At 38.2% G+C, this 246,830-nt stretch overlaps 5 protein-coding genes and 3 non-coding genes across 13 annotated transcripts; 6 read left to right on the plus strand and 2 right to left on the minus strand.

Moving 5' to 3' along the window:
* Nucleotides 1–114,324: 114,324 nt before the first annotated feature.
* On the plus strand, nt 114,325–134,137 carry itih3a.2 (inter-alpha-trypsin inhibitor heavy chain 3a, tandem duplicate 2). Its single transcript, XM_036560034.1, has 21 exons — nt 114,325–114,496; nt 118,398–118,421; nt 118,675–118,829; nt 119,475–119,579; nt 119,659–119,821; nt 119,912–120,022; nt 121,467–121,595; nt 121,693–121,809; nt 121,892–122,060; nt 123,829–123,954; nt 124,445–124,626; nt 124,763–124,948; nt 125,066–125,205; nt 126,274–126,434; nt 128,176–128,202; nt 128,307–128,369; nt 128,447–128,569; nt 129,976–130,177; nt 130,552–130,724; nt 132,064–132,175; nt 133,792–134,137. The coding sequence occupies exons 1-21, from the start codon at nt 114,368–114,370 to the stop codon at nt 133,928–133,930; spliced, it is 2,736 nt and encodes a 911-aa protein (XP_036415927.1). The 5' UTR covers nt 114,325–114,367; the 3' UTR covers nt 133,931–134,137.
* A 1,564-nt stretch (nt 134,138–135,701) lies between these two features.
* Nucleotides 135,702–176,282, plus strand: LOC118799921 (inter-alpha-trypsin inhibitor heavy chain H3-like). 2 transcript variants are annotated; one of them, XM_036560030.1, is made up of 24 exons: nt 135,702–135,917; nt 136,072–136,104; nt 136,196–136,219; nt 137,696–137,850; nt 137,955–138,059; nt 139,547–139,709; nt 139,810–139,920; nt 140,813–140,941; nt 141,048–141,164; nt 141,271–141,439; nt 142,870–142,995; nt 143,987–144,168; nt 144,753–144,938; nt 145,228–145,367; nt 146,660–146,820; nt 147,575–147,601; nt 147,754–147,780; nt 147,923–147,976; nt 148,053–148,166; nt 148,251–148,452; nt 149,339–149,511; nt 150,731–150,842; nt 151,473–151,607; nt 176,151–176,282. In XM_036560030.1, the coding sequence occupies exons 1-24, from the start codon at nt 135,750–135,752 to the stop codon at nt 176,152–176,154; spliced, it is 2,817 nt and encodes a 938-aa protein (XP_036415923.1). In that variant the 5' UTR covers nt 135,702–135,749; the 3' UTR covers nt 176,155–176,282. The 2 variants fall into 2 exon arrangements, with proteins under 2 accessions (XP_036415923.1, XP_036415924.1); XM_036560031.1 differs by lacking the exons at nt 147,754–147,780; nt 176,151–176,282 and having other exon boundaries at nt 151,473–151,814.
* Nucleotides 156,979–176,282, plus strand: LOC118799922 (inter-alpha-trypsin inhibitor heavy chain H3-like). 2 transcript variants are annotated; one of them, XM_036560032.1, is made up of 24 exons: nt 156,979–157,148; nt 157,265–157,297; nt 157,411–157,434; nt 159,013–159,167; nt 159,301–159,405; nt 160,351–160,513; nt 160,614–160,724; nt 162,342–162,470; nt 162,571–162,687; nt 162,786–162,954; nt 166,115–166,240; nt 167,675–167,856; nt 168,093–168,278; nt 168,483–168,622; nt 168,842–169,002; nt 171,150–171,176; nt 171,329–171,355; nt 171,508–171,534; nt 171,677–171,727; nt 171,804–171,917; nt 172,002–172,203; nt 173,064–173,236; nt 175,450–175,561; nt 176,016–176,282. In XM_036560032.1, the coding sequence occupies exons 1-24, from the start codon at nt 157,056–157,058 to the stop codon at nt 176,152–176,154; spliced, it is 2,766 nt and encodes a 921-aa protein (XP_036415925.1). In that variant the 5' UTR covers nt 156,979–157,055; the 3' UTR covers nt 176,155–176,282. The 2 variants fall into 2 exon arrangements, with proteins under 2 accessions (XP_036415925.1, XP_036415926.1); XM_036560033.1 differs by lacking the exon at nt 171,329–171,355.
* A 582-nt stretch (nt 176,283–176,864) lies between these two features.
* LOC118799924 (store-operated calcium entry regulator STIMATE-like) lies at nt 176,865–202,325 on the minus strand. Of its 2 annotated transcripts, XM_036560036.1 has the most exons (10): nt 201,159–202,325; nt 195,863–195,911; nt 194,431–194,526; nt 194,164–194,285; nt 192,388–192,500; nt 191,098–191,175; nt 190,526–190,675; nt 187,102–187,212; nt 177,715–177,838; nt 176,865–177,319 (listed from the first exon to the last, which is right to left on the minus strand). In XM_036560036.1, the coding sequence occupies exons 1-10, from the start codon at nt 201,328–201,330 to the stop codon at nt 177,213–177,215; spliced, it is 1,122 nt and encodes a 373-aa protein (XP_036415929.1). In that variant the 5' UTR covers nt 201,331–202,325; the 3' UTR covers nt 176,865–177,212. The 2 variants fall into 2 exon arrangements, with proteins under 2 accessions (XP_036415929.1, XP_036415928.1); XM_036560035.1 differs by lacking the exons at nt 187,102–187,212; nt 190,526–190,675; nt 191,098–191,175; ... (3 more) ...; nt 195,863–195,911; nt 201,159–202,325 and adding an exon at nt 178,008–178,118.
* trnae-cuc lies at nt 180,472–180,543 on the plus strand. The gene has a single exon. It is a non-coding gene; the product is annotated as a tRNA-Glu (tRNA).
* Nucleotides 182,657–182,728, plus strand: trnae-cuc. The gene has a single exon. It is a non-coding gene; the product is annotated as a tRNA-Glu (tRNA).
* On the plus strand, nt 184,824–184,895 carry trnae-cuc. Its single transcript has one exon. It is a non-coding gene; the product is annotated as a tRNA-Glu (tRNA).
* A 463-nt stretch (nt 202,326–202,788) lies between the features above and the next one.
* Nucleotides 202,789–243,075, minus strand: sfmbt1 (Scm like with four mbt domains 1). Of its 3 annotated transcripts, none has more exons than XM_036559176.1 (21): nt 242,956–243,075; nt 233,765–233,815; nt 230,803–230,897; nt 227,383–227,626; nt 222,201–222,295; nt 221,357–221,609; nt 219,001–219,098; nt 217,542–217,643; nt 215,255–215,414; nt 213,563–213,645; nt 213,232–213,358; nt 211,845–211,958; nt 211,155–211,197; nt 211,005–211,069; nt 209,360–209,499; nt 209,056–209,165; nt 208,599–208,774; nt 206,896–207,074; nt 206,107–206,331; nt 205,648–205,776; nt 202,789–204,167 (listed from the first exon to the last, which is right to left on the minus strand). In XM_036559176.1, exons 2-21 carry the CDS (start codon nt 233,790–233,792, stop codon nt 204,027–204,029), a joined length of 2,607 nt encoding a protein of 868 aa, XP_036415069.1. In that variant the 5' UTR covers nt 233,793–233,815; nt 242,956–243,075; the 3' UTR covers nt 202,789–204,026. The 3 variants fall into 3 exon arrangements, with proteins under 3 accessions (XP_036415069.1, XP_036415067.1, XP_036415068.1); XM_036559174.1 differs by having other exon boundaries at nt 211,005–211,072; XM_036559175.1 differs by having other exon boundaries at nt 204,027–204,167; nt 211,005–211,072; nt 233,765–233,812; nt 242,956–243,056.
* Between the last annotated feature and the right edge of the window lie 3,755 nt (nt 243,076–246,830).

Here is a 246,830-nt window from a genome sequence, read left to right on the forward strand (position 1 = left end):
AAGGCAGTCCCTCTTTTCTTCTCTCTCTCTCTCTCTCTCTCTCTGTTATTCTCTGTCATTCTTTCTCTCCCATCCTTTCTTTCTTTTCCTCTCTTATTCTCTTATCTCTCTCTCTTTCAAGCTATCCCTCCCATCCCTCTCTCTCTCTTTCTCTCTCTGGGTGTAGAGTGGTGGGACCCCTGTGTCCTGTCCTAGGGCTCATCCGCTGGCCCGCTTTAATCCAGTTATGGCAGGGGGGAGAGCTTCCTGTCTTGGCTCAACAGACCTGGCTAAATGAGGTTTTTACTTGCCTGCGGGAGCAAAGTGTAATGGACCTTATTAACTGTTTGTGCGTGCATGCGTATGAGTGTGTGAGTGGGTATATGTCTGTGCATATATCCGTGCACATTCAAATGGGTGTGTATGTGTGTTTATGTACTGTACGCCTGTAACTATAATGTGTATAGTGTGCCTGTAACTATAGTAACTATATTACTTTACACAATAGTATCTACACAGTTGATGTTGAGCTTTACCTGGTACATCAATGTAAGTATGTAAAAACACATTTGTAAGTTTGCTCTGTTCACATTCTGAAAGCAATATATTATCCTCAACTACACCTTAAACAGATACTACACATGTCAGTGATGGACAATGACCATGCAAGGCTTTATTGAGTTTGTGCAACTTTTCATGGGCAATTCACATAGTAACGAACAATGACTATTAGAACTAGGCCTTCAGTTCGAGGCATAAATGTCAAAACTTGGTTACGAGAAAATAGAGAAAAAAGAGAAAAAAGAGAAAAAAGAGGAAGAAAAACACTTTTATGATAATGCTAATTTCCAATACTACATTAGCACTAAGCTAACACTGGTGCAAATGAACAGTTTTTGGTCATTCTAGATTAAACATGGGCATTTTCACCCTGTTAAAGACATGTTTTATCTGAAGCTTCTAACAGACCATTTTCCAATTCTAACAACTGACTGAATCCTGGCTCATATACAGTCTTCTAGTTTTCATATTTACAGGACTGCCAGAAAGCCTAGATTGATGCTTTTTTGTCTTGTAATTTGTCCCACCAATTGTAAATCAGAAAGTGACAGGTCGATTCCCCTGTCAGTTCCTAATTAAGTTGGTAGTTAATTAAATGTATAAGACATGGCAAGACCTTCTGTCCAGTTCCTAAAGGTCTAACCATTGGGAGACCTTGCTTGGCTGTATCAACACAGATTCCATTGTGAAAAATTTCATTTCATTGAGAAAATCCTAATTGTATTTTAACCCATTTGTTAACAACCAAATATTAACAGTGAAAGAGCATTACTACAATACTTGCAGAGTTTAAATGCAACAAGCATTATGATTCTATGAAACATAAACTAAAAGACATTTTCTTTTATGCCACAAAATTATTAGGACTTCTTTCTTTGAAGGTCTAGAAGGCCCTGAGGGTTCTTCTCTCAATTCACACCTACTACAACATACACACACTTACTCACACACATGCACACAAAATAAGACACACGTTTATGGGAGTGTTTGTGTTTGTGTCACACTCTCATTCAGGCCACCTCTCTATCCATCAAATTTCTCTCTCTCTCTCTCTCTCTCTCTCTCTCTCTTTTTCTCTAGAGAGATGGTTGTCGATCTCTCACACACCCTGACTTCATCTGGCCAGGCTGTTGCCATGGTTACAGCCCAGATGTTGGCCTCTGATTAGCTGAGACTGCCAAATAAAATCAGAAGGGTGATAAGGATCAGGAGGCGTCAGGGAGAGGGAGGGAGTGGGCATAGGAGGGGTGGCCACAAGGTAGAGATGGAAGCAAACGCACAAACAAACACACACATACACACGTCTGTGCATACACACAGAGTTTCAGCCAAATGTTTTTTACACACCTGCAACATACCATAATTTTTACCCTGCAAAAATGACATCTTGGCATCTTCAATGTAAGACATACATCTAATATTTCTCTTTATAAAACATTTTCAGTTCAGTCACATACTGGCTGAGCCACATTGTAAAAACATTCAATATATACTAGGACTGTCAAAGCTCATTAATGTGATATTAACGCTATTACTTTTTTTGATGTTGTAAATGTAATTTTCGAGTTTGACCATTTAAGCCATCTGGCATAGCCAGGCTGAAGCCCAGCTGATGATAGAATAATCTGGGACTGTAGAATGTTCATTAACTACAGCTTTTGAATGGCTTTAAAAACGACACTTACAGCACCTTTGGCAAACTATGCTGGACAGCGCTTGTGAGAGACATGGATAAATCAATGAGCAGCAAACAAACAAAAGCAGTGGCAAATCAGGGAGCCTCAGTTCCCCTCAAAAATTCTCTAGTGAATCAAGCTGTATGAACAAGAGTGAGAGTTGGAACCACTGACTGTTTATAAAACATTTATAGTATATGTACTCATTTATAGTGTATATACTCGTTCAACCTATTTCTAGACATTTCAACTTATTTTAAGCAACTGTAATGATTTTATTAGTCTATCGTATTTCAACAGCCATTATGAAATTATCTTACTTTTTCATGAAATTATCTCAGTATCTTCCTGACATAATTTGAAGAAGTAATGCCTGAATAAAGTAAAAGTAACAACAGAAAGACCATTTAATTTCACAAAATATCTAAAAAAGGTTGAACAATGTTTCAGCTTTCTTAGGATATTCACTTAATGAGAAATATTAGCTATATTGTCTACGCAACAAGATTTTTTCACGGGTGAAGATGTAATTATTTGCAGTGTTAGCACAAAAGCAGGCCCGGTGCAGAGAGGTCTGGGCACTGGGGTAAAAATATACACACAGACACATCTATTTTCAGCCTGCACACAGTGATGATGTGGCCACTGCACAGGCCACATGAACGGATCTAATCTTTCATTCATGACTAATCTAATCTTTTTCTCCATTTGAATACTGATGACGTACCAAAGGTGGTCATTGTCTTGGTCACACACACTTGCACAGGTCACTTGTCACAATGTCGGAGCCAGCACCGTACAATATTCCCCCAAGAGAGAATACCATGCTTAAAAAGCTCAAACCTTACTTTATATAGAGAACAGACCTTGGTGCTGTCATAGAGATCCATTCATTAGACTAAAATTACCCATTTTAGGCTTTTAATATGTTACCTCTATACAGATGCATAATACAGGCACTGTTAATGGTAACGTGCAACTATATTAGTACTTTAGTAGTTGCTCATTACCTCAAAACAACACATACATAATATAATATTGTACTATGTTTGTAAATATTCATTTACATTCTAGCATACATTCGCAAACTCCAAACTCATAGTCTCAAGCATCTTGTAAAATTGTATAGTGGTTTGTGCCGCTCTTTTGTCTGTCTGTCTGTCTGTCTACCTATTTATGGCACAAACACCTGGTAACAGTTCAGTTTAAAGGGACATTATAATGCTCTTCTAAGGTTCTCAGTAAGCATTATCAAGCCAGTAATAGCAAATTAACTAGCTGCTCACTACTACTTTATTTCCAGAGCACTTTTATTCATAATCATAATCTTTTGCACAACTCCTACCTAAGCACTGTGCTTATTTTATTTTGACTTAGATAAATATCAATAATAAATTACCAAATAGCTCTAAATAATCACTGACCCTCTGTTCTAAACCATTTCAGCTTCACATGTAGTAAAAGCCTCAGTGCGCTTTCAGCAAAACAGAGCTCGTCAGGGTCCTCAAAGCCAAAACCAACTTTGCAAGTTTACAAGCTCACATACTCTCTGTGCCCATTTACACCTGGCATCAACATGGTTTTCATGTCTGGATCATACCTAGATATTCTTTGGCTGGATTCCACTTACACTTTTTACCAAAATGCATCCCAAGATCACATGAGATCTGATTTGACTTCCTTGGTGTTAAAAGCACATCAACACGTTGTTTCTGTTTTGCTTTTGTTTACTATTTTTTTTCTTTGTTACGAGACTCAACAAGCTTGGCCTGGACGCTTTCATCAGCCCAGATTGCAACAGTCAATCAAGACAGCTGGTTTGGGGATAACTTTAGCTTAGTGTATCCTCCATCTTTCATTATCTTGTTTAAAATCTCACCTGCTAGTCAGCGCATTTCCGCTCACGTAACAAAGATAATGAAAACGCATTACGTCTACACTTGTGTTAAATGTGGGCAAGCAACGTCTCTGATCACCTCCAAATGTGGTTTCAGTGATCTGATCATAATCCGTCTGGTATGTTCACATCTGGTTTTCGTGCAATCTATTGAGAGCAAACCGATCACTGAAAACGCGTGTGATGCAAGGTGTAAAAGGGCCCTCTTCGGTTTCATTTTGTTGAGAGTCATTCCTTAAAGTCATCCTTCTTTGAATGATGCCACACCTATTTTGTACTGACCAATCACAGGCTTGGTATTGTAGGCAGAGTTTGCGGATGTTCCTTTTCTCTACAATTATGTCATATTGTTCACCCACAGCAGGTTATGGTCGCAAAAAGTATGGGGTCTGCATAAACTGTGCTTATTAACAGAACTTCTAGACCACTCTTACCAGTTAATTACCAGCTACAGGCTTGATAGGGCCAACAAAAAGCATTACAGGGGCTTTAAATTACCCACCTATACTGGAATGTTAAACAGAAACTGACATGGTCAGTATGATCCTAACTATATGCTCCAGAATAGAAATCCAGAAATCAAATCTGCTAAGCAAAATGACTAACTGCAATCAAAACATTTTGAAAGAGAGGTATAAATGAAACAGACATTTACATAACTAACAAAGCTCCCTGGTATTCACCAGCACTGTTGAAGAAATACTCTAGCTATTTTTCAACCTAATCTCTATCTCCTGCATCTGCAGTATATTGTCGACGACCAAGTATTTCCCTATAATTAGTAAAAGAACAGAAATCCTGTTTATTCTAAACACAATTACAGTTAAAATCAATGGGCAGTTGCTGTTTTCTGTGTTCTTCTCCTAAGCACAGGCAAACACATCAAAACTACTGCCTGTGGCTTACGATCATATGAAACGAATGCAGCAGACAGATTTTAGGTTAAAAAATGATGTAGTATTCCTTTAATCTCAAGTATGCAGTCTTGATGCATCTGCACCTCTTAACGCTGACAAAGTGCCTACACTGATTAGAAGGCTCACGTTTGAAAAACAAATCTGTTTTACTGAGGTTTCACAGATTAGCTGCTGTGTTTTTATAAGACTGGCATGAAACGTAATGCGGCAAAGTGGATTTCTAATGGTTACTAAGTGTTAGCGATGCGATGGATGCACTCGTGGCAGTACCTGCCCTGTGTCCAAAGTATTTAGTTATGGATGGGTCTGAGGGCAGGGAAGGGGGATGTTTCCTGTTTGACTGCGATGCTGAAATTACATTACGTCATTAAATCATTAAAACAAATCCATGTTAAAGTACCTCCACTGATAACAACTAACTTCCCTGTCCATTCAATACACGAGAGAGAGAGAGAGAGAGAGAGCGGGAGAAAGAAAGATGCTGGGGGCCACACTGTGAGCCTCTCCATTTTCTAATAAACTCCAGCAATCGGATCATTTGTGCTTTAAATGGGGGGACTTGATGGCAACAGCCTGCATTAGCCACTGGTGCTTTCCAAATCCGATTAGCTACAGACAGTGACAGTTTCCAGCCAAAGCAGCAGGTATCTCTCTCCCTTACACACATAGGTTTGTATTTATACAATATCAGGACGTATGGTCCCATATGTATGTATAAATACTTAAGTACTTATATGTGATAGTAATTTGTTTCATATTTATTATACACATCGTTGCTGTTGGAACAAAACCTTTTATCTCCATTTTTGTCATTTTTCCGTTGTTTACATAATTTTAAAATGTCTGTTGCCCTTTACATAGTGTGTGAAGTTCATGATGAATGGACCAAAACAAATGGCACATAATGACTTGTAAAAATGTCTGGTTACACTGACTTAACGTAATGTATGTTTTTTCCTTCTCAGGTAAAGACATCATTTTGGAGATACAAGGTTTGGTTCCAGCAACAGTGATATGTAAGTATCTATATGTAATAAAATATGCTCCATATGTATTATATATACATATGTAAGTATTAAGGATGTTGCAGTTTACAAAATTCATTATTTATTGTATGAGGTTGATATAACACAGTGTTTTCTGATACAAAAAAAAAATACGAAGTGGCTGGAAATGCGCCTTCCATTAATACGTTAATGTTTCTGTTTTCAGTATTTTAAAGCATTCAAAATTATGTACAATATTCAAAACAAAACTACGAGCTAATATGTTGGCCCCATGCTAACACACCAGCACATGCTAGTAACAATGATATGACACAATACCATATGATACAGTGTACTGTTACATTCCTAGTAAGTGTATATATATACATGCACAAACATTTTTTTCATACATTCAAGCATAATTAAATGGTTTATAAAGTAAGGACTTTATTTTGCTGGTCATAACTGGTTTTCTCTAATCAGGACGTTTTTGTCCTGAAAACAGACAAAAACAAACACACACACAGACACACAGACACACACACACATGCATGCACAGACAGTCAAACATACACACATGTGCAGTCACTGACAAGCCCCAGAGGCAATCTCATTCTCTTTCTCTCTCCCTACGTCCATCTCCCTGTCTCAGACACGCCACACACACACACACGCCACACACACTCAGAGGACCTCTTGCTGGTGTTTGTGGCACTAATTGAATTGTCTGAAGCAGATGTCATTATTGCTGAGCATTCAAGCACTTGATGTTTCCAAGTTGTTTGACAGTAATTTAGGCTTATTAGCAGCTTTGCTAAAGGGCAGAGGCCATGGTACTGCGTGTGTGTGCATGTCTCTGTAAGCTGCTGAGTCTTTTCCCGGGAAAAGAAAGAAGAGAAGCCATCTTTACAAGCAGAGAAGCAATAGATAATTAACAATCTTTTGCAAACTGGATACATCTCTAGGCCAATGATAGCGTAACTGCACTGCACTACATCTGTCACTACATTCTTTACATAATTCAAGATTCTTAGATTCTTTATTGCAACACAGTTAAATGGCCAGGACCCACCGGTGGGCTCAAAGTTTTATTACACACTTCTATAACCTAAGAATAGCTCAGCCAGTTTGCACTGAAGTCCCTGTAGCCTTTGAATAACAAACCTTAGTATGTAACAAGCCTGGGATTTTAAGGGGTTAAGATGCTTTGTATTTGGATTACAGGTTGGTGGTATTCAGTAAGTTGTTATAATAGTAAACAAAGTAACAGACAGTAAACAATTCTGTAACACATTTGATGGACATCTACTTCCCAACACATGCATAAGCACTAGATAACATTTAAAAAGAAATATGTGATGTGGTTATGAACGGTTTATGTCAGTATTTGCAAGACAAATGATAATATATTGACAGGGATTTTACACTAAATTTTAGTTATTATTTTTTTTAATATATCATTCAATGCTTATGCATTTTGTCAACAAGTCTCTGTGTAGGCAGCCTTGTACGGAGTGTTACCAATAATTCAGTGAACCATGAAATTAATATCACCATGATTCTGATGAGATTATTTTGGCACAATTTTGTATTATTTTTAAAAATAATAGGCCTCACCCTGTGAAACATATGGAAAAAATAAAGAATGCAACAAAGAGGCATTTGATAAAAAAAGTATATTATTTTTAACATATTCATTCAGTTTCAAAGAAGAAAAGGAAAAAACGACTTCTATATTGTAGTCAGGCCAAACAATTAAAGTCATTGTTGCCATATGGCAACACCAAGCCCCAAAGGGCTATTCAATTAAGAGATTAATTAAACAAATATGCCTTTTCTGTTGCCTCTCACTTTTCTTTGTCACATTACAAATCATTTAAATGTTTCTTCCTTTATGGTAAAACATAACAGTAGAAGCCATATTCTCTACTTTCCTGTTGTGTATTACAATATGTCAGAATGACTGCATATCACCACTGTACAAAGAAAAACAAGTATCTCCAAAATGGTATTTTACAGGAAAGGGCAAAAATGTTGCATAATTTCAATGTAAATTAAAGTAAAGAGGTTTTATTCCAAGCAATTTTGGAGCACTTCTATATTCAGCACTGCTGAGTTTATGACTAAATGACTTTTGTCTACTAATCGCTACAGTTCATCAATGATAGGAGATCACAGCCAATTATTTGTGAGGCTTTGCCCACAGTGCGTTCAAGTTTCCTCCCAGCGTGAAGTCAATGCTGTGCGCTCTGTCTCTTTCTCTCTCTCTCCAATTACTACCCTTCACTCAACCCCTCTCACTCAGTTTATTAATCAAGGTCAGTTGATACGGCCTGTGTCTCGAATGCAGCATCAGTGAGAATGGCCGTGGCTGCATATACACCTGTTGTCTGATTGCGAGAGGCCATTAGTGCGCGGCGGCTAACGCTAGCCTCCGGCCCTTATCACACACAAACAGGAGGAGGCCCACTGCACTCAGCACATTCAAATGGCCCAGCAAATCTAATCAGGGCACCTGTAAAAGCCTGTAACACCACACAGACAGAGAGAGAGCGAGAGACTGTCTCTGGTTACAGGTTAGTGGTCTCATAAACACGAGTCCCCTCTAACACGGCTGAGAGAGATAGGCCTTACTGATATTGAAGAGTGGCGTGGGGCCGGATATCACCAAGAGTGAATCTGTGCATGAGGATTTAATGTAGAATAGTCATCCTCTATGTGTGTGCGTGTGTGTGTGTGTGTGTGTGTGTGTAAATGACAACAATGAACATAAGGTATCACAATATATTGTCTGTAAGTCATTGTTGTGATAATTGGTCTTTGCAATACTGATTACACAGTATGCAGTATGCAAAAGAGCCCGCAATTATGTTTTCTACTGTGCTGTGAGCATCTTGACCAAACAGGGTACCAGCTGAGTGTTTCTGTGGGTGTCTTCATGAATGAAGGTACTCATGTAAGCCAAGAAAAGTACATAATTTTGGTCAAAAAATGTTAACCATGCCGTTTTACTGATTCACCAATAAAAGCAAAAAATCCCTAGACCGCAGGATACAGTCTCTCGACTGGCAGGCTCAGGAAAACCCCTCAGTCGCTGTGTAAAGTCTCTCAGCCAAAGGGCCTGGGAAGACTCTGTCGCCACGTTGTAATGTTTCTTGGACAGCAAGCTCAGCAAGACTATTCAGCTGCAATGTCAAGTCTCTCAGCTGGCAAGCCTGGGAAAAATCCTTAGCTGTGGTGTAAAGCCTCTCGGCAGGCAGGCCTGAAAGAGTCCTTAGCCACATGGGGAAATCTCTCAACCGACAGGTCTGGGAAAACAAGCAGAGGGACAGTCTCTCAGCTGGTGGGCCCAGGAAAACTCCTTTTCCGCAGTGTAAAGTCTCCCAGCAGATAGACCAAGGAAGACTCCATAGTCACAGTGTAAAGTCTCTCAGTTGGAGGGCCAAGGATATATAGCTGCAGTGTAAAGTTTCTCAGACGGCAGGCTCCGTATGACTAATTACCCATAATGTGTCTCTCTGCTGAGGGGCCTAGGAAAACTTAGCTTCTGCGTAAAGTATCTCAGCCGACAGTCCAGGGAAATCTGTGTCCTGAGAAATTCTCCCTCAGCCAGTTTCTTACTCAACTGTACCCACGAATGAAATGAAACAAAACAGGATCAGGCCCAGGAAGACTCCATAGCTGCAGTGTAAAGTATTTAAGACAATGGGCTCTGGAAGACCGTTAAGCCACTATGTAAGACGACTCCTTAGCCACTATGGAAGGTCTCTCAGCTGAGGGGCCCAGGAAAAGTCCTTAGCTTTGGTGTAAAGTCTCTTGGCTGGCAGGTCTAGGACACTCCTTAGCTGCAGTGTAAAGTCTCTCAGTCAATGGGCACGGGAAGCTTCCCTAGCTGCTCTGGGGAAGTTTCTTGGCCAGCAGGTCTGGGAAAATTCCTTAGAAGCAACAGTAAGTCTCTCGGCCAGAGGGCAAGGAAAAACTTCTTATCCGCAGTGTAAAGTCTCTCAGGAGATGTGTCCAGGAAGGCTCCTTAGTCACACTGTAAAGTCTCTTGGCTAGTGGGTCCTGGAATACTCCTTAACCACAGTGTAGTTTTTTGCCCTGTAGGCCTGGGAAGACTCCCTAGCTGTAGCGTATAGTGTATCAGCCGGCAGGCCAGGGGAATTTGTCTCAGGAAAGTCTCTCTAAGCCAGTTTCTCAGTTTCAACACACCCACAGAAGAAACAAAACGAAACAAAATAAAAGCAAAGCAGCATGACCAGAAATGCCTAGACTTTAACTGTGAGCATTCTGTGGTCATTAATCAACATCCGGTTTATTCCACCACTGCAAAGTTGGGAAATTTGGACTTTTGCTGTAATTCTGCATCCTATGATGTGCTGCTGTTGCAGCATTTTTGCAGCTCCATTGAAAAATGTAGAACATTTGATCTGTTGTCAGCCTGGTATGCAGCATTAATGAGTATGTGTGTGTATATGTGCGTGAATGACATGTTTCAGAATGGAAGATTCATCTCTATATGTGGGTATGAGAGTGTTAGAGATGATCCAACATGAAATAGTCAAGTGTGTGTGTATGTGTGACAGTGAGAGATGATCTAACAGAGTAATCCAGCATGGAATCAGCCCAGCACATGCTCACTGTAAGCTGTCCTACTGTAGGCGAGTCATCCACTTACATTAAACTCTAACTCTCTCTCTCTCAGAGTATAAATATCTCCATCTTTTGATCTTGCGAGCGGCTGTGTGTGTACTGCTCATTAGCATATGTCAGATTCAGGTCCGCACCGAGGCTGGGTAATCTGGGCAGAGCGAGCGAGGATGGCAGGGTGGAAGAAAAGAGAGGATGGGGGGGATGGAGAAACGTGTAGAGATTAACACTGACCCCCCGAATCTTCTCTTTCACTATGTATTAAAGTGTGGCAAAAAAATCTCACGTAAACCTCGCTTAGATTATCTCCATAAGCGCTTGAAGTGCATATGCATACACAACCAAGCGCTCAAGCTGTGTTTTTACCTTCATATATCTGGGTCTGCATTTAGTTCAGTAGTAATTGTGTTCATTTAGAGTCTGTATATTTATTTTTTCTGATCATTACTTTGATGAGATCAGAGGAAGTGTGTGCACTGTTCTTGTGTGTGTGTGTGTGTTTGTGTGTGTGTGTGTGTGTGTTTGTGTGTGTGTGTGTGTGGTTAAGCCTCGGGGCGATTATTTTGTCAGGAGTGTGTCTTTGCTGCAGTCCCTCCTGCCAAAAGCCAAGACTAAATCCATGGTGATCGGCCCAAAGAGGAGATATTACCACTCACACCCACGCTCGCATCTCTTAAAGGGGAATTCCACCAATTTTCAAAATTTCTGCATAAATAAAATGTTCGAGATGCAAACAAAGTCCGAGTGCTTTAATGTGAAATGTTCCATTCTAGAGCTCTGTAGCTCAGTTAGGTAAAAAATACAGATCTTGCACTAACTGCAACACTTTCCATCACACAAACCTACTAGCCATTTCCTCATCACTGGGATCCAAGGTCACAACTCAGATTTCTGTGCCCATAAATGTTTAATACACTTTAAACAAATATTTGTTTGAGCCCCAGAGATGCCATAGCCATCCATAACTTGGAGCCCAAGTGGATGCTGGGATGGTATAACAGAAAGAGTTCCAGCTAGGGGAGAACTCTAGTGTCCTCAAGTTGAGTTAACTCAATAACTCAATAACCAAAAAACCTGTGTAGTAAGTTGTAGCTGAGCTGTTTACAGTGTATAAATATGCTGTCTGATGCCTGAAACATTGTTTTATCACAGTTTTAAGATAAGGATTTGGCATAAAACTCTGTTTTTATCCATTCATTGTGGAGAAGTGCATGCAGGGAGTTGTAAGCAGGGCTGGGCAATAAGACAATATTTTACACTATCAGAATAAATTATGTCACAACTTGTCACAATATGCTTTTGTGGGAATATTGTAGATACCATCAGCACTTAAATATGTCCCGACTGCATGTTTGATTAAATGAATAGCACAATTAATCCTGTGTTACTGGATTTAGTGCAGCATATTATGTGAAATGTCGAATACAAATCATTGGATTCATAGTTTTTCATAGTATTTTTTTTCTTAAATGTGGCACCACTTCATCTCCACCAGTTGATCAGAAGTCCAAAAAAATAAATTGCCACTGCAGTTGTGAGGCAAAATAGTTCTCAAAGTAATCTCACTATACCACTATCAACATTACATACAGGTTCACTGGTCATTTTGGATAGTACATGAAATGGCCATATCTGCATTGTAGACACCGGACCCCTGGTTCCTATTCCCACCACTGTAATAAACGTTTTCACATGAAACCAATACAAATGACTCTTTACATCTCAATGAGTGAATTGTGCAGAAATTTAAAAAAATCGGTGGAGCTGCCCTTTAACATAGTGAAGTCGAGGATCTCTCTCGTTTGCTGGGATGGTATAACAGAAAGATGCTGGGATGGTATAACAGAAAGAGTTCCAGCTAGGGGAGAACTCTAGTGTCCTCAAGTTGAGTTAACTCAATAACTCAATAACCAAAAAACCTGTGTAGTAAGTTTAGCTGAGCTGTTTACAGTGTATAAATATGCTGTCTGATGCCTGAAACATTGTTTTATCACAGTTTTAAGATAAGGATTTGGCATAAAACTCTGTTTTTATCCATTCATTGTGGAGAAGTGCATGCAGGGAGTTGTAAGCAGGGCTGGGCAATAAGACAATATTTTACACTATCAGAATAAATTATATCACAACTTGTCACAATATGCTTTTGTGGGAATATTGTAGATACCATCAGCACTTAAATATGTCCCGACTGCATGTTTGATTAAATGAATAGCACAATTAATCCTGTGTTACTGGATTTAGTGCAGCATATTATGTGAAATGTCGAATACAAATCATTGGATTCATAGTTTTTCATAGTATTTTTTTTCTTAAATGTGGCACCACTTCATCTCCACCAGTTGATCAGAAGTCCAAAAAAATAAATTGCCACTGCAGTTGTGAGGCAAAATAGTTCTCAAAGTAATCTCACTATACCACTATCAACATTACATACAGGTTCACTGGTCATTTTGGATAGTACATGAAATGGCCATATCTGCATTGTAGACACCGGACCCCTGGTTCCTATTCCCACCACTGTAATAAACGTTTTCACATGAAACCAATACAAATGACTCTTTACATCTCAATGAGTGAATTGTGCAGAAATTTAAAAAAATCGGTGGAGCTGCCCTTTAACATAGTGAAGTCGAGGATCTCTCTCGTTTTCCTTCATCTTATCCGCAACCACTCTCTTCCTCAACACACACACACACACACACATACACATAAACACCCAGTTAACTCTTAAGCCTGTGAGCGAGGGGAGAATAAGACTCTACGCTCTGTCATGCCTGATCACCGTGATTTTACAACACTGCCCAATGCAGGCATGGTGATTGTGCATGTGTGTGTGTGCGTGTGTGCCTACATCTGTGTTTGCACGTGTCTGTATACTGCCAGACCCCCATGCACCATTCAGCCTTACAGTAAGCATTTAACTGTCTTAAATATTTGACAGGCTGTGGCAATAAAGCTCAAACTGATTTCTCCAGCATGCATGCTATGTATAACCCTGAGCAGTGTAATTCACTGATAAGAACAGTGCATTTCTCTTTTAGATGTAATTTTTAAATTAACATTATAAAACATAATGATCAAACAAGTCAAATTGGACACGAATGCTTAAGCCAGGAAACCAGAACATCTCACAAAGACTAACAAGAGTAGACCTTTAAATCGAATCAAGAAACAAAAACAGAAATGAACAGTATTTCAATGGGAACAAAAACGCAACCAAAACCTCATCATGCTTAACGGTTTCAGAACAAAAAAGGTTCACTTGAAATCTTTACTACTGGTCGACACTTTAAAGCCAATGCAAAGCGGTGCTATTACTACTGTTTCATCTGTTCTTTTACATTAAGTTTTGTTGTTTTTGTTCCCTGCATTTGACATGTAAATAATGTGATCTAACCAATTAGTATTGTAGATTTTTATTTTGTTTGTCTCACAAATTGCATTTTTGAACATGCAAAAACATAAACAGGAGTATAAGTGTAAGTCATACATCAGTCATATTTTATCTTCCTTTAATTAATTAAGGTAATATGGAAGGTAAGCTGCTAATATGGAAAGTAAGCTGATTATTAATGCAATACAGTAAATAACTGTGTAATTAATATATAATTATATAAATAAGTTAGATAAGGGTCAAACATTATATTGTTGGCTCCATACAGATTATCTACAGATGTTCAATTTGTTTACAAACTGGTGAAGCTGTGCTTAGCAACAAGTTTAGGTTTAGATTTAGGTTTGGGGTTAAATTTAAGGTTCGATTTAGATTTTATAAATCAATTACAGTCAGATTTAACAGACACTTAGTTAAAGACCATCTACAGAGCACATAAAATGTTAGCTAAATACTAAAAAGACAGTAAAAACTTTGGATTATTTAAGGTTAAAGAAGTATATCATCCAGGGGGGTTTCAAGTCAACTGTAAGACTGAAGAAGTAGGGTGAAAAACTGACAGGAAGTCATAGAATGAGAGCAAAGCACAGTCATCAAAGGTCAACATGGTGCATTTAGGCGATCTCTCTGATTAACCACAGAGTATTCCATAACGGTTGATCCACCAGCAGCGATATGAGATTATGAAGTATAAAAGATTATACAGTGCGGTTAGAGAGTTTAGTATATTTTTGGAGAGTCTTATGCAATGAGGCAAGAGAATGTGATTCACAATAGTGTCAAAATGAATAGAAGTTGTTGGGATTTACAGGAGAAAAGGGATATCCTGAAGAGATAGTGGTTTAGCTAATCATCTTTTTTCCAGGCAAGTCTTTTTTGAAAATCACTTTCTTCAAAATGTCATCTCTTATGAGTAAACTGCATTAAGGCCCACTAAAACTAACGTGTTTTAAGGGTCTTAACAAGAGGTTATCTGATGTACAAACTGAAATGTGTTGACAGTAAGTGCAATTACAACTTATGTTCAAGTAACAGTCCCTACCTACTGACTCTATTGTATGTGACTGCCTTTCTAGGAAAATACTGTCTGAGGGTTTTCCTTGTTTTTCCACACTTGATTCAACTCATGAGGTGAACTGACACAAAGCTGAAGTGCTATGACCAATAACACTAAACACAACCATGCCAAAAACATGTCATGACAGATGTTATATGCTGTCACGAGCTGTTATTACAGATTATGTGCAGTAATAAAACAAAGTTATGTTACCATTACTGTTCATTGTCATGGCAGAGGTCATAATGCTTGATGTGATTACAGCTCTGGTATATATAAGAAAAAATAAGCATGTGACATAAGCTTGCAAGACATTAAACATTATGGCATCTGTCATGACAATCAAGAATAATGGTAACATGACAACTCATGACAGCATATAAGATCTGGCACAGTATGTTTATGTCAATGTTATGTAGCAGGATTCAAGTAAGGTGTTACCCTGTGACCTTTTGAAAGGCTGCTACATTCACTTTCTGTAGAAATTGCATAAAACATGGTGCAGCTTTCACCTTATGTGTGGATCTCTCACTTTATCAGTGTGTCAATCAGGAAATGTAGCACTGTGTCTTAGCGCGGCTTTTACTGATGTAAATCTCCAAGTGCAATTTATCTGGGTTAGCAGGGGAACTTTGATTGTGCAGATGCCTTGCAAAGTCACTGTGAGTTCATAAATTCCCGTAGATAGACACAGATAGCAAGACTACTGCTGTACCTTATATGGACCAACACTGTGTGGGTCCGAGCTGAGCCGAACCAAGACAGAACAGGCTCTGGCCAAGCCCAAACTGAAGTTTCAACATGGTTCTGTTCCTTTGAAGCAAACTGGGAGGGCCTGATAATCGTCATTCAGCTCATGAATGGCTGATATTGGCTTACCTGTGTGGAAGATTTCTGATCAGTGCTTAAAGTGCTTAAAGGGGATGACAAAAAATTAAACTTACAACAGGGGTGGGGAACTGAGGGCTACACAGTTTGATGACTTCCCTGCTCTAACCCACTAAACTTCACTAAACTGCTAACTAACTGCTGACTTGAATCAGGTGTATTTGACCAGGCCAGGAAAATCAGCAAACTGTGCAGATGGAAATCACCAAACTACTTCACCATGTAAAGAACCATTTAAGCATGCAAACAGTTTTATATAGAACTCATGGTTCTATACAGAACCATTGCCTTTACTAAAGAACCAACTTTTTAGCGGTTATTGAGAAAAGTACATCAATACATCAAAAATTTACTTACATTTATTTTTCAGAAAGTGTTTTTAAGGATGTTTCAAGTGTAGTAGAATATGTATGTTTCAAGTGCACTGTAAAAAACGAGAGGGCAGCTCAACTCAAAATGATACAGTAACTGATTTCATGGCTTTTCTTAAGTTGACTCAACTTGAGGACACCCAACTCAAACTTCTTAGCTGAGTCAAAAGTTCTCTTAATTTTTTAGTTCTGCATCTCAGTTCAGTAAATAAAATGAACTTATCTTTATACTCAACTTCCCTACTAGCCAGGACTCTTTCCATCACACAATCCTGCTAAACATTTTTCCGGTTGGGTACTCACTTATGGATGGCTATGGCATCGCTGGGGCTCAAACTCACAACCTCCTGCTGGGGTGATGGCTTAGTCCACTGCTCCACACAGGAACACATGAAGCAACTCAGATTTTGTGTCTACAAATGTTAAATACACTGGTGAAAATATTTATTGTTTTAACTTTAAAACACAGCATAGTTGCATGTGGTGCAACTGTCTAATAATTCATCCCAATATCAGGAGATTGTAAGTTTGAATCCCAGCACTACCATAGCTGTCCATTTACGGAAGCCCAAGAGGAAAATATGCCAGATGGGACTGTGATAAAAGGAGTGCCAGCTAGTGGGTAACTGAAAAATAAAAAAATGCAAATTCAGTTTTGTTCATCTAACTGAGATGCAGACCTAGAAACAGTAGCTGAGCGAATTTATGACTCAACTGAAAAGTTTGAGTTAGGTGAACTCTGGTGTCCTCAAGTTGTGTCAACTCAAGAAAAACCATGTAATCAGTTACTATATCATGTTAAGTTGAGCTGACCTCTAATTTTTTACAGTGTGTTGATAAGGTAAAACTTTAAATATCTTGTCTTTGTTCTGTTTTTGTTCACATTTTGTTGCTTCTTTTTTTTATTTGCATTTTGCCAACTGTCCAAACTTTTTGGAATTGGGTAGGTACAGTTAATCGTAGCTTAATTACAATTTAAAAGCACTTAAGTTTGTATGTTTACATTAAAGATGTACCTTTCATATTAAATACACTTAAATACATTTTTCTTCCAGAAGCATCTGGTGCCCTCCACCCTAAAGTGAGAACCCACTGTTATGTATAGGACAGGAAATGATATTTACAGGGCTTGCTAACAGTGAAACACGGCAGCAACACTGATGTCAATATAGTCGATGTGTTCCAATGTGAAGTGGAAAAAAGAATGGGTGTAGTTAGCTGTGGTACACAGTGTGGGTTGGCAGCGTAATTTGAAAATCATACTTGGTGTGCCATGCAGGGTTGATTCTGTGTCTGTGTGTGTGTGTATGTGTGTGTGTTTTGTACTGGTACACTAAAGTAATAGTAACTTCCTCTCTTTCGCAACGGTGGTGACAGGACACTTTAACTCTCCTCAGAAAACAAAGGCAGAAAATGTTCCAGGTAAAGCAGCGGTTTGTCAGATGTGTTTTGCACTTGCACATAAAACTGTCTGCCCAGAGGTGTGGTGTGTGGGGACTACAGCATTACAGTTTCAGCTATGAAATGACCACTCCTCTGACTCTACAATGCACTGTTTATAGTTATTCAGGCTTTAAGAAAATGCTTTTTAAAGTTTGTTCTCTTCAAAAGAATAAAAGCATGAACAGAAAGCAAGGGAAAGAATGAAAGAGAGAGAAAGAAGTGACTCGAGAAAGACAAGGACAGATAGAGAGAAAAAGGGGCAAGTGACAAGGAAATGTCACAAGAGGGGCATACTGAAAAAAAAGAATGAGAAAAGAGACAGTAAGAAAGAAAAAAAGGTATTAGTGAAGGAAAAGGTAAGAAGAAAGAAAAAGAAAGAAAGAAAGAATATACAGGGTGAAAGACAAGAAAATGAAGAGAGAGATAAAGAAATGCAGTAGACAAAGAGAAACAGAAGAAGTGAGAAGGAGAAGAGAGAAGGAGAAACAAAAGGAGACAAGAGAAAGCAATAAATAAGAAAAAAGAAATGAAGAAATAAATAGAGAGAAAGAAAGAGAGAAATTGAAAGGAGAGAGAGTGAGAGAAAGAGAGAGAGAGAGAGAGAGAGAGAGAGAGAGAGGGAGAGGGAAAGAGAGGGACAGAGAGAGAGAGAGAGAGGGAGAGAGAGAGAAAGAGTTTAAGACAGCTGTGTAGTGACATCCCACCACTCCCTGCTTTAAGACACTCCAGCTTCTTTTCCTGTTTTGGTTTGATACTCGTGCTCAACCCCTCTGAATCAACTCCCTCCATAAAAAGCCTGCAGTTTTACAGCTTCGACATGGACACTTAAAAGCACACTCTCGTAAATCCCCCACAGTAATAAAGCACTAGAATTTAATTTCTATCTGCTTTGCTTGTTTTCCTTCCTTGTCACTAGTTTATATATCTCTCAGGTGGGCTCTGGGGGCCTCCCTCTTCCACTTAGACAGACAGGGAGGTTCTGCTAGTTTATTAGGATTCAGCCATCAGGTGAGGAGGTCTAGTACACACATGCACACACACATACACATCCATTCATACTGTACATACAAGCACAGACACATATAATACACTTACTAGGTACTCATATGCCATACATTATATGTCCAAAAGATTGTAGACACCTGCTCAACCACATTTTCTTCAGAAATCAAGAGTATTAAAAGTGAGACTGTCTTTTTTGCTGCAGGAACATCCTCTGGTCTACTGGGAAGGCTTTTTATTACTGGGAAGGCTCTTTACAACTGGGAAGGCTTTGTAAACATCTTTCATGAAAGTCATTCAGAGTTTTGGTATGAGACACTCTGTTCTAAAAAAACATAGCCAGTCAGAATTGCTCACAGTGGTGGTGATAGGAACCAGACGTCTGAAAAAATTTAATGCATCTAATACTTACCTCACATAAAGTTATTACATGAAATTGTTACGAATATGCTGCCTGATGTCTGAGAAACGATTTTATGATAGTTTTAAGATAAGCTTTTGGTCTTAAATGTATTTCTTAAAATCCATTCATGGTGGAGAGGTACATGTAGGGTGTAAGGCAAATTGAAAAAAAAATTTCAGGCTTAACAGTATTTTACCTCATCAATATTACATGTAAAAACTAGCACAGAGTCACTGGTGGTTTTAGATAGTAAATAAAATGGCTATATTTATGTTGTAGATGTGGTGATGCCTGGTTCCCATCATCACCACTGTCAAGAAGTCTGAGTGGATGAATTCTGTACAATGAGCCATTTCACATAAAACAACTCTGAATCTCAGCCATTGAATTACACAGAAATATTGAAAAAATGGTAGAATTACCACATCCAAAAATTCAAAACCATTGCTTTTAAAGATTGTGCATTTACATTTTGCTATTACTGCATTATTTTAAACCCAGACTGAGACCACAGTAGATGAAGTGGCTTGAAATTTACACTGAGAAAGTCAGGTTGAGATAAACAAATAAACTCATCTTAGCTAACATCGCTAGCGTTGTCATTTTTCACCTTACATCTTTTAGCTCTAAAACATCAAGTTTATACAGAGTTATTTACCTGATACCAAACATGATAAATACACTAAATTATGTTAAAAGCTTTATTCCATTAATATATATGACCAGAGTGCAAAATGAGCTTGATGAGCTCTTGGTGCCCTCACTAAAACCCATTCCATGTGCTTTAGCTGCGCCTTGTACATGTCCGGTGAGCGGCAGCCTTTAGGCTTATGTGCAGCTGCTCGAGTGTCCTATGCTATTGGCAGTGCAATGCTTTTCTACAGAGAATATACAAGAGTCACCAGCCCTCCTGGAGATCTACTTTCCTGCAAAATTTTGGTGCTGCCCCACCTCTTCCCTAACACTTCTTCATCTGATCCAGCCAATCAGGGACTTCTGAAGAAGTTAATTAGCTGGAGCTGGTGTGGCAGATTAGGGTTGGAACTGCACTTTGCAGGAAGGCAGGTCTCCAGGACCAGGGTTGGTGACCACTGATATACAAGCTGTGCATGTGCAATTCAACACCTGTGTCAGCAATGGGCGCACCTTAAATAAGCTGAATTCACACATTAAAGAGAGGTATCCGAATATTTTTCGACATACAGTGCATAGTGCATTTGCACGGACACATACTCTCTCTCTCTCTCACACACACACACACGCACACACACACACGCACACACACACACACACACACACACACACACACACAGAACAGGGCCTCTCTCCTTGTCAGACAGAGTGCTCAGGCACGTGGCCCTGCTGCATTCCTCTGGGGTTGATCGTGAATCTCCCAAAGGAATCTGAGCAGCTCACACAGCACCTCAGGCCTACTCCCTCCAGCACTCGTAAAGACAGGCCTGGGTGGTCAGAGAGACCCTCTCTCCTTTCACTCTCTCACTCTTTCTCCCTTCACCTCACTGCCATCCATCACCCACAGGGGAGTGCTCCGTCCACCCTAAATCAGCAAGCCCACGCAGGACCAGCACTGGGCCAATGCGAGGCCAGTGTGGGCCATCCAGGGTCAAGACATTACCCTCTGCCCACACATAGTCAAAATAGTACATACCAGCATAATGTATGTACCTTCATAACTCCATAACCTTCCATAACTCTCCTCACTGTCTCCATTACTCTGCATGTACAAAAGTGCTGCACAAACCAGGCAAATCTGTAATACTTCTGTTCATATTTGCCATACAAATATCTCCTGGCTCAATCCATCTGAATGTCTTATTTTTTGTGTTCTGAAATTTGACATACCTAAGTTTTTTTTTTTATTATAGAGGATTTTTAACTTTCCACTTAGAAAATCAGCAAAGTAATTTGACGAGGAGTATCCAACTTTTGCATATGACTCTTTTCTATTGTGTCTACAACATAATAGCTTGTTTTTTTGTGTAAGATTTGCACATCTAAATACAAACGTCAATCAAAATTCCATGTGTTTAATCAGTTGATCTTCAAACTGTTGATCAACGAGCTCCTGCTCATTTGGAATGGAAACGTGCCGCCACAACGGCCCTTTGCGGATAAAACTGGACACCCCTGTTTTTGACAGTGTAGCGGTATTAGAGTTTACCCTTCAATTTGTGTAAGACTACTTCTGTTGTCACATTACAGCTTTGTCAGGCTTAAAAGAACATAAGAAGAAATCACAATTGAAGTTTGACGTTAGATGTTCAATTCTTACACAAACAACAAACTGTTTCGATGTAGACACAATAGAATACAGCAAAATCAAGCAGGAGTACACATGGTCAATTGAAGACCGAGACCAGCTGATTAAAAAAGTGGAATCAGGTGCTCCTGCATCCACGCCGGCCATAAGACTGGACACCCCTGGTCTAAAACATTCCATCTAAATGGCAACAACAAAGTCAATAATAACACAAAACCTAACTGGCCTAAGAACAGACAATATTTCTTTATTTATTTCATATATTTAACCATTTATACATATCAATGTGGACTGTCTGTTTCTCTGAAAAGGTAATTTTACAGGAAAAGGTTTACTTTAATGTACGAGATTATATTCCAAGTAATACTGAGCCATCTCTATTGGTACATTCAAGATTCAAGAACAGACGGCATATTCAGCTAAAAGAAATGTAAATCTAAAAAAATTGAGTTACTAGTTCTTTCTTATGACACTTAAGCAACAATATACCATTCAGTTGCAGTGTTTTAATTTCAATGACACCCCAAAGTCCACACCACACTTGTCACACCCAACACTCAGATAACAAAATCTAAACCACACTAAAACCGTGTTGGTGATTTTAATTGAGATTGGCAAAATTTCAGTGAATTAGTCATACTTTGCCTTTCGTGTTCAGAATTTTTCAAGGAAATGAAATCTAGTTGCAATCATGTTCACACATGCTGTAAAAAGGTCAGTTCCAGTTAAAATGGCAGAAATACTCTTAAATCAAGCAACAGGGAGAGGGCCCAGATTCAGGGAAAAACAACAGCTCTTCTAACTGAAAAACCACCCTTGGCCTGTGTCAGCTTCAGAGTGTGATGTTGAGGGCGGAACAGTTGAAATGTGCTTCCGTTCGAGACGCCGTGCCATCTCCTCACACACTTCACTACCTCTTTCTCCCCTCACTGAGGGGAAAAAAACATCTCCCCCAGGAGCAGAAAGACATAGGGCCCCAAATCAGATTCTCACATTTGACATGTATCGGACCTTTTCCTTTAAGCCCTAAGCAGCAACAAAATCACATCTAGGCTGAAATGTCCAGTCCTAACATCAGCTACATTTGCAACAAGCAAGCATCTGTTTCCGCAGATGATCATATGATGTTAGTTTATCTAAACTAAGATATCCGATCAGGGAGAGATAATGTAAGACAAGCAAACGTGACTTGAGCTTACCCTAAACACAGTCTCAGAGAACTCGTGCTGGAGCAGTCTTGTCTCATTAAGTGACAGTCTGATGAAAAATCTGGTTTACACAATTTTCTCTACACATCAAATGTAGTCAGTATATGACACTATATGACAAACCGTTATCTTTAATTAGCAAAAGTGAGTTGCAAAGCCTGCATTTGTCCATGTATTGTAACAGTATATAGTGTAAGAAACCAAAAAAGCAAGTCTATTTGAGATTTCTTAACTACTCAGCATTGTTTGAGGCAAGTGTGATGACTCTGATAAGCACAATACTAATTTACTATGCAAATAAGCTTCTATTATATGTTAGCTATGTTAGCCTCATATGCATAGTAAAGAAACGAATTTTGGACAGCTAGCATGTCTCAGCTAACTACAATTGGAGTAAGGGTAGGGATGCACTGATCATTTATTTTTATAGACAATTCTGATTTTGATTTCTTTACAGCTGTACCTTTTTTTAAACCGCAGCTAACACTGTGTGGGCTACGCTGCCCTATGAAACACACTAGCACACTTCCAGATTTCTTTTCATTAGCCGCAATATAAATGACACAGTCGCAATATAAGCAACATTACTTGCTCTTTGGGCCAATGATTAAAAGAAGGTGCTACATTGAAAGTCAGAGGCAACTGGTTATTTAGAACAGTCAGTCATGTATAATTTTGCAATATTTTGGTATAGTCGTAGCAGCAGGATTCACATACAGAGACGCAGATCGGCAAAAAAATAAAACCAATAATCTGGCCAATTGCAGGTTGCTTGTTTGGAGCAACAATCTGCCCAATAAATTTAGGCCAATTCCGATCGTGCATCCCCCTAGGTAAGCAAAAACTGTACGTTACAACTGTACATTATTTTAATAAGCTATACAGGCAAGTGTGAACACAATTCATACTACAGATGACATACCATTTCTTCTTTTCCAATACCAATATTAAAACATCGAGAATCTGATACTGATCCAATATTTTTATTTCTCTAAAAACTACTTAGGCTTTTAAATGTGCTGTTTTTAATTGAAGCACTTCACTTAAGATAAGCATCACACACAAACTACTCAACTGATATTGGCCCAAAACTGATACCCGTTATCAGATTGGTGTGATCTTTAGTTTCGCATTTTAGCTTCCATTACTTCTTAGCTACATTAGCCAGCAGCAAAACATTAGAAAGTTTGACTTGTTCAGTAACTACATTTGTGGTTGGTAATGATTTTTCACCAAACTGTCACATTATACTACTACAAGGTTTTTTTCACAGTGGACAGTTGTAGATCCTTTTTTTTCCTTTTGATTTCCGACCAAGCATTTTTTGCTGAAATCAGCCTGATACTGATAACTGGCGATATCACCAAACTATCACATTTCTTCACCAGAAGGTTTTAGTTTAGTTTGTGCTAACTTTTGGGGTACTAGCTTGTTAACTAGAGTAGCCTCATAGCTCCACTACAAAACTAAAGAGCCAAACTTCAGACACCAAATATGCCTTGCTGATTGGTGATTTTTCACCCCACTATCACGTTATGCCACTATAAGGTCTTTTCCACGGTGGTCATGTCCCAAAATAAGAAGCTTCCTGCTACGCTAGCCTGACCCGTCTCCACCTTCCTTCAGTATATTACTCCACCCTATGCCCACAGCCATACCGAACACATGGCCAAACATCGTCCTACATCCAGAGAGTGAGACTGAGTGTGGTACTACAGAGAGGCTGACAGACGCAGGGCAGACAGCTCATGACCCCTAGACGCGAATGCACAGGCATGTGGAGGCATACACAGCCTCTCTGTTCCAGATGCACCAGTGGGTGTGTGTACAGTACCTCGCGATTCCACACACACACACACACTACGTCCCGTTCTCACAGGGTGGGTCTGTGGGAACCTACGCTGTCACTTCCTGTGCCCGCGGGCCTTGGCCAATCACCATCAGATAAGCAGACAAGCCTCTGCCAATCAGAAGCCACGACAACGGGGCACCAATCACGATAAGCTCTACTTTTCCCAAGAAAGCCAAAAAAAAACCCAAAAAAATCCTGCCACCATCTTGAGCTCAATTGCCCCTGTTTCCCTTTGCTTCCCACCAAAAATAGTTGTTTGCTGGACAAGGTAGTTTTTGTTTTGGCCATAATTACAGACTCTTTCATCTTTCGTCTGTTCCCCCTCGACCTGCGACCTTCAGGGGTCGGAGCGCAGGATATCCCACTCCTCCCAGCTCCATAATGTGGCCTTCAGTGAGCAATGAAGAGAAGCATTGAGCGAGAGAAAAGGAGAACGAGAGAGAGAGAGAGCGGGAGAGAGAGGAGGCCTATCGTTCCATCAGAGCGGCTGACAGGCTCGACACCCCCAGCACAGGCCGCAGAACCTGATCAAAGGGCCGGCAGCCTCAAAGCAGTGCCGCCGCCACCGCCGCATGCCTCACACACACTCATTTAGAGCGCTAGCTCAGCTTAGTTCTGCTCAGGAGCTTACACACACACATTTTTACACAGGGTGGCTCTCAAAAACAGAAATACATACAAATGAAATATAAATACATAAACATAGTTATTCACAAAAGTAAGCAAACTGGAAGACTGTAATGGTGTGATGTGGGAGAGAGCAGGGAACAAACTAACGCAGGATAAAATGGACACGGATACTTTATGTAGTTAAACAAGTAGAATGTGCTTCTGGTCATTTTCTTGTATTCCCACAGCAACGTCATCTGCAGATTTCGACAGCAATCAGATAGATATTTATTGAAATTCACCCTGAAGACACCCTGATCACTGAATTGTGTGTATAAGTGGAATTTGCTGCTTGTTGTTGTTATACAGTGTTGTTTTGAAGCACACACACAACTCACAGAGATAGCTAGCCAAGCTACATAATACCACACAGCAGATTCTAACAAATCTATTTGTTAGTGTCTGACAGCCTCTTTTCCTTAATTATGTTTATTTTGATAAAGATTTTGTATCCTGTGTATCCTGCCTTCCACCCAATGACCACTGGGATAGGCTCCAACACTCCCCATGACCCAGAAGGATTTAGAAAATGTGTGTGTTTGTGTGTGTGTGTATCACAATGACTAATGCTGTTTATCCCTCATGATGTTTTGGTAAAGGTGTAGCAGCAGCATTCAAACACAGCGTGAGCGCTCTATATTTCTCACACATGCAACCAACAAACTTTTTCTCTCTTTCATACATACATACACTATATGACCAAAAGTAAATGGACATCTGACTATCACACCTATATAAGCTTGTAGGACATCCCATTCCAAAACCATGTGTATTAATATGGTGTTGCCCCCCCCTCCGCTGCAGCTGTAACAGCCCCCACTCATCTAGGAAGGCTTTCCACAACATTTTGGAGTATATCTGTGGGAATGTGCTCATTCAGCCAAGAGAGTATTTATGCAGTCAGGCAGTGATGTTGAACAAAAAGGCCCGGCTCGCAAGTGATGTTCCAATTCCAAAGGAGTTCAGTGGGGCTGAGGCCAGGGCTCTGTGCAGGGCCAAGCCCAAACCCTGAAAAGAACTCAGACCACTATCCCTCCTCCACCAAACTTTACTGTTGGCGCTATGCACTCCCCTAGGCAGATTCGTCCATCAGACTGCCAGGTAGTGAAATGTGATTCATCACTTCAGAAAACACATTTCCACTGCTCCAGAGTCCAGAGGGGGTGTGCTTTACACACCTCCAGCTAACACTTGGCATTGTGCATAGTGATCTTAGGCCTGTGTCCAGCCATGGAAATCCATTTCATGAGGCTCCTGACATACAGTTCTTGTGCTGATGTGGCTTCCAGAGGAACTTTGGAACTCTGTAGTGATACAACAGACAGGAGGTGATTTTTATGCGCTATGAAGGAATTTACTGTTGTGTAATGTGTTGTTTAATGTGCTGTGTTATACATTATTATATGCAGTATTGTGTGTGCATACGCTGAAGTTGTACTTTAGGCTGCCTATTTTTGGTTTTCCTTATATGGTCATATCTGTCACACCTGTCATTTGTCATGTATAAGCTGGGTCTTATCCTGGCATCAGTCCAGCTATAAAACTGTGTCAGTCCATTGTTTCACCAGCTGGCTAGGTGTCTGGTACCTGTGTGCAAATGAATAAACTTCACTTCTCCAGACAAACGGCAGGTCCCCTGGTACAGTTGGGGTTTGGATTCTTCAGCTACATGACTCAGCACTCGGCAGCCCTGCTTTGTGCGTTTGCGTGGTCTACCGCTTTGTAGCTGAGCTGTTGTTGCTCGTAGACGCTTTCCTTTTTACAATTATAGCACTTACAGTTGATCAGGCCAGATCTAGCAGGGCAGAAATTTCACAAACACAAAGCACAGAGTGGATTTAGAGTGTTCACTGTGCAGGCTGAAATATATGGAGGATATGGAAGAAAAACATTCCACGTGCCACACTGAAACTGACCATGATGCATCCATGATTAACTTCGCTGTACATGCCTTTTTTCTTTCTCTTTTTCCATTTTTTTTACTTTGCCAGAGTTTTCTCTTTTTACTTACTTTTAGTGTGGCTCAAATGAAACGTGTATAGTAGCTTAACCCCTAAGAATTACTGGCTTATTGCATTCTAAGGCTTATTATTCAGTAGCATGGACTACAGTGGAAACCAACAGTGTTATTCTCAAGGCATAGAAATGTGTAATAAATGTCTGGACTTGCCAGAGGCTCCTGGCCATTTATGGGGTTTAGAAGTGTCACAGTATCTCACATCTGCTTCATTATGTCCAATGTAAGAAACAGGGAGAGAGAGTGAGGAAGGGAGAGAGGGAATATGTTGTGTCCTCTTTGTTTTATTCTTGAGAGTCTATCTTTAGAGTTCTCTCTTTCCAGGGTTTTATATTACGTTGTTTTGGGTTTTGTTTGTTTATTTTACATGCTTGATAACCTCTTAACTTGTTTTTTTTTTGGTTGGGTTACATGACAAGTGGTAGCTCAAAAGTGTCACAATATCACACAGATCATTTATCTTCTTCACTCTTCCCAGTGAGAGAGCAGCAGGATGAGTGTGATCACAAACACACACGCACCACACACGCACAATAACACCAAGCAAGAGCAAATGGAGTGAAGCCAAAAGACAGAGAGAGAGAGAGAGAGAGAGAGAGAGAGAGAGGGAGAGAATGAATCTATGTTTAAAAAAGAAAGAAAGAAAGCTGTAGCCCAATTTAGCAGTGCGGTGGAGGGCTTTGCTTTGCAGGTTGGATAGAATGGAGCCAAGCCCCACTCTGTGATCAATAGCTGGATTAATTGCTGGAGGAGTCGGGGGTGTTGGACAGGGCGGATAGAAGGCCGCTGGAGCCCCCAGGCGGGGAGGGGTGTGTGTGTGTTTGGGGCTGGAGAGTGGGGCAGGAGGGCGATGACAGGCTGGGGGAAAGCTGGGGATTTAAAGAGCGAGTGGGCAAGAGAGAGAGAGCAAGAGAGTGAGAGAGAGAGAGAGATCCCCCCACCCCGGGTCACCTGGCAATGTGCAGGCCAGCCTTCAGATTAGGATCTGAAAGAGGGAGATAACGAGTTTATTGCCCCCTGGACGGGCAAGTGGAGCCAAGGAGGAGGGCAAGGGAGGGTGTGTGTGTAAGTGTGTGTGTGTATGTGTGTGTTTGCTTTAACCTGGGGAGGGAGATGCAGGCTTTTCTTTATAAAAGCACACTAGGACTGTAAAAGCCGGCATGGTTAGAATACCAGCCACTAAACATCCATCAGATGAGCCCTGAAGCAAACACACACACACACACACAGTCCTAAAGCACACACCTAAGTCTACTGTACTCAGTTTACTGTACCTGAAATTACTTACTGACCCATATATGCAGCACCAAAAGCAAACTACTTATTTACAATTTTACTACTGATTGATTTTAAAATTTGAGACAAGATATTTTTAATTCGTAAAACTGTATATTATTTAAAAATCTTCTTTAGCTCATTTGGTACATCCTCTATGTTTATGCTCAATGTTTACATATTTAATGTTCTCAGCAGAAAAAATTCACTTTAGCTTGTGTGTTTTCCCCTTTTTTCGTCATTTGTCATTTATGTTTGTTCTGTATACACTTTTTGTGAAGTACACTGAGCTGCATTTCTAGGGCATTAAACTACTACTACTAATATTAATAATAAATAAATGTTATTCAATTTTTTTAGTAGTAGTAGAAATAGTAAGAATAGAAGTAACTAAAAATAATAACAGTAGTAATATAGTAGTAGCAGTAGTAGCAGACTCATAGTATTAGCAATGTTAGTGGTTTAAGTGTAATTGAAACAGAAGTAGTAGTAGTAGAAGTAACAGTATAATAGTAGTGGCATAATAATAGCAGTAGTAATAGTATAACAGTAGTAGTAGTAGTAGCAATAGTTGTAGTATGATGGGTGTATAATAGTAGTAGCAGCAGTAGCTTTCGTGCTTACTGTTTCTTCAAATGTCAGAATATTCAGGATACAATCTCAATTCATACTGCACACTTAAAGGGAAATTCAATGACTTTATGCACAAAGTAGACACAGTCATGCAGAGAGTTTTAATGTGAAATGGTCCATTCTAGAGAAATTTACCCAGTTTGGATTTCTTAACAGTGGTGGTGATGGGAACCAGGGGTCGCAATGTTTACAATTAAAATATAGCCATTTTATTTGCTATCCAAAACGACCAATGAACCTAAGTAACCTGAGTTTTTACATGTAATGTTGGTAATTGTAAAATAGTAATACATTTACTCGTTTTCTTTGGGTACTGCTTTGCCTTGCATGTACCTTTCTGCCATGAATGGTTTTTCAAATATATTTTAGGCCAAAAACTACATCTAAGTCTCTAAATGTCAAAACTAAAATAACATGGCATAGTGTGTTCTTAACCATTTCATAAGGTATCTTTCAGGGGCAATGATTTGTATGTCACACGAACACTGCAGACATAACAGTCATCAGTCTCGCATACTATTGGAAAACATGTAATAAATACAATGCAATGATTTTTTTTTTCAACTCACAAAAAAGACAAAAAGAAAAGAAAAAAGGTAGCTTTCAGGGGCAGTAAATGCTTCAGATGTCTGGTTCCTATTACCACCACTGTGAACAATTCTAACTTGGCAAGTTTTGCCAGAATGGCATATTTCAATGATTAAGATGTAAGTCAATTATTCTTAATGACTTAAATACTAAACATTCAAGTATGCATAAATTTAGAAAAATCAGTGGAACTTTCCCCTTTTTTCACTTTCCCCTTGGAGCCTACAATAAATAAATAACTAAATATATAAAGTAATACAGTCCTATTAACAGCAACCAGTCTGTAGCTATCATTGGTCAGTAGAAAACTAGAGAATAAGGAAGGGGGTTCAGGAGTAAATCACTGATTACTGGATATGGATATGAGAAACACAACTGAGATGAATGTCACACATACACAAACACGCAAACTACAACCCTGGTGTGCAGGTGTGACGTCTGCCAGGATGTTAACTGGCACACACACACACACACACACATATAAAAGGCAGTAAAACAGCTACAGATCAATACCGTTGTCACAATGAAACACTTTCCAGTCAAACAATCAGCAAACAAGCGGGCGGCGCTGAGCAAACTCATCAGCATTAAAAAGGCTGCAAAACACTGAGACAATGAGGCAAATACTGACATTTACACACGCACACACACACACACGCAGGGGGCAGACTGCTGGCGGAGAGGCTTTGCAGAGCGGCACGTGAGCAGGGTCTCTCAGCTGTGTTTGCGCAGAGAGCGAGAGAGAGACAGAGAGAAACAGAGAGAGGGAGAGAGAGAGACGAGGGGCCAGAAGAAAAGCTGTGAAAAGAGCAGCAGCTACTAAGCTGCCCTCCAGAGAGAGGGCAAGAGAGGTGCAAGTCGAGAGAGAGAGAGAAAGAGAGGGAGAGGGAGAGAGAGGGGGGCGTTCAACAATGACCCAGCACTGCAGGTGCAGCAGGCCGGGAGTGTGTCTCATTCAACTCCTCTTTTTATGTGATAATAGAGCTGGGACTGCCGTCTCTCTCTCTCTCTCTCTGCACCCCAATCCCACCACACTCCTATGTGAGCTTGAGCATGTGGGTTTAAGTGTGTGCGTAGGGCTACTAGGCCCAGTTGGTAAGCAGTGACATGTTAGATAAAGGCAAACAGAGTATGTTAACTTCATTAGCACTTGTATAGCGAACGAGACGGTGATGAGTCTGAGCATTTTTGCCTGTTTGATTGTTGCCATTAGAAAACGTGTCTTTAAACTAGGTCTACTAACACAGATTTATTCTACGTTTGTTTGGAATATACTCTAAGGATTACTACTGGCAGACAGTAAGCATAGACAGTACACTTCTTGAGCAGGTAGCGCTGGTGCTACTGTCACAGCATGAGAACTACATGTTTATGAAATGTGATTTCCATCAAAAGTATATTATTACTGTTAAAATGACCAAATTGTTTTGAAAAAAGATCATTTGATTAATTTATCAACAGTTACAATTAGCTATTATTTTCCATGCAAAGGTGTCAGCATGACTATGACTGTTCCCCTGCTATTGACGTACGTTCATCAGACGAGTAAGAGCTCTGAGATGGATGGTGTGTAGCTGTTCTTTAATCTTTAATGTTATTTAATCATTTTTCTATAAAATTATATTATTTCTAGCCAAAACTAAAATATATTACACTTATTATTCATATGCATTTGTCATGTGCTGGTCAATGGCTATGTTTACATGCAAAGATTTTTGCCAATCCGATTGAATACAATCCGATTACAGATTCAGAGTGAGGTGTTTCTATGCACACTCTACTCAAAAAGTAGAGCGTAATCCGGTGCAAAATGACGCGCATGCGTGGAGTAGTGCTTGGAGTAAACGTTACCATGACAGCGAACATCAGGTGAGGTCCAGTCTTCTCTGCAGACCAGTTTCTGCTCCCGCCATGCTGAGCGGTATAAACTTTCGCCATGACGCGACACACATGCGCAGAACATACTTAAACTTTCCAATTGGAATGTAATCAGATTCAGGCGTTTACATGGCTATTATTCTTCTATTTAACGGATTATTTACCCACCTCGTTCAATCGGATAGAAATTGTCTATCCAATTGAACGAGGTGAGAATTGTCTTACATTGTATTATTTCTACACACACCACTACTGTATTTTCACAATGCAATGTTATTACTGACATCTCCCTCATTCCTTACTGCCAGCCATCTATACTGTTAGTGCCACTTCTTTATTTGTTGCCTATCCCCTTCCCCCAATGCTCCCTGTGTACTTCTAATCATACTTATATTTTTCTATGCAGGAGCACTTTCCTCATGTTTTATTAAAAGAATCATAAGAGAAGAGTCCATACGTGAAAAATGCTGTCCACCTATGCTTTGTCAAAGACTGACAACATGAGCAAACCTATACGATCATAAAGCACGTGAAGATATCCATTTAAAAAGACTCATTCAAAAACAGTTCTAAAAAAGGTGAAAGCTCTAAGATGGATGGTTATCAATCTGCACTCATCCTTTGAAAGTGCAGATTTATGCACTTTAAATTCTGTTTCAGAACAAACTGAGAAGTCCTTGAGTCTGTGACTAGACAACATTGGCTGCAGGAGGCAAGTTGTGCTGGCACCATTTCTATAAGTCAGTTTGTCCTGAAACAATCACAAAAAGGCAGCTGGTGTTTGCAAATGCTGTAAACCAATAAAACCTAAAAAAATATATGAGGTTTTGATTTGACCACAACAAATTGCTTCTGGTCATATGCTATAGTACTATGCAAAATTCAGACACTAACATTCTATTTACTTAATATCCATTCAAAATGACCTACAAAATGACTACATTCAAAAAGTAGTAGTTATTCATTTTTCACCATCAGGAATAAAAGCAGAAAAAATATTTATCAAAAAATTAAAGACTTGCTTTCAGTTTTTCAAAGAAATCTGCAGGGATATTCTTCCACACCTCCAAAGTTCATTTTTAGAAGTCGGTTGCACTTTCTGCTTCTCAGAATCTAAGTGATCCCAACCGTAAATTTAGACTCATCAGTCCACAAAACCTTGCTCCACATCTCTAGTGCAAATGTTCTTTCTTTTCTCAGTAAAGGCTTCTTGACAGCTCCACATCCTTTCAGAATCAAAGCGCTGGGTTGTCTTCTCACAGTGGAAGGATGGACAGAAACACCTGTGGATTTTTGAGATCTGAATCAAGAGTGGAGCTTGATTTTTCACTCTCTCTCAAAGATGAAAGCTTCAAGTACTGTTTATATGATGCTGGCAGTTTCGGTGGTCTACCAGGTCTTGCACGGTTAGGAGTCCCATTTATTCTATATCTTTTAGTTACTTTTTTGAACTCCAGTTTTGGACACTCCTATTATTCTTTGACATTCCCCATTTCCTATACAAGTTCACTAACTTACATTGAATCTCCTCAGAAAGATGTACTTAAACCATTTTAGATGCACGTGGACAAAGAAATATGAAAGGCAGCTAAGGTGTGTTGAGGTAGTTACTTGTATGAACATTAGTGGAACACAATGTCAGTCATAATGTCACCTTTTGGAACAGCTTTTGTTGGGAGGCACAGCTTTAAGTCACTGGTTTTGAGATTGTAAGGATGGTAGCGTTACAGTGGCAGTAGAGTGCACAAATGTAAAGAGCAGACAAATTAAAAACAGATTCTAGATTTAACAAGTTACTTTTTCTGAAACTGAAAAATGAATAACTTGTACTTACTTAAATAATCGAATGGGTGGTCTCTGACATTTGCACAGTGCTGTATATGCTTATAGAAGGCCTCACCGCTGATATACAGCAGTCACAAAAAAAGATCTTCGAAAATTGGAGAAGCAGAACACCCTTAATATCTGTTAATGTAATGAGGTCTCATTTGAAGCCACTTTGGAGCATTTCTATTGATTCACTCATTATGAAATATCCACACATAAAATGGAAAAGGCAGCTGGTGAGGTCAACTGGTGTTTTAAAAAAAAAAGCATATCGTTTCAGAGATAGGACTATTTCTAATGACACATTGTTAACTGGTTAGCACTGAGGCTTTTTTTAAGTATATAAAATATGAACACAAGTATGTTTATTGGGTAATGCTATGTGCTCGTGCGTGAGACAGATTTAATCCTAGTTCAGCGCACATTTTAGCAAAGGCCCCCAGAGTGTGACCTCATGTTAGACAATGCCTCAACAACTCTCTTCATTGCTCAATTCCTTTTCCTTTCACAGCTTCAACTTCTCTGTGCGTGTATGAGAGCGTGACAGTGTGTGTCTGAGAAAGAGTAAATGAGTAAGACGGAGAACAAAGATGCTCATTTTCATCGTCTTAAACACAATCCAGCACCAACCAATCCACAGATTTACAATCTAATTCATTCGATTCATTACACTGCAAGCTCAGGTTTGCTCTGATCACAGTGCTTATCTCTGATGGCCGGGGGTGTTGGTAGCAGTGACTGAAAAATGCTCGTTTTTGAACGAAAAATGATCGACTAAAGTGCCCATATCATGGTATATCGAATTTTGAGTATGATGTAGTTAAAAACTGTAAAGGTGACAAAACATACCACTCACTCCCCAGTCGAAATGGCCCTTTATAGAACTTAAGCCTCAAAAACAGCTTATTTAAAATTCGTTTTCTTTGTGATGTCACAAAAACCGATGCATCTGCATTTATATGCATATTTAGCCTACAGGAGTTTAGCTCTGCCCTTTTATGTTAAAGTCATGTGAAGTGTTTCTGGACTGCTTTTTTAAATAAGGCTGCAGTATAAGGTGCTAAGTACAAGATGTTAAAAAATTTGTTTCATACTAAGAAATATTTGATATACTGACTAGAATTTCATGTAAAGTATACACTAATTTGAGCCAAAATAAAACTGTCTTCATATAAAAAAATTGTGTTGTTTTTTACTGTCTGTATTCTTGTGTAGTTTCTCCTGTCACATTTCTGTATTCAGTGTATTTTTGACAATAATTATCAACTGTACCAAAATAATAAAATCAAATTGTGCCAAAAACTTAAGATGTGGTGGGTTATGCAGTCATACATACACAGCCCTACAGTATAACACTTTTGTTTTAAGTAAACAACATGTTATTGAGTCTACAACTAATCAAGCTTATTGACCATTGACTGTAGCCCTACCAGTGTAGGTAGCTTTAAATGTGAAATGGCACCAGAGGCAAGTGTTTGGACAAGTGTTTCCTATCGCTGGCTTCAAACAGGAGGATGGCTACTCTCTCTCTCTCTCTCTCTTTCACACACACACACACACACACACACACACACGTATACACACGTGCCTGAGTGTATCCCAGGGTGTAGACCACTGTGGCACACACATGCACACACACCCACACACACACAGTTCACAGGACGCTGCAGTGTGGTTTTGCATGTGGCTCCTGAAGCTGCTTCCAGGCCAGCTTATGATCTCACACACACACACAGCTCAAAGTGTGTGCCCTGAGGGCAGTAGCGGGGGGCAATGAGACAGCAAACGAATCAACATGTGTAAAGCTTTAAAAAGACACCAACTTCAGACAGATAAAGTGACTCTCTCTCGCTCCCTCTCCACCTCTGCTCATCCTTTGATTCCTTCCCAGCCAAAATTCTGAAGAGGTCAGAGGGGCACAGAGTGAAGAAGAATGTCATTTTAAGTCTCTCCTCCTCTCTGTTTTTACCTCTCTCGCTCTTTTTTAATCTCACACTCCCTTTCTTTTTTCTCCAATTCTTTCTCACTTTTTCTTACCCTCCTCTGTCACTCTCTTGCTCTCTCCCTCTATCTTCCTTTCTCTCACTCTCTCTTTCACAGAGATACTCTCTTTCCCCCTCTCCTTCCATCTTCTTCTCTTTCTTTATGCTTTCCCAATTCTTTCTTTTTTTGCCAGCTAAAATTCTGAAGAGGTCAGAGGGGCACAAAGTGAAGATGAATGTCATCATTCTCCTCCTATCTCTCTCCCCTCTTTCTCTTCCTTTCTCAATCCTCTTTCTTTTCATCTCTCTCTTTCTCTACCTCTACTTATAAACACCTCCATTCATCCTTTGATTTTTTTCCCAGCTAAAATTATGACATCAGAGGCACAGAGAGATGAACGTCCTTCTCCCTCTCTTTTCTCTCTATTCCTTTCTTCCTCTACGTTTTATTGTCTTTCCCTTCTTCCCCTCTCTCCCTCCATCCCCCCTCCTTCAGTTTCTTTCCTTCTCTCTTCTCCTTCTTTTCCCCTCCTACCCTCTCCTTTTATCTTTCTCCTCCTCTTTTCTTCTTGTCCCTTTATCTTTCTCCTCCTCTTTTCTTCTTCTCCCTCTCTCTCCTTCCCTCTTTCTCTCCTACAATCTTTCCTTCCCTCGTTTCTTTCTTCCTCCTTCTTTCTCTCTCCCCGTTTCCTTACATTGATCTCTCTTTGCTTCCCTCTTTTCTTTCTCTCCTTCTCTCTCTTTCTCCTTCCCCTCCTTTCTCTCTCGTTCCACTCCTCTGTCCATCCTTTGATTCTTTCTCAGCTAAAATTCTGAAGAGGTCAGAGGGGCACAGAGTGAAGATGTCAATATCTCCCTCTCTTTCTCTACCATTCTCTCCTTCCCCTAACTACATGCTCATCCTCTCTCTCTCTCCCTCTCTCACTCAGTTTGCCTTTCTTGCTCTCTCTCTTGCGCACGCTGTGTTGCTCAGTGTGCTGCGTATATTCATGCTTAATTAAAAGTGCGGCGTGTTACCCCGGCACAGATACTTATCGGGCCCGTCTGTGTAATAAGATCTTTTGGCGGCTTATAGATTTCAAACACAGCTCCATTCTCATACTTTCATTTCACACTTCCATTCTGCTGTCTGTGCCATCTTTTGTGTGCCAAAGAGACGGATACAATGTGTGCGAGAGTGTGTATGTGTGCATGAGTGAGTGTGAGAGAGAGAAAGCTGGGGATATATCAATTAATTTCCTGCCTAAACACGTTTTGCTTAATTAGCGCCAACACAAAGCGAAGAAGCTTAAAAAAAAAATGAATAAAAACATGCACACACAAATGAAAAGCAAAATGGATTCTGCACTCATAAAATGGATGATGGGCGGGTCATTCTTCCGTCACTCCTCCTCTTCCAAGGTCAGCCGTCTGCAGTTAGGGTCTTTCTCTTCTCTTTCTCTCTCTCCCTCTTTTGGTTTTTAGAGTTTGCTCATCTATCTCTAACAGTATAAAATATGGGCCTGTTTTGAATGCAATCTGCAATCTCCCCTACCCATGATTCATTGCTGTGAAAGAGAGAGAGAGAAAGAGAGAGAGAAAGCGCTCAAGGTTCTCTCAGGGTGGCCTGGACATTCTGCTGAAATGCTTGTTTGCTCTAGGACTGTCACGATTACACAGGTAAAAAAATGAATAAATAATCGATTAAAATGCACCTTCTATTTGCATGATGATGATGCAGGTTTCAATAACGTATTTTGGAATCACTGAATATCTATGCAAGGTTTGTTATTAAAACAATAAGCCTCAAGAGACCAGTTCCTAAAACCCCATTACCCATGGCAAAATCACTGTAATGTACAGCCTCAAGTGACTTATTGCTTTTATAAAACAGCGGCAGCATAAAATCTGATAAAACACACAAATTTTCAATAAATCGTTGCAACAAACAATTCTTTCCAAGCTACCAAGAAGAGCGGAAGGTTCCCATCACCCATCACTGTATGCTGCAGTCATTTGTTGAATACTGAAATTTTTCTCTTCTAATGAAAATATCATAATTTAGCAGTGTTTCATGCAGGAACTTCCATCTTATGGGTAGTGTTTGCTGCCAAATTACCACAGCAATAATAGTGCTAATTTCTGCTAGTATGTCAATGCAATGTCCTGTGTTATGTTAACATCAAGTGAACAGCGCCACGCATATGCTTGTGTGTAATACTACAACTGATATACTAATATACTGTTTTTGGTTAAATCTACCAGTTGAAGCATGTGAGACATTCACGAATATGTTTTTTGCAGTTTTACAGTAAATCCTTCAGTAAATACTTCCAAGCTATTAGAGGAGTGTTTTAGTATATATAGAATGATATCATTTTTGGTCTAGTTGTTAAAAAAAACAAGTTGTCAGCCCATCAGTTTAAACCAAAGCGAGTTCTTATGTATTTGTCAGTGCACTCCGGGGGTCCTCAACAGAATATTGACCATATAAAAAAGTCACAGACTTTGTTTTATGAGACTTGGTGCATTAACACAGAATTCAGTTGTTATGAAAGTCATTGGTGTACGTATACCAAGTGTTTTATGACAGCTTTAATCACAGCTCTGCCAAACAGACTTTAGAACCAGAACTATGCATTTAATAATGCTTAGTCCATTTTTATTGTTTGGCCTCTTTAAAAATTGGATTATTTGATTAATCATCAAAAGAATCAGTAGATTATACGATTATTAATATAATGAAGACTGACACCCCTAGTTTGCTCTTTTCTGTCTAGCTTGCTTTATTTGTCTTGCCGCTATGTTGGCAGTTGGCTGCTAAAACAATCTAGTCGGGATCCATCATTTAGACAGAATGAAGAAGATACAGACAGAGGCTTATTTAGAATAACAGGGCCAAAGGCATTTCATATACACACAGTGATGTGCTTTCCAAGCTGCAAGTCACCGTCATTCCACTGCTGGCATTGCTCATGATTTACCATCCATATCATGAAAATAATAACACAAGGCCATAAAAAGAACACGCCTGGACGTACAGTAACGCAGCTTTGGATCAAATCTCCCAGTGTACGTGGTTTAATCATATTGTCAGTTTAGTACTGGTTGGGCCGTGTCAGTGACGGATAAGGCTTTGTCACAACAAAAGTGTTCCAAATAAAAGGAGAGGCAACCATCTATTAATAAAGAACAGAGAAAACTCTCTGCAGATTTCTGCCAAGCAGAGTTTTTTTTTCTCCCCTTTCCATCCAAGAAGAAGAGCAATGAAAGGAGGAATGAAAGAAGGAGTGAGAGATGTCAGCGTCGCCTCCCTACACACGCGCCGACGATGAGCAGACTCCCTGGTGAAAAGATTTGTCTCTTTTTTTTGCTCCCCTCCCTCCAGAGCACGAGAGGAGGGATGAATAATAATAATAGCATTTCCACCCTCAATAAATCCACACTGTAAAGCATTCAGTATGGAGAGGTAAGGCTGCACACTCATACACGCACACGCGGGTCCTTTCTCGGGGTCTGCTGCAGAACTCTACTGCCTCCCAATGGTCATGTTTGTACTGCATGGAAAAAGGAAGAGGGAGAAGGAAGCAAAGACAGAAAGAAGGAGAGAATGAAGAAGGAGAAAGAGAGAAAAAAAACAAGAACAAGAAGGTTAAAAAGAGAAGATGAATAATACAAAGTAGACAAAGGGAAGAAGATAAAAGAAGATTAAGAAAACTTGAAAAAGCTGAAGATCAAAAATAAGACGATACTGAAAAAAAAAGGAAAGGAGATGACGACAAAGAAGGCAAAATCTGAAGAACAAGAAGCCAGATGAAAAGGAAGAAAAAAGAAGAACATAAGGAAGAAGATGAAGTCAAAACATTAAGGCAGAAGAAAAATTATAAGACAAATAATACAAAGTCAAGAAGATGAAAAGTAAAATCAAGACAAAAGAGAAAAAAATAAAGTTGAAGAAAAATAAGATGAAAAAAGTTGGATAAAAAATCAAAGAAGACAAAGACAAAACAAAGAATTTACAAAAAAAGAATTTTAATCGAGGAAAATACAAAGTTGAAGAAAAAAGGTTCAGACAAAGAAGACAAAAGATGAAGAAAAGCTGAAAAAAGTAAAGAAGACAAGAAGACAAAAGTGAAGAACAAGAACAACAACAACAAGGCAAAGAAGACAAAAAGACATGAAAAAAGACAAATGAGGAAGAAAAAGTCAAAAAAAGACGAAGAAGGCAAGGAAGATGATGCTGATGGTGAAGACAAAACACGAAGCAGAAGGAAGATGAAGAAAAACAAGAAGAAAAAGAACAAAAAGAAGACGACAATGGCAAAAGAAGGAAAAAAAGATGACCAAGTCAAAGAAGACATAACGTTAAGAACAAAATAAAAAGCCGGAGAAGAAAAGGACAACAAACGAGATAACACAGAAGAAAAAGACAAAACAAGAACACAAGGGAGAAAAAGAAGAAAAAGGCAGGAAGAGAAATAACAAGAACAAGTAGTAGATCAAGATAAAGACACTGGATAAGACAAAGATGAAGACCGAGAAAACAAAAAAGAGAAAGAAAAGGAAGACAGTAACCTAATTCCATTAGTAACACACGCACATGCAGACAAAACCTATGCACACAGAGATGATCCAGGACCTGTATCTGTGCTTGAGCTCCTTATAATTTTTAAAGAATCAGACCTACATCCGATCTTAAACTGTGAATTTAATGAATTAGGGATCCCGAGTCATTAGTCAGATAAAAGGAAGGCAACGCGTGACTCTTCAATTAGAATTTCACCCTCAAACTTAAACACCCGGAGAGGTCATGACACCCGTCATTAGCTCAGATGTCCTCATGGCATGACGCAATGCACACTGAGTGAGTCACGGAAGCTATCGGCTCTACCTACACTGCTCTCAGACCAGCTATATAGAAGTCATAATAGATTCTGCAGTTGTGAGCTCTTATCTGAATGACTGATCTGAGGCCTATGCCATTGATCATAGGAGATGAAGTTAAAGAGGAACCGGGTGAGAATTGGTTCTATTGTGCCTGTCAGAGTTACACTGGAGTTTGGAGTGATGTCATGGATAAACAATGCTCAAGAAAGAAGACGCGCGAATGTATATAAACAAGTAAAATCTCTTACCCACTTGGGAACCCTCAGGGACTTCTAGATCTTCAGAAAAGGCCTATAGATTTCTGTGAAATAAAACATACGTTTGCAATTTTTTATGTTGAGTTTGCATGTAATATTGTCATCATGCTTGTTGTATGTAAACTCATGTAAGTCATGTAGAATTACACTTTTTTCAACAACAAAATGGTGAAATTCTTGAAATCACTATTGGTTAGGACTGCAAAGGTAAGCTAGTTTACTGTGTAAAGTAAGCTAGTTTACAAAGTTCAGGTTCACTGGATGCACCACACAAGCTAGTTCTTATGTATTTTCGCCTCCATAAGATGTAGGTGTTTGGAAAAACTGCGAAAACCATATACATGAACAAAAGAAGGTAAAAGACATGACTTTTTTGGTCAAATATGTTGTGATTTTACTTAAGGCACCAATCATGGCCCTGGTTTTAAATCTGAACAAACAGCTAAAATCCACAACTCCAATTCAGATACCTCCAGTGTTTAGAAACATCTAAACTGATGCTGCTCGTGACAGTTAGCCAGAAACCATTGTTTAAAAAAGCTGCATATTCAGTTGTCGCAAGGAAATATTAAACAATAAAAAGACAATGGCTATGAGTATTCAGTTTTATTCAGTTCAACTTGTACACATTGTTCTCCTCTGTACTAGACATTTTGTCATGAAAAAAAAACAGTTTTGTCACATTTACATGGCAGCAAATGTATAGATTTATTTGAAAATAACTACTGTTAAATAAGGACTAAATAAAAATCTTACTCACAAATTATATACAAAACCAGTGCAACCAAATCCTAGTTTGAAGGCCTAATGCATCAAATTAACCACCAACTCAATCAGGAACTGAGAGAGGAATTGATTATCCATGTTTAAATTTTCAATAGGCAGGATAAATTTTGTGAGAAAAACATGAAAGTCCTAGATACGTCACTGACTGCAAATACGAGCCTAAGCAGTCTAAGAGACACAATTTAGCAGAATTCAGTCAGTTGTTAGAAAGGGAAAACAGCAGCGGTTCTATGCCAGGGTTGTTCATGCAATAGGAGTCACTGTAAAACTTGAAGGTAAAACTTTTAATATCTGTCACATGCTTAAAATAAAACGTAACATCTTTCACAAGCTTCATTTAATGTTCCAAAAATGTTTGTTAGCTTAGCGCTAACATACCATTGGAATCCCAAAAGGGCGCTAGCAGACATTTGCATTATTGTAGGGTTTTTTTTCCCCTCAATTTTGACTTAAGTTTGACATTTATGGCCTGAACTGAAGACAGGGTCCAAAAGTGAAGCTTTTCTTTTTCTTTTCTCTCAAGATCTCTCCGTACTCTACATACATAGTGCTACTTCCTCATCCTTTACCACTCTTTTCATGCTTCCCCTCTGCTTCTTTCTCTCTGCCTGTTTTCCATTTTCACTCCTACCAACATGGAGGCCAGTTATCTCTAAATGTGGATGACATAAATAAATGCTACTGCGTATCACTCCATCGCGGCGCTCACCAAACGAGCGTGCCGATATGCATGCACGTACACACACACACACACACACACACACACACACATTAAAGTGATAAGCGTATCATAAACAATTTGACAAGAATGGAAGGAGAACTGCACAAAAGGCCAAACTAGAGAGAGGGAACGAGGAACAAGGGGAGAGAAAGAGAGAAAGAAAGAGAGATAGAGAAGGGGGAAGTGAGGGAGAGAGGGAGGAGGGGGGTGATTTAATGTGAGCAATTTGAACATTACACAGCGAGTGGGAGAGAGAGAACGTAAAGCTAAAAGAGAGGAAAGGAAACTTCAAAATGCTCTTTGAGGAGAATGAGATCACAGGCTGCAATTATATAATTCTTGTCAAGTGATGGCAGCGATAGCCCGAGAGGAATGTGTGTGTGTGCGGCTCGGCCTCGGCACCCTCCTTCCCAGCATCCCCCCTCCGTTTCCGAGGTCGTCCAGAGGTCGAGCACAGGAAGGAGCAAGGAGAGACGCATGCGAGCTCTAGAAGGCCACCTTTTCGAGTGCAGCTTTACCTCCCTCCGTTTCATACCCAGAGTTGGAGAATGTGGTGAAAACATGACTTCTGGCCGAGGTCGCAAGGAGAGTCTAAGGTGCAAGTGCGGCACTGTGTTACGAACCCCGAAAAAGTTGCCCTTGGCTGAACCTCTGCTGCTTCCTTGAAGGCCAGTCTGATTCTTAAAAAGGTCAAAGAAAGCTTCTACTTGATTGAAGAGCACTTAACTTCAGTGATATATGCATTTCGATTTTTTGTCACTACCCTATGGCAAGAAGCCATTGTCATAAACTGTGAAAGATACACACTTTCAGTTAATGCTAAATAGCAATGTGTGATCACTATATCATTGTCCATGCATGCACTCTGTAAATGGTTTCAGTAAACTGTAATGTCTTGAAACTAAAGTAAATACTACCTAACATTAACAGCGCTAGCTTACATTACTCTGCTAGTTAGCTAAGTGTAGCTTGGCTGTTATCAGTTAGCTACCTAGATCGCAAACTGGGGGTTTTGACTGGGGTGTTTTCAAATTTTTGCATAAGACTGTGTATATGACAAGTTCAGGAAGGTGGATGGAAAGAAATGCAACTGGGGGCTTGATTAATGATACATGTCCAGCTGCCATTTCGCTAAACCACATCCTAATAATTTCAATGCCGGACCCACATAACTGTTGACAGAAGATAAATTGACTGGATGAAGTTTACATTGGTTGAGTGGGAAAGCAAAATTACTGTCATACTGAACTCGCAGGTTAATAGCTTGCTAGTGACACTGAGCAAGCCAACTTGCTAACTTGTGTGAATGACTGTTGCACATGATTTTCTACTAACTATTGTTTTTCGTTTTTGTCATGTTTTTATAATGAACTGAAAGGAAAAAAATAATGTTGGTCTTTTCTGTTGAGAGATTTAAAAAAAAAAAAAAGTTTCTGCCATTCTCTTCTGTTTGACTTGAGTTGGGCGGGACTGAATTTAGCACAGGTGACATCAGATCTGCCAAAGTGCCAATCAGAGTTAGCGATATGCATGTCAGCTACTTGGGTTCCTCTCCCTCACACAAAGCGACTGCTCTCCCACTGTTTCCAATCCCAGCCAAAACTCACAGGTTGTTTAAGCTTTTCTAAATTTAATAGTGCTTGTTATGAAGGATTATTACACCATTGTAGCATAGCCAAACGCTGGTTCCTACATGCATTAACCACCTGTTACATGATCCTACTGTATTGCAATAAATTTCATTTAAGACAGCACAATAGCCAGAGCTCCACTTTAACTACAGGAATAAAATGGTATGTAGGCAACCCCCCCAACATCAAGGCTCAGTGTTTCCCCATAATTGTACGTTACAAGCATGACACACAACAAGGCACACATGAAATTTCCCAACCGTGTCCGCAAATATGACTACAGAATCACAACGGTCTGACTTCAGAAGCATGGCTCTGCAGTTAGCTAGCAAGCTACAGGTTATAGAAATAACAATAGTGTTGAGCATTCAAATATTAGACATGATATTTCTGATCTACCCGTCATAAAATGAGAGCCTTAGTCCTCCGATTTTAAAATATTATTACATCAGTAAAATGTTTATTAGACAGCTTGCTCTCCATTTTTCACTTTTAACGCACCATTCAGAGAGTGGTCGAGAAGAGCTGAGGGGACTATTTTTCTGCAAGATAGGCTAAAAGATGTTAAGCTTAATGACACCAATTGGCGGTGTTGCTCACCACGGCCACTGGAGCTGGGCTGTTTACTCTGCCCGGGAGATGCCACTGCCAATCATACTGCATTCTGACACGCCCACACATTTATGAGCAGGCAGCAGTTCAGAATGTTTAGAGCATTTGTGTACTATTAAATCATATTAATTTATACATATACATATATATATATATATATATATATATATATTTCTTCAATACAGGTAAATGCTCTTCCCATTGAATATATTTAGTATTAGATCAAAAATGTAAAAATGTTAACAGGGCTTTAAATAAAAAAAATAAATAAATAAAAACATAAAAATGGACATAAAAAAGCACAAAAACAGAAAATGAACACACTGTCTACTGTGTTTTGCTATACATTTAATTTATAACATAACTGTATTGCAATATGAGGCTTATAAGATGAGTTATTCTTAATTATAAAACTATGTAACGAACGTTTGCATGTACTAGCAGGTTCTGGCCATTTAAGAGGCTAAATGTAATAAACTTTTGCACACTGTACACAAATCAAATGAAAATAAAACATGTCCTTCCTTAATTAGATACCAAAATGGTCCTGAAAGAAAGTCAATAATCTGCACTTTCATTAAATTCCTGTTTCAATGAGTGAGAAATTCCTGCTTGTTGTAACTGTGACTTCTACTGACTGGTTAGACAAGTTGGAAATGGTGCAGCTGAAAACACTATACCTATGCAGTGCTGTGTCTCTCCAGCAGTGGAATGCAAACACCTGGCTTTAACACTTAAGCCTTTAATTCAGTTATATATATCTTGAGGCTTATTGTTCAGTAACTACTATAAATTATTAAGATATATAGTTTCATGAGTGGTGAATGGACTCCTATACCAGTCAATACCAGTCAATGGTCCTTATAGTTAAAGCACTTAACACAGGCCAAAGTGGCTGCAGTCTGGGTTGCATGGAACTTGGGCCCCAGGCGTGGGCGGAGGGCGGTCAGGCTGGCAGCACGGCAGGCTGGGGTAGAGGGGCAGCAGGGCGGAGGCAATGGGAGTGTTGAGGTGGGGGGTGGGGGGCACGAAGGGTTCGCGGAAGGTTCCCAGGGAGTGCAGCGCGGCTCTTGGAGGCGCTTTGTCTGCAGAAACATAGGCAGACTCCAACAGAGATGCCTATCAGCACTCGCTCCGGTCCAGAGGAGAAAGAGGGAGAGAGAGAGGGAGAGAGAGACGGGAGGGGGGATGAAAGGGCTGAGGGTAGAGAAAGACATCCATAAGCACTAACATAAATAAAATATATTCATATAAAACGCATACATTGACCTTAAACGAGGAGTCAGACTGTGACGGGGGAGGGAGGGGTGCTTATGGAAAGAGAGCAAGGGATGAATGAAAAAAAGAATATGGACCAGAAAGGAAATAAAGTTACTGACATGAGATGACAGGCACTACAGATGTGCTGCTGAAAAGAGAATATGCTCGTAAGTATTTAAATTCAGAAAACATGTTTTTTTAAAGCACTTAGCATAATGAAATAAAATGAGTAAGACAGGATTTGATTGGTTAAGGCCCTTGAGGCCAATCCTTCATCATGAAAATAAAGTTGGGTGTACAAAAAAAAGAACAAATCTTCCATTCGCTGTTTCATTCAATTTGCCGGTTCATGTGCAGATCTACATTAGTGTTCAAAAGTTTGGAATCACCTGTCATATTAATAATTGCTATTATCTGATTCAATAATAACTTGTGCAGTTTAGATTGAAATATTGTAAGCTGGACACTGGGAGGTATTTTATACCAGAAGATGTTTTATCTAATATTTCAATTTTAAATGACAAATAATATACTGTAATCTTTTATTTGTAGTCATTTCTTGATATGTTATCTGCCAGAGATTTGATCATCTTGTTTTAAATAGGAGGCATTCTGGATATTAACAAATTTTTTAATGTTTTACACAGCTCTCTCAGTCATTTAAGAATCATCTGCAGCTCTGTTCATCATTCTGGCCACATCTAACATTTCCTAATTTTTCACAGCTTCCTACTAACTAGATGAAATCTTCCTGCTAACTACATACTGAAATCAGTTCAGGTGTACAGTAGTAGTATCATAATAGAATTATTTTAAATATGTCCCTCCAACATTTTTTTCAACAGAAAACAGTGATATCAAACTTATGAATTGTAATTCCAAACTTTTGAATGCTAGTGTACCTATCTAAATGTGAATGATTGTTTAAAGGCTCAGTCACAGGGAGAACAATTAGTGGGGTGTATTGTCATGCTAATGTGTACTGAGCAAAAGCCAGAGAACATTCTTCATTTCATTTCCACTCAAAATGGCCATCAAGTACAAGTCATTAATATTTTTAAGCATACACTAAATGTTTTTTTTTTATTAAGTATTTAGTATTTAGTGTCAGTTTTTGCCTTTTTACCTTGCTTTCAGTTTTATACAAATCTGATGGGATATTTTTTCACATTTGCAAAGTTCAGTCTTAGATATTGGTTGCATTTTCTGCTTTTAATGATTGAAATAATTTCCTCTTTCCAGTAAGGGCTTCTTGGCAGCTACACATCCTTTCAGACCTGTAGCACCTGTGGGTTTTTCCAGATATGAAGCAAGAGGGCAGCTTGATTTTCTTCTCAAAGCTCTTATCTCTTAAAGATAAAAGCTTTAAGTGCTGTTTATCTGATGGGAACAGTTTTGGTGGTCTATCAGGTCTTGCACGGTTACTTGGAGTCCTATTTTCTCTACATCTATTAATTGTCTTTGAATTCTAGTTTTGTTAACCTGTTTTTAAACTCATTTTCATTTTCCCATCCTTATCTGCTCAGAAATATCTCCTGAAAATAAACAACTTGTACCTGATGGTCGTTTGGACTAGAAGTGAAATAAATGAAAGGTGCTCTCTGACTTTTGCACAGTACTGTATATAAGTGATACGTAAATGATACATGAAATAAGCTCCTCGTTTTACTGAGGTATATGCGTGTGCATTACTATAATGAATATGTGTTTATGCAATGTAAACTGGTCACATACAGATCTGAAATGCAAGCTTTACAGAAGAAGGAAGTGACGGTTAAGTTTAATATAGTAATTTGAATCCAAGTAATTCTGGACCATTTCTATTTGCCCATTCTTCATGAAACATTCACATAACCTAAAAGGCAACTTTCAAACCTTAAGGGTTGTTATCGATTGGTACAAAAAATAAACAATGAAAAAATAGAAAAAATGTCCTGCTTTAACATAGTCCACAAACAAACTCTGTACTGGTACCTTTACAGAAGAAGGAAAATGCTTTATACTCATAAAATAATACTTTATATCTAATGTCAGGAGAATTTCTTGAGCATTTGGTTAAGTTACCAAAGGGAAAATATATTAGTTATAGTTATATCCTCTTATACCTTGAAAACGCTAAATACATTCCTTAACATTAATAAAGGCCAGCTATAATGTAATACCACATGCACACCCACTCACTCACACCTACACAGCTGCGGGTGCAGTAACATTTCTTGTTTACTGATGCAATGGCCTGAAGGTCTCTGCCTTTCTTTCCCTTTCTTTCCTTCTTTCTCTCTCTGTACAGATGGAGATGACATGGTTTTAGGGCTAAAAGGCTGCAGACAGGCCTAATGTCGTCTGTCTCCGACATAGCGGCATCAAAGTAGCTCTGTGTGCTTGTGTGAGTGTGTGTGTTTGTGTGTGACCCAGGACTATGTCTTGAGCCTCTCTCAGCATTTAATAAGATTACATGAATCTGACTAGGGGGCAACAACAGAGGGGGCGTCAAGAAGTCTAAATTTGTTGGGCCAAGATGGACTATAATCACTTTATACAAGTCATACCCAAAGAAAGCCTCATCTATTCTCTATTCAGTGTGTGTGTTTCTTTAGTGAGTGTGTGTGTGTGTGTTGTATCTCTTTGTCCTTAGGGAGAAACAAACAGCAACTTTTCATACACAGCTACTAACACCTATGACCCACCCATGTCAACCTGAAGCCTAGCAGTAAGTAGTGGAGAATTGCTGTAATGTGCTGCAGTTCATAAAGTAGAAAAAGGGCACAATAAAGTCAAATCAGCCTGAGAACTAGTTAGATCTACAGTCAACGCAGCAGCAGAACGTCTGAAAAGCCACCATAGAAACAAAAACTGGTGATGTAAGCCCAGTCAGTGGATTGTTACTCTACAATAATAAATGGCCCATATCATCAAAAATATATAAATAAAATACAATTTTTGGCTGTTTGAAACAAAAGAGTTTACTGTAATACGTAAACACTGATCATGTTTCCAAGCATACAGTTTATTCCCAACTCTGTGAAGGTTCACTAAGCTACAAAAACAGGCTGTTCTGAATTCACTGTTATTGTGACGTGACAAAAGCCAGTGTATTTACATATATCCACCTATTCAGTCTAGAAAAGTTTGGCCCCACCCATTCACAATGAAGTTATATGGAGTGCTTCAGCTCAGTTTTCTAAATGAGGCACAATGCAAGGCAGCCGATCAGAGCAAAGTTTATTAACATATATTAATCTTAAAGACAAAGCTGCAAAAAAACAGCCTGCTTAATTCTAAGTGATAAAAAAAAGCTGGATGATGTAAAGACTGATTATGACTGGTTTTACTACATAAACCATAATATTATGTCATAAAAAGGACCTCATAAGACCATATCATTGAAGGACTTAGAAAGATGGAAAATAATAAAACACACTGAATACTAGGGGTGGGGGGAAAAATCGATTCTTAGATGCATCGCAATGCGGATGTGGCCAATTCTGAATCGATTCACAAATGTCACAAAAATCAATTTTCAAAATTTTAATTGATAATGTAATGTTGACGGAACGCAAAAGACGGAACTTTACAAAGTGCGTAAGTGCAGCGCCCGGACAGTCTGTGGCGTGCACACTACATTAAAAGCCAGTGCAGGGGTTGGCAACCCAAATGTTAATAAAAGTAATTTTGTCTTTTCAACAAAAATCAAACCACCTTGGGAGCCACAACACTGTATGTCCATTTTACCATCTTGGCTGTACATGTGTCTCAGCACGTGCTAATCTCCTAGTGTAGGGCAAACTTAATTTGCTCTGCTTTAAGCTTTAGCTCAGCTGTAGCCGCTTTTCTTGCATCACCAGCTGGAAACTTTTCCACAAAAGTAGAACAGCTTCTTGTAAAATGTCTCTCAATGTTCTACTTTTTATGAGGCTGAAGTCGCTTCTCATTCGTCAACTTCTCGTTTGAATTTTCCTGTTCCACCTTAAATGGTGCCTGAGGTGCCAGAACGTAAGGTGGAACGGGACAGTTTCACATGTTTTTTTTAGTGTTTGACAGTTTAGATTAAATGTATCAGGAAACCAGCTGGTGTGATTTTAAATGCAAATAAGTCTATTTGTCTCCAAATTATGAATGTTAGTCTTATATCTTTCTCATTGCCTTTTCGTTAGCTACTAGCTAGGTGAACTAGCAGTTACAGGCCACATTAATTCCAGCATTTAAGATCATTTATTGTTGAAACTGTGTTGAACGATCACCAGAGGTTTATTTTACTGCAAAGGAGAATTATTTTATTTTTACCTAAAAAATCTAACTCTGATGTGGAGCCACACCTGGCCAGTAAAAGAGCCGCAGGTTGCCGACCCCTGAGCTAGCGTATGGAAGCACTTTGGCTTCTGTGGAACATGTTTCCACCCGTTTTCTGCCCGGTTGTAGTTGCTGACAACTAGAGGACCATCGATCAAACAATGTCAAAGCTTCCACCCAAATCGAAAAGGACGAAGCAAATTACAAACTCTATCGCAAGTTTTATTGCTAAGGATTTGCATCCGTATTCAGTCTTTAAGAAACAGGGCTTTTGCACTATGTTGGACACTTTGGAGCCGAGACACAGCATCCTGTCTCAAAGATATTTTACTGACACAGCAACCCCCCCATTCTCTCTACAACGAGGCCAAAACCGAAGTTATGAAAGCATTGAAGAAAATAGGTAACATAGCTGTAACATGCTGCGTGGACACCCATTGCCACAGAATCACCGTATCTGCGCATTTTATCACAGATGAGTGGCAGCCAGTGTCTCATGTCCTCCAAACAAGAGCAGTGAATGGGTCTTCCAGTTGAGTTGCCACATCGCTTCCATTTGTTTTATTAATACAAGATACTGTAAGTAAATTCACTGTGGACTATTACAAATACCCTGCTTTAAAAGTTCCAAGTCATCACACAGTGAGAAAAAAAGAAATCCTGTATAGAAAAAAAACGATGTATCAAGATGCATCGATAATCGTTTTATAATCACATCGCAGCCCTCTGAATCGTAATCGAATCGAATCGTGAGGTGCCTAGAGATAAGATCTATGAGTTTTAATTTCTTCATCGGTTTACTCGTACCTACTGTCATGTTTTGTAACTACAGCTTGGCAAGAAAGGAAACATTTTTTATATACGCATTTACATTCATCGCATTTCTTTTTAAAATGTATTCATCTCAAGTGAGCGTACAAAAATTGGGCAATTTCATTATGTATTTGCCACTTCCATCAAGCTTTTTTATTCAGTGTGTCACAATTTACATAAAAATACATGGATGCAAACCTAGCTTCACTTACTCTGATGACACAATTCAATATTAAGTGTTCCTATAGGGATGTTAATTGATTTCTGAATGTGTCCATACACATAGGCTATTGCAATGCATCCAACAATAAAGACAGCATGATGCTTGTTTTAATGATAGAAAACAGCAGTGCACAGAACGCTCCAACTCATGCGCTGATCCATTTACTACGGGCAACATGGACATGCAAGCCAACTATTCTGGATACAGTTTGTAGCCTCTTTTTTAGCATGACTCCTATGACTATTCCTACAATGGAATGAAAATCGTGATACTTTTAATTAATATCCATACATACATACATACATCATCTAAACCACTTATCCTCCTGGGTCGCGGTGAGTTGCTGGAGCCTATCCCAGCTGTCCTTTTAATTAATATATTAAAATAAAATATTTTTTCCTGTAAATCTATTATGACAATAACTAGGACGCTGTAGGCTCTCTCTGTGAAATGTTATGACTCTGTTTGTGAACAATGACAGGTAAAATGTGAGAAACGACAACTCACACCACTCCTCAAAAGCGGGTGTTCCAACAAACAGAGCAACTGAACCTTCTTGATATAAAAAAATTGTGCACTGCTACACCAAAACATAGCATTTAAACAAAATAAAAACATTTTAATAAACATTGACTTGCTTGATGAGCTATGAAGGTGTGAAGTTTGACATCTAGTTTGCTTTCAGTATTATTAACTCATGTAACCATCAAAATATACTCTCTCAGCATTACTGAAGAGAACAAATGCATAATTCAGCTGCAGGTTCTCTTCCGAAACAGCTGGAAACTGCTTTTCATGGCTGCTGTGAAAAAGGCTTAATGAGTGACTACATCTTCAAGAGCCTGAATGTATCAACAGTAAGGTATTAGGTTAAAAAATGGTTAATGTGACTCAATTCTGCAAAAATAGGGAAATAGTAGTTTGAGAAGCACTTTATAGCCCATAATGTGGGGAAACAACCCCTCATTTACCTCTAAATCTCCCCTGCTCCCTAACATGCTCTACCTTGCCTCTAGACAGCTGGAGTTGGGGGTAGAAAGAAAGAAGCAAGAAGATATGCAGGCCCAGAGATAGAGAGAGATAGAGCTACAGTTACAATGAAAGACAATGGCACTGGGTTGAGATTTTTAAATCACTTGTGGTGATTTAAAAAAAAAGGAAAAACAAAAAAACAGACAGATACTCTGCATCTGCCAGCCGAGGCGCAAGCCACGGAAGAACAAATTGAAGTACATGTAACTCGACACAAATGAACAAAAGTATTTAGCTAATGATTTATTATTAAAGAGGCTCCCTGAGCCCCGGCTCCGGCCCCGGCTCTATTGTAGCCAGATCAGACGGCAGATAAGGGTCAGTCTAATGGCAGTCAGCTGGCAGGTGGGCCAGCGCGGGCCCAACGCCGGCCCTGCGCGGGTTAATCAGTGTTAAGTGATATTTAAGTGGAGGAGGATAGCGAGCATGACACTGAATACAGCAGAGGCTTTAGCTCGAGCCGCCAGAGCAGGGAACTCACCTGAAAGAGCAGCTGGAGCACACAAGGTAACCTGCGGCCAGAGTGCGAGAGCTGGGGACGTACAGACAACACACACACACACACACACAAATGGTTTGAAAGGCAACATATACACTCACAAACACATTAGAATGGCTACGTTCACAGCAGCGCACATGTATACAGTACTGTGCAAAAATTAGAGACCCCCTTTATTTATTTAATTTCCAGGTACAATGGCCATTTTGTACAAGTTATTAATTTTTTAGTATCAGGAAAAAGCAGAAGACAAACAGAAAATTACATAGAAACCTCACCATTTAAATATTATATGAATTTTTCAGTATTTAGTGTGTCCACCCTTAGCTTTTATTACAGCTTTCATTCCTTTCAGAAGAATTGTTTTAGTTTTACAAAGAAATCTGCAGGGATATTCTCCACATCTCAAAAGTTCAGTCTCAGAAGTTGGTTGAAATTTTCTGCTTCTTACGATCCAAGTAATTCCAAACACATTCAATATTCTTGTGCTCTGGATTGGACAGTCTACTCTTCTGAGACCACTAGCAGCTCCTTTGTTTGATTTTTGCTATTTTCTGTTTATTTTATTTTCTCAGTAACAGCTTCTTCACAGCTTTTAGACTGTGAATGTGTGGATTTTTTCAGATCTGAAGCAAAAATGGAGCTTTTTCTCCTCTCTCTTACAGATGAAAGCTTTAAGAGCTGTTTATCTGAAGATGACAGTTTTGGTGGTCTACCAGGTTTAACCCAGTAGGAGTCCTGTTTTCTCTGCATTTTTTAATGATTTATTGGACTATTTTTTCACATATTTATCTTTGACTTTCCCTTTCCTTATGCAAATGGATTACCATATGCCTAACCTCCTCCTAACCTCCTCAGACATATCTCCTAAAAATGAGAAACCTGTACTCTCTATTTTGACTGGAAATGTAATAAATAAAGGGTGGTCCCTGACTTTTGGTACATGCACTAGAATGGCTACATTTACACACATGCGCACACACACACACACACACACACACACAAACACTCTCCATTTACTGAACTGTGTGTGTGCATGTAGCATACTGAAGCAAAACAGGCTATTGACTGTTCTTGAGGCTGAGAGCTTAACTGTGTCTGGCAGATAGAGCTGCACTAACAAATGTCTAATCCTTACATACTCTACTTATAAATCAAATGTGGCCTGCCAGAAGAAACAAAACATTTTTAAAAGACAGCAAAAAGAGGGCAAAGACAATGCCAATATGTAAATGCCCTTTGACCTGACTTTCCTGTCAAAGGCTGCTCTCAGATGACAAAATTGCAAGTACCTTGAAAAACGTCAGCCACAGGCCAAACTGAGGAGAGTAAACAGCCTGTATTGCTTGCTCTCCGCACTCTAATTCGATAAAGAAGCAGCAGGATCACTGCCTTTATGGAACATTCACTGTGAATTCTGAAAGGAAGGAAAATGTCACTGTAGTTTTTGTTCCCCCCATCGCTGCCTCCTACTGGACAATATCTGAGTCCTGCTTCCATGCATTAAAATGGAGCTGTACAGGAAATCAGACGATATGAAAAAACAACAGCGGGGCTCTCAGGGCACAGCCATGAAATATGGAGCAGGAGAGAAGAGTAGGGGGAGCAGGCTGTAATGAAGGCGCCGTAATTGGAACAAGGTTTTGGCCCCCGAACGCTTCTGCCTCCGCTTCCACTGCGCTATGAGCGCTTGCTCTGCCCCAAATCAAACCCAAACGGCAGGCAAAGCAAAACAAAGCAGGCACACGCAAGTGCAAATGAAGTCTGACGGGATGGTACAAGGCCCAAAGTGAGGGGGGGTGGTTGGGGAGGTGGAAGGAGAGGGAAGGGGGGTGGGATGTACTGGTTATTTGTGTTGGGGGAAGCAGGATTTAAAATTTGCTCTCCTTTTTCAAACTGTAATTGTATGTCTCTATGAACTCCTTATACTATAAACAGCCTTACTCACTCCAATACACTATAAATAGGTTCAAAACGGGTGCATTCAAAATGGTATACTACTAAACTACATGCAGCATGTTGCACTAGTACATACTGTATACTGCATGCTACTCTTCATAGTAGTACACGACAAAAGCCGTGTATTGTCCCAAACACACCTGTTGTCCCCCATTTCTGAGTCATTTCCTATTTATTACATTTGTAGTTGGTATTATGAGCTAGTTTTACTGAATAAGCATTGTGACTCCACACATTAGCCTGAAAAGCCACTGGGTGGATTGTTAGACTAAGACCAACTTTATTAAGTTACTGTTTTAACCAAGTTATTTATGCATCAAGTTAACTTTATTACACAGACAAACCTAACCAGCAGAGAAAACTGATTTCAGTAGAAGGAACTTGCTTTCCTATCATTCAGGTATCAATAAAAGACTGAAAACAGGGCTTTTGAACTGTTCGGAGCAAACAAGGCAGTCATGTCAGCGGTTATGTCCTCGCGAAACAACCATGTTGCATTTTGGGATGCAGTACACACAGTGATAGCTCTACTGAAATATTTTGCCGGAGCAGTACGTCATCTGGGTGTCTTTTGCGCACTAGGGAAATTCATGTAGATCACATACTGCATGCTACTTGTTACATTTGTGCACAATCAGTACGCAAGCAGTATGTAGTAGGCTATTTCAAACAGCTAATGTGTCTTCGCAATTCACATGCATTCTATACAGTTACTGGTACTCTATGGTTAAGTATGGATGGCATTCAGTACTACCACAGTGTCGAACTGGGGTTCCACATTTTCCCTAAATCATCAAAATGTGATCACAATCATCACAAACTGCCAGGGAGAGGACCATCCAAATGCTCTCTGACAAAGACATTTCAAGATTACAGTTACATTCTATGCAGTGGATCACTTCTGGGCAATGAAATGAGGTAGCTGGACTCATTCAGCTCAACCAGAGACCTGTCATGCTGCTAAGAATTAAGAAGACAAACAAGACACTCTGACTAATCTGTAATCAAACCTAATAATACAGGTGTCAACCAATACAATTTTCCTGAATGAAATATGTTTTTTTTGTTTGTTTTTTTTTTTGCAGTTTTGGAGGTATACAGCCAAAAGGGATACAGGAAATCTAGCCGAATAGTTTCCTCATAAACTCTGGCTAATAATTCTGTTGGCTCTAGTTTATTTTTCATGCTGTACAGGGAAAAACATCGCCTCGTGAGAAAAATGAGCCAAGACATCAGAGCATCACAGTGCTGTAATAATCGGATCGTCATTTGGTGTAATGACAGAACAAACATCCATGTTCCCCTGTCTGAGGTGTAACTTAAAAAAGCTTTAGTAAAGATACATTTGCCCCTCAATCTCTCCTTACACATGATACGACACCATCAGTGACTGTTCTGTCAGTTTGTTAACTCATATGCTGTGCACACACAGACTAAGATTTTATATCATCTAGCATGCTCTTTTGAACTGTCGCCTGTGCCCAACTGTCCATTGTCACAGACTTTGGCTCGGATCTCCCAGTTCCCACCTGGAAAAGGAAATTATTTGGTTGCACTAGGTAACTACTCAAAGGCTTGCTGTCCAGCCTGCTTACTGCCTTTCTAACAGCCATAATATTGTTTTTCTTTGTGTGTTTCGCTACAAGTTCTCAGAAAACACAGGTAACGACAGAGGATCTTAGTTTATGTCACAAGTATGTAGATCATTCACAAAAAGGTTGAGTGTTATTTTGAGCCTAACAGTTCATAGACAACCCACAAGCAAATGGTCAGACACAGGGTCTGAACCAGAAGCTAGCTGTTATGTGTGCATTTGCTGCACTTACAGCCACAGTGAGTAAAATTAAATTTCTCCGTTGGGCTGAATATACTCCTATAACCAAATTTCAGCATGTCCTTGGTTATCAGCCTTCAGTGTTTCCATGGAATCCTGGCTCATATGGTTGTTCTGGGTGTTCACAAATAGCTGCTTTAGCTAATTGCTTTAGCAATTAGGTCTGCACCTCTGCATATTGTCATCATGCTAAAGGTAATTTACAGGCAGAAGGTGCAGGCTGGTGGAAAACGCACAATGTCTCATGCCCTGAATAATACATGGGACAAGAACACTGCTCAAAAATAGTAAAATAAATATGTATTATAAATAGTATTTTTTGGAACCCCGAGACAAAATCTTGGACTCCATGACCAATTCCATCACCATTGTCTTGATAAACAAGCTCCCTGTTCCAGGGACCAAGAGCTGATGTGGAGAAGCTGAGTCTTACTGTGAGTCTAATGTCACCACCGGCAAGCAAATGGTCAGGTTGGGAGACTGAAAGCTACCGCTCACCAGAAGCACTGCACCATGCCACACAGTATCTCGAACAGATACAGCAGCCCTAGACCAATGCTGTTTTTGATCTGAAGGATACAAGGTGAAAAAAAGGAGCAAAGTTAGCTGAGGAAACATAATTAGCATTTGTTGGTAAGCATTTGTTGACAGACTGCCTGTCATCTACTATGGCTTTCTGTGGTCTCAATATGGTTTAATGATGAGTGGGGCAATGTGACACGCTGAGAAATTGAACAGTGTGTGGATTTGCCAAGCATCACCGTGTGTTAACACAGAGTCGTGGCACCAGTGTGTGTACCTTCATTAAAAAAAATAGTTCCAAATTTTTGGACACTGCTCGACACAAAGCAACACAATGCATCTGGTGTGTGGCAGCCTCGAGTCTCCTCTCTGATTATAAGATGCACCTATTTTCACCTGTAGTCAGTACGGATTATATTAGTCTTGATCAGGTCTTGGAGTTGCATCATTGAGCATGTCTTTGTGCACTCTTGTGGATTCTTCTCACTTCTTTTTTCATATATCTGTTCATATCGTTCTGTTTACTGCATTGTCTCTTCAATTAAACAGGAGAACTTGCATGTGCTGTGGACTGTTACAGTAACAAACAATCCCTTGTTTAGCATAGTAATCAGCTGAATAGTTACAGAATGCTCTCTCTGACAGCACACTTGAATAAGAATGTAGCTCTAGGAATATTTTACATAAGACTACTCTGAAGGAACACTTACACATAAAAAAAAAACTTTCCATGATTCACTATCTCCACAACTCATCAGAGATACGTAACGTTACATGAAGAATTTCCTCACACACTCACACACAATGTGTACCATAGAACATTCTGTTAAACTTGTTCTTCTGAACCATTACCATTCCACATACAGATAATCATCACACATTTACTTCAGAGGTGTCATGTTCTTACTTTAATATTGCATAATAGGTCCACTGACCCATGAATCCATTTTGAATCCTCAGTTTCAGAATAAGGATATATTCACAAAAAAAGTTCAAAAGGAAAGGCATTAAATATTTTGTTCTTGTACTGTTTTCTGTTAAATTAAGGTCAAATGGAATTTACAAATCATTGCTTTCTGTTTTTATTTACTTTTTTGAAATTGGGTTTGTAGTTATTTGTGATTAATCGTAGTTGTTTCAAATTTTCTCCTAATGAGAAGTTTCTTCCCTTTACAGGCAGTGCATTTTGTTACAGCTGGACAAACTGAGCTTCAATTATTACTTTCAATAATTCATTAACATTATTTTTAATGTTAATGTGAACCTTGCATTCATACAAACCTAAACAATAGCTTCACATAATTTCGACAGGGAGAACAGTTTTCCTCTCTGACATCCAGTGAGAGCAACAGTATATATGTACGCAGTCAATGGTTCCAACTCCTGCAGTTGTAGCCTCTCACTCATTAATAAAGGTCATGCATTCTTTTTATAATGGAGATTCTCACAGGGAGCTGTAGCTTCCCACTTTGCAAAGTTAAAGCATTACTAATAACTAATTAACTTTGACAACCCACAAGAAAAACAAAAACTGCCAGCAAGTGAAAAAAAACAGCAATAAACACAAAGTAATAAAACAATGCCATTGTGCTTGTTTCCAGCAATTGTGATAAATAAGTTATAGTCATTGTAGAGCCACTTCATGCTTTATCGTCTGATAAATTTACACATTTTACAAAAAGCTAATTCTATTGTGAAAGGTGTTTTAATTGTTCTACGAGCAACGACTCCAGCTTTCAAAAACAGACCAAAACATTTGAGATAATAGCTCTGCTTCAAAATACAAGGTTTCTTCCATCGAATTAGCCAGAGTCACTGTGTGGAGGCTTTAAACAGAAGGGAACACTCAGGGCATTTGTAGGTAGCATGAACATATATTCATTTATTCATGTAAGTAATTTTATAAACTGTTTTTCAGAACAAGTAGCACTACACTTACACTACACAGATCAATGGAGAATGTTTATTGGCTCCCTAAATCATTCCAAGAGCTTGTTTAATGTGTGCCTTTAAAACTCAATGTGTCTCAATTTTAGTCCTACGAGTGTTACTTCTGCCTATAAAATGCAGCATCTCTCTCTCCTTCCTTCTTTCTCTTTTTCTATTGCCCATTTTTGCCTCATTGTTCCGTTTTTCTCTGTAAAGATGGAATCATAAGCAGCAGATGAAGTGGCGGGCCCAGAAGGGAAGAGGCAAAGTAGAGGGCGGACGGTGAGTAAATCACAGCTCCGTAATAAACAGCGTAGAGGATAAATCTATCAGAGCGACACGTGCCACTGACAGAGGAATAATGCGGGAGGGAGCGAGGGAGCATGCACAGAAAGCAGATGAAGACTTTTTCAGAGAGAGAAAAAGAGAGAGAGAGAGAGAGAGAGAGAGAGAGAGAGAGAGAGAGAGAGAATTAAAGTGGAATATAAAAATGGAATAGAAAGATAGATACAGGGTTATAGTTATACTATTGCCAATAATAATATATTGGCTTGTAGTAGCATTTTTATCTTACGCATGTGTTTCATTGGTCAGCATATAAGGATGCTAGTTAGCAGGCATTTCATTAATTACATGTTTGAACAATGTGCACAGAGCGTGACTGACAAGGCCATGGTGATTTAGCTCTGCACACACACACACATGCACACACACACACACCTTGCTAATTATGCTGCCGTGTCAAAAAGTGTGCCGGATCTTTGATGTGCTGTGTATTCTTTAATGACCTTTGTGTTATTGTATGTATGTATGCGAGTGCGGGTATACGTGGGTGTAAGAAAGTAAGTGAGATAGAGGGGGGAGAGAAAAAGAGAAGGAGCGAGCGACCATGCCAGCAGTGCTTGATGTCAATCAAACAGGCTTCTAATTAAAAGTAGCGGCGAGAGGCTGCTGGGGACAGCAATCACTATCAAACTCCCATTTTCATATGAATGGCCTTTTTTAATTAAACTCTCCAGCTAATAAACGCCTGGATCAAAACCGATGGAGCCGTTTACCAGACAAAGAGACAAACCAAAAAAGGAGGACGAGGAGCAGAGGAGAGAGGGAGCGAACGCCAGAGAGACAGAGGGATGAAGGAAGAGGAGCGAGAAAGAGAGAGACAGAAACCGGGAGAAGAAGAGAGAGACTAGTAACGTACTGCCTTTGAACCTGTCATGTTGTCTGCGTATTTGTTCTTGCGGGCAGCCCGCCAGCAGCTATTATTGTGGATAAAGTTTATTTAGCGTTGATGGCATTAGGCAGGAGAGAACGAGTTGTGAAAGGAGGAGGGAGGAAAAGAGGGAGCAGAGAAAGAGAGAGAGAGAAAGAGAGACAACATAAAACGTAGCGCTATCTCTTCGCCTGATGGAAAGAGAAAGCCGCAAAACAAACAGCATGTGAATGTGTGTGTGATTGTGTGGTTGTAAGAGAGTTGATATGGGGTGGGTGGGTGGGTGTGGGTGTGGGTGTGTGTGTGTGACAGAGTGTGTATCTGTGTGTGTCATTGTGAGTGAGAGAGAATGTAATAGCAGTGGGGGCAATATGGCTAAAAGTACAGGGCTGGCCCAAAAAGCATTTTACAGACCCAGTGTGTTTTCCAAAAGTCTATTGAAATTCTTGTTTGCAATACTACACATAAAAACACTTACTGTAAAGTGTTACCCGTGAAACAGAAATACTGTAAGGGGGAAAAAAGTCTTCAAACACTTCAGTCTTAGTTTTTTTATACTACCAGTGCTTATTATCCCCTTGGAATTATAAGGTTCTATCTGACATTTTCGTCAAAATTGAGTTATTCTCATATTCTTATTCTGTGACGTCTTAAAATTAGGTTTTATGCATTTTTGAACTCTTTATCTAGAAAACAAAAAGGCTCTAACTTAGTTCTATAAGGTTCTATCTGCAAGCCAGTCAGCACTTTGAATACACACTTGAAGATCAATTGGATTCTGCTTCTTTGCCATGTCGCTGCACTGCTCAGTGACTGTGGGAAATGTTTCTAAAACTTTGTGAAACATGAAAACACGTTGCTGAAACTCTGCCTTTATTCTTTCTTTAAGAACTGTTATTGTCTTAAATGTTATAAATATTAAGTCTTAAAGGTGATTAAATAGTATACACTTGAATTAATGGGGTCTTAATTACAACATGAACATTAACTTCTTTCATTCATCCATCTTTTTTTTTTCTTCTTTCTACCGAAATAAGACATTTCATGCATTAGAATCAACATTTCTGTTATAAAACAGAACCTCACACTGTCTTTTACTGACCTCCTACACTTATTTGCTGAGACGGTTTATTTAGACTAGCTGGTTTCTGTCTCACCTTAGGGACAGTTAAACTATTGGTTCCTAAAACTGACCTCTGCACTGGTCCTAAAACAAGAAATGTTATGTAAAATAAATAATAAAAATAAACATCAAACTGTCATATAATGCATTAATTTTAACTTTCTAATACATGTAGACACACTGTGAGAACACCAATTTTATGTTCTTAATTACGAGTAAACTATTTGTGTTCCTTGACAATCATAGCTTCTTTTCATGTTTTGTCAGGTATAACCTTACAATTCCATGCAGAAAGTGAGATCTTAGGATTAGAAGGTTCTATCTGCATCTGGCCTGTCCAAAAAACTCATTTACAAATTTGATAGGATTTTGATATTGTAATTTTAGAACACATTTAGGGTGTTTCATGAATGAAACAGATGTGTTCCACATATCAGTTTTGCTACTTGGAATGCAAAATCTTTGAAGGTGCACGTATAATCCCAAGGACGCCTTACAGTGAAGTACAAAGATGGGAGCATCATGATATGGGACTGCTTGTCTGCTAAGAGAAAAGTGGCATTACATGTTATCAAACCTCACAACTTTGGGAAATTGAAGACAGTTTGCAAAAAGGAATGGTCCAAAACTGAACCACAGTGCTGTAAAAAGGCTAATTTCTTCTTACCAAAGGCATCTTAAAGCTGTAATTGCCAACAACAGCTTAAATAATAATCTTATAATTTATTTCTCGTGTCAGAATATTTTTTCACCATCAATTTTGTTATTTTCACATATCTTTGTTTATGCATATGAATACATGCTTTTCTGTTCAAATTTACAAGTACAGTCAGAGATTATTATCACATCCACCGCCAAGTAATTATTGATGCTTAAGTAAACCTACTTTTGTGGTTTAACGATGCCTTATTATGTTATCACTATATTATCAGATTAATATTAGAATACAATAATATTAATCAAAACAATAATAATTCAGTACTTTCACATTTGAATTGCGTAAGTTATTGTTTGTTTGTGGCATTCTGGTATAAATGTTATTAAAAAAAAAGAATTTCAACCGGTATAGCAGATGAACTGGTGTATCACCCACGACTAAGCCACACAAAACATTGGGCCTCATTCACCAGTATCTTCCTTAAGTTTTTCTGAAATTTGCTCTTGATGATGACGTTTTCATGACGTGTTCTTAAAGAATTGTTCACACCTTTGTGCTCTTGAGTGTGTTTAGGTTCTGTTCTTACCTAAGAACAAATCTCAAATAAGAAAACACTGGTGAATGTCAGAATCTTCATTAATAACTAAGTGGGTTTTAAGAAGAAAATTCATGGTTATTGCAATATTGTTGTTTGTAATGCTGACATCACAGTGGACTGCAAAAATGTAATAAGTCCTGTAACCAATAACAAAACTTTTCATTGCATGGCCAGACTCATATACCTTTCAAATCAATGTTTGGGAATGTGACATTCATCCAACACAACTAGCATAGCTACTGTTGAAGATACATTTCTACCCAAAACCTAACTCGGTAACTGTGCTATATCCATACCAACACCGATACCTTGATTCCTAAGCGATACTTTTTCTGATACCTTCCTTTTAATGTGAAAAGAGTGTGAGTTCCTGGAAGTGGGTGTATTTACTAACTGTAATTCTAGACTAATAAAGAATTGCTGACGTTAATAACCTGCATACATAACGTAATTTACTCAGTCAAGGTGCAGTCTACATTTTGGAACAAGCATGCATTTTGGCCATTTAAGCTAAGACTGACTATTATGGTATTGAATTTTTTTCAGTACTATTCAGTAGTATTGAAGTAATTCAGTTAGTGCCATAAATGTTACATTTCGATACACAGCCCTTAGCCTGGTGTACATTCATCTGTGTTTATGTATGCACGTGCACATGTGCAATTTGAAATAACACGTGTGTCCACGCCTGTGTTAATCTGTGTTTATGCGTGCGACTCTATGCGTGTGTACCTTCACCCATGTTTACGTATCTCAGTGTGTGTATGTGTGTACTTTCCTGCAGCGAGCTAATGGTTTAGAGTAATGCTACCGAGCTAGTGGATCCAATCAGAGGGAAAAAAAAGCTTGTCCTGAACACAGCCGAAGCAGAACACAGCCAAACAAATGATCAATCCTCACTGTGCTGAGTGACTCGGACTGCTCAGCCACACACACACACACACACACACACACACACACACACATCATAGCCTGCTCCACTGAGGCCCTTCTTCTCATGTGGGAAAATACAGCGCCACTTAAAAGTTATGACTCCTGTATAAAATGTATAAAAGAACTATAATATGATGATAGCACTCCCTAAATGTCAAATAATTTGTAGCAAGTAAAATCTGAGACACTATAGATGTAGATTCCAGAGTTACAGATGACTCAGAAAGTTAACATCAAAAAATGAATGTATTTGAAATGAGGTGACCAAATCTTGAGGAAGACAACTTCTTTAAAAAATGACAATACATACATAATTCCAGTATTTATCATTTACAAATGACTTGTTGTTCAAGAAAAAATGTGCCTATGCATTTCCATGTCAGCTTCAGTGAAATGTGTCAGTGTACTGTGTTTTCTACCACTGCAAGGCTTCCTTTACTGTAAGCTGTACTGTAATAAGCTCACACAATAATCACGGCACAATTCAGACTGGTAAGAGCCTATTATTGATTTGTTTACTCAGAGTAAAGAGAAAATGTAACTGATGTGTGACTTATTCCTATTTATGCATTTTCTTGTTCAAAAATGTAGTTTGTGAGACAAATTAAATTAAAAAATCTACAATTTTAGGCTTCATTGTCTTATATCAAATAAATGCAACAACAACACTGAGAAATAAAGTTATTAAGTAGAGCAGATTAAGTGGCATAAATAGATGAATTTTTCTTTGTCAATGAAGATATAATATTAGGAATGCACCAAACTTTGTCTAAAATAGTCAAAAATACGTTATTTGACCTAGAGTTTTGACAGAAAACAACAAGGATGAAATAGAACTACAACAAAGTGTCAACAACTAAGACTGTTTTCACAAAACAGTTTTTCTTCTGCCCATGCCTGGTGTAGTTTGTGTAGAGGAAGGTTTGGTACTGACTGTGTAAACGGCCTGAGGAAAGAGCCAAAGTGGTACAACTCATTATAAAACATTTCACATGCAATGTCGTGTAACTCTTAATCCTTCTCATGCTGTAACATTTAGCACTGAGGGGCACTGTGCTCCATTTCTATTAAGACTTTCAGGACCCAAACTCCATCTACTGGCACATTAAAACACATTTTGTCAATTATGAGTGGCTAATGATTAGCGCGGCTATTAATGCCTATCTTGAGTCTAATCTGTGCCCGGGATCGAGCTGCTAGTTTTACTTCATCATTCTGGGCAGGTCTGATATCTGAAGGGCTTTAATTGGAAATGAGACACTAAATATCAAATCGGCTTAAACGTGATGTCTATTATTACACGTTGATGTGAGGAGCTGATATTGGCCTCAGTCACGTCATTAGAACTGGCCTTTGTGGAGGAGCACAAATGTTTGCTTTGTTCCTCAACCGGATAACATTGGTTCGCCGAACTGGCCAACGTGAAATGAGAGAACATTCTGACCCATGTTCTAACTCTTAATTGCACAACTGTACATGCATGATTGCATGCACATAAGCATGTATGTACACACGTATGCATATACACAAACAACCTACTGTAATTCTGTGCAATTCGGAAATGTTTAGTGGTAGGCTCAGCAAAGTACAGATACTGCAGATACATGTCCATATTGGGAGGTAAATTCATAACTAGAGAGGGGAAAAAAGAGAGAGGGAGGTAGGGAGAGAGAGAGAGAGAGAGAGAGAGAAGAAAAAGAGAGATTATTAGATCATTTCCTAAGGGTTGACCTCTTTAGCGAAAATTCCATCTTTATACACTTAAAATGGTATAATAATTATGTCTTTTCATTCAGTCATCTCATAGAGCTCTAAACTGATAGTATTACTTGCTCTTTTTTACGGAGACACACAAAGAGCGGGCAAGAGACAAAGACAAGCAAAAGAAAAAGAGAGAGAAAGAGAGAGTTAGCACATTCCACATGCACCTCAAAACCTCCTTTTCTGCCAAACATTCTCACTAATTTCCTCCCGCTCACTTCTTCTCAAACTTTTAACACCATGACCTCGGGAAACATTTGCAAACTATAACAATAAAATTAACTTGTAATGAGCAAAATAATTGCACTTCAAACGCACAGCGCTGGCGCGGCTTGCGCGCAGAAGAAAGGCCTAATTTGGAGATTACATGGCTCATGACTGCCCGAGTTCAAAAACACAGAGAAATTGGTTGTGAAGTGAGAGAAAGGGGGCCTTTCCCCAAACGAGCGCACAGCATTCTTTAAACTTGTGTAATGGAGACGCTGCGGGCGTCGCGAGGCGAATTCACCATGCAAAGAATCTCCATTCTGCACGCAGCCACTTCAAAGGAGCAGGAACTGAGTTTCAGCAGCCAGTGGGCAAGAGGAAAAGGGGGAAGAAGCTCGGCGGCGCATGCACATATACACTCGTCTCCCGGAGTGACAGAAATTGGCAGGGGGGGCATGGCGGGGGGAGCGATGGAGAGACAGAGATGTAGCTGATCTAGGGCAAATTTGATTTCTATTTTTTATTTTACTTTTTTGGCTATTTTTCTTTTTCCTCCACAGAGTCAAAACTCTGCTGTGTTTTCTCAATCTTCAAACCCAGAGAGAAAATCACAGCAAAGGGATACAGAGCAAGAGAGAGAGAGAGAGAGGGACCTGCTGAGAAAGTTACAAAGGAAAAAAGAGAAATAAATAAGGAAAAAAGGAAGGGAAAAAAAATGAAAGAAAGACACAGCCAGAAAGAAAAAAGAGAAATAAATAAGGAAAAAAGGAAGGGAAAAAAAATGAAAGAAAGACACAGCCAGAAAGAAAAAAGAGAAATACATAATAAATGAAAGTAAGATCAACAGTGAAAGAGAGAGAGAGTTGCTGAGAAAGTTACAAAGAAAAAAAAGAAAAAGAAAAATAATAAAAGAAAGACACATCCAGAAAGAGAAGTAAATAATAAATGAAAGTAAGATAAAGAGTGAAATAAAGAAAGAAAGAAAGAAACAAAGAAAGTTAATTAAAACAAGAAAAATAAAAAAAAAAGTCAGAAAAATTGTGACTGAGTAAGCAAGTAAATAACATAAGAAAAGGGAAACAATTAATGAAAGAAAAATAAATAAAAATTGGATGAAAGCAAGAAAATCAAGAATGAAAGTCACCAAGACAAGTGAGTGAGCAAGAAAGAAAGAAAGAAAGAGAGTGAATGACTAAAAGTGAAAGAAAGAAAGAAAGAAAGAAAGAAAGAAATGAACTAAACAAGAAAAAATAGGAAAGAATGAATGAAAGAAAAAGAAATGTAAAAAAATGAAAAAAAGAAAGAAAAATAAAGAAAGTTTCTAAACCCTCATTAGGACTCAACAGTGAGTTAAAACATTAAAGGCACTAAAACACGCACATCCAACCATTCAGTACTATCACATAGCAAAGCTGATTTGAGGGGGGTTTGGCCTACTGTACCTCTGTTTTCTTTTCCTTTTCTTTTAGCACTCATCCTCTACCCTTTTTCCCCTTTTCCCTCCTCCCCTGCTTCCTCCATCTCTTCAACGCTCTCTCTCTCTCTCGCTCCCTCTAGAGACTCTCTCACTCCCGTTCCGCAGTGTTATCTGATTGGAGAACGGCCACTGTTTTCATAAAACGCTGTTTTAAGGGGTTGCATATGTACATTAAAACCCAAGTTTTGACCTGCATAATCCATACACACGGACACTAAAAAAAACATGCATACACACACGCGCACACACATACACACACACACACTACAACACTGACATGTTCACTGCAAACACACACACATCTACCAAAACAGGGTAGGTTAGTTTAAACATGTCTAATGGCTTTCCCCCTGTCAAAGACAGTTTATAAACAAATCTCTCTAGCTCACACAAACACGCACACACATACAGATGACTGCTTCCAGAATGTGTTCTGATTGTGCCGTACATAATATTCACATTGTATTGAAAGCTTGTGTCACCTGTGTTGCTGGTGTATGTCAGAGACCACCCTTCATTTATTTAATTTCCAGTCAAAACGACTATTACATACACGTTATTCATTTTTCAAGAGATGTTTTTGAAGAAATTAGATATAAAATAATACACATGCAAAAGGAAGGAAAAAGACAAAAGACAAAGACATCTTTGGGAAGAAAGGAGAAAATCTAGCTTCATTCTTGCTTCAGATCTGAAAAAAAACACAGGTGTTTCTTGTCCATCTTTCCACTGTGAGAAGACAACTCAACGCTGTGGGTCTGAAAGGATGTGTAGCTGGATAGTGCAGCTGTAAATAAGCTGTTTTTCAAATCATATTTACAAATCAAACAAAAAAAAATGGACTGGCCACTGCGGAGTCCAGACATCAAAATCACTCAATGTGTTATTTGGACCGTGAGAAGCAGAAAGCGCAACCAACTTCTAAGACTGAACTTTGGAGGTGTGGAAAAACCTGAAAGCATAGGCTAAACCCTAAATACTGAAAAATCTGACATTACATTTTGTAAATGATGGGTTTCTGGCTTTTGCATAGTACTGTATATGCATTGCAGTTTTCATCATGTGACCTTTAGAACTGCTGCAGAGGCTGTTTGTGTAAAGTCATATGATCTAAACTCTCTAGTTGACTTTTTGCTGTTTCATTTTAGGTTCATATGGAGTTTTCTTGTTCTTTTGACATGATTCAGTAGAAATACTAATAAATTCCTTCCTGACACTGGCTGACCTGTTCCTTCATGCTTGGTTTGCTGGACTGTAACAGTATCTCTCTCTCTCTCTTACACACAAACACTCTCACACACTCTCTCTCTCTCTCGCTCTTTCTCTCAACAGCAAGGACAGCAGCAGCCTACACAAACCATTAGTCTCTCTCTCTCCTCGGTTTCGGCTCATTTCATTCTCGTCGCTGCTCCACTCCAGCATCATCGTGCCCAATTAAAATTCCAGCCTTTGTTTTCTCTCCAAATTAGGTTACTTGTGCAAATTTACACTAATTTACTTAACTGGAGCAGAGCTCTGGAGCTGGCCATTCAAAACGGCCAGGCTGTTTGTTTAATATGCAACCTGAACTGCACACACACACACCCCAAAAACCTCTTGACCGTGGCACCACGCACCCCGCTCTCCAGACCACAGTTCATCGGAGGGACACCTCCACCGGCCGGTGGAAGGTTTAAAATCACAAACAACCCGGCTCTGATAGCGGTAGATGGTGGTGAGATGTGGTTTTGATTTGCTGAGCAGGGCCGCTTTCCAGGTCAGTTATTTTCTCCCATGCTTTCAGACACGAGGGGCGGATGTGGTACAACCTCCAGCCAAACTCTGGCCCTCAGTGACAGACATATAGCATTTGTGTGGGGTGGGATTACTCTCTAACACACTAACACACCTGAGTCAGTTCATAAACCACTGATTTTTTTTTAGTGTTGTTTTTAAAAAGATCTTTTTGATTTCTTATAAAGTTGAAAGATTTACGTTTATCATGAGTTTAACTTTTAAATGTAAAGAAAAATGTTTCAAAAAATGCTGTCCCATGTTCTCATGTCACTACCACAACACAAAGAGTTTTAGTCCTTATTTTAACCACACTCCTGCACTTTAGAGCAGGAAGCCAGGCTGCATCCCTGTCCCTCAAGACCACATTGTGAGCTGTTAGTTCCCATTGTTTTGAAGTAAATGTGTCCCAAAGTTTGAAAATCAGTGTGTAACATTAAGTAGTGTTACATTAAGTAATGTATCGAAATACATTTTCTGCAATTAAGATTACTTTTCAAAGCTGTGTTTGCTAGTCATGTACTGGTTAGCATTTCTAAGTTAACCTCAACGTTAGCTAAATTGATCACTACCGCAACTGTTGCTAGCGAAATATTTAGTAAAGTTTTAGAGGTGTTATTATTGTTTTGGTGATAACAAAATTGAATGTTCAATAATTTATTTTAATAAAATAAACATAACTAAGGCATAAGCTCATTCAAGGCAAAAGGAGTCTAAACTCCCTAATGTGTTTTCAACTCTGTATTTATACCAATTCAGTAGAATGATCCTTATCCATTTGTAACAATACTGGATATGTTTTTAAAAGGATAACTACTGATATTAATTGGAAAAAGACAACATTATTTCTGTAACAAAGGTGGTATTAATTGTATCATTGATATTTCTTGTATTTCTTGTATGTGTAAAGCCCACTGTCAACAACAAATATCAAATCATAATAAAACCCTTACACACACACACACACACGCACACATATATATATATATATACACACACACATCATAACTGCTGTCATTTTTTAATATGAAAATGCAGCTGCCCTTCACATTATGTAACATTGAAATACACTATGTACTTCATGATTAGCTGACCAATAACGATGGTCACAAATCATCCAAAATAAACTTTTTTAACATTAACTTTAAAATTAACATTAAAATTTTGTCTTCTCCTGTAAAATTACCGTTTGGGAGAGTTGAGGTTTTGTTCTAACACCAACAATATATACATATATCACTGGCCTGTTTCAAAATATAATTGTTTTTGTACACTTATATCTCTCCTACAAATTTCAAGCATTTAATCCTTTAGCCTAAGCCAACAGTTCCCAAACTGGGGTACACACCAGGCATACACCCAATGATGTTCGAAGTACATTAAAATATTTGGACATTAACAATTCATCTAATTTTGATTTCCTTCCATTAGCCTGCTGCTCAATCACACAGATAAAGATGACGCAAACAACCCTGCCATCATAGATTTACTCATGATAGCATCACATACTTTTACAAGTTATATATGCCTGACTGATGAGTGACAGCAATATTTATAACATGCAGCATATGATTAACCCGTGCTCTAATAAGGAGTTATTTTGCTCTTTATTTATTTATTATTTGCATAAAAGGTTATGTTGGAAAACAAGGCATTGCACTCCTGTCCTTTCTGTGCGTTACAAGTTTAGGAGAAATAATGACAGTAAAGTTCATTCATTAGTTTATCATGTGCCACTGTGTGCACGAAGAAAGGAAGTGTAACTGTCAAAAGGTCACAACCACGAAAAGAAAAAAAAGAATAAAATTGGCTCTAGCAATACTGAAACTTGACATCTGCAATGTTTAGTAAGCTTTTATGAACTGATACATCTAAATTTGTAGCTGGGATTACATGGATCATGAGAAGCAGACCATGCTGACAAACAAGACTGAACACTGGAAGTGTGAAAAAATATCCCTCCAGATTTTTGAAAAACTGAAAGCAAAATGCATGCTGTAATAAAAGCAAAAAAAAATATTTCATGTTTAGTTGTTAGAGCTTTTGTGTAATTTTCTGTTAAATACATCTTTTCTGATGCTGAACTCTTATAGGTGTAGACAGTGTGTAAAATAAGTGGCCAAGAGTCACCAAGAGTGGATGCTGGGTCAATGGAGCATAGTGTCAACTTCTGGCACTACATGCTTGACGACTGACCTTTGCACTTCCAGGTCGAGTGGTAGTCTTCAGTGTCAGATGCTTGTTCAGCACAAGAGGTATTTTCTCACACTGTGTAGTGAGGCTATAAGTTCACGAAGAATGGGCTGATGACATCATTATATCATCACCTCTGATCAAACATTCCAAGGCCCACCACCATCCGCCGCACACATGTGCACAGAGCACTGCTGACTCACAGATTTAAATGATGATGGTGGAGAATGTGAAGAAGCTCTGACCTCCCACACACACACACATATGCACAGACACAATGGAATGTGACAGGTATGAGGGCCATAGCTGGGATGGTACAGAGCAGGTTTATAACGTCATGCTTCATACAAGTATACATGATACTGTCTGCACTAGTGTGTGTGTGTGTGTGTGTGTGTGTGTGTGTGTGTGTCTGTGTGTGTGTGTGTGTGTGTGTGTGTGTGTGTGTGTGTGTGTACTGGCGCCTTTCAATCGGGTCAGACAGGGAACACTCATCACGAGACACGTGAAGTGTGAAATGTCATCTTTTGAGATTTTCAATAGCTCTGAACCTGCGTATCAGTGTGATATGTCCATTTTATAAACCTTTAAATTCTATTCTTATTATTCAGTTATAATCTCAAAACATATAATCTTCAAATTATTCAGTAAGTAATATCTGAGCAAGTAATTTGTAAGTTATGCTGTTTTGAAAGAGAATTACATGTGGGCCCACATAGAGTACTTCAGTGGAGTGTTTTGTTAGAACAAATAAAGTGCTGCAAATAAAATTCACAGCATCTTTTTATAATCTGTTAGGGCCTAACAGATTATAAAAAGTATTGCACAATACGATAGCAATGTTACAATGTAATGTATGTAAAAAATGAAACAGTCTCCAATAGTACAAATTCACTGCAATTTCAAACCAACAGTTCTATTCACTATTGAGCAGTGATTCTTTTAAAGACTATTTAATACAAGCAGATCGACATTGGCTCTAAAATACATAACTTCTGCATCCGTTTCCACTAAATGAATAGTCGTATTTCCTGACCATTCTTAGCAAAAAAAGCCCTGCAATGGTCTACAGACAAGCTGCACTGATCCTTATAAACCACACAAACTTGATGTGTTTGTTATGACAAATCATGAACCGAATATTATGCCAAGTTTACCCACAACTGACAGTTCCAACCTGTGTGACTTCAGTGCAAATGAACTATGAAATCTTATCAAGTTACAAATGCCATTAAAATAAACACAACACAATAGCAACAACTAGAGATGACTCCACAGCTTATTCGGCTGGAGCAAGAAGCCGACAAATTTGAAAAACGTCATCTTACGCAAGGCTGCATGGGCCAAAAGTGAATCTATTTACACAATACCAAAAAGTGCTGGCAGTGTGAACGTAGGGTGCTTTGCCTCAGGACACGGCCAGCTCCTGTCTGAACCAACTGTCTGCTCAGAAGTCCTGTCACGGCACAGAGAGTGTTGTGTCTGGCCTGGTTAAGGCCGGGGGAGGGGCCAAAGGTTAATTTAGGGCCGGACAAAATTCCCACAATCAACACAGTCAAACAGGAAGTGGGGGGAGGGGAGAGGGTAAGAAAAGCCATTGTGTCCCCCTGGCTGCTCCGTCGACTTGAGTGCGGGAAAGTGTCACATGTCTGAAGTAAAAGGCCCATGTTCAATAGTTAAGGTCTTCCTGCCTTGCTGATCATTAATCAATATCACTTTGATCGTCAATCATTTCAACACCCTGTTGCAGCTTCCTTAGACAGCAGTTTGCTCTCTCTGTCTTGCTCCCTCCGTCTGTCTTTTTGCCTCTCTCTTTAATTCTTTAAAGGGTGTTTCTCACATCTCAAACTGATAGCCTGGCCTCTCGTACTCTACATGCTCAGCCAAGACTTGTTTAATGCTTCTTTAGTTTTGCACTGAAGAAGCACTGGAAGCTAAGCATTGTGCAAAGTGCATGTCTAGATCATCACAATCACACTGAGTTAACATGTACTCTCAATTGACTCGCTTATGCAGTTTATGACAATGTATCATATACTATTTAGAGATGGCACCAGGTATCTGCATCAGACTGATATCAGCAGAAAATGCTGGATCGGATATTGGAGAGAAAAAAAGAAAGAAAACTGTTAACAGATCTATCCTGAAAAGCCGCATCCCAAATACAAAACTAAAATACAAAAACTCCAAAGAAGCACTAAATAGTGTACTAAAAACTGTGCACCACCTTTAGAAGAGCATTCATTAGTGTAGTATATCAAGTACAGAAGCACGAGGTTTGGGACACAGCCACAGTTGTTTTTTTTTTTTTTTCCAACCTCATTAGGTTGAAATAATGACTAATGACTGATATGACTAACAAAAAGACAAGTTACTACTCTCTGTGTTTATTTCAACATAATACCATGCCATGACTGTGAGAAAGCTGAGACCATAATTACCATTAAAAAGTTAGGACCATAAGTAATTATTTTGACTTTGTTTGGTGGTTTGAGCTGAACCTGAGTTCTGTGCCAAGTGCATTTAGAATTTGTGTGATATTTTCAAATCACTGTTTAATTTCACAGAGAGCTTCCTGCTCAAATGGCAGCTGTATGATTTGAACCTGAGTGTGTCATCTTAGCTCTGTGCAGAGCACTGAACCATGCCTGTGACATTTCTGTAACAGAAGCCACAGCACAAATGAAGTAATGAGTAGCTTTAGTAACGCAGGAACTGCAGAACCAAAAGGTATCACAATAGTAAGAAAATGGTCAAATGATTATTTAGACAAAACCTGCTTTTAAGACACTATGATTAGTGTAAAATATACCCACAGCATTAGGAAATACCAGTTTAAAATATTGTTTTACTAAAATCAGTTGGTTCAGTTTTTATTGCCTTAATTTATTGACATAATGGGGATTCACAATTTTTTTTTTTCAAATGGGGGCTCTGAAGTGGTGCAACTGTCTAAGCACTGGCCCTATCATCAGGGGATCACAAGCTTAATCCTTAGTGATGCTATAGCCAGGAGTCCAAGAGAGAACAATCGGCCTCGCTCTCCTTGGGTGGGTAGGGTGGCCCTGCCTCTCCACTCATCACTCAGTATGATGCTAGCCAGCTCAGGTGTCTGTTAGCTGAGGTAACAGAACTGGCAGCTAAAGTTCACCTCCAAGTTCAACTGTTCAATAACATTGCGTTAGTGGCAGTTCAAATAGATTACATGACTCAGAGGAAGCTTGTGCTTGCCTTTGCCCTCCTAGAGCTGGTGGTATTGTGTGATTGGGGGAGTCCTAACTAGTGGGTGTAACTGGATCTGAATAAACTGGGGAGAAAATCTTTAAAGTTGACAATAAATAAATGTTAATTCTCTTCTCTGTGTCTTATCAACAATAATAGCAGCCACATCAGCGCCAAAAATAAGACAAATTTTTCAGAGGCATTAAACAGCGCACAGTCAGTACTGACTATCAGCCTTAGTAAATTAGAGTAAGTGCTTCACTATAATAATTACCTCTCAGTATTTTGTGCTTTGAGAGGAAAATTCCTATAAATGCATATGCATAGACAAAAGCGCAAATGGGTAGTGACTGCCCCTTTCGTCATGTTGCAGGTGCCATTGCCTTTTTTCAGCAAATTGTGGAAAACGTTAGTAAATCTGCCTCTTATTGTGTTTGTTAGACCCATGACGTCTCAAGAAAAGTGTTTTCTGCTTTCATTACATGCATTTGCCTAAACCTAAGTAATGAAAACTGCTTGTGAAATCTATCAGCTGTGGAAAATAACTGCAGTTAACTTAAGTAACCGCAATCAGGCGATTATGTAAAAATTGTGACAGGCCTAGATACTCGATTTTTGAATATCAGTATTGGAAAAGAGCAGCATGTCATCTGTAATACTTTTTTTTTTAAATAAAAATAGACAGTCAAAATGCAGGGTTCAGTCTGGTTGCTACTACTGTTTTAGCTGTTTACCTATTTTAACTTCCATTATTCGTTATTTGCAACATTAGCTTTGTTGCTCCCATGCAAAACAGAAGAAGTAAACTTCAGATAATAATCATGTTATAACTGCATGCATATCCACACTGGCCACAGCAAAACAGTGTGTCGAATCTGAGCTTTCTGTCAATTTTCTTGCTCAAAATGGTAGGTTGTGACACAAACTAAATAGAAATCTGGGGCCAAACTACAGAAACTTCCCATCTTTTTGTTTTAAGAACTGACAGGTCAAGATTTTTTTTTCACAAATTCATATTATGAAGCAAATCTTCTCTTAATTTAGGAATCTTACCTTACAGCATCTTACCTCAAGTTAGGAAATCTTAACCTACTCGATTGAAGTCGACAATCAACTGTCATGTCTGTTACGTGGCAACCGACCATACACACACAGCTGAAAGGTATACACGTAATCAAATTAATCAGGTTAGCTAGCCAGACAGCTAACTAGCGACGAATATAAAAAAAAGGTCAAACAAGACTACAGCACGATAAACCTGAAGTTAAGACTATTATGACAGCACTTTGTGCATCGCCGCTCCCCAGTTTCAGTTCCCCACACGTTTTAGCTGATACGTTATTCATCCTAATAAATAGCAACATGTTCAACTCTAGCTCCTCATTATTCATCAACATCGCTGTAATATTTTATCTGACGAGTTTTCATCAACATTAACACACAAAGGAAATAAAAGAACAGTGGGAATTGTGTCTGCAGTGTCCAGGATTTTTAAAACACTTAAGGAAAAAAAACCTCATAAGTCAAAGCACTGATTTCAATGTAGATAAATGCAACGTCATTATGCTAGTTATAGTGTACTCTGCTGCCTGTCACAGCTGCCTAAAAACAATAAAAATGGATGGCTAAAACAGAAGTTAAGACATCTCTGGGGTTGTCTTAGTTAGGACAGTTTTTATTCTATTTTCTATTAGTTACGATGCTTCTGTAATACTATTTCCTTATTAGGATAAGATTATAATTACGGATTGATTATTTTATTATTAGAGATGCGTATCTAAATATCTGTCAAAGTAATGAAGTTCATGTGTTAGTCCATGATACTGAATATATAACAATGCTATAGTAAATAAATGTTGCTGCAAAGTATGGCATCACTTTCTCTGTACTTTCACTCTTCCATCTGCCTTCTCATTCTCTTAATTCCTCTCTTGTGTGTGTGTGTGTGTGTGTGTGTGTGTGGTGAAGCAGGTCTCCATCACTCAAGGGAAACATGGCCATGACAAATTAGCAGCAAGCTTCTCTCAATAGGCGATCCAGTTACCAAACATGCATAACTAGTCCAATTCCGTCCTCAGGCATTTAGAGAGAGAGAGCAGGATAGAGAGAGAGACAGAGAGAAAGAGAGAGAAAAGGGTGCAGGTATAACAAGGATGGAGGGAAGTGGAGAGAGGAGGAGAGGGAGGAGAGGAACAGAAATAAGTGTGTAATGTAATCGGTTTAGCCCTCCCTGCTGTTTGCATTCCCTCTGCTTTTATTACCACAATAACGTCAACCACAGAGCTACCGTGGAGACGCTGTTATAACCATGTCTATTACTGCTTTATTAGCGTGACCATCGCAGCTACTGTTGCTTAACTATGTTATCATTGCTACACCACAACAACACTGCACAAATTAGATCTTTCAGATGATGTACTTCAGCATTCATGCAATACCGTTTAATTAATCATTTATAATCCAGTTGTTGAATAAATAACACTCTTCCGCAAACAAATGCATTAGATAAATACGGACGCAAAAGAATTAAACAGGTACAGATGCACTAAATGTATTTTGCATTGTAATGTATTTTTACGATAACATATACTGTGCAAATGTCAAAGGCCATCCATCATTTTCTTTATTTTCCATTCTGTATTTGTCAGCCTCAGGAAAAAAAGCAGAAAACATACAGTACTGTGCAAAAGTATTAGGCACCTAGGCACATTATTTAAAACGAATATCTTGGAAGTGAGTATATTTGTGCAAAAAAACACCATATATCACTAAAAAAAAAATAAAAAATATGGTAAAAAGTAACAAAAATAATTCACAAATTATTTAATATCTTGTGAGCTGGTTGGTAGAGCAGATTTACATTTGAGGTTTTTCTTCAATGCCCCCAGCCACCACATGTAGTTGTTCAATTTCATCACCAGCACACTTAACATAATGAAGCACGCATTAGCCAAACCAGATATTAGATGCTAACTTCAATTGATACTGGGCTGCCATACAGAGAGGTTTGAACATGGTTAAACAAAAACACTGGCATACATAAAATCACTACTTGCTACATTAATGTTATTTGTATTTATTCTAATATTAGTGTTTTTGTTTCTGAGCTTAGCAACCTGTCCAGGATGTATCCTCCCTTCCGCCCAATGACTGCTGGGATAGTCTCCAGCACCCCACGCAACCCAGAAGGATAAGCGGTTTAGAAAATGTGTGTTTCTGAGCTAAGACACACTAAGCGTCCAATTAAATTGCTTTTTAAATGCAATTTACTCCAGTGCCTAAACATTTGCATAGTGCTGTATATTTAACAGAAAATCCAGACAGAATCCTCAATAACTTACTAAAACGTACAGTATGAGGTGTGTGCACTCTTTGCCTACAGATTCCACTCTTTTTGGGAGACTCGCTTTCAGTTTTTAAAAGAAATCTGCAGGGAAAGTTTGGCTACATTTTCTGCTTCTCACAATCTAAGTAATGTCAAACACATTCAATAACATTAAGGTCTGGACTCTAGGGTGGCCAGTCCATTGTTCTTTGAACACCAGCAGCTTCTTGCTTTGATTTAAAAATTTTCTTCGTTTTTATCTGTTTGCTTTTCTCAGTAAGGGCTTCTTGAAAGCTACACATCCTTTCAGACCCATAGTGCTGAGTTGTCTTCTCACAGTGGAAGGATGGGCACAAACACATGAGGATTTTTTTCAGATATGAAGCAAGAGTGGATCTTGATTTTCTCCTCTCTCTCTCAAAGACGAAAGCTTTAAGTATGTTTATCTGATGGGGACAGTTTATATTAGGTCTTGAACAGTTGTTAGGAGTCCCATTTTCTCTGTATCTTTTAATAATTGCTAGAACTTCAGTTTTGGGAACTATTAAAAATTAAGTACCGAAAGCAAGTACTGTAAGCAACTCTTTGAATGTTTTGCATAATGCATAATGCTAATTAGCAATATATAAGCATTATCATGTTAATTATATTAGCCTCATAGTTCCTGTGCAAAATTAAACAAATGTCTTAAAATTTAAATTAACATGCCTTGACTGATCAACTACATTTGACACATGGAGATATTGTGCAAATTTAATTTGGAAAAAACTACTGCTTTAAAGTACTCTTACAGGCTGCTAAAGTCTTTTTAACCTTGAGATGTCAGCACAGAGTCATCCTCTTTTCTTTAGGAGAACAATAAAGAAGAAAAAGCTGGAGTAACTTTATGTGAGCGTGTCTAAGTGGCTAAGAGAAAGAGTGAAAGCGTGTTGGGGAGTTTGTCAGACAGCTCAAATAAAGACTCTGATGGCACACTCTCGTTTCACTCCGCATTTAAGGGTTTTCCTATACGTGCCACTGCCGTTCTTTCTCAAACAGCCTGATAAAGCAGTGGAGCCTTGGCCAAAGACGATGACATTCATTGTTGGCTCTTTTGTGGCTGTTTCTCTGGGCCTGTCGTTAGAGCTGTCGGCTGAGGGAGAGCCGAAGGCCGGCTGTGATGGGGTTACGCCGTAGACTAGGTCAAACAGCAGGATGAAGCGTGTGTGCGCGTGTGAGTGTGTAAATATGTATGCATGTGTGTAAAAGGGGTGTTCCTATCTACATTGTGTTTCAGCAGGGTGTCATTCTCTATTTGCATAATTACCCCTTCACTCACACATACACGCATACGCAGACTCTTTACGAGCAACAAGGATGAGCGCGGCGAGGGAGATACGCAAACAAAACCCACAGTGATGAGAGAACAATGGTGGCCTTGAAGGGTCATTTGCCTCTCTTTGGATAAATTTTCCCCTAATTGTAATTTCTGACAAAGGGAACACAAGGTGGGGGGAGCGCTGGACGCACCTGTGCAAATTAGGCCATAGTGATGAATGAGAACCTGCGGTAGAAAGTTACCGACAGCTGCTAGTCAAAAAAAGCTTATATAACGAAATAGTGCTAACTTTGTGAGCTAGTCACTTTGAAGGCAATGGTTCTGAAAAATTCCCAATATGTATTCGATCAGCAAACACATTCTTATGCTGAGTTCAACTTATGGAGAAATTCTACCAATGTTTCAAAATCTGCATAATTAAATCATGAAGATGTAAACAAAGTCATTTGTGGTTTCATGTGAAATGTGGCATTCTGGAGAAACTTACCAAGCAAAAATTGTTCTAGGTGGGAACTGTATTACAGAAACATTCTCTGAAATCTTGACCATGACAGCTTCAGTTAGGACTGAATTTAGGATAAATGCCATTGCAGAATAACATCATAACTAAATGAAATTTCCTAAATACTGCCCTAACCTTAGGATAATCCTAACTTCTGTTTTAACCATCCATTTCTACTGTTAGGTGTTCTGTTGAAAAAAAGAGAACATTATTGTCATAAGGCAACTGTAAGACAGTATAACTATAAGTTCTCTATACCTAGCATAATGATGGTACATTTATTTACATTGCAAAACAGTGGTGTGAGTGATGTTTTCCTAACTCTCCTGTTCAAAAATCATGGACACTGCAGACATGATCTCCCACTACTGTCTCCCAGTGTGTTAGCTAATGTTCATGAAAACTTGCCAAATAAAAATTTACAGTAATTGTGGTGTATAAATAGGAGACGGAGCTGAATATGTGGATGTATATTATGAGAAATAGCATTAGTGCAGCTCACATGCTGACTCATGCCTTGGGAAAGGGAAACTGAAACTGCGGAGCAATGATAATCATACATTTTTTAAACGACCTGTTCATCACAGTTTAGTTTTATTTATTTTTACAGTTTTTCTTTTTTTTTCGACCAGTAGCTGTCTAGATAAATTTCATACATTTTTTAACATTATTTCGATGGCATGTTTATGTGCTTACATTGGTAACCGACATAATAATCAATAATAATCAATAAACAGGCATAATAACCATAAAATGTATAGTTACAAACATAATAATCAATGACGGTAGAGATAAGATTTCTGTTAAGTTAAAGATTTATGTTCAAGCTAAAAAGTATGTTTCCTTTTTTTTTATATCCAATTATGACAGAGAGGTACATGCAGGGTGCTGTAAGGCAAAATAGTATCCAAAAGAAGCTTAGATCTTCTGATTTACCATTAACAACATTATATACAAAAACTTAGAAGACACAAGTACTTCACTGGTTCACTGGTCGTTTTGAATAAATATAGTAAATAAAATGGCTATTTTGCAAAGCAAAGCAAAGCAAAGCATTTTGCTTGCTATTTTGCATCATAGACACTGCAACTTACTTGTAGGGAAATACAAGTTCATAAGTTCCTCCTCAATGTACAATTTCACATCAAACCACACTGAATGACCTTTACGCTTAAATTTCATTGACTGAATTATGCAGGGATTATGAAACATCTGCTTTTTTCACATAGCAATTCCAGTGTCACCATGCACTATTACACCCCTACTAGCCAAGTGACATTAGTTGTATGGGTAATAACTTTCATGGTCATGATATTCATGGTATTTAGCATCTCAAAACCGCTTTTATCATAAATGTTACGGGTCTAACCAACTACTGTGTCTGTAATGTCAGCTGATCTCAAGCGAATACATCTATAATCTCATATGCTGAACTTGAGAACACCTTCCTGACAATTCCCAGTCGAGGGGGCATTTGCTTTGTTTTTTTCCTAGTTGGAAATTTTAAATTATGAGCTTTAATCAAACAAACCATTAGCTTCCAAACCTTTTTGCTTCCAAACTGGCGGATGCTGGCCCCTAGACGCTTGTGAGACATGGTTATGCTGATGGCTGCACAAGAAGGATCATAGGAGGTGCACCCTCTGAAAAAGGGACTATTTGTATTGTTTGTGTTATTGTATTGTTTGTGGTATGTGTTTATAATGTTGCTCTGTGTTGGGGAGGGGGTTTAGTTGGTGTGGGTTTGTGGTCACACTGAGGGTGAAATGTGTGGTTAGTGGTTACCGACCACCACCACCAATTGAGTCTGGTGCTTTGTATGTGCTATTTAACCCTGGTGAAGCAAGAGCACCTCTCATGGTGGAATAATGGCCTTCCTTCTATCTTATTCTAAGCCAATGCTATAATATTTTTATTGATTTTTATAGATAACAGTATGTCATGTAGTGTCACAAACCACATAAGCAAGCCTAATTGAGATTACAACTCAACACGGTTTGAGGTAGGTGTGTAAAGATTTAGGCATTCAGTTTGCACAATGCTAATCAGTACATTAGCCTCAATTACTTGTTAACTACATTAGTCTTGTAGTTGCAGTGCAAAAACAACAAACTTCGGAGGGCAAACATCTTGGCTGATCGACTAATCTGAGGTAAGGCAAAAACTGTGTGCATTTGATTTTCCAACAAACTACTGCTACACAGCATTAAAGTTACTTCTGAAGACTGCCAGGAATAAATTACTTCTATTTAAAAAAAAATCATCTCAACTCACCCGTATGAGGCATTATATTTCAATGCAGTACAATTCAAACTTCTCCAGTGCACAAGATCGATCATATGGCAGCCTTAGGCCCCATTTATATGGTTGAGGCTTCGTTCTAGATAATCTCCATACATTTATATCATTTCTGTGGCCCTTCCTACTGGAAGAGTCTGTGTGTGGTTAATGGAGATGGGACCTGATGGAGGTGTGGGTGGGTCGTGGGGGGCGGGGGAGGGGGGGCTCAGGGGCAGGTGCAGCTGGGTAGGGCGGAGGTGTAGATGGGAGGTGGATGATGGATAGGGTTGATAGAAGCAGAAAGGCACTGTGTTATCTGTCCCGCAGGCGGCAGGGCTGTCAGTGTGATGTGTGTGCTGTCGTTGCATGCTTTATGGTCCTTTTCCTGTCTGTCTTGCATCTTGCGAGTGTCACCCACAACTGCTAAAATGGGAAAAACGGGGTCCAACCCCCCTCTCCTCTTTTATTATTTCCTCTCAACCTTTCTTTTTTCTCCTCTTGGCTTCTCCATTCTTGTGATCACTCAAGGCCTATCCCCAACTAAGGATTCAATCAAATGCCTAATTATTTACTGAAAGTCAACAAAACCTCCCCACCCTACTACTGAGAACCTTTCTGTTACACTTTTTAAGCATAGCTGGCTACAATTTCCCTCAATCCTTACATGCATATGTTTTAAAGTGATACATTCACAAGTTGTTCAGCATTCAGAGACACACTTCATGTTTCCGGAATCTTCTTGCACCAACACAGACCACTTTTTCCAAAGTTTTTGTTCACATCATATCCACCTTGCTTGTCAGTTCCCAGTATGTTGCATGTGAACAATACGTTCAGTAAAACAGGACAACGCTTAAACTAACAAGGAGACTAGTTACATGGCCCAACCTTCCTTCCTTTTATAATGTTGACCGATTTTGCATATTTCTACCTATTTTTTTTAAAACACTTCAAAAAGCTTCGTACTAAAGACAGGTAGCTAAAGGTACTGAAGATGTACCCCAGAGATAGTTTAGTACTTTTTTCCTACAAGTGTAGCGGGGCCAAGGAGCAATGGCCGCTGTTAGAATACTCAGCTTTGCACATATTATTTTGTCCTAAAATGTTGCTTACCTTTCCTAACAGATTGAGCCATTTTTTTCCTTTCAGTTAATTTTGCCTGATGAGCCTATCAGATATGCACTGCTGTTGCAGTTTGATTCATTTTCTGCTGATGTAAGCTTGTCATCTCTTTGTAACCTTATTGCTACCTTTGGGTTTGGTACAGCGTTCACAGCCTGGTTGTTGCCTTTTCACTGTTCACTACTTCTGACCATGAATCTCACCAATATATTGTGACTTCACATGCTACATGAGACTACACATCAGAATTATCATAAAAACATAAATGTTTTACATGAACAGCACTTCAAGTCATAATCACAAGTGAGAACTTTGGACACAAGATTTTCTGACTTACACTTACTGAGCTGGGGGAGAAAAGGGCCGTTTCAGCAGTCGATCATCAGGGTAACCATTAAGACACCACAACAGGTAAGGCTAGCTAACTATCTAACCACACTTTCTATTGCAAAGCATTTGTACACCAAGAGATTGTTATTATGACTTTGCAGGTAGAAGCATATTCACATCCGGCCACTTCATTAAGTACACCTCTTTGTACCTACACTGTCCATTTCATCAGCCAATTTATATAAATGCACTTAGTAGCTCCCCAGTTACAAACTGTAGTCCATCTTTTTTTCTGCATACTTTATTTGCCCCTTTTACCCCACTCTTCAATGAGCAGGGCCCCCCACAGGACCACCACAGAGCAGGTATTATTTGGGTGATAGATCATTTTCAACACTGCAGTGACACTGGCGTGGTAGTGGTGTGTTATTGTGTGTTGTGCTGGTACCAGTGGATCAGACACAGCAGTGCTGCTGGAGTTTTTAATCATTGTGTCCATTTACTGTCTACTCCAATAAACACACCCATCTTGTTGATCTACCATGTAGATGTAAAGTCAGAGACAGTGATTGTAGAACTACAAAGTGCACCTATATGGTAGGTGGAGCTGATAAAATGGACAAAAAGTGTAGAAACAAAGAAATGTACTTAACAGTGGCCAGTCAGTGTAGTGATAGTTATAGCAAACACAGGATTGAAGGATGTGAAGTAGTACAATTTTGTTTCCGTATATAATAAATTCAAGGTTACGTCTGCTGTACTGCAGTAATAGCAATGCATGAAGAAACACAGCCATTGTGTAATGATTGGTTATAAAAACAGATAAGCCTATATTGTCAGCCATTCACTGGGTGGAAGTAGCTGTGCTCCCACATGACTTCTTTTACTCCCTTGCCTAATTTATCTTGCCACCAGGTCTGCTCTCCTCTCCCCTCTTCACCTATGTTCACTTCTCCTTTACACGCCTGCCTTCTACTCAGCTCTCTTCTCTTCTCGAAATGCGTAGTGACACTGTTCCTCTTGCCAAATTCATGCAGCCTACTTACCAACATGCTGGATGAATTAAAGTGAATGACACATATGCGCTTGCCAATACTGCAAACACGTCACGGCAAGTGGCCAAAACCAAAAGGGAGACAGTAGTTTGAACCTTGCAGACGTTTCTGAGTACAAGAGCTTTGAGATGTAGGAAAAAAGAATAAAGAAGAAAAAAGAGAGCGAATACAAGAAGAGGCGCACCGGCCGTCCGTATCCCCATGAGCTGAACAGCGCTAATTAACGAATCGTACGTTTATCAGGCTTTGGGCTTCTGATTGCTCCTTTTAATCACTTTTTTTTTCAACCTCCTGTTTTTTTTCACTCCAGACTTGGTGCTCTTATCTGTTCAGGAGCCTCCTCCCATCTTCCCCTACTCTGCTGCAGTCATTCAAACACATCCTTTCTCCTTCACATTGAAATGCCACGGCCAAAACAATGACATTTCTGTAACTTTTGGACAACAGGTGGATCCATCAGTAGCCTTGCGGGATAGTACTGCGCAGTTCACAATTAAAAACTTAAAAAATAAATAAACAAATGAGCTTAAGCAGAAATACAGAGGTCTGACCACATATCTCTTTGGAAAAATCACAGCTGAAATTTTCAGCTTTAATGTTTGAAGGTAGAGATGGGACTCAGACAAGAGTCGGACGTGTCTATACTGACAAGTGATTCGACTCGCACTCAAACAGTTGGCTAGCGCATAGTTCGGGTAGAAAGTATTCAAGCTAGCCAGCTAATCTGGCTTAAGTTCTAGTAAGTTACAAATCACATTTCTTGAAAACTTAAGTTGGATTTACTATTATACTAGCTAGCTAGGATACATGCAATACAAGCTACAGACTAACCAATTGTTCCAAGTTGTTTTACCTCTTTCCTCTAAACACTGTGTTTACTGGGTGTAGTACTTCAGTTCTGTTCTTCAAAATGAAGGTTGTTCTATTATGAATCTCAAACCTGACAGGTTTTTAGCAGGGTTTGCTTTTGTGCAATGCAGTGCTTGCAGCTTGTAAGGAGACTTCAAAATATGAATTTAAAATTAAAGTATATTGAAGACTTGAGACTCAACAGGCAATATCAATACTCAATACTTGACTCAGAATTCACCTTCACTAAAACATTCATTTTCATCATGACCAACCATTCAAATTCAAATTCAAATAACCATTATCAAAAATATGGCTGAGGTGATGCTTCATAATATTTTTATTGTGTTCTTTGACTCAAATTACTTTTATAAAGTGACAACCAGTTCACACATTTGGGCCACTTGCACGTTTGCCTCATTCCAGAGCTTTCTGGACAATGTACAACTCCATCATGGTGGTCATTTACCCATCCGCAGCTGAAGAGTTCACTCACTCTCTCTCTTTTCTTTAGAACATTGCTCTCCTGCGTCTCCCGCTTTATTAGGATGATTGATTGGGGCTTGTGAAATGCACCTGTCAGTCTGATTGATCTGCTCTGCTAATGCTGGCTGGCCTGTGCTGCCTGGTGGGTTTTTTTTTTTTTGATGAATAAAGGTGACAGAGAGGGAGGGAGTTTGGTTATGGCTTCTTTGATTTTAACTGTCTCTCTCTCCTCCCCTTGCTTTTCTTTTCTAGCTCTCTGTCCTTTCCTCTCTCATCCTCTGGATAATTTAGGTAGTAAGATTGGAATGGATTGGTTTAGGTCAATGTTTTGGTTTATCATTTTTGTATGCATCACTCTTTGTTTGATATTTCTGCAAATGAAGGTTTGGACTATGTAGCTTTGTGTAAATTCAACCCCTTCACATGCAGACTTACCAATCAGTTATCAAGATTAAATATTATATATAAAGCAATAATTTAGTATTTATTAACATCTTATGCCAGTAATCCCAAGATGACATAATATATAGTAAATTGCATTTTATCGCTATAACTTACCTAAACTAACTAAAGCAATAGACATTTGTTCCAGCACTGTTATGAAGCGTAATTCCCAAGTAATGGAAGGCAGAGGTCTAGTTAAGAGCAATGTATGTGCATATATTTCTACTCGGATTGTACTGTTTTTTCTTGGTTATTTAAATTCTACTGAGGGGACCCGTGTGGCTGCGTAAAACTAACTCTGTTGAAATGTTAACTGTAAAAACTCACAGTACTTTTAAGTACATGTAAAAGTGCATATAAAAGCAAGTAACTTTGCACTTGTTGTACTACTACCTTTTACTTAAGTATAGGATTTGTGCACAGTTATGTATATACATGCATATTTCATACAGATAATATATATTAAAATTAATAACAGTGTTAGATAACAAATGCCTGTCTCTTTAGTTTAAAGACTCTTACGTTAATACAATGTTATTAACTTCATAAAACATCTTATGTCATCTTGCAGTTACTGGCACAGATTGATAGATTCAAAAATAGTGCTTCATAAACATGCTATTCAGCACTTATGCAGGTGTTATGTCTCTATGTAGACAGATTTCAATTTCAAAAGTGTTATCGGAGCCCACATGCAGGCTCTTAGGGTTAGGCATTATTGCATTTTTACTGAATGTTCATGTGTATCACTCATGCAATGTTGAGTTCAGTTGTTTGGTGCATGCCTAATTATGAGTGTAGTGTTCACATCTGTCAAAACAGACTGAACTAAAGAAATGTTTGACTGGTCCAAATCAAACAAAGTAGGTGTGAAATCACACTTAGACGAAAATCAGGCCTTTCAGTCAAGGACAATCATAGTGTGCAGTATGTGTAACCGTGTGTCTGTGGTAAGCCTGTTTATATGTGGTAAGTCAGGTGTGTCAGGACAGGCATTATGTGTATATGGGATTATTGAATGTTGCAATGTTATCTTGTGCCCTTCCTCTTTTGATAAGACGTCCCATCAATCGTCATGCTACCAATCACGCTAACCTAAGATACCAGTCATCTTAAGCACCCCTTACCAGTCTCCCTTTCTTTCTCCCATTTACTCATTCTCTCTCTCTCTCTTTTTCTCTTCCTCTTTCTTTAACCTGAAGTCAAACTGAGCACAAATGAATGAAGCCCTGGTACGTGTATGTGTGCCTAGACGCATTCCCCCGTGTTCTTGTTTCGCAGGTTACTCTATCACATGAAGGGCATCGTTCTGCACGCGTCTCCATCTCTCCCCCGCTGGCCCTCGCACCCGTCCCCGCGCCTCCTTCCCCTGTCATCTCAGCCTATCAATCAAAAATGTATTAAGTCCAAAGTGGGGCCGATCAAAGGCAGAATTCCTCCAAGGAGGGCAGATAAGGCCTATCTCATTAATAAGTGCTTTAGCATCAGAGAGGGCCTGCGCCTCCCTCCCTGTCCCCGCTCCTGCCTTTGATATCTAATTATCCTCCCCCCTCCTCCGCCCCCCCGTACCCCACTACCCCCTCCCAACACATTTGTCCTATCAGTCGCGGGGCTTCACTGATGAACCACTCCGACATACAGCCCATGAACACACGGGTGCTGCGTTTAAAACTAAGGATGCGCTGAAATTTCGCCCACCAGCAATTTTTGTCTAAAACAAACCTAAACTGACCTTTCCAGAAACACAAATTAGAAAAAGTAGTTAATCTTATTAAAACAAGCCTGTTGCCGCCGATCCATTCTGAGAATTTTTTGATGGCCCCTTAACTCATTTTAAATCTAATTCTGCCACATTCACAAATTCTGCATCCAGAGGAGTTATGGTGCATCTATGTCCACATTGGCCACAGCATAACACATCAGTATGTTGACCTGGCATGCTATTGTATTTCTATCACTATATAAAAGATGCATGAGGCTTCCTTTATGGTTGGATGTACTATGATTTTGTCCAAACAAGCATGTAAGCTTATTCAGAGTGTCGTTCAGACTGGTAAGATCTTATTGCTATTTTATTAATCAGATTAATGCTAAAACACAACTGGTGTGCAATTTATATGGCTATTCATGTGTTTTCCTGTTCAAAAATGTAGTTTCTGAGACAAACTATATAAAAAACTAACACATTATTAGCTTTGTTAGATCAAGTTCTTTAGATATCAAATAAATGCAATAACACTGTTCAATAAACAGCAGAAATAGCCATGTTTTTGCCTTGGTCTTAAGGGGTTAAAAAGATGATACTGTGTTTAAACAGTCCCAGTAACTTGTTGTTGGCAGTAGCTAACCTTGTAACTCCACCATCCTTTTTCAATAGAACTAATGTTCTGTTGAAGGGACTTTTCAATAATAAAAGCTAGCAGTTTTTTACTTATTCGAAAACTAAGCAAATGTGCTCGCTAAAAGCAAGTCTGTGAGCCTTGGGTAAAAAAGCTGTGTGGTTGGTCCACTGATTTCAGCTCAAACTTATTGGTTGGCAGGATTGCTGTGTGGTACAGAGCTATTAAATGGAAGCACAGAGTTTCTTGCCAAGCAGTTTCCGACCACAGAGCAGTCACAGATCAAGAGCAGCAAAAATTCTATTCCCTCCACAGTCAGTATGACAGAAAAAAGAATGTGCTAAAATAATTGTGAAATTGTCAAAGCCTTTGGGAGCTTATTAAGTCTTTTTATATGTTCAATAGTCAGTAATACATTTAATAGCCAAAGCACATCAAATAGCTTGACCAATCACGCATCCTTTTCATTTTGGCTAAGGAGTGTGGCGTATACTAATGGCTTCAGATCATCAATGTGAGCTATCTGAATAGACAAGTAGTGCTGCACTGGACTGCACTGGGGGAATGCAAGTTAAAACAAACAAGGTGCAGACAGGACAGGTAGCGAGTATTTGGAGCAGAACAGTGGAACACTGGGGTGAAAAAAAAACAAGACGAGATATCCACTTGGTCTGGAGAAATAGAGGGGACTGGAAGAAATGGACAAAAGAAAATGGAGAGGAATGAAATGGGGTGAAACAGAGAGACAGAGACAGAAGAAATCAGAGAAAGGGGAATAGGAGGGAGAAAGCGTTCTTTTTTCCCCCTCACTCTCTTGCTCCTAAGCTTTCGGTAAGAGAACCTGTGAGAGATAAGGCTAAAAGGACAGTCAGTATGTTACGAACAATCCTCTCACTGTCCTTCTCTCTCTCCCTCTCTCTCTCTTTTTTCTGGTGTCATCCCTTTCTTTTTCCTACTGTTCATTCTACTAATAGCAGCACTCAGATTTCTGTTGATGCCTCCCTTGATTCACTACTTCTTGAGCCTGTATGCAACTCTTTTTAGCACTACTGGCGTGCCAGTTTTTCTGCACATATACACCCACATAGGCCTGTCATCCTCTGCTGCATCCATCCTCCTGTTTCACACATGCACATGTACACAAAACAGTAAACTACATCACAGAAAAGCTGACAAGGGTTTAGTGAACAAACTAGCCAACAGAACAGAAATTATACTGTATAATAGCTATTAAGCCTGAATGAGTAATTAACTTAGCTGCCAACAATACTGATCATGGAAAGTAGATGATGCTTTGTTTATGTTCATATAATAACCAGATTGGCCAAAACATTATGACCACTGACAGATAAAGTGAATAACGTTGATTACCTCATAACAATGGTGCACATGAAAGTCTGGGATATCTCAGACTTTGATGTGCACCAATATATAAGCAAACAGTTGGTTCTTGTAGTTGAGATGTTAAATGCAAGAGAAATTGGCAGGTGTGAAGACCTGAGCTACTTTAACAAGGGCCAAATGAATATGGACAGACGACTGGGTTGGAGCATCTTTCGAAACAGCAAGACTTGTAGGGCACCCATGGCTTCAGAGGCATTGAAGGCTATTCCGTCTGATCCGAATAGACAGAAGGGCCACTGTGACACAAAATTGACACAAAAGTCACAAACATTTTTATTGACGGTTATGGCAGGAATGTGTTACAACATGCAGTGCATCGCACCCTGCTGTGTATGTGACTGTGTATGCGGTCATAATACATGCAGAATCTGATCTGCTTAGTTTGTAAATACTTAATCATACAGAAAAATGCACTTATTTTCTCAACACTCAACAGCATGAAATATTTTAACACTGCTGTCATACTTTTGAGCACTTTTGAGCTTCAGTTACAAGACTTCATAACACTGCCTTATGTACATTCAAGATTCCAGTGAGTGCCATTTACTTTACACAACCAATGAGCTGATCAGCTTGCCAACCAGCCCTCAGCAGCAGTAATGCTAGCATCCTACAGCCCAAAACCTTTTAACTGCAGAAACTTTCTACTTTCTAAAATTAAAAGGAAGTTTCTACATAAATGGCTATAAATTACTTTAGCCGTTCAGATCCATTCAGGCCCATTCATTGAGGACTGGCTTCAGGGTGCCCTCTATCATTTTGCAGTCATGTTTTTGATAAAATGGGACAAACAGAACTTGGCCAGGCTCCCCTTAAACTAGTTCTGGTGATATGACGTCTGCTTTGTTGTACCATAAAAGTTTCACACCTCCCTCCGGCCCTGTAGTCCCTGACACTTCTATCACCAATTGCCTTCAGAACTCCAACTCTCACAATCCCTTGGGAGATCGCATGTCACCTATATCATCATTATCAACCAATCACAGAACTCAGGTGAAGCAGACTGAAGCTTCACCTGACCTATTTAATCTGTTTCACCTGTTCAGAGACTTATTTAAAGTATTTGTTCTAAAGTTGTCTTCATAAAGTATTGCCACAATATCACTGAGCATACTGAGCATTCTTCTCATGTCGATCTTTCTGTCTATTGGCCTGTTTTGTTTTATTGACCCTGTTTTTGGATTTGCCCTTTTTTGAGTTGTGCTTACTGGTTTTTTGATCTCTTTTTGGTGTTGATTACTCTTTTGATGCCTTTTCTGGTTGGCGATCGTTTGTTGTTGGCTTCAACCTTGGCTTGTTTATTAAACTCGAGTCTGGATAATCCTTTTACTATTAAAGCCCCAATGCTTGACTTGTACTGCAGGCTTCTGACCAGTTCTGTTGCTGCTGCTGCAAAAAAGCATTCATTCCGGCTCCCAAGTGGCGCAACCATCTAAGCGTTGGCCCTATCATCAGGATATCGCTTGTTCGGCTGTCCAATGAGGCTGCATGAGAGGCAGCTCGAAAAGGTGCGGTGGCTGGCTTCACAGGTCTTGGAGGAAGCCTGTGATAGTCTCACCTTCCTGGTTATATCATGTGATTGGGGAAGTCCTAATTAGTGGGTGGAATTGGATATGACTAAAAATTGGGGATAAAAGTTGGGGGAAAAATCCCCCCAAAAAAAGAAGTATTCATACACTATAACAAAATAATTTTATGTATAGAGGGTTGAAAAATTAATCAAGTTCTCCAAATTTATGTTGCAAAAATAAATATGTTCTTGTGTAAGTTGCACCTCTTGTCATTATAAAAGTTGCTGCAGTTGGTTGGGAAAATTTGACGCTACATGTACCAATCAGGGTGAAGGTGGCAATCAGGGTGAAAGTTCTCAGGGACAACATTATAAACAACGCTCAAATGAAAAAAGCTATGGAGCCATAGCAAAGACCTTAAACATCTCTGCCAGAACAACTGGTTCAATAATATGCATTTGGAAAATTCATGGAACCACAAATAATCATCAGGGATTAAATGCACAATGCAAGATTTCTCTCACACTAATATTAAAGAAGATAAGAGAGAAGCTAGCTGTCACTTGAAAAGAGCTGTATAGGACAACCTGAAAGCAGCAGGAACAACAGTTACATAGAGAACAATAAGCAATGAACTGAAACGCGATCATCTCCACTCCTACACCTCACGCAAAACTCTGCTAAAAAAAAAAGAAATACGTAGATGCAAGTCTAAAATTTGTACACAGGCATTTAGACAGACAGAACAGTTCTGGAGCGATCTACTCCAGTCAGATGAAAAAAAACAGCAATATTAATTTTGGCAATAATTCAGCTCGTCATGTTTGAAAAAAAATTGTTGCACATATGAACCATATCCACAATGAAGTGCTGAGATGGAAGCATCACGACACAGGGCCGATTCTCTACAAGAGAAGCACTACATGTCATCGAAGGAAACATGAATGAATCGATGTTCTGGGACTTATAAGAGGAAAATTTAATCTTGCCAGGCAAGAAAATCAGGAGAAAAGGACCCCAAACACACAGTCAAAATAACTCCAGACAGGGTCTAGAAAACGTGAAGGTGCTTGCAAGGCCTAGCGAATTTTCTCCTATCTTAATGAACATTTATAGAGGATTTTAAAATTGTCCAACAGAAAGGTGATTGGGGGTCCCTGAGGAATAGAAGACAGTTTGGCAAGAATAACAGGCCAATTTAATCACAATGCTGCAAAATGCTAATTATTTCTTACAGTGGATGTCTCAAAAATATAATAACCAACAACGGCTTTGCAACAAAGTACTAGGGTTATCTTGTCTGGGTCATTTGTCTAAATGCATCTTTCCTTGTCAAATTTGTTTCTTAAACACATGTATGTTGATGTTTTTGGATGTATACTGTTGTTCATATTTAGAAGTACAATTCAAAATACATGACATGTGTAAAATGAATATATGCACTGTGTATTAAATATAGATTAACTGTATTAAATAAAAACACAAAAGAGTCTGAATACTTGTTTCCCCTCACTGTACATTACCATGCAAGAATGTATGCTTCACATTGAATGAAAGCTCAAAAATAAAATGCAAACATTTACCACATTTTGTGTACACACACATGCTACTACAAATGTTAATATGAACATATTTGGAGGGAGTGCAAGTCAGTGGGTAGTAGAATACATACCCACATTGTCAGAACTCTACCTAATCACTCAAAGCTCAGCTAAGACAAACGGTGGGGAGGGGGGGGATTTGCAAGAACAAAACAGTTTAAAAACACGTCCCATTTAGCACACAAAGCCTCAAAAGAGAGCTTTAAACGGAGCCTTCATCTCCCTTCCTCCTGTTCCCAAAAAGAGAGAGAATGTGTCTTAAAAGACAGTGAAGAACAAGCGTCAGAAACTCGGGTCACAATGTTTACAAAGAGAGAAATTTTAATCCAATCACAGAGTCTTCTTTTCACCTCCCACTTCTTTCTTCATGCGCTTTAGAATAAAAATAAAAAAAAAATAGCAAAACTAATTAATTTACCGGAGGAGGAAACTGTCTAATGTTGTGGATGTGAAAGAACAGAGACACTGGTAAGAGGATATGAGGTGGAGAACAGAGCTGAAAAGAAAAGGCAGCATGAATTACTTTCTCTGTAAATATGGAGTTTAATTAACATATTTTAAAAAAGACGCCTTTACAGAAAAAAACAACATAAAAGCTGCTAAAGAATCAGTGAATAAAGTGTTATGTTGCTGAGAATGGGAAGTGTTACACACACACAACAATCGCACAGTGTGGATTCCAGAGAATAGAAATGGTTGGACATGCTGCACTACTGATTCGAGCAAGTCTATAATCACAGGCACTTGACAGAGTGGAATGCACTGCTATCAGCTGAGATACTTTACCCTGAATTTGTGGTGAAAGTCACCCATCAGATTCATTGGGCTCAGTTCCTCTGTAAAATTATACTGTGTCTAGTGCTGGGCAATATATCATCCTTACAAATATGTCATGACATTGACACACCATAATATAGTCTTTCACTTTTTGCAATGTTTTAAAAACACTACTATATATTACTATAAAATAGCAGTGTCACTGTTGCCAACTGCCTTATTTTTCATTTTTTAAATTCTATTTGGCCCACTTTACTAACAGCATCCAGGACTGTCTAGCTTAGCAAGAGAGGTAAAAATCAAGCTCCACTCTTGCTTCAGATCTGAAAAAATTCACGTGTTTCTGTCCATCCTTCCACTGTGAGAAGACATCTCAACGCTATGAGTCTGAAAGGATGTGTTTGAGATTACTTGCAAAGCAGAAAAAGCAACCAACATTTAAGACTGGACTTTGGTGGTGTGGCAAAATATCTCTGCAGATTTCACTGAAAACTGAAAGTGTTTCTGAAAAGAAATGAAGCTATACTAGAGGCAAGCTAAACACTGAAAAAAATTATGTTTAGTTGTTGATGATTCTGTGTAATTTTCTGTTAAATATGTTTCCTAATTTCTTCCTTACACTGAAAAATGAATAACATGTACATAATAGTTATTTTGACTGGAAATTAAATAAATAAAAGGTGGTCCCTGATTTTTGCACAGTACTTTACATCATTTGTTGTCTGCTTCAGATTATTTTGAAAAAAACATTCAAAAATTTAGATAGTATTTAAAGAGAAGAAAATGGAATAAAACAGTGTAATCAAGGCTAGCTGTTAGATCTGTAAGTCATTCTTTTATAGTAGAGTACCAGAACTCAGAAGGCATGGGTTGAGAAACTTTAATATAAACTTAATTATCTTATTCAATGATACAGTGATATATTTGGAAAGTACTCTGATATTGAATTTTATCCATACCGCCCAGAACTATGTGTCTGAAAGACCAGGTGTAGAAGATAGGCTAAACAATATATCATTTGTCAATTTTTACCAAAATATCAGTTTTCGTAATGCTGATATTCTGGCGGCCTGCATTATGCAAATGAGTATACTGACCAATCACAGATGGTTCTGTGGAAGTCTGCCTGAATCAAGGTATTCGCGCAATCCAACAACAACAAATCTTTCTGGTAAAAATGACCAACGTGTTCTTAATATACCGCAAAGCACATCACAATAGCAATATGTAACAGTTTATCGCATGTCATGATTTTTTCCACATCGTACAGTCCTACTACACATTAACAAACACCAGTTTACTCAATGATTACACAGCCACACTCAGGATTAAAGGAAGCCTTTACCCCAACCTGTGCTTGTGAGTCTCTGCATGCCTTTATTTGCTTTTTGCATGCCTTTATTTGCTTTTTGCATGTTTAAGATTTGTTTATTTTATTCTTCTAAGTCTGTTGGTCACTACCTTTTCATTTCAATTAAATACACTGACTTAGTAAATAGGCTAACCACAAAAGTCAGTATTCAATGCCTGACCTACTGAGAAAGCCAAATTAAACATATATAACAATTACACCAATTCAGACTCTCTCTTTCTCCTCACAAACATACACACATAGACTCACACACACATACACATATGCTTGTTCGTACAGAGTGTCCTGCAGTTGCTCTGGTGCCCGAGGGCTTGAATAACTGTCTGGTGCCAGGCTTCTGCACCCAGAGGCTTAGGCGAGATGAGGCAGGGGTCGGGTAGAGGCTGGTGTGTGTGTTTGTGTTTGTATGGGGTCTATGTGTGTGTGAGAGAGAAAGTGTGTGACTATGTGTGTGTGTGTGTGTGTGTGTGTGTGTGTGTGTTGAGGTTTGTATTTGTCTGTGTGGTATGTTTGTTTTCTTAGATTTTCAGGACCAAAATGTCCTGACCTTACGAAAGAAAACAAAGGAAAAGAGGCAACAAAATGGTCCTTTTTATAGAAGTTCCATGTTTCATGTCTTTAGAACAATAAAAGCATTTCTTTTTGGTTACTGAGGTTAAGGATAACGTTAGGGTTAGGTTCAGGCTTAGAATTAGAATATTCTTTTTACAAAGTTAGGTTCCAGATATCTCCTGTATATATATATATATATATATATATATATATATATATATATATATATATATATATATGCACATATGCATACATAGATATATTTAACACATTCATATTTCCATTATTTCATAGAAATATCTACACATTCATATAGATACACACGGGACATTTGTTTGACTCCATGCCCTGAAACTTACAAAAAACAATTGTGTGTGTATGTGTGCGTGTGCATTCTCTATCCATCTCTTTTCCCTCTTTCTACCTGACTCTGGTCATGGGACACCCATTCAGCAGTAGACACAGTGAACCTTCCACAGTCAGCAGACACACACAGTCAACAGATACCGCTTGACCTTTCCTTTTTTTCCTCTGCATCCGGCGCTACTGGAAACAGCACAGTTCTCAGAATTCTCTCTGCCGGTCCACCTCACCCAAGCCTGGAAACAAACGGCTTGTTTCAAAACACGCCTCACTCCGCCTGAGACAAACAGCTTTTTATAATCACATACATTGACGTTTCACCAAAAAAACTTTCCAAAAAAAAAGTTTCACCAAAGAATCTTCTTGTTCCCAAAACACTTGAATGAAATACTATCTGGTGTTTAGTTTTTAATGTTTCCATCTACAATAGTTAAGCTACTTCAATAATGACAATTATTAAAACGAACGATAGTGTACGTGTCACATTTCATAAGTCACCAAAGTAATAACCTCCCTCCTTGGTGGGCCATATGGACGCAGGGGGCTGTGTGAGTGTGTTGCCCCGGGGCAGCACTTTCTCTCTGGGCACAGAGTTCTGGCTCCCTGGGTGGCAGGGTTAGGCTGGACAGAGGCTCTTTGCGCTTGGCGACGGGTCTGGTTGTGATTTTGTGTCTGAGTGCTCTGGCCTGCCTGTCTGCCATTTTCCCAGGGATCCTGGGTGAGAGAGAGGTCAGGGGGGGTTCCAGCCAGTGTGTTTTGGGCACTGTGTGTGTGTGCTGTTTGTGTGTGAGCTTTGTGTGTGTGTCTGGCAACGCGGTTACTCGCTCTTACAAAACATTTAAAAACAAACATCTGTCCTCTGATCCTGTCTGGTTTGATGAGTGCATTAGAGAGAGAGAGAGAGAGAGAGAGAGAGAGAGAGAGAGAGAGAGAGAGACGCATCAAAGTAGATCTGCAATGTTTAGTCAAAAAAATTAGCCACTTACTTACTTGTCATTTGTTTATAACCACTCTATAACACTCTATAATGTTCATATTTAAAAATTAACCTTTGCTGCATAGTGGTGCAGTGGGTAGCGCTGTTGCCTTACAGCAAGAATGGCCTGGGTTCGATTCCCGGCCAGGCGACCAGGGTCGTTTCTGTGCGGAGTTTGCATGTTCTCCCCGTGTCTGCGTGGGTTTCCTCTGGGTACTCCGGTTTCCTCTCACAGTCCAAAAACATGCAGTTAAGCTAATTGGACATGCTAAATTGCCCCTAGGTGTGAATGTGTGTATGTCTGTCTGTCTGCCCTGCGATGGACTGGCGACCAGGGTGTATCCTGCCTTCCGCCCAATGACAGCTGGGATAGGCTCCAGCACCCCACCGCGACCCAGAGGGATAAACGGTTTAGATGATGTATGTATGTATGTATGATGTATGTAGATTTTTCTAGCATTTTTTTTAAATGGGTATTTTGTTCCCTGCACATCAAACATAGATACAACCCCCCAAAAAATGTAACAAAAAAATGTAGAAAGTTTTTTCTTTATTTATGTTTGTTTGTTTATTTATTTTGCTAGCACACCATCACTTCTGTCATGTTTTGATTACGATAACATAAGCAGTAAGTGATTAGCCTATCGGACAGCTTGCCAGCACCTAGACTTCTATTTGCACTGGTCTCTAATCAGCATTTGAGTGTTCTGAGTCTGACTTCTACTCAACCTTGAGCAGTGTCTGTCTTAGGTTCCTAGCTAGCTTAGGTATAACCATACTAACCATACACCAAGCAAAAATACACTACAAACGTGGTGTATTTTTTCTTGGTGTATGGTATAAATGTCTATGGACTAGATTTACAAAGGAGTGTGCAAAACCAGGTGCTAAAACTTATCACAGTGGGAAATCACTATGAAAAAAATTAAACATCTGTGAATGAACTACAAAAAAATGTAAAATCATGAGGTTGAATGTGACACTGAAGGTTTTTCATGCATCCCGCAAAAACAAAATAATGTTGTGCATTTCAAAAATGAAGAGAAAAAAATTAACATATAGTTCTGTGCTTCTTTTTAAATGTGGTTTTACATTTTTTGGGGGGATTAAAACATTATCCTATGTATGTACTGCCTACAAATAAAGAACCTATAATGCCTCACTGATCATATCATACTCACTCACTTTCAAAAAATTCTGTGAATGAGGAAATGTTACTGCATTAGGAAAAACAGGGTGAACAAGTAGGGGTGTGTTATATACCAAAAGAGGGCTTTGACCTTTTTCCAGCTAGACAGGCAGCGAGGGAAAGACAAATAGATCAAAAAAACACTGAGAGTTATGCTGAAACAGAAATACATGTTTTTTCTTTTCATTTAGTTAATAAGGTCCCCCGCCCCTACATATACATCTCTGTTCTACACTCTTGATTGTGACGTTTTCTTTTACTTTGATGCACTATAAAAGGAGAAACTGCTTGTGGTGCAGATGGAACATTGAATGACAGTGGCGCTGTGGCAGGGCAACATGACAAAAAAACGCAGAGGGCATAATGGCTATATCAGTAGATTCTAATATTAGCAGTAGTTGATAGATTAATTGATTAAATAATTGTTAACTGCAGCCCTACATCAAAGCAGACGTGCAGACTCACAAAGTTGCAGACTCAATAACTTCTCTTCCCAGGAAATGAGGAATGCTAATACTAATGCTATACTAATGATATGCGGGGAAAAAAAGGAAAAGGAAAGACACGCAGCACTTAACAATAATTACAGTCACTTTCGCAGCACACGCACACATTTCCCAGCTAAAGCTCTGCAACAAAGAGGCTGGGGGGCATTTCCAACACGTTCTGGGACCATCCAGGGTCAGTGCTGCTTCAAGATATTCCACCCCCGCATCCACACGAACAGGCCTTGCAATCTGCATTTGCCGAAGGAGCTGCTAATTGGTCAAACAGGAAAAGGCCTTGTTTCTTAACTGAACACGTTCCACGCAATCAGGCCAACAACAGGCCAGTCAGGTGACCCAGGAGAGGTGCGGGCAATTGGGGCGGGCGCCAAGGTCATGGCCAGGTCATCATAACCCGCCCAAAAGCGAAACAGATGGTGTTAAGAATCAGCACTCTGCATCTCTTCCCTCTGCTTCAGAGGAAGGATTACGCTGCATTTAGCCCTGTTGTAAGCCTTGGCCCTGTTTTCTTTATAGAAACCAAAAACCTCGTCACTCCAGTAGATCCCAGTTTGTCTGTGGACGCTACCCTCAGTGGATGTACATTAACATGTTAAGGCTGAGAGAAAAGTCCCTAATCCTTCTAAACAATTCACAAGACCACAGTACATCAATGCAATGGTGATGACAGGAACCAAGGGTCATGAGGTCTATAACACAAATACAGTCAGAAATGACCAGCAAACCTACACGTCTTCTCAATTCTATATGTAATGTTGGTAGCATAGTGGTAAGTCTGAACCTGAAAAAATGAGTTTTCTTTGGGTGCATGTACTTCTTCACCTTTAAACAAGAAGTTTTTCCAAAATATTCCATTGCTCTGCAATGGCACACTTTTACTGTAATATGTTACATGGGAAAAGCATTCACACTCTCTTTTTGTTGGTAACAGTTCATTACATTGACCAGTTGTTCAACTCTTTACATGCTCCTAATTTAAAACCTGATTCAGTTCATCAAACTTTCAGAAGCATCTTAACTGTAAGAAACAAGTGGATATGATTACATTTTTATTTGCACAAAGTTAGTTGTTTCAAAAGCTTTGGTCCATAATTTCTACAGTACTACAGAACAATACATATTAATGTATTTATAAGAACAAAAACAACAGTACAGTTGGTCTGCAGTGTACTGTAATATATTCACATGGTATTTAGTCACTGTGCTGGTCAAAAGGTCTTTCTTATTTCAATTAAGTCTATAAATGAGCTTGAAATGGCAAACTGTAACCAACTCTGTCTGATTGAATCACTAAGCACGGACCGGCGTCCTGTGGACCATTTTCCCAGCGTGCACCAGCGTGCCTGTCGTCCGCCTGTCTGCCTTCTCTTTTACTTTCATACTTTCTATTTTTGAGATTTTTTGTTTGCTTGTTTTTTCTCCCCCCTTATCACACCATCTGGAATTCAAATCCACGGTTCTGATAAACATGGGGCACCACTCCGTCTCCCCCCCCTCCATCTCCCTCTCTCTCTCACTCTTTCCCTCTCTCACTCATGAAGGCAGACTTTCTCTTTTACTCTTTCTCTCTCTGTTTCTCTCTCTGGGACATAACTGTGATTTAACACAAGCATGACAGTGTGGGCGCGAGGCTTCCAGCATGCGAAAAAACAAACAAACAAACAAGGCTGATAAGTCTGAAATATGTAAAGCATCTTATCTTCACAGGAAAAGGAAAAAAAAAAGTGTAAAATGGCAAAATGTTTCCCTGTTTCAAAAAGGAGGGGACGCAAAGAGACGAATCCAAGGGTCACTTCCATGTCCTTTTTAGCTAAATTATGAGTTCAGCATGGCCTTTCTCACTAGCGCCAGGAAAAGGTTAAGCAGCAAAGCTATCACTCTCTATTAAATTAGTAATTAAGCGAATAATCAGAGTTTAAGTAGGGCAAACACCAAAAATGGACTTGACTAAACTATGCACAGCCTTTTAACAATTCCAGATTAATTTACTGTAAAAAAAAAAAGATGAACAAGTGTTAATTAGTACACTGATCATGTTCTGTGTTTTTACTGTAACAGAAAGAAGTATGTATAATTATTCGAATTACCAACTGATCTCTGCAAGTTTATTGAGAAGGTAAATTGTAACCTTTTATTTGTATCTTTTTAACCAAGTAATCAATTTTAATCAAGTTTAACTGAGTTATCATGAAAGCAGTTGTAAGCAATAGCATGGAACTCAGTACAATCCATTTTCTTATAAACCATGACTAAAAGCTCTGGCAGGAGGCAATGGAAACAAAATGCTAGCAAATGCTCAAACTACATTATTGGTGCACTTTTCCCCTAACACATAACCTCGCTTTGTAAGTTAAACTAGCAATGAATGGTACTGATTTACTACCTCCCTACTGTAAGACTTTACTGAATGAACCCATAAATGCAATTAACGTCATTTTGACAATTCTCCAGCCATTACTATAAACTCTTACAGAGACTATAACAGATAGCTCACTCAGAACCACAAGTTACAGAGAAATCCAATTTTATCTACTTCCAGTAAAGCAAGAGTAGAGGGAAGTCAGCAAGAGAGAAAGACAGACAGAGACAGAGAGTAAGAGAGGGAATCCAGACTGGTAAGAGTACATACAGAAGATGCTGAGAAAGAAGGAACAAAGTTGGAATGTGAACTATTAACTGGTCAGTTGTTCACCAACTAATAAACAAATGTTCAACCAAACCAAAGCCTTAATGGCTTTTCAGAGCCATTGAGGTACACTGAGCCACAGCTAACTTGGCAGAGTAATGAGTAATAAACATAACAGTAATAAATATAACTTAACAGTTTTAACTTGGCAGAGTAATGAAATATAACTTTAGAATTCTTGAATTTAAAGCTTTGTCACCCAGGACTGTGTATTTCAGTCATTCCAACAACTTTTTACTTTTGGTCATATTATCACAAATATATTAGTTGTCAGCCCATTGGTTTCAACAAAGCCAGGTTCTTACATGATTATGCCTGGCCCTGCATATCAGTACTACATTCTACAGTCCATACAATGAACATTTTTAATATCTTGATGCACTAAAAAAAGAATCCAGTTGATGTGTGCACTCATAAACTGATAATTTGATGGACTGCGTCATTGAGTTCAGGCTGCTGTTTTTAGCTATCAACTGTACTTTTGTCTATTTCTACAGACAACAGTATCTCAAACAATGTCAGAAAGCTTCTTTGAACTAAGCAGTAACCTGTGTCAATTTGATTTTTAAACCTCTGCTTTAAAGAAGGGTAACAGACAGAGAGAAAAAAGGAAAGAAGGAGGAAAGAAGAGAGACCCAGAAGTCTGGTGTTCAGGAGCGCAAACTGAGAGAAGAGATAGAGATAAAGGCGGTGCAGCCATGTGGGTGATTCCAGCCTCGGTCAGGTGTGTCCAAACAGCAACGCTGAGAGACAGACAGGCGGGCAGACTGGCGTCAGCGGCCACACGCGTGTCCCGCTACAACACACACACGCCAAGGGCCCGCATACCGCCGCGCCCACACACACGCTCACACACACGCACAAAAGGCGCTCAGTCTGCATCACGCACCACGGGCAGCAGCAATGCCAAAAATTCAAACAAAGACAAAAGGTAGACTGGTGAGGGGGGTGTGGGGGGTCAGGGGCATAGGGTGAAGTGGGTGAAAAGTGCGGAGTTTGCACTGTCCAGACCCATTGCAGACATTGCACAGATATGGAATTTCTGGGGCAATAAACAATAACAACACTGATAATAACACTTTGTTGTGGCCCACGCCAATAATTACTGACAACTACACTGTCAGGACATAGGGCCACCCCAAGAACCAAACAAGATACAAACAATGTAAATGTACCCTCAAAAGAACAACAGTCTTAATGTCCAATTGTGCACCCTAGAAGTACCTTCTCTGGGGTAATGCACTTCTAAACTTGTACAGTTTCATAACTTTCATATTTGTATATGCATATCTGTATATGTTTTATAAATTTCATTTTTTTATAAAGAAAAATAAAATAGAAAGCCTACAGTCAATACTGGGCAATTAGAGTCACTGCACTAAAAATATATGCCTGCAATGGAATCTGGTAAATATTCAGTTTGGGGAAGACGTACCCTTTACGGTTCCCTCCCTCTGACTTGACGGTACTGCCCCAGTGACAGTTTAGTACCTTTATTTCTGCAAGTGTAGGAAGTTAACATTACACAAAATTCAAAATCTGATGCAATATGATACAGTATTGCATGATACGGTTTTCAATACAGTAAAAATAAGGACTGCCTGAGTATGTGCCTCGTGGTCATATGTTAACATAATATGTTTGCACCACATGTACAGCAAATATGCATGTGCACTAGGGGGTAACGATGCAAGTATATTCAGGTTCAATTCATCTTTCAATTCTGAGGTCAAGATGCAGTTCAATCTTTAGATTGATCTCTAACAAAATAACCCCCAAACTCACAAAACCTAGAAGTTCTAATTGATTTATAAAAAGCTCAGTCATTTTAAAAGCTCAGTCATGTAGTGTGTGCATAACATAAACCCTCCCTCTCCCTACCCACTTTACTCTGATAGGATGCATCTTGATGCCTGGTTTGATCAGTGACAGTGGTTTCCATGAAAGATGATAAATGAGACCCTAGGATGACAGCGAGGGGCTTATCAACAATCTAGTTTTAAAAATGTAATACAGTTTCAAATTAGATTTTTCTTATCAATAACTGATAACTGTAATTTTTGCATTTTAAAACCTGCATTTTGCAAGTTCACACTATAATTCATATTTGAAACACAGTAAGAATAAGACTAATTAAGGTTAAAACTCTAAAGCCGAAGTCCAACATTTCTTCGCAGTGGCAGAGCAAAACTCGGTAAACTCAGTATAGCACCAAAAATGACTCTGCTATTATTACGATGTAAGAATAGAAGAACCCTTTTTAGTGCAATATAACCATTTTCAAAAAGGTTCTATATAGAACAATATATAACCCATTCTCCATCAATCTCAAGAGCCATTTCACCATGCAAAGAACTACTGAAGCATGAAAAGGTTCTACACAGAGCTAATGGCTCTAAATAAAACCATTCCTTTTACTAAAGAACCCTTAAAGAGCCATCTTTCTTAAGAGTGTAGATGGACCTAGAATTTAACCACTATGAGAAGTGGACTCCATTTTTGCCTTCCCACATTATTTCTCATTAAAACACATCGCTTTTTCACCAGGCAAATTTTATTTAAATTCAATCCAGCTGAAAGATAACTGTAAAGATAAGGGTGAAATGCTGTTATCTAGAGCAACTTACAAGTTATTAGTTGCAATGGTTGGCTATAATCCTAATGTCAGATCAGTAATAATAATAATGTTTTCCCACTTATGACTGAATAACATACCCCACTGATATACTGCGCACCTGTAACAGACAAACAGGTCGTGTTACCATGATGCACTGTGAAAAAAAAACATTTTAGACCATATTTAGATTTAGTTTGATTAATTACACTTCATATCTTCACAACTTTTCAGAACTTAACATATTAGTTTAAGAATGGTCACCAAACCATTTCCAATGACAGGTACTAAAAAATGTTTTAAGGTAAGTTTTAAGAAAACTGGATAACAAGCCTGCAGTTTAAGTGATTAATATCTCTCACTTTGGTGGTACTATTGACAAATGACAGTATTTTTAAGACGTTTCAAGGATTGCGTTGGACTTTTTTTATAGCCACAACTATCACTAAGCAGTTATTTCACTTTATCTACATCTTAAGCTGTGCTTCAGCCAAAGCATCTCTTAAGTTGCAGATAAAAAGCAATGTCTTTTCAAGATAGAGGCTGAACAGCAGAGCTGAATTTCTTGTATCTTTATGCGTTCTTACAAGGTCTGTTTGCTCATATCATCGTGCCATCTAAGGCCTGCGTGTTAAGATCAGCTTCTAAATGAGCACAGCACAAACAGGCAGCATTCACAAACAGCACTGAGATGCCAAAGCTCCCAAGAACTGACTTAACAACAATGTCAACAATCAAGGTCTATCTAGGGACAGGCTCTAACAGGAACTTCAGATTGTTTGCTGAGTTTAATAATGCCTTAGAAATTATTAGACAAATTTGTGTGTACATGTTGTGAGTGTGAGTTGAACAATTTAGCAATTGACAATTTAGTGAATCTGAATCAGGGCTTTCACTGTTTCTACAGTAGGCAAATACAAACTTGTTTGTTAAATTAACAAGAACATATTTAAACTTCTGTGTTTATTTAGATAGACAAATATAATGCCCAATTTTTACCCTATGTATTATTCCAAACACACACACACACACACACACCTCATGATCTCTTTGAGAAAAAAGGTTAAAAATTACGTTTTTATGTTTCTTTTAATATGTTGAATTTTTAAAGCCGCTTTTGAGGATATTATGTTTAATGGTTGCAAAAATAAAATTGACAAAACATTTTATTTTAAATTTTATTTATAATGCTTTACTTAATCTGCATATATATACCGACTGACATTTTTAGACCTTTGAAAGCATAACTGAATAAAATAAATTTTATTTCGATACAAATGTATCTGCATAAAGGAGGTTTTATAGAATTGTGTAACATATGTATAAATTTAATTATTTAATATTCAAAAATGCACTTTGACATAAAAGAAGCACAGGATGCCACTGCAAAAGTCTTTGGTTATCTGAGGAATGATATCCAAAGCCATTTATCTTGGTAGTAAGCATTTATATGGTCAAAAAAACACTAACATTAGGACAATTCCAAACAAACCAACAAATTACACATGATGAGTTGATGTGTGTCAGTACGTTAGCTTAACCATTTCCAAATCCCTCTTCGAGGAAGCCCAGTATTTACAGTTACCACCCAAAACCTTGTTTACCTAAACAATCCTTCATTAAATTATGTCATTTGTGCTCCTGATGGAATTTACCCTTAAATCTGTGCAACGGCTGGAAACAAAGTCAGGAACCAACCCTGAGTTCTTCTAACTGTATTCTTCAAACCAACATAATAAGTTCTTAAAAACCACTTAAAATATTGTGATGTTTTACCATATTTAAGTTAATTTGCATTTATTCTGTTACGTAGTGTTTTTACTCGTAAAAGCAGACTTACTGCCAAAATAAATTGTTTAAACAACTTTCTTGGTTGCCTTTGACTTTTGTACAGTACTGTACTTATTTATTTATTTGTTTCTGCAATAATTAAGCTATTAACAGTTTTAACTTGACAATACTTTCTTTCTCTCTGAAAATCTGAAAAATATACTGCCAAGAACAAACCAACCTTTTGTTGTCTTCTGACATAACATGGAAAACATGCACTTTTTCCTGTACAGCACTAGTTCACTACAACACTGAAAGCAGCTTCTCTGTCTCGTCATGAACACACATATACACATTAAAAAAAAGAACACAGTGCTATAAATAAAAGGATGGATAACAGCCACAAATTGAGTACATCAGAATGTTTTAATTTAACTATGTTCATATTAAATCTGAAATTGAACTTGATTTGTGATGAAATCCCCCACTGAATTAAGCACCTCACATAAATATTAAAAAGACTTAGTTTCTTGTTTATTCGTTTGCTTTTTTTTAACTTTTTAGGAAACATACTCACATATATTATTTTATTATCTTTATACATGTTTTTTTGACATGACATGAAGCTGACATGAAGTTAAAATAGTTAAGCAGCAGTCTGTTTTTTCTATGGGAAAAATTTTATAATTTCTTAATGACAAATAAGAGATTCACAACTTCTCAGCATAAAATGGGCCTTTATTCTTTAAATGGCCAGAAATGTAGACTGATATAAAGCTCCTAAAGTCAACAAAAATGTTAGTCACTTAAATCACATAAAAACAGTTCACTAACAAAAAATGAGATTTAAAAAAAGGTTATTTTTGTGAAAATTGTTTATTGTTTTTTTTACTTTAAAGATGATAAAATGTAGAATTAGGCCACAAACATACAATGTCTAACGACGACATACATATATAACAACTTAAACGTTCAAGAGCACTAAATTCATTACAGGATGTGAAAGCTAGTGTTTTAACTTACTTTGCTAGCTAATGTTATTTATTTATGATGTGTGGAAACTAATAAAAAACTTAATTTTAAAATATATACATTACATTTTCTTGTTAGCATTATTGTGAGGCACTGCAACAAAAAGTAAAGTACAATCCAGAGAGTACCAGACTTTATATGGGTATAAAATCATCAGGCACTTAACGTTCTCAAAAAAAAGCATCTTATAAACCTTATAAACCTTTGCTGCCATCTAGTGGATGACCGTTCTAAACGGTGATTATGACTTTGCTGCCATCTAGTGATCAAAATTGTCACCTACACTAGGCTTCTCTGAATCTAACTATGAAGCTGGCTTTATGTGTTAAACAAAAGTATGTTCTGGGCGTAACAAATTCTTTATTTGCAATCACTATCAATAAATTTTAATTTGCTGAATGAACTGAATCTAAAGCAACAGTGCTGCTGACAGAAGAGAAATAGTGGGACGAACTAAACAACAAAAGATATAGACAAGGACACAGACACACACACACATTATCTAGCTTATCATATCCATGTCTCCACACTGAGGAGCACATCTGTTATGAGTTATTAGGCTTCAGCAAAGCCCTGCGGGTCCCCCTGACGCCCCGACTCAAATCTAGCTCAACTCCTGAACTTCCGACACGATCCAGGTCAACGCTGCTGCCCCCAGCCCACGGGGAACACACCACAGCTGTTTAATCAGGGCTAAAGAGGCCATGCACACCATAACGATCTCACACATATCTCACGCTAAACACAGTCAAGAAAACGACTGACGGCGTTTAAGGGAGAGGGGGGCTACTTCCAGTTCAAATGTAGTTAAATATCAAGGCAATACTGTCACTAACAAATCAAGTCTACACTTACAGTATCCTTTTCTTATACCAGCTTGTTAACTAATGTAACACCAACCTAATTATTTCAAGAAGAAATCCTCTAATTTTTATTAATTCAGTATTTGGCATACAAAAAAAGGAATTCAGAGTAGTCTGATGTGAAATGGTTGATGTGGAGAAACTTTACAGTGGTGGTGACAGGACCCAGAGGCTGTGATGTCTAGAACACAAACAGTCATTTTATTTACTATCCAAAATCACCAGTGAACCTACATGTCTTCTGAGTATTTATATGTAAAGCTGATAATGGTAAAATATCAGTAAATCTGAAAAAAAATTATTTTGGGACTATTTTGCCCTACAATGCCCTGCACATATCTCTCTGCACTGAACAGGCCCAAATTTTACCCCAAAACTATTGTAAAACAATGTCTCAGGCATCAGGAAACTTTTTGAGAGGGACAATTTAGAGGCATCTGACTCTGTGTTTCTCTAAAACAGAGCATTTCATATCAAACCACTCTGAATGACTTTGTTGGCATCTTAACCATTTAACTATACAGGAAGTCTGAAAAATAGGTGGAATTGCCCTTTAACTTGACCATTGCAATTGCAAAGTGCAATTTCCATATACTACAGACACTAAGGTACAGAACAAGGTAGAGGTGAGGGTAAGCCACATGGAACGTAAACAGAGTACACAAAAAAATGTGAAAATGAGCCATGTTAGTCATGCATGTTTTTGTATTTTCATGTACTTCAACAGCAGAATAAGAACTTATTTTATAACTACACTTTCACTGGTTTTACGTGCAACTGAAAGGGTCTCAGCCCAAAGTGGCTAAAGTGGCTAAAAATGATATTCATTAACTCAAAATGAGCCCAAAACACCCAATTTTTTTTGACAGATATTTGAGTACGTACACACACACACACACACACAAGGCATTTTTACACGTCCAAATAGAGTCACTGAAGCTCTATCTCAAATTTTTACTAAATTCCTTTCCGCACTGACATGAAATATGTTAATTTAATATAAAAGTATTAACTTAGACACCAACTTAACCATAAAATAATGCACTGTTACACTGACACATTAAGTGGTCCAACTCCAGTCCCTGGAGGTTTGTTTCTGCAGTGAGGGGTTAAGGAGGTCATTTACACCTTCAGAGGAGCCAAGTTCAAAACCTGGTAAGTTCTGTTTTAATTCAGCATTGATGACCGTGTTTTCTCCATTCCTGACAGAGTCCATCAAACATGACATGTCCACCAGGTTACACAAAATAGACATTAAAGGCAGTTCATATGTTTGTTACTTCAATATTCAAAAAATCATGCAACTAACTGTTGAAAACACACACACACACACACACACACGTCCCGTGTGACGGTCTTGTGCTTCTCAGTGTCATTTGGCACAAATCAGTAAAAATATTTAACCAAAGTGAGAAAATCTGTTTCTGGTAATAGACCATGTAGGACAAAAACGATGGTTTTTTAACATGACAAATTCAAATTAGCATGTCTCGTGGAAAGACATTGTATGGCTCTTGAAAGACTGAAGTCTGGAACCATACAGCAACGCACTTAATTGCAGTAACCTAGGTTAACTATATTGGTTAAAACCAAAGTTCATAAATGTATGTCGACAGCAAAGATTACATAGCAAAACATTTAGAAACAGCAGTAAACGGTCACAACTGATAACGTTACTACCTAAAACCGCCAGGTGACGCTAACAGGCTAAGTTAACTTCTATTCTAATCTATTATCGAGAAAAGACGGAAGTAAGTTGTCGAATAACTAACTTACCACTCGTATTTTCTTGGTTTCTAGCAGTGATGCCACTCTGCTTCACACACCTAACACAAAAATAAGCGTCAGTGTCCTCCGTGTTAGTTTAACTCATTATAATACTATGCTAGGCCAGCTAGCTAGTAGGCTAAGCGCTAGCCTTACACTGGCCTGGCTGGCTAAATTTACAAGGAGTCGGTTAACGTAAATTTAAACACTTAGATTTGTTAATGAAAGTATTCAAAGAGGTTTACTAATATGTCTGAGGATATTCATTTCTAAGAATAACAGCAATATGAACTTACTATTTCCTCATCTGTAGCCGTTCAAACGGCCGCTGGACACGCTGTAGTTCCGTTGAGTTATAAATATTAAGCGACCGTTGGCTCTGGCTCCCAATGATCCGCTGATGTTCCGTTAACTTTTAAATTTGAAATGAGAGCGTGACTGTGCGCGCGGGCTGTAGCAGAATACAGCAGCTACTGATGCGCCATAATAAGCGGTGATTCAGTTACGTGAAATCACCTTAACCATCGAAAGGGTCAAGCCTTAAAAACTCTGCCAAGGGAATGAGCGTAGTTTTAAAACGCTTCTTAGTATGACGGACCAACATCTGACAAACAGCATGAAGCGTGGAATAAGACAGATAGCGGACACTCTCTGCTCCATTTGGCATGCTGCATTGCAACCGTCCTTGAAGTAAACTGCAGTATCTAATTACATTAATATCATTGAATATATTGTAGATATTAAAACTGAAACGGCTAAAAAACTATAAGTGTTATAATTGTTTACTAAGATAAATAGTATGGAAATAATATTATGTTTAACCCACATGTGAATACATACATACATACATACATACATACACACACACACACACACACACACACACACACACACACATATATATATATATATATATATATATATATATATATATATATATATATATATATATATATATATATATATATATACACACACATATATACATATACATATATACATATATGTGTGTGTGTGTGTGTATACATACACACCGATCAAGCATAACATCTTGTTTCTATGCTCATTGTCCATTTTATCAGCTCCACTTACTATACAGGTGCACTTTGTAGTTCTACAATTACAGACTGTAGTCCATCTGTTTCTCTGCATGCTTTGTTAGCCCCCTTTTCACCCTGTTCTTCAGTGGTCAGGAGCCCCATGGACCAGAGCAGGTACTATTTGGGTGGTGGATCATTCTCAGAACTGCAGTCACACTGATGTGGTGGTGTTGTGTTAGTGTGTGTTGCACTGGTCTGAGTGGATCAGACACAGTAGTGCTGCTGGAGTTTAAACACCTCAGTGTCACTGCTGGACTGAGAATAGTCCACCAACCAAAAATATCCAGCCAACAGCGTCCTGTGGGCAGCATCCTGTGACCACTGATGAAGGACTAGTGGATGACCAACACAAACTGTGTAGCAGCAGATGAGCTACTGTCTCTGATTTTACATCAACAAGGTGGACTGACAAGGTAGGAGTGTCTAATAGAGTGGACAGTGAGTGGACACAGTGTTTAAAAACTCCAGCAGCACTGCTGTGTCTGATCTACTCGTACCAGCACAACACACACCGACACACCACCAGTCAGTGTTACTGCAGTTCTGAGAATGATCCACCACCCAAATAGTACCTGCTCTGTAAGGGTCCATGGGGATGCAGACCACTGAAGAACAGGGTAAAAGGGGGCTAACAAAGTATGCAGAGAAACAGATGGACTACAGTCTGTAATTGTAGAACTACAACGAGCACCTATATAGTCAGTGGAGCTGATAAAATGGACAATGAGCGCTGCTCCTAGCTCATAGAATCGAGGAAGTTGTCATAATGTTATGCCTGATCGGTGTATAAATATACATACATTTGTGGTCAAAAGTATGTGGACACCCATCCTAATTATTAAGTTAAGGTGTTTCAGCAACACCCATTGCTAACAGATGTATAAAATCAAGCACATACATAGCCACACAATCTCCATAGCCAAACACTGGCAATAGAATGGGTTGTATTGAAGAGCTCAATGACCACAGTCATAGGGTGTCACCTTTGCCACAAGTTAGTTCAAGATATTTCTGCCCTGCTAGATCTGCCCCAGTGAACTGTATTAATGTGAAATGGAAGCATCTAGGAGCAGCAAAATCTCAGCCACAAAGTGGTAGATATCGCAAACTCACAGAGACTGCCTCTGAAACATCAATGCAAGGACTGTGCGTCAGGGGCTTCATAAAAAGATCACTATGCGCAATGACAAGCATTGGCTTGAGTGGCATAGAGTACACCGCCATTGAACTCAGTGGAAACGTATTCTCTGGAGTGACGGATCATGCTTCACCATCTGGCAGTCAGGTGGATGAATCTGGGTTTAGCGGATGCCAGGAGAACGCGACCTACCAGAATGCCTAGTGCCAACCGTAAAGTTTGGTGATGGAGGAATAATGGTCTGGAGCTCTTTGTCAGGGTTTGAGCTCGGCTCCTAAGTTCCCGTGAGGGTAATGTCAAAACTACAGCATGCAAAGACATTTTAGATAATATATGCTTCCAATTTTGTGACAACAGTTTGAGGAAGGTTGACTAAATCGGCACAAATTCCCACAGACACACTCCAAAATCTTGTGGAGAGCCTTCCTAGAAGAGTAGAATGAGATGTCTAACGAGTTCATATAGGTATGATGGTCAGGTGTCCACATACTTTTGTGTGTGTGTGTGTGTGTGTGTGTATATATATATATATATATATATATATATATATTTATTTGTGAAGTGCTCCATTTGGTCCCTGAAACATTCTGAAATCTTTATGAAAGTGTAGTTGGTTAAAATTGTTCTGAAACCAGAAACAGCTCTATAACTGACTGATGTTTGTGTGGTTTCTGACACCGACCCCAGATGGCAAGTATATATCGGTCCACTGGTACGATAAGGTTGGCACCCCACTGACTGTATGCCATTGCTGGTCCACCCTCGGACCACCCAGATTATTAGTCTAACTAGTTTTTTATCTCCTCAGACAATTTTTAAATTTTCATTTAAAACAACTGATAAAAAATCATTTGGCCTAATTTAAAATGATTTAGCTGAAAATGTTGTTGCTGATAGATTGGTTACAGCAATCTGTGGCTTATGAGGGGAGAACCACTTAGCTATCTGGGGTGTTCTCCATAAAAAGAACACAAGCAGCCTATGTCTCATCCCTAAAAACAGCCATGACTGTATTTTTATCCATTTCTATTCATAAACGGATGGCATATACTGTCAATAACTACATAAGCAAGTGTGTATAAGCTTTCTTGTTAGCTATACTAGCATCATAGCTCCACTAAAGAAGTAAACATAGAACACCAAACACCCACCAACAGCCAAAACTATGTCGGTGAAAACAGCATAAAGTGGATTTTTCCTCAAACTATCGCTTTAATTAGTGAATATATTGCCAAATTATCCCATGAATGCATGGGGAAATGGAGCCACCCTCACACATTGAGGTTTAGATATAGGAAAGGTAGTATGGTTCAGCAGCTCTACAACTAGCCCATTTCTACCATCTATTAATGCTTTGCTTCTAAAAGATTACATCATGTGTGACTTCAGTTCTGTTAAAGCGGGAGGGGTGTGCAAACGCAAACATAAACACACACACACACACACACACACACACCCACACCCACACACACACACACACACACACACACACACACACACACACACACCTTGGGTGATGCCAGCCAGGCTTAGATCAAGTCTGAAAACCAACGCTGTACAAGGCAAACATACAGACCCGTTTATTTTCAGCCTCTCCTTCTTGGAAGTGTTCTCTCTGCATTCATCCAGAAACTCTACCAGGAAATTAAGCATTTTTGATAAATGAGTGAATTTGAAGCTATCCAACCAAAACCAAAACACTAATTCTGTTGAATGTGGTTCTGTGTGATGTGTATACATACTTGCGAATCAGTGCAAACAGAACAAAACAGCCTCTGTGTTACAGCAGGTCATAGGCATGTCTAGTTAAAGAGCCCAAATCATGGAAAAAATAACTTTTTTTGCAATAAGTGTTTGATGTAATATGTAAACAAAAAAGTTTCAAAACATACCATTTACCCTTCAGTCCACACACTCCATATACAGAAAGCTAAAAAAACCACTGCCTCTTTTTACAGATCATACAGATCATCTGTATGAATTACCTGTTTTTGTGATGTCACAAAAAACCCAGCGCATACCTTCATATATCCATCCACTTAGCTTAAAGCTATTTAGCCAGTGCCACATTTACAAGTATCAACTTTAAAGACTCTGTAACAGAAATAGTCTGTTTAATTATAAAGCATAAAGAGAGATGGGAAACTGGTTATGTTAAATGAAATAGGACTGGTGAGTAAAAGTACACAAATGTCAAGTGGACCTGAAGTAAATTTGAGAAAATGATAGGATATAGGTGACTCTTATAGTATGTGAAAGTCTGTTACACCCCATGTCAAAACAGTCATGCTCTCACAGTTAAAATTACATTCTGCTGAGGTCTGTTTGTACATTGGATTGGGAACATATTGACCCTCATAAGTCTAGAATTATTACTGTTGTTTTACTACACAACATAAATTAACAAAAGTTTTGGAAAAACTGAAATATGGGAGGAGGACCACGCCTGAAAGCCCTCTTCCTTCCAATCCAACGCCCTATAAATTCCATCCCTACCTTCTGTTTACTGTGATGAAGCTTTTGCAATCCCCATCACCACCTAATCTCCTCCTTATTCCTCAGTCCTATCAGTCCTACAACAGTTAAGGGTGGAGTCCAGCCTTCTAGCTCCAGGCAGTAGCCGCAGACAACTCCACCCCAGGATTTCAGAGTTCTCTCCCCTCCCTTAATCAGCCTTCCCTCATACTGCCACTGTATCTTGAAGGCATGGTCCAAACTTACAAACAGTCATATGCAAAGGCCCAAACTTCTGCATATGAGTTTAGAAAGTTTAGAATCAACATTTGCAACCAAATTTCTCTGGTTGCTTTAATGAGCTAGGACTAATTAAAATAAAACTACAATATGTTGTTGCCAATAACTGCAACTTCTAAGGGCTAATTCTGTGTTACAGCAGTAAATACATTATGGCTCTTCAGTTCCATGTAATATTATCCCATTTATGGTTTAAGGAGACCATTCAGTGAGGAAAATGCAAAGCTGCGAACATAGTATTACACCACTCACATAATAGCTTCAACTCACTGTTAACCATGTTACCACATTCAAACTACTGCTCGAAGGAATGAGTGGCTTAGGGAACCATACTCACTTGAGATACAGGGCCATGAGTACACAAGTTCCACTGGCAACAGTCCTGTAAGAAACACACTGACTCATTCATTGCTCTCTTTCACCCTCCTGCTTTCACTCACTCACCCACACTCACACACTCTCATTTAAGGGCTGCAGCAGCAAGCACTGAAGTCAGACCTGATCTCAGGAGTCATCATGTCTGGAGTTTGGACTGGGCTGTTGCTCAGTGTGTGTGTCTACGTGTGTGTTACAGCTCAGCGAAATGGACCTCCAGGTTTCCTTCACCACCATCATCATCGGCAGCATGATCAACCAGACGAGCCGGTAAGACTGCATGGACATGGTGGAATATCTAAATTGCGAAGATTTAACCTCCTGGAGGGTTTATTACCAAGACTCAATCTAGTACGCCTTGCTCAGATGGTTATAAATGCTCCTATGGTCTTCACCAGCCATGTTGTAGAAGAACCACTTTTGGTTTCCAAAGGATGGTTCCTTAAAGAACTATCTTTGTCAATGAGATGTGTGAGAGTGAAGTTTAAGGAAGCTCCACATAATGTAAAAGTTCTGTACTTAATATCTTTCCTACAACCATACATTTGGTTTGCAAAGGTTTGGGTGCCCATAGTCAGATGACTCACTTTGTTGATTTTCTGAGTGAAAATAAGTACATATCCTTTACAGAGAGCACGCTTCTGCACATTTTAAAGCATGATTACTGTTTATTTGCTGAATATTTATATTATTTAATATACTGGGGGAAAAAACAGCAAATGAGAAAAGTTACAGCACATTTTAAATTTAGTTTTTAACTTTTTTTATAAGGTCCAATTCAAAACCCTATTTAAATATTTATCTTTTTCTAATACAGTATTTTGGAGATTTTTGAAAGGCTATTCATGGTTTGCTATTGTTCAGTTATTTCAATTTTTATAGCTTGAAAAACTCTAAATTATTCTTAGTTAAAGGACTTGTATCATGCATTATTTTTGTATTTTATTATTATTACTTTTTTATTACTATGGGGTGCACTAATAACATTTGTTTGGTTTTAGGTAATTAAACAGACTTTTGTTACTGCGCCTTTAAGACAAATATACGTTGATGAGCTTTGTTCTGATTGGCCTCCCTGTTGTGCCGCATTCAAAAAGCACACAGGGCTGAAACACGCCTAATAACTTCAGCATCAGTGGGCAGGGCTACACTGCTGTAGGCCAAAAAAAGGTGGACATACGTGTGTTATTTTGTGTGACATCACAAAAGCAGTGTAGCTGTTTTTTCAGCTTAGTTTCCATTTATAGACGGTATGGACTGGCAACTTTTAGAATGGCATGTTTTAAAACTTTAACAATGTTTACTTATAAGTTATGGTTACATAACTTGAAACAACTTGAAAAAAAGTTGAGAAAATTCAGTTGTCAATGATATGGGTCCTTTCATAAAATATTTAGTGGTGAAAACACTAACTCAGTTTAGCCCTAGTTGGAAAAAAACACTGCAGGACAGTCAGTGTCCAGCACAAAGAGTCTCACTTGGCTCAAGGCATGAGTTTGCCAAAAATGTTGTATTTTGTTGGAATACTGGTGAGTGGAGTGCATCACTTTTCATTTAGACATAAAGCAACTCTCACTTTTGTGTATCTAGAACCTGAAAGGATTGTGGTGTTCAGCACGGTTCTACTTATCTCGGTCAATTGGCTCTGTCAAATAGACCTTATGGACCTTATGTTGTGTTATGCTTTTTTCTACTTCACCTTGACATTTTTGCTTTACTACTGCAAAATGCACCACTGATGCCAGCAATAACAATAATAGCAGTAATGCTAGCCCTGGAAGACACTTATGACAGACTACACTGACAGACTATGGATAAAGCATTGAACAGCAAAACAACAAAAGTAATATCAAAGTGGAAAGTTTCAGTTCGCCTCGAAACAAGACTTAATGTAGCACCATGAAAGCAAAAGGCCACAATAAATTTTTAGAAGAATACTTTTAGAATACTTACCCACTAAACTTGAAAATAAATACAATCTTCTAAAGAAACATCATCAATGTTTGTTTATTAACTCTTTTAGAATCAATGCATGGCATGTAGAAATCATGCTAGTTAGACAAACTCTAAAGAGGGCTTCAATTAACAGCTTCTTTAAAAACAGAAGTTCCTGTTAAAGCCTGAGTAGACTGATAAATCACTGTGAAGATCAGTTATTAATCCCAGCGTTACTGAGCTCTGCTAAAGCCTGAGTAGACTGATAAATCAGTGTGATGTTCAGTTTTTCATCTCTGTGTTACTGAGCTCTGCTACAGCCTGAGTAGACTGATAAATCAATGTGATGTTCAGTTTTTCATCTCAGTGTTACTGAGCTTTGCTAAAGCCTGAGTAAACTGATAAATCAATGTGATGATCAATTATTAATCTCAGTGTTACTGAGGTCCTTTGAGAGATGATCAAACCAACAATCTCAGTAGTGGACATGTTTGTGAGTGATAAGTTTAGCATCTGTGTTGTACAGGACTCCTGCTCAGGGGATTGTGGGAGCAGCAGTGGACTGAAGCAGGTGATGAAAGAGAAAAAAAAGTTTAAGAATTTTTGGAAATTTATTTAAATGACAAGTTAAATTTTCCTGAAACGTATTTCAAGAAACAGAATAATTACATGAAGAAAACTGGCAATGAGTAACAACAAATAGCAGTGTGAATTAATACAAGAAAAGGTTTCCAACGTGCCTTTCCAAGATTTATTGTAAACATGTTCTAAATGTATTCTGAATGTTACTTTTTATGTATTGTAATGGCATACATTGCTGAATATATTTAGAACAGTGTACAGTGAACAGTATTTTGTCTACCCCTGTCTGCAGGACCGTCAGTGTCCTACAAATGTGGTTCAAAGCATGAGTATGCCAAAAATGTTGCATTTTGTTGAAACACTGATGAGTTGAGTGCATCACTTTTCATTTAGATATAAAGCAACTTTCACTTTTGTATGTCTCGAACCTTAGGGGACTTTGGTGTTCTACTAAGCTTGGTCAATCCGCTCCTGTTTCCCTTTTTTTTCGATTTCACTATGACATTTTAACTTTACTACTGTTTTTTTTATCTATTTTGACCTTTTGTAAACTTTCTAGTTTACCTGTCCAGTAAATATAGGATATATTTCTAGTCTACCTGTCCAGTAAATGTAGGATATATTTAGCCAAACCAAACAGCTAATTCTGTTAGATGTGGTTATGTGCATAAATATTATCATGAGTCAGTGATTCCCTGAACAAAACAGCTTCTGTACTAATTCCACTAATAGTTATTCTTCTCTAGAGTGAAATGCTTAAAGCTCCAACAACTCTCAGCTACGCACTTGAGTGGAGCCTAGAGCAAACAATAAAATGTTTATTAAAATAAAACCATTCATTTAAATGATGTGCTGAAAATGAATTTCAACCTTACAAGGACATTCTACCTATTTAAAATTGCTGTATAATTTAGTCCTTGAGGTGTACACAAAGTTATTCAAAGAATTTTGATGTGAAATGCCTCACTGTAGAGAAACTCAGTTTTCTTTACAGTGGTGGTGACAGGAACCAGGGGTCATAATGTCTGCAACACAAATGTACATTTTACTTCCAACACAAAACTATCAGTGAACCTACACGTGTCTTCTGAATTTTCAAACGTAAAGTTATGATGGCAAAATAGGTGTAATTCTGAAAAAAAGTCTTTCTGCCATGAATATGTTTTGAACAGTACATTATAGGCCAAAACTTTACTGAAAAACTTCCATAAAACAATATCTCAGACATCAGACAATATTTGTAACCTTTTTACATTATAATAACTTTCTGTGAGGGAGCTTTTAGAGGTGGACATCTGGTTCCTATCACCACCACTGTGAACAATTCTGACCCAGTAAGTTTTTCTAGAATGAAGTATTTGACATCAACCCGAAAGACATTATTTACAACTTTACAATGTAATTATGCAGAAATTTTGAAAAATTAGTCGAATTCCCCTTTTAAAACACACACACACACATCATTTAAACCACTTATCCTTCTGGGTCGCGGTGGGGTGCTGGAGCCTATCCCAACCGTCATCGGGCGGAAGGCAGGATATACCCTGGACAGGTCGCCAGTCCATTGCAGGGCCGCTTTTAAAACATAAACACAAAAATATTCCTTTCTAAGTAACCTGATATTAATACTTTGACTGCTTGATTTTTTTCACAGACACAAAACATAAGCAGCAGCAAGGTAAGAAAATGTACTTCTACTAATCTACTCAAAAACCCAGAGAGCATTATTCAACTGGCCAGAGTCAGAGCACAAGCTTTGGCTAGCCAATCATAGCACATGATTCTACTGTCAGATTGGTGGAGCAGCAAAAAAAAAAAAAACAATAAATAAAGCATATACACTGATTTACCAGAATATTTAATGCTGCTAATGACATTTGCTACTTGCTACTAAATGACTTACATACCGTATTTCCTACTCTCTCTTTCAGATAGAGGTACAGAGTGTGAAGATAGACTGCAAGGTGGCGTCTCGTTTCGCCCACACTGTCATGACCTCCACAGCTCTGAACAAGGCCAACGTCTCACAGGAAGTGTTCTTTGAAGTGGAGTTACCAAAGACGGCCTTCATTACCAACTTCAGCATGTCAGTCATGCACAGTTTATACTGGCTATCCATACTAAGTGACAAATGATTTCCTAATAAATTAAACAATGACTCATAATGAATCACAGTTCATTTTCCTAATTACAGTCCTAGTTAGGGACCACCCTGCATTTAATTTTCCAGTCTGTCATTTCACAGAAAATTAAATAGAAGCCTGAACTAAATACAATATCAATTTCAGCTACACATCAAATCAGCTACACATCCTTTCACACTCACAGTGTTGAGTTGTCTTGTCACAGTGGAGGGATGGACAGAAACACCTGTGGATTTTTTCAGATCTGTAGCAACAGTTGACTTACTCTTCTCTCAAAGATAAAAGTTTTTTAAGATAAAAGATAAATGCCTGCTTTTTCCCTTATTTCCTTTTGACTTTCTCCTTACTTATGCAAGCAGATTATCTTTTATCTAATCTCCCTAAAAATATCTCCAGAAAAATGAATAACTTTTACTTAATGTCCATTTTGATTGGAAACTATACAAATGACATTCACACAGTAATGTATATGGCATGTCTTATACTTACAGGTACACTTTATGGTGAATTATGGCTAAAGAAAGGCATTTTCAGCCATGCTACATGTACGTCTGCCCTAATGCCCCGTCCATTGTCTCTGATTTTAGGGAAATTGATGGTCAGACATATTTGGGAGAAGTAAAAGAAAAGGAGAAGGCAAAGAAACAGTATGAAAAGGCTGTGTCCTCTGGGCAGACCGCTGGCCTGGTCAAGTGAGTGAGGCACAAAAACAAAAGGACAAACCTAGAAATATAGCATATTTCACTGTAAAATTGATTTTGATCTTTTCAGGGCCTCAGGCAGAAAGATGGAGAAGTTCTCTGTGTCTGTGAACATCGCCGCCAACAGCAACGTCACATTCACACTTACTTATGAGGAGCTCCTTCAGCGTCACTTTGGCAAATATGAGATCATGATTAGAGTCAAACCCAAACAACTGGTCCAACACTTTGAGGTGCAGTAGTTTAATAACTGCTTCTTCTCGGTTTCATTCATTCATTCTATCTATCGATTGGTTCATTTCATTTATAAATTCTCACTACAGATCGTTGCTGATGTCTATGAGCCACAAGGCATTGCATTCCTGGACACTAATGCCACATTCCTCACCAATGAACTGCTCCCCTTGGTGGAGAAAACAGTCACTGACAAAATGGTAGGCCCTTACTTTGAATATGAGGCCATGCATGAATGGTTTAAAGGGACACCCTAGCCAACATGAAAAATGTAACCATTACTACATCTGTTGTAAACATGCCAAGTTGCCTACAGTGGTGCCTCAGTAGTACCTAGGACAACATTTTCTGGCTTAATGACTAGGAAAATCCCTTCTGATGTATTTTGTAGGTAGGAGAAACTTTTGAAAAAACACAATTACTTTGGGGCAAATAATTAAGTGCGGTCTATTTGAAATGTTTTGCTAGCTGGCTAATCCAGAACGCTACAATAGCAGTTAGGATAACTTTACTGCTGTGCAGGGATTCCCAGTGGTTGTCTAATGTAATGGTTGCATTCCCATTGTTTTTTGTTGTATAATGTATGCTGGATTTTGTAGTTAAAGATTATTGTTGGATGAAAACACAAAAAGGATACAACAGACATTTTTGTCAAATCAGTTGGTCTGAAGAATGCAGTGCTCCAGAACATTGCATTACATGGGAAGTAACATATTTAATGCTAGTTTTAGGTTAGAACACATCTTTAATATTCAGTCCCGTGCAAAAGTTTGGCCACCCCTGGTCAAATTACATTTTGTTGATTTCCTAGATCAAAATAAGTACACATCCTCTACAGAGAACACTCCTACATTTTTAATGCATACTGTTTATTTGCTGAATTTAACATACTGGAAAAAGATGAAAAACATGAAATGTGGCCTGTGCAACAATTGTGTTATATTTTATATTTTAGTTTTTTTTCCAATATGTTAAACGCAAAGTTTTGCACACAGTTGCATCTTGTAACACTTGGTGTTTATCTCGTAACATGCAGCCAGAAGTGGGTGACTAGTTACATTTACTCAGTTGTATTCAAGTCAATATTTTTTGGATTGGTATTTGCAAATTACAATGCTTTTACTTCTATTTAGGTATATTTGTGAGGAAAGTGATCTGCATTGTTGCATTTAAATTTCTTTTTTGGATTTAATTTCATTGTGTTATGTTGGTGACAGTATCTTTACTGCTTTACGACTGGTCACATCTATGTTTGAGGTTTGCTTTTCATTGAGATTGCATCAAAAAGAGAATAATAGAGTCCAACAATCTTCAATTTCCATGCTGATAGACGCTGCATGTACTAAGAGGTTCTGATCTAACTCTATAAGTACTTGGGTCGTTTTTTTGACCTGCTACTTTTGTACTTATACTGAAGTTGCTTTTTGTAAAAGTACTTTGACTTGTACTTGAGTTGTTACTTCACCAAAGAAATGTATGCAAATGAGTAGACAATAATGAATCACTGGATTCTGTGGTAATATACTTGATATAGTGCATTAGAGGTATTCAGTATTGACCTTGAGATCATCTGAGCCACATAGTAAGCAAAACTCAACAACACTGCACACTGCAACCTGATCTCCTATGATCCTCTTTTTTCAGGCCCACCTGTCCTTTTCTCCAACTCTGGATCAGCAGAGGAAGTGCCCAGACTGTGACAGTACACTGATAGATGGAGATTTCATCATCACGTATGACGTCAACCGTGCAAAGGATATCGGTGACATTCAGGTCCATTTTGAAAAGAGCTGCTTTTAAGCACAGATTTATGTTAAAACTGTTAAGAGCAATTTTCTTGACTACTTTTCTACCAAATTCTGTGTTTCAGATAGTGAACGGGTACTTTGTACATTTCTTTGCTCCAGCTGATTTGCCACAACTGCCAAAGAACGTAGTGTTTGTGATTGACAGGAGTGGATCCATGCATGGAAAAAAGATGGAACAGGTCTTTAGATGTACTGGAGGTAACATCATGATTTTTATTATGAATTGTGGACAACTCAACATTTGTTTTTTCTTCTTTGCAGACTCTAGAAGCTCTAGTGACCATTCTAGGTGACTTATATGAAGAAGACCACTTTGGGCTGGTCACATTTGATGACAAAATTGAATTATGGAGACCATCACTGAGCAAAGCATCCCAGGACAATGTAAAAGAAGCTAAAGAATTTGTCAAAACTATTACAGCAAGGCACAGTAAGTAACAGGATGATAGATATTAGAATTGAACTCATGTCCAAGCCATGTTACTGTATCAAAGGTATACTCTATTAAGTCTGAACAAAAGGTCTTAGAAGTATTTTGCATCTCTCAGAGATCTACATGGAAAAACAGTAATTATTAGGTTAAAAGTTAAAAAGCAACTCATGAAACTTAAATTTACATTTATTTATTTAATTCTTTATACTTTTACTGATTACAAATTATTTAATCAAAGCACCTCAAAAACTAGAATAAAAACATTCCTGAATTTATTTTGATGCAGAGACCTATCCCTGAGCCTTTTGTGTAAATACAGTTTATCATCATCGTCGCACAAAAATCTTTCACCCTGTGTTAAAATCTCATGATGAACGGACCGAAAGAAATGATCCAAACTTACTTGGAAACAGTAACAGTCTTTTTATATTACATATATAAGTACAAGTTTTTATATTACATGTTTAAGTACAATAGAACTTTTTCAAATAAATATATTTATACATGGTAGATGTATGTTATTGCTATCTGAACAAAAACTTATATTTCCACTCACTGGCCACTTTATTAGAAACACCTGTCTCGTACTTTCACTCATTAGCCACTTTATTAGAAACACTTGTTTTGTACTTTTACTCACTGACCACTTTATTAGAAACACTTGTTTTGTACTTTTATCTATTGGCCACTTTATTAGAAACACCTGTCTTGTACATTTACTCACTGACCACTTTGTTAGAAACACCTCTCTTGCACTTTTACTCACTGGATACTTTATTAAAACACTTGTTTTGTACTTTTACCCACTAGCCACTTTATTAGAAACACCTGTCTCGTATTTTCACTCATTGGCCACTTTATTAGAAACACTTGTACTTTTACTCACTGACTACTTTATTAGAAACACCTGCCTTGTACTTTCACTCACTGGACACTTTATTAGAAACACCTGTCTTGTACTTTTACTCACTGACCACTTTATTAGAAACACCTGTCTTGTACTTTCACTCACTGGACACTTTATTAAAACACTTGTAGTTTTACCCACTGGCCATTTTACTAGAAACACCTGTATAATACTTCTACTCACTGGCCACTTTTTCAGAAATATCTGTTTCATACTTGTGCGCTGTTAAGTACTGATGTAAATATACAGCGTAAATCCTGCATTAATAGGTCAAGCATCTTATCAAAGGTCGGATTTTACAGTTATTAGCTGTGATGGGAAAGTAAGAAGTACTTTGTGCAGTCTTGAGCAGTCTGTTTCTAAATCTTCTAGTGACTGGGATGGCGCCTCCCAGGATTCCTTTCAGTTTTGTTAGTTTTTGTTATTTTGTTTTTATTTTATTTTCTACAGTTCATTTCACATTAGTTTTTTTTTTTCATTGTTTCACAAAGATACATTTGAATGTGTTCCTCATTCATCATTGGTCACTTCCTGACTACAGGACCACTGGTGTCCAGATATTATTTGGAAAGTGGACTATTCTCAGGGGTCCACCACCCAAAAATAGCAATCCAAGAGCAGCTATGTGGTAAGAAACTGACCACTGATGAAAGGCTAAAGAATAGCTAACACAGTCTCTAACAAGTTCACTAGCAAGCTGGACCTACAAGAAAGGCGATTCTAATAAGGTGGCTGCTGGTGAGTGTAAAAATGCTAAAACTGATAGAACTAAGAACCAGTAAAATCTCAGAGCTCAGCCTTAAGGTAAAATCTTTTACTCTGTTAAGCAACATTAACGAATGTTTTTACCTCTGTTAGTGACGGATATCAATGGAGCTGTTTTGCATGCCGTGGACATGCTGACTGCAGCCAAGAAAAACAGCTCCCTCCCGGACAACAGCGCATCCATGATCATTCTTCTGACGGATGGAGATCCTACATCGGGTACGTCTGGGGCAAAAGAAAATATAATAATATAAGGTCTTTTACCCTGCATGGTTAGTGGAGTCAAACTTCTTTAGGTTACTTCATAACATGGATAAGAAATTTTTTCAACTCATGGATTTCTTTACAGTAGTCATCTTAATCTGAAAAAGATGTTTTCCTTGGGGACTATTTTGCCTTACAAAGCTATACATGTACCTCTCTACCATGAATGGATTTTAAAAAACAAAGGCATTAAGCTCTTCATACATGTGGTTCCTATCAGCATCACTGTGAGCAATTCTGAGTCGATAAGTTTCTCCAGAATGGAGCACCTCACATCAAACCAGTCCGAATGACTTTTACTTACATCTTAGCAAGTTAAATATGCAGAACATGCACACACCATTACGCCATCAACTTAATATTGATAAGTTAATTTGAGCTAAAATATCAAATTATTGGTCATGTTGCACAGTGCCACTTCAATAGTGTGTTTAAATTATTTCAGGGGAACAACATCTACCCCAGATCCAAGAGAATGTCCGAAATGCCATTGGAGGAAACATGAGCCTGTTCTGCTTGGGCTTTGGCTATGATGTAGACTACGCATTCCTGGATGTGATGGCCAAGCAGAATGATGGATTGGCTCGCAGGATCTATGAGGCATCAGATGCTGCACTTCAGCTGCAGGTACTTTAAGCTTTGTGCATAAAGAAAAAAAATAAAATTGATCAAAATTATATCGTTATGTGTCTGTGTCAGTTTCAATAAATTAATTGAAAGGGCACTCCATAGCAAATAGCTAACTCTTTTGTTTTCCCCAAAGGGTTTCTATGAAGAGGTGGCTAGTCCACTCCTATTAGAAGTGAATCTGCATTATCCAGACAGTCTGGTGAATTCCTTGACAAACAGCCACTTCAGGCAGCTTTTTGATGGCAACGAGATTGTGGTCGCTGGCCAACTGAATGACCTTGCAGTGGACAACTTCCTAATTGAGGTGTCAGCCCAAGGGGTGAGAAAAATTCATATTATATTACAAACAATTGTCCAAGACATGCAATCATGTTGCATCCTACAAAATTCAGCCACATTAAGATTCTCAGTGGATTTTATTTCTTTTTCAATTTAGCTAGAGGAGCAGTTTCTTGTCCAGGACCAGGTCAGTGTTGAGGAGTGGGCCCTCATGTTTCCTGAGCAAGAATACATCTTTGGGGACTTCACTGAACGTCTCTGGGCATATTTGACCATTCAACAGCTCCTAGACAAGCGGTCAGCCTCCCAGCACAAAGCGTGCCATATCATATGAAACAGAAAGTTTCAATGTGATTATGACAGTGCTTTCATGATAGAATACTACAATTCATTCACTGTCCCCTGCAGCAGAAAGCTCTATCTTGTACTTCCACTCACTGGCCAGTTTACCTTATACATCCACTACATAGGTGGACTTCACACCAATAACAAACTGTAGCCCTGTCTGTTGCAATTTGCAAAATGTCATCCTCTACCCTGTTAGATTGCAATGTTAATATGCATAATTCATGTAGATTCCATGCTCAAATAAGGGTTATGCACAAAAAATGTCTTTTTTACACTTCTTAATACATGTTAACTAGACAGTTTGGTCAATTTGCATTTATTTAGTGCTAACTGGTAATTTGAGTTATTGATAGGAATGAAAAAAATTAAGCACATTGTAGACACAAAGCTTAGGTTGTACACAAAATCACGATGTGCAATACATGAAAAAATGACTTCTGGACAATGCTCTGTTCACAGTTGTTACTGCTTAATGAAGTAGTAATAGTCAAACAGTTAGTTAGTAGTCATTGGCTTGATAAATTACTAGCTCTTGGCTTGATAATTTACCAGCTATGTTGTGCAAAAGACTGATATATAAGGTATAATACAAGAAGAAATGTTTGATTGCAAAATAAAGTAGTAATTAGCAGTTAATTAGCAGTTACTGCCTTGATAAGGCATAATAAATGAGTAGCCAGTTTTTGTCTAATGTTGCCGTCATTGCTTAAAGTCTCTGTTATTTTGCAGTCCACAAGCCAGACTACACACATAGTGTGGCCAAGAACCATCTACCTTGACAGGAAGAGGCCATTTGACTGACATGCCAAATGGCCAATCATAACCCTTTATTCTGGCATGGCACATAGAGGGAGGCTATTGTGAAAATCCCTCAGATGAAACTTGCTCTGAAAGACTCATCTTTTGCCACAATGGCCAGTGCAGGCAGCTGTTCGTTATTTCTGACTATTTAGTGTATAGAAAGTTTTTGTGTTAAATTTGGAATAACTGCTAATAATGACCTGCCTCTTCTAATAGAGACAAGTGTAGACCTGAAGAAAGTGAGAACATCACAGCTGAAGCCTTGGACCTCTCACTGAGGTACAACTTTGTCACCCCACTCACCTCCATGGTGGTCACTAAGCCACAAAACGATGAAAATCCAGAGGATGCACTCATTGCTGACAAGCTGTCTGAGGGTATGGAAGAAGTGCACTTATACAATACAGAATAGATGTAGAGTATAAAATACAGATGTGTAAACACTAAAATATGATGTGTAAACACTGTGTACACATGTCTCTGAGCTTAAGCCAGAGGTCTCAAACTACTAAGACAACTTCATATGGCCGGTCACACATTTTCAATTTACTTTTTCAACAGGTGTTGTCACAAAGCAGCTTTACAGAAAATCAGTGTCCAAGCCCCAAGCCAAGGGTGACAGTGGCAAGTAAAAACTCCCTCAGAGCAAGAGGATGAAACCTTGAGAGAAACCAAGACTCAAAAGGGGAAACCATCCTCCTCTAGTCATCACCAGATAGCAAAACAATAACACAACAAAATTAATAAGATTTGACAAACAATACACAGTAGTGAATATAGAAAAAAGAAAATAAATGAGCATGTCATTGGAGAAATATTTGGATTAGCCAGTGATAACCAAATGAGAAACAGATCTATGAAAACCAGTGGCTGCTGTTAGAAGGCTGGGTAGATTTGCTTCAACTACTAGACATATAGCTGATTTTTAAACATTAGTTATACAAAGTCAGCTTAATCTGAAGCTGACATTGTTAAAAACAAAAACACAGCACTGCACCCTAGAAGAAACAAGTCAAACCAAAGCTATGAACGCTGCCTATGGAGCATGGTTTTAATTACACTATAACTTAGTTTAGGCCGATAGTTAGTTCAGTCTGCCTTTGCAGATTCTTTCATTCAAAGCTGTAGATACAGCGTGTCAGAATTAAATGAATCCACTGAGAACACAGAATTAACTGCTCATATTGACAACACTTCACTCGCAATAACTTCACTCATGTTCAGCAAGAATGCTAATGCTATCACAATGAGTCCCATATAATTATACTATTAAGTATCAATTTGCTTGATTTAATTAAGCACTAAAATATTTATTAAACACTATGAATTTAGACTACTACTGTTATTATCATTAATAATATTATTATTATTATTACTAGTAGCAGTAGTAGTGGTGGTGGTGACAGAACTAATGTACTAATAAAAATTGACTAAGATGCACTTACATGATAGTATACAGTTGTATGCAAAAGTTTGGGCTCCCCTAGTCAAATTACTTGTTTCGATGATTTTCTAAGTAAGAACAAGTTAACCCATCCTCTACAGAGAACACACTTCTGCACATTGTAATGCACCATTACTGATTATTTGTTGAATTTAACATATTGGAAAAAGAAAAACATAACATTTGGCCTGTGCAAAAGTTTTGACACATTTTATATTAAATATTTTATTTAATATAAAATATGTTATATGTTGAAGTAAGTAAATAGACGCTGTGCATTAAAATTTTGAAAAAGTTTGTTCTCTGTAAAGAATGTGTTAACCCATTTTCATTTAGAAAATCAACAAAACATGTCATTTGACCAGCGATGCTGTGTATTATGTAGATAAAATTTATGCTTGGACATGTTTCATATTATGATTTACAACATTAGGTAAAATGTTAGATGAAAAATTTTATGTAATTAAAATTCAAAAAAATGGGACACTTTTTTCCCTGCATTTTTTTAACCAACCCCCTTTGGAGAAGACCACCTGGCTAGGGGCCCCCAGGTCATTTGAGTTTGAGACCCCTGGTTTAAACCCTTAGCTACAGTGTTTTTATATAAAGAAAAGGTTGACAAGTAGTTGACAAGCTAACAGTGATGCTAGTGCTTCTCCTTGTTTCATTCACAGATCAACGGCAAGACGTAATTCCACAGGGTAACGACTTATTTTATCGATGGATAACTAATGAGGAGTCTAGTCACAATATGAATTCTTTGTTTTTCTGCACACTGACAAAAGCTACACATCTATCTATCTAGATTTCGACTATGATATAGCTCTTACGCCCATTGCATTGAAAGGCAGCGCCCAGACACTTTTAGGTAAGGTAATTTTCAGATTATAACCTATGAAGACTGTTTGATTAATTTGTATATAAAAATTTAGTCTCACTTTTTAGACTTTGCAGTTGATGGAGATCCACACTTCATCATTGAGATTCCAGATGTGAATGATGCTCTGTGCTTCAATACTGATGACAAACCAGGCACCATCTTCAATCTAGTGAGGGAGCCACTCACAGGTAAATGTGTGTAAACAAAGTCATTCAGAGCGGTTTGATGTGAGATGGTGTATTGTAGAGCAACTTATAGACTCTGATTTCTTTACAGTGAGTGTGACAGGAACCAGGAATCACATTGTCTGCAACACAAATATGGTCATTTTATTCACTATCCAAAACCACCAGTGGACCTACATGTCTTCCAAGTTTTTCTATATCTTGATAAAATGGTGGTAAATGAAAAAAAAAAAAATTGGCTTGCAAACTATCTTGCCTCATAATGCCCTACATGTACCTTTCCACCAAGACTGTATTTTTAGAAATACGTTTTAGGCCAATACATTATCTTAAAGTTATATGAAAACAATGTCTCAGGCATCAGGCAACATATTTACCATTTCACAAAACAGCTTTCTGTGAGGCAGCCTTTAGAAGAATTAATGGTACAGTGGCTGAGAAGACCCAACAAACTGCTAATAAAAATGAGCTGCAAAATGCACACTTTCATCAAAATGACAACATAGATGCTGCATTTTACAAACACTGCAAATTCGTAGACAGTCGGCAAACTCAGAAGGCACTTTCATTAAAATGACGACATCAACACCACATTTCATAAACGTGATGCTAACACCAAAAACACTTTCAGCAAAATTACTACACCTGAACTGCATTTTGCAAAAGTGCTGCAAATATAGAAAGTACTTTCATCAACATTACTACATAGGAGCTACATTTTACAAACACACTGCAAATAAAGAAATCACAAGCAACTTCAGAAACGCTGCAAAGCCAGTCACAACATAACAGAAGTGAACCACAACACAAGGGAAATCTTTCTGGAAGACTCAAGGGGGATGGAATATCCATGATGGAAAATCACTGAAAGAAGTGGATAAGGCTGCAAAGACTCACATCCCAAGTTCATGGTTAACCTGGCTGGCTAGTTTGCTATCTGACATAGCTGTACTGTGGTAGTTCTCTGGTTTTACTAGTTTAACTTACATTTACAGTTACACTCTACAGCTAATTCCCATTAAGATACAATAACAGTAGCTAATCTGCTCAAATAAAAGTTAACTTACTTTTATCAGTGAATGTTTGTGCTTCGTAAAATTTAAAAGTCTGAATGGCTCCATCCTCTCTGAGTGTTCTCCAGGAACATATCAGTTGTGTTGTGACTAGCTTATCAGCATTTCTGAAGTTGCATGTGTTTTCTGTATTTGCAGTTTATTGGGTCTTTTCCGCCACTGTAGAATGACCATGCTTACATCTAAACAGTTTAATGGTGTTAAAATTATGAACAATAAGCAGAATTTCCATTTAAACAAGGGCTCAATACAGGTATAAGATGCAATACAGTTCTCACAGTTTATTGAGTTTCTGCTGTTATCTTCTCCAGGCCTAAATAAATTTTAATTCCACAGGTTTTGTAGTAAATGGGCAGACCATAGGAGACAAGAAAGTGGAACCTGGGAGCAAGGGGCACACCTATTTTGGTCGCTTTGGAATCATTCATGAGAAGTTTGACATCAGATTGATGGTGACCACACGAGAGATCCTGGTGTCTGAGCAGGGCAAGCATGAAGAACTTCTTTGGTCAAAAACATCTACAGTTAAGCGCCTAAAGTGAGTTTCTCTGCTATCCAGTTCCATGTAAGTGGCTACATGTCCACATGATACTATCAAATGGACAAATACGGCTGAGCTTCTGACTAGAGGTTCTTAATCAAGTCCCCAGTCATCTCAAGCCAGTCTATTTCTTTGTCCTATACCAGCTCCCAACTGACCTAAGTCAGGTGGTCAGCATTTTAAAGTCCTCAATTACCATGCTCACATGTAATTGGAGCTGGAATAGCACAGAAATGAGGACTACTTTGTAAGGTTGGCTGAGGTAACACCAGGAAAATATGGAACATCTGGCCAGCCAACTATAAAAACACACAGTGTATGTTTACTGACCTTGTACAATCTCCGCTTTCATGGTTTTGTGCTTTTCCCAGCATGGAGCTGCAAGTAGCCAAAGACCACAGTTTAACAGTGACCCTGAGGAACACGGTGAAATTTGTAATCATTCTGCACAAAGTGTGGGAGAAGCACCCCTACCACCAGAACTACTTGGGCTTCTACACACTGGACAGCCACTTCCTCTCACACAGTGTCCATGGCTTGATTGGTAAGACCAGTAAATGCATTAGTTGGAAATACATCATATGGCATAAAGTATGTGGACACCCTCTTAATAGGTTCAGATGTTTCAGCCACACCCATTGCTAACAGGTGTATAAAACCAAGCACATAGCCATGTCCATAGACAAGCACAGGCAGTAGAATGGGTCGTACTGATGAGTGACTTGAAACATTGCCTTGTCATAGGATCCCACCTTTGCCACAAGCCAGTTTGTGATATTTCTGCCCAGTCAGATCTGCCTGGTCAACTGTAAGTTCTATCATTATGAAATGAAAGTATCTAGATGCAATAACAGCTCAGCCATGAAACAGTGTAGTTTGGTGGAGGAGGGATAATGGGTCTGAGGCTGTTTTTAAGGCCTTTAGTTCCAGTGAAGGGTAACTTTACCCTTGCAACATCATACAATGACATTTTGGACAATTACATGCTTTTAACGTTGTGGCAACAGTTTGGGGAAGCATTCCTGTTCCAGCATGACTGTGTCCCTGAGCTCCACACAGACATGGTTTGACAAGTTTGTTGTGGAGGAACTTCATTGTCCTGGACAGAGCCCTGACCTCAACCCCACTGAACACATTTGGGATGAACTGGAATGTTGATTGCCAGCCAGGCCTTCTCATACAACATCAATGCAACATCAGACATTTCAAAATCTTGTGGAAAGCCCTTCCAGATGAGTAGAGGCAGTTATAGCTACAGTGATGGGGCAACTCCATATTAATGCTTTCCAGTAATATTAAAGGCAAAACCAGGGTAGTGTAAATTTATTCAAATTTACCAATTAATTTGTGGTGATTAAAATCAATTAAGCTTTTAGTTTGAGTTTGAGTAAAAACAAACAAATGTAAACTTACTCATTGATAACTCTGAGAGGTATTTCCCAAAGCTTATAATTTTAAACCAAATATATAAACTAACCCGGTCATTCTAAAATCAAGCAAACTTAAATGTTCATTTGCCCATTGATAATTTTGCATGCAGTTGTGGTTGTTTCCCAATATAAACCAAACATATATACCAAAAAAAGAAAAAAAAAAACAAACATAAAAAAACTTAAACATTGCCCTTCAGGTGCCTTTTACTGGCTTCACTGAAGTGACTCACCAGTCAGAGAACTTGGCCATAAATCAAGAGGTCATAGGTTGTTTCAGCTGTTGCTGTGCCTTATGGGTGAGATACCATACTTTTACAGATTATATTAGCAAGTTACACCGAACAAAGAACTGGATAAAAGAAACCAGCAGTCATTAAAAGAGTAACTGTGTTCAGATTTTAATTCTTCAGTTTTCAGGGCTTCAAATTAACACTACGTTTCCCCCTTCAGGGCAATTTTTCCATGGAGTGAAATTTGAGGTCAGCGAACCCTTTCAAGGGAAGGACCCAGACAAACCCGATGCCACCATGTTTGTGAAGGGACACAAGCTTATAGTGACCAGGTAAATAAAAAGGAAAAACACTCAACCAGCAAGATAGTGTTCTCACATGATTATGCAAAATCTTTGAAAACTACTGAAATTCACAGCAGATGTCTTGGCAAAAAACTTTGTGATTTTAAAGGAACTTTCAGTAAAAAATCTAATTTATAGTCTAGACCCACCAAGACATTTGCCAAGAGTTTCCTTCTCAGACAAGAGTTTGCTTCTATAGTTTTGTGCTGGAGCAGAGAGGCTAATGTAGCTAACAAGTAATGAAAGTTTATAACCACTAAGGCACCTATCTATTTTAGCACTAGAACTACAAAGCCAACATTGCTAGCAAACACTAGCAGTCAACAGACACCTAAATCTTTTCTGCAAATACATCCCAAAAACTGTTTAAACTACAGGTTTGCAACTTGAGTGAAGTCCTGGATGCAGTAAAATAGATTTGACTAAGTGGTTTCTGACGCTGTATGATAATGTTATTTGTATGGACAAAAGTATGTCAGGGGGGCACAATTTCCTCAGGCATGTACCCCAGTAAAATGTTGCCATGCCCTGCTATAATAATGAAAAAGTCAATATGTAAGCTTTAAAATTTCTCTTTTTAACCTTTATTACTTGTCAAAACTACACGACACAAACATTGTGATGGCACAAATTCACCACAGATGCTGATTTCCCAAAATGCCCTTTGATCTGTCCTCTAGACACTCTGAGTTTCCATTATCATTGCATACAGCAACTGTTATCAATAAGAACTAGCAGTGACGCAAGTACCAAGGACGTACACATCAATGGGGCAGCCAGAGTAATGCTAATGTTCATAATAAGGCTAACCATTTCTTAGTCTATCACAAGTGCATATAAGAATGCTAAATCAAAGACATTAATTAACAACTTATGTTGTCTAAGTGAATTTGTTATGCCAATACTGCTATATTGCATGTTAAGATAAAAAGGACATTGTGCAGTTCACATTTTGCAAGCCTAACTAGCGTAAACTTATGATGCAATACAAAATAACACTGGCATGTATTTTATGGTTTCAAATGATTTTTTTCCACATGCATTTTAATAAAAAGCCTAAGTAGAAAAGTGAGAAGACTTGTAGACAAATGTCCAAAGCAAATAAGACTCTGTATCCACATCAGAAATGTGGCACAAAAGACAAAAGAGAGTTTTTAACTGTGTCTGTTCAGACAACTTTTAATATTCAGTCAAAAAGATGCAGCTTTCTGGTTTTAATATAGAATGTTCTGCCCCTTTTGCTGACAAGCAGAGAGGTTGGGCGGTGATCCCCTTAAATTGGAAGGTGCCCAAACAATCATTCTAGAAAAAAAAAAAAACTCTGGTGTGTCATACAGCTAAAAACAATAGTAGCAGCCATAATGCCTAAATTTTGTTTGCAGTTTGCATAATGCTGGGGCTTCCAGCCCACAATGCTGGGCTAAAAGACTAAAGAAGCCAATTCTGAACACCAAACATGTCTTGGCTGATCGTCTATGTTTTGCGTAAAAGGGAAATGGTGTAAATTAAATGAACTGTTTTTATTTAATTTTTTAAAAAGATCATTTCTTTAACTATTTTGTATTTAGGTTCATTAAGTGCAATGTGCTTTTTTGTGTTACCAGGGGCTGGCAGAGAGACTTCAGAAAGGATGCAAAGAACGGAGAAAATGTGTCTTGCTGGTTCATTCACAAAAATGGCACTGGGCTCATAGATGGAGAGCTTAGAGATTACATTGTCTCTGACCTCTTCAAGATGTTCTGAGAAAGAACATCTACAAGTGAAAACACAGACTGTCTGCCTTTTTCCTAACCATTACTGGTCACAAATATATGAGTACACCATTCATTTATGGTTTAAAAAGTACCTGACGGCAGCACAGCAAGATTTCTATTGACAAAAATGAAGACAACGTTGTTAGGGAGGTTTGTACATGCTTCACATTAAACACAGTTGCCTGTTGTCCAAACATACTGGTTTTATATCTGTTTTTTTTTGCTGTCAGTGAGAATTACTTTTCAAAATTCACTTGTTCAAAATCAGCCAGTACAGTTTCGTAGCAGTGACAAAGCTAGGGGGTGGCTGGGGTGGCACCAGCTACCCCTAAAATCTGCATGGCCACCCTTGGTGCTGCTTTAAAACTTTCTTTCATATAACTGGCTGATTGAAATGTTTTCACCTCCCCAACTGGGAGAAAAAAAAAAACTGAAGTTGATACATGTGTATTTACATAAGCTGTACTGCAGTAATCCATCTGTAACAGTGAATATATCACCATTAGGTACACAGATGTTGCATGTATTGTTAATGTGCAACATTATAATATTGTCACGCGTGCCAGGAGAAATTAATCCTGTGCAAATAGAAAAAAGATTATAATCGCACTCATGCGACTGACCTTTGTGTGCATGTCTGTACATTTTCATTCAAATATTTTGGTGAGTTGAAATGCTCGTGGAAAAGCCAATTATTCTTGAGCTGTTCTAGCTATATGATGCATGTGATATCCTACATTTCCCCATCAGTCCTCTGCTCAGTGTTGTCATACAACTTGTGACACAGGTGAAATTCTTGTGTTTATGGTAATTGTAGTCCATCAGGTAATACAAACAGTGTAGAACAAATCTAGATGTTTGTAAACAAAGGACCTCGCAATGTACTGCTGGTGTGGGTTTAATCTCACTCAAAGATGCAGAAAAACACTACTTAAGTGCTTAAGCGCCTCCTTGTGGGAAATCTGAAGTATTGTGGAGAAAGTGAATTATCTGTACGTCTCACAAAATGAGCATTAAAATACCTAAAAAAAACCTTTTACACACTGCTTCTGTTTTTCAGTCTAAATGACCACTTATTGAGATGTTTTTATCTCAGTGCTAAAAAAATTTGTACTACAACATTTGCAACTTTTATAGCACCAGCGCTAAATGCTCAAAATGTTTTAACTATGGCCCTGTCAAATGTTATGATTTGTGGTTGATTAAAAAGCTAGAAATAGAATAGGCCTTAGTCTTGTTTTTTGTTATTTTTGATGTAGACATATACACAATTCTTTGGTGTTTCTGGACTTTGGAACCCTAAAAGTTGCCTTGACTGCCTCATTTCTATAGTCCTAGAATCACTACTGTTCCCTGGAATAAACTTTGTTGTGTATTGCCCTGAGTGGCTTGGTGACACAGTGGGTAGAGCGGTCACCTCACAGCAAGAAGGGTTTGATTCCCCAGCCAGGCGACTCCTTTCTATGTGGAGTTTGCATGTTCTCCCTGTATCTGTGTAGGGTTTCCTCCCACAGTCCAAAGAATCGGAGATGCATGTATATGTATGTCTGTCTGCCCTGTGATGGATTGGTGACCTGTCCAGGGTGTTTCCTGCCTTCTGCCCAATGACCGCTGGGATAAGCTCCAGTATCCCCCTGTGACCCAGGAGGATAGGTGGCTTAGATAGTGTGTGTATGTTGCCCTGTACACTTGGATCAGCTAGTGAATGACTTTGCATAAGCTTTGGGTAGATGTAGGGTTATTTTAGAGAGGTCAACCCAGATGCTGCAATCTCCTTTTTACTGGCTGAACAGAGTAAACACAGTTTAATGATTTACTGGAATGCTTATTTATCTATAAACCCCTGCGCAGAATCAGTGTTGGCCTCTGGATTCATCATGACCACAATGAGGACTGCGTTGTTGCTTTGTATTTCTGTTTACTTGTGCATTCCATCGGGGTCTTATGGTGCATTCATAATCTCAAGGGTCCAACAGGTAATATAACATAATTCAAACTTCTTTAAGGGCTAAACTGAACGACACTCATGTTACTGTGTATTTAGTGTCTACTGCTGATGTTGAACAACATTACCACAATAATTTTGTTATATTTCATCAAATATGGAGCACTATCTATAATCTCTTTTAGGATAGTGATGGCACCGTCCACAAGCTTTTGAAGGTATGGAGGAAAAATAATATAGTGCACAATGAGTCACACATACTGTTCTAAAACACCAAATGAATTAATTTTTTGCAATTATCTCCCACAGAAACGAAGCGTGAACAGTGCTGAGGTAAGAAGCGTTTAACTGCACCTAAAAGCAAGCATTTGTATGAAGCTTTTTCTTAATTATTCACCTCAGCAGGCTTCAAAAGTATTGGTCAATAGTAAACAAAACCCTGGCCTTCATCTACATTAGCAATCAATATGGTCAAAGTTCAAAAACACAAAATGCACGAAAAATTCGATTAAAAGGTTAAATTAAAGGCTTGTACCATAAATTACAGTGTAAAGCAATTGCAGGGGAAAGCCTTAATTGGGAATTCCATAAATTCAAAAAATATATATTTAAATCACTGAGATATAAACAAAGTCAAGAGTGGTTTGATGTGAAATGCTTTAGAAATGTTTTAGAGAAACTTAAATCGTTTACAGTGGTGGTGATAGGAACCAGACGTCCACCTCTGAAAGCTCCCTCACAGCAAGTTATTACATGAAATTATCACATTTATGTTGTTTGATGATTGACACACTGTTTTAGGATGGTGTTGCACTAAGATTTTTGGCCTAAAATGTACTTTTTAAAATCCATTAATGGCAGAGAGGTATGAGCAGGGTGTTGTAATTTAAAATAGTCCCCAAAGAAAACATTTTTTTCAGATTTTCCATTATTTTCCCATCTTCAACATATAAAAACCCAGAAGACATATGTAGATTCACTGGAGGTTTTGGATATTGAATAAAATGGCTATATTTGTGTTGTAGACATTACAACCCCCGGTTCCTATCAGCGCCACTGTAAAGTAAATATGAGTTAGTAAGTTAGTAAGTAAATTTCACATCAAACCACACTGAACAATTTTGTTTATGTCTCAGTATCTGAATTATGCAGAAATTAAAAAAAAAATACTGCAGCTAAATCTAACATAGGGGTGGGCAATATAGCAAAAACATAACAACACAACGCTTTGACATTTTCACAATTTGCAGTATCTATAATGATATTTTTCTTTTTAGCCGGAAAACAAAACAGACAAAAAAGCAGCAGTATTTAACACATTTAAAGAATGTCAGAAGTGTCGCTTGATCTAGGCTTCTGAGGATATAGCCCTGAACATGTTTTAACCAGCTCTGAATGAGAGAGCGGCATGTAGTTGGTCAGTAATTGGTCAGTGTTTTTCCAGTACCAATGACATCAGTAAAACATATTATGATGTGATATAATCTCCCTAGATAATAATACTTTCATATTCCCCACCCTAATCCAACAGTACAACCAAGAGCTTAGTAAAATGTTTATCTGACAAAATTTTGGCACTTTTATGATGTTGCTTGTTGTGCCTCAAAAGGCTGAATCAGTGCTCGTTCTTCATTTTGTCTCGTTAAACTGACAGACAGCGAGACACTGCACTGTATTTATTTTACTGTGTGTAGTCTGCATTGTCTGCTTACATAAGCCCCAATTTTAACAAGACAAATTCCTCATGAATACAAGTGATTCTGAAAAAAGATGATCGCATTTAAAAAAGATGCTCCATCTCTCTTTCAGACAGAGGTACAGAGTGTGAAGATAGACTGCAAGGTGGCGTCTCGTTTTGCACACACTGTCATGACCTCCACAGCTCTGAACAAGGCCAACGTCTCACAGGAAGTGTTCTTTGAAGTGGAGTTACCAAAGACAGCCTTCATCACCAACTTCAGCATGTCAGCCATCGAACGTTTATACTGATATTTCATGTTTATTTATGAATTCATTAAGTCCATTTATATGTTCTTATGTGTAATTGTTATGTGTAACATAATTTCAGGGAGATTGATGGCAAGACGTATGTGGGAGAGGTTAAAGAAAAGGAGAAAGCCAAGAAACAGTATGAGAAGGCTGTGTCCTCTGGACAGACTGCTGGTCTGGTCAAGTGAGTGACAAGAGAACACCCCTGGTCAAATATTTTTTTTTTTTTTATTTTAAAAAAGTTAACACATCCTCTACAGAGATAATTGGGAAAAAAATAAAACGTAGCATAAAATGTTGCATAACTTTTGCACAGGCCACATTTTTAGTTTTTTTCCTCCATATATTACATTCAGCATATAAACAGTAACTGTGCATTAAATGTGCAGAGTGAGCTCTCTGTAGACGATATGTTAACGTATTTTCACTTATCAATTAACAAAACATGTAATAAGTGCCGAAACTTTTGCATACAACTGTATAAACACACTATGAAAAATACCTAGTTGAGCATGAAACACACACACACACACACACACACACACACACACACACACACACATCTAAACCACTCATCCTTCTGGGTTGCGTGCTGAAGCCTATCCCAGCCACCATCGGGCGGAAGGCAAGATACACTCTGGACAGGTCGCCAGTCCATCGCAGGACAGACAGACAGACATACACATTCACACACACACTCACACCTAGGGACAATTTAGCACGTCCAATTAGCCTGACTGCATGTCTTTGGACTGTGGGAGGAAACCGGAGTACCCAGAGGAAACCCACGCAGACACGGGGAGAACATGCAAACTCCACACAGAAATGACCCTGGTCGTGAGCATGAAATAGTATGAATAAAATTTAACAAATGTGATGAACCTAAATGTTATTAATAAATAATTATGTCAACTGTAAACTTAATTATTAATTAATAAGCAAAAAGAAATTAAATAAATGTGCAATTAGATTAAAAATAACACAAAATGTAATAAATACATAAAGCCATTTTAAATTTTGAGCCAGTATCAACATTGTAGATATTCAAATCGAAAAAGTAAAAGGCCATTAAAAACTAGTGAAGAAATCCAATTGGATGTGTAAAAAAATTAATTTGTAACAAAATGTTATTTTACTAGTACAACTTTTATTTGAGATGTAATTTAGTTCTACATCTTAAGAATTCATGACATTTCCCCCTTGAGTTTGATGATATGAACTTTACTAGCATTAATAAAATTTTAATATAGTTTTCACAAGCACAAATGTATTTTTGACATGTTGAAATTCACATTAGTGAAAAATGAATTGTTACATGTGCTAAATCATTGTGTATCAATTAGATAATGTGATAATTACAAATTATAAATGGTCAAAATAAACACTTTACTAAGAAAAACTGAATTTATACTATTAAAAAAACTCCACTATAATGTAAATGAAATTGGGAAATAAGTTATTTTGGTGATAACTGAATTCTTACGTGCTTGGGGGTCCTAATCGACTGGGGGTGCTTATACCACTTATAGGTAGAAACAGTCCTGATCATGGCTGTGATCGGGTCACAGACACAAGCTGAAGGCGTTTACACACCCATTTCCTCTTGCATTCTAGAGCTTAAGTGACTGTAGTTTTACACTGTCAGTGTGAAATTAACGTTGGTCTTTTCAGAGCCTCAGGCAGAAAGATGGAGAAGTTCTCTGTGTCTGTGAACATCGCCGCCAACAGCAACATCACATTCACACTTACTTATGAGGAGCTCCTTCAGCGTCACTTTGGCAAATATGAGATCATGATTAGAGTCAAACCCAAACAACTGGTCCAACACTTTGAGGTGCAGTAGGTTAACACCTGCTTAATCTCTTTTTATTTAACTCTCTTTGTCTCAGACACCTTCAGGAACCTGCATTTCATTTGCACAATCTCACCTACAGATTGCTGCTGACATTTATGAGCCGCAAGGCATTGCGTTTCTGGACACCTATGCCACTTTCATCACCAATGAACTGCTCCCCCTGGTGGAGAAAACTGTTACTGACAAAAAGGTGAATTATTTTTTTATGTAATATTTATTTCCTCAACAATACTGGCAAATACGGTGTTTATAAATAATTGCATTAATTGCAGTCTTATTCTGAGTGTAATCTTTATAGACCCCCACTGATGACATCCTTTCTTAATAAAAATAATGTGTAGCCACAAGTTACTAAGACATTACCCTAATGCGTGACCACAACTTAGTAAGGTGTGGTAACAAGATAATTACAGACTTATAGAATTATAGACTTAATTATCTCGTCCCCACACCTTATTAAGTTGTGGCCACCACTTAACTATCTTGTTACCATACCTTACTAGGTTGTGGCCACTACTTACCTATTACAACTTAATTATCTCGGTCACATGCCTTACTAAGACATGGCCATGACTTAATCAGCTCATTCACAGTCCTTACTAAGTTGTGGCGACATATTAAGATCCTGTTCCTACACCTTAGTAGGTTATTCCCAGAATTTTTTTTACTGAGCATGAATTAGTAAGGCTTGAGAACAAATTAATTAAGCCGTGGCCACAACAATGTAAGGCAGGGGAATGAGAAAATTTGTTAAGTTGATGATTTAGTAATTTCCACAGCTTATTGTGATAGTTAAATTGTGGCCATAACTTAATAAGCTGTGGTAATTACTAAATCATCTCGTTTGCATGCCTTACTAAGTTGTGGCCCTGTCTTTATCACCTCATTCCCATGCCTTGCTAAATTGTGGCCTTATTTTAATTTTCTCATTCCCGCACCTTACTAAGTTGTGGTCACAATTTAGTAATTTAATTTCCATGCCCTACTAAATTGAGGCCTTGTCTTAATTTTCTCATTCCTGCACCTTAGTAAGTTGTGGCGTAACAGGCATTACCCTGAATTCCTATGATCCTTCTTTTCAGGCCCACCTGTCCTTCTCTCCAACTCTGGACCAGCAAAGGAAATGCCCAGACTGTGACGGTACACTAATAGATGGAGATTTCTTCATTAAGTACGATGTCAACCGTGTACAGGATCTTGGTGACATTCAGGTTCAGTTTTGAATAGTGTCCCTTCAAGCAGATGTTTGTGGATGCAATCATTTATCAAGCACAACTCTTCTATTTTCACTAATAACTGTCTCTCTCTGTGTTTCAGATAGTGAACGGGTACTTTGTACATTTCTTTGCTCCAGCTGATTTACAGCGATTGCCAAAGAATGTAGTGTTTGTGATTGACAGGAGTGGATCCATGAGTGGAAAAAAGATGGAACAGGTAAGATGTTTTAGTGGAAAGTCCTATTGAAAATATCCTTTAACATCACTAGCATAGTGCCCACTTAGGCTTTTTTTGTTTTGAATCGTTTTCCAAACTCTGACAGACTCGAGAAGCTCTACAGACCATTCTGGATGACTTGTATGAGGAAGACCATTTTGGGCTAATAACATTTGATGATAAGATTGTGGAATGGAGACCATCACTGAGCAATGCGACAAAGAAAAATGTGAATGCAGCAAAAACGTTTGTAAAAAACATACAAGCAGTGGGCTGTAAGTATCACTACACATGGTATAATGAATGGAATTGTTTTTTTTAAAACTTGAGAATAAATGAGCTTTACTTTTGGAAAATCTCATATATCAGTGCATTTGCAAAATAAATGACGTTTGGACCACACTTGGATGCAAAGAGGGTGCTTGTGAGAACCCATTTGAAGACTGGCAGGCCAGAGAACGCCTCAAACCAGGGACACAGTTCTACAGAGTGCAAAAGCATGCACTGTACCCTCAGTTTGAACTTTTGTATCCTCAGCTTTGGGGAAAATGCATTAAGTCAGCCTGCCTAACTCCTACCTATAACCAGTCCTGTAGTGTGTAGATTAGCTTTGTAAGATTATGTGTGCAAGACGGCTCTGATAGCATACTATGGCAGTTACATTCTATATGGCCAAAGGTATGTGGACACCTGACAATTAAACCTTTATGAGCTTGTTGTACATCCCATTCCAAAATCATGGGCATTAATATGGAGCTGCAGTGCAGATTCGCCCAACAGACTGCCAGATAGTGAAATGTGAAAACATGTTTCCACTGCTTCAGTGTCCAGTGGTAGCGTGCTTTACACAACTGTGGATTTTTTATTTTTTTTTTTTACACCTGTTAGCCATAGGGGTGGCCTTAAATAAAGAGGGGTGTCCACATATTGTAGGCCATGTAGTGTACATCTGATAAAGTCTAAAACATTCATGTCAATGCAAATTCATGTGAATCAATGTGAATTCACGCAATGTATTGTAGTATAGTTAGCATCTTCTGTCGTTAGTATAGATGTTCACTAATGCAGGGGATATTAATTGAACGTTGTCAGCAAGTAGGCTTAGTGCCATTAACATGGGTGGATTTTTTAAAAATGAATAGTATTTGAGTATCTTAAAGAGAAACCATTTTATTATATTATGTTATTCAAGCGACACACTGGTCTTCAGTAGCATCCCTTGTGGGAATTAGCAATTAGAGCATGGGATATTCTAATACACTTATGAACCTTTTCATTTTTAGTCATATCATCATAAACAAATTCCAGCTATGAAATTAATTATATTTTTTATTAAAAAGCACCCCATCATTTATTTCTGATGCACCCTCAGTGATGGAACAGAGCTGGCTCAAATTCTGGAAAATTCTATGTCCCTTGGGTTACTGGAGGGTGGATGCTAGACTGAATGAAAGATTCCCAATGGTTAGATCTGTCCACATAACGATTGTAATGGCTGTAAGTTACAGAATTAAATTTATCATTCAGCTCGGTACCTGTACAGATCTAGAATAACAAGAACAAGTAGGTGATGTGTTAATGTGTTGTCTTTTAAATAATGTATCTCTCTGGACACCAAGCATCAAAAACATTTAACAGCTGGAAAGTAACTGAAAAAACAAAAACTGAATCAATTAATCTTTTCTTTTTTCCCTTTTCCCTTTAGGGACCAATATCAACGATGCTGTTTTACGTGCTGTTGATATACTAACTGCAGCTGAGAAAAACAAAACTGTCCCAGGCAATAGTGCCTCCATGATCATCCTGCTGACAGATGGAGATCCTACCTTTGGTATTTTTTTTGCAATGATGTGTACATGCTTGTATACAGCTTTTTGATCAGACATAGATTTTTAATACAGAAAAAGATGGTGAAATGACTCTTTCCACATGGGAATGAATGGGGGGCAAACATTTGAGCACTTGACTTAAATTATGATGATACAAGTATACTAGCAACACCTTCTTAACCACATGGAATGCCATAGCGACCCCCTAGCAATGTAACTTCCTGGGATACCACAGCAACCAGTTAATAGTTTCCTATGTTATAATAGTTTTATCAGCTTAAATATTAACAGCCATAGCTAAGGTGTTACTTAAATTTACAAAAAAGAGCGAATTTAAAGCTCAGTAGACTGTTACTGTTTATGAACACTTGATCATAATTTACAATACAAGAGTTAAGGGGAGAATAGGCCTGAAATAGCCTATAATGACCTACAACTGTAGTGTAGAAAAGTTCAAACTTAACACAGACAACAGACAAATTTCCTGATCAAACTTATGACAGTAAAAGACAGGCAAACAGGTCTAGTAAACTGCAAGCTACTGGCTTTCCAACTTACAATTAAAGGACACTTCAGTTAAAATGAAAAAACACTGCTACTTCTGTGGTGAACAAACTCATATCCTACAGCGATGACATTTTAGTTTGTAGAACAAGATTTTCTGGTATAAAAAACAAGTAAAAAGGCACTGTGGGGTGGATTTTTGGGGGCAAGCTGTTTTGAAATATTCTTTTCGTTAGCTGATGAATACAGAAAGACAAGAAATAATACAGCAAAAAACATTACTGGTAGAGAGCCAAATATTTTTAGCGGTAACGTTTTACATTTTGTACAGCCAAATAACTACAGCTCAGCTCAAAGCAATGTTTAACATGTTGATAAAAGCCACATTAGGTCTTTTATCCATTTTACATATAGATTTCTGCTCAGATGAACGGTTTCTTTAGAAAGAACATAAAAGATCTTTTAAGAATGTTACATTCTTTTTTATAGGTGAGCAAAACCTAGACATAATAAAAAACAATGTCAAGAATGCCATTGGTGGAAACATGAGCCTCTTCTGCTTGGGCTTTGGCTATGATGTGGACTATAATTTTCTGGATGTGATGGCCAAGCAGAACGATGGTCTAGCTCGTAGGATCTACGAGGCATCAGATGCTGTTCTTCAGCTACAGGTACAAACCAGAAACTGCTTTTGTTTGCTGTATTTAAACACTTAAATGGCCAGAGTCCACCAGCGGGACAGTTAAGGAGGTTAACCGGGCCTTAAAGAATGGCACTGCTGCACTTTAATTGCACTGAAATCTTACAAATGTCTAGTTACTTAGGTCTCCAACATATGTTTACCAAAAGTAATCACTAGAACTGTAGAAAATGTGTAATTGCACTTTTTCAGACTAATATTGTTTTCTTTAAATCAAGGTCCATCCTGTTATTTTGGCCAAAAACACCAGAAGGTCCATTTTTTTTGTTTAAGGCTCAATTTTGCTTAAGGCTTGAACACTGAATGTAGTGTGCCAGACTAATTCATCCACAGGAAGTGCACAAACTCTGTGTTATTAGGTTAAAACTCCCTACTTAAAACCTATGTTGATGATATAGGTTATATATTAAAATTGCAAGCTTGCTATTTGAAATCTGCACTCAAATTGAAATTTCTATTTAAAAACAATCATCTTTCAGCCTTAGTGAGCACCTGAATTATGTTACAAGTATGATGGCACAATCTTAAGCCTGCAAATGCATTCTTTATTCAAAGGGATTCTATGATGAAGTGGCAAGTCCTCTCCTATCAGAAGTGCATTTTAATTATCCAGAAGACACAGTGAACTCCCTCACTGGCAGCTACTTCAAGCAGCTCTTTAATGGTTCTGAGATTGTGGTCGCAGGCCAACTGAACGACATCGAGATGAACGATTTTGCAGTTGAAGTTTCCGCTCAGGGGGTGAGAAACTAACTACACTCAAATTACATTTTAAAAAAAAAAAAACCTAAATGGTTGGAAGCTCTGAATGTATGTTTCTAGGAAATCCCTTTTAATTGGGATAGAAGTTCTTCATGATGTGGAGGTTCTTCAAACTTTACAAAGGTTCTTCACATTGATAAGGTGTGAAAGGTGAATTAGACCTTTATTAAGACTATACAGTAGAGAATACATAAAAATGTAAAATCACACTGTATAAGGCTGGATGCAAGCTGGTCCTAATGGCTTTAATCTCTTTCTTGTTCGCCAGGCAGAGAATTATTTTGTGGCGAAAGGTCAGGCTAGTGCCCAGAAGTGGGATACCATTTTTCCTGATCAAGAGTACATTTTTGGAGACTTCACAGAGCGTCTCTGGGCATATCTGACCATCCAACAACTCCTAGATAAAAAGTGAGTGTTATAATGGGCTTTATTTGAAGGCTACCTACATAAGGTCTTCGTAACATACAGCTAGGCATTGAATAATATATTTCTAAACCAAGACGACATACGTTTTGTGAAATAAATTAAGCATTGACATAAGGGGCATTAAACTAAAGTGACAGACTTTAGTTCCTTATATAAGAATATTATGAAGTATCTTTGCCAAATAATGGAACTTAAAGCAGAAGCGAAGTTAAGAACCCTATATATCAGTTCTAAGTATTTCTACGTGAATTGAAGTACAAAGTTACATTTTTTTTAGGGAGACCGGAGTGGCTACAGACGTGAACAGCTAACCCTGTTTTTCATGTCTGCAGGACCACAGGCCTCCTATATAGAAACTGTTCAGTTAATATAACATTTAAACTGTAGTAACCAGGCTTAGATCTTCAAGTTATCTGCCCCTTGGCACAAATATTTGGAGGACTCCTACCTGGCTAACATTTTTGAGTGGACAGTGAATTTTTTATATCACAGCAGCCTATGCAGCACCACAATGGCATACTAACTGTAAGTGCATATTTTTTCCAATCGAGACAAAACACTAGCAAGATTACACATATTAATGAGATCACAGGATAAAATAAATCTAACAATGAATGCAACACTTCCTGGCTTTGGAAATTGGCACCCTCTACTATGCTGAAGTTTCAGGTCTTGCTCTTACAGAACCCCCAGGAACATCTTTTAAATGTCTGGAGCTTCAAATTCAAATACATTCACAGGAAAACTAGTTTGCTGCTAAAAAAAAAAATGAAAGCTTTACCGAGGTAATGGTGGATAGTGTAACATTTGCTAAGCAGTGATTGGAGGGAAGAGTTTAAATGTACACTTTGTCTATTTTTATTTTTCAACTTCACTTTAATACAGCTGCTGTCTTTTATACTGTGTGGAAATTTCATGATGAATTCACCAACAGAAATGCTTCAAAATCACTTATAATCAATGCTTTTTTACATTAACTTATTAGAAGTTAAGGACGGTTTGCTGTCTCCTGTAAAGCTACCATTCTGGAGAAACTTGTTTTAGTTTGGACAGCAAAATTATAAGTAGGTGTAATATGGCCTATGAACAACTCTCTTAAATAAAATTAAACAGCAATAAAAGTGAAAAATCTTGACAGTGTGTAGTTTCGGAGTAAGCTATCAAATAGTTCACTGAGTGAATTATGAAAAAGTGTTAATGAGTTAATCTTAATGAGTAAGTTCTCATCCATACATTCTAATATAAGACTCATAATGGTTGGCATTTACTCACAGAGACAAGGGTACACCAGAAGAGAAGGCGAACGCCACGGCTGAAGCACTGGAACTCTCCCTGAAATATAACTTTGTCACCCCGCTGACCTCTATGGTGGTCACTAAACCTGAAACTGATGAAAAGCCAGAAGATACACTCATTGCTGACAAGCTAACTGAAGGTATGAATAACATGTAGGCTGATCTAACTGTTTAAAACTGAATAATAATTAATACTAGCTTTGAACCCCATTTATTTAATTAAAGATAATAAAAATAATTTCTCCAAGCTAGAAATGATCATTGTGCGGGACAAAAACTATGCTTTGAACATAAAACATTTCGTTAAGGGAATCTTTTGGATTGACAAAGGCAATTTTAAAAATTGCCACTTAATCTGGACTTCAGAATAGCTAACGAAGGGACTATAGCTATGTTAGGGTGCAAAGCTGGGATGCAATGGAATGCAAGTACTCTGAATGTACGTATTCAGAAGACAAAAGTATCTCGATTCAGTCCAAGTTATATTTTGAAAAGGCACTATTCAATATACAGTTTCTTTTTAGGTTTTAGGAAAATACGTTTAGAACACATCCACTGAATAAAAAAATGACAATCTTTAAAAGAAACACCATCGATGCTTGTGAACATCACCACATAGCGTGTAACAAACACCCTCATCAGAAGGACTCTAAAGAAGAACTCAACAAACAGTTTTGGTGCAAACAGTGAAGCTCTGCTTTTTATATTACAAACAACTCATTACATTCAAAGACTTGATTTAAAATGTTAGTACATCAAGCTCTGTTTTACCTGTATTTTGGTGGTATATTTTTATGTAGCAGTTTTCTACTGGCTCTAAATAAATAATTCTAACTATATAGCCATATCATTAAGTGCTGTATCACTAACAATCTGTTTTGCATTGATTTACAGATCAGCGTACAGGCGTTTCAACTCCAAGTAAGAACTCAACCCATTCAATAGATTTTAAAGACTACATTGTTATTCTGAGCTTCAGTGTCATCTCTATAGCATAACACATGTGATTTGAAATGGAAAGCCATATCATTAAGTGCTGTATCACTAACAATCTGTTTTGCATTGATTTACAGATCAGCATACAGGCGTTTCAACTCCAAGTAAGAACTCAACCCATTCAATAGATTTTAAAGACTACATTGTTATTCTGAGCTTCAGTGTCATCTCTGTTGCATAGCAAATGTCATTTGAAATGGAAATAAGAAAACAACCATTTTGTTTTTCTGCTTCATCTGATTCTAGGTCAAACTGTTCCACAGACCAGTTATAGTTATGCTTCATCACCTATAAATTGGGGTAATCATGTTTATTAAACCTTCTACATAGTAACCAAACACTCAAACAAAAGGTAACTAAACTATTTTGTTGACAGTTGATGGAGATCCACATTTCATCATCGAGTTACCAGATAAAAATGATGCACTGTGCTTCAACATCAATGACAAACCAGGTACCATCTTCAACCTGGTCAAAGACCCTCTGACAGGTGAGCATGTGGTGGTATGCAAAAATGTTTGGACTGTAGGAGTCCTTTGTGAGAGTTCTCTAACATCTAACCTTTTCTTAACAGGCACCGTAGTAAATGGACAAACCATTGGAGACAAGAAGGTGAACCCTGCTAGCAAAGAGAACACCTACTTTGGGCGATTTGGGATCATTCATGAGAAGTTTGGTATCAGATTAATGGTGTCCACACAGGAGATCTTGGTGTCTGAACATGGCAAACAGGCAAAACTCTTCTGGTCTGACAATACCTCTGTCAAAGGCCTCAAGTAAGTAGGATACTGCAATTTTGCTACTGGCAGTACTTCTTAAACAGGAAACAAAACTGAACGCAGACGTTAACAACTATTTGGGTCCTACTTGCATGCCTATCAAGAAGACCAGTCAGCATGCCCTGGAATCACATTGCTATCAATTTTTAAAAAGATGGTTCTTGTTAAGAGTTCTTTAGTAAATAAAATGGTTCTGTATAGAACCATGAACTCTTAAAGAACCATTTGCATGATTTAAGAGTTCTTTGCAGCAAGAAAGAATTCTTCAGATTCATGGAAAATGTGCTGTAGAATGTTCTGTATAGAACCTTTTTGAAGTTCTATGTAGCACCAAAGATCTTTTATTGTTATGATGTCAGGCTTGTAACAATAGAAGAACCCTTTTTGGTTCTATACAGAACCACCTACAGCAAGTTCTCCATCAATCTTAAACACCCATTTATGCTACAAAGAACCCTTTAATCATGCAAAGGGATCTTTGACTGTTCCTTTGGTCCTCTGAAGAACCATCTTTGTTAAGAATCTAGAGAACAGCTCAATATCAGTTCAATAAATGGGAATGTGCAAGATAAATAATATAATGGTATAAATTTAAAAACATCAGCATAATTGAAGTTCACTACCCAAGACAGCCGGACATTCAGAGCTACCTGAGATGCTGTTTCCCAACCGGTGTAGTCCAAACTCTAACTTTAAATGGGAACCTTAGAGCACTTCTTTTACATTCTGATCACTTTATTGTTTAGGCTGGTAACATGCAGAATAGCTTAGTGCCAATTCAACATCACAGTGAAACATCACTTTGTGCCATCAGTGTACAAATTCATCATTTAGTCAAGCGTTAACCATGGTAACAATGTTGATTATTTTTCCTTTCCTCCAGCATGGATCTGCAAGTAACCAAAGATCGCAGTCTAACAGTGACCCTGAGGAACTCTGTGAAATTTGTTATTATTCTGCACAAAGTCTGGAAGAAGCACCCCTACCACCAGGACTACCTGGGCTTCTACACCCTGGACAGCCATCTTTTCTCTCGAAGAGTCAATGGCCTGCTTGGTAAGACCACCACACAAATGGAAAATTTGGAAAAAGGAAAAAAAGGAAAAATGGAGGGTTGTTACACTTTTTGTCCACTTAGTGGCGGTTGTCATAATACTTTTTCCAACTTTGATACATTCACATTACAACTCATTGCTTATCCTTTATTTTCCTCACATCCAGTCTTCTGAATGTGATGTAATGTGAACTTAATGGTTCACATTAGCGTGGGTTAGTGACTTATATCTGTCATCAGTGTAAATGAGCTTGTTCCCTGAATCATGAATTCAGAACAAGCCTTATATGAAGCTGGAATGAAAGAGTCCACATTACCAGGCTGAAGTGGCACTATTCCATTTTTTTCCTTAGCACAAATCTGATTTTTTCAGAGATGTGTGGACATGCAAATCAGGTCTTTTCAAATCAGATCAGAGCCACTTTGGCTACATTCATATTACAAGCCTCAATTCTTATTTTTTTCAATGTTTTTAAATTGAAGGTCCACATTTGTGTAGGTAAGAGAATCAGATCTGTAATTAATGTGAACAAACCTGTGTGCATATCCTAATGAATAATGTCACATAAATTAACTACGTGTATCACAAACAACTAAGGCTATGCTTGACTATCTATTAATGTAAGGCAACATTCAGGGAGCTGATGGGCAGTTGAACTGGCACTAAAAATTACATTATTAATTGAGTTATCTACCTGTAATTTTGACTCTTAATCAAGTAATCTGTTATTACTGTAACACTACAGTAACAGTACTTTTACTTAACCCTTTAAATGGCCAGTTTTATTACACACTTCTATAACCTAAGAATAGCTCAGCCAGTTTTCATTGTAGTCCCTGTAGTTTCAGAATAATAAGACTTAGTATTTAACAAGCCTAAGATTTATGTGGTTAAGTAGAGATTTTCAATACTCTTTCCACTCCTGGGTAATAGTAGGATATTTATAAAATAATTTATATTTAAGAAACAATTATTCAGATACATTTCTGATGTACATTCTTGTTATAATGAAAGTTGCAGGAGCAATGAATTATCACCTACTTCCAAAAACGTTATTTCAGTGTATTCTTGGCTAATATAGGTGCCACTCATGCGTTTCCCACCTTAAGCAGAGTGGTTTCTCATCTTAAGGGATCATTTTGTTTATTTATTTGACAATTCAAGCAAATCTGTATGCTCCAGATGCTCTAGACTTTAATAAGTTCTCCTTCCCTCTATAGGACAGTTCTATCATGGTGTACAGTTTGAGGTGAGCGAGCCCTTTGCTGGGAAGGATGTGGACAAACCTGATGCCTTCATGTTCGTGAAGGGACACAGGCTTTTAGTCACAAGGTGAATGCAAACCACCAAATACATATATTTACTGAAGTGTTCTATGTTGTGTATGAATATATAGCAGCAGATTGTGTTATTTCATTGGAAATTTGTTTTTCTCACAACTGACATTGACATTATGAAACATGACTAATCTTTTTCCAACAGCTCAAAGGTTTGACTGGTAATGTACTGAACAAAGGAGCTTGCATGCTACTCAAGACAGAAACTGAATGCAAACCATGCTGACTCTTGCATAGCAGGCGCCAGTGTTTTAATTTTACATGTGCAGCATCTGTATTATTTGCTTACATCTCATAGCTGTTCCTGCAAGCTGCACAAAAGCATATCCTCAATGTCATAACAAAACTCCAATTTCTGAAATGGTAACCTTATACTAAAAAAAAGTTAATGCACATTAAAGTAAGGAGATTTTATTCTAAGTATATTTAGGCCACTTCTATTGGTCGATTCATCATGAAATGTTCAAACAGTGTAAATAAGAGGTATAAATGAATAAAAAAGAATTAATAACCAAAAATAATTTGAGGTTAGGAGCTTTAATGATTTGATCTAATGTTAATCAAAAACAGTTATAGTAGACTACTACTTATGCTAACTCTGTACCTCATGACTCTGTGTTAACAGGGGCTGGCAGAAAGACTTCAGAAATGATGTGAAGAATGGAGAAAATGTGCCCTGCTGGTTCATTCATAATAACGGCACTGGGCTCATTGATGGAGACCTCACAGACTACACTGTCTCTGGCCTCTTCAAGACCAAATGAGAGAGAGCTCATGCACATTAAAGCATTAATACTGTATATAACCAGTTATGTCCAAATGATACTGTTCATTTAAGCTACAAACACTGGCCTGTCAAAATGAAAATCAAGAGTAGTTCTGTGTTTGGCGCATATTAACAACAGACTCCTTCCCTGCTCTTTCTGTGCTTTATCCTTGGAATGATCAATAAACCCTTGATAAGGTACCATGTTTTTGTTTTGTTTTTTGTTTTTTAATTTTTAGTATTACTTAATATTACTGATCCTCAGCTATTTGGCTCATATCTGAAGGTGCCATCATGCTAGAGCTTTGAAAAAACACAGTCTTTACCGTTAAAGCCACTTCAAAGGAAAAAGCAAGGAAAGACACACACTGTTTCTGTATGACCCAGAAAGGACTCCAAAGAATCACCACTGCGGCATGACCTGCCTGGTTTTCCACTCTAATCCACTCATTCAACCCCTTCAAATTCACACTCACCCACACATGCAACGGTCTATCCACAACCATCCATTACACTCCTAACAGAAAGACAGTCTTACCAACTGGGAACACAGGACTAGCCACAGTACTGGTTGGAGCAGACTAACTACATTTTTAATATGGTAGGCTCTAGGGCTCTAGTCAAGATCACCTTTGCCGAGTCCAAGACAAGTCCAAGACCACAACTAGTCGAGAGCAAGTCAAGACCAAGACCAAATGAAAGCGAGACTGAGTCAAGACCGAGTCCAAATGAAAGCAGGACTGAGTGACTGCAAAATTACAAAAGAAGGATTTTCTGTCCACATTACAAAACATCCATCCATCATCTAAACCGCTTATCCTTCTGGGTCGCGGTGGGGTGCTGGAGCCTATCCCAGCTGTCATTGAGCGGAAGGCAGGATACACCCTGGACAGGTCGCCAGTCCATCGCAGGGCAGACAGACAGACATACACATTCACACACTCACACCTAGGGGCAATTCAGCATGTCAAATTGGCCTGACTGCATGTTTTTGGACTGTGGGAGGAAACCGGAGTACCCGGAGGAAACCCACGCAGACACGAGGAGAACAGGCAAACTCCACACAGAAATGACCTTGGTCACCCAGCCGGGAATCGAACCCAGGCCATTCTTGCTGTGAGGCGATACTGCGCCACCGTGCCGCCCCCATTACAAAACAGTATACAAAAATAATTTTCTCAAATTCAAATCATAATAAAATACCCCCTTTTCCTACTTGTAAAAACAACTGTGATACAGTATGAACTGAAAGTTTCTTTCAACTATCACTCGCTGCAGAACCACAAGTCCAAAGGGGTGGGGCCGGACCTGATCCAACTCCGCCCACGTCTTCTTTTCATGGATGTAAAATCATCACATTTCTATTGGTCTGTAAACTAGTATGTATCGCTTACGTTTTCTGCCTACGACTTATTTCATTGCTCTACCCTCTCGCGTTTTTATCTGTGGGTAACCCGCAGGTGTTGCTGGTGTTTGTGTTTTTTTCCTCGATGTTGCTCCGTCCTGAATGCCAAAACACAGCCTTTATAATCGCTTATGATTCACGACGTTCATACTCATTTGTCAAAACTCGAAAAGCTTTTTTCACATTCCGGTACAAAGTCCACTCTGTAGGCCAACATCTCAAGTGTACTTATGATAGACGAGTTCTAGCTGAAAACGCTGAACGTTTTTAAACACTAGAATGCACATATGACAGGTCAAAATAACCCACATAACTGGGTTTTATTACCTAAATCCTGGAATTTCATTAGAGAGAGAAAATGTGTGTTACGTACTTACTTTCACACTCACACTTGATTACGTTTTACTTGAATCTGACGGGCAAGTATAGCAGGGCGGGGTGGAGTCTGATATAGTTCAGACCAATTAAAACACAATGTAGGAGGAGTTGGATCAAATCCAGCTGTACCCCCTGGACTTTTGGTTCTGCAGCGAAGACAGTCTCGTTTCTGTGCATTCAACGTCTGCTCTGAATGAATGCAACCAATTCCCACTCTCAATTATTACAACAAATCCATGCTCTGAATGCATCCAACCAGTACCCACACTGAATTCTCTGAATTAATGCAACGAATCTGAAATCTAAATGAATTCAATCAATTCCTGTATCAGGAAATAGCATGAAAATGTGACTAAAAACAACAGCCCGTCTGTTTTTGTCTTAATGCTTTAATCAAGTTAGTTCATTTACTTGGCTGTTTTAGGTAATACTTGTTTTCAGTTTTGGCATCAACATTATATCAAGATATATTCTTATTCCCTTTTGACAGAAAGTCAAACAAAAGCCTTTCTATGGGCAAAACAAAATGTTCCAATCAACAATGTCATTCATATGACATCAACAGCCCTCCCTGTCCTTTTTATCTGCTTGGATCATCTGCCCCTTGTTTTGAGAGAATACAATACAGTACAGTAGACTTTATGCAGAAAACTGAAATTATTCACTTCTGTGTAACACTTTACTAAAACAAGCTTGTCAAACTGTAAACCAGCCTTCCTACCTAACATCGCTAAACAATTTAACTCTGATTAGCAACATTAAACTACACCATTAACCTAGCTAACTAGTTAGCTAGGTGCAAATATGCGCCTTTGAGTACATTTAGCAACAGTTAGTTAGAAGAACAGTGTGATAAACATCATGTAAGGCTGTCCAATTCAGTAAAAAAACCCATTTGTATGGAACAGACATACCGGACGGACAAATGTTTGAGTTAGCTAGGTTAGCTAACCTAGCTAGCTTCCTCCGTCGTGATAGCTGTAGGTTATCTTAAACTCGACGAGATACATCCGCGAAAAAAATGCTTTAAATAACTTTAGATTTAACACGATAAAGCACAGCGCCTTGGCTACTTGTAGAAGTATAATGAAACACGTCAATTTACCGAGTAAAACGTTAACGAAACAGCAGAAATGAAATAACCACTACTTACACGGTGGTAGAGCGATACCAGGAGGACCGTTCAAACGCTCGGCGGCAAAACACGAATACAATTTAAAGGAAGGCCGAGGTTAAAGGTTATTTCTCACCGTGGTATACCACACTGAATGGGTTTTTACAAAGATTTCATTACGAAACTGTTTACATTTCCATCGAATTACAGCTCACCTTGCCCTTGAGACGATTCAAAGACGCTTAAGCTTCGCTGCGGTTCGCTCCAGTTTACTCCAAGCGAAGGTCAGCGCGCGCCGGTGACCGTTAAAAGTAAGAAGGTTTTTTTTTTTTAACGGTAGTTTAGTTGAACTCGGTCGAGACCAGAGAATATATTTGGTGAAACCTGTGGCCGAGACCGAGACAGGTACAAGAACAACCGAGTCCAAGACAAGTCCGAGACGTTAATAAAACGTCTCGAGTCCGGACACTGCAGCCCTATTATACAGCAACGCGTTTGACTCGGGAGCTCCATTAAACCTTATCATTTTCACTGAAAGTGGAAGCGATAAAAGTGAGACGACGGCAGCTGCAGTGCAATAGAAAAACACCCATTCAAATGAAATCAAAATGAGTCCACTAAAACGCTGGAATGAAAGTTCCAGTCTGGATTTGACGGACGAACAAAAATATTTCTCTCTAAAAATGTGTTTCATCGCTGTTGAGATTATTTATAGCAGCAGCAAATGTTAACCTCTTTCACAAGTGTAAACAGACACGGCTGTGACCACGACTGGCTTTAAAGAGTTATTTTAAAATGCTTTGTATTTGTCAATTCCTGTGAATACAAGAAATGCAAGCCTTGATGTGTCAGCAGTTTATTAAAACGTGTGCAAAAAAGGGCTAGTAAAAAATTTGCCAGAGGAAGCGTGATTTCAGTGTTTACGTATTTCCCTGAACAGAAAGCGAACGTTATGCTCCGTGTCATGTTCAGAACAGAATGGGAATTATAGCATAACATTCACTTTATGCACATGCTAAATGTGTCACTGTGGACAGACCAGATGGCCAGAATTTACTTGAAAAGGAATGAGTTAATTGTGTGTCGTGTGGCTTTGTTTACCCCGCGACCCAGAAGGATAAGCGGCTTAGAAAGTGTATGTGTGTGTGTGTGTGTGTGTGTGGCTTTGGTTAACCGGTGGCTGGCAGAGATGGAGGGGCTGGTGAATGGAGAAAATGTGCCTTGCTGGTCCGTTTATAAAAAAAATGGCACTGGGGTCATTGACCGAGAGCTTACATCTTGTTTACACATTTTATATGATTTAACCTTGACATAACCTTGTTTATAACCAACAACTATCTGTGTTGTTTCTGAGTTTTACTGTTCTACACTGCAAAAAAAGGTCTTTTTACAGGTTATTCCATTGTATAATTTAAACAGAACTTTTTCCTTTTTGCATTTCATTGTAACCTTTTTGTCATTTTTAAAGTTTAGCACTCGCTAACTCAGTGTCTCGGTTTCCCCTTTTGTTCCTGTGTCTGTTTCTTGCTCTGTTTTGTAGGCATGTGCTTTCTGCCATGTGCTTGTGTTTTTGTTTTGGTCCTTTTCCCCCCCACCTTCCCTGATAGGATCCCACCTGTCTGTAGTCTCTGTCGCCTCCCTCTTCCAGGTGTTCCCCATTTGTTCTAGCCTTTATCAAGCCCTTTGTTTGAGTCAGTGTTTTTCTGGTCTGCTTGTTGCTTTGTTAGATGTAGTTGTTGTGTGACTACCTCATGTCTGGTGTGCTGGAAGTGTTTCTTTGTTAAGCTTAGTAGTTTGTTATTTTGTGTTAAATGTTTCTACTAGTTTGTTTTGTTCATTAAAGTCTGCTTGGATTTACGTCAGGCCTCCTTGCTCACTACACAAATGACACTCGGCCCTCAGTACGCAACGTTGTACGGTTTTGCTTTATTGTCAGGATATCACGTTTGAATCTTGGCAATGCTACAGCCCCCTAAAAAGTCTCTAATTGGCACATTATCAATGCTTAGAGGGCTGTTTGGTCTTTGGCTTTGTTCACATTCGCAGGGCAAATCAGTTTCATGTGTCCAGTGTTGGGATGTAATGGAACAAGTATTGGGAATATGTATTCAGAATACAGAAGTTAAGTTATCTGTATTCACTCCAAGACACAATTTGTAACCTGGTGGCGGTACAGCAGGATTTCAATAGACAAAGACTGAGGGAACGTTGTTATGGAGGTTTGTTTATACTTGCTAAACATAATGCCCAAGCATTTTATTATTTTATGTGTTATTAGTAAAACTTTCATTTGTAGTCAGTGTGAATTATGTTGTTCAAAATGAGAGTGCAGTTCTCTGGACTGAGCAGTTACAGTGTCACCTGGATCAGCTGATGAAGGGCTTGGTAAGGTAAACGTTTGCATAAGCTATTGGTTGATGTAGATTTAACCAAATCGGGACAGAGTTTTTACTGGCTGAACAGAGTAAACGCAGTTTACTGATTCACCAACGCTGATTTATCTAAGAGCTCTGGTACAGAGCCAGAGCTGATCTCCGGATTCATCATGACCACAGTGTGGACCGCATTGTTGCTTTGTGTGTCTATTTACTTGTGCATTCCGTTGGGGTCTTATGGTGCATTAATAGTCTCAAGAGAGGTAATATTCAATGATTCAAAAGGAACAAAATGCATATTATTGTGTATTTAGTGTCCACTGTTGATCCTTTTTTGTCATATGTTATTAAATAGAACGCACTCTGTCATCTCTTTTAGGATAGTGATGGCAGCGTCAGCAGGCTTTTAAAGGTATCACCATATGTTTGAGTTTTCAGCATTACGAAAAGTAAATGATGTAATGCACATTGTGCCACACGCTGTTGTAAAACACCACTAATTTTTTTGCAATGACCTTCCTGCAGAAACGAAGTGTGAACAGCGCTGAGGTAAGTTTAACTGCATCTAAAATCAAGTATTTGTGTAAAGCTTTTTGTTTCTATGTGATTTTATGTTCAACTCCACCAGTAATAAACAAGACTAACAGTCAAGAAGTCTCTGACCTCCCCCCACGTTAGCGATCAGTATCAGTCAAAGTTCACTTACATAGAAAGAAAATAACTTGAATTAAAAAATGTCATGAAATCTTGTAACTTTAAACTCATGTATGTAAAGCAAATTATTGCATTGGAAAAACTTGCAAATTCTACATTTGTATGGTTTACAATTTTAGCCCCAGAGATCTAGTTAAGACATCTGTGTTGGTTTGTGTATCAAAAACAGCTATAATTCATTACATTTTTTAAAATACTTTCCAACCTCTCTTTATCTCTTAGAATTACACAAGCTGTTTTTGTTACTGTGCCTTTAAGACTGATATATGTAAATGATCTCTGTTCTGATTGGCTGCCCTGTATTCTAAAGGCAGTCCATGCTGAAATAATCTCTATAACATCTACAGGAATAAGTAGGGTTTAATTGCTGTAAGCTGAACAGGCTAATGTATGTAAATGTATTGTTTTTTGTGACATCAAAAAATGGATCAATTAAAAACGGACTGGTTTTGCAGCCTAATTTCCTTATATGGACTGTCTGGACCAGTCCATATAAGGAAATTAGGCTGAAGGTATGTTTTGAAACTTTAGCAATGTTTACAGATTACAGCAAAAAAAGCAAATATGCTTTTAGGGGGTTACAAGAACCAATTCCAAAGGTACAAGAGAGAGCTTCTTAATGTTTATCTAATTGTATTTTGGCCAAAACTTTGTGGACACCCCTCCTAATTATTAAGTTCAAATTTCTTTGACACACTCACTGTTAACAAGTGTATGAAATCAAGCACACAGCCCTGTAATTTAAATAGACAAATGCTGGCAGAATGGTCATACTGGAGACCTCAGTGACTCTAAACATGGCACTGCCACAGTATGTCACCTTTGCCAAAAGTCAGTTCTTCAAATTACTGCCCTGCTAAATCTGTCCCAGTCAGCGGCATTATTGTAAAATGGAAGCATCAAGAAGCAGCCACACAGTGGTAGACCTCACAAATTCACAGAGCAGGGCCACCAAGGGCTTATGCATGAAGCACATAAAGAGTTCCAAACTGCCTCTGGAAGCAACATCAGCAGGAGGTTCATGACATTGGTTTCCATGGCAGAGTAGCCACAGACAAGCCTTAGATCATTATGTGCATTTTGTTATGTTGTTTAAACTGATGCACACCGAGAAGCTTCATGGCAATGTATTATTTATTTGTTTACTGTATGTATTCTGTATAGTTCACTAATGTAAGCACCAGCTTTACTAAGATAAATTCCTCATACACACAAGTCTACTTGGTTAATAACACACACACATTATCTATGCCACTTATTGTTCTGGGTTGTGCGTGGTGCTGGAGCCTATCCCAGCAGTCATCGGGCGAAAGACAGGAAACACCCTGGACAGGTCGCCAGTCCATCGCAGGGCTCAGATAAAAGATTTAAAATTGATCCTGTTCAAGATGGTTCCATCTCCGTTTTATCCAGATAGAGGTGCAGAATGTGAAGATAGACTGCAAGGTGGCGTCTCGTTTCGCACACACTGTCATGACCTCCACAGCTCTGAACAAGGCCAACGTCTCACAGGAAGTGTTCTTTGAAGTGGAGTTACCGAAGACGGCCTTCATCACCAACTTCAGCATGTCAGTCATGTTCAGTTTATACTGACAATTCAACTGAAAACTAAAAGTATAACCTGCATGTTCAATGCATGTTTACACAGAAAGTCATCAAGTCCGTAATTATGTTTTCAAGTGTGCCTTAACATAATTTCAGGGAGATTGACGGCAAGACATATGTGGGAGAGGTAAAAGAAAAGGAGAAAGCCAAGAAGCAGTATGAGAAGGCTGTGTCGTCTGGACAGACCGCTGGTCTAGTCAAGTGAGTTATGGAAAGGTTGATATATAATAAACAAAAGGCCTACATAAGCATTAAATGACATAAAATAATGACAGGCGTAACTTGAGATAGCAAGAAAACAAAATGAATTTGTTACTAGTTTCTGTATGTTAGTGCATGTCAGATGACATATTTGTTGCCAAATAAGAAAGACAAATTTGCACGTTGTGAAATTTCAGCTAACATTATTGCATGTTTTAAAGTTGGTGCTGATGTATGACACAAATTGAAACCAGCAGGCAAAAAAGGTCAGACATATGGAGTGCGATCAGGCTACCATGGAGCCCCTAAGTCAGGGGTGGCAATCTGCAGTCCTGGAGGGCTAGTGAGCAGCACAGTTTAGTGATGTTCCTGCTCTTAACACACCCACTAATCCTGTGAATAAACTACTGAGTTGAGTCAGTAGAAAAATCTGTGTGGGACACCTGCCCTCCGGGACTGGAGCTCACCAGCCCTGTCCTAAGGGACTGTGGTTTAAGGTAAAGACATTGTGTTCCCTTGCAATAATTATGCATATGAGTAGCAGTCTAGCTAACTTACATTTTTTAAAGTCGTTTTGATTGTTGTTTACGTTTTAGCTGTGAGTATATTATCAGTTGCTTGGTAACAGACATAACAATCAATTATCAACCTCAATCGAGTAGCTTAGGATTTCCTAACTTGAGAGAAGATATGATTCTGTAAGATAATACGTAATTTATAAATTAAGATAAGACTTGCTTCTGTAATGTGAAATTGTAAAAAATCTTATAATGAACTTATGAGACCTTAAATTAGATTGGGCAATATAAAAATAGGAAGTTTAGGAAAATAGGAAGTTTAGGAAGATAGGAGGGCAATACAGACCCTGTCCTATAAAAGCAATCAAACATTCAAGGTTGTGTGTTATCACAAATAAATGATAGTGTTGCATTTTGGTCTTTTCAGAGCCTCAGGCAGAAAGATGGAGAAGTTCTCTGTGTCTGTGAACATCGCCGCCAACAGCAACATCACATTCACACTTACTTATGAGGAGCTCCTTCAGCGTCGCTTTGGCAAATATGAGATCATGATTAGAGTCAAACCCAAAGAACTGGTCCAACACTTTGAGGTGCAGTAGGTTAATAACTGCTTAATCTCTTGTTATTTATCTCTCTTTGTCTCCGACACCTTCAGGAACCTGCATTTCATTTGCACAATCTTACCTACAGATTGCTGCAGATATTTATGAGCCGCAAGGCATTGCGTTTCTGGACACTCATGCCACTTTCATCACCAATGAACTGCTCCCCCTGGTGGAGAAAACTGTTACTGACAAAAAGGTGATTATTTTAATGTAAAATTTATTTCTAGGGATCGATCATAATTGGCAGATAATTTGATGCCATGTTTATTTTATTCTAGAAGAGAAAATTGTTTAGGTAAAACAGGGCTACTATGCTAAAATGTTTAATCAATTTTAAGCACTTTTAATCCTGTGCAAATGAAAATGCGCATTGGTATCTGCTTTATCAAATATGTACGTGAAATTGTTTTAAAAAGGGGTCGGCCCAAAAATCACACATCTGTGCACCCTTATTTATTACTATACTGGCTAATCAAGTACACTGGCCGTCATTGCAGCTGACAATTGAAATTATATTTGGATTTTAAAGGGTTAATAAACCCTAGTGTCAAAAAGACATTGCAAATAATAAGTACTTTCATTAACAAACACTGCTAGAATTTTTAGGAATTACTAGCATTTAATTTCAGTGCAGTCTAGCTGTTCTTTGCATGTACATTTTTAAAGGAATAATTTGGTGTAAAATCAAATTAACACGAGTTTCTACTCACTTCAAAAGCAGTACATCAACTTCAACATGTTTGATGTCCGATTTTTTCTTCTTTGGTTTAGACTGGAGCTGCCAGGCTAACACTGCTAACAAACACTAAAAGTAAATAGTCACCAAAACCAATGTGGCAAAATCTTCATAAATTTGCTTCAAATGGTGTTGATAAGCTACGTAAACTAGTTTTAAAAGAGTATGTAGTAAAAAGGCATGGACCAGCCTATAATTGGAACCATATTAATCATCTGCACAATATACTGCTTTCCAAGACCATTCTGCCTTCAAACTCTGGGAGGCTGGAGTACAGGAGCATGTAGTAAAATGTCTTGAGGTGCCACAATCTAACTACAGCATCATTTAAAGTTTCCAGTCAAGTGGAAAATTTGAATAAGAAACTAAGTTTGGCATTGTGCTAATTGGTGGGTCCAGGGAGTCACTGGTGGGTCCAGCATCCAACACATACGTTCATGGTTCATTTGTGCAGAACATGTGGTCGTTAATTTCTAAATTGGAGATTGTATTGATTTTCTGAGTGCACTCGTTTAGCTTCTCCACTTATGTTACCCTACAATGTGTCCGAATTCTTGTAGCACCATCTTTGATTGTCTTGTGTGGAATGATACCAAATTGTGGTCAGGAAAGAAGCGATTCGTGTTATCCTAAAGGGCAACTCAATCTTTTAGCTACACTGAGAAGTTTAAGTTTGTTTTTATAGTTCATAGAAAGTCATAAAATGTTCTAAATCACAGCGACTTGCCTGTGCGACCTGATGCAGTTTAAGTGAGTAGAGAAGTTTTAGGCATGTATTGACAAACGGTTTGGGGGAATTTTGACTTCATGTTTTTTAGCAACATTAGCCTTGTAGCTCCAGTTCTAAAATAAAGAAGCAAAAATTTGACACCAAACATGTCTTGGCTGATTTGGTGTAAGTGGAAAGTCAAGTAAATGTTTTTTTTTTTTACATAAAAAAAAATGTAATGCAAATGATCAATGATCATGTAAATGGTCTTTTTTTTGTGAAACTATTCATTCAAACTGATGAATACTAAGCAGAGACAGTGGTAAGATGAGTGCATTGTCCTGACTTCCTTTGATCCTCCTATTCAGGCCCACCTGTCCTTTTCTCCAACTCTGGACCAGCAGAGGAAATGCCCAGACTGTGACGGTACACTAATAGATGGAGATTTCTTCATTAAGTATGATGTCAAACGAGCAGAGGATCTCGGTGACATTCAGGTTCAGTTTTTCATAGTGCCATTTACAAGCAAACAAAATTTATTAATTTATCAAAGACAGCTCTTCCTTGTTGAGTAATGACTATCTCTCTGTGTTTTAGATAGTGAATGGGTACTTTGTACATTTCTTTGCCCCAGCTGATTTGCTGCGATTGCCAAAGAATGTAGTATTTGTGTTTGACAACAGTGGATCAATGAGTGGTAAAAAGATGGAACAGGTATGTTCAAAGGGAGTATTGTAAAGTCCGACTGAAAAAGATCCAATAGCTAACACTGTGCCCACTTTGGTGTTTGAATTTTGCGAAACCTTTCACAGACTAAAGAGGCACTACTGACCATTCTCAGCGACTTGAATCCGGAAGACCATTTTGGGCTGATCAGGTTTGACCATACGATTCAAAAATGGAGACCATCAGTGAGCAAGGCAACGCAGGAAAATGTGAAAGCAGCAAAAGAGTTTGTAAAAAACATATACGCAGCTGGAGGTATGTATCTGTATAAATGGTCCAGTGAATTACAACCCTGTTTGGTTTGTTGTGCAAAATGTATATTTAAAAAAGACATGAATCTGTAGTTAAAATCATTGCATTTTCTCAGGAACGCTTCCGAAAACCATTGTCTGTAAACACTGTCGTCGCTGCATCCACAAATGCAAGTTAAAACTTTACAATGCAAAGAAGAAACCATATATAAAAAGAACACAGAAACACTGACGCCTTCTCTGGGTGTGAGCTTATTTAAGATGGACTGAGGCGAAGTGGAAAAGTGTCCTGTGATCTTATGAATCAAAATTTTAAGTTCTTTTTGGAAATCATGGATGCGTGTCCTCCGGACTAAAGAGAAGAGGGACCACCCGGCTTGTTATCAGCGCACAGTGCGCAAGCCAGCATCCATGATGGTGTGGGGGGTACATTAGTGCACATGGCATGGTTGGCTTGCAGATCTGTGAAGGCACCATTAATGTTAAACGATATATACAGGTTTTGGAGCAACAAATGCTGCCATTCAGATAATGTTTTTTTCAGGGTAGGCCTTGCTTATTTCAGCAAGACAACAGCAACCCACATTCTGCACGTATTATAACAACAAAGTTTTTACTACTCCGTGGCAAAAGAGTCCTGGTGCTTAACTGGCCTGCCTGCAGTCCAGACCTGTCACCTTTGTAAATCATTTGGCGTGTTGAATTAAAAAATGCGACCAAGATGACCCCGAATTGTTGAGCAGCTGAATTCCTATATCAAGCAAAAACATTGCATTTCAATTTCAAAACTACAGCAGTTGGTCTCCTCAGTTCCCAAACACTCACAGAGTGTTGTTAAAAGAAGAGGTGATGCAACACCATAGTAATAATGCCCCTGTCCCAGCATTTTTGAAACATGTTGCTGGCATTAAATTCAAAATGGGCATATCTTTTTCAAAAAACAAGAAATTTTTTTAGTTTCAACATTTTGTATGTTATCTGCACTATTTTCAATTAAACATAGGGTTTAAATGATTTGCATATTATTGCATTTTGTTGTTATTTACATTTTGCACAGTGTCCCAACATTTTTGGAAACGGGGTTGTTGGGACAGTATGTGAAATGCAAATAAAACAGACCTGTATTAAAATGGAAATGGTACAAAAACACAATACTCGGTCATTTAATTTCTTGTTTTCTCAAACTTTAGTGCTATAATTTGAAAGTCTAGTCCACTGACAATACTTTTGTCAATACGTTTTTCAGTATGCAGTGCCGCCTGAGAGCTCAAAGATCACCAGCAAATATTGTTTTTTGGCCTTGTCCCGTTACATACAGAGATTTCTCTGGATTCTCTTGGAGTCTTTTAATAATATGTACCGTAGATGATGAAAAGCAAAAGTTCTTTGCTATTTTAGGTTGTGAAACATTATTCTTGAACTGTTGCAATATTTGCTTGTGCAGTCTTTCACAGAGTGGTGAACCCATCCTCATCTTTACTTCTGAAAGACTTTTTATACCCAGTCATGTTACTGACCCGTTGCCAATCAACCACCAGGTGTTCTTTTAGCATTGCATTGTTTTTATTTACATTTTGCACAGCATCCTGACTTTTTTGGAAATGGTTGTATTTATAACTGGCGAATTTGTGTATTGCTGGTGACCGGATGATTGTTTGGGGATCTAATAAGTTACTAGACTAGCACATGTTAAGCTAGCTCAGGAAAGGAGGAGTTCAGGAAAATAAATTCCCCCATAAACAGGTTTCGCCACAGCTGCAAAGATACACCAATGTTCTCTCTGGCTTGACCTCTTGCTTTATCCAATCTCTTTTTGTTAGAACGCTTTTCTACTTCTGACTTTCTTTTCTTTTTTGTTTAGCAGTTCAAGCTGTTGCGGGAAGCTGTGTAACATTCTTCACCATTCTTGTAAACTTAGCTCGCTGCCTTTCAGCTGTGTGTGTGTGTGTGTGTGTGTGTGTGTGTGTGTGTGTGTGTGTGTGTGTGTGTGGGGAGCTGTATGGTGGACTGCATGTGTGCTCATGCGCAAATGAGTACACATGCAGAGCACTTGCATGTGGGCAGATAATGAGGTAGGTAGGTAGAGAGGCAGGTAGGCCTTCCAATCATTTCATTCAGTCCAAATGAAGTGATTAGATGGGTTTTTACAGTCCTGTAGCCTTCACAGGTAATGTTTTTTTCTATTTGTCATCACAGCACTGAATTTATTGATTCCTATCAGGATGTAAAGAGTACTTCAAGGAGTATAACAAAAATATTCTTAAAATAAATCACCTACCTCACCTTCAATCACAGGCTAAGCATCGAAACCTGGATTAATCACAGCCTGCATATCTAAACCTGGATTAATCACAGCCTGCATATCTAAACCTGGATTAATCACAGCCTGCATATCTAAACCTGGACTAATCACAGCCTGACCTGAAGATCTAAACCTGGACTAATCACAGCCTGACCTGAGGATCTAAACCTGGACTAATCAGTCTTGAGTATCCAAACCTAACCTGGATTAATCATAGCCTTGAGTATCTAAACCTGGATTAATCATAGCCTGAGTATTAATAGAGAAAGTTCTTAACCACTGTTGTAAAACAGGTTAACCACATCTGTTTTTGTGAGGTTTTGTGATTCATTCAGAAAGCATAAGTTGAACCTGCTTCGTTTCCAGAGATTCCAGATCCACTACTTCTTGTTGCTCAACTACAGGCCAAAACAAATGCCACAATGTCAGCACCAAAAAAAAAACAAAAAACATACCTATACCTTAAAGCTTTTGTTCTTCTCTGTTTTTTGTCTCCAGATGCATATGTTTTTTGTTGCTGTTTTTTCCCCTCACTCAAGCATCTTAGGCAACATAATGGTACAATAATAATTCAGAAGTTGTTGGGGCCCCCTAGTGGCAACGGAGCCCTAAGTAGCTGCTTATGTCACTTATTAGGAGGAGCTGGGACTTGTTTACTTACAAATGTGTTATCCTTTAAACAACAAAACATTTGTTTTAACCATTATGCTTTCATAATTATGTACTATCATTATTTCATGACTATAATTAGGCATGTCCACCTTACATTTGAATTTGTTTGTTTTTGTTGTTTTTTTTAATAAAAAAAGGGGAAAAAGATTACCGTTTTACTGAGACTTTCCCATGTCTTTTTTTCCATTAGGGACAAATATCAATGATGCTCTTCTTTTGGCTGTGGACATGCTAACTGCAGCTAAGGAAAACAAGATCATCTCAGATAACAGTGCCTCCATGATCATCCTACTGACAGACGGACGTGCCAATGCAGGTATTTGCTTGAATGCAAATATATGACATAGTACACAAAACTCATTAAAGACAAAAACTTAAGGTTCCAGTGAAAAAGGGACATTAGACATTAGATTGAATGGTTGTGATTTTTAAGAATATGGGCGTTTCATATGTTGCATACATATCAGCATTTTGCAAAGTGCAAATGGTAGTTACAGCAAGTATTGATGTGAGTATACATCAATAGTTGCTTGAATTTCTTGAAATCATGTTGAACATGTACCTAAGCCAGGTCTGTGTGTTCCTTGCTTCAGTGGTGATGCTGCAGTAGGTAATGAGCGGAGAAAGCACAGCACACAAAGTTTTTCTGTTTTAAACAAAATTCCAAAAATGTTTTTTAGAAAATGCCTCATATTTAGAGTAACATTTCAGTTAATTCAGTACACTGGTCCAAAAATTGACTTATGATTTTATCTGGTCCTTCATTCATTAAATCTGTTTTTAAAGGACAGTGAAAGGCAAGCACATACAATACTGTGCAGAGTCAGAAAAATTTCTAGTTACTCATTTTTCAGGAGATATTTCATAGGAAGTTAGACATATAATCCATTTACGCAAGGAAGGGGGGAGTCGAAGAAAAATAGTTTCCAAAACAAAAAGTAAAAAAAAAATTAAAATTGGGACTCCTAACAACTGTACAAGACCTAGTAGATCACCAAAACTGTCCCCATCATATAAACAGCACCTAAAGCTTTCATCTTTGAGAGACAGGAGAAAATCAAGCTCCGTTCTTGCTTTAGATCTGAAAACATCCACAGGTGTTTCTGTCCATCCTTCCACTGTGAGAGGACGACACAGCACTATGAGTCTGAATAGATGTGTAGCTGTTAAGAAGCCGTTACTGAGAAAAGGAAATAAACACAAAAGTATTTGCTAATCAACATTTGCTAATCAAACAAAGATGAGCTCCTGGTGTTGTCTGAATGGTGTACTGGAGTCCTCACTGAGAAAAGTTTGCAAATCAAACAAAGAAGCTGCTTGTGTCCTCAACAATGGACTGACCACTCCATACAGAGTTTGGGATTACTTGGATCGTGAGAAGCAGAAAATAAAACCAACATCTAAGACTGAACTATGGAGGTGTGGAAAAATATCCCTTTAAAAAACACAAGCAAGTGTTCCAAAAAGAATGGAAGCTGTAATAAAGACAAAGAGTGAACACACTAAATACTGTTAAATATATGTTGCTTCTTGAGGCTGAAAAATAAATAACTTGTATATAATGGCCATTTTGACTAGAAATTAAATAAAAGAAGGGTGGGTCCTGTAGGTCTGGTAAACTGAATGCCATACCACTTTATACCTTTTGTTTGTTCAAGGATGGCTCATTTTTAGATCCCTGTTCAAAAGAACAATTCCTTTAATAAAAATAAAATGAGATCTTTTTGAAAAATGCTACATTCACTTCTAGGTGAAGGTCGTCTGTCCAAGATTCAAGAGAATGTCCAGGATGCCATTGGTGGAAACATGAGCCTCTTCTGCTTGGGCTTTGGCTATGATGTGGACTATAATTTTCTGGATGTGATGGCCAAGCAGAATGATGGTCTGGCTCGCAGGATCTATGAGGCATCAGATGCTGTTCTTCAGCTGCAGGTAGGAACCTGCTGTATTTAACTGGGCCTTAAATGATAATTCTGCTGTTTTTGACCTGAACCCCTGTTTCATTGCAATAGCGTTCTGTCTGCGTCCCCAAGTGCTTATTTTGATGACTGGCGCTGTATTTCGTAACCAAAAAAGGCATCAAGCTATTTTTTACTGATAGTGAGAAGATGTATCAAGTTAAACACATGATGGACATTGCTCATCTTGCTAATATTGTTTATGTAAAGGGATTCTACAATGAAGTGGCAAGTCCTCTCCTATCAGAAGTGCATTTTAAATACCCAGAAGACACGGTGAACTCCCTGACTGGCAGCTACTTCAAGCAGTTCTTCAACGGCTCTGAGATTGTGGTCGCAGGCCGACTGAACGACATCGAGATGAACGATTTTGCAGTGGAAGTTTCGGCTCAGGGGGTGAGACATGAAACTTTAAAGGACAATAAGGCATCAACTCTTTAAAAATCACTCACTGTACACATTTACATAGTAATTGTATATTAAAATGTGCAGAAGTGTGTTCTCTGTAGGGGATGTGTTTAAACGTTAGTTTTCTGTCCAGTGAAAATAAGAATTTTTCCATCTGAAATGCTCTTATGTAATCTCTGTCTTTTTCACCAGGAAGAGAATGACTTTGTGATAAAAGGTCAGGCCACTGCTCAGAAGTGGGATACCATTTTTCCTGATCAAGAGTACATTTTTGGAGACTTCACAGAGCGTCTCTGGGCATATCTGACCATCCAACAGCTCTTGGATAAAAAGTGAGTGTGAAAACGGCTTGAATTTATAAAGGTACATTCATTTATACCAGCCATTTTTCTTCATTAATTGAAAAAATGTTCAGTTATTACATGAAAAATCACAGAAGTGGGGGGAAAAGACATGCTGTGTGGTCTTTGAATGATTAAAGTAGGGAAATGTATCCCAACAAGTACATTTCCATCCATATATTGTAAAATAAGACTCCCATTTACTCACAGAGACAAGGGTACATCTGAAGAGAAGGTGAACGCCACGGCTGAAGCACTGGAACTCTCGCTGAAGTATAACTTTGTCACCCCGCTGACCTCTATGGTGGTCACTAAGCCTGAAACTGATGAAAAGCCAGAGGACACTATGATTGCTGAGAAGTTAACTGAAGGTATAACAAAAATCTCAATGTTTATCCAAATGTTTAAAGCTGTTTTAATGTTTAATATTCTGTCAGAAACAACCATTAAGTATAAGTTACTTATTTGTCAGGAGAGTTTCCAAAACTGATTTCAAAACATCTTTAAAAAATATAGAGAAAATGGGGCTCCTCATAACTGTGCAAGACCTGGTTGACCAACAAAATTGTCCCCATCAGATAAACAGAACTTTAAGCTTTCGTCTTGGAGAAAGACGAGAAAATCAAGCTCCACTCTTGCTTCAGATCTCAAAAAATCCACAGGTGTTTCTGTCCATCCTTCCACTGTGAGAAAACTTCTCTGAAAGGGTCTGAAGGGATTTGTAGCTGCCATAAAGGCCTTGCTGAGAAAAGGAAATAGACAAAAACAAGAACATTTGCAAATTAAACTAAAAGCTGCTTGTATTCTCAGAACAATAGATGCCACCCAGAGTCTAGACCTCAACATCACTGAATGTGTTTGGGATTACTTACACTATATTGCCAAAAGTATTCACTCACCCATCCAAATCATTGAATCAGTCACTTCCATGGCCACAGGTGTATAAAACCAAGCACCTAGGCCTGCAGACTGCTTCTACAAACATTTGTGAAAGAGTGGGTCGCTCTCAGGAGCTCAGTGAATTCCAGCGTGGTACTGTGATAGGATGCCAGTCGTGAAATTTCCTCGCTACTAAATATTCCACAGGCAACTGTCAGTGGTACTGTAACAAAGTGGAAGCGATTGGGAACGACAGCAACTCAGCCACGAAGTGGTAGGCCACGTAAAACGACAGAGCGGGGTCAGCGGATGCTGAGGCGCATAGTGCACAGAGGTCGCCAACTTTCTGCAGAGTCAATCACTACAGACCTCCAAACTTCATGTGGCCTTCAGATTAGCTCAAGAACAGTGTAGAGAGCTTCATAGAATGGGTTTCCATAGCTGAGCAGCTGCATCCAAGCCTTACATCACGAAGCGCAATGCAAAGCGTTAAATGCAGTGGTGTAAAGCGCCGCCACTGGACTCTAGAGCAGTAGAGATGTGTTCTCTGGAGTGACAAATCGTGCTTCTCCATCTGGCAATCCGATGGATGAGTCTGGGTTTGGCAGTTGCCAGGAGAACGGTACTTGTCTGACTGCATTGTGCCAAGTGTAAAGTTTGATAGAGGGGGGATTATGGTGTGGGGTTGTTTTTCAGGAGTTGGGCTCGGCCCCTTAGTTCCAGTGAAAGGAACTCTTAATGCTTCAGCAGACCAAGAGATTTTGGACAATTTCATGCTCCCAACTTTGTGGGAACAGTTCGGGGAGTTTGGCCCCTTCCTGTTCCAACATGACTGTGCACCAGGGCACAAAGCAAGGTCCATAAAGACATGGATGAGCAAGTTTGGTGTGGAAGAACTTGACTGGCCTGCACAGAGTCCTGGCCTCAACCCGATAGAACATCTTTGGGATGAATTAGAGCGGAGACTGCGAGCCAGGCCTTCTCGTCCAACATCAGTGTCTTACCTCACAAATGCGCTTCTGGAAGAATGGTCAAAAATTCCCGTAAACACACTCCTGAACCTTGTGGAAAGCCTTCCCAGAAGAGTTGAAGCTGTTATAGTTGCAAAGGGTCGGCCGACATCATATTAAACCCTATGGATTAAGAATGTGATCTCACTCAAGTTCATATGCGTGAGAAGGCAGAGGAGCGAATACTTTTGGCAATATAGCGTATATCGTTAGAGGGAGAAAATTGAACCAACTTCTAAGACTGAACTGTCAGATTACTTTGAAAAACTTATAACAAGTCTTTCAAAAAGAGTGGATGCTGTAATTAAGGCAAAAGGTGGACACATCAAATAGTGGAAAAATGATATTTAGTTATAATTTTTAAAATGTTTTCTTATTAAATATATGTTTTCTGTTTTTTGTGTTTTTTTTTTGTTTTTTTTTCCCTGATCCTAAAAAAATGGATAAATTGTCTTTAATGGTCATTTTTACTGAAAATTAGATCAATGAAGTGTGCTCACTGACTTTTGCACAGTGCTGTAGTGACTATTTCCCAAAGACACTCTACTGTCTATGAGAAACTTTGTTCAGAACCTTTGTCTTGGCACTATATGTCTTTGCATAACAATCTGTTTTGCGTTGATTCACAGATCAGCGTACAGGCATTTCAACTCCATGTAAGAACTCAACCCATTCAATAGATTTTAAAGACTGCATTGTTATTCTGAGCTTCAGTGTCATCTCTATTGCATAACACATGTGATTTGAAATGGAAAGCCATATCATTAAGTGCTGTATCACTAACAATCTGTTTTGCATTGATTCACAGATCAGCATACAGGCGTTTCAACTCCATGTAAGAACTCAACCCATTCAATAGATTTTAAAGACTGCATTGTTATTCTGAGCTTCAGTGTCATCTCTATTGCATAACACATGTGATTTGAAATGGAAAGCCATATCATTAAGTGCTGTATCACTAACAATCTGTTTTGCATTGATTCACAGATCAGCATACAGGCGTTTCAACTCCAAGTAAGAACTCAACCCATTCAATAGATTTTAAAGACTACATTGTTATTCTGAGCTTCAGTGTCATCTCTGTTGCGTAGCAAATGTGATTTGAAATGGAAATAAGAAAACAACCATTTTGTTTTTCTGCTTCATCTGATTCTAGGTCAAACTGTTCCAACCGGTTATAGTTATTTTTCATCACCTATAAATTGGGGTAATCATGTTTATTAAACCTTCTACATAGTAACCAAACACTCAAACAAAAGGTAACTAAACTATTTTGTTGACAGTTGATGGAGATCCACATTTCATCATCGAGTTACCAGATAAAAATGATGCACTGTGCTTCAACATCAATGACAAACCAGGTACCATCTTCAACCTGGTCAAAGACCCTCTGACAGGTGAGCATGTGGTGGTATGCAAAAATGTTTGGACTGTAGGAGTCCTTTGTGAGAGTTCTCTAACATCTAACTTTTTCTTAACAGGCACCGTAGTAAATGGACAAACCATTGGAGACAAGAAGGTGAACCCTGCTAGCAAAGAGAACACCTACTTTGGGCGATTTGGGATCATTCATGAGAAGTTTGGTATCAGATTAATGGTGTCCACACAGGAGATCTTTGTGTCTGAACATGGCAAACAGGCAAAACTCTTCTGGTCTGACAATACCTCTGTCAAAGGCCTCAAGTAAGTAGGATACTGCAATCTTGCTGCTGGCAGTCCTTGAATGCAGATGTTAACAACTATTTTTGATCTGCTTGCATGCCTATATACTAGTGTTGTACACCCACAGCTTGGTTCATACCTTGGGTTTGTTTTTTTGGGGGATTAATTAAATCTGGGTTTAATTAAAACACCGACAATTTGGAACACTTGAGAGAAGGACACTAAAGAGCATGGTAGATTAACTTCACATAAATGAACAACATAAATGAAAATAAATTAATGAATGGATGAATGAATGAATAACAGTTCTATTAAGACCAATCTAAGTGTACAGCTTCCCTATCTTTAAATAGTTATTTACATGTTATAGTGTTAACTGTGAAATGAAAAATGTTTTGTTACATTAGTACTGTAAGAAGTGCTCAACAGTTACTGGGAATGCGTAAGTCTGGCTTTACACACTGAAGTTTTCATGCAACTAGGTGGAAGTAGTTATGGGTCACACAGAACATATTTCCATGCAACTTGACAGTTACACAAAGCAATTAAAATAGTCACATTCAATTACTCTACCAGATCACCAGATTAGCAGTTTGTATTTTTTTAAACATTAAATTGTTCTTGCTATAAAGTCATCTGTGGGGTATAAATTACATATTTGCAGCATTTTTCTCATGTCTGAGCTGGTCAGGGAGTGGGGAGGGTCTCCTTTTCACCTGTCCAATAAACCGAGTAAACCATCTTGTTTTATCTTGTCCATTGAGATCAATGGTTTAAAAGTATGTTGTTTGATGTGATCAAGTCAATGTGTAAGTCAACATGACTAATCAATTTAGTCAATTTAATCAACATAACTGAAGTTCATTTTCTCTTTCTTCCAGCATGGACCTGCAAGTAACCAAAGATCGCAGTCTAACAGTGACACTAAAGAACTCGGTGAAGTTTGTTATCATCCTGCACAAAGTGTGGAAGAAGCACCCCTACCACCAGGACTACCTGGGCTTCTACACCCTGGACAGCCACCTCTTCTCCCAAAGAGTCCATGGCCTACTTGGTAAGACCACCACAGAACTGGAAAACTGAAAGAGATATTTGTATTATGATGAATTTCATGCATTGCAATTTTCAGCTGAGTATAAGAGAAATTTTGAGCTGGACTACGGAGGGTTGTAAACCAGAGGTGGGGACTTGAGTCAGCTCACATACTCGCCCTTAAATGACTCAACTCAACTTCAGCTCGAGACTTAAGTTTAATGACATTTCAGCCTAAGAAAGAAACATGAACAAAACTGATCAAATTAGGAACCACCAACTAAATGGTATATAAATAAAACTTTTCATTTCCAAATTTACTTATTGCAACACTGTTCTCCCATAGCTTAGCATAGTTAGCATAGTAAGGTTTGATACAGCATCAAATTACAATTTTTTCTTGATACAAAAACCTTCAGTCTGAATGAGAGAACAAGGTTCTACAAGTGGTAAACGTGATGTTTAAAGGAAAGAGGCAAAACAACTTGGTTGGCTAGCAGGTAGTATGGAAATGTGCTAGATAGCGCAATAGCTAATACAGCTAATTTAGCAAGCTAAGCATATGTGCTGTAAAAACTACAAACTAACCAATCAGGTTAGGTTGTTTTGCTTCCTTCTTTTAGACACTGGTTCTCTCCTTCAAAGTAAAGGTTTTCAGTGATAAGTTTATTATTTGAAGCTGTGTTGAAACTGACAGGTTTTTAGTAGGGTTTGCTTTTGTACAATGGAGTACCTACAGCTAAAAACAAGAATGAACTAAAAGTGGTTAACTAAAAAGTTAACACAGCACATCTACAGAGAACACACTTCTGCACATTGTGATGGACAATAACTGTTTATTTGCTGTATTTAACATTCATTCAGTACCCCTCCTTGCTTCTACACTCATTGTCCATTTTATCAGGTCCATGTACCATATAGATGCACAACCCTGGTAACATATCTCAGTTGGGACACCCTTCAGAGTAGAGGCAAGGCAATATGATATGATACGATAGTTATTGTTTTTGTGATGTCACATCTGAAGTATACACCAACCAGCTGTAACATTAAAACCACCTCCTTGTTTGTCCATTTTATCAGCTCCACTTACTATATAGGAGCATTTGTGGCTCTACAGTTACAGACTGTAACACACTGTACAGTCCATTTGTTTCTCTGCATACTTTGTTAGCCCCCTTTTACCCTGTTCTTCAATGGTCAGGACCCCCACAGGACCACCACAGAGTAGGTATTATTTGGGTGGTGGATCATTCTCAGCACTGCAGTCACACTGACGTGGCAGTGGAGTGTTAGTATATGTTGTGCTGGTACAAGTGGATCAGACACAGCAGTGCTGCTGTTGTTTTTAAACACTCTGTCCACCCACTGTCCACTCTATTAGGCCCACCCACCTTGCTAGTCCACCACCTCAGAGACATTAGCTCATCTGTTGCTACACAGTTTCATGTTTTCAGTTTTCAGTGGTCACAGGATGCTGTTGGCTGGATATTTTTGGTCGGTGGACTATTCTCAGTCCAGCAGTGACACTGAGATGTTTAAAAACTCCAGCAGCACTGTTGTGTCTGATCCACTCGTACCAGCGCTACACACACCAACACACCATCACCACCAGTGTCACTGCAGTGCTGAGAATGATCCATCACCCAAGTAATATCCACTCTGTGGTGGTCCTGTGGGGGTCCTGACCACCGAAGACCATGGTGAATATGGGCTAAAAAAGTATGCAGAGAAACAGATGGACTACAGTCTGTAATTGTAGAAGTACAAAGTGCACCTATGTGGTAAATCAAGCTGATAAAATGGACAGTGAATGTAGAAACAAAGAGGTGTACTTAATAAAGTGGTTGGTCAGTGTATGTTATGCTTTATTTTTTACAATATGTGGAAACCTAGCAAATAAACAAAGTATGCACAATGCAGCAACATTTGCAAATTTAAGTTTGTTTCTTGTAGAGGATGTGTTAACTTATTTTCACTTAGGAAAACAACAGCAGCAAACTTTGGCGAACTTTGTGTACACAGTCAACATTACAGGACCAATGAATCGTGCCAAGTTCAACTTTCTCTTTTTGTAAAAGTTACTTTAGTGCATTTTTGGTGAAAAGGACTTCTGATAACCAAAGAATATAAGCATTCATTCCTTCATTCATTCATTTATCTGACAGTTTAAGCATGGACTGTTACAGCTTGAAGGTCCAGATGCTTCAGACTTTGTTCTCCTTCCCTCTATAGGACAGTTCTATCATGGTGTACAGTTTGAGGTGAGCGAGCTCTTTCCTGGGAAGGATGCGGACAAACACGATGCCTTCATGTTCGTGAAGGGACACAGGCTTGTAGTCACAAGGTGAATGCAAACCACCAAATACATATTTACTGATGCTGTTTATGATTTATATGAATATACAGTATCCATTAAACATTTGCTTACACTGGAAACGAGGTCTTGAAATATATAAATACATAATGTAAATTTTACAGTACAAAGAGAAATAAGCATGCCTGTTCCACAGTCTAGACTACTCATTGGCTGTGTAAATTACATTCCAAATGACATTATTCCAATAAAAAATCTACTTGGAATGAAATTCATATATCTTTATCTTATCTTTTGTTGCTTGAAAACCCTGTTTCAGCAGCAAGTTTTGATAGTGCATTGCAAACTGGAGCTTACTATGCAAAGCACAACATGAATGCAAACCATATTTCCTGCATAACAGGCTTCAGCGTTTCAATTCCACGTAGACTACAATAGACTATACCTGACGCAAACTCTATACCTCATGACTCTGTGTTAATAGGGGCTGGCAGAAAGACTTCAGAAATGATGTGAAGAATGGAGAAAATGTGCCCTGCTGGTTCATTCATAATAACGGCACTGGGCTCATTGATGGAGACCTCACAGACTACACTGTCTCTGGCCTCTTCAAGACCAACTGAGAGAGAATGTCTGCATTTCAGAAGACTACAGTTCACATGCATATTGAGGCATTTAGTGACAGTCATAAGAGTACATGATGAATGAGCTACATTATACTGTCAGAATAAAAATTATACATGATTCTCAACTGTTTAGAGAAGTTGTGTGTTACTATAGAATTTGTCTTAAAAGGAAGAATTTTGATCAAAATGAATGTGTTTCTGCAATTTTTAAAAATGTAATAGTTAAACAATAAAAGGAATGTTGCTTAGTTTATACATGGAACTGATGCAGATGTTGCACAGAAATTTAGTGAATACTTGAAAGTAGCTTTCTTTTCATCGATAGAGAGTAAATGTATACATTATTATATAGACATCGACCCAGCTTAATAGCTCGAGTTTAAAAACAGGACTTAAAAACTACTTATAACTATCAAGCGCACATAAGATTGGCAGTTTTTAGCAGTATGACTTATTATAATAATATAAAAAGTGAATGGATGAATGAATGAATGGCTCCATTTCAGCAGAAGTGCCATGCTTGGGGCAGTAGGAGCATTAAAGTCTATTCATAATATAGAATTCACAGAGAACTCATAGAGAAGTATGTTGTGATTTATGAATTATCGCTGCTGACAACTATGATTTTCTAACCTTGTACTAAATTCACACTAAAACATTTGTACTTAAATTTAACATTTTTGGTCCTAAAGAAAAGAACACAGTTGTAAACTGTTACAATGTTCAAACTTTAATGTATAAAACATAAGACTAGAAATTGGCAAATACATATGCATTTCTTTTTTAAAAAAGTGAACATATAGTAGTGAACAGAGAATATACACGTAACATTTTAACAAGTCAGTGTTTTTAAACACCGGTTCATGTTGCAGTTCAATCAAGTGGGCCCCAATATATATATATGTATATAAAATCAAATAAAGTCAAATAAACCTCACTGACCAAAGGCTGGAGTTTGTCCTCCAGACCATCTTAATTTCTTACAGCACTGGCTCATTCATCTTTTCCTTTAATACATATTTCTTCATTCTGATGCCTCTTCTTTATTGACATCCTCATTTGCCAAACACACTTCCTGCTGCAGGTTTGGGTTTCTCCAATGCCGTCTCTGCTCCGGAACGCACCCCGCTAAACACGGATGGAGCCACTTTGCCCATATGCTCTAGAGAGAGAAACAGAAAGAGCTACTGAATACACTCCATCTAATTCAACTAATATGCAATGAAAGAAGTTTCATTAACTGTATTAATGAATGAATGAATTTAATTTATTAATTTAAGTATTGATTTATTTGAAGTGTTTTATATCATGATACTTTTGAATTATTAAAGCCAGCTCTGCTTGATATCTGAAGGTCAATAGCAAAAATGGGCAAACATGTAAACAGGATACTTTAGGCACTTTCAAAACACTGACCGAAGGTCCAAAGAATGACTTCAGAAAGTTTTCTTAACCTACCAAAAGCAACTGGGAAATTAGTAATAAATGTAAAGATGTTATAAGAAAAAAAATTGTCAGCCTGTATTTCCATGCAGGTTTGGTATAAACAGCACTCACCACACTCCACCATGACCTCATATGTTTTACTCTTCACCTCTCCCTTCAGCCCCAGCTTACTGCGCGCTCCTTTCAAGTCCTCCTCCTTAAAGGGAGGCCGCTTCTTTTTCTTCACTTCTCCTGGCTAATGGGAAGAAGGAGACAATGAAAATGAAAGAAGGCCTTAATTACATTTTCTTTAATAAAACATCCACTGGAGGGATCTTTTGGGAACCAAAGGTGATTTTTCAAAAGCAGTATTACCCCAAAGAACCCTGTTTGGTACTTTTAATTTTAAGAACTTAAGCACGTACCTGAGACATGTTGTGTGTTCGTGTGGTCCTGACCAGCAGCAAGCTGACCGTTTTTGTTCTTTCGCTCTTCTCTGTCCTGCTCTTTATATATCTTGCCTTCACTGATATCCTCTCTCGGGTCCTGTATCTCTCTTTCCGTTATCATGGTATATTATTAGACATGACGTCAGTGACCGTTCAGGCTGAAGGGGGTGATCCCTCTCATTGAGCATGCTCACTATGAACAGCTGAACAAATAAAACACAAAACATTCTCCTGCCATCACCTCACCCGTACCCTCCCGTAATGAAATGACTGACATAACATGCTTTTTTTCCATTATGATACATTTGTATATATTACACATAAAGTGATGTCAGAGACCACCCTTAATGTCTTGCAATTCTAGCCCAAATGTCCATTAAAAACAGGTTACTCATTTTTCAGCATTAGGAAAAAAATGAAAACGTGTATGTAACAGAAAGTCTCAACAACTACATATAGTCGCTGTCCAAAATGGTCACTTTACAGGAGAAGGCAAAAACATTCTTTACTTTCATTGTAAGTTAATGTAAAGAGATTTTATACCCAGCAATTTTGGAGCATTTCTATTGGCCAAATCCTTATGAAATTTTCACACAGTGTAAAGGGTAGTTGCCATGTTCAAATGCTGTAGAAAAGTAAAAGTAAAAAAAAAAAAAATGGACATACATGTTTTTCTTTGGACAGCGACAATATATTAGCGTTTTTTCAGTATTTAGAGTGTCCACTCTTTACTTTTACTTTTACAACATCCATTCTTTTCTGGAGAAATCTGCAGGAAATTTTTCCACACCTCCAAAGTTCAGTCTTAGAAGTTGGTTTAGCATTTTCTGCTTCTCACAATCCAAGTAATCCCCAAAAACATTCAGTGATGTTAAGGTTTGGACTCTGCAGTGGTCAGTCCATTGTTCTGAGAACACCAGCAGCTTCTATTCTAGTCTATTTCCTTTTCTCAGTAACAGCTTCAAACCAACAGTGTTGAGATGTCTTCTCTCAGTGAATGGACAGTGAGACCTGTGGATTTTTTCAGTTCTGAAGCAAGAGTGGAGCTTGATTTTCTCCTCTCTTTCAAAGATAAAAGCTTTTAAGTGCTCTTTTTCTGACGATTAAACTTTTGGTTTTACCAGGTTTTGCATGGTTGTTACGTGTCCCATTGTCTTCTTTTACTTTGAGTTTTCCCTTGTTATGCAAGTGGATTATTTTATATGTAATCTCCAAAAGAATCTCCTGAAAAATAAATAACATACTTAGCGTCTGTTTTGACATTAAATCAAATAGGAAGGGTGGTCTTAGACTTTTGCAGAGTAATGTACAGTAAGGTAAAAAGAGACTGAGTATCCAGTTGAAGAGCTCGAGCATGGCCTTCATTAAAACAAACAAGGATTTTCCACAGGACAGACTTAGTTTGGTCCCTGGAAATGATCTAATTGAGCCTTATGAAACTTCAAACTAATTTGATGCTACAGTGTTAGAAAAAAGGGTTCTGTGCAGTACATGTTCCCTCAAAGGTACTACAGTGGTTTTAAGCTCCAATTGTGTAGCTTAAATAAGTTTTTCCAGGTGAAAAGTTCATATTTATATATTCATATTTATATACATGTTCATATTTATATACATGTTTTAAAACACAACAATAAAATAAAAAACCTGGAGATGAGACGGGGTGTGTGGAATCTATACAACCTAGAAAATATAATTTCAATGGATTATGGTGCAGTTATGTTCCCTGCCTAAAGGTACTGAGATGTACCCTTGAGGGTACCACCCCAGTGACAGTTTACTACTTTTTTTTCTGAGAGTGTACTAAGATGCTATAAAAATATCAAAGCAGGATCACACAACAGTTATGAAAAGTTCTTAAGAATAGATTCATTCTTGTATCACAACCAAAGCCCGAATCCTAGTTTAATGTTTCTTCAAATGAAAGTATGCTAATTCGTTTATTATTTTAGATTGATATTTTGTCGAATGAGCAGTTCCTGAAGTACCCCTTATGACAGGCAGCTGTAAAAATGGGAAATGACAGGGGCGTCCACAGTGATCATAGCACTTTCCAAAAGCAGGAGGAGACACATCAGCCTGCACACAGCAAAACAAAATAACAGGACACTCTTCTGGGAGCATGAGTCAGCCTTTGTGAATGACTGGAGTTCTTCAGTGTGTGTGAGGGGTGTATTTAGGGAGAGCAAGCTAAGAATAGATGTTGAGCCACTGTGCCTTGTGCTCTGATTGACTGTGTCAGTTGAGGAATGCATTAGGAATATATGCCCTAGTCCATTTGGTTTCAGCCTCAGGTCTGGGGGGGGGGTGTGTGTCCCTTTAAAGCTAATTCATTTTAAACTAGTGTGAGGGCTATCTGGTTAGAATGACTCTCACTTCTGTATTATGGACAGAGCTGTGCTGTTTAGGGTTACACTGTGATTTTCCAAATTTTATACCCAGCTCCCTGGTGGTCTAGTGGTTAGGATTCGGCGCTCTCACCGCCGCGGCCCGGGTTCGATTCCCGGTCAGGGAAACACCTTTTCACAAAATTACCACTAATTAGAGTGGAATCTCTTTGAAACATTAATAGCGTATATTACAGATCATCAGTATATTACAGATCATCCTTGATAAGAATGTCATATAATAATGTTATATATACCAGTAATATCAATCATTTACTAAGCTATTCATTTGTTAATATTGTTTGTAGATGAATATTAGAATAAAGCTTAATCTCTCTAACAGAGTTAAATTCATTAGTTATATAGGTAGGTAGGAAGGCTGAGGTTTACAATAGGACCAACAGGTGTTCTTACAGCTTTACAGATGATCCAGGTAGGAATGCTACAGCCAAATCCCTGGTGGTCTAGTGGTTAGGATTGAGGTTTAAATGAATATATACATATGTGCAGGGTCTAAGGAGACCTATAATATCATAACTATTATATACAGTATATTGCAAAAAAGATAAACATTCATAAAAGTGTACATTTGTATAGTTGTGCACATAAGTATTATGAAACACAATTATACAGAAAGGGTGGTTTGATTCAGTTTAAGTTTAAACTGCGAGGTAACCACTGTGGCTGAAGAGCACTACAGCTCTAGGGGGAAAAAGCTGTTAGCATGTCTGGTTGTGCTGGCTTGTTGGCCTTGAATCTTCTACCAGATGGAAAAGGCTGGAAGAGGGGATGCCCAGGATGAGAGGGGTCAGCTGTAATCTTGCCAGTGTGCTTCATCACCCAGCTGTTGTGGATGTTGTGAAGCACTGGCAGACTACATCCAATGATCCTCTCCGCTGTTCTGATTATGCAGGTTCGGCTTGTTTTTGTGAGGAATATGGTGGTGCCTCACAAACTAGAGAGACTCCACAGTGGAAACCACAGAGACGCTGATGTAGGGTGTGTAGGGAGAGGTCCACCACCATCTCTGCAGTCTTTTGTGGGTTCAGGAATAGATGGTTGCTGCTGCACCAGAAGAACAGCTGCTCAACCTCCTTTCTGTAGGCAGACTCACCACCTTTGGTAATGATGTTCTTTAAAGACATCATGACACATAGTCATTGGTAAAGAGCCCTGCTGTCTGCTGCTTGTTAGACAATCCAGTAACCATAACCCATATATTTGATGTAGTAATGTGATATTTATTTAGCTTAACAATAAATCACCTTCTTATGTTAGCTAGCTAATTGGTAGGCCGAGATGTTTAATAAGTAAATATGACTTCACTCTGTTTGAGAGCATGTTGGAAGATACACCCACAACACAGTCAAAGAATGCTTAGAGGTCATACAGCTTTTTCTTTGTTACACATAAAAGATGCTTGCACTTTTCTCACTTATGCAGGAACAACTGAAACGCATCAGGTATATTTTTCCACGTTCACCATCCGGAAAGACAAAAGGTTACATCACATCTGGTAAACTTGGCTTTAGAAGCAAATCACCTTCCTCTCCAACTGTTGGCAGCTGCAGGGTATTTTACTAAAATGCAGGAAGATTTGAATGTTCAGGATAAATGCAAATGCAGACCTGTAGGCTAGTTCTGAGTCAAGACGAACTATAGATGATAACAGGTCTAATACTGTTTTTTGAAAATCTCAACTACTCATCTTCTGCTGTACATTTGTACATGTTTTGAATGCAAACATTTTCTTTTTGACATTATTTCTACTGCTTGATGTGCATTCCAGCATTGATAATTGTCAGCAATCTCAACACATTTCAAAAACCTGACTGGATGGCATCTGGAGAAATTCACTTTTTCATTTGTTCCAGTTAAAACCAGTTAGGATCTAACAGAACACATCACTCACTGGTGACAAATTCACACTGACACAAAACATAACATTTCCCAGTTTATTTCAGTCCTGTGACTAATTTCATTGGCTGGTGTTACAATAATGTGTTGAGGTATTGACAGGTTGTGTATGGTGATGGCCATACAAAGGCCCTGGCCCCTGATCTGCAAGCAGAAATCTGTGGAGTCCAAGAATCACTTCACAATTTCTATTTGTGCAGGAACTCCACAGGAATCCGGCTCTCAAGGACCAGATTTCTCACTTCACTTCAGATCTAGGGGTATCCCAGTTAGAGTCAGCTGGCAAGTGCCCCCAGTCCTACACATACTCAAAAGCAGCACAACTCCCTGGTGGTCTAGTGGTTAGGATTCGGCGCTCTCACCGCCGCGGCCCGGGTTCGATTCCCGGTCAGGGAAACACCTTTTCACAAAATTACAGTGGAGCTAGTTTAAGCTCCTGGAAATTAATCATCAGGGACCTGAAGTGGGACAGCAACATCACAAAAAAAAGCACAGCAAAGGAGGTACTTCCTGCAGCAGCTAAAGAAGCTCAACCTCAAGAGCTACCATTTCAGTTCTACACACATTATACAGTTGGTCATCACCACTTCCACCAGTCTTCTGCAGCTTTGCAGAAAAGACCAATGATAATCTACCACACTGCTTCATCTGCACACGTCCAGAACTAGAAAGCATGCAGAAAAAAAAAAAATATCATTGCTGACCTGTCACACCTGGCTCATCACCGGTTTCAGCTTCTCCCTTCAGGGCGACGCTTCGCTCAAGCAAAGTTTCTTACCTCACACTTTTACACTCATGAACAATTGCTGCACATACGCACGTTGAGTTACTTGTGACTGCGTAACTGATGACAAGCTCCTTGTATGTCCAAACATACTTTTGCACAATTAACTCTGATTCTGATCGTCATCCTGCCATCAGGAACCTCTGATGTTGACTCCATTGATTAAAGCTGCTTGTTCCAAACTCTGATCCCTCCATCTAGCTGATGCAAAAATAATCTGGATTCGTCTGATGAGGCAACTTTTCTCCACTCCTTAAAAGTTTCACTATTACACTCCTGTACACACTGGAGACAGGCTTTCTTGTTCTTAGCAGACATCGTTGGCACCCAGCCCGGTTTTTGACAAGGTGGTATGTCCCAACATGACATTCTACACACCGATGTTGAATTCAGTTGTCATTTGCCTGGTTGTAGTGTGTCGGGTTGCTTGCAGATTTCCTGTCATGCGCCTTTGACCCACAAGCTGTTTTTGCTTCTCACACCATTCTTGTTAACCCCTGCAAATGGCTGTGCATGAAGAACCCAGGATGGCACCCTGCACACTTAACGGCAAATTATGCAATGTTTAAAGTCACCCAGGTCACTTTTGTCCATTCCAACACTCAGTTGCGCACTAACTGATGCTAGAAATGTTGAGCTGGTTGGTTATTTTGCTGTATTGGAATGTACAATTTGTGTGAACATGCAGGGTAAACCTAGTAAACTCTCAACTCGGTACAATGCATTGAACACATGACTGATTCACACTAACAGAGGTCAATGTGGCTGAATGTGGCATGAAAATATGAAAGTGGCATTTCCCCTGCCATCCAAACACATTCTAGACTAGGGGTGGGCAATATGGCAAAAACATAACATTACAACACTTAAAAGACATTTTCATGAAACTCAATAAGTATCACAATACTTAGTTTTTCCCTGAGGTTTAATGAGTTGGAACAAAAAAAAGAACCAGTAGTACTCCTCAAAAACTATGAATACAGGGATTTTTATTGACTGTGCTGCACAAAATCCAAGTAAACTAATTATATATAATTATAACAGTGTTCTTGAACAACTGACAATATCCACAATTTGTTCAGAAAAGCAAAGCAATGTAATGTGGCATAATTTGTCAGAATATCTGCAGAGATCTGCAACATAGAAAACAGAGGCCCTCATCTAAGGTTCTTGCCTTCCGGACTGGATAATCAACTGCATATTCCAGGGTATCCGAGGGGTTTTATTCAGATCAGCAGCCCTCAAAGTGGTCCTCAGTGAAGTCCAGGTGGTCCACACTTTTCCTCTGTCCCTAGGTGTGGTTGCGAGTAGGGTTGGATCTTCTAGGGGTCCCTGAATACCGGTTTGAGAACCACTGCCTTAGACCAGTCAGTGAGACACTCATAATTCATGCTATTCTCAGAATCAGTGTTTCTCTGGACCGGTCCTGTAGGCCCACTGCCCTGCACATTTTGGTGCTTATCCTCTTTTAACGTACCCACTATAAAAGTGCCATCCTGTATGAATAAAAATAATGTGTGGCCATATTGTAATGAAATGTGGGAATGAGATCCTAATGAGTTTTTATTTATACAGGATGTCACCAGCAGCGCTCCATACAGGGCAGCGTGCCTCTAATACCAGGGTTTAGAAACACTGCTCTAAATCACATGCCATATGCCTCTCATCTTACACAGAGTTACTACAGCTGCCAGAAGACAATCCAGATCCCTGGTGGTCTAGTGGTTAGGATTCGGCGCTCTCACCGCCGCGGCCCGGGTTCGATTCCCGGTCAGGGAATTACCTTTTCACAAAACTGCTGAACACACAGAGTCGCATTTGAAATGCAGAGATGCTTTAAAAGCAGCATAACACAATCTAACCAGCCATGAACAAATAAGCAGAGAATTTATATTTTTACAGTGTTTATTGAAAAAGCATATATAATGATAATGCAAGTTGTCAGTAATTTCAATCATTTAGTATGTTTAGTACTCAAGCCCCCTCTCCATTTTGTAACTTTGTTGTTCAAACTCCAACAAAGTGAGTCTTTATCAAAGAAAAGTTCCATTCCATTTGTCACCATTATTTATCAGCAGTGCTGAAAATCATCACAGTAATCTTTTGTAAACCAGCAGGCCAGACACAAAACCATAGTATTAATTTGTCTCTGAGACTTCAGAACGCACTCACACGCACAACACTTGGTCCATTAGCTTGAGGATGAGAGCGGACACCAGAAACAATTGGCGGCAGTAAACGGGTACACCACACGAGGGCATGCCCATTTTGTATGTCCCTCTCAGTTTCCCTCAGGGGGGAAAAAAGCTACAATCTACAGAGGATGCCTAAAAGCTGGCACAGCTCCTTTAAGTTATGAATTTTGCTGTTGAGAAAACATGATGCAGAAGAACTCCCATAAAATTATCTGTGCTTTATCATAGGCAGAGAACTCCCAAAAGCTCCAGAACCCTTTTACTAGGATAAGAACCTTAAAGGATTAAGGAAAACTTGCAATACATGACCAGAAACAAACAAAAAACACACTGGATTAGAGAAAATGGTTCCCCATTGCTGCAAGCCTTAACAAAAACAGAACACATAGGCATAACAAAAAGCTCTCAGAAAGCATTTTACATAAATAATGGAATATCCAATGACCACAGTGCTTAAAGGAATTGTGCAAAAGTTGAAAGAGGAATCCTGTACCCAATTTCCAACTTGGCATGAAAACAAACAAACAAACAAACAATAACAAAAAAACACTGCAAAACCAGAAGGCCACATACAAATAAATACACACATGTAAAACACCACAAGAAAGACGAAAACACACAGGTACACAAAATCTCTGAGGTGTATGGAATTTCTAATCCAAACATTAAGAGTTGGTTTTCAGGACAGGGATTAGGCCTAGTCCTGGTCTACATTTTCCTTTTAGAGGAAAACCTCCATTCAGAATGCTGTGTCCAGAATTAAGCATAATCCTTGCTTGGGAAATTTGCCCTTAAACTCACAAAAATCCCAAAATGAAGCATGTAAAAGGGACTACCTTTTGGGACATTCCCATACTTTTTATATGTAGCCAGCTAAGTGATATATAGACAGCTACAGAAGGCCAGTTTCTTTGCTATATCCAAGGTGTTACACAGCACTGCCGTATAATACTGCCAGACAAACCATTTGTTCCTGAGTTTAACACACAGACAGACCCACTCAGACAGACAACAAACCTTTGCCAGAGCAATCTTGGTCAGCACACTCATGTTATTTGCATTTCCTGTGAATATCGTAAGAATTTTGATGTCACCGACAGGACAACGTACTAATGAGAAGAGACAAAAAACGTACAGGTGTGCTTGAAGGCTGGACAGATGCTGAGTGAGATCTTGCTGTTCGGTGCCCGTGGTAAAGCACATCCAGAATTTTTCCACAAAAATAACCGCGTCGGCCATACAGTATTTTGTGATAACCAATCTAGGCATAAGGAACCAGCACTGCTTCCAGTGCACAAAGACCTCAGAGAGACATGAACAGAGATGCTGGGATCAATCATCCAGCACAATATAGTCAGTCCAAACACACCAACTGCTTACTTATTAAGATGGTCCAGAATCCACTCGTCATGAAGCTTAGTAGTTGAAAGGACATGTTTTTTAAAGACACATCACTGTTTTGTTTGAAGAGTCAATTGAAAGATGCCTTGTGACATTGTGAAGAAAAAGAGATTGCGATTGGCTGTTAGAGCTGCTTGTTTTTCCCCCAGAAGTTCATGATAAGGATGCTCCCAAAGCGTAACTAACTGGTCCATGATTGGTATTTAAATATCAGTTCCTACCTGCAGTTCTGTGTTCAGGTGTGTCAATATTCCTCCTACCTGCTTATCCTAGCACACAAGTTGAATTGCCTGGCTCAATTTTGTCCTCTACATTCAGCCAGCAGAAGGCAGCAGGGTGAGTAGGTGACATGAATGAAGGACAATCTAGTGTTTGATCTGACATCAGACAGGGATACCTAGCCGGTGCTTCTTCTTCTTCACAGATTTGAGACCAGCGAGCCTACGTACATCCTCATCACCGTCCGAATCCTCCATTTCATCATCCGCCGAGAATAGAATCTGAACACATAAGACAAAGTCTACTGTTAACTTTTCAATCCTACAAAATATTAGCTGGTATTTAAACCATTTCAAATCAAATTGCACACTCAAATCTTTTGCACTACAGTCCAAACGACCATGGAACTATTACAGGTATGCACAATGACATCAGAATCATATTGGTATTGGCAGAGCACTGCTCGATCGAACATGTTTAGATTTGACCAATATTTCAAACTGATATTTGATTGTGACATTGATTTAGTACTGCTAAAACACATCTATATTTTACTGCCATGATGTTGCACACTACCTGGCCAAAAGTATGTGGACACCCGACCATCATACCTATAAGAGCTTGTAGGACATCACTTTGCAAAAACCAAGGTCATTATTATGAAGTTCCCTTTGCAGCTATAAAAGTCTCCACTCTTTTGGGAAGGCTTTCCACATGATTTTGGAGCATGTCTGTGGAAATTTGTGCCCACTTAGTAGAGCTTTTGTGAGGTCAGACAAAGATGTTGGACCAGAAGGCCTGGCTTGCAATCGAATTTCCAATTCATCCCAAAGGAATGGACAATATATTTCTTAATAAGGCTAATTAAGTTAGATGTAATCCCAGCTTTTACATTTCCTCAGTGTTTATGTACTGGCATCAGCAGACATGTGCATGAAAAATACTGGATCTCTCCACTGGTCCATATCATTGCATCCCAAGATAGTAGCTTGCCTAAACACACAAACCTGATCAAAAGAGAAAAAAATGAAAGCAGGAAGACAGAAAAAAAATTATCCTTAAACAGTGTTGGGTACTTCTTAATATCACATTGTTCAAATGTGACCATTTGCTACAGTGTATTCCGAGCACTCTACCTTAAACATATTATTAATGTAATAAGCACAAAAGTCTTTTAAACTATTTAACAGGCCAAACTACACTTGTTCACTCTCATAGCAACATTACTTATAATACTAGTTTCCATAGTAGTTTTTAAATAACTGAACCACAGTAACTAAATAATAAATCTTAAAATTAATAACTGAATAAAAAGCATGTGGTTCAAGGAGTTACGGACCTCTCAGTGGATTTAACCAGTACAATTTACACTTTTTTGGTTTATTAGTGAATGTAGTACATACCTATGAAACATACATAATATATTATATAAATTGTGTGATACACTTAAAGTAAGTATGCCTTGCTTTCAGCACAGTTCACATGTCTCAATTTGTTACTCTCTATATAAACCCTATTTAAAGAAATGTTACATAAAAAGAGGAATTTGAGTAAACATGACTCAAAGTTATTTTGGTTAATACAAACAATTTCCATCTGGCACAGCTAGATAAACAGTAAATTCAGAGAAAGATCAATCTACAATGCTACAACTCATACGTACCAACACTGTTCACATAGAAGTCATTATAAAAGAAGACAAATAAAGGCTAGATGCTTGACGCAAACAAAAAGTTGACACACACCTGCAGTTAACGCAAACAGCCTGTCCAATAATTCATCTTTAGGTAATGACTAGGCAGTAACTGAATTACACTAAGTGATCCAAAAGTAAAGAGGAGAGAATGATTTACAAGTACAGTAAGCTTTGCCCAAAGTTAATAACTGCATGTGTAAGAGTCAGAAGGAGGAGGTTCTGTCTAAAGGCTATGGGGCGAATCACGCGCCCAGCTCCACCTGCTTAGTAAGCCAGTAAAAATACTGACTAAGAGCAAGCACTGCTCTGATCTACAGGAAAAGGCTTTTAAAAACAGAGAGAGGCAGCCAGAGAGAAAGTCAGACTAGACCAGATCAGAGCACAGGGAAAGCTGAGTTTACGGGTGACATCATGTTATGTAACTGCCCATTTAACACACGAAATGTAATTTAAACTTCATAAGCTGATTTATTCATCCAAGTAATCAATGTCAGCATTTTCCACAAAAAAGGCTAAATGTTGTCAACCTATGAATCAAAAAACAAACCTTACATCTCTGTTCTGACTGACTATCCTCTATTGTGTTTCATTTAAAAAGCACTCAGAACTAAAGACTCTCCTTATACATCCATGAATTTGTGAATGGGTGGAGCTAAACTGCTGTAGGCTGAATAGGTGGACATATGCAATTGATATAGTTCTCATAACATTTCAAACAAATTCAAAAAGAGCTGTTTTGGTAGCTTTTCCATCTATAGACTGTACAGACTAGGTAGTAAATGGTATGCTTTGAAACTCTGACAATGTTTACATATTACATTACATACAATGTAATTTATGTAGTTATATAATTGAGGAAGTGTGGGTCCTTTTGGTTTAAGAGGTTAAGAAAAACACTGGGCATGGGTAAAGCAATTCAACACAGCAACGCAAATTTTAGAACTGCCATAATAAACTAGGGCTGCAACTACCAAATTAAATTATTCAAATATTCTATTAAATATTATCAGAAATATTTGAATATACCATAAGAATAAGGAAAGCTCAAGGTATGTGTTTCACTTATTTATTAAATGAACATTGTTTCTATTTTAGTTATTATTGTTTTATTATTATTTATTTATGAAACCTGTCACACTACAAGATAATAGAAAACCATTAGTGATACACAATCGTTGTCATAGCAGGTTGCATAAATTGTTAAATTTATGTGTTGCTGCTGGGACAAAAACTCATATCTCCATGATTTTCCTTTTTTGACATAATTTGAAAAAGGTAGCTGCCATTTATGTTGTATCAAAATTTCATGATGAACGGACCAACAGAAATAGTCCAAAATTAATTGGAAAAAACATTTCTCCATATATACACACACAGACACAGACAGACACACACACACACAAGTTTACATAATAGTATAAAATCTATCTGAAATATTTTTTAGGCTGCTCAAATATGTCTTCATACCCGAGTGCAAGCTAAACTCAGCTGCATAAGTCTTAACGCTGAGTGGAGCTTTAATAAGTTTCTTTCTGAATGGACCATTCTGCTGTTTCTTCATGGACATACATGCAGCAGGGAGCATGCTAACTACCGACCTGGAGCAGTAGTAAAAGCGTTTGGACTGAACTAAGCAAATAAAACCAACATCATTACCTCAAATGAAATTTTAGTACAGGCAGTTAAGAACAAACAAACAAACAAAAAGTTCCAACAGTCTTCTGACAACTGCCAAGATGTGTGTGGTTTTGACAGGAAGGACCATTTCACTGACTTGAAAACAAAAGGTAACCATGAATCATACTGTTTTTGCATGATGTGAAGGCAGATTATCATGCACTCTTAAGAATCACTGTTACTACGCACTACTGGTGATTCGCTAGCATTTGTAACCTCACCTCTGACTCAGAGTCGTCGTGGGACAGGGCTCGTCTGTAACGCACTTTGCTGCTTCCACGAGAGTCGTCCCCAACCTCTCTCTCCTCCAGTTTAGCTTTTGTCCTGCCCTTCTTCATCAGGAAATTATCTACTACCCAGAACATCAGGGCCTGGCCACACACACAGAAGCACACAGATACAGACCAAACAACTCAAATGTGATTGTCAGCAAAAAAATGTACTTTTGTGGGAAAATTATATATATATATATATATATATATATATATATATATATATATATTTTCACAAGGGTGAAAAATATCTGACAAAATGGCATAGACTCCCATACAGTTTATGCCTCAGCTAAAATAAAAATACTGTTTATTGGGAAACAGTAAAGTAATAATAATAATAATTAATTATTATTAAAGTATCTAATTTATAATTTATTACAAAGAGTATATTAGCTTTAAAGATGTCAAAAGACAAGGTATGAACTTAAAGCTTGGGAAGGTAAGTAGCCTTATATAACATGACAGTAGCCTGTAGGTTAATAGCCTTGTAAAGCGACAGCAACTGAACTGTTACTTACATTAACGAAGAACGGAACGATTAGCATGACGATAGCAAGCTCCAGATGTGGGTTTGTAATAGGGTTCAGCATAGCCAGCTGTGGAAGACATACATACTTTCAAAATGTAGAATCTCAAATGCCCATAACATCACATGACTAATATCATTACTATTATTTTATTATTTAAATTAAATAGAGTTAACTTTCTCTTACAATACTATGCAAGAGTCAGAGACCACCCTTCATTTATTCAATTTCCTGTAAACATGTTCATTAGGTTTTTCATTACTCAATCACGAAACATATTTAACAAGAAATTACACAAAGCCTCAAAAGTGTCCATTCTTTGGATATTTTTCCACACCTCCAAAGTTTAGTCTTAGAAGCTGGCTGCATTTTCTGCTTCTCATGATCCAAGTAATCCCAAACACATTCACTGAAGTTGAGGTCTAAACTCTAGGGAGGCCAGTCCATTGTTCTGAAAACATCAGCAGCTTCTTTGTTCGTTTTTTCAATTTTCTTCATATTTTGTTTATTTCCTTTTCTGTGTAAGAGCTTCTTGACAGCTACACATCCTTTCAGACTCATAGCACTGAGCTTACTGCTCACAGTGGAAAGATGGACAAACACTTGTGGACTTGAAGCATGAAGAGCTTAATTTTCTTCAGACTCTCAAAGATAAAAGCTTCAGGAACTGTTTAACTGATGGTGACAGTTTTGGTGGTCTACCCAGTCTTGCATGATTGGTAGATGTCCCACTTTGTTCTGTATCTTTTATTTATTTGTGAAACACCAGTTTTAGAAACAACTGATTTCTCCCACCACTTACTTTGCTTTGCCTTGCTTCTTGCTCATGCAAGTAGCTTATGTTATATCTAACCACCTCGGAAGTATCGGTGGAAAAATTCATAACTTGTACTTATTAACTGAAAATTAATTAAATGAAGCATGGTCTCTGATTTCTTGTTCTTGTTTCAGCTCATGCTAAAAACAAATGCTGGAACAGTAATATCCCCTGACCTGCTAAAACACTTTTGCACACAGTTCTGAAATTCTTTTAGAAATTCTTTCTTTATTTGTGTAAAAAAGAGCTGCATGATAAGGACAAAACACCATTTTGCTACTACATTGCTGCATATTGCGACTGCCATAAAATATTCAGTGTCTGGTCAGAGGCATGTTGAAGCCTTCTACGGTATCAGTATTATGAAGGCTGATGTTACGATAACAATTAACAAATGTTAACCTGTGCAGCCTTAGAAAATACACCTATAAAAGGCTAAAGTCAAGGTGTCATGTGTCACTGACCTTCTTCCACTGCGGGATGAGCAGCACCAGGATGATGACCACCTTCTCAAACATCATAATGAGGATATAGAGTGCACACTGACCTGCCCAGGCAGTGCACTGCACCGGCTCCCCTACATATACACAAACACACACAAAATAAGTAAATTAGTTAAATGACCAGTCCTTGACGGTGGGCACTCTGACAGAGTACCAGTGAGGGACTCTGTTCTTTCCAAAACTAACAACTGGAACACACAGAACTAATTTAACAAATTTTCAGAAGTCAAAAACTAATTTGCTTAAATGTTTACCAAACGACTGTTTACAGAATGACTGTTTAGAGACCGACTGTTTAGAATGCAGGTCAACAGCAGGACAGAAAATGTTGAAAACGAGGAGGATATGATTCATTTGGCCCACCTGGAAAGCAATGTTCAACCTCCATTTACTACAATAACACTGTTCAGAGGAACAGTGGAATGGGTGACATTTGCATACTACTAGCCAATTACTGCAGGTGCACTGAGGCGAATAACAATTTCCACAGCAAGTCTGATAACAAGGCTTTAAATTTGGCACAGCAAGCAATTTCTCCACGTTATTCAAAACCGACCTCTTCACCAGATTAGCTTAATCAGTAAAAATTATTACTGGAGATTAAACACATGACAGATAACCATTAACACTCAATTTGCACTGCAGCAGCTTATTGGTGCCAATGTCTCATTCGTTTAATTAATAACGTGTTTTCCTGAACAAATGAGACAGTGGCAACATAGTGCTTCTGTGCACATAGCAAAAGTGAATGCAACCTAGAAGTGGTTTGTCATTTGCATTGAATTAAAGTGTTTGTTCATAGCTCATAGTGAGTCATACTGTGCTCTAAACCACATCAGCACGTCTGTATAACCTTAATGCTTTATGGCCTTAACGCTTTAAGAGAAATTGCGGAGGAGTATTTTTACAGAAAATATTTAAATATATCCAGCATATTTCAACATAATCTTTATCTGTCACGTCTTTAGTATACGGTTGATTATGTGCAAAAAAACAGTTGGGCCTGTTTACACTTTGCATTAACATGGATTTCATAACCAAATTGTATCTGGATATACTTTGACCAGATTCCATTTTCATTTTATGCTACAATGCTGATTTTACTTTCTGTGTGTGAAAACCACATAAACGCATGCGTTATTTACATTTTACTTTTGTTAACCTTTTTCCCTCATTATGATGCGAGTTGACAAGCTTGGCTGGGACTTTTTAATTGGACTAGACTGAGAGAGGGCAGTTAATTTTGTAGTTAACTACAAACTTATGCTGCCTTCATCTTTCATTACCTTGAAAGATGGAGGCTCTGTAACCTTACGGAGTCCATTTACAATGATGTTAAATGTGGTCAAGATCCATCTCAGATCACCTCCGAATGTTGTTTGAGTGATCGTAATTAAAGTACAAAGCGTCCTTAGGGCTTTTCATGCGGTTAACTGAAATTTGAACACGGTCAGATTACAGCAAATGCATGTTCATGAAAGGTGTCAACAGACCCATTTGTGATAGAATCCAATAGGCAGGTGCTTCAATAGCTGCCTGATTGAGTTTATTATAAGGTTCAGCACACTGTGGGAATATGTCACAAGGCTGGATTTCACTGTGAGCTGCATACCCTTAGACAGAAAGTGAGGACTGCTCAAGAGAAACATCCTTTCCTCGTCTCTGCTTGAACAGGCTTGATTTTTTTTATCTAGTGAGTTGGGTGTCTTGCTGAAAAGAAAATAAACTTAGCCTTACCGTACTCTCCAAAGCGTAGCGAGTCCCACTGCCTCCATTCGACCACAGCGCTAACAGCCCTGATGCCGCCATAGATCACCAACATACCCAACGAAGCATCCAACAGGAAGTTTATGAGGTATCTGTGGGCATGAGACAGGAAAAATGATCATCACAATCACAAGTTATTCACACAAATAAAAGCACACTCAGAGAAGCATACAGGATCACAGGCAACACACAACGCAGACATCAACGACAATGACAACAATGACGACGCAGACTCACAGTGAACATGGGTCCTCCTCTGTGAGGTCAGACAGGTAGACATTGGCAAAGTGAATGAACAGCATCCCAATGGCCTGTTTGGAGGTGTCCAGAAACCTGGGGGAGGTGGAGGGGTGGGCAGGGTCAGTGAGAGGGAGGAGACGTTGTTAGCTCTCACCTGGCTGTAAATTACCTTTTATCTGAGCAGCTGCTGGGGCTAAGACGGCTGTTAGATCACATATCAGCCAGGTGCAGTGATGAATAAAAAGGGTTCTGTTCAGTGTTAAAGCAACACTCCACTGTGTTTCAACAGCAAGAGCTACAGCATGTACTGTACATCTATGCTAGGGCTTCCATGGACTAGTTGACTAATAAGTCGCAGTGTGTCAGAAGTTGACTAGCTGAAATACAGTGGTAGTCAAAACTGCAGTGAAGAGACAGGAGAAGAGAACAGAAATCAGTTTTTCTGCTAAAGCCCAAAGTACTTTTACTGGTCAAGAAGCGCATAAGAATCTCTTGTTTACTGGCTTTCTAAAGAAATAACTTCTGAAAACAGGATATCATTAATGTTTCCTGGTTCAGTGACTAGGCCTATATTATACTCTGAAATGCTTACTGGTGAGGCTTCTTGGTACCTTTTAACTTGATAAACAACCTTTTGCTTCCCATTGCACAGTGCACCAAAGTACCAATAGCCAGAGCCAGTTTAAAATTCTCCATGAGAGGGGAGTTTCTGAGAGTCGTAGTGATTTTAGAATGCAGTTTACATCAGACATTCTGTATACTTCTGTGAGCAGAGCGCCTGAGGCTCTGCAGTGCATACTCATACCTCATACCTCAACCCAAAGTATCTTCTACAGCCCCTACTAGCAAGATACCAAGAAAATACCTTCAACAGATGTCCAGAAAACTCACATCTTGTTTTTAATGTGACAATGAAGTCTAGTCGACTGCGTTTTTTGAACGACTAGCCGAAGAGTAAAAACAATGTAAATGCAACTTCTAATCTATGAGCGAAAAGACATTCTCTCTAGAGCATACCAAGCAGCCAAATAATCACTGTCAAATCATGGAGACGGCACATTTTAAATTATTATTTTTCTTTTCTTTTAAACAAAGTTTAATCGAGTAAGTGTGCCAGTCCTACCTATGGGTTCCAGGTGTCCTGAAACTGAAGTCCTGTCTGAATTTCACTTAATGCGCAAAAGTAGTCAATGTCAAAATTTTAAACCTTGTGATTTTTTCAAATGTCACCGCCGAACAACTTTCTCGCCATTCCTCTGTGACTGTCACTCTATATAAAGGTGGCAAGTAAACTCCAAGAAACATAAAGAAGCTATAGAGACTTTCTGCTTCAGTACTGACTGAAACACAGTGCAGTATTACTTTAACACTGCAGGTCATATTGCAGAAAAAGTGCTTTTCGAATGACACAAAATGGTGGATGGTTTACCAGATTCTCCAGGGTCTTCTTTCGTGCTTGGGTTCTCTGAAGCGTTTCACTGCAGAGGAGAGACAAAAGGAAAGAAAAGCATTTTAAACAAGGCATGATCCACAGAGCGGATCAATAACAGCTACCAAGAGAGGGCTGTGCTACTATATACTGTCCTCTGACTCTAGTCACTTAGGTCCTAGAAAAAATATTGTTACACCACAACAGTGAAACTCACATTAGGGAACTACAGAGCATGTACTACTAGTGCACATAACCAAATCTGTTGTAATGCTTAATTGAATCTGAATACAAGGCCCATTCCTTGGAAATGCTAATTATCCTCACTTTTTTGAAACAGAAGTATTTGATGGACAACTCTGCTTCCAAAAAAGTTGGGATGCTGTGCAAAATGTAAATAAAAATAGGATGCAATGATATACAAATAATTTAAACCCTATATTTAATTGAAAATAGTACAGGGACAACATATCAAATGTTGAAACTGAGAAATGTTACTGTTTTTTTAAAAAACAATTTCCCCATTTTGAATTTGATGCCAGAAACACGTTTCAAAAAAGCTGGGACGGGGGCATGTTTACCTCTTTGTTGCAACACCTCTTTTTTTTAACAATACTCAAGTTTTTGGGAACTAAGGAGACCAATCACTGTACTTTTGAAAGTGAAATGTTCTCCCATTCTTACTTAATGAAGGATTACAGCTGCTCAACAGTTTGTGGTCTTCACATTTTTGTTTCATTACACGCCAAGTGTTTTTAATGGGTGACAGATGCGGACTGCAGGCAGGCTAGTTTAGCACCTGGACTCATTTACTATGCAGTCATGCTGTTATAATACATGTGTTATAATGTATACATTTATTTATACGTTTATACATGTGGTTTGGCATTGTCTTGATGAAATAAGCAAAACCTTCTCTGAAAAAGATGTTGTCTAGACAGCAGCATACGTTGCTCCAAAACCTGTATATATATCATTCAGCATCAATGGTGCCTTCAAAGATGCTCAAGCCACCCATGCCATGTACAATACTGCACCCCTTAGCATCACAGATACTAGCTTATGAACTGTGCACTGATAAGTTGGATGGTCCCTCTCCTCTTTAGCCTGAAGGATGCTGTGTCCATGATTTCCTAAAAGAAATTCAAATTTTGATTTGTCGGACCACAGGACACTTTCCCACTTTGCCTCAGTCCATCTTAAATGAGCTCAGTCCCAGAGAAGGCGGCGATGTTTCTGGATCCTGTTTATATATGGTTTCTTCTTCGCATGGTAGAGTTTTAACTTGCGTTTTAGTGATATTATGTACCGAATATGACGAAAGTTCTTTGCTATTTTACATTGAGAAACGTTTTTCTTAAATTGCTTCACTATTTCACTGCACACTCTTTCACAGAATGGTGAACACCTCCCCATCTTTACTTCTGAAAGACACAGCCTCTTTGGGAGGCACTTTTTATACCCAGTTGTGTTACTGACCAGTTGCCAAATAACCTAATCAGTTGTAAGATGCTCCACCAGGTGTTTTTTTAGCATTACACAACTTTACCAGTGTTTTGTTGTCCCTGTCTCAATTTTTTTTTTTTAAATGTGTTACTGGTATCAAAGTCAAAATGGGCATTTGATATGTTGTCTTAGTACTATTTTAATTAAATATAGGGTTTAAATAATTTTGCATTCTGTTTTTTTGTTTTTTACATTTTGCACAGTGTCCCAACTTTTTTTTGGAAATGGGGTTGTACTATGTAAACAGTTTCATTCACTCTTTAAAATGCATGAACACCACATAATAAAAGAAAACAAAGTCATTGTTTTTCTGATGTCACAAAAACCAAAACATTCACATATAGAGCAGTTATAAGTAGTGTTTTAGCCTGGACTGCTTTTTGAATAAGGCACAATGGAGTACAACTAGCTAAGGAAATTCTAAGGAGTGTTTCAGCTCTTCAGAATGAGGCACAATACAAGGCAGCCAATTACAGCAGAGCTTATATATCTTGCATCCATCCTAAAGGCACAGTAACAAAACATTTAGAGAGTTAAAGAAATGTTAGAAAATGATCATGCAAAAAAATGACCATTTTTGTACATAAAACCACACAAATGTTATAAGTAGACATCAAACAAAAAAACAAAGTTAAAGAGAAAATGCAGGATATGGGCCCCTTAAGTACACTTTCTGAGCGTTGTAACCTGCACTAAAGTATACTGTAATCGCAATATCTAACAAACAAGAGTAATACAGAATTTCACCCTGGCCTAAATGGGAGGGATTTCCATCGCTTACTTAATTTTTTATCTAAACTATGGCAGCTAGAACTAGCCTATTGACCATGAGTGACGGCAACCCCCATCAATAAAGCTCTCGCTGTTTCTGACAATAGTTGTTTGTATGTGTACTGCTGATGTTGGTGGCAACTGGCCCACAATCAACAACTGGCTCCGCTTCTATTTACATACCAAAACCTCTGTAGAATATAAGCTCAGAGGAAGATAAAAATATATATATATATATAATCTTGGTACAAAAACTTTTTGCAAAGAATAATCAATTGAAAAAAAAAGGGATTTCTAGAAAAGTTTCAGGATTTCTGCATAACTCCATCACTGAGATATAATCAAAATCATTCAGAGTGGTTTGATGTAAAGTGGTTCATTGTAAAAACTAATTTCTTTTTTAAAGTGGTGGTAACATGATTGAGGGGTCACAATGTCTACAATTCAAATATAGCCATTTTATTAATAAAATAGTGGTACAAGTGGGGAAAAATGTTTTTGTTGGGTACTATTTTGCCTCACAACATCCGCACGTACCTTCACGCCACTAATGCATTTTAAAAAATTGCATGTATTTCACATCAAATTACTCTATTACTATAATTTCATTATAAAGAAATGTTGGAAAAGCAGTGGAGTTCCCCTTTAAATGACAGTAATACATAGCTAATGTAAAGTACAATACAATTAGTGTTGATTCTCTTTCGTTACAAAATTATTCAGAGCTTAAGTATTTAGTCCCCATTCTTGACAATCATAAAGTTAGTTCATATTTCATTCTTTTGGAGTTCGTATCACATGGGACTCTGTTAGTTTAGCCATTGAGCACTCCTGATAACTGGGTTCAAAAGGGCTGGGGGCTGGACAGGAATACAAAAAGAGACTGCTTTACAGGGTAATCATCCTTTCCCAACTGTGCTGAAAAGCTAGAGAGTACCAGATGCATTTTACCTTCCTATATGCATCTTAGTTGTTCAACCAACTACAAAAAGTAGTCCAATTGGCCAGTCTTGCATGGGATTCTGCTGAACTAGTCTTTCTTGTGCTACCAAGGCATGTACCAGGTGTGACTTACGCAAGCTCACACATGCCTAAACAAACACAAAGTCTGCCACATTAGCTCTACAGACTGTGATAGGCCTTGGCAATGTCATAGTACACTTCTTAGGTCCTGAGTGAGCAATTAAGTTAACTCAAAATTATAGTTGTGGGCATCTGAAATTTCAGGTGCTCTTAAATTAAACCACAGGATCAGGTTCATATTAAAGCCTACCTCAGGTACGTTCCAATTCAAACAAAGCATCAGGCTCATATTAGAGTTTACCCCAGAACCTCTTATGCTCTAGAATGAAGTACACCTTGCCATCAGTTCAGTTAGAGGGATGTTTTGAAGAACATGCCATTTTCTTTACGCACTCTTTAAGTGCCAAAGAGGAACTGCACCTCTAGCAAGGTAGTTTCTAGAACAGTTTATAAAGAGCTGTTAGGCCTACTACAGCAACGTTACAAACCTGCATCAGCAAAACAAAGAGCAATTTTGCAGGCCTCTTTACAATGCCTCTGTTAGATAGTAAAATAATTCCGCTCTCGCACAAATTCATTTTGCAATAGTAAGAGGGAACAGGGTTTATCTGTGCTGGTTAAGACCATACAAATATACAAATAGATAACATGCATAATCATAGCAGAATGCAGACACAAAATGCATTAATTCTTAATTGTTCTTTGTCCTCTTGAAGTATTTGAAAACTAAAAGTCACACAGAAATGTATTCATCTAGCACCAGGTGATAATTCATACAATGTTATGGATTTCTAAAATGTATATTAAATTTTCTGAATACTGCATCATGCTAGCATGAAGGAGAAGAAGGAGAAGAACAACAACAACAACCAGCAACATCTTATTTTTAACTGGATTTAGTTTTTATAGAATTTTTATTGATACCACCCAGCACCCTTAAGACATAGCTCTTTAAGTCTCTGAAAGGGTAATTTTTAAAGGTTTTCAAAGTTCCTACATAATTAAACCACTGAGATTTAAATGAAGTAATTCAGAGTGGTCTGATGTAAAATGATGCACTATACAGAAACTTACTGACTCAGAAATCTTTACAGTGCTAGTGATAGCAACTAGGGGTCACAATGTCCACAACACAAACATAGCCATTTTATGTATTACAGAAAATGAGTTTTTTATAGTAATATGTACATGTTTGTTTTACATCTATGTATATGGTGGTAAATCAAAAATAAAATAAAAAATATAATGAAATGTCACAGACATCGGGCAACGTTACTAACAATTTGAAGTAATAAAAAAAAGGTGGTTCTTTAGAAAATGCAATGGTTCCATTTAAAACCATGAATTCTATATACAACCATTTCATGCTTGAATGGTTGCTTGAATGGTACAATGGTTCTTCAGAATGATGGAGAGTGTGTTGCAGATGTTTCTTTACGGAACTTTTCAGAAAATGGTTCTATATAGCACCAAAAAGGGTTCTGCAACAGTCACAGTGTCAAGCCTCTAACAACAGTAGACCTATTGTTATCACTATATAGGACCATTTTCAAAAAGGTTTACACAGAACCATTTTTGAAAATGTACGTTCTCCATCATTCTGAAGAACCATTTTTTTCATGCAAAGAACCATTCAAGCATGAAATAGTTCTACATACAACAACTACATTTACTAAAGAACCTTTGAAGAACCATCTTTTTTTTTTTAAGTGTGCAGAGTTCCTCTAGGATGGAGCATTTCACATCAAACCTCTCAGAAAGACTTTATTTACATCTTAATTATTTAATTCTGCAAAAATAAAAAGGAATCGGTGGAATTCTGCTCTTAGGTCACACCGGTAAAGAAAAGCCAGCACTTGATAGAAAGACATGGGCCTGAGGTGACATTTAAAAAAGCTGCCAACGTAATTATAAAGTTTTATGGTGCAAGAATAAGACCATGTTGGCGCAATGAAGGAAAAAAGGGAGAACTAAGAGACAGGGTCAGTTTACTTACGCATAAGGGTGCTAAAGGCCACCACTCCGAGAAGGCCTTGCAAGAAGATGCCGAAGGAGTCCATCAGGTCACCGTTGGCGCAACCCTTGTCAGTGTCCGAAGGTGAGGAGTTGGAGGGGGCCAGAGCGGGCAGAAGCTGAGCCTGTGCAGCCCCGTCACCGGCACTGGCCATGCTTGTACAACTCAACGGGGTATTTAGGTACTTAAGGTGCAAAGCAGATGTCAGATGTCTCTCCCAAAAAAAGAGCACAACCCCTGTAGGATCACTAATAACGGTAAGCACTGAATCAATACGCGGATGCTTCACTTATGGGAAAGAGCAGCTAACGTTAATGGATTTTCCCTCCTCTTGTGTTCCCATCCTCCTAAAGACCTCGACAGCTGGGGTATATATTGCAGTGGATACTGTAATATACATTTTTTTAACGCGTCATGTCATAATTAATTTGTTAGCTACCTAACATCAGTTAGAAAGTCATGGCTGAACATCCTAACGTTATTTAAACAGCTTGTTAGTTAGGTTAGCTAACCTAGCTAGCATTTAGCAGATTCAAGGCAAGTTGTTAGCTTGCTATGCTAACTACCGTTAAATGCAAAGTACAGTTTACACCGCTGGTCATAACTTTACCAACACGTAGGTTATGGTAAATATATAAATGGTTTTAACCGTGCTGAAACCCGCAGTATTTTTTGATAAGTAGGTCTGGTTATAAGACGTTCGTGATGTTCACAACACCGAAGTCGCAGCTGGTCTAGCCAAACAAACAGCTCATATATATCACAGTACACTTCTCAGTCCTGGGTAATTAACAGTTATAACATAGTTAGCGACCTAAAGCAGCATTTCTAGACGGCTAGCTAGTTAAAACAACTGTCTTGTCAGAGCAACGCATGTAGGTTACTTCTCTTTTAAATGCCACTACGACGAAGACGAAGCTCTCCTGGCTGGACTGCGTTTGTGTGAGCCCACCCGGAGACTCGGCGCATCCAGCTCAGTCCAGTCTTCTCCAGTCAGCTCTTAACTGAATCTTTTCTTTTAGACCACCCTCCGCTTCCTATAACGAAGACGTGTACATCATATATATCCCCAGACCCCCTTATCTTCAGCAACTTCTTTTACCTCTCGCTGGGTATCGACAGGCTATGACGTATTTGTAAAGCGTACAGCATGCTGGGACTTGTAGTACAAATACGCAAGTGTAGTTCGTCAGCCTGCACCGTACTACGGAGGCCCTAAGGGAATGTGATTAGAAAAAAGATAATGACATTGCATTCCCTTGCAAATATTTTGAATTCCCTCGCAATCATTTTGCATTCTGTCGCAAACATTTTGTGTTCTCTTGCAAATGCACTTGATTTTATAAGGGAACGCAAAATGTTTGCAAGAGAATACAAAAAAATTATAAGGGAATGCAAACCTCTTGCAAGGAGCGCTAAAAGTTTGCAAGGGAATGCAAAAATACTGCAAGGGAACACAATGTTGCAATTTTTCTTCTGCAATGGCATATTAAGGGCTTCGTACCACACTGTGTTTTACCATTGTCTGTAAATCCGAATTTTTAATGGGTGAAAATCTCCTTGAATAATAACAGAATATCCCCATAAATAATTAATGCAATACACAAAGAAATTCAAACACTTCCATCTTTATTTTATTTACACTCCTGAATGAGACAAGGCATTAGATTTAGTTTATTTTCTTTTAAATAACAGCTCACAAACATATACATTTAAAAGGTAAAATTAACATTAATTCAAATGTTCTTTGACCCAATTGGCAAAATATGGGAGCAAACAAAAACTGAACATGGCATGAGGACATATAATATGCTTACAAAAACAACTTTCACCATTTCAGCACAAATGCCTTTAGAATGAAAAAGGGAAATGGATGCTAAATCAAAATAAGGTTTCTTGCCTTCCTCTTGAAAGCACTCTACATACAGTTAATATGAGTAACCCAAGTTTAATGTAAGTTTAAACCAATCATAGACTTACATATTTTATTAATATAGGTTTGGACAGACCCTGGAATCAGGACTATCAATACTTCCATGACTACAATAACCTGGAACCTTCATGTGCTTGAATCCTAACCACAACAACAATCACGAGAACACCATTATCCACTATATTACATTAAATTTATATATTGTTTATATATTTTTTTCAGCAACATGTCTCTGTTTGAACATGTGATCGTCAAACAGAAAGAACAGTGCTACTGGCATCTATACAAAATCCCACTGCAATACCAAACGTCAGACAAAACATGCCTGAAAAATAATGTTCTTGTTTACTTACAGTGTAATTCTCAAACTTTGTAGAAAACCAAACAAGAACTGGGACAATTTAGCCCCACTAAAAGGAATATCTGATATTTACAATATGTACAGACAAACTCTACTATGTACACTTTTGCATACCACTTACAGTACATGGGCAATTGGTCTTTGTGCTTAAGATTCTTGCATTGTCGTCCGCTCTACTATTATTAAAGGTTTCAAGAAATGAGGAGCTTAGTTAATATGGAAATAGATGGGACTACTTTCTATGACTGAGTTTAACCCTAATATTGAACCAAGAAGAAGAACCTCCAGCAAACTCATATATAGCGCATATAGGCGAATTCTGTCGGATCAGAGAATATTATGAGAAACACCACAAGTTCTCCTGTTGAAGACACAAAACATCCCCTTCAGTAGCATATTTCTAACACACAAACTAGCCAAACTCAAAGGAAAAGGAAAGCTTTGATGCCTTGCATCCAGCATCTTGACAACCTGGTGAGGAACACACACAATGGAAAATAAATTCTCCCCCCAAAATACCCTCCCTACCCACTTGCCCACAGGAGTAACGTCACTCTCAGCTGGCAAACTGCTGGTAAAAAGCTAGTTTGACCCTTTCAATATGGTGGCACAGTTTAATGGCGGGACCTAGTTTCAGGTCCATGCACTCCTGCACAGTAGGCAGATTCAGTAAGAGCAGAGCCTGACCATCAATTTCCTAAAGAGGAAAGAAAACAAGAAAGAGAACATGAAAACAGCTGAAAGACAGGCAGCACACACACAGTGCTTATTATGTATGAACAAGCTATAGCAACACAGTCCTGCATGTCAATGACTTTAGTCAAACACTGTATATTGAAGGGCTGCAACTACTGAATATTTTTTTTTTTTTTAAATATTCTATGGAATAGTAGCTTGAATATTTGAATAATACAAATAAGAAAAGCATTAAAAAGTTGTTTAATTCTACTTACAGAATTGTAATTTTACTTGTTTTTTTCACCTTATTATTACTAAGAATCATTTATTGTAAATATTAAAATAACTGATTAAGTATGATTTTAGCTCTTAAAGGCAAAGGAAAAAATATCACTGAATTTTTTTTTTCAAAGGAAGTAGCATTAAATATTAAGTGCTGATCCTGCCCAATCTGGCAACCTTCAAAATGTCACTGGTGCTGTTTGAACGCTTCAGTGTCATTCTCACTATCGGCTTAAAAAATAAAAACAACTTCTTTGGTCAACTTTTACCAGTGAATGGGGAAGTGGCCATATTTCATAAGTTTTTAACCCACTTTGTACTGGAGCCCTCGCAAAAAACTTTGCTGTGTCGGTCTGGACAGTTTGTTAGCATTCACACTCATTTTTTTCTGGGAAATAAATACAACTGAGAACAAGCCATCTAGCAATATGGAGCACTAGGAAGCTTATCTGGACTGCGCCTGGAGTTAAAACCTAGTGGTGCCTTAAACTGCGTGCTACTGGTGACAAGCTAGCATTTAACTTGATAAACAAATGTTTCTTTCCCCACAGAAGTGCACCGTTTCATAAAAGTGGTAAAAGTGTTGGTTATTCGATAGTTTTCTAACATTTTAATTTATCGAATTTACAGAACAGTTGCTGCATCCCTTGTATAGTCATATAGTATATAATAAGGCTGCACAATATACCATACTCTAATCCGTATTGCAACATCTATATAATATATAATAGAGCCTCTAACAGTTTCTTACTTAAAAGTTTTATGGTGTACTGTGACATCTTGACCAATCACAGATTTCCTATAAGTGCTTGGATGAAACAAGGCAATCATCCAGTAAAAATAAATAACACAGGTCAAAATAATGGGGGGACTCATAATACATCAAGGGTTCACTAATTGGTTTGCAATAAATTGTATAGTGCAATATCAATATACAATATGGCATTTTGCCTATATTGTGTAGTCCTAGCCAGAATATTAAATTACTACCTTAATTCTCCCTTTAAACAACAACCTTTCCACTGCTATACTGATTATTAGTCCCATTTGGGAATAGTATATCTTGGTAAATTTGTAAATATCACAATATTTATTGCCCAAACATAAAAGATCATAAGGTCACTTTCCCCCCAATATTGTTCAGCCACAGTATATGCAAAAGCAAACTAGTACTACTTTAAAGAAATGTTTACATGTGCGAGTTCCAAAAATATCACCTGGTCCATGAAGATGCGTGCCAGTGGAGCACAGTCAGTGGTCCTGATGAAACGCACCACATCTGTAACACTCCATTCTAATGGACTGCTGTCCAAGCACAACTTCTGAGGAGCCTCGGCAAATGGGCTCTGCACGAGACAAAACACAAATAAACCTTAGACTCAGCCAACAACCCTCTCCACAGGCCTTCACAGACTCTCAGTATCCCTCTGTGTTAACTGTAAATACTGCCAATGACATCATACAAAGAGTATTTGTTATTATAACACTGCTAATTATCTGTTAAACATGCAGTCATGACTGGCTTCTTACAATACAGATAAAAAGCCTTAGGGCTTGTAGTCAAAAAAGCCAAAATGACAACCATAAAAGAAAGACAGCTTCTTCACACGGGGCACCAATTTGTAACATAATCCACCATACACCACATCACACAGAGACTGCACAGATGTGATTACCTTAGGTGAAGGAGGTCTGTTTTCATCATCCGAGTACGAGGGAGAGCGAGCTTTGCGGCGTCGGCGGTTGGGCCGAGGAGTTTCGGGAGGAGAAGGTGAAGGGGTCGGAGGCTGTGACTTCTTTTCCGAGTATTCAGAGTCGTCCATCAACTCGTCCTGCAGCTCAGAGCCAGTGTCCTCACTCAGAGAGTCATCTTCATCTAAGTCTTCCTCATCACCGCTTCCCTGATGAAAAGCAAGAGAGATAAAACATTACCACATTTTGTAATTTCGTAATTCAATAAAGTGTCAGTCAGCTGTGGGCTTCTATGTATGTCTGTGTCCACTGGTGCCTGGCACAATATAGTCTATTTTGTAAATCAGTATGTGAAAGTGTTTTACATATTAATGCATCAGAAGCAATATAGAACATTCATAGCTGTATACCAAAGTTTAGGCGCCCCTGGTCAAATTACATTTTGTTGATCTTCCAAGTAAAAATAAGTACACACCCTATACATAGAACACATTTCTGCACATGCTAATGTACAATTACTGTTTACTTGCTGAATTTGTAGAAAAGTTTTTTAAGTATGTTCCCTATAGAGGATGTGTTAACTTATTTTTACTTAGAAAATCAACAATACATGTAATTTGCCTGGGAGTATTTTTAAAATTCTGCATGCAACTGTAAAAAATGCAGATTCATATCAATAAATCACTGTGCCTTATTTACTCTACCATGTAGACTGTATGTTGCGCTGGAATTTTTTTTGTTTTTCTGTTTTCGACAAAAGCACACAGACTTACCTGAGGAGATCCAGCGGGCGTGTTGTCCACTGAGGCCGAAGAGCGTCTCTTTTTATGAACAAAGAGCTGCTTCCTCCTCTTTCTCCTCCTCCCTCGTTTCTTCACGCCCCCCTCCAGGTTGGAATGACCACCCGGGGGTCGCCCCACACGGCGACTCTTTTTCTTCCCATAGTAATACGCTACAGGCAACACATAAGGTCAGCAGACATCCATCAGCACAAGTAGAGCAAGTGCACAACTGGAAAGAGTGGCTTGTGGCCCAAACAGTGAAACATAAAGAGCAGTTAAAGAGGAATTCAGGAGAATTTCAAAAATTTCTGCACAATCAAAAGGTTAAGATGTAAAAAAAACCTTGAGGTTTGATGTGAAATGCTCCATTCTAGAGAAACTTTCACATTGGTGGAAACAGGAACCAGATGTCTGATGAGTTTAATGCCCCTTAAACCTACCTCACAGAAAGTTATTATATGAAATGTTAATGAATACACTGCCTGATATCCGAGACATCATTTTCAATAGTTGTTAGAAGGTTTTGGCCTAAAACATGATTTTAAAACCCAGAAAAGTACAGGCAGTATGTGGTATCTTATCTAAAACTTAGCAAAATGATTATCATACATGTAGGGGTCTTGCATCACTGGTTCCTCAAAAAAAAGCAAGACAGACAAAACAGTCTTCAAAGAAAGCTTTCTTTTCTTTTTTTTTTTATTTACCACTAGTATACCATTATCAACATTACACAAAAACTTTGAAGACACATGTAAGTTCACCAGCCACTTTTGGATAGTGAATAAAATGGCTATATTTGCATTGTTGACACTGGTTCCCATCACCTCCTCTGTAAAGAAATAATTTCATAGAATTTCCTTAACTTTATAGAATTTCCCTAAAACTCCTTCTCTTACTGAGTTAAGACAGAAATGTAGAAAATCTGTGGAATTCCCCTTTAAGCAACAGTTGAAAATAAGCAAATTCCAGACACAAAACATGTCTTGGGTCCTTTTACTAAAGTTATATTTACTACTTATTACTGTTTTTAAAATAAAAACATTTTGTGTAAGAACAAAATCAAGGCTGCATTCCAGCCAAAATAAAAAAAGTAATCGCTACTTTGTAAATATGTCTCCTCCCTGTCCACAGTAATCTTGAGAGCAATATTTTCCGGTTTATATAGGAAAACCCCTTCCTGTAATGTATTCTGAAGGTGGGAAGAACTTTTGAAAAACTACAGGCACTTTGGGGCAGATACATGGGGGGTGGCCTGTTGAAAGGTTTTATTTTTTGCAGAACGAGGTCAGACAGAGAACATTACTACTACAAACCAGAAAATAATTTGATATATTTTTTATATATTTTTTCTACTAGCATATTATATATTAATTACCCATTACATCAGTGGATTTCTCACTGTGGTGGGATTCCCAATATATGTATGAAGTTTATTATTTATAATTAATCCTTGTAATGCTTGTAGTGTACTGTAGTGAAAGAACAGTGACGGATACATAATAAAATGACATAAAATCCAAAACTGAGGCTGATATGCAATGCTGTGATAAAGAGTATTACACATAATACTATATTAAATACTATATTAAATACGTCATTTAGGCTGGAATGCCCTTTAAGTTAATCTGATTGTTTTTTGTTGTAAAATATTTTTTCAGATAATCTGTTGTGATGGAAAACCAGACAGTACTCACTGTATTTAGTTTTGGTGAGGACTGAGCAGTTCTCCGAGCAGCGCTCCAGAACCATGCGTGGTCCGAATAGGTTGGGGCAGCACTCCAGCTTAATGCATGTCTTTCTACAGAACTCAGCCACGCGGTCTGCAGTGCGAACAATCTCTACAGTTGCCCTGTAGCTCTTTCCTTTGTACCTACATTATTGTACAAATCAGACAATCAGGTTAGATTATCAAAATATAAAACACAATTTTTTTTTCAATATTTGCTACAAAAGCTCACTTGTGACAATGATTTTGTGATTTTACACTACTCCCATCATCCTTTACTTAGGCTCACTGACAATAAGTACATGGTTCATACATAACAAACGTTCTGGCAAAGAAAAAATTGAGATCCTGACCAAAAGCCTGACTAAGCATGAAACTTTTTTCCCATCTGTTTCCTGCAAAATTACGACAGTCAGCATCCTTACTTGGCTTTGAGCGTCTCTCCGTGGCCCTGCCAGCGGCCCTCTTGGTCCAGCTGCAGCTCGCGGAGCACACGACTGGGCTTGTAGGCAGAGTTTATGAGGAGGGTCAGGACCTGACAGGGCACATATACAAGGTTAAGAAACAGACAGCTCATTTTATGTTCAGCTTGAATGTCTAAAGTACATTGCCTAAGCCCTTGAGTTTATCAGGAAAAGTTAATATGATAAAGTAAAATGTAATACAATAAAGCAGTGCTATATGCCCTTAAATGGGCAGAAGAACAAAGGAAATAAGGCGACTGCATACCTCCTTCAGCACAAGGACGCAGTTCCCTGGACCCACACACTGTGGGAGCTCAGCAATGCGGCCCTTGTTGAGGTATGGCCCAGAGAAACATCTGTGGTTGAAGTAGATCTTGGGGCAGCAGTATTTCCCATTGGCCTGACCTGTCCAGTACAACACAGTGTTAAAATTCACAGCCTTAAAATGTCTTGCAGCCTAGGTCCAAACTTGTAAGCCAACTCCAAATTGACCAATCCATGCTCCGCTCACGAATAAAGGCTGAATAATTTGTGGAAAATATCTAACCTTGATTTTTCTGACTGTTACTGCGATATATTTTTTATATATATATATATATATATAAAAAACGGACCAGGCCTGTTTTCTGGGAACAAGACCAAAATATCCACCTTTTTCTGGCTTAAGGCTTGACCCCTGAATGTCGTGTTTCAGAAAGCTGGTAACTTGTGGTTCTGATGTCACAACACATGGAGGTTTGGTTGCTTCTGCTTGTCTACAGGCGGTTCACAAGCTCTGCGTTTTTAGGTTAAACTTCCCCAATTAAAATTTAAGAAAATGTTTCTGATAGTGTAGGCTACAATTAAAAAACTGCAGCTCTTGCAATTTGAAAATCTTAATTTGCAATTTCCATATTAAAAAATAATTATCTTTTAGTCCTAAAATGGAGTTATGGAATTCCTAAAATTGGTGATGCACACACCTGAAACCTTTCCTCCTTCCAATCAAACAGCCTATACATTCCCACATACCTTATGTTTCCTGTGATGATTTTTTGTTTTACAATTGCCACCACAACCTCACCTCCTCCCTGATCCTTAGTCCTACGCCAGCCTTCTAGCTCCAAGCACAGGCCGCTCAGAACTCTAGTCCAAATTCTCAGAGCTCTCTTCCCTCCCTCAATCAGTCTCCCTTCACACTACCATCATATGCTGAAGGCAAGATCTGAACTTGCAAAACAGGCTTTGCATAGCAACTCTTGCAAGGCTGGACAAGTTTTATTAAATTTTGGTAAAATTATAATTCAATCTAATGAAAATCCAAACATTTAGAGTGCACTATTCACTTTAAAAGATGCTTACTGTGTACATGTAAATGCTCTGTTATGTCTAAGATTTGCAAGATGCCAAATCTGACGTTGTTTCCAACATGTATAGTTTCTATTAGCTCCAACAGTGAAGTAGCGACTCCAAATAAATGTTGCTTTAGTTTCTCGTTAGGTTGAATGGGAATTTTCTGTAAAGCAACATTACAACTAGGGGTGTATATATATAATAAACAGGTTTCTTTTATTTTGGCCACAAATTCACGTGAAAAAACCATTATGATCCACTGGCTTGGTGGTCTGCATTCACACTGCAAATCTGTCTACCCCTCTCACAATAGTTGCTACAAAAATAAAAAATAATAACAAAACAACATTTGTGGATATAGCTAGATGAACAGCACCACTGAGTGTTTAAGTACACAGACTAAACAAGGGCATATCCTTGAGTAATGTTTCTGCAAGTGTTTGAATGTGTATGCGTAAAAGAATGTGAGTGAGCAAAAAACTGCATTTGCACATAGTGTGATTCCAAACAAAGGATGCGCATGTTTCTGTGGCAGCATGCGAGTGGGTGTATTTGGCCACTGAAGTATAAGCACTCACTCATCTCTGTCTGGCTGCTGAGAGGCTGTTTGAGGGCATCGGGGGAGGAGTCTTTCGATGGAGCTCTGCTATGAGTGCAGAAAAGAAAGAGATTACTTCTCAATTAACAAAATTACACTGTCATTTGTCATACTGCACTTCTTTACTTACTGCCTTTCAGGTTGAACCACAGCAATTTTCTTCTGCTTTTCAACTACAATAAGGAAACACAGAAACAATCAATAGAACAGCAGAGCAGAACACTGATAAAACTGTCCAAGCACGTGATGTGGAAGCTGACCAGAACAGACAACTTTACATTGCATGCAAAGTAGGGATGAAAATGATTAGCCAATTAACTATTAAAAGACACATAAACAAAAACTGCTCAACAATGCTACTGGTTAAAAATATCCATTTAATTTGACTTCATTTCCAATAAACAACCATCACTATTTGACTAGATTTATCAATCAAACTGAGGACTGTTCTTGGTTGTACATAGGAGGGCGCAATAGGCAGATGAATAGGCCTACTAAAAAGGTCAGGATCCCTTTTCGAAAGGACAATAGCACACTGAAACATCCGCAGGCAATAACACAACTGTTCCATCCATATCTCAGAGATAAAGCGTTATGCACAATTATAGAGAAGGATGTGGAGGACGATAATGGCTTTTGAGATTTCATCATTTATATTCATTTTAATTTGGACTAGTAATAAGTAGTAAATATAACTTTAGTAATATCCAATTCTAAACGGCTAACGTGGCAGGGGTACACATCAATATTCTAACCTGCAAGTTTACGTAGAAGAGAAATAAACACACACACCTACATTCATACATATATGGACACTGACCTTTGGGCTTGCAGGGGTGCAGCAGAGGGTAGCCATTAGTTTCACACCAGCTAACAGGGAAGATATCCATGGAGTCCATATGAACAATGATCTCTGGAACAGGCTGCTTCAGCCCTGGAGACAACATCATAGAGATAAAAATTTAAGAAGAATCCCCCTCACATTTTATGATTCAATGGAGAATTCCATTGAAGTTTACCATTTCACATTCAACTTTTAGTCAATCGTAGAAGAAGCAAACCAACAAGCATCTAACACACAGAGGTATTTAAAAGAAAAGAAGGAGGGAAGCCACTGATAACTAAGTTTATAAGTAATCTAGGGCAGCAATGATATCCACCCAAGCCTGTACTGTTTTAGAATGTGCTGTATTTAGTCTGGCGGTTGTGCATTCTTGATTTGCTATAGCTTCCAATACAAATGCAAGGAGAAACTAGGGGTGTACAGTTAAAGGATTACTATCTATGTTACATGTTCTGTAATGTGAGATGACTTAACTGAATGAGTGACTCAGATAATAGCTACCGAGGGAGATAGCAGAGAGGAAAAAAGGCGAATCAATGAGTATATGAAGAGATGAAAGAACCGCTCACTGAGTACTGGCAAACGCACGAGTGTCTCTATGACTTCAGTGCCATTATAGTATCCAGAACGCTCATGCACATCATAGTATCCAGAACATTCATGCACATCAGCTGACTAGTTTGTAGTAAAATACTTATCCAGTTCGAAAGTTATTTGTGTTTTCCAACAACATCCATCATCCATAGTTTGTGTGCATAAAAGCACTAACACGTCTGGCCAAGTTCAAGATTTGTTTGTATCACATGATAACTGTACTCTCTTAATACTCTCTCTTAGCCCAATCACCTAAAAATTCTGTTAAGGACCAGCATTAAGTGTGAAATGCTTCCAATCTTTGAAGTCTATTAGAATTTCTGTAAGTCAAGTAGTGTACAGGTGGCTTAATTATAGAAAAACATACATGCTTATAACTGAAGCTGTCCTTGGAGTGATGTGCTAGAAGAACCACTTTTGGTTGCCTAAAGAACCTTTCAGTGCATGGTCTTTTATGGAACCTTTTTTGTAAATGAAAAGTGTGAGGGTGAAGAACCTTTTTAAAGTTTAAAGAACCTCCACATAATGTAAAGTTTATACAGGTTGTTCTTAGAACTGTACACCAAAGCCAAAAACCACTTAGGCACCTTTATTTTTAAGAGTGCATTGACTAATACCGTCCTATGCCAACATTTGCCTGCCCCTGTTTGTTCTCAGCAAAAAAAAAAAAGACTTTATGCACTAAAATTTGAGGTATTCAAACTTCTGCATACAGTCAAAAGCTACAGATAAAAGCAATCTACATAACGAAAAATGAATGTTCTCACACCTTCTAATCGAATCCAGATATGCTGTCCCTTGACTTTGGTCACTGTTGCCACGTGAATGTTTTCAGGACAAAGAGGGTTAACAGCCTCCAGCATCATCGACTCCTTAAAACACTGATCAGATGGGTCCTAAAACAAGGAAAAGAAAGACTCATACAACGTCCAAATTATTATGCTACAAAGAGATGCACCAATATAATTGTAATGGTTTATTCAAAATAAATGAATACACGTTAGCAAGCAAATTAATTCTCACTGTATATCTTAGTGTGAATGCTGTGAGTCATTTCACAGCTGAATTGTTCTGACTGTTTGTAACAGAATGACACTCACAGAGGGAAAGCAGTGCTGGGGTGCTGCTTCTGCCTCACACTGTTTCAGATAGTCAGCCCAGTCAAAGTCCTGTCCTTGGTATCCTGCACACACATACAATAGAGATACGTTATACATAACAGGCAGTGATTACAGAATTCTCTCAAAATAAAGACCATTATCTGCTATTCAAATGTTTCAAGCTTGAAACAATCTTAATATGAGTCATCCTCCACTCTCTCACAGAGACGGCTCTTTATAAACGCGACATTCAGATCAAACCAAGTTTGCATGAACCTTTACAATGATTTGCCAGTGTTGGTTAGTATGTGTTTTTCCATGATTAACTCAATGATATATGCTTTTCTATTAATGATTAAACAATCATTGGCTCCAGTGGAGTTAGGCTTTGAGTTCAGGGAATAAATGTCAAAATGCTGTAAAAAATGTGATTAAAAATCTACCACTACAATACTACTAATTTCACCTCTATCTAGCACATCTGTAGGACCTTGAACACTATGTTAGCACCAATCTAATGCTGGTGCACATGAACATTCTTTGAGTGTTCTAGCTTAAACACAGACATTTAAAGCTTATAAAAGACATCTCATAGTATGTATTTGATGCCTATCACATTGTATGCTACAGCTTGGACTTTTTCAGTAAAGAGCTTTAAAGGATTAACACCCACTGCTGACTCAAGCGACTGAAACCTGATTAGACTACAGCTTGCATCTCAGTCAGTGATATATCTAAGACAGGGGTGTCAAACTCAACCACTAAAAGGGCCATATTAAAAAATCTCAGCAAATCTGTGGGCCTGCTGTGTTTTTGTTTCATGTTTACTTAACAATTTGCCATGACCTGAACTGACCATTGTTTATTCAAAATATGCCAAAACTGCAACAGCAAAATAGGCATCGAATACTCAAAAATAAATAAAAAAAATTGTTTTAGGTAGTTTTTTAAAACTGTCTATTTGCTTGAACCAAATGTCAGGCATCTTTTCTTTTTGTGTAACCGCTGGCCCATAGATTTCCATTTTAAACCTTTTGCTTTAGAACCAAAAATTAGTAGTGGAATAGGAGTATTTTTACAATGCAATTACCTGAAAAAGTTTAAACACTCCTAGTAAAATGATCTGTTTTGTTGACTTTCATCATGAACACAACCTCTTCAGAGGACAAATATGTCATTTTTTTTGCAAATGGGTTTAACATATTGACAAATACCCATAACATACAAAATGTGCCACAACTTTTGCAAAGGCCACATTTTCCCCAATATGTTGAATTTGCCAAATAAAGAATAATTGTGCATCAAAATTTGCAGAAGTGTGTTCTCTGTGGATGATGTTTACTTATTTCAAATTAGAAATCTTAAATGAGTTTAAATATAGCAATCATGATGATTCTATTAAATAAAAATCTACTAAAACAGTAACAGTAATTCAAACAAATGGAAAAAAGGACTTGAACTTATTAAAACAAAGTAAATTGAATATACATCTAATTCATTAACTAACTATGTAATTCCTTATGTAATTATTTAATTACCTATAAATAACTGTTATGGCAAATGTGTACAACAATTATAATAACTGTAGACTTCTAAGGGTTAAACTACGGGTGAAAGAATAACCAAAAAACTTAATATTCTAACTCATTTCCACTGAATCCATCAACTTCAGTGCACAGTGGAAGGTCAGACCTGGCGGAGGGTTGAGTTTGACCCCATTCTTCAGGCTCCACTGGGCAGGGAAGATTCCAGGACTGTCCCTGTGACAAAGAAAAGGCCGACAACTTCCTTCTCTCTGCCCTTCCTCTCTCATATCATCCATCTGCACCAGGAAGAACTGATCACCAAACACCTGTTTGATACACACACACACACACTTGTTTTTATACAATGTCAGGACATCATATGTAATTATCTCCCATATTATCATGCAAGTACATGTAGCACTGTGCAAAAAAGTCAGAGACCACCTTTCATTTATTTAATTTTCAGCAAAAATAAACATTAAGTATAAGTTATTTGTTTTCAAATTTTAGAAAACATATTTAACTGAATATAACACAGAAGCCTCCAAATATAACATCAAATCTATTTGTATATAATTTATGTTAACACTGGTTCACCCTACTGCTTCTTTAACTCTTCCATCCTTCCAATATTAAAACCAACCAGCTCCTCTCAACACAAAGTGTTTTCAAAGATCATGGACATTGTAATCTTTTGGAGAGACACTAACTCTCACACAAGCAACTACTCAAACTCACCTCAGCTGCCTTGCACATTTCTATATTTCTATATTCTGTATTTTTTATTAGATTATATTCAAGATAATCCACTTGCACGAGGAAGGATAAAGTAAAAGAAAAAGTGGGAAAAGGAGTTTTCAAAACTCCCAAAAAATGATAGAGAAAATGGAACCCATGGTGGATGACCAAAACTGTCCCCATCAGATAAACAAAAAATCCACAGGTGTTTCTGTCCATCTTTCCACTGTGAGAAGACAACTCAATGCTACGAAAAGGTCTGAAAGGCTGTATAGCTGTCAAGAAGTCGTTACTGAGAAAAGGAAACAGACAACAAAAGAAGAAAATCTGCACTAGAACACTATAACTGCACTTCTGAGATGTGGAGGTTTTATGGACTAGTGAGTCAAAATTAGTAATTGGTATTAATTGGACCAAGATAAACAGAAAATGAGACCAACTGTGTGGTCACAGGAAATACTGAGAACACTCTATTATACTATTATAAGTAAATAGTTTTGATTTTGATACATTGCAAAGGGCAGCTGGCAGCATCAAATTATGCCACAAATGCAGTGATAAAAGTTTTGTTCTGACAATGACAGTATGCAAGAACCTATATGTAATGTGTCCCATATGTTTTATATATATATATATATACATACACACACACCTAAGTACCTAAATGTCTCATGAATATATAAGTACCTAAAATGTAAATGCTCAATAACTAAAATGAAAATGTTTTACTCTTTCAGTTTTAAAAATGAAACAGACACTTTGACTTGTACCATTTTGCAGGCCCTGCAGGTTAGTTCAGTTTTTTCTCTCAATTTCCTGCACATATTCCAGTGCATACCTAAGTTTTCTTCATGACTACTGACAATAAGGTTAGTGAATGCTGAATAACTTGTCCTTGGTTCATCAAATAAAAGCACCGTCGTTGTTAAGCAAACTGCTCTGTGCAAGCACCATATTTCAAGAACCATGTTTCCAACACCACTCTGAACCCTACCGAAAAAATCTAAAACAAACTACACTCAAATCAGTATTAAAAGGAAACTTCCACAAACACCACAAAAAGTGGAACTGAATCTCTAGCTCTAGCTGTAGAGATCTATTTCCCGTAAATTGGCGTGTCGGGTCATGCATAATTCAAGACAAATGAAGACATTTTAAGACTGAGGACATGATTATTCACAATTTGGGCACAATGACATAGTAAAGTAGAAGCATCTTAATAAAAGCATGCTTATGAGAGTTATATGCCTCAGCCTGCTGTGTAACAGCCTGAGGCTTTTTCCAAGGGCTGTTAAGTCAGTGTGTGATTTGAAGCTAGAAGAAGAGAGCAACATTTCTAGCTAAATGGAGAGCGGGCTGCACTGGTTGTAGACTAGGTTTTGCTGTTTTATCTTTATTTACGCAAATTAAACCACTGAAACCTCAGTCCTGCATCCAGTGGTGCTCTACTGCACTGTAAACACATAACAAAATATACAATAAATGCAAAAATAATACAATCAAACAGTGAAATGACACGCAATCTATCAATTATTTGATGATTTAATGCACATTAATCAGAAGAAATGGGAGATCATTTTCAACACATCTGAGCGACAGTCAGTTACCTTTGGCACAGCGGTGAGGCTGCGGCAGGTCAGAGCACGTTACCTTGGCAACAGTAGCTCGGCTGATGGTTAACAGTGTAGATAAATGTGCAGGTGAGGGTGAGTTACCTTAGTCACAGTGGCAGGGCTGATTGTGAAAGGTGCAGCTGGATCTACTGCCTCCAGCTTCATCCCCTCAGCGAAGCAGTGCGGAGTGATAGCCGGCCGATCCTGAATGGTCACAGAGTCTATCAGCACAATCCTACAGCCTGCTATCCAAAACATCCTAAACAAGACTTACATATCACCTTACCAATGTTTTCAGTTAAAAAGTTACTTCATTTTTAACACACAATTGATCTTGAGGAACCTTTTTGAATTGTATATGAGGGCTCAAGAGCACAACTTGTTCTGGTAACCCTACTGACTGATGCACAACTCTGGGTTTTCTGGAGTCGACTCAGACTCTTGACTCCTGCCGCTGTCATTGATAAAGGAATACAGCAGAGATTAAACCATCCTAAATGTTTAGTTTTAAGCACTATCGCAACTAATATATTCAGCCCCATTACACAGTGCTACAAGTGACTCTTTGCTGTTGCTTCTGTTGAGTGTAGTTTAAGCTTAAACCCCTTAAATGTGTTTGTTAGCTAAAGGATAGCTCATGTAGTTATTCCCATGACAAAAAAGCTACAAGCTACTGATTTGATTGACTGACTGCTGATTATTGTTTAAACTATGCATATACACTTCTAGCTATCTCCAGTCAGGTCATAGATGCTTATTAACTTGGGCTAATAATATGTAGTGAGTTTACATTAATATTAACATTATATTATGTACATTACATAACATCAAATTACTGTCATATCTGTTACATACTATTATTATTACTATTATTATTATTATTATTATTATTATTATATTTTGTGCTAAAAACGTCTTGATTCTTCATAGCTCTAATTATATATTATCGTCTAGCCTTCTGACAAAATAAACCTATGAAATATAATATAACATATGAAATCACAACCCTTAGAATTTATAAATCTAATTACAAGCCAAAGCACTTAAGTATGGGTGTGTGCATATAAGCTCTTGCCCCTCCTCACTCACTTTTACTGTGTTAAGCTATGCTCAGATGCCACATTTTGATCTGTGACAGAGTTTTCTATGAAAGAAGATACATGGGAGATCCTCTGAAGAGACAAAGGGAGGTATCATTAGTACCGTTTTAAATTTTGATACACTGTTGCAACCAATTTTTCAATACTGTATAAAAAAGTTACACCTTTACTAGCTTGCTGACCCTCCTAAACGTCACACTAGTTTTTGCTGTTGTGAGAGTGTGGCTAGACTTCTTCTCTTTACCTGTCTAGTCAGTAAAAGATGCACATTCCCACCTAGAGTACCGAAGCAAAATTTGTCCGACGTTTAGATGACCGCTGCTAATATTAGACTGAGGAAAAGAATATGCAGTATCTATAAATATTTAATTTCAATAGTTATCATTTTATTGCCCAGGCCTATAAAAAACATTTAATTACAGCATAAAGGAGCAATGCACAGATTTCTGAAATGCCTTCACCTTATAGAACTCTTCACTGATGTTGGAGTCCCTTGGCTGGTTGGAAATGGCCTGTCTCACTTCCTCCCATTGCTCCTCAGTACGCAACGGAAGCAGCGCTACACAAACACAAACAAAATCACACAGCCTACATCAGCATCTCTGTCGACCTAAACAAACGCACAACCATGTTTAACTACAACAAGCTAGTGGACTCTGCTCTATGGTCAGCTAAGCCCAATTCCCCTTCCCCCATCCTATTGATTACCTAAGCTGTGTGTGTCTGCTTAAACCAAAGTGAAAAGCCACCAAATGCAAAAAGACAGCCCTACCAGACATCCACAACATGGACAAAAAATAAAGGAGAACTAATTAGATTCTCAGCAGCACATGAAATACTACACTCATGACCATACTCTAACAGCATTAACCCTTTAAGACCTACACTGAGACACTTCGGCCTCCGCATGCTTTTGAGTTTTACATTTTTTCTTTACTGTAAAGTGTTCTATTTACCCAGATACAACATAACCTCAGCTAATAAAACCTAATTTATTAAATATTCTACACACTTCATTCGTGAATGAACCTATAAAACAACGGCATAACAAAAGATCTTATTTTTTTGCAGTTTTTTTGAAAAGAAAAAAAATAAACGTTTTGGAAAGAAATTTTTAACATAAAAAACTGCATAAAATCCTTCCCTAAAATATGTTATTTGAAGTTTTTTGTTTGTTTTTTTAACTTATTTTTGTTTTCAGCTTATACCCTTTTTTCTGAACAGTGTACTATGCGTTTTTATGGAACACTGCTTATATATGAGTTCCTGTCAAGCACCCCACACAACATAAGGGTCAGTTTTTTGTCATTTTCTGTAATTACACAGTCTGTCTCATCTGCATCATGATGCCAAAATCACTCCTGTCTTCTGAATGATACAGGACCTGAAGAGCTGTCATACTGTGCATCGTTCGTTGCTGAAACAGCAATTCTAGAGCCTTGTTTGTTTCTCTGTTTTTGAGTTCTGTTTCTTGTTTTTCTCTTTCTTCTCTCTCTCAAAGCTGTTTAAGACACTCCCTCCACAGTTTTCTCTGAATCAGAAACTCCAACTGGCTAGAGCAACCTAACCAAAACCAACCTACACATCCATTCTTCGGCAGTGCGCATGGATGCGCTCGCTTTGACTTTCAAATCCGCAAATCATGTACTCTGACTAGCTGTAACAAAGCCAGTCACACGCAGAATGTTGACTATACACTGACTGGCTGCTTCATTAAGTACACTTCCTTGTTTCTATAATCACTGCCCAGTTTATCAGCTCTGCTTACCACATAGGAGCACTTCGTAGTTCTACCATTACAGACTGTAGTCCATCTGTTTCTCTGAATACTTCGTTAACCCCTTTTACCCTGTTTTTCAAAGGTCAGGACCCCCACAGAACCACCACAGAGCAGGTACTATTTCGGTGGTGGATCATTCTCAGCACTGCAGTGATACTGACATGGCTGGATATTTTTGGTGTTTAAAAACTCCGTGTCTGATCCACAGCATCTGTACCTGCGCAAGACTGCAGAACAAAGTAAAAGGGGCTAACAAAGTATGCAGAGAAACAGATGGACTACAGTCTGTAACTGTAGAACAAAGAGGGTAGATACAAGGGGGTGTACTTAATGAAGTGGCTGGTCTGTGTACATGTGTGACATTTCACAAATAAAGACGGTGGACTGAGACCGATCTGTATACAAAACAACTAAACAAGCATCATGCCAAGTGCATGGAAAGGGTACGGATGTTTTCGGTAAATTTACGCTGTAGGTTTGCGTAGGAAGTAAATGACCCACAAGGACAAACTTGGGCTTGCATTTCATTTATCTAGTTTCAACAAGAAAAAAACAACATCTTTCTAGCTCGTTCTACTGAAGAGCAGTGGTGCTTTAAAGACAGCACGGGGTTTCAGAGAGGCGCCCATGATCATGATCATGGCCCATGATGCAATGTGCTGAATGAGGCAAAAAGAGAATGCTAAAGCCATGGAAGTAGCTAAGCAAAACCAAAAGAAATAAGTCATTTCAATCACAACATAAGTTGCTAATATTACTAAAATCTGATTTCCAAAGATCCAGCCTTTATTACACCTTTCCCTTTCAATCCAATAAATAAACTGGAATATTCTATTGCAAACTTTGCAAAACAAGAAAAGCTTCCATCTTGGGTAGTGAACTTATTTCTCAAACGTAATGTGGGCCTTGGTTTACAAAAGGCTGAGAATCTTGCTCTAGATTCTAGAATCGTCAGACATTCTAAAAGTGTAGAACATACTGGAACTAATGCTAATGCTAATCCTAGCTTAGCTAAGACATTAATGGAGCTAACTCACCTGACGGAGGTCTAAGGGTCCTGCCATGGTCTTTGGCCCAGCCAGGCAAGTGAAGCAGTGGGTTCAGGTAGAACACCCAGATGACTGAAGGGTTGTCGGGGAGCTCCTCAGTGCCAGAGTAGCGGAGACGGAGTCGCCCCCCAACGTTATCTTCAATAACCGCAGCCCAGGCCACTTCTGCATCCTCCTTATCCACCAGCTCCACGCTAAGGCCTGGACTTAGCAGGTCTACAGGATTACAGCCGCGCTGGGCCTATGTCCATGCAAACAGGAAACAAACATACATCATACACTTAAGGTCCACACTTGTTGACGTGATAACTTTACACAAATCTCCTTTTCCTACAATTCCATTCCGTTCTGTAGTTGGTGTCGTGCCCATATTGGTACCTCCACGTCAAAGCTGGTTTTCTTTTTGTGAAAAATTAATTATTGGCTCAGTAATTAACACTGTGCCAACTGCACTGCCCAAACTGCATCAAGCTGTTCCGCAAAATAAAACTTGCGTATGTGGTTTCTGAAACTGTACAAGATATTTATCTAGCGCATCGCTAAATCAGTAGTAGCAGCCATCTAGTAGTGTGAATTTTGTCTGTAATTTTGTCCACTTTCATAGATAACTGTACATCATACTGTTACATCCAACATAACTTGTCTGATTGGCTATATTTGTGGTACAGGGATCTGTGGAAATGCATTATAATTAAAGTATACTAAAAAAGCACCTCCATCCTTAACAACAGTGTCAAGGCTTCCTAGACTTACGTCATCAGATCCGAAAATGACATTAGTAAAATATTTATCCTTTTCTCATCCAGACATAGGGAAACGAAATGTATCTCACCCCCTCCAGAAGACTGGCTGGTGCGCTGCAAGACTCTGACAGAGACAGAGCTTTCTCCAGCAAGGCCTCCCAGTCCTGATGCTTCTCCCGCACACCTAAACACAGAGCCAGAGTCAGTCAAAAGGTCTTTCCAGGTAATATGCTAGACTTTAACAAGCTGTATGGATCATTTTACAGAATTAGTAGATGTAGAAGCAAAAAAAAAAAACAAACAAAAAAAAAACAACTTAAACAATTCAGTATTCACACCTTAGGTATTTACAAAGATTACGTTATGATCTATTAAAACCAAAGGCATTAACTTAGATAGTAATAATCTAAATATATACAAAATCATCATTTATAGGTGTGAACATATAGATATGTACTTTCTTTTGGGAGGTCACGGTCCTAAACCTTAACCCCTACATTTCTGGTGAAAATAATCCTTACATTTTTTTCCCAGTGAAACCTTTTTGATTTCTTTTAAAGTGAAGTTGAAAGATTTAGATTTATCATGAGTTTGATTTTTAAATAAAAAAAACTTCATTAAAAAAATGCAGTACCATGTCTTTATGTCACTACTGAAACACAAAGAGTTTTAGTCCCCACACCCCTGCATTTCAGAGCAGGAGGTCCCTCATCCCTGTCCCTCATGGCCACATGGTGAGCACTTAGATCCCAAGTAAATACATTCCATTTACTGAAAATCAGTGTGTAACATTAACAACTGTCACTTCCAAAACACATTTTCTGAAATTAAGTACAGTTTTTGTGTTTTACTGAAAAATATGATTTTATGCATGTATCTATGTGCAACTGTTCAAAGCTGTGTTTGCAGGTCATGTACTGGCGAGTGTTTTTGAGTTATACTCAAATTTAGCTAAAACTGTCTACTGAAACAGTCACTACTGAAGTATTTGGTAACGTTTCAGAGGCATTGTTATTGTATTGATTGCAAAATGGAATGTTCAGTCATTTATTTTAATAACCATAATTAAGGTATAGGGTCATTCAAAGCAAAGGGATTTCAGTCTCAAGCCCAATTCTGAAACTGACTTGGAACCGTTTTGGTCGAATGATATGAAGGGTTTCTCTCCAAAATGCGTTATAGACCACTTAGTATGCGCCGTTGGGAGTTAGCCTCACACATACAAGAAATATCAATGCTATAGTTTTTAGAGAAATGAAGATTTATTTTCCATTATATGTCAGCTGTTATACTTTTCAAAAACTTGTTATATTCAACGTTTTAACAGAAAGATTTACAGCACTTGGAAATTAAGTCTTCAGATTTTTAACCACCAGAAGTTACAGTTATTTGCAGCAATAACAAAAGCATGGTAATGTTTTATAGCTACAATGTTTCATAAACAATAAACAACTTGAGAAATTCTGCTAAAAGTGCAGCCTCTAAACTTTAAATTGAGACCACATTTGTGTTTGTAAGTAAACACTTAAAAAAAAAAAAAACATGGTTCTTCAAGGGTTCTTCAGTTCAGAAAATCGTTCTATGTAGAACCATGAACAATCAAAGAACCCTTTGCATGATTAAAGAGTTCTCTGCATCATGGGAGAGTTCTTCAGATTGATGGAGAATGTGTTGTATATGGTTCTATACAGAACCTTCTTGAAAAGCATTTTACATAACACCCAAAAGGGTTCTTCTATTACAAGCTTGACATTGTTACAATAGAAGAACCCTTTTGGGTGCTATATAGAACCCTTGTTTCTATGTAGCAGCATCTTCAGCACATTCTCCATCAATCTGAAGAACACTTTCACAATGCAAACTACAATTTAATCATGTGAAGGTTTCTTCAAGAACCCTTGAAGAACCATCTTTTTTAAGATTGTAGAAGATATTTTATTATGATGTGAATTTGATGGCCAATCATTTATGTGCACACAGTTTTGTAGAAAAATCGCAGCTTTTTATGTAATTTCTTGACACTGAAGGCAATGGAAGGAAATTGGACATGCAAACCCAGACCTATCAATACAACATAAAAATCATATGTAAATGTAATTACTTATGTAATAACCTTAGAAGTCTATGGGTTCAAGCTGATTAGCTCAAACTGCTAGCACTTAGTATTGACTGCTCTTTAAACTGCTGTATTGGACCGATCTTTAAACGGCCTCATCGTTAAATCTTTAAGCTGCTGCTTCTGTCCTCCTATGTCTGTTCCTCCAGGTCTGAGTGGGTGAAAGCAAGAATGGTGCTAATCCATTTATGTTGTCCTTGCCTACACAGTGTACTGTGTACTATTACTACAAAGAAGTTCCTCTTACTTTGCTTATGTACAGAGGAATTCCACACAGAAATGCTAACGTCTAACAAAGAATCAAATACTCCAGCCACCAACTGGCAAGACTATTACAAGATGCTAACTGGTCCCTCATTATCTTTAAATATTAAAACTATTTTAGGTCGGGAACAAGGCATGTAATATCTGCTTAAAAGAAACATTCTCTATCTAATTTTGAGCTGTAAGCTAAAATAGAGCACATACAACCCACAAAACAGTCTTTCCCCTCCCCCACTTCCTTAATGCGGCCAACAAATCAAGTGTGAACAACCACTTACAGGATTTAGCACAATGCTGCTAGCAATAAGAGCAGTTGAACTACATCCACAGTGTAAGCCACATTTCAATGATGCACAGGCCCAGCTGGGGAAGGTGTCATTTTAAAGGATAAGTTCGGTATGAGTTCAGTCTTACATGGTAAGTTCAGTGCGTACCGCTACATAGAAAATCACTGGTACTTTTATACCAGTATATTTAATATTTGAATATTTAAGACGGGAGAATTCAGAACTGGCTAATGATACTTTCAGTGATGACACAGCAAAACAGAAAGAGCAATGCTAAAGCATAAAGATGTGGAGTGAAATACTGAGATGGCATCAGTGAGCAAGTGTTTCATACATGGGCCTTTTTGAGACGTAGCACTAACTGTGGTGTTTTGAGGTTTTGATCAGACAAACACAGGAACTCTAGAAACGATGTCAACATAGTGTTGAACTTTTCATGTTCAGCTTTTACTGTGAGGACATTTACAGTCATAGTAAACTGCTGGCTAAATGGCCAGTCTGCAAAACACACAAGCATCATAATCTCCACCATGACAAACAGCGACTGGGTGGTATAATTCTGTCCTGCTAAGCCCGTTTTTACCTCTATGTGAGAGACCTTTCGGTATTTCATGAAAGGTACAGAACTGTGGTGTCCAAATTCAATAAAGGAGGCCCAGAACACCGCACAGCTTAGAGATCTTCCAACCCTAATATACCTGGTTGAACTCGGATAATTAGCTATAATTAGCTATATATTACTTTTTTTTGCTTAACAAATGACAGGGGCATACATGTAGTACACACCAAGTGGACAGGAACAAAACAAAATATGTAAACAAATTTTAATTTAATTTTAAATATAAAAAAAAATGTCTGCAGATATTTATAGCGGTATGTAAAAGCTAGAACACCCCCTTTAAAATGACGTGTAAAAATAAGTTAACAAGTTAACAAACAGGCAAATTTAAATATGGCAAATTATGCAAATATGCAAATTTTAGTGCACAATTTTTAGTTTTTTGCGATGTATTTGTGTGCCTTAACTTTTGCACAGGCCACATTTTTCCTAATATATTAAATTCTGCAAATAAGTAATTAATTATATAATAAATAAATAATTGTACATTAAAATGTGGAGAAGTGTGTTCTCTGCAGATAACGTGTTAACTTATTTTCACAAACAAAACATGTAAACTGACCAGGGGCACCAAAACTTTTGCATACAACTGTACTTATGAAAAGAATTTTATATATATTTTATAGCCTTGTTTATAATATTTGCAGTGCTGTAGGCAGATAATTAGCTGAGATGAATCAGGCGCACTGTTGGAGGAAAATAACTAAAGAGTGCAAAGCTATGACCATCCAGAACTGAATATGCATGCCCCTGGGAGAGAGTTACAATGAGACATAGGAAAACAATGAGCCCTGTTTAAAAGGTCAGTGGCCGAGGTAAAAGACAAATCACCCACTAGAACGACTGAATGAGTGAAGAGACCTGGGGCACTTTCCAGAATGTTAAAGCATTGGGGATGCACCCAGCCTGCAGGTGTGGGACACAGGCCAGCATTTCACTACAGATCGAAAATCCCACTTCATGTGAGTAATCTACAGAAAGAATCTGCACAGAGAATTAACAAATGCTGAGTACATCTGAAACTAGGCCCTATTTTCATATTTTGTGGTAAGGCCCAGAAATATAATTTCCAGTGCACTCTTACAAACTCACAATGCACCAGAACAGGTAGTGCGCATATGATGTACCATAGCCAGGGCTGTTGTGTAAACTTTTTGAGCAGGCAGTACTGGTGCTAGAAAAGAGTCACAAATTGAAATACTGTAGCACCGAGAAAATGTTAATAATACTAATAAGAGGAAGAAACTGTCGTATCATTTCCAATGTAAAAGAAACAGAACTGTTGAATTTTAATACTTATATTGCAAAATATACAGATAAATAATTTGCCCGCAAGGGGGTGCTATTCGCACACATTTAGCTTTAGTGTACATCACTGACACAGAGAACCTACACCAGCAGGAACTCCCAAATGCATTTACAGTTGTATACAAAAGTTTGAAAACCCCTGGCCAACATGTTTGGGTGATTTGCTAAGTGAAGTTAATGCATCATTTACAAAGAACTTATGATATTTAAACATGTCTGTGGGAAAAAAAGCATGAAATATAAAATGTGGCATAACTTTTGCACGGGCCATTTTATTTACCCTTTCCCCCCAATATGTTAAACTCAGAAATTACACTTTTTCTAATTAAACAAAGTTAAAGAATTTTATTTGAATTTAATTTTTAGTTTTTTTATTTTTTTTTAATGAAACAAATTTCAAATCGGGAAATGAAATATAGTTCATGTCTGTTATTTAATGTGTTACGTAATATGCATTTTATACTTTAATCAGTTAATTAAAAAAAATAATGTAGGCTAAAAATCTAAACCTGTCTTTGGACTCATCTTTTTTATATTGATACAGGACTCATTTTTTCTAGCATATGTAACAATATGGTAACACTGTACAACCCTGAAACGGAATGGGACTACAACATATGGAAGAGTGAATTATAACCATTTCGAACACAGTCACAGTTCCCCTCCCCCCATCTCACCCTCTGGTGGCCTCATTGGACGACCCTGTTGCCGGCTCCAGCCAATGGGGTGCAGGTCTGCCGTCATGATATCACACCAGAAATCAGCACGCCGGTCATCCTGATAGCCCTCGTATCGCAGCAGCAGCAGCTGCCCACATGTGGTGATGATGGTGGCGACCCAATAGGCACCATCACCCTCACTGCGCACAGGCACCTCCAGCTTCATACCTGGAGACAGACCCGTCTGCAGCCCCTGATCCATCTGACAGCAAACAGACACAAACTTACATTTCTTTTCTCAGGGTAAGAGGGTAGAACTAGAATCTGTTTTTTGTCTTTTAATTTCAAATCAGTGCAGGTATTTGCACAGATCAGCCTGGATTTGGGGGCGGATTCACAAAAGTGTTTTAAAATAATGAGCTGTTTTAACTTCAGCCAATAAATTAGGATTGACATTATCCAGAAAAGCTATTTAGAACTTGCTTAATTTTTTTTCATACCTTTTCTCTTAAAGGGAAATTAGCCAGTTTTTCCTTATAATTTCGGTATAATTCAGTTGTTGAGATGTAAACAAAGTCCTTCAGAGTGGTTTGATGTGAAGTGGTTCATTGTAGAGAAACTGACTGACTGACTGACTTCTTTATAATGGTGGTGATAGGAACCAGGAGTCACACAACACAAACGCAGTCATTTCATTTACTATCTAAAAACATCAGTGAATATAAAAGCATGAGGCTTATAATGCCTTGCATATATCTCTCCGCCATGGATATACTCTGAAAAATATCCTTTAGGCCTAATGTTTCTCTCAAAATACTGTCTCAGGCCTCAGGCAACATACCTGGAATCTTTTAGTATAATTTATAACTTTCTGTGAGGGAGTTTTTAGAGGAGCTAAACACTTCAGACGTCTGGTTCCTATCACCAACACTGTGAACAATTCTGATTTGGAAAGTCCATTGTGAATTCGGTTGATTATATCTTAATTATTTAATTACGCACATATTTTGAAAAGCAATGGTGGAATTCTCCTTTAAGAACAATTCTAAGAACTCTAAGCAGCATTCTGGGGAAAAAATATGTTAAATATCTTCTTAAATTTGGCAAAAGCCCTACATTTGTTTTAGATTGAGATTTGCCAACCAAAGTCTACTGACTGTTTAGACACTGTAATCACTGCTGAATCTGCTGGTGTTTACTAAGAAACAGCTGAAGCAGGTAGATTAGCTAGCTTAGCTGGCTAATAAGGTTGTACAGTTACTGTAAGCTTATTTTACACATTACTATTCTACTCTCACTTCTAGTTTATTTGAAGTTTTATTTTAGCTGTTTTTCCTCCATTTCCATGTTGTGTTCAGGTGCTGAGTGAATTAAACTAAAATAGCTTAGCAACTGAAGCCTCTTCATCAAGTATCTACAGCTGTCTATGACAAGCTGTACTCAAATAGCCTCATAGCTTACCTAAGAAAATAATGCAGACTTTTTAAAGAGAATATATGAGAACTTACAGGGAAACTCTGACTGAAATGGAAAATTAAACCATCACTACAGCTGTTGTAAACATGCCTACTCGCCTCTTACAGCAGTGCTAGTCCCCAGAGTGAGATTCCCTGGTTTTAGAAAAAAACCTTCTGATGATGCATCTTGGAGGTGGAAGTAGATTTTAAAAGACTATAAACGCTTCGGGGTGGATACTTGAGGCGGACTATTTGAAATTTTTTTCGTTAGCTGGCTGAATAATTCCTTTTAAAAAGTATTTATTAATTTATTAGTCTCTAGATATGTGGCTTGGAGCCAGGATTTGACGAGCTCCGTAGGGATTCCCAACGGTTGTGTGATCAATTAGTGTAATGCATGCCGAGTATTGTAAGAGAACATGGACAAAATGATACAAAGTCTTAAATTCTGTCAAATTGATGAGGCTGAGGGGCAATTCTGCACTACAGAACACTACCCAGCATAAACAACTTAACTTAAATACTAACGCTAATGTTTACTCAGAAGCTGCTGCAGCAGGCAGATTAGCTAGCTGGCTAATACAGTTGTATTTATGTTCACTGACTCCATAGCTAATGTTGGCTTAATTTATGCGTTACTATTCTACTATCACTTTTTTATTTAGTTCTTTCTTCCCTGTTTTCATGTTGTCTTCAGGCGCTAAGTGAATTAAACTGAAATAGCCTAGCAGCTAAAACCTTTTCAACATCTGCAGCTGCCTTTTACACACTCTTAAAAAAGGGTCTTTCAAGAGTTCTTTATTTAAGAAAACGGTTCTATACAGTAACCATGAACACCCAAAGAACGCTTTGCATGATTAATGGGCTCTTTGCAACATTAAATGGTTCTTCAGATTGACAGAGTTCTATATAGCACCAAAAAGGGTTCCACTATTGTTACAAGCCAAAAAAAACTTTTTTGGTACTATACAGAACCTTTTTGCTAAGAGTGCAGGCTATTATCTGCTGTAAATAGCTTATGAATACAATTAAGACTTTCTAAAAGGTGAATATGAGAACTTAAAGGAAACTCTGACCAAAATGAAAAATTCAGACATCACTATCTGTTGTAAACATGCCTACTAACCTTTTACAGTGGTGCTATGGTGGTCTCTAGAGCAAGATTACAAGGTTTAAAGACTAGAAAAACTCCCTTCTGATGATGCATGTTGAAGGTGGAATCGCACTGTAAAAAACTGGGGCGGATAGTTGTGGTGGGCTGTTTGAATTTTTGTTATCTGATTGAGTAATTCCTTTAACAAATTATTTTTAGCCTCTAGATCAGTGGTTTGGAGTCAGAATTTGACGGAGGGATTCCCAGTGGTTGTGTGAGCTATTTGCGGAAAGCATGCTGAGTTATGTAGTGAGAAAACACAGATGGATTGTGATTTAGTCAAACTGATGAGACTGAGTGGTGCACTACAGAATACCACATAACATGACAAATAGTATATTAAATGCTAGTTTTAAGCCAGAATGAACCTTTGAGTGTTTTTTTTTCAACCTTTTGTCTTAAGATCCCTCATGGGTTTTTTTCCTAAGCTTTCATGAATCCAGCCCCATACATCAGGACTTTTACTCTGAGACCGATAAGGGGCTAGTGTGCTTATGCAAATCTCATTCGTAAACAGCAATGAAATATTTGCATGACTATGCAGCTATGTGGCAGTTCATAGTGGGAATGAAACCTGAATTCTGTGCGGCTATACAGCTGATGTTGAACAGTTACCCTAAAAATAGCAGACATTAGATCTCTGTTACAGTAATTAGGCCTACTGTTTTAATGCATTACAGAGGTGTGTACATTTTCCAAATTACAGAGACGGGCTGCATGCCTCAAATCAGGCTAATGTCTGGATGTCAGTGCAGTTTCAGCAGGAACTGAAAGAGCAGTGTAAAGCAGAGGAGGTGTAGTTCTATTAACAGGGTGCTATTTACTCACGTGTTTGAAGGCATGGTGGGGCACAGACAGAGCTCCTGTCTCCTCCAGATAATCATCCCAGTTAAACTCAGACACATCCTGACCAGAGTCCGCATCTGAAACGACACGGTTCACTGTACATACAGCCTTAACCAAACAGACTTGGTAGAAGTTTCACTGATGCATCATCACCTTTAAAAGGATTTTCGCTATGATTTAAGACCGATAACATACACAAACTCTGTTCTGATTGGCTGCCCTGTATTTTGCCTCATGCAAAAAGAAATTAGAGCTGAAACACTCTTTAGAACTTCAGTATGAATGGGCAGGGCTAAACTCCTGTGGGTTGAACAGGTGGATGTGTGTAAATGAGTTTGTTCTTGTGACATCAAAGAAACTGAAATTCATGTGCTGTTTTACCAGCTTAATTTTCATATATGGATTGCATAAACTGGTAAACGGTACATTTTAAAATTAACAGTGTTTACACATTACTTCAAACTCATTTATTTAAAAAGAAGCAAGGGAAAGTCAGTTTTCCGGGATATGGGCCCTTTCAATCTCAAATATAAGCATATCTATATCTATAGCACATCTATATAACTACATATCACTATATAACTACAGCTTCATGTATCAATTTAAATGTAACTACAACATGTTGTACTGAATTGTATCGTAACGTATCGTATCATATTGTGACTACTATGTTAACTTGTGGCTAGTGTGTTAACTTGAGGCTAACATGTAGCTTTTGGCTAAAGCATTAGACTGGGACACTACAGAGCACAGCTTTGTTTTAAATATTGTATTTTTAAAATGTTGAATGTTCTGACAAACTGAAAAGTAAATTCACATTTTCGCCAATTCCTTATTCTTGTTGTATAAAAACATATACAGTTGTGTGTTAAAGTGTGTACACTTTTTGTTGATTTTTCAAGTAATATGAAGTAAACACAACCTCTACAACAAACTGTTTAAAATAAATACACTTTCTGCAAATGGTAATGCACAGTTACTTCACATTTTGATGAACCTAAAAAAATAGAAACACATAAAAGAGTAATTGTGGCATTTGCAAAAGTTTGGACACCCTACTAAGTCAGTACTTTGTGACACTCCCTTTGGGATCACAGCTTGCAAATGCATTTGTAGCCAACTAGAAGTCGCTCTATTCTCGTTTTAGGAACTTTCACCCACTCTTCCTTGCAGAAAGCTTCTAGTTCTGTGATATTCCTGGCCCATCTGGCATGCACAGCGTGTTTAAGATCTACTTACAGATTTTTAGTGACGCTCAAGTCAGGGGACTGTGAGGGCCATTCCAAAAGCTTCGGCTTGTGTTTCCTGAAGTAGTTTATGATGGATTTTGAGATGTTTTGGCTTTTTGCCCTGTTACAGAAGCCAGTCTCTTTTCAGCTTTAGTTTTTTGACTGGCTGTCTCACATCTTCAATAATTTACTTATATTTAGTCGAGCCTATTCTTCTATCTACCCGTGCAATGTTTCACACCAAACCCCGTGCTTAACAGTTGGCAAGGTGTTCTTTTCATCAAATGCTGCTCCTTGTTTCTCCAAACATTATCTTTGCTGACTGTGGCCAAAGAGTTCCATTTTTACTTCATCAGTTCATAGCACTTGTTTCCTTGCTTCTGGCTTGCCTAGATGCCTTGTACACTACAGGCACTGACTTGTGTGATGAGGTCACAGGTAAGGTTTCCTTCTGTTTCAGGCAGATCATATTTGTGCGAACAAGGCTACACAGCAGAATGGTGCACTACTACCCGTGTGTCAGCTAAATCTTCCTAAAAGTCCTTTGCTGTTATATGGGGGTTTTGCTTTGTCTTGCCTTGACTTAAATAGTTCCCCTTAACTGCAACTCATCAATGACTTTGTGAGTTTGTGAGTACTTTGGTTTCTTTTTATATCCATTTTCCTGCTTTGTAGGCACCAATTAGCTTCATTTTAAGATCCTCAGCTGGCTGCTTAGAGGAGCCAACAGATGTTGAGTGTTAGCACAAGGTTTAAAGAGTCAGAGCTCTCAGCTGACAATTCTTAATGATGACTCCTGATTCTTGACCAGTGTATTGAGTCCTAATAAGTCAATTAAGGCCTAACAGGTTTAATAAGTTATGAGAGCTTACAACTGGAAGGGTGTTCAAATGTTTGTACAAGTTACAATTACTATTTTTATATTTTTCATGTTAATCATTAACATAAAGTAGCTGTGCCTTAAAATTTGCAGAACAATGTTAATGTTTGATAACTAAAAAAAAAGAAAAAAAAAAGTCAACAAATGCACTGAATCGAGACTCCAAGGTATTGGATTAAATCAAATTATGAATTATGAGTGCCGTTACACCCTAAGTAACTACATAAATATAGCTATATTCTGAACTGTTGCTGTTATATAAAAAAAAGCATTTAAAGATGCCAGCTACCCTTTCAATTGTGTAATTATTTCATGAATGAATATTTCATGATGACTTTTATGACTAGAAATTGTACAAAGTTACTTGGAATAAAACCTCTTGAAATTAACAAGCAGTAAAGTGACAAAATGTTTTGTTACAACAACAATATACAATGTTTGTGACAGCAACATTTTTGTTACGGCAAACACAAACAATGTTTGCGACAGCAACAATATACAAATATACTGGGTATAACTAAATAAAGTAACTATTATTATTATTATTATTATTAATATTATTATTAGCCCAATCCTTTTACACTGCTTTAACTCAGCATTAAAGACTAAGGTTCACAAAACAGCCCTTTTAAAAGGACTTAATTCCATTACACTTAATTCGGTTCAATTAAAGCTTTCACACCAAAATTTATACTCAATGAAAAGCACACACACATGTGGCTGTACTCTGAAGTCTGGGGCTTGTCATTGTTGGCGCTTGCATGAGACGTGCATAAATAACGCAGCACAAAAAAAATAAGCATTTAATATGTAAGTTGCAAATTTCTCTCCTTACCGGACTCCAGCGCTTCTACAGCGCTCATCCTGGAACTCAATCTCACAGCTTCTGTAGGAGAAATGAAAAGAAAGTGAGTTGACAATGAAAACAAACAAAAAAAGATTACAAGATGCAAACTGCTTTAAAGACCATAAGCTGTGAAAATGTTTAGCGGCTCAAGTGACAAAGTGTGAGGAAGACATGGTGAGAGATGGAGAGAGAGAAAGAGAAAGAGAAAGAGATCATGAGAGAGAAAGGAAAACAAGAGATAAGCAGGCGTCGTAAAAGCCGCATTTTACATGCAGAGTGTCTGCGTGGGAGGGGGAATCTAGAGTGTGTGTGTTTTTTTTTTGTAGAGAAATGCTGCCACTTTCAAACAGGTCCTGCCATGATGCCCAGCAGCAAGGTAACAACTGTTTCAGTTTGTGTACTTGTTTGCTCCCCCAGTTTTCTATAAATCCATACTTGGGCCCAGTTGATATAAAGCTTCATGGACGATACGTTACCAAATTTAAAGAAAAAAAAATTACAATAACAGTAACATCAGTTGATATAACTGTATATTTAAATTTTAAATGGCAATAATTTTCATTAAAAAATTCTTTGCTGACTATAAAAAAAAAAGCTCAATAATTACACAGAATATTTACGTTCTATCATTGGGTGAGGGGGAAAGGTTAGAGCAATTTTCTGTTGGGCCAAATAAAAGTCCTCCTGGCCCAACTTTAGCCCCACACTTTAGCCACAAGGCTGGCTCAAAAGCAAGACTGGATAGGTTTTAAGAACTGCCGTTTGACTGACATGCAAAACAACCAATTACAGCTTGAGTAGCGTGATGCACCCATAACAAAACAAACTGACATTAGAAAGAGTGGAGCTGCAGTCGACACACACAGCAAACTTACTGTTTTTAACTTACAGTTAAAAAAAGAACAGGAATAGCATGTTTCCTGGTTCAGTGACTAGGCCTGTATCTCAATTCAAAAGGCATATTTATAGAGATACTAGCATTTAGCTTGAGGAACAGTCCTTTGTTTCCTATAGGACTGATAACGCTAGTACACAGAAGTATGGATAGCCAGAGCCATTTTAAATTCTTTGTGAGAGGTTCTGAGAGCTGTGGTGAATTTAGCATGCAGTTTACATCAGATAGCCAGTGTACTACTGTGAGCGGAGCACCTGAGACTGAAACCTACAATAAAAAAACCCTTCTGCAATGCATATCTCACACCTCAAACTGCAACGTCTGCCGTCCAAGCTTCTATGAGCAAGCTACTAACATAATATTTTCACCGACATCTGGAACACAGGTTTTTAATTTTTTTTTTAAAACGTGGTACACTTTTAGACATAAAGGTACTGTGCAGATACATTTTTCATTTGTCAAGGTACAAACAATGTTAATGTGCCCTTAAAGGTACAACAGTGGTTTTAAGGTCCAATCGTGAACCTTAAATACGTTTTTCTCAGGTGAAAAGTATTTGTACATTTTCATAACCTAATGTTTTAAAACAGAACAATAAAGTAAAAAGCCTGGAGACGAGACGGGGTGTGTGGAGTTAATACAACTTGGATTATGGCACAATTATGTTCCCCGACTAAAGGCACTGAGATGTACCCTTTAGGGTACCACCCCAGTGACAAGAGGGGTACTGACAGTTTTGTTAGCCAGCTACTTTTTGAATAAATATGAACTAATATGAACTATGCTTTTGTACGTACTTTGATCATTTAAAAATGTCACAAACAATTCAAAGAAGCCACTGGTGCCTGTTTACTTTACATAATACATGAAAAATACCATATTCAAGGCTTAAATATAAATGACCTTCCCAATAACCACAAGTGTAGAAATCTGGTATGTGATGAGTTCACAAATAGTGTATTCATATATGAAAAACACATCCAAAAACAACAAAAACTATTCTAATTCCTAAAAAAATAATATCATTTGTCACTGTAACATCAAAACCTTATGCTATTTTTTTCTGTTTAACACTAAGAATTCTAGCTGCCGTTTACAATATGAATTTTTCATGAAGAATGGAACAATAGAAGTGTCCCAAAATGACATCATATAAGTCAACATTCCTGAGATAGAAGGTTTTGGTGCGACAGCAGCAAATTGTTAGACAACTTACTTATAAATGTCTGCAAGGACACGGACGTCACCAGCACAGCTTTCAAACCGCATGGAAATGGGATTCTATTTTCCCACAACTGATATATCAGGCATGACTTGTACTTGTTAGACAATCCCTATTGATGTGCTAATGCTGAAGGAGAATTCCTCTGTATAAGAATGATCTGGTTGTTGTTTTTTTTTCCTTTGTCAATCATTTGTTTTTGGGTGCAAAACAATAATCTGACACTTTTTTAAAGTGAGCATTCTATACTGCAATACTGAGGCTGAATGCTCAAGAAGTAAGAGGTGAATACAAGAAGTAAAGACGTTATTAAATGAAAAAGGCGGAATTCCCTTTAAATAGGAAGTTTGGCCTATAATAAGTCTGCAGTGTATCTTGCCTCTGGTTATTCAACAAAAAAGCAGTATGCCACCCTATGTAATCTTTCCTGGTACCATTTAACACAGCTTGCATGTTAAAACCTACTTCTGACTTCTTGAGATCTAACTACAGCAACCTTGACATAAAAGAATGAAACACTTTCTGAAAGCACACTGCTCAGGACTTATCAGGAAATCTGCCTACTGGTGTGAAAAAGATCTAACCTAATGATGCTACAACATCACTCAAACAACAAGTGAGCCTAAAACTGGGCGGCAACGATGAGCAAGGCAATCAAAAGTTAAAGAAACAACTACTTTAAAGCTGATTAAGTTTAAGACTCCAAAACTCCAAAAGCTTAAAAAAAAAAAAGACAACTTAGGCTGAAAGCTGGGAGAAAACTGCTAAAACAGAATCAAAACTGTAAAATAAATAAATAAATAAACTAATAAAAAAAATGTAAGCTTGCTTTTCTAAAAACAAGTTTGTTTAGACTACAAGCTGAGAATAAACAGCTAAAGCAAAGTCGACTCCACAACTCAGAAACTTGATATAAACCATTTAAAGCTTAACTCTGAGAAAAAAGAGGGTTTAAAGCTTGGAGAAAAATGGCTAAAACAAAGTCACATTAACTCTAGGGCTCCATTCAGCCGGAGCTGTCAAGCTGTCTTTGTGAAGCTTGACATCTCTATTAAAGGGCGAGACGAGAGTCCGACAGGCTCTCTCTGAAGGCCGTTAGCTGACCGCGACCCGCCCGCTCCGACAGGATCAACTCCACGACCCCGGCAGCACCACCTCCACCCCCCGGCCGCTGAGAGATAGGGCCCCCGGAGCACGGCCCAGCCACAAACGCATTGTGCTGGGAGTGGGGGGTGGTGGGTAGGAATTGTGTCACAGTGGTCTCCAATGGTGGCGAGAAAGAAAAGAGCAGCTAAGGCCAGCTTCAAAGACCTGCCTACTCTTTTTCCAGTAACCACCAAAAGTTTAGAGAACGTTCCGGAACTACTTGTTCTAGCACTACTATTTTCTGAAGGTTTTCTAAATTAAGCCAAAGTTTTAGGGAACATTCTGGAACTATTAGTTCCAGCTCTGAGAACGTTCTGGAACAAATGGTTGTAGCACCAAAAAAAAGAAAAAAAAGAAAAAAGAAAAGCTATTGTGGACTTCAAAAAGAAACCGTAGGCTGAAATAAGGTCTATGTTGAAAGCAAGAGGAGGTATATGAGTGAAAAATGAATGCCGGTATGACATTGTCCATCAATATGAATTATACTATACCATGAATAACATAAGCCTGAAAACAATTAACCACAAACAACCACATTTGTACTCACACTGTATCTGTCGAAAATGGAAAGACAACCAAAGAACCAAGCTTAAAAAAAAAAGCTTTTTAAAGCTGTTAAATAATAAAGTGTGTCCAATGTGTAGGTTATATAAAAAAGGAGAATTTCTGCATTTTTAAAACTTCTGTATACCTTAATAGTTGAGATGTAAACAGTCAGTTATTCAGAGTGTTTTGATGTGCATTGTATTGTATATCCAAAAGGACCAGCTAACCTACATATCGTCACTATCCAAAGAAAAACAAGTACCTTCAAAATAGTAATTTTACAGGAAAGGGCAAAAACGTTCTAACTTTTAATGCAAGTTAATGTAAAAAGATTTTTTTTCAAGCAATTTTGGAGCATTTCTATTGGTCCATTCATCACAAAATTTTCACACAATGTGAAGGGCAGTTGCTGAGCTCAAATTGTTTAAAAACTAAAAATTACAAAAAAATGGAGATACTTCCTTTTTTGGACAGTGATGTTTTTATATGTAATTTTAATAATGGTAAAGTAATGGAAAATCTGCTTTGGCGAAAAAAAAAGAATTAAGGTAAAACTTTAGCTCAAAACTGTCTAAAAAGGTGTCTTGAGCATCAGGCACTGCGCTCATAACTATTTCATACACTAATTTTTGTCAGTTGGCTTTTTAAAAGCATTTAGCGCTTCAGCGTCTGTTACTATCACCACCACTGTGACTGTAAGTTTCTCTAGAAGTGAGCATTTCACACCGAACCAGTCTGAATGACTTTTTTTTCACCACACATTAATGATTTAACTATGTGGAAATTTTAAAATTCCCCCTTAAGAAGGAACCTGGCATTTATTAAGGGGGATTTTTAAAAATTTCTGCGTAATTCAGCCGTTAAAGGTAAACAGAGTCATTCAGAGTGGTTTGATGTGAAATGGTTCATTGTAGAAAAACTTACCAACTCAGATTTCTTTATAGTGGTAATAACAGAAATCAGGGGTCACAGTGTCTACAACGTAATTACAGCCATTTCATTTACTATCCAAAACCACCAGTGAATGTACTGGTCTTTCGAGTTTTTATACGCATGACATCTGGTTCCTATCACCACCACGGTGAACAATTCTGACTGAGTTTCTCTAGGACAGAGCATTTCACATCAAACCACTGGGAATGACGCTGTTAACTTTTTAACCATTTAATTATGCAGAACTGCCCATTTACTGTATAGGGCTTATGTAATAACATTAATAATAATAATAATAATAATAATAATAATAATGAATTTATCATATCACACTGTATTTTGTGCAAAAAGTGGAAAGAAACATTATATGCATTTGAATGCAAACTGCCCAACCTTAGCTAAAAGGCTGAGAGGGAACGAGGACTGACTTCTTGGGACATTCCACTGCATTAACTGCCATACCATCACCAAACTCAACAAGGGACGGCAGGAAAGCCAACTACTTCCTGCAATTGATAAAAGTCCTCACCCATACGCAGGCAGAGAACACATACGTACTATTTAAATAACTGTGGTGAGGGGTGGTGAGGGTTACCCCATCCTGTGAATTCTAACCCCAGTATTATCGCTGGCCACTCGCCAAAAAAGACATAGCAAGTGACGCAACACCCGCCATTGTGTACAAGACTACTGGAGTCAGGGAATCCTGACCTGACTGATAGGAGCATTGCGGTCCTTCTCATTGCCATTTTGTGAAGTTTTATCTGGTGGTGCGTCATTTGTTTTCTTTAAACAACAAAAGATGCACTTATAGTCCTCTAGAGAGACGGAGACATGCCACAGACATTTTTGAAATATGCATTGTTGAGTATTTTGTCATTCATATTTAACAAGTCTCAGAAGTCGTTCGAGGCTGTACAGTTTAGAGTTTGAGCAGCAAGTATTTCCTAAAGCATCTTTGCTGCAAGCATCTTTTTAGGCATATTTCTTGAGCCTCAGGAAGCTTTCCACATGGCAAATATCTTTGATATTCATAGAAAAGATGTAAATTGTATTCATGTATTGGTGCAACTATGTCACAAAAGCGTACCAACAAGTTTTAATTTAGCTTAGAAAGCATGCATCAAATAGAACTGAAATCACTTTGTGGTGTTCCACAGGGATCTATCTAAGGAAAGTTACTTCTTCACCCTTTACTTGCACTTTTTCCTCCTCCTCTGCAAGGTTACCAGCAAACATGGACCTAGCTTTCATATGCTTAGCTCATGCTGATGATACAACAAACTGAACTTTTTTTAACAGAGTTATGGGTTATTAAAAAGAATAAAAGATGATGGAATACTTGTGATAAGCTAGGGTTTCATTTCTCTTCTAAAGCTTGAAACAATCTGTACATGATGATGGCTTCTGATATTTGTTTCAAGGACCAAAAACATCAAAAACAAGGCTGTGATTTGAAGAGGTGGGCGATATGGCAACAGTGCAATCTCAATACTCCAAGAAGTTTTCATGATACACAATATGTCATAACACTTTTTTTTCCAATATACAATTAACCAGGCCTAACTATTCTGTCTTTGTTATCAACACACAGTTAGGAAGTGTTTTCTAAGTACTATCCACATCCACACTATGCTCAGAAAAGCATAATGTGATATACTGTGACATATTTTGATGTAATTTACTGTGATAGAGATAAATACTGTCATATTACCCCATCCCTAGTGACTTGTCTTTTCAGAAACATAGCTAAAGTCAAGCATTAGGCCTTCAGGTCTGAGGATGATACAGAAAAACTTTGGATGTATCTGTTACTAACAGAGTACATGTTTCTAATGCACTTTGTCTTATCTTTTTAAGTTTTCTTTCTGTCTTCTAAAGCAACTTGAGCTGCTGCCTTGTAAGTGTTATAGAAATAAAGCTTATTATCAATTTATTATTATTACATCTACAGAAGTAGCACCTAACCTCACTCCTAAAATTGTGCTGGCTGATATAGTCAATATCATGATACTGACACACCATGATATTGACTTTCCAGTCTTGGTAATACTGGTACACAGATAATGAATATTATATCACAAATAGCATTCTATTCCATCAAATAGCAGAGTTCCTGTTGCCAAGCAGTTTGTTTTTTGTCCTGGACCTGACTATTAAATGCAATGTGTCATTTGCTTGGTTTACAATGTTTTGAAAGAAGAGGTGAAAATACATTAGGACTAAATTAAAAGGTTCCCTTCTGTAAATGTGATATGTGTCTGGTTGACTTTTACAATACAGTGTCATTTTTTAAAGAAGAAAACAGAATAAAACAGCCCAATCAAAAACAAGCCATGTCAGGTTATTTTAGTACCAAGCAGCAGTACCTATTAACTTCATGCTGTTTCCCAAATGTTATCATTAAATGATACGTTTGAAAAACAGCATGATATTGAATTCAATCAATACTGCACAGGCCTAGTTCCAACTTCAACATAACACTGTAACAGGTGTGCTAGAGGAGGGCAGATGAGTCAGGGAGTTATGGGTGGAGATACCTCAGTCCTGCTCTCTCTCTCCATGCATTCTATGTTGATAACAACCTCAGACTTTAGTGAGAAAGAATGACATCTAGAAATCTGGGGAAGACATAAGCACCCTGATAGAATGCTTACCTCGCACCAGACCAAGGTGTAATTCCTGTAAGACACACCCAAGGCAGGCGCATATAACTTGGGGATTTTACTCATTACACAGGGTTTCCATTACACCATGGAAAATATGTCCAATAAATGAACCTTCAGAACTAAACCAAATGCAATGAACTGACTTCTTTAAAATGACTTGACTTTACCTACATAAACACACACATACACATGTATATGGGCAATGTAACAGTATATATTATCATGATAAATTATGTGATTATACAATATATTATGCTTTTCTCATGTCGCACACATCGTCAGTACTTGTAGAACACTTACCAACTGCATGTTACATTATAAAGACAGCAAAATTAGTCCGGTTTGACTTTTAAATATGGAATAAAAATCATTGTATTTGCAGTTTTTGATAGGATTTTTTAAAATGTAGCACTACTGGCTCTTTTTTCTCTGTTCCAGCTGATCAGCTGTCTTTATAAAATTGTATATAAAATTGAAAAAAAAATTGTTGAAGTATTGCAATGTTATATTTTTGCAATATCCACCGCTAATATATATGTGTATATGTATATATATCTATATATGAGATGGCACACTTTTTGATGCTCATCTTAAGTGAACAGCTTCAAATAAATAAGTGTATTGATAAAAAACATAAGGTATCGGCTAATACTCAAGGTTTCAATATTGGTATTGGAAAAAAACAAAGGGGGCATGACTAATATCTATCAATCTATCTATCAATCTATATATTTTATATATATATATATGTATATGTATATATATGTATATATACATTATATATGAGTGTATATATATATATATATATATATATATATATATATATATATATACACATACATACACATATACATACACTCATATATAATGTATATATCCTTTTGAACGAGGACAAAGCACATTTCATTTTAAAGCCCTTTCACAGCACCACTAATATGACTAATATCACTGTGGAATATCAGTGTATTAATGAACGCTATCGGCACTGACGCAAAACTTGTCAAGCTTCTGGAAACAGAGTGCAGCCAAACCGCACAACAATGGCTCTACAGCTTCACAGCACAGGCAACTTCAACATCTCCCAGTACGACCAGAAAATAAAACTAAAACCACCGCCGCCACTTTCTGGTCCATTTTGCTTTCGATACGAGCAACCAGGGCAACTTCCATCTGAAGGTGAACCAAACGCAGTGGTCAAACAAGAACAGAGGAACTGCAGGCATCACGGTCTTATGCAACCACACGGCGAAAACAGCCAGCTTCTTTTGGTATTGGCAAAAGAAAAAATAACATACGTGCAAAAGCACGGCTTTCGAGACCGTTCGCCTTCATCTGTGATGTTTTTTTTGGAAAGAAAACTCGAGGCACTCATGGCCAAACGCAGTACCAGGCTAACGCTGGATAACTGGCAATAGCATTTTAAGACATTTAAGACAACTTTCATTCCTAAAGGCACCTCAGTCGCTGCCGTGACGGAGGTTAGAAAGTGAACGGAGCGTTTTCTAACAGATATTCCGCACTAGGAGGTGGTTTTTTGGGCTAATGGGAGTAGAGAGGGCTGATTGGGCACATGCTAAAAACGCCCGTAACCAAGTCAAGTTACTGAAACGTCACAGCTTAAGCAATAGAGCTCAAGTCATGGCTATATTTTTTTATTTTTTAGAGACGGGAAAAAAGACGAAGACGCCACCGATTCGCTTCTCGACGCACCGGTGCGATGCAGTAGCCTTTAAAATGTGCAAATATAAAGTCTGGAATCGTTTCTTACCGCTGAGGAGTTTTTTCCAAGTCGGTTTTAGATGCCGTATCTTTTTTTTCCGCCTTAGTCGTTCACGACCTCATTCCAATATGGCACAAAGTGCTAGTGCGCATGCGCCGCCGACTAACCTCCCCATCCACGTTGTGCTTGGCTTTTTTAAACGAATAAAACAACGAACGAGAGCAGCGTTTGCGTTCTTAAGTTCGGATAAGCTTATGAAATGGGGCAGTGGTCGTGTTTTGTGCAGGCTTTCGGTTTAAAGGAGCCACAAAGAGTGGCCAATAGAGGGGCGCAACATTGCACTGCACACGCCTGCCATGAGCTGCTCAGGTTCGCAGTTGTGTGCAATTGCGCTTCAAGTTGCTCCAGGAACAGCTGACATAGCTCTATACTGCGTGCACTTCGTGAAAAAACACGTTCGTTTGTCGTCCCCCTGTACTTTGCAGGCTTTTCTGCCTCTGAGAAAGGCTGTTTGTCTTACAGATTGTGCTATAAATAAAATGTCAAGTCAAATGCAGCCACTACAATACTGAGCTGCTTAATTCACTGTAAATATGGCGGAATATCTCCTATCAAAATATATATATTACAGTACTTTTTTACAGTATGTATAAATTAAAGTGCTTTTGTGAAAGGCAATTTCACTTGAGACCTATCTAGCTTATCAGATCTCATAACATCATAACAGAATACGGTTTAACGCACGAGACTAGTTTGTGCATGAGCAAGCTTAAAGCAATAAAGACAAAGAAAAGTATGCATATATATATATATATATATATATATATATATATATATATATAAATAATGTATATGTAAATATATCATCATGTATATAAATATATATAAATGACAAAAAAAATGCATGGTGAAGTATTTGTTATTGTTGAATTTCTGGCCTTTATTTTAAATAGTCTTTCCTATATATGTATAGAAATCGAAAGCCGTATATATATATATATATATATAGAGAGAGAGAGAGAGAGAGAGAGAGAGAGAGAGAGAGAGAGAGAGAGAGAGAAATACAGATATGTATGTATGTATGTATATACATAAATGATTTCTATAACAAGCTGAGCTGATTGGCTGCTCCGTGGTGAAGTATCTTTTATTATTGGCCTTTGTTCTTTATTTTAAACAGGCTTTTCTATCCTTCAGCACAGTGTGTTACTGCCTGGCCCGGCTTTACAGGTCAACCGAAGAAGGGCGAAAAAACAGTAATCCTGCAATTTCATGTCACGACCACACGATGGCGGTAGAGTCAACAGTTTCCCTCCGTCACGACCAACACTTTGAATCGGTTAGTAAAAATAGCAAGCCGGTTTTGAACGGTTTTTCACAGTTTCCAGAATATTCTCCGTAATTCAGCTGCTAAAATTGATATACAGTGCCATTCAGATTAGTTTGACCTGAAACAGCGCGAAATGTTTACTCGTATTTTCTTCACAGTGGCGGTGATAGGAACCAGGAGTCGTGATGTCTACACCTCAAATGTAGCCATTTTATTTTCTAATCACGATGAGCAGTGAACATACACGTATTCTGAGGTTTTATAAGTAATGTTAGTAATGATAAAATAGTGGAAAATCTGGAAAAAAGTTTTCTTTGAGTACCATTTCGCCAGAGAACCAGCTGCATAGCTTTCTGTGAGGGAACTTTCAGAGGCACCACATACTTAAGACGTCTGGTTCCTATCACCACCACTGTGAATGACTGTTTACATCGTCATGATTTCATTATGCAAATTATCCTACAGCTTGCAGTTACCTTTGGATAATTTGTAGGTAACACTCCTAAAAATGGTTGTGTACTTATATATTTTTAGGCTAATAACTAGATGTCCATAAAATATAAGGCTTTAAATTGTTTACTGTTTATTTTCAGCATTATTAACCACAATCTAATTGTAAAAGTGTTTTTTTTTAAATAACACAAGAAATTAAGATCTCCCTGATGAAAAACCAGCATGAATTCCAGCAATAATTCCACCAAAGATGGTCTAAGCTGGTTTAGGCCGGTCTAGTGCTGGTTTAGATGGTCACCCAGCGTTGACCAGCGTATCGACACAATGCTGGTTTTGCTGGTGACCAGTCAGCTGGTCTATGCTGATTTCTCTAACAGTGATATCAGTTTTTAAAAGTAATGTCTGATAATGTCTATTATATTATACATTACAATGTAAAATGACTGTCCTGACCAGCAAACAGGCCAGGGCAGTGTGTGATGGATGTGGCAGTGGCAGATCACAGGCTGAAATTCAATGTATAATAACAGATAATTGAAATTTGATGAATAATAATAGATAATTGTATTTGAAGTGTGTTGTGCAGGGGTGCCCAACCCTGTTCCTGGAGATTCGTCACCACCCAGAGTTTAGTTCTAACCTTTGTTCAACACACCTGGTCCTGCTATTTGAGGTCTTTGAGAGTATCTGTACTGAATTAAGGCTGGATTAGGGTTGGAACTGTTCTCACTGCCAGATTAAGGCTAGAATTTAGTTCAGTTCTGATATTCCTCTAGACTTCTGAGACTGAGACCTGATATTTCGGCTTCACTGCATCCTATGCATTGCTGAATCAACTTAGAACTGATGTTCTCAAATGAAAACTGATTGTGCTGCAGCCTAATGCTCCATGCTGGTTTGTCTGGTGCTGGTTTAGCTGGTTGGCATACCAGTATCCAAAACACAACACATGCTGATTTTGCTTGTCAGGGCCAGGGCGGTCAAAATCAACCGCTAAAAGGCCATATTGAAAAATCTCAACAAATCTGTGGGCCAGCTGTGTTTTTATCTTAATTTTTTAACATTTTGCCAGCATATTTTATTCAAAATATGCTGAAACTACAATGGCAAAACCAGGCACTGAATACTTGAACAATTCAAAAGTAATTTAAAATAAAAACTATAAAACAATAGACTACATTAGCTGCAGAGAACTGTTAAACCTCTTCAAATGTCCCCAGTGTACAGTGGGTTTTCTAAAACTGCCCATTTGCTTGAACTGGATACCTGACATTTTCTTTTTTTGTTGTTGTTGTTGTCCCATTGGTTTTTGTTGGGCAGGGGGCAGGAGCATACATTATGTTGCACTGCATGCTGGGAACTGTACTGTAGCTCATGGTAAAATGGGCTACTATAAAAAAAAAAAATTATTTTGTGGGCCGAATAGGATTGTGCCACGGGCCTGACTTTGCCCGTGGGCCTTGTGTTTGACACACACAAGTGATAGTTTTGGGCCAAAATGGTATATACAAACGTGGCCATTACTTATGTATGTAAATTGGCCATTATGTTCAGTAGTAGCCTAGTACCATGACTTTTGAGTCACTCTTTTGCTTGTTTGTGCATTTTAATGAATATTATTCTGCATAAAATGATTTTACACTGTGCATATGCTGTATGAAATGCAAGTGGTTGCACTTGTTTCAGCTTTTTACACTAGAGAAACACACTTTAGTGACCAACTAGACCAATTTAGAAAGATAAAAAAAACTGCACTATTAAGTCATTTTGCATATATTTGTATTATATAGGCCACACTGAGTTCTGTATGCTATAGAAAAGGCTACATTATGCAGAACATGCAGATACACTATAAACAGATGCAAGTACAGTGGTACCTTTTTTCTGTTGTTTATTTGTTAACTGCACAGGTCCCTCTGAAAGTTTTAATCTGCAGTAAACTTGTGCTTTTTATTCTTGCTAGTTTAAAATGTTACTAGAAAATAAACCAACTGACATCATTTTCTCAACGAACTACATCCTGTTGTTAATTTTACATAATTAGCAGGTGCTACTGCTAACAAACAGGGAAAAAATAAAAAAATGCACCAAACAACATACAGTGCTGTACAGAAGTCAGAAGCCTCCCTTCCTTTTATTA

Source organism: Colossoma macropomum, unplaced genomic scaffold (genome assembly GCF_904425465.1).
Source record: "Colossoma macropomum unplaced genomic scaffold, Colossoma_macropomum, whole genome shotgun sequence".
Classification (NCBI taxonomy): Eukaryota; Metazoa; Chordata; class Actinopteri; order Characiformes; family Serrasalmidae; genus Colossoma; species Colossoma macropomum.

What these genes read in the sequence shown, in the direction of transcription:
- itih3a.2 (XM_036560034.1), top strand. Translation starts at nt 114,368, where the DNA reads ATGTCTGGAGTTTGGACTGGGCTGTTGCTCAGTGTGTGTGTCTACGTG. An exon ending in TGCTGACAAGCTGTCTGAGG is followed by an intron (nt 126,435 to 128,175) that starts GTATGGAAGAAG and finishes TTTCATTCACAG; the next exon opens with ATCAACGGCAAGACGTAATT. An exon ending in TCTACAGTTAAGCGCCTAAA is followed by an intron (nt 130,178 to 130,551) that starts GTGAGTTTCTCT and finishes TGCTTTTCCCAG; the next exon opens with CATGGAGCTGCAAGTAGCCA.
- LOC118799921 (XM_036560030.1), top strand. Translation starts at nt 135,750, where the DNA reads ATGATTTACTGGAATGCTTATTTATCTATAAACCCCTGCGCAGAATCA. An exon ending in GTGGAAAAAAGATGGAACAG is followed by an intron (nt 141,165 to 141,270) that starts GTAAGATGTTTT and finishes AAACTCTGACAG; the next exon opens with ACTCGAGAAGCTCTACAGAC. An exon ending in TACAGGCGTTTCAACTCCAA is followed by an intron (nt 147,781 to 147,922) that starts GTAAGAACTCAA and finishes ATCTGATTCTAG; the next exon opens with GTCAAACTGTTCCACAGACC.
- LOC118799922 (XM_036560032.1), top strand. Translation starts at nt 157,056, where the DNA reads ATGACCACAGTGTGGACCGCATTGTTGCTTTGTGTGTCTATTTACTTG. An exon ending in AGGATCTCGGTGACATTCAG is followed by an intron (nt 162,471 to 162,570) that starts GTTCAGTTTTTC and finishes TCTGTGTTTTAG; the next exon opens with ATAGTGAATGGGTACTTTGT. An exon ending in TGGAAGTTTCGGCTCAGGGG is followed by an intron (nt 168,279 to 168,482) that starts GTGAGACATGAA and finishes CTTTTTCACCAG; the next exon opens with GAAGAGAATGACTTTGTGAT.
- LOC118799924 (XM_036560036.1), bottom strand. Translation starts at nt 201,330, where the DNA reads ATGGCCAGTGCCGGTGACGGGGCTGCACAGGCTCAGCTTCTGCCCGCT. An exon ending in AGAAGACCCTGGAGAATCTG is followed by an intron (nt 194,527 to 195,862) that starts GTAAACCATCCA and finishes CACCTCCCCCAG; the next exon opens with GTTTCTGGACACCTCCAAAC. An exon ending in TCGTTCCGTTCTTCGTTAAT is followed by an intron (nt 190,676 to 191,097) that starts GTAAGTAACAGT and finishes GTGTGTGGCCAG; the next exon opens with GCCCTGATGTTCTGGGTAGT.
- sfmbt1 (XM_036559174.1), bottom strand. Translation starts at nt 233,792, where the DNA reads ATGAGCGCTGTAGAAGCGCTGGAGTCCG. An exon ending in CCCACCATGCCTTCAAACAC is followed by an intron (nt 227,627 to 230,802) that starts GTGAGTAAATAG and finishes GTTTGCTGTCAG; the next exon opens with ATGGATCAGGGGCTGCAGAC. An exon ending in GCGTCCTTGTGCTGAAGGAG is followed by an intron (nt 209,166 to 209,359) that starts GTATGCAGTCGC and finishes GTGCCCTGTCAG; the next exon opens with GTCCTGACCCTCCTCATAAA.